This window comes from Prionailurus viverrinus, chromosome A2 (assembly GCF_022837055.1).
Source record: "Prionailurus viverrinus isolate Anna chromosome A2, UM_Priviv_1.0, whole genome shotgun sequence".
Taxonomy (NCBI): Eukaryota; Metazoa; Chordata; class Mammalia; order Carnivora; family Felidae; genus Prionailurus; species Prionailurus viverrinus.
Window position 1 is genome coordinate 554,506 of NC_062562.1, and position 277,273 is coordinate 831,778.

General features: G+C 56.5%; 7 protein-coding genes and 1 long non-coding RNA gene across 14 annotated transcripts in view; 4 read left to right on the plus strand and 4 right to left on the minus strand.

Moving 5' to 3' along the window:
- GADD45B (growth arrest and DNA damage inducible beta) overlaps positions 1 to 1,531 on the plus strand; it is a 2,028-nt gene extending 497 nt beyond the window's left edge. Inside the window, exons 3-4 of the mRNA XM_047825960.1 lie at positions 370 to 592; positions 850 to 1,531. Of these exons, the coding sequence (XP_047681916.1) occupies positions 370 to 592; positions 850 to 963 (337 nt within the window). The 3' untranslated portion in view covers positions 964 to 1,531. The remainder of the gene's footprint in view (positions 1 to 369; positions 593 to 849) is intronic.
- A 22,432-nt stretch (positions 1,532 to 23,963) lies between these two features.
- GNG7 (G protein subunit gamma 7) lies at positions 23,964 to 142,555 on the minus strand. Its single transcript, XM_047848165.1, has 4 exons — positions 142,464 to 142,555; positions 113,182 to 113,239; positions 30,296 to 30,414; positions 23,964 to 26,813 (listed from the first exon to the last, which is right to left on the minus strand). The coding sequence occupies exons 3-4, from the start codon at positions 30,374 to 30,376 to the stop codon at positions 26,688 to 26,690; spliced, it is 207 nt and encodes a 68-aa protein (XP_047704121.1). The 5' UTR covers positions 30,377 to 30,414; positions 113,182 to 113,239; positions 142,464 to 142,555; the 3' UTR covers positions 23,964 to 26,687.
- LOC125159629 (uncharacterized) lies at positions 95,673 to 98,606 on the plus strand. The gene is made up of 2 exons (XR_007149852.1): positions 95,673 to 96,237; positions 98,372 to 98,606. It is a non-coding gene; the product is annotated as an uncharacterized LOC125159629 (long non-coding RNA).
- A 2,298-nt stretch (positions 142,556 to 144,853) lies between the features above and the next one.
- On the minus strand, positions 144,854 to 150,774 carry DIRAS1 (DIRAS family GTPase 1). The gene is made up of 2 exons (XM_047850999.1): positions 150,725 to 150,774; positions 144,854 to 148,084 (listed from the first exon to the last, which is right to left on the minus strand). The coding sequence occupies exon 2, from the start codon at positions 148,014 to 148,016 to the stop codon at positions 147,420 to 147,422; it is 597 nt and encodes a 198-aa protein (XP_047706955.1). The 5' UTR covers positions 148,017 to 148,084; positions 150,725 to 150,774; the 3' UTR covers positions 144,854 to 147,419.
- Positions 150,775 to 153,718: 2,944 nt separating this feature from the next.
- On the minus strand, positions 153,719 to 164,080 carry SLC39A3 (solute carrier family 39 member 3). 3 transcript variants are annotated; one of them, XM_047847171.1, is made up of 4 exons: positions 163,915 to 164,010; positions 163,046 to 163,163; positions 162,093 to 162,424; positions 153,719 to 159,046 (listed from the first exon to the last, which is right to left on the minus strand). In XM_047847171.1, the coding sequence occupies exons 3-4, from the start codon at positions 162,300 to 162,302 to the stop codon at positions 158,312 to 158,314; spliced, it is 945 nt and encodes a 314-aa protein (XP_047703127.1). In that variant the 5' UTR covers positions 162,303 to 162,424; positions 163,046 to 163,163; positions 163,915 to 164,010; the 3' UTR covers positions 153,719 to 158,311. The 3 variants fall into 3 exon arrangements, with proteins under 3 accessions (XP_047703127.1, XP_047703136.1, XP_047703118.1); XM_047847180.1 differs by having other exon boundaries at positions 163,046 to 163,181; positions 163,915 to 164,006; XM_047847162.1 differs by lacking the exon at positions 163,046 to 163,163 and having other exon boundaries at positions 163,915 to 164,080.
- A 5,310-nt stretch (positions 164,081 to 169,390) lies between these two features.
- On the minus strand, positions 169,391 to 186,140 carry SGTA (small glutamine rich tetratricopeptide repeat co-chaperone alpha). 4 transcript variants are annotated; one of them, XM_047847205.1, is made up of 12 exons: positions 186,044 to 186,140; positions 179,016 to 179,155; positions 178,630 to 178,736; positions 178,322 to 178,406; positions 177,221 to 177,320; positions 175,881 to 175,985; positions 174,864 to 175,002; positions 174,124 to 174,186; positions 172,976 to 173,013; positions 172,058 to 172,147; positions 171,703 to 171,849; positions 169,391 to 170,605 (listed from the first exon to the last, which is right to left on the minus strand). In XM_047847205.1, the coding sequence occupies exons 2-11, from the start codon at positions 179,113 to 179,115 to the stop codon at positions 171,735 to 171,737; spliced, it is 942 nt and encodes a 313-aa protein (XP_047703161.1). In that variant the 5' UTR covers positions 179,116 to 179,155; positions 186,044 to 186,140; the 3' UTR covers positions 169,391 to 170,605; positions 171,703 to 171,734. The 4 variants fall into 4 exon arrangements, with proteins under 4 accessions (XP_047703161.1, XP_047703180.1, XP_047703150.1 ...); XM_047847224.1 differs by lacking the exon at positions 186,044 to 186,140 and adding an exon at positions 185,730 to 185,987 and having other exon boundaries at positions 171,727 to 171,849; XM_047847194.1 differs by lacking the exon at positions 186,044 to 186,140 and adding an exon at positions 185,730 to 185,985.
- Positions 186,141 to 187,943: 1,803 nt separating this feature from the next.
- THOP1 (thimet oligopeptidase 1) lies at positions 187,944 to 212,157 on the plus strand. 2 transcript variants are annotated; one of them, XR_007150334.1, is made up of 14 exons: positions 187,944 to 188,100; positions 190,809 to 191,021; positions 193,793 to 193,941; positions 195,264 to 195,371; positions 197,841 to 197,943; positions 200,757 to 200,917; positions 202,370 to 202,505; positions 202,933 to 203,299; positions 203,651 to 203,852; positions 206,599 to 206,785; positions 206,943 to 207,071; positions 208,141 to 208,277; positions 208,761 to 209,343; positions 210,770 to 212,157. XR_007150334.1 is itself a non-coding variant. In XM_047849825.1 (13 exons), the coding sequence occupies exons 1-13, from the start codon at positions 188,085 to 188,087 to the stop codon at positions 208,914 to 208,916; spliced, it is 2,064 nt and encodes a 687-aa protein (XP_047705781.1). In that variant the 5' UTR covers positions 187,944 to 188,084; the 3' UTR covers positions 208,917 to 210,527. The 2 variants fall into 2 exon arrangements, 1 of the variants encoding a protein (XP_047705781.1); XM_047849825.1 differs by lacking the exon at positions 210,770 to 212,157 and having other exon boundaries at positions 208,761 to 210,527.
- Positions 212,158 to 228,945: 16,788 nt separating this feature from the next.
- LOC125161209 (uncharacterized) lies at positions 228,946 to 265,031 on the plus strand. Its single transcript, XM_047850875.1, has 10 exons — positions 228,946 to 228,959; positions 237,192 to 237,264; positions 239,563 to 239,689; positions 241,809 to 242,000; positions 242,727 to 243,884; positions 251,513 to 251,711; positions 251,957 to 252,125; positions 261,731 to 261,857; positions 262,292 to 262,475; positions 263,324 to 265,031. The coding sequence occupies exons 2-10, from the start codon at positions 237,232 to 237,234 to the stop codon at positions 264,867 to 264,869; spliced, it is 3,735 nt and encodes a 1,244-aa protein (XP_047706831.1). The 5' UTR covers positions 228,946 to 228,959; positions 237,192 to 237,231; the 3' UTR covers positions 264,870 to 265,031.
- The last annotated feature ends 12,242 nt before the right edge of the window (positions 265,032 to 277,273 follow it).

A 277,273-nucleotide genomic window follows, 5' to 3' on the forward strand; every position in this document is an offset into this window, starting at 1 on the left:
ACCCCCTCCGCTCTGCATGCTCTCTGTTGCACCCCCCCTTCCGCACGTGGCTAGGATTTCCCCCAAGCATCCCCACTGTGGATTGAGGGTCTCTGTGCTTTCTTTGAGCACAGGTGGGGGGGGGGGGCCGAGGTTGCAGTATCCTGACGCTGCATCGTTTGCAAGCGCCCACCGCCGTATTCGCTGGTGCCTTACCCCCCCCCCCCCCCAGGCATCTAGAACCGTGCGTCCTCTCCCCACCCCTGCAGCTGCATGCAGACGCGATCCCTGGCGCGCCTTCGGTTTCTCTTCGCTTTTCCAAACTCCCCCGTGCACAGTGGCGTCTCCTCAGCCCCCGGCTGATCCGTCCCCTCCTTCTGGCCCCCTTAGGGACCCTGACAGCGTGGTCCTGTGCCTTCTGGCCATCGATGAGGAGGAGGAGGATGACATCGCCCTGCAGATACACTTCACGCTCATCCAGTCCTTTTGCTGCGACAACGACATCAATATCGTCCGGGTGTCAGGCATGCAGCGCCTGGCGCAGCTGCTGGGCGAGCCCTCGGAGACCCAGGGCACCACCGAGGCCCGAGACCTGCACTGCCTCCTGGTCACGGTGAGTTGGGCCTGGACCTGCCCCACCCTTCCCCGGGCACCTGCGCCTGTGTTTGTCAACAAAGTTGAGCTGGTGCATCTCGGACCAGCTCAGCACTCAGCCACGATAGGCATGTCCCGTGGGCAGCCTGGCGGGGCCTCCTTCCTCGGGGAGCTATTTTGAGCTGGCCTGTTTTCCCCAGAGGGGCCCTGAGAGAGGGAGGCTCCCTGCCCACTCCTGGGGCTCCCACTGAACCCCATTTTTCCCCCTTGTCACAGAATCCTCACACAGATGCCTGGAAAAGCCACGGCCTGGTCGAGGTAGCCAGTTACTGCGAAGAGAGCCGAGGAAACAACCAGTGGGTCCCCTACATCTCCCTCCAGGAGCGTTGAGACCCTTCCCGGCATCAGAAGCTGCTGAGTTGCTGCCAAAAAAAAAAATAAAATAAATATTTGACCCCTCCCCCCCAGAACAACCCCCCAGAACAACCCATCCTGTGAGACCGCGGGGGCAGAATCAATGGAGAAGAGGGGAGTGCGTGGCCACCCCCAGGGCGGTGAGCCTGGAGCAGCGCCAGCTGTGGCCACCGTGACAGGAGAAGAGGGGGACCGGGCCAGCAGGAGAGGGGAACCGGAGCCCAGGCTTTGTGACGGAGCAGCTGGAGCGGGGGAGCTGTGGCCTCGCCCGCGCTGGAGGGCTCGGACCGCACGCTCCGGGGCGGACTGAGACCGGCGCTGACGTCTGCGTGGGACTCGGGCGACCGAGGGTCTGCACCCTTGCCAGGACTGGACTTGGGGACTTGGGAGCTGGCGCTGACGTTGCTCTGTACCCATGAAGTCCCCGTTTGCAAACGTAATAGACAATCTATTTTGTTACTTGCACCACTGAGAGAGAAGGGAAGCTTACAGATACATATATTTTTACTTCTACGATGACCTTGTAATAAATTTCTAAAGCTTCCGCGTTTCTTGTGTATTTGCCACTTCCGAGAGGGCTGGGGACCTCTGCCCCCCGCCGGGCACCCAAGCCCCCTCCCGCAGGCTCACCAGGAAGTGTTGCTCAGTCCCTGTTAGCAGCTCCAGGCTCCTTTGCAAAAACAGTGCCCCTTCTCTCTGCAGCCGGCGCCAACCAAGCCCAACAAACCTTTGCCTCTTTTTTTTAATCCTCCCTCCTCCTGCCCCATAGCAATTAAAAGACCGGTTTATTACGAAACCTGGCCGCTGTGCCACTGCTGTTACTGGCCCTGCTGGAGCCGACCCCACGCTCAGGGCATACGTAGACGCACCCCTGGGGGGCTGGTTGCAGCCCCTGCCTGCCCCCACGCCGCCACCAACCCGAGGTCCAGAGAGGTCAAGGGGGCACCTGGACCACGGTGGGCTTAGCTGTCTTGGCCAGGGCTCAGCCTTGTAGGAAGAGCTCCAACGGGGACCCCCAGGGAGGGCCCTTCCCCCCCCCCCCCCCCCCCGACCCGTGCCCAGGCCTTCTCCGTCCCGGGATGGTCTTCTTCACTGAACTGAAGGGGAAGAAAAGTTTTTTTTTCTTTCCCCAAACTAAGATCAACGAGCAAAAAATACCCAAGGAAGCCGCGCTCCCAAGGAAGCCGGGCTTGGCACAGTGCTGCGTTTTGCCTCTAAACCGAAACTGTAAGGCCTCGCCGGCCACCTCCTTGTTCTCCCGAAGCTGCAGGCGCGGTGACTCTCCCCATGCCGCGGGCTGGGAGCCGGCAGCTCGAGCCAGCCAGCCCTCCCCGCCCCGCCCCGCCTCAGTCTTCCCGCCGCAGGTCTGCGGGGTGGGCTCGCTGGCGCCTTGGCCACATCGTGTCCCGGCGGGCCCCGTCCCCGCCCGCAGGCCGCGACCTTTCCACGGAGCCCCACGTGGGTGCTGGAGGAAAACCCCGGCGGTCCCCCCAGGAGTCACGGGGCTGGGGGAGCCCCGCCAGGAGAAGGAAGGGAGGGCAAGATGGAAGGGGAAGTCCCAGAGGGAGAGGAGAGGGAGGGGCGGGGATTCCTAGGGGGGAGGGGGGAAGAGCCGCAGGTGGGAGACAAGATCCCGGAGGGGGGAGGGGGGAGGAAAACCCGGAGATGGGACCCCTGTGGAATCCTGCTAGAGGTTAGGGGAAGGGGGGGACGGGGCAGATGAGGGGAGCCCCAGGGGGGAAGGGCATCCCTGCTGGGGTCGGGAGGTGAGGCTGGAGGAAGGGGGACTCCGAGGGGGTGCGGGGGAGTCCCTGAGATAGAGTCCCCAGGGGAGGGAACCTGGGGAGGGGAGTAGAGGCTGAAGGACCACCCCCCCCCCCCCACCTCGGGGCGGGAGTCAGTGCGGAAGGGCGAGCAGGGACCAGGGTCAGCTCTTGGTGTCTTGCTGGTTCCTCTGGGGTAGAGGCTCCACCCCCTGAGCTCCACCTGAGGGGACGGGCCTCTCTGTCCTCATCTCGGTCCTGGCCATCCACCAGGACGACCTGTAACCTGTGACCCTCTCATCCCTCGGTCCCCTGTCCAGTAGGTCAAGGCCCCAGGCTCCTGGGCTCCGAGGACACACAAGGCACGAGTGGGGCCCCGGCTGTGTGACCCTCGGCTGGCACCTGTCTGTACCTCAGAACCCCGCACCCCCTGAAAATGGGCACAGTAATGCTGCCTCCCTCATAGAGTGCTGAGAAGTTTCCATGAAATACATCTTCCTTAGATCAGTGCTTCCCACATAGTGTAAAAAGCATCGGCCATTATCACTGCTCTTGCCACTGTCACACACCGTGCGTTTCTAGAATCATCTCCTCACTCCACCCTGTGAGTTAGCACAGCCACGACGAGGGGGGGCCTTCCGTGCAAGATTTACGAAGCCTCGTGCCCCACACCCAGCAGGTTGAGGAATATTCTCAAGCGACACTGTAAATGGAAGGAAGGGAAAGAAAACTCGGCGGGCTCGGCGGGCCTCTTGCTTCGTCTCGGGCTCCAAGGCCTCTTTCCCGGACCGGCGGGATTTCAGCCTGGACTGCGTGGTTCCTTCACTCCGCAGGTGGCGGAAGGCGCGACCTCCCAGAAGGCCAGAGCCCCAGCCTTCCCGCCAATCCCGGGACAGACGGGAGGGTCGCGGCTCCCGGTTCTCCGGCTGGGCTGTTGTGTTAACAAGTGTCAGGTTCTCCTGACTGAACCCAAGAATGCACAAGAATGGACTTCCGGGGCTGCCGTGTCCCCAGGCTCACGCCGTCTCCCCTGGGCATAAACGCCTTGGCCGCTGTCCTGTGGACACGAGCCTGCAGGGGGGCGGGCAGGAGGGTGCGGCAGACGAATGGCCGGGGTGCAGGCTCACCTCAGGGGACCTGCGCTCCCCTCCGCCCGTGTCTACACCCGCGGGCCTGAGACACACACCACACAGGCGCACACCCAGCTCCCTACGCCTCACACACGCTGTCACCCACCTTCCCCGGGCACCCCTGGGCGGGGGCCTGGAACCCCAGCTTCTCCCCACCCCCTCGGGCAGGTGGCTCCGCTCCTCTGGGCTTCCTTTCCGTGTCTGTGGACTAGACGCGTAGCCTCCCCCGAGCTAGGTCTGCGTGTGAACACACACCCGCCAAAATGGACGTGGGCACACAGTTACATGTGTGTTGACAGGTGTGTAAATACAGATGTGATCTCCGCCCCCAGGCCTCAACAGTCGGTAGGATTCTAGCTACTTCCTGAAGCCTCCGTGCCCCGGGGAGAGGGGGACGGCCTTGTGAGCATGTCACTGAAGCACATAACATGTCCCTGGACTTGGGGACCAGCCGGGGTCCAGGACAAGGACAGCCGAACGGGGCAGCCGTGTGGAGAACAGTGATATAATAACAGCTGCTGTTGCCCAAGGCGGCTTTTCTGCCCTGTTATCTCTGCTCGGCCTCGAAACAACTCCTCAAGGTAGCTAACATCATGCTCTGCTTTCTACAAAAGGGGGAGGGGGGGACAAGGGCTCAGGGACGTGCAGCCACTTGCCCAAGGTCACACAGCTGGACAGGGGCGCATTCAGGGACCAAGCGAAGGCCTGTGTGATTCAGTTAGGATCTTATACCCATTTATATTTATATTTACATTTATATTTATATATAATTGAGATAGAAGTTACATACCATAAAACTTACCCCTTTACAGTCTTATTTAGTGGTTTTTAGCATACTCTACAGAGTTGTGCAATTATCACCACTACCTAGTTCCAGAACATTCCATGAACATTCCAGAACATTCCGGAACACCCTAAAAGAAGCCCTGTTAGCGGCCACTCCCCATCTGCTTGCCCAGCTCCTGGCACCCATGAATCCGTGGCCGGCCTGTGTGGCTTTGCCTTGTTGGGGGCTCTTGACAGAAATGGGATGAGACACCAGATGGCTTCTCACCCTCACGTGATGCTCGGAGGCTTGGACGCTCGTCCGTGTTGTGGTGTGCGTCACGACCAAAGTCTGAACCTGGCCGCTGTGTGCACGCCAGCACCCTTCCATGCGGACGAGGACACACGGGAGGGCGCGCAGAGTCTCACACACGGCTGACGTTGGCACGCGCCTCGCGCCCCGGGCCGGACGCCGCTGTCTGAGCTCTGCCCTTTTGTTCTCCTGTCGGATGCCCCCTCCCTGGGGAAGCTCTCCAGACAGGAACCTTGAGAGCCCGTCTCCAGCTCCGTCTCCCCCCTCCCCCCTCCCCCCTCCAGGTTCCAGCACCTGCCTGTTTGTAAGGACAGACTTAATCCTGCCACCATTTGCTTCTTGTCTGTCTCCTGTGTTAGCTCCTGCTGCAAGAGGGCTGGGGAAGGGTCTGTCTCCTCACCCCCAGGTTCCTCGTGGTCCCTCCCAGCCTGGGCCCCCCCTGGCATTTCACCAACGCTTGGGCACAAAGAGGTCCGAATCCCGAGCTGTGGACAGACATTGACCCGCGGATGATGACCTTCTTCTCCAGGACATGCTGTTTTGTCCCTAAGGGACACACGCAGGCCTGCCAGGTGCTAGGTCCTGACCAGCTACGGTGACACCACCCAGTGCAGGGAGGCTGCGACCCCGCCCCGCGGAGGCGGCCGGCTGTGTGCCCTTAGGCAAGTTGCTTCACCTCCTTGGGCTCAGTTTCCTTATCTGTGCAATGGGGATACTAATAGGAGTGCCCATCTCTTGGGGCTGGTGTGAGCATCCAGTTAGTTAAAATATGTAAGGCATTTAGAACAGTGGGAAGCCTTCCAGAAGAGTTAGCTACTATTATGTGAGTTGTGTGCGGCTGTTTACAGGATTCTTCCTCCCTGGAGTGAGCCCTGGGCTCCCGGAACCCCTGAACTGGGTCTCATGATTGAACCCAGACCCCTCCCTCCCCACCCCACCAGGGAGCTACGTGGCTCCGCCTGACCCTGACAGGTAACCCACCAGGGCACAAAGGAACAGATGTGGCCGTGGCCAGAGGCCAGAGGCCATGGATGGCCACCTGTATGCACACATGCACACCTGTGCCTGCACATATGAACAGCATGTACCCAGATACTCAGTCTTGCAAACAGGCATGGACACACACACACACACACACACCACTGTTCTTAACTGCATGCTCCGCCCACTGTATGCGTGTCCTGGGGCTGGTGTAACAAAGTGAGGCGGGGGTGGGGGGTGGGGGGTGGGTGCTTCAACAACAGAAATATGTTGGCGTCTGGTTCTGGAGGCCAGAAATGTGAGACGAAGGTGTCTTTCTGTGGCTCTGAGGGAGGATTTTTCCAGGCCTCTCTCTACTGGCCTCAGGTGTTCCCGGGCTTGGGACGTGTTCTCCACGTTGTCTCCCATGGAAGTGCATCTCTGTGTCCAAATTACACCTTCTCATAAGGACACCAGCCGATTCGGATTAGGGCCCGCCTTCATGACCTCATCTTTTATCATCTGCAAAAAGCCTATTTCCAAATAAGGTCCCAGGTACCAGGAAGCAGGACTCCAGCATCTTGTGAGCGGACACGATTCACCCCATAACACCCACAAACAGCGATACCCGAACGTGTCCCCCCGGGCCACACATGCAGACGCTTGAGAGCCCAGCCTCACGGTCAACAGACGTGTGCACGTGCATACACATGTCTCTCTCTAGCTCGCTCTCCTCTCTCCGTTTCCCGGCAGGGGTCCAATGAATACGTAGGGAATGAATAAGAACACCCACCCGGGGCCAGGGAGGGAGTACGGCCCGGCCGTACTTTATTTATTTATTTATTTATTTAACACGCCAGACGTGTTCTCAGGCTGTTCCTGGGGCATCACTCCTGGTCCTTCCTGCCTCCCCCAGGGGGTTCAGGTATGGCCCTGCCCTAGGGAAAGGCCGTGGGTGTTGAGAAGCATCTCGGTGGGCTGGTTCTCCCACAGCAAGGTGCCAGGCAGCTGGTGGGCCCAGGTCACCTGTGGCCCCCTCCACGCATAAGATGACTGGGGGGGGGGGGCGCACGCACGTTTTTCAGGACATGACATCCTCTCCTCTAGGAAAGCAGTAGAAGGAAGCTAGGGCCTTCCCAGCTTCCGAAATACTTCTTCCCTCCTTCCTCCCGGGGGTCTGGGCAGGACTCCGGCCTGTCCCATTCCTGCCTCACCTTCTCCCTTCCCTCTGGAACCATTTCCCAGCCCCACGCCCCCCCCCCCCGACCCCCCCCCCCCCCGGCGCCGCCCCGGGGTGCCCTGCCTGGCGCCTCAGCCGGTGGTTCTGTTCCCTCCTGACCCCGGTCCCCAGGCAGGGGGCGTGGCCTCGCTGCTAGATCTTTCAGGGTCGCGGGAGCGCCGGACTTGCGGCGGAGCGCACGCGCGGGTGGGGAGGCGATCCCAGAGCGTGGCTTTCTCTGCTGGAAGGGGAAAGTCTGGGAATGACGGCCCTGGGACTGCGCGACGAGGGAGAGACCCGCCTGCCGCCAGCCCAGGGTGGGGACGGACGCGTCTGCCAGGGACCCACGGTGCCCGGCGAGCGCCTCCGGAGACCCCGAGCCGCCCGGCCTGCAGCACAGCCCGCAAGCCACCCCCTCCCCCAAGGACGCACGGCAGACACACTTACAGACACACAGAAGCTCCATCTGGAGAAGCCCCTCCCTGCCCCTTCCCTGCATTGTTCGTGCTCCTGGTTCCCACCCTACCCCCTCCTCCCGGGCGCCGGAGGTTCCCAGGCTCTGGGGCTGGGGCGGGGTGGGATGAGGGGCGTCTCCGGGCGGCGGAGGCCGGGCCGAAGACCGTCGTGCACGCGGGGCTACTCCCGCCCCACGCGCGCGCATACACCAGTCGGAGCGTGAGCCTGCGATCACTTGCGCGCACGCGTGGGGCGACGATTGTGCCGCGGCGTACACAGCAGGCGCACCATAAATTCGTCTTGGGTGGCTGCTGGGGGAGTCAGGAGGAGAGGGCACACACAGCTTTGGATTCGAAAGCCGCACAGCTTTGGATTCGATTCGGCTCTCGGCGGCTTACTAGCTACCCGCGCGGCGCCCAGAGAGCGTGACTCAGTTTCCCCGTCCACACAAGGGAAAGTCTAATCGCCCTCCCACGTGGCAGAGGGTGAAACCAGATAATGCGCGGAAGCGCTTCGCAAAACGCTCGGCCTGGAGAACCCGGACCGCGCCTTCCCTCCACCCCACCCTCTCGCCAGACGCTCTGAGGGTGGAGAGGGGCGCTGACCCCGGCCCCAGACGCCCCTCCCGACCGCTCAGGCGGGAGTCCCGGCTTCCTCGGTACTTAAAATTGGATAATTGGACACAGAGGCGGGTGTGCGAGAGCCAGAGAAATCCCCGAGTGGGCGAAGTGCAGGGGCCTGTGCCCCTAGTTTCCCCACGGCGGGGGCCCCGACCCTCTCCAGAGCCCCCTCGTGTGCGCCCTGGGCGCGCTGCCGGTGCGCACGGGAGCCCCCGCGCTTGCCGCCGACCCCCTCCCGCGCCCGGCGGTGCCAGCCTCCCGCTGGTGCCCGCCAGGCGCGGTGTCTGCGGCCGCCCGGGGTGGGGAGGGGGGAGTCTGCGCCGGCGGCGGTCCCGGCGGCGTCTCCCTCCCCCAGCCCCTGGCTGCGGGCGGCCGGGCCGAGGGCGGGGCGTCTGCACAGACCCTCCTTTTGTGAGCGGCGCCTTCCCCGGGCGGCCTGGCGCGCAGGGCCCGGGCACCGCGCCAGCGCCCGGAATAGCCTCCCTGCCCCGCTGGCCGCCCCACGCCCCGCCGGAGCCGCCTGACCTGCCCGGCGGGGCGCGGGGGTGGGCAGGCCGGGCGGTGGCGGCGCGGGGACCTGGTGCGTGCTCAGCGGCACGGGCTGCGCTGCTGACGGTGCGCCCGGCCTACTGTGCGCCCAGCCTACTGTGCGCGGGCCGCCGCCTCAACGTGTGCATGCCTATACCGTGTGCATGCAAACGCGCATGTGCAGCCTTCCGCCGCACGCAAGACCTACTGCGTGCAAGACGCACCGCGCGCCGTCCCGCTCGCGTGTGAAAACCCCCATGTGTGCAGACCCCCGCCCGCCTACAAACACCCACAGCGAGCAGCTATCCTCGTGTGTGCGCACACCCAGTGTGTGTGGCACCGGAGTGCGCCTGAACCCACTGTACTCAGGCACAGACCTGCTCACGAATGTCCCTTGGTGAAGAAGGCCCCCAGTGTTCAAACACCGTCATCTGTGCAGGCGTCCACGTGTGAGTAAAAACTCTAATGCATGCACACCGGCGTTCTGATGCACCCCGTGCGGTCATCAGGGTAGTGCAACGTTTTCCAAGTTCACGTGCTCACTCTGCAGACCCCCTGCACCAGCGGATTGAGGGTGGGAGCGGCATTCGGGCCCCCCACCCGAGAGCTGGGACTCTCTCCAATGGTCCTTAGTGTATGTATGCTTCAGTTTACCCCATCTGGAGAGACTTTGCTCTCAGTCTCTTCTGGCTCCGACCGTGTGGGAGGAAGTGGGTTGGACACCCTCCCCTGCATTGTGTGGCTGGGCGCAGAGGACTCAGTCATGCAGGGTTGGAGGCAGGGCCAACTGGGGACCTTCCTGGAAGCCCAGGGGGCAGGTGCAAGGGCAGGCGGGCTCCGTCCGTGGCAGGATGCCAGCGGGTGGCTTCCCTGAAACTGGGCACAGCAGCTGGGAGAGGTTTCCGGCCCGCCCGGCCCCACCCCGCCCCGGGCACTCTCGGCAGATGGGCAGGGCAGGCAGGCAATGCCAGGGAGGGGCGGGGCCCCAGACTGCACATGCCCGCACAGGAGCCACCGGTGGACCTGTGCACACACCCCTGTGTGCATGCATGTGGACCATGCGGGTGCTAATTCTGCCCCGTATGCAAACGTGTGGCTGTGCCTCCCTAGGCGCCTGCACTGTGTCCCGCACGCAGAGCATGAGTGGCCCTGTGGACTCATAGCCGCCCTCGGCTCCACAGCACAGAGATATTTGTCTGTTCTGCTCACTGCTCTGCCCTAGCACCTGACAGTTGGTTGGCGCTCTATAAATATTTGCGGAGTGAGCACATGAATAAAGGGACACATCATTTTGCAACTATGTACTGAGTGTCTACATGCACTGGGCCTTGTACATCCAGGAACACAGAGATCCTGAGACCCGCATTCTAGACACATATTCTCAGGGATGAAAACAGGCTCACGCCTGCGCATACCTGTGGGTCCCAGACACACTGGGCAGGAAACGGGAGTCCACTCGGTTCGTTCGCCGCAGAAACCAGAGCCAGGGGCGCACGCCGCCCTCGTGGCTGTGCACGCATTGTTGTGCACGTGACCATCACTCCTCTGTCCCTACAGTCCGCCTGTGCCATCCATCCCGGCCACCCCGGTTCCTGACCTCCCTGCCTGAAGCCACTCGCTGTCCACACTTTGGTTCGGAGGGTCCCTCAGGCCACGGTGACCTCACACCCCACTCCCCAAACATCTCTCATCAGGTGGTCCCTCAGCCTGCAATCGCCACCATCTGAGCTTCTACCCTCAGGGCTTAGGCTGTTGTCTGCAGAAGGCTCCAGGAAACACGCAGCCGGAGTTGGCAGGATCAGGGCTGTGTAGTTTGGGAGACTTGCACAGCGGCTCCTGGATATTCCCAGGAACCATCCTTCCATTTTACAGCCGGGGAAACTGAGGTCCAGAGAGGGGAGGGCGCTCCTGCGGAGTTGGAGAGGAGAGGGGCAGACCGTGAGAAGCAGACGCTCGCTGGTCCTCCGTCCTACGGCTGCCTGCTGGGGTGGGGTCAGGAAGGTGGGGGACAGACAGTAGTGGGAGGCGGAGGCCTGCGGGGGCGGGGCGGGCTGCCGTCTGCATCCCGGAGACAGACCCGAGAGGCGGGAGGCCTAGAAACACCCACACACAGCTGACGGAGACCCAGTCTGGGCCGCGCAGCCGCGAGCTGGCTCTTCCCAGCCTTCCGACAGGGCTCCCGGGGCCGCTGCCCGGCCTGCGAGCGTGCGCGTCAATGTGTGCCTGGAGCGTGTGCACGTATGCGTAGGGGACATGCGTTTGCGCACGCGCATATATTTGCGTGTGTGTAGAGCTGTCCGTGTTTGTGTGTTCTGTGTGCATAACTGTGCGTATTCACGTAGGTGCGTGTCTGTGTGCATATTTTTGTGGGTGCCCACGTGCACAGACATGTGCTTGTGCATAGGTACACCCTGTGGTCTGTTGTCTCTTTACTGCATCTCAGGCATTTTTCTAAACACCTCGCATTTATTTTGTAAAGCTGTGCTCACTGAGGTCTAATTCACAGATGGTAAAGTCATACTTTTTAGGTGCACGATCCCCTAAGTCCCGACCAACTCAAGACGTAGAGAAGGTCCATCATCCCGGAAGTCCCCCGCTGCCCCTGGTCAGCCCACTCCCCCCATTACCGGTCCCTGCAAGCGAGGATCGGCTCTATAGTTTGGCCTTTTCCAGGATATGAAAATAGGATCACCCACTGTCCAGCCTTCTGAGTCTGTCCCTTAACCCCAGCACACTGTGTTTGACAGGCATCCTTGTCGCACGTGGAAGCAGTTTGTTCCTTTAAGAGAAAGGTGTAGGGGCTCCTGGGTGGCTCAGTCGGTTGGGCATCCGACTCTTGATTTTGGCTCGGGTCATGACCTCACGGTTTGTGAGTTCGAGCCCCGCATCAGGCACTGTGCCGACAGCTCGGAGCCTGCTTGGGATTCTCGCTCTCCCTCTCTCTCTCTCTCTCTCTCTCTCTCTCTGTCTCTCTGCTTCTCTCCTGCTTGCGTGCTCTCTCTCTCTCAAAATAAATATGGAAAAAAAACCCACTGTGTTTTAAAAAAATGCAATTCACATACCACAAAATTCACCCCTTTGAAGTTTTTTAGTGTTTTCACAGACTTGTGCAGCCATCACCTCTACCTAATTCCAAAATATTTTTCTCACCCCGAAAAAAGAAATTCTGTCTCCATTAGTATCACCTCCACCCCAGCCCCTGACAGCCTCTAACACCCTTTCTGTCTGTGGATGAGCCTGTTCCGGTCGCTTCACATTCGTGGACGGACGCACACTGTGTGGCCTCCTGTGTCTGCTTCCCTCCCTCCCCGCCCCCCCCCAGGCTTGTCAAGGTCTGTATTGCTGACTGTTCCAGTCAGGATGGGTTTTCCAGGGATGCGGAGCTGGGTAGTTTGCAGTTTCTGGTAATTAAGAGTAAAGCTGCTATGAACATTCACCTCGGGGTCGTGGTGTGGACCTAAGTTTTCATTTCTCTTGGGAAACACTTAGGGGAGGGATTCCTGGGCCCCGTGAGGAGTACACACTTCATGTTCATGAATTCATTTATTCCTCTTAATCTAGGAGCTAAGTGCTGTTATTAGATCCATTTTATATACAAGGAGACTAGACGCTCCCACAGATCTGTCTCTCTCTCTCTCTCTCTCTCTCTCTCACACACACACACACACACACACACACACACACACACACAGACACACACACACCCAGCAGGCAGGATGGCTGCTGCGTCCATCACCCAGCCCAGGCCCTGCAGGACCCAAGCAAATGCCCAAGGCGCCCCCTGCACGCACAGCGGCACGGCTGTCAGGCCCCACACCCTGGGAACAGACGCTGGTGGGCCTGCAGACCCAGACGTGCTGCAGACACACTGCGATTTGTTCATCTTTCCAGCCAACCCGTCTCGTCCTGACAGTAATTAGCTCCCAGACTGGCGGGGAGACAGTGAACAGGCTCGGAGTCATCGCTGCGGCCCCACACCCACAGGCCAGGGAGCCCGGCGGGGAGTGTGTGAGGAGTGTGTGAGTGTGCGCGTGTGTATGTGTGTCCGGGCTGGGTGCCCCCGCTCCCCTGCTCCACCCCACACATCCCGGACAGGCCCTGGAGGCTCAGGCCTGCGTTCCCACCCCCTCCGTAGAGCCGGCCAGGGCCGGGCACGCCTGCCCACGTGCCTTCCACGCGGGACCGCGTCCGGGGGTTTCGGAGCACGCACGCGCTCGCCCCCACCACCCGCGCAGGCCTACACACCCCGGGCCTGCGAGGGCGCGCGCGGGCTTGGTGCGGCGTGCATGCGCGCCCTGGGACGCGTGGGGGTGGGGCGCCGCGCGGGAGCACGCCCCGCCCCGGCCCCGCCCCGCCCGGGCGCCGGCCGGAAGACCTGCGGCGGCGGCGCTGGCGTCACGGGTTTCCACGGGGGCCCCGCGCGGGGGCCGGGATTCCCTGGCGCAGTAACGCCCATGACGGCGGCGCCGGAGGCCGGACTGGGCTGGGATGACATCAGCCCCTGCGTCTCTGGAGCCGCCCGGGCGGGAGCGGGACCGGAGGAACGGAAGGCACCCGGGCCCGGCGGCCCCGCCTGGCCGAGGCCGCGCGCTGTGCGCCGCTGGCTCCCGTTTCACAGATGCGGACACTGAGGCAGCGGCTGCCCGTTGCTCGGTTGTCATTTCGGGGATCCGAGACCCCCCCCCCCCCGCCCCCACACTCTTCCCCGATCCAGAGAGAGGGCAGGCCCGGCGCCTTCTGGGGCCCAGACCCCCTGCCCGCGTGTCTCCCTCGCTCTTTGGCAACAGGAGGGCTCACGGAGGGCTTGGGGGCGCCCTGGCGCCAGCCGGCAGGTCGGGCGCTCAAGCCACATCTGTCCGCACTGTGGGTCTGCCCCCAACTCCGGCCGCTGCGGCGGCCAGAGGCGCCCGGGCTGCCCGGCGGGGTGTGCCCATCGGTGGCTGCCTTTGTGCTGAGGCCTCGGGGAAGGGACTAAAAATAGCTTGGGCGGAGATGCGGGCTATTTTTAGCCTGGGTGGCGGGCCCTCCCAGTTCCCCCGGTCAGCGGCCCTTGGGCCCGGGCGGCGGGTGGGGGGCGGGTGTCGGGATCCACTTTCCAGGGTCCCCACCCCTCCTGGGCGTGCCCGCCGTCCGGATCCCGGGGTGAGCTCACAGCCAGCCCCTGGGGAGGGCAGCTGGGCAGATAGAGCCTGAGGGGGTTAGCAAGTCTTGGGCATGGGGAGGGGCTGCCCGAGGCCAGCTTTCTTCATCACCGGCCCCTCTCCCTGCCCAGGCTCCCCCCCCCCCCCCCCACCCAGCTGCCCGAGCCTTTTGTTGGGCGGGGAGGTTGTTTTCTATTTTGGGAAGGTGTTGGAATAATTTCCCTGGCTATTTTTAGCTGGTTTGGGGATTCCTCCACCCAGGCTGGCCACCCGCCTCTCCTTCTTCTGGCCCTCCTCCCCCTCCTCCCTTTCCTCCCCCCTCCTCCCTGCTGACCCAAGGCTTGCCTCAGTCGGTCGCAAAGGGCAGACGAGGACACACAGCCCCCTGGAGACCGGCATCTCCCTGGGGCAGACCTGGAGCGGGGAGACCCCCATATTTCCTGGTTGGGGTGAGGGAGAGGGAGGTCTCAAGGGCGTTCCCCCACGCCAGGTGAGCCAGACATTCTGGCCTCCAGGAATCCATGACATCCCACAGATGAATTCCATCTCCAGGGCAAGGTGGGGCTCCCCAGTCTCTGACCTCTCACCTCCTTTCAGGGTGTGACAGGTCTACTCTGCTGAGAACCAGTCTTGACCGCCACACCCTTTGCACGCGGGGGCTCCCATGCCCTGAGAGGAAGGTCGGCTTGGTGAGGGTGGACTGAGGCACAGAGAGGACGCAGGAGTGGGCCACACCCACCTTAGGCTCGTCGTTCCCTGACGGTTTCAGTACATCCACACTTTACAACTGAACAGCTGGGTAACCTTGGGGTATTGACTTTATCTCCCCTTGCCTCAGCTGCCACCTTCAGGAACCCGCGGTAATTATTGAGATGGAGTCATTGTAAACATGAATGTGAATACACGAAAGTTCTTAGAGGAGGTCCTGGCAGGTGACGGAGCAGGTGGCTCTGGAAAGGACACTGTGATGGCTGGAGTCTGGCTGGAGATGAGAGGGAAGGTCGCGGTTCTAGCTGGCTCCACACACACCCTGTGACCACTGTCCAGTCACCTCCTGACCCCTCACAGTCCTTGAGGCTGGCAGGAGGGACCCCACACTACAGATGAAGAAACCAAGGCTCTGGAACTATCTCATGGCCAAGGGTCTCATGACTGGTGACACACGGGAGGCCAGTGTGGTCTCCTGGCTCTGACCCACACCGTATTCCATAGCTGCCTTTTGCATTCTTTCAGACGTTCTTTTGCTCATTCAGCAAATATTTGTTGGGCACTGAGTGAATTTCCTATGGCTGCTGTAATAAGTCACCACAAATGTAGTGGCTTAAAGAGAAGAGATTTGTTCTCTTACAGTTCCGGAGGTCAGAAGTCAGAAATCGGTCTTATTGGGCTCAAGGTTTCTGCAAGACTGTGTTCCTTCTGCAGGCTCCAGGGGAGAATCCACATCCCTACCTTGTCCAGTTTCTAGAAGCGCCCTCCCATCCCTTGGTTCGTGGTCCTGCCTCACATGCCCGTTCCTGTGCCTTCCAGCGTCACCTTACTTCTCTCCTCCAGTCTGACCCTCCTGCCTCCCTCATAATCTTTTAAGTGTTTATTTATTTTAGAGAGAGAGCACAAGCAGGGGACGGCCAGAGAGAGGGGGGACAGAGGATCTGAAGAGGGTTCTGCGTTGGCAGCCGTGAACCCAGTGTGGGGCTTGGACTCATGAACCTCGAGATCATGACCTGAGCTGAAGTCAGATGCTCAACCGGCTGAGCCATCCAGGCACCCCCCCCCCCGCCCCTCCTCCCTCTTATCAGCAACCTTGTGATGCCATTGCGGTGCCTCCCTTCCCCACCAGCGCCCCCCGCCCCATCCAGGGTATTCTCCCCATCTCAAGATCTTTAATTTAGTCCCATCAGCAAAAATTGTAAGATACGCAGGTTCCAGACATCAGGATGTGGATATCTTTGTGGGGACCATTATTCAGCCTACCACAGGCTGCTTGGGACGGGACAGCAGGGAACACTGACAGGTGCCTGCCCTCCTGGAGCTCACAGTCTGGGGTCCGTGGCCCCACTGATCAGGTGGTCACAATGATGAACAAATTCTTATAAATAGGGTTGCCAGATAGAATGCAAGATACCCAGTTACATTTGGGTTTTAGATAAACAATAAGTAACTTTTTAGTATAAATATGTCTCATGTAATAATACGTCTCATTTAATAGTTGAGTCATACTTGCACTGAAAAAAACAAGAAAGAAAGAGCTGTATAGGACTCCTGTGTGTGACTAGGCCACAAGCTGTAATTAATCATGGAAAGATTTAATCGGAAGTGACAAGCCGAAATGTGTGTTAAGATCACCCAGGCTCTGGAGTAGAGAGAAGGGCTCTGCACCCACGTGCCCACTCACAGCCGGGGGGCGGGGCTTCTGACTGCCTTTTATTGCCTCGGGGGTGGGCGGGCCCCGGGGCCGGAGGCCTCCGCCCCTCGGGCTGCACTTGTGAACACTGCCCTCGTCGCCGGCAAGTTCAGCCAATCGGAGGCCGCCTTGGAGGGCCCGCCTCTCCCCGCGCCTTGTGCGCAGCCTCCAGAAGAGCCTGGAGGCGTGGGGTCAGGGGGCAGGTTCCGGGGAGACCCCGGAGGGCGGCCACCTGCTTCCGCTCCTCCTGCTGCCTGCCGGGTCGGCGGTGGACACGAGGCCCAGAGAAGGGGGTGCATTCTGTTCCCCGGGGGCTTCGGGGGTTCGAGACGCTGGAAGGCGGCTCCGCTCGCTCACTGGCTCCCGAGGCCCCCGGAACCCGTTCCTCCACCGGCGACCCCATCCTGGGACACCGCCCCCTCCCTCCTTCCCTCACACCCCTCATCCCGGGTCACCAGCCCCGACCCTGGACACCGGACCCCCACCCTGGGACACCAGCCCTCCGGGACACCGGGCCCCCCCCATCCCCACTCCCTGACACTGCCCCCCTGGGATACCGTCCTCTACCCCCGGACACTGGACCCCCACCCTGGCGTACTGGGTCCCCCCCCTCCCCCCCCCCCCCCCCCCCCCCCCCACGACACCATCCCTCCCCACCGCCCTTTCCTGCCCAGGCACCGTTCCCCCATGGTGGGACACCGAATCCCCACCCTGGGGCACGGGGTACTTCGGGGACACGGCCCCTCAACCCCCGCCCACACAGTTGCCCCCTCGCCTGCCCCACCCCCAATGCCAGCCCCCAGAACACCATCCCCCCCACCCTGGACACGTCCCCCGGGATACCAGCTTCCCACCCCAGAACCAAGGTCTCCTGGGACACTGTCCCCCGTCTCCCACACCGTCTCCTGGACACTATCCCCAACTGTCCCCACCCCCAGGGTTTTGTCCCCAGCTCCAACACCAGCACCACCACCCCCAACTCCAGCTCTCTCTCTCTCTCTCACACACACACACACACACACACACACACACACACACACTGCCCCCGACACACACCGGACCACAGGCACCCCCTCCGTCTCCCCAGCCCCACCATGCAGGGACCTGCCTTCCGGGACCCTATATGCCCCTTGTGTCGCCTTGGATCACAGCCCCCAGGACAGTGGACAACGCTGTCTTTACATGTATTTTTTATTTTTTCCGCCAGTTTATTTCTGTGAGCCCGTTGCGTGTCCCCCAGACAGGATGGTCTGACTGGGGAGATAAGGCCGTGAACAGATAGTAAACGTGGGGTCAGCAGTTAGCAGGAAATGGTTGCAGGAGTCAGAAGGGACAGTGGTCACTCATTTGCACCACAGGCCGTTGAAAGTTGAGAGCGTCACAGCCAGCTTTACTTTTCCAACGCTTATCATGTCCTTTGTGCCTATTAACTATCTTCACGACCACCTCCTCGGTGCCACTAATTGTCCTCTTTCTCCAGAGGAGGAAGCTGGGTGCAGAGGCGGAAGTTGCTGGAAGTCCCCCAGCTACCTCGGTGGTGGAACCTGTCCTGCCTGTTGCTTTTCCATTTCACCTTGTGCCTCCGTGCAGGTCCGGTGCTGAGGCGTCCCCTGGTTCCCGGCCTCCGGAAACGCTCCAGGGAAGACCGCAGGCTCCCCAGGCCTGGCCCACGTCCACTGCCTTGGGCATCTGAGAAGCTGTCTTCCGAAAACGGAGCCTCCAGGAACCCACGGACAGTATGTTTCAAAGTGTGCTGGCCAGGAAAGCGACCAGACACAAAGGGCACTTCCTCCCTCCCTCTGCTCCAAAGGTGGCCAGGATGAGGTTGTCGGACAGACAGGACAGCGGCAGTGTGGGGAGGAGGGCGGCTTCTGCTACTTTTTCCCAGTGGGGGCTGGGACTAAGGGCCCGGCTTGGGCTTTGTTTTGCCCGGAAGCCAGTATGCTCCCCCCATTCCCCGGGACGGGGGACGGTAGGCTCTGACCCCATGCTGGAGCCCAGACTGTCCTGGTCTGAGAATCTCTCCTCTCCAGAGACAGGCCCGCATGACTTCGAGGATGGGGACCCGAGCGTTTGCCAAGCTCAGAACCTCTCTCGATTCTCCTGATGTGCAGGGAACAGGTTGGAGGCAGGTAAATCACCTGGCAGTAGAAAGCGGGGCTTTTCCTGAACGTTCTCGTTTTCCTGGTCATAGAGGAGCCGAGTGAGGAGACATCACCGAGACCCCCCACGGAAACGGAAGGAGCGGGAGGGGTGTGGTCCCCGCATGAGCTCCGAGGGCTAGTGAGGGGCAGAGCCGGGATGGAGCCCCTGGACCCCTGCTGGCTGGCCCGGTCTGCACCTGACCCCGTTTGGACCCTGTTTGGCTTCCGTGTGGGCCTCCAGACCGGGTTCTGAGCGCGGGAAAGATTCCTCTCTCAACCTTGGGCTTGGAGTTCTTCCCAGAGTGATACATTTTGGCCAGAAAGAGTGCCACATTCTTGGGGCCGGCTCGCCAGCGAGGCCTCACGTCACTCTTTCCACTGTCAACCCTGCGCCGGGTTCCGCAGACCGCCCACACGCGTGCTGCACAAAGGGCGGAGCCTGATGCGGTCGCCCCGGGGGGGAGCCCCCAACCCCCATCCCCGAGCCCTTGCTGCGGCCTGGAGCCCCCTCACGTGGGGTTCCCCCTCGTGTCGCTGGATCTCTGGGGGAGGGACGCTGCCCGCCCGCGGGGGCTTCCTGGGAACCTCTAGGGCCAGCGGGGAGGGGAGGGGACCGCAGGGCCCCAGGCTTCGGGAGGAGCGAAGGCGCAAGTCCCCACAGTCAGGATTGAGGTCGGCGCATGGCTTTAGCACCACAGCTCGTGAACGTCCGCCTGCCCTTTCCCCAGTGCGGCTACACGCTTTCCAGTGATCACGAGTGCTCCCTGGTGGTGCTCATTCTCCTCTGGCTTGTCGGCCTGTTTCCAGGGGCTTCTCTGTAGTGGGGTCTGCCATGTACAGAGAAGAATGAATTAAACACAGAGGGTGAAGGTCCACACGGCTGGTGGGTGTGGAGCTGTGCTGTCCACATCCCTTCAAGGAGAGACCAGTCGGCCCGGCTCCCAATGGAGGGGGAAAAACCCGCATATGGGCCCAACGAGAGAGGTGGGCGGCCCCCTTCTTCTTGTCCCTCCCATACGTTTTGATCCCCAAAGTCCTGTCCAGTAGGCCTCCTGAATGAGCCCGGCCGACCCTGGGTGGCGTGGCCTTCTGCAGAGCCAGGAACCGGAAGGCACGGAAGGAAACAGCGTTAGGACCAGCCTTGCGAGCAGCCCCTGCCGGTCTACCTTCCCATATTTTGACCGTCACGGGGCGGAGAGTTTCATCTTGGTTGTGCCCGGGGCCTCTTTTCACCACAAAGAACCCCCTGCGGACGGACGGTCTCAAAATGCATTTCAAAGAAGAAACACCAAAACAGGGTGAAGAAACTGTAGGAGAACACGATCGCTATTTGCAAAGCGCTGGTGGGTCTTCGAGTCTCGAGCCCAGGCCCCCCGCTCACACCTTCTCTTGGAGAAGAGCATAAAGGCCCAGAAGAGGCGCTGAGGTCAGTTTTGGGGATGGACGCAGATGGGGTGTCCCAGTTCCGTGTTCTCTGCCCTGCATCCACACCCCCACCCTGCACTGCTGGGTGCTTTGTGCTCGGAAGCTCAGAGGACGACCCCAAGCACACTGGACGGCCGCCCTGATGGGGCCGCTGTGTCTCCGGCATCTTGGAAACGCGATCCGAGTGAAAGATCCGCCTCTTGATTTCATAAATGAAATGCAGTCAGTTGCATTTGACAGGGACACGGGGTTTTTGTTGGTTTTTGGAAGTTTACGCCATCTCTCGAGCAGAGGTTTTGTGGCGTAGAACTCGAGGTCACCGAACGTCTCCCTGCATTTCTCGGGTGTGTGGAGGGTCACAGTGCCCTTGTTCCTAACAAACCATCTTCCGAGTGGGGCATGGGGTGGGGGGAGGGGGAGGAAGGGGGAGAGAGGACGTGGCCTGCACGGACCCAGGTGGGGCTTGCTGGAATGTTCCACTGTTACCATCCTGAAATTTTTCACCTTGAGCGAGGGGTCCCAGAAATCATGCAGCTGGTCCCCCGAGAGGCCTCGTGACTCAGAATTTTCCAGTTGCTTCCCTCGTGGGTTGAAAAGGGTGGGGTCTCTGGAGATGGTTTGTGTAGCGACCGCAATGACCACCGTCCTGAATGTGGTTACCGCCTCTGTGGGCCACTCTGACTCAGTGGTCCTCCTGGCCCGGTGGCCCCTTCTGGCTGGCTGCCGTCCCTCCGGTCCCCAGAGCCGACCGGAAACGTTTTGGACTCCTTGGCATGACCCCTAAGACCCTCTGTTTTCTGTCCTCTGCTTCTCCAGCCTTGGGTGCCACCGGCCCTCTGCCCGCCGCCCCTGCATCCTGCCCCCGGACCCCGGCTCTGGCTGCTCCCCTGAGGCGCCCCTCCCAGCTTCCCGAGCCACGGCTCTGGCCTCTCCTGCGTGTCTCCCCTGCAGCCTGGTACCCGAATGTCCCTCCTTTCTCGTCCGCAGACCCCGGTCACCGGATGTGGGGCCACCCTAACCCAGTGTCACCACCTGCAGATCCCCTATTTCCACTTAAGTGTGCATTCACAGGTACTGGGGGTCAGGACTAGAATGCGGATTTTGGGGGGACCCAATTGAACCCAATGCACCAGCCCAGCTGGAGCCCCTGTCCAAAGCCTCTCCTGACCTTCCAACCCCCTCCCCCCCCCACCGCCCAGGTGGAGCCACGTCCCCTCCTTTGTGCGGCCATGACTGTTGACTTTGTGGGCCTCACTCTGTCTCTGGACCGGCAGCCGTTTGACAGGCCCGTAGTGAGTGAGTCAGTGAAGTGTGCTTGGTGGGAGCGCACGAGATATCTCTACGGTCAAATGAAACCATCCGGAAATGTCTGCTGCACCTGACTGGTGTCTTCCCCAAATTCACATCCACCTGGGACCTCACAAGGTGACCTTCTTTGGACAGAGGGTCTTTGCAGATGTAATTGGTTGGGATGCGGTTGAGTTGGGTGGGCCCTGCATCCAGCGGCTGGTGTTCCTACAAGAAGAGAAGGGACACAGAGACACGGAGGGGGCCTGGTGACGATGGGCGGAGATGGGAGACCACGCTCCCAGCCAAGGGACGTCGGGAGCCACTGAGGGGGCGGGAACCGCATCGGGATACGAGCGCGAAAGTGCCCGTTGTTTGGAGCCACCCAGCTGGTGGTCCTTCGCCACAGCAGCCCCTGCACCCCCCCTGGGTGAGGCGCCCGTGATGGTGGCAGCAGGTGCGGGAGCCCCTGCCCCGAGCATGTGCAGGTAAGGAAAGCCACCAGGCCTTCCCCGTGTGCGTGGGTCAGGACGCATGGCTCCATTCTTGAAGTGCCTTACTCTGCTCCGAGACCTGGGGGTGGAGATCACAGTGTGCGGGAGGGGGGGGGGGAAGGAGTTGGGGGGCTCCCACCTCGGGGTCTCCTGGCACCGCTGGTGTGGGGTCTGCCCTCCTAGCCAGGGCTCAGGTACGGCGTCTGGCCCTCCTTCCTCCTTTCTGGAGGCATCATGCCCAGCGGGCCCCTGGATTGGGGAGACCAGGCCTGCCGGATTCAGGCGCAGGATGCCGGCCTGTGCACCGCACCAGTGTGGTCCACGGTTACCGCTCAGGCTCACTCTTGGTGGCGGGCATTCTCCGGGGTTTGCTGAACATATAATGCTGCGTCTCCATGGTGACTGCGTCCTGCAGAACAGTGTCGGTGCCCTAAAAATCTCCCCCAAATGCTCATCTGTTCACTCTCCCCGCTCTCCCCCAGCCGCGATCTTTGTACTGTTTCCGTATCATGGCTCTTCCAGAATGTCACAGCGTGGGGCCTTTTCAGATTGGCCTCCTTCACATAGTTCCTGCCTTTGCCGGCCTCCCAAGGCGCCACGTGTGAGGCCCTTGTGGGGACACTGGGCCCCCGGGTCACCCCTATCTCTAGATGGTCAGCTCCACCTCTCTGCGGGATTCCTCTTGCCCCACGTAAGGCGACGTAGCCCCAGGTTCTGGAGATCAGGATGTGGACGTCTTTGGGGGTCATTCTCCTGACCACGCAGGCCGTGCCCAGGCTCGCCTGTTCCAGAATGTTCTCTATCCGTGGACTCTACTGGCCATGCTCTTGTCTATTTCGGGCTTACTGAGAGGCAGCTAGGTTCCTGCATTTGGTAGCGGCCGACCCCTGATCCTGTGGAGTGGGACTCTGGGGCAGGAACGGATTCCAGTCTGTTCATCCATCCACCTGTTGCTGAATGCCTGGGATAGTTTCAGTTTCTGACGATTGGGACAAAAGCTGCTCTGGACATTCCTCCCAGCACCTTCTGTGGACACACGTTTCGGTCTCTTGGGTGAAGGCGCGTGAGCAGAGTGCCAGGCGCGACAGCAGGTACGTGCTTAGCTCCACACGGGCCGTGTTGCATTCACGCTCACGGGCCGGCTGCACGACCTGGCCAACCGAGTCCTACATTGTAGCCATTCGGGGGGGGTGTTCGGCAAGGTTGTGAGTTTTTCCCTTTTTGTGGTGAAGTTCACGACATGAAGTTTACCGTTTTAACATTCTAAGTACACTGACCTCAAGCACATGCACACTGTGGTGCAGCCGCCCCCACCACCCGTCTCCAGAACTTTCCATCTCCCCAGACTGAAACCCTGTTCCCATGAAGCACTGACCCCCCAGCCCTGGCTCCCACCATCTACTCTCTGTCTCTGTGGACGGGACTCCTCTAGGGACCCCCTGTGAGTGGGGTCACGCGGGACGTGTCCTTCTGTGTCTGGCTCCTGTCACTGCACACCGTGACCTCCAGGTCCGTCCACGCGGTGGCAGGTGGCAGGACATCCTTCCTTCCTGAGGCTGGGTCACATTCCGGTGTGTGGATGGACCACATCGTGTTTATCCTTCATTGGCTAAGGGACCCTGGTGGCTGCTGTTTGCACACCCAGAGGTGGGGCTGTCGCATAAGGTCCTAATTCTCCATTTGAGTTTTCGAATTGACCTCTAATCTTACACTTTTTGATACGAAGTGGGTAATTTCAGAGGCATAGCCCGGTGGCAGGGCACTTGACTGCAAAGTAGACCATGTTTATGTAGTGGAATCTATAAATGTCTTACACAAAGTCCTCTGCTCGGGGGTCGGAATCTCTCATTTACAGATTTGTTACCAAAAATCGAACTTTCCACTGTCTGGTCTGAATTGGGACCGTGACTCACTTGGCCTGCCCCCTGGGCTCCCCGGTGGCCCCTGGTGCCTGGACACAGGGGACAACAGGCCCGGAGCACTCCAAGCCCTCAGCAGAGTGACGCGCCCTCCTACAGGCCACGCTGGACGGAAACAATCTCGAGTCGCGGGGCACAGGGCTAGCGGTCCTCGAACTTCGCTCCTCGAGGTTTTCTAACAACAGGCTGGAAAGCCTGTCGAAGCTGACAGCTGTTCTCTGGGGCCGCCTGAGGCCACGCTCCATCTGGGGTACCCGCCCAGCAGCCAGGGGAGGGGACCAGCCTGTCCTGCCCCGACCCCCACCCCCAGCAGGCAGGGGGCATGGACAGCAGGACCAGTGAGCCTTTGCACTGGGGATCAGTTCACTCTGTATGAACAATTCCACACAATATTAAAACACTGCAAAGTGGGTGTAGACACCTGGAAATTTTTTTAAAATCAGAAATAAAAGCCACTGAACATCCAAACGGAGATGGGGTAGAACCTGCTAGAACCACAGATGGCTTCTGCGGACTGGAACCGGTCTGTGCAATGTTTGGCAATGGTTAGGGCTTCTTTTCCAGAGACTCCGTACGTGGCTTTTGTACGTGTTCTTGAAGGACGAGCAACCCTCGGTGGCCTCCCCTGGGCCTGGAAGTTGCTCCTGGTCACTCGCCGTCGGGGTGGGCTGGTGGCCTTTTCCTGCCCCCAGAGCTCGGTGGGGCTGGGGCCCCACAGACACGGATGAGCTGCCTGGAGGTCCAGCGCCCGGACATGGAGGGGGTCAGCCAGGGTCACAGGAAGAAGGACCGCACATCCCTGGGGGCCAGAGGTCACCACCACCCAGTCACTTAATTCTTGGCCTGGGGGACCGCTGTGGGGAGGGGTGTGCCTTCTAGCTCCTTCCTGGAGTGGGGGAGGGGAGGGGAGGGAAGGCGCCCCAGCTGCCAGCCCCGGGGGACACCCAGGCAGGCTAAAGAAAGGGAAACCCTGTGTCTCCCGCCCCTGTTTATTTTGGGGGGGGAGGCATGCCCTTAATGCCCCCTCTTGATGTGGCTGAAATGCGGGCTGCCACCCGCCAGCTCCCGCAGAGCCCTGCACACGTGTTCATGCAGGACACTGGCCTGGGAAGCACAGCGGTCCTATGCACATGCCCTCCAGGTCTACGCTACAGACACGGAGATTTACTTGAGAAGGCAAAAGGAAGGGTTTTTCTCACTCAGAAAGACACCCGTGGTGGGGCTCCTGTGACGGCCACCTCCCTGGGCCGAGGCTGGGGCTCCTGGGGCAGGTGTGGCGATGGGGGCGGGGGGTACGGCCCATCCTCACCCCTCTCTGGGCCTAGTTTACTCAGATCCCTCGGCCCCCGGGGCTCTGACCTAGGTTCACTTCAGGGCTGGGTGGGGGGGGGGGGGGGGGCGGGGGCGCTGTGGCTGCCCGACTCGGTTCAACCGCTTGGCCCTCAGCCAGCTCCTGGGTTTCACCTCGCCTCCCCTCCCGCTGGCCTCTCTGGGGGGCCGCTGGGGTGGGGCCCCACGGCCAGAGCATTAGACCAGGACAGTGGGGACGCAGGGGAAGGTTGGAGTCCAGGGATTAAGGCTTCTTCCACAGAAGTGGCCTGGACAGGCCTCACCCTGCCAGCTGCCCCCACCCCCAGTCTCTGGGTAGATCCTGCTGCACCCCGGCCTCCCCGGTGGGGAACGGGTTTTGTTCCCTCTTGCTGCTCTGTGGGGGACAGTGAGAGGCTGGCTCCCTGCCCAATGAAAGGCGGCCAAGGCTTCCCCATCCAACCGCAGGTTTGGAGAGGCTGGGCTCCCCATAGCCCCTGGTGCTCCCGGACCGGCCGGAGAGAGCTGGGAGCCGGGGAGCGACGCCGGGCCTACAGCCTGCACACCGGGGGGAGTCACCCGCCAGCCCGTGCACACATCCCCCGCCCCCCCTGAGCCTAGCGTTGGTGGGATCTGGGCCTTGGCACTAGCAGGGGGCTGAGTGGGGGCAGGAGCATGGAGGTCGGCACGAGGCCCTGGGGTGAGGACTGTCCTGGTGCGGGGCGGGGGGGTGGGGGTGTGGGGACGGGTGTGCCCTGTGCCCTCCGTGTACCTCCAGCTCCTTCCACTGCCCGGGTCGTACCAGAGGCCAAGGGACTAAAGACGAACCACTGCAGGGAAGGGAAGGGCGAGGAGTCACACGGGTGAGGCCCTGCAGCTCCTTCTGGTCACCTAACACCTTCTGGCCCCCCAGGAAGGGGCTCCTCTGGCTGCATTTCTGTTTGCAAAATGGCCGTAGCAATGCGCTAAAGTGGAAAAAAACACAACACGACACAACAACCCGGAAGAGCCAGGTGTGACCACGGCCCACGTCGACGTTTCGTGCTCAACACCAGACGGAACGCCGCCGGCCATTCCGGTGAGCGGGACAAGCTGCGGAGAATCCCTTTGTGGGATGGGTGGGGTCCCAGGAAAGGGCGGGGGGCCACGGCCTGGCTGTTGGGTGGTGCATGCCGTATAGAGGCCGCACACATGCCACACAGCAGGGCGACACTTGGCCGCGCGGGGTGCACGTCACAGACAAAGCCCCCTTCCCGGCCCCTAAATTCCCTGGGTGCATTTGACACAACCGTCAGCTGCAGACTCAGCCCCCCAGCTCTGGGCCCAGCGCTGCGGAGTAACAATCGCTTAACTGGAAAAGGGGACCAGTTTCCAAAGAGGTTTCCCGTGACCCGCCCCCCACCACCCAATTTTCCTCTGCTTAGGAGAAGAAAAAGAGCACGCCAGCAGGGACCTGGCCAAGTGTTTCACAAACGGCCCAGCGGGTGAGACTGGCCACCCGCCGGGGCGCCCGGGGCCAGCGACCAGTCCTTCTTCCCTTCTCGCGGCGCGGCCGGGCTCTGGACCGCAGCCCCCCGGCAACCCAGAGTTTCCGAAAATTGTTACCACGTCACTCGGGATCTCTGTTACTCCTGATGGGAAGCGGCCGCGGCCCCAGCGTCATCTTCTGGCCGGGCCGGGAGAGGAGTTTACCCCATCCGTGGAGGCAGCGGCTCGCGTTCCTTCCAGAACCGGAGGTTTGGGGACATGAGAGGTGTTGCCGGAGTGCGTGGTGCAGACGCCCTAGCGGAGCGAGAGACACAGGCAGGGACACACGGAGGGACAACGCTACAGAATAATACAGGGCTTCTTGTCCTTAAAGGGGTTCTCGGACGCGGGGACTCCGACCAGCAGGGGGTCATTCCGGGCGTGCTGCTCGCAGTAGCTCATGAGTTCCGACGAGGCTTTGGACACCTGTGCGTGGGCACAAGGACGGGAGAGGAGAGGTCAGGCGGGCGGCCATGGCCACGTCCACTGCCACCATGGCGGGAACAACCCAGGAGCACCCGCAGGTGAGCGGATACACACAGTGTCCACCGCGCACGCGCACGCATGACCGTGTCCACCGCGCACGCGCACAACACTCAGCCGCGAGCAGGAGCGAGAGGCCCCACGCCTGCCGCCCCGCGTTCGGACCCCGAACACGCGACGCTCAGGGAGGGAACCAGACACGAAAGGCCACACGGGGTGTGAGTCCACGTGTGTGAAACGTCCAGAACGGGCTCATCCGGGGACAGGAAGGGGGCTGGTGGGGGGGGCCAGGCGCTGGGGGAGGGGTGACGGCTGATGAGGCCCGGGTTACTTTTTGGTGTGATGGGATGTTCTGGAACTAGACAAAGGTGGTGGTTGCACAACTCTGCGTGTGTGTGATCACTAATGGTAGGTTTTAAGTTATGTGTGTTCTACCACGATTTAAAAAAGATTAAAGAAGGGACTGGGTCCCTCGGCAGGAGCTGCCCAGATTTTGGACAGAAGGTCAGGGAGAGACAGAGCCCTCTTTAGGATTTAGTCTAAGGTCCACTCCTCCCCCCCCCCCCCCCCGACCCCAGTCCGGGCGGCTCTGGAAGAGCCTGTCCACATCGGAGGGGCCACCACACAGTCCCTTCCACATTGCATCTCTGGCAGCCCGAGCTGGCCGGGGCCCAGGGATCTGGGGGGCTGGTGGGGTCACAGCAGAGGGTGCCACCCCACTCCGCTCACCCGGGCAGGGCTGGGGGCTGGGGGCTGGGGGCTGGGTGAAGGGGTCCTGGTCTCCTCTGTGCTGCAGGAACAGCCAGCACGGTTCGGTCCCCTGCCTTCCTACCTGCAAGGTGACAAAGGAGCAGCCATGTGGGTGTGAGCGGGCGAGACTAGGCAGGGGTGAGGGAGGCTTTGAGAACTCCCCTCAGGTCTGCCGGCGGGGTGGCGCCTCTGCACCCTGGACCCTGCACCCCACAAGCCAGGGCCGCCCGACCTTGTCCCCTGTGCTGCCAGGTCTCCAGGCCGGCCTCTGGGTTCACCGCGGGGACACTGCTACCCACATGCAGTGACAATTGCCACTGTCCTGAGCATGCTGGCCACTCCCAGGCCTGCCTCGGATGAGCCAAAGGAGCTTGGTTTCTAGAGTTGTATTTGGAAAGCAACTCTCGGAAACAACCAGAATAGCCTCCGGACCCTGGAAATAACTGATGTTGTGGCTCCGGCATGTGGCCCCCGCTGACACCCTGGCATCCACAGGAAGGCTCTGCCCTGAGTGCCGGGGCCGCCCCCATGCCCGCCACGCTGCCACTTGCCAGGCGCTGGCTCCCCTGGCCTTTCAGGCGTACCGACGTTCAAGGTTCTGGCCACAGATTTGGGGGTGCACAGCCTCAGGCGGGACGGGTAGGAGGGGATGGGGGGGCTTGTGGGGGAGGAAGGGCCCAGCCCAACATCAAACAGGCTGGTGAATCACGCTCTCCGTCAGGGCTGTGGCCGCACCGGCTCACCAGAGTGAAGCCGCTTTGACTGAGGCTTTCTCTTTTTCCAGCCCGAATGAATCCTTTGAATGCTCAGGGTTCTGGAACATTCAGACACCTCGGGGGAGGCCCCCCCCCCCCAACCTGGGGGGCTGGAGCAGCCCTGCCTTTCCACCTGGCACTGCTGTGCATGTCCTTCCACTGAGGGATGTCAGTCAGGTGTGAGTCTGCGGGAGCCCATCTGCCGCCAGAGACCAGGGAATGGCGGGTGCTCAGAAAATCAAAGTCTGAAGAGATCCGTGGGGTTGATGTTTGATTTTATATGTCCACTTGGCCAGGCCACGGTATCCAAGTACTTGGCCAAACACCAGTCTAGATGTCACTGGGAAGGTCATTTTAATCTGAGATTAACGTTTAAATTGGCTGATTCTGAGTAGAGCATATGACCCTCTCAATGTGGGTGGGCCACATGCAATCAGTTGAAGGCCTTCGGAGACCAGGAATGCCGCCTCCCGGCAGCCTTGGGGACTCGAGCTGCAGCATCAGCTCTGCCCTGAGTCTCCAGTCTGCCCGGTGGATTCGCCAGCCTCCACGGTTCTGTGAGCCAATTCCTGAATACCTCTTGTTCCCTCTATACACATCCTGTTGGCTCTGTTTCTCTGGACAGCCCTGACTGATCCAGGGGGGCGGCTGAAGCAGGGCCGCTGCAGACACGGGAACCACCCGGGTCTTCTACGGGGAAACTTCCGGTCACTCACTAGCTGGGGCCTGGGGCGCCAGACCATGACTGGAGGTGCCTCGACCTCCTTTGCAAAGGCATGGGTTTGATGAGCAGGTGACTTTGAAAAGAATCAGTCACCTTTTTCATGTAAGAGGCCACGACTGCATGGCTGGCCCCTGCCATGTTTATGGGAGAAATCCGTGAGCCCTGGATGTCGTCCTGATGTCCCCTTGTGGACTTAAAATTCACCTATATCAAACACAACGTGTCCCCCGCGCACGCGCACGTCCGCAGCCTCAAGCCGGAGCGAAGCGCCCACCCCCGCCGCCCCGTGGACCGACCCTGAACACACGACGTTCAAGGGAGGGAACCAGACACGAGAGGCCACACGGGGTGTGAGTCCGTGTGTGTGAAACGCCCAGAACAGGGTCATCCACGGATGGGAAGAGGGCTCGTGGGGGCCGGGGGCTGGGGGCTGGGGAAGGGGTGGAGGTAACAGCTGGCGGGAACAGGATTTCCCTTTGGGCTGCTAGAATGTTCTGCAATGATGCTTGCACAACTCTGTGAATGTACTAAAAGCTACCAAACTGTCAGTGCCCTTTAAAAGAAACAGTTAACTTCATGTTATGCAAATTATTAGGAAAAAGAACAGGTCTGTCTGAGGAGCTACTTTGTTTCGGGTCTCTGGTCCCTGATGGGTTAAGTGTCTGTGCACAGGAACTACTTGTCCCTTTTCTTTTTTTAGTATAAAAAACAAACACGCTTATTTCAAAAAAATTCAAACGAGGCATAAGTGAAGAACGTAGACGGCCAAGGGCCCTGGGTCCTGCCGTCTCTGGACCACGTCTCTACCTTCTGTCTGTGTCTGTTGCACCAGGGAGCCAGACAGAGCCCATGGGCAAGTGCCTGCCTCATGCTGGCGGCCTAGGGCTCTCGGGGGCAGGGGGTGGGGTGGGGTGGGGAAGGGCCCTGAGGGCTGGGGGCGGGCTCAGCCCTGCCTCTGGTCCCACGGCACTGACAAAGTTCTGCGGCACATGGGATGCCCGCAACAGCCCATGACACAGGTTCTGTGTCAGCTGTGTCTTCCCATTGAGGAATCTGGGGCTCAGAGAGGCTAGTGAGTGGCCCAAGCTCACACAGCAAGGGGCACAGTTGGAAGAAAGCCCCCCCTCCCGAACCGGGCCTCCTTGCAGGGTCTCCTCCCTTCTCGGCCCCTCTGCCCGCCCGCCTGCCAGGCTCACCTTGATGCGCTCGATCCCGGCTTCGATGCGGAGCTGTTCCACCAGCTTCCGGGCCTGGGCTATGTTGTTAGTGGCTGACATCGTCTGCCATCAGCTCCGGGCCCCTGTCGTCCAGAGGGCTGCAGGGGAAGCAGACAGGATGTGAACTGGCTGCTGAGGCCCCACGGGGACAGAGAGGCAGGACGCCCCTTCCGGAAGCCTCAGGGCCTCCTGGTGCCCCACCTGAGCCGTGGCGCCCGTGTGCCCAGGTCGGGGTGGGGGCAGTGGGAGGACTAGTGGAGCCGTCTCCCACAGTCCCCCTGGGCTGGTCGGGGGTGAGTGCTCCCTGGTTGAGACCACCCAGGGTCTCAGGATGGTTCACCAGACCACAGAGTCCGCTCGTGGTTGGCCTGGAATGAGGGCCTCAAGGGACACTTTCTCTGATCCCTGCCTCACTCCAGGCCCCCCGGCACCACTGACACTGGGCAGGGTCACTCTCCGGGGGCGTTCTGGGGACGTTCCCAGCCCCACCCTTCGATGCCAGGACGTCCCAGTGGTGACGGCCACAGATGTGCCCAGACATGGCCTGAGTTCCCTGGGGGGCAGAGTCGTCTGGGTGAGACCTTGGCTCCGGACCAAGGTGGGTCACCTGGGCAGCATCTATGTGCCGTGCGTCCTGGGTCTGGCATCACTTCTTTCATCCACGGGCTAATTTGCCCCACAAACCACCCCAGGGGGGCCCACCATGCACCAGTCACTGCCCTGAGAACCAAGCTGAGGGTGGTGGGTGCGCAGGGGGAGGCCGTGGCTGTCAGTGCCCAGTTCTGGCTGTCCTTGGGACACAGCCACACGGAGTGACCTGGGCTCCCACACAAGGCTTCCCGGGGCTCTCCGCAGGAGCGAGAAGTTCTGGCTCCCGCTTCTGGCCCAGGAGAGGCTTCTGGGGGCAGCGGGGGGGGGGGGCGGTGCAGGGAGCCCACTTGGTTTTGCAGGGTTTTCCAGAGCTTTCTGATGTGCTGGGGTGGTCGGGACAAATGACCACAGGCTGGGGTATGGAAAACAGCAGGAAATTGTTCTCCCACATTCTGGAGGCCAGATGTCAAAGATCCAGGTGGGGCAGGGCTGCGTTCCCCCTGGAGGGCCCAGGGAGGGTCCTTCCTGCCTCTTCCAGGGGCTGGTGTGGCCAGCGGTCCCTGGCGTGGCCACATCACTCAATCTCTGCCTTGTCCTCACATGGCTTTCTTCTAAGGACACTAATCCAGTACGACTTCTCCTTAACTAATTGCATCTGCAAAGCCCCTATTTCCACTTAAGGCCCCATGCTGAGGATCTGGTGGAAATGAATTGGGGTGGGGGGCTGTATTCACTCCCCCTGCAGTGTCTTTGAGTGTGGATGGTGTGCTCAGAGTAGCCCATTTAGCACAGGCAAATGATTCCAGATAAACCCTCTTCCCAAATCCCAAGTAGCCCTTCCACTAATTTTCCCAGGACCGCTGCTCCGTGGAGGGGGTGGTGGTGGGGTATTTGCTGCTTTTATTGAGCAGCTAACGCCCAGTGGTCTGCTTGCTCCCCGCCCCGCCTCCCCGCACCTTCAGGACTTGGGTGTTCAGGGCCCGTCAGAGTGGCTCCCCACCTGCTCGCCCACCGAGAAAACCAATCCTTTATGGCGCCAATGATTCCCGCTTCGCTATTGTTTGGGGGAGGGGGTGATCTTTTTTCTTTCCGAAAACATTTTTATTAATTTATTTTTAATTCAATTAAAACTTTTGAGGTGCCTGGAGAGTCACATGCAGTGGTAGGAAAGGGCGGAGACGTGCGGAGACGTGCGTACCCTATGCACGGTTTCCCCTCTGGAAACACCTTGCAAAATGCACGGAAGCCTCAGGGCGGTTCCGTCCCCGCCCCTCCCCGCCCCCCCCACCCCCTCCGCGACCTCCGGTGACGTTTTCCTTTCCCAAGCTGCCACCGTTTCAGGACCGTTGCACGTGTGGAACCACAGGGCACATAACCTTTTGGGATTTTTCCCCACTGCGCTTAATCCTGTGGAGATGCGCCCAGCCTGTTGCGCGCGCCACGAGGTCACTGCTGAGCGGCGTTCCCCGCGTGGACCGGCCCCGGCTCGGCGGTGCACCTGCCGATTCCAGTTTCTGGCCATCACGTACGGCTGCCACAAGGGCGTGCAGATTTCTGTGCAAACACAAGTCTATATATTTCTCTGAGATAAACGCTGAGGGATGTAATTTGCATGTTCAATTTTTAAGGAAAGTGCCAAGCCGTTTTCCAGGGCGGCTGCACCATTTTACATCCACACCAGCAGTATATGGGTGGTGTTAATTTATTCTTACAATTCGGCGGTGCACATTTTTTCCTCTTCCTTACAGCAGGGAAAATTCTACTCTTCCCACAGCCTTCATTTAGTGAGCTCTAGTATTGTCGTTCTAATGAGTGAGGCTGCCCCCAGGGGACACGGGGCCCTGTCTGGGGACGTCTCTGGTCATCAGGACTGGGGGAATCCTGGCACCGAGGGGGTGTGGTCGAGGACCCCGCTCAGCTCCCACAGTGCCTGGGACGCCCCCCGAGAACGGCCCAGTGTCTGCAGCCTTCAGGCTGGGGAAGTTCCCAGGAGGACCTGTCCGGGCGTCACGCCCGAGGTGGGGGGTCTGGGAAGACGCCCCACCAGGGAGCAGAGGGCACCCCGTCCTCCGTCAGGATGCAGCTTGAGCTGTCTGCCTGGTGGCCACTACGGCCACAGAACAGCAAAGGCAGGCTTGGGATTTTCAAAACATCTCCTACTTAGCAATAATGATTAAAAAAAAAAAAAAAAAAAAAAAGAGGGTTGACACAACACTTTCGGGAGATCTCCAGGCAGTTACATTGCATGACAAAAGCCAATCCCCAGAGGTTACATGGTGTGTGTTTATACACCATTCACACACCGTTTTTGAGAAGACAAAATTGTAGTCCGGATGGGGGACAGGTTCATGTTGCTGAGGTTGGGGGTGGAGGCCTTGGCGGGAGGGGCTTTTCGTGGTGCTGGTCACACTTCCACAGGATGTTACCGTCGGGAAAAACAGAGTGAACGATACGTGGAATGCTTCTCTGATTTGTTATAACTGCACATGAATCTACGGTGACCTCCGTACAAGTCTCAATTAGAAAAAAAAAAAAATCCTTCCACACTGCCTGGCTCCCCGTCCCTCCCGGCAGACATCCAGCCCCGCTTTGGGTCAGAAAAGGCCTGAGTGTGTCTGTTCTGGGAGCACAGAGCCCACGTGTGGGTTTCCAGAGGGCTCTGATTCAGCAGAGAGCTTCAAAGCAGCCACAAAACATCCAACTCAGGGAAAACTGCCCTTGGTTGGGCTTAAAAATATCTAAATTACTCAGCGCTAAATATAGATGCGAATGGAGAACAAACGGGCTGGCCCCATGGCCTGTTTTCCTTGGAAGGCCGGGGAATCCTGCTCAGCATGCACACTCAGAAGTGTCCGCCAGGACTCTAGGACCCCTGCACCGCGTGGCCACCCCCAACTGTGGCCTCTCTCCGAAGCGTGAAGTCCCCGAGTGGCTGGCTTTCTGTTCCAGGCCCAATGTCCCGAGAGGCTGCCTCTGGGCTGGGTTATGACCCAGGCCCCAGAGAACGGCCGAGATGGCTGCGCTGCGGGTGTGCGTGCGTGTGCATGTACACGAACTTGTGTGTAGGAGTGTGTGTGAATGTTCGGGGCACTTGTGTGCATGTGTGTATACACACGCGTGAGTGCATGTGCACGTCTGCGCATAGATGTGTGCGTGCGTGTGCGTGCACGAACATGTATGTGTGGGCGTGGGCGTGTGTGTACTTACGTGAGTATATGTGTGCATGTCTGTATGTCATAATGTGCGTCGTGCGAGCAGATGTGTTTATACGTGTGCGTGTCGGTGTGTATGTATACTGCATGCACACGCGTGTGTGTGGGCGTACAAGTGTACGTGTGCATGTGAGTGGGTGAGCACGCGTGTGTGTGTGTGTGTGCGTGAGCGCGCGGAGACGCTAGGAACAGACACTGGCTGTGTCACCACCAGCCTGTGCAGCAGACTCCAGCCTCCTCCTGGCTGGTGTCATTGTCCGTCACTGACTCACGGCCCAGCCGTGGCCCCGGGAGACCAGGCAGCTACGCTGAGTCAGCCCAGGGAACATTCCTCACCCGTCACCGCTCCGCAGGAAGCACGTGATGGCACCAGGCGCCCGACCTGGCCGGACCTGCCTGGGCCAGCAGAGCCGCAGGGGGCCCCCAGGAGCCGTGGCAGAGCCGTGGCAAGCTGCGGGCAGGTGGGTGGTGGGCAGCCGGTCACCGTGCTGACTCCCGGTTCTGCCCCTGCTGAGGGTCCAGGGGAACAACCTGGGGTGAAGTTCACCTAAAACCAGAGCCTTAAGGGATGTCATCAGGCCCTGACTGGGGTCTGAGTCGAGGGCCAGGTTTGGGGGGGGGGGGCTCCTGCAGAAGAATCCCATGAGCAAATGTGTGAAAGGCAAGGACAACGGAGGCCCCCCCCTGCCCTGGGGTATATCGTGAAGCAGAGGTAACTAGAAAGGGGGGGCAGTGACCCCCAGACAGATCTGACCTTCCAGTGCACATAAGGATTAGACAACCCTGGGGACGGGCAGTATTTCTTCCGTGATGGGCGCAAATAAGGCAAAATGGGGCAACAGTTTAGGGTGGGGTCTCTGCCCCCCTGGCACTTTGGACACTGGGCTGGGCTGTTCTCTCTGGGGTGTCCTGGGTGCTGTGTGGCCCGAGCAACATCTGTGGCCCCACTCCCTCAGTGCCAGGGCCCCCTCCCCCCTGTGTGACAACCACAGATGTCCCCAGACACTGCCCGGTGTCCCCTGAGGGCAGAGCTGCCCCTGGGTGAGAACCACTGGATTAGATCAGACCTTTATTCACATCCAAAGAGGTTCCATATAAACAGCCATAGAATAAGAAAGAAAATAAACACAAACTAGTGAATATGCCTGGGGGCTCAGTCAGTTTAGCATCCGACTCTTGGTTTCGGCTCAGGTCGTGATCTCACGGTTTGTGAGTTCAAGCTCCGCGTTGGGCTCTGCGCTCACAGCGTGGAACCTGCTTTTGATTCTCTCTCTCCCTGCTCCCTAGGGGCGGAGAGAGAGGGAGAGAGAGAGTCCCAAGCAGGCTCTGCACTGTCAATATGGAGGCCCATGTGGGGCTTGAACTCCAACCGTGAGAACTTGACCTGAGCCGAAACCAAGAGTCAGACGCTAAAACGACTGAGCCACCCAGGCGTCCCCCCACCCCCACCCAGAGTCCAAATGCCCATCGATGGATGAATGGATAAAGAAGATGTGGTCTATATATACAATGGGGTATTACTCGGCAGTCAAAAAGAATGAAATCTTGCCATTTGCAACTACGTGGATGGAACCGGAGGGGATTATGCAAAGTGAAATTAGTCAGAGAAAGACAAAAATCGTATGACTTCACTCATATGAGGGCCTTAAGAGACAAAACAGATGAACATAAGGGAAGGGGAACAAAAATAATATAAAAGCAGGGAGGGGGACAAACACTAAGAGACCCTTAAATACAGAGAGAACAAACAGTTGCCGGAGGGGAGTTGTGGGTAGGGGGATGGGCTAAATGGGCAAGGGGCATTAGGGAGGACACTCGCTGGGATGAGCACTGGGTGTTATACGTAGGGGGTGACTCACTGGAATCTACTCCTGAAATCATTATTGCACTATATGCTAACTAACTTGGAAGTAAATTTAAATAAATAAATAAGTAAACGGATAAACTTAAAAAAAAAGTTTTTTTTTTTTAAAGAAAGAAAAAGTTTCTTCTCAACCATGGAGAAGTCACTTTGCAGCAATGGAAGCCATGGAATGAATGGAGAGGGATCAGCAGCTCTGATCTTATGTAAATATTCAGAACTTCAGGACAGACGTGAACTAGAAATCGAGACCATGGACCCAGGAAAAGGCCGAGGCCACAAGTGAGGTGATGGGCGACCCCTTTAGCATGTGACTAACACTTGGGCCAGGGTCCCACGGAGACGTGGCACAGGGCTCACTCAGGCAATTCACGTCAGCAGGGGTGTAACTGGTAAAAACCAAAGCAAACAAAACACGGCCTTGCGAGCAGTGGATGCCACCTCGAGCTGCCCCTTTGTCTTCCCACGACGCCAGAAGGCCGGAGAAAGGCCACCACCTGACACGCTCATTCTAGACTCTCTGGTCTTGTGAACCCGTCTCAGCCTCAGAAACTGGACCCTGAGGACTACAAGGATGTCCCCTCAAATCTTCTGCTTGGGCCTTTATCCCAAGGGGGAAATTATCCAAAGGAGTTAAAAGGGGAACACTGACAGGTGTTTACAGCTGCGTTGTTTGTAACCGTGAAGGCTCAGAACAAAAGCACACGCCTCACTCTGCAACGGGGGGGGGGGGGGGGGGGACAGCAAATTCAATGGGACGTTTCGCAGGTGCAACACTATGCAATGTTCTAAACGGTCCGTAGAAACGCGGAGCACCGCGGAGGTGTGTGTGCAAAGAGGGACAATGGCAAAGTGCAAATGTTCAGTCATCTACCGTTGTGTTAAAATATATACGGATAAAGGCAGACAGGGAATCTCAAAGTGACAATTTTAAGTCAGCTTTAAGCCCAACGTGGGGCTTGAACTCACGACCCTGAGATCAGGAGACACATGCTCCACCGACTGAGCCAGCCAGGTGCCTCTCAAAATGACAATTTTGCTGGTGACTTTTTTTTTTTTTAAGTTTATTTATTTATTTGAGAGATGCCGAGACAGTGCAAGAGGGGAGGGGCAGAGAGAGAGGGAGACAGAGAATCCCAAGAAGGCTCCACACTGTCAGCGCAGAGCCCGACATGGGGCTCGAACCCACAAAACTGCGAGATTGTGACCTGGGCCCAAATCAAGAGTCGGACGCTTAACCGACGGAGCCACCCAGCCACCCCTGTTAGTGACTGTTTTTATAATTTCCTTCAATGAAATGTTCTTCCGTGAAGGTATAATTTGCACGCAGTGAGATTTGTCCTTTTGGGCCCAGAGTCGATGAGGTCGTACAAGCACTTCGTGTCGCGGAGCCGATACCGCCATTCAGATGCGGACCCCGTCACCCTGAGAACCTCCCGGAGCTTCTGTTTGTCGTCAGCCCCTGCACCCCCTGAGCTGCTCTGTTCCTGCCGTGTCGCCTCTTCCCGGAAGCCTACAGACAGACTTGTACCGTCCAGTGTCTGGCTCGGTTCACTCAGCACAATGTCCTTGTGGTTCGTCGTGTGCCGAGGGCACCTTTTCAGTGCCGAGTGGTGTTCCCCCCCGGGGTCAGTGCAGGGATTGTTGGCCGTGCACCGACTGGGTGACACGGGTGTGTGCGGCGATTGTGAAAGACGCTGTGCTGTATGTTCACACACAGGATTTGTGGCGGTCCATGTGCCCGGTCCTCCTGGGTGAGCCCCTGGCGTGGGATTTCTGGCTCCCTGGCAGGTGTATGTTTAACCTTACAAGTTAAACATTTTCCAAACGGTTCCCAAAGTCACTGCATTAGTTTGTACTTGGAAATAATCATATAGACAGGTGGTTGCAAAAATAGTGCAGAGAGTCCCGTGTGCCGCCCCCCCCCAATGGTGACATCCCATGTGACCGTAGGACAACATCAGGCCAAGACCCCGATGCTGGCCGTTTGCTCAGATTTCGCCAGTCCTCCCGTGACTCATCTGTGTGCAGAGTGGATTTCTGTCACCGCCCGTCCCTCCAGGAAGATCTGGCCACCATTGCTGACCGGGCCGAACTGCTCATGGAGCTCCGTGCTGCCCTGAGCCCCACGGGGCAGATGAGGTCTGGCGTGAATGTTCGCTGGGTGGAGTGGTGGGTAGATGCAGTGGGAGTGTCAGCAGAGAAGGCGGGGGCTCCAGTTGGCAAAGCTACGAGGTGGCCGAACCCTCTGTGTTTGTGAAATCCTAAACGGCTTGGGCAACACTGGGGAGGCCCCCCCCCAGCCCCGCCCCACTCCAGGGTCTCTTCACCTCCGCACCGAGGACACCCAGGCCAGGGTATTCCCTGTGATCAGTCCCTGGCCCAGCCACCCAAGGCCAGGAGCACCCGCATCGTGCCAGCCACAGACATCCCCAGACACGGCCCTGTGTCCCCTGGGGGCAGAATCTAAGTCCTTTATGGAACTTCCTTATCAGAAGAAACTTCAGCTAAAAGAGGTTCATCTGGGCAAAACGCAAACAGTGTTTCTGGAACCGAGATGGTTCGGTTTGAACTGAAATGGCAATGAACGAAAATAGAAGCTTGTTTCAAATGAGGGCTTAATTTTCTCAGCATCCGACGATCCTCTGTGACCACAAGAAGTTACACAGGGCGAGCGAGCTGCCCCTTGAACTCCACCAACCACACTCTTGAAGCTGGTGCTGGAGAGGAGAGAAGTAGAAAGGGGAGGCAAGGGGAAGGTAGCAGACCCAAATTCTGCACAGATCCCAAAGCTGTTTGGCCTTGGGGGAGTTACCTCCCCTCTCTGAGCTCCAGCGAACTCTGCAGTGCTTAGAGCGACACTCACTTCCTGGGCTGGCCCAGCAAACATCCAGGTCCCCACGTTCCAGGGCCAAGGAATGGGGGTGTCCAGAGGCCGGCAGCCCCGGGAGGCCCTCTTTGGGGCACCGTGGCAACTGCTAACTATAAACACAGCTGCTGCAGAGATGAAGCCAGAGACAGGGTGCCCTGCACATCCTGTGCCCAGCGGAGGTGGGAGGGCCGGTTTGCTGGAAGCTATTGAGAAATCCCGCTCCCCACGGAGCTGCTGCTCCGAGGTGGCCACTCCCCTCAGCTGCCCAGGGGCCGGGTGGGGCAGGTGCCACAAAGCCCACAGGCTCGGGGAAGAGCTGGGCAGCGTGAAGTTGATCATATTAAAAATAGAAGTGGATGGCAACGGGGGGGAGAGCCAGAAATGGAGAGTCCAGAAATGATCTATTTTCTGTTGTCCCACTAATGCTTGTACGTCCCTGTCCCTTCTAGGCCACACAGCAAAGGTGAGATTGGGTTCTTTTATGCTCTGCTGTGTGCCCCAAACCCATGATGCTGGTTATGCCCCGGCCATGTCTGAGCCATTCTGAGCATGATCAGAAGCGCTCCGGCCCCTGTGGACCCTTAGCTGCAAAGCCCTCCTGCTGAGCCCCTGGAGCTTTTGGGTCTCAGGGAGAAGCGGAGTGATTTCCCGGCACCTTGTCCAAGGGCACAACGGCAGCCACCCCTTCCTGAAGGTGCAAAACACAGTGCACGCCTGGAAGTGGGTTCACATCTCGGCTCTGCCCTGAACTGGGTCTTAGCTTCCTCCATTAGGAAATAAGAGGGTGGTTCTAAAAGCTGAGAACGGATCCCGGTTTGTCATGTGGTGGTTCTAAGATCAAGACGATTCACGTCGATGGCCTCTACCTAAAGTCACTCGGACTTTGAATAAAAACCTCTATCTGCAGATTTTGGCTTGCACGACAGTGGGCGAACTGACACGGACAGACTCTCCCGTGAGGGCAGTCAGGAAAGCTGGACAGAACACAGAAGAAATCTGCTTGAAGGCACTGCAGGGTTATTAGGGCAGTGAAGAATTTATAGCCAGGGTCTAGGGGAGGACGGCAGCCCAGGAGTGGAAAATCTGCCAAGAGGCTGAGCAATGCTTCTATCAGCCTTGCAAGGCTGGCGATACAGAGATCGAGATCCAGGGCCCTCCACGTGGAGGGGGCTGGGTGAACTCCCCCTTGGTTCAAACTGGGGAACAAGGTGCTGCAGTCTGAGTATAAGAAAAACCCAGACGTGGTGGTTTGGGAACAACATGGGCAGATGTTGTGTATGTTTTCCTTGGACATTTGAAAGAACGGTATTTTCTAACTAGACTGTATTTTAGATGGGACTTAATTTTACCGTCACTTTTACTGTATGTGACATTGCCTTGAAGAACTTTTTCCCAAATAATCATGCAAAATTATGTGGTCCCAGCATTTATTACACACAGAAGGATACAAGTAAACAGGAAGCAGATGGGCTCTTACGGTGACTGCAGCCGAGTGCTGAATAAACTCAGTCCCTGATACTGGACTGAGGTGACCCCAGATTGCTAGCAGCCCTAAATGCTGGGCATGAGTAAACATAAACCCTCTCCAGTGGAAAACAACATCATCTTAGAATTCACACTATTTTCACAAACAAGTCTGAAACACAATGTCTAGCACACAACGAGAAATAACCAGGCATACAAGGAGGTAAGACCACATGAAAAAAACCCAGCAGGAATAACGGGCAATATAAACAGACTCACAGGGATTCCCGACACTGTAGTTGAGAGACACTTTAAAATAACTGTGTTAGGGGCATCTGGGTGGCTCAATCAGTTACATGTCTGACTTCAGCTCGGGTCATGATCTCACAATTCATTAGTTCAAGCCCCGCATCAGGCTCTGCAATGGTGGTGCAGAGCATGCTTAGGATTCTCTCTCTTTCCTTTTCTCTCTGCCTCTTCCCCACTTGTGCGAGAGAGTTCTCTCTTTCTCTCTCAAGATAAGTAAATAAACTTTAAAAATAACCGTTTTAATTACATTCAAGAAGACAAATAGGTGAGACTGGAATTTCAGCCACACTGGAAACTATAGTAAAAGGACTCAGTAAACATGTGGAAAATGCCAATATCTGAAACGTAATGACTCGATGTAAAAGAATAGTATCACTAAAGACAACGAAGGAGAGAGTTGGTTGAGCTGGAGGATAGTTCAGGGGAAAACACCCAGGATGAAACACAGAGACACAGAGGGGAAGGAAAGGCAGAGGAGAAGGTGAAAGATGGAGAGGATACAGTACAGCCTAACACATGTGACCAGGACTCTGGAAGGAGAAGGGAGGACGGAACACAAGCAATCTCCAAAGCGATGATGACAATCTCCCCAAACTGAGGACTGAACAAAATCCTACTTTTAGCCACAGATTCAAGAAGTCCTGGAACCTCAGGCAGCATAAACATCTTAGACGCTGACAGAGAAGTCGCCAATGCGCCCGTGAAAAGATGCTCCCTGATTAGTCATCACGGAAACACGAGTGAAATCCAGGGAGCTGCTTCTTGAGCACTAACTAGCGGGGCACAGACAAAAAAGACCAGCGACTGTAAATATTAGGGAGGGCGTGGACACGCTGCAAGTTTCACACATTTCTGATGCAAGAGTAAAGTGGTACAACCACGCTGGAACATGACTCAGCAGTTTCTGAAAAGGCAAAACACACACCTACCCTCTGCCCCAGCAATTCCGCTCCTAGGGACTGACCCGAGATAAACGAAACCATAATTCTGTGGAAGGACTTGTACAAGATGTTCACACATCTTTATTTATGATAGCAAAAACTGGAAACAGCCCAAATGCCCACCAACAGGAGAGCAAACAGACTGTGCTAATCCACGCTATGTGTTATGATGACACAATGACAAAAAACAGCCTGCAGAGGAGAGAAGCCACACGTGTGGATCCCGAAAATATTCTGTCGAGCAAAAGAAGTCAGACATCAGAAACGTTCTGTGTCTTGACGGAGGTGTTGGTGCACACGGGTGTGTGTGTCAAAACTCATCAAGTTGTGTATTTACGATGTGTTCATTTCACTGAATGTGAATCATGCCTTGATAAAACCGGTTAATTACAAAGCAAACAAGCAAATGTAAGCTGCTGGAGGGAAAAGGACCAACGATTAGGTGGATTCAGTGAAGACTTCAGACCTGGTGAAAATTAACTTCAAGATTTAAGAGGAGACCCAGACACCTCCAGACAAACAGCAGTGGACTGCCTCTCCAGCAGACCTGCCTTGTTAAGGTAGGAATAAAGGGATATCAGAGAAACAGGACCCCCAATAAAAGGTAGGAGAGGCGTGAGTGAGTGGAAAACACTGAGGAAGGGACAGAACTTGACGACACCATCCGGGTTCTCATGGAAAAATCAACGGGAACTGGAAGCCCCCGGGAGAGCCCTGGAGCACACACGAATCAGAGCCACCAACCCCATAGTCCCCTCCAACCAGTTTTTCAGCAGCTGTTCTGTGTGTTGGTCTTACAAACTGTAGGGTGCTCTTTTTTACTATGCTATGTTGGTTGTTGCATTCCAGTGACAGCGGCCTTGGATGTTTGCTAGTGACATTTTTGGATTGTGTGACTTCACACACGGGACAAATGACGTTGTCACGTGAAGATCACATACGCACATGCATCAGGCCTAGGGTGGGAGCGAGACAACCAAGGACAAGCCCCAGAGCCCCCTGCATCCCTCCTTCTGACAGCTGGAGCCTGACCCTCCTCTATGCAGAAACTGGGGGTCACCCCACCCCGAATCAAGTGCAACGTCCAAGCTGCTCACTCACTGCCCTCAGGTAGGAAATCTTCCCCCAGCGTCCAACCTGCTGCTGTCGCCTGAAGGTGTCCCCCCAAATTCATGTTGAAATCCTAATCTCCAAGGTGACAGTATCAGGAGGTGGGGCCTTTGAGAGGTGACTAGGTCCTCTCCCCTAGGGTGGAGCCCTCCTGAATGGGATCAGTGTCCTTAGAAGGGGCAGAAGAGACCCGAGTTCTCTTTTTCCACCATCTGCCCCTCTGGTTATGGATGCTCCCCTGGTAATGCAGCTGGCCGTCCTGAGCGTCCCTGTATGGGTTCCCATGGTGTGTGGGGACCTGTGCAGTGTCCAGGGGATCCGTGCTCCTGTCTGCCTGCCTGTTCCTTGGGCCGGGGGTCCATGTCTTTCTCCAAAATAGCCGCTGTCCTGCCCCCCTGAATCACCTTTATAGGAGAAATCTCACCCTGTGACTTCTGTGCTTAAAACTATCCCCAAGCGAAATCTGAGAAACAGGACGTTTCACACACGTGGACTCACACCCCGTGTGGCCTCTCGTGTCTGGTTCCCTCCCCGAGCGTCGTGTGTTCAGGGCCCGTCCGCGGGGCGGCGGGTGTGGGCGCCTCACTTCTGCTCGCGGCCGAGGGATGTTCTGTCACGTGTGCAGAGTGTTTTAAGCAAACATTTTTTTTTTACAAGAAAAAGAAGAAAAAGGAAAGACCTTATCTTGCTGCTGTTGAAACGACAACCTGTATTGCTTCCTTAATCGGAACTAAGGTGGGAGACGAAACTGATCAACGGCTTGCGGGCCCTGGAGCACGAAATGTAAGATCCGTGTTTCTGGTGCGTGGCCAGGACCACGGAGCGCTAGTGTTGTTCTATCTGTGGCGGTGTGCAGGGCCGGGAGCCACAGTCCTGGGCACGGCCCCTGGCGCCCGAGTCCCAGCGCTCTCACCCATAGACCGTGGAGCTGGAGAAGGCTCTGATTTGTTATATACGTAACTAGTAAAGATGCAGCATTGGCTTCCTCCTGCCTAAGCCACGCCCACGGGAGGCGCCACGCCCACGGGAGGCGCCACGCCCACGGGAGGCGCCACGCCCACGGTTCCCGAGACCACGCGGCTGGTGGTCCGCCCACGGATTGAATGTAATTCCAAAACCAGGCTCATGGGGAGACGAGACCCAGGGGCAGTCTGGCTGCGTCCTGCCACACTGCCCTGTGCGCCTGCGTGCCTGACCCCTTGCACCCAGAGGCTTTGAGGTCAGGACTGGCATGGGCTTCGTACCCCCGTGGTCCCCGTGCACTCACAGAGGACTTAGGGAGTAGGGCCTAAGGTGCTCCTGGGTCTGAGGGTTCAAACACGCACGGGGGTCCCAGGAGCCTCACGACCACTGGAGGACTGGCCCCTGTCTGTGCTCTCGGCGGGTGCTGCAGACGTGGGAGGCCCTGCACAGTCACCAGGGTCCCAGAGGACCCTGAGTGACATCTAATGACGAAACGTCTTAGCTTTATGCTTCCCGCCTAGCAGTTTCTCGGCGAATCCGGGACTCTGAGTCCTGGGAATGTTTGCCCAAGGACGAGAGCAGACTTCCCTGCCAGCTTCTGACAGGGCCGCCCACGTGCTCTCGAGAAACCCGCGCATTCCCTGGAAGGCGGGGTCACCTCCGCACCCCATGGAGGACCCTTGAGAGGGCTTCTCAGGATCATATTTCTGTCTCCTCGGCCCTCCTGACGTGGGCTGGGTGAGCTGCGGCTTCCGTCTCGGTGAGTCAGACGCAGTAACGGGAGCTAAGGCCGCGGGGTCAGGCCCAGACATAGCAGGCTCGGAGATGTCACCCAGACCCTGTGTCTGGCCAGGGCGCTTAGCGTGACTCCGTCTGCGCTGCCCACGGGGGAGGCCGGGCAAACGGGTACCCGAGACCCGCTGGGGGTCGGCGGGCTGCACCTCGGTGCGGCTGCGTGCACGGCCAAGGCGCAGACAGGGGCCCCGGGGCAGCCCCGCGCCTGTGGGGATCCCGGAGGTTCCGCGCCAGTGAAAGAGCGGGTCTGCTGCCTGTCTCCCCGGCACACGCCCAGGGCTGGCGGCCCCTCAGGGGAGCTGACGCAGCCCCTCTGTTCAGCCTGGGGTATCGGCTCCACCCTCACGGGTGTTTTCCAGCTGTACAGGAAACAATGACAGCCAGACAGAAATGCCCGCGCTCCCTGTGAATTCCACACATAGCTCTCATAGCTGGGGAGACTGCTGCTCCCGCCTGCTCCCCGGGCCTGCACAGCACGGCCGGGCCATCCCCTTACCAGAAGGGGAGGAACGAGATGCCAGTGGAGGCTTCTGAGGCTTGGCAGGCTGCGACGCACAGAAGGAAAAGAATGTGAAAAATGCGGCTGGCGGGGCACGGGCCAGGAGAGAAGGGCCTTCGAGGAGTGGCTCCAGGTTCTGGTGGCCTGAGGGTGGTGCTGCCGAGAGCTGCAGAGGACCCCCCCACCGCCCCCCAGCAGCCCCCGCCCCGTTGAAAAGGAGGCAGATCAGAGATGAGGTCTGGGCTGTGGGGCAGCGGTGTTTCTGCACCCAGTGGGGTCGGGCCCCCGAGAGCTCCTTCAGGTGGACGCGACGGCACACAGAGTCCGTGGCCGGTGTGGGGAGGGGCAGCCACGGGTCTGGCGTGGGCAATTCCGGGTGCTGCACGTTCCTGGATAGCCCTGGGGACTGGCGAGGGAGTCGCGGCCCCTCGGGGACAGCCACCCGCATTGCTTCTGCAAGGCACGAGTTCACCAGGCCCAGGTTTCCAGAGGCGGGCTCTGGGCTGACTCCTGAGCTGGGAAAACAAGGCCAGGGCTGACGGCACTGGGAGACGAGGAAAGCGGGGTTCGGGACTTGGTCCTCCCGCTAACTCCCTGCTCAACCGTATGTGTCCCCCATGCAGACTTGTCTTCTTGAAGCAGCAGGGGCCGCCTGGCCTGGGAGATGGTGGGTCAGCACGCCCTGGACCTCACACCGTGAGTGCTCCTCAAGACCTTCTGCCGTCCTGGGAGCACCGGGGCGGCCCCTCCTCAGAGCCAGCGGCCGTGTGCCTGCTGGAGAGATGAGACAGGTGTGGGGGCACCCCTCTTCGATGACTCCCAGTGACCACGTATAGTCCCTTGGCCTTGAGTGTGGGTGGGACCTGAGCATATGACACAATCTTCCTCCAGACAAAGGTCCTGCCATGTGGCAGGAGTGGCTTTGAGAAAGGGAGACTGCCCTTGGTGGGCCTGATTTAATCAGGGGAGCCCTTAAAAGGGAGGAGGGGGGCGCCTGGGTGGCTCAGCCGGTTAAGCGACCGACTTCGGCTCAGGTCACGATCTCACAGTTTGTGGGTTCGAGCCCCACATCAGGCTCTGTGCTGACAGCTGGGAGCCTGGAGCTGCTTCGGATTCTGTGTCTCCCTCTCTCTCTCTGCCCCTCCCGTACTCACACTCTGTCTCTCTCTCAAGAATAAACGTTGGAAAAAAAAAAAGGCGGGGCGGGGGAGAAACTGTTTGAGTCTTGAAAGGGATTTGGTGCTGAGAGATCCCCTGTTGCCGGCTCTGAAGACGGAAGGGCTGGGGCAAGGCCTGGGGGCGCTGCTAGGAGCTGACAGCCAGCAAGGGCAGGGGGACCCCAGTCCTGCAGTTACACGGAACTGAATTCTGAAACAATCTGAATGGGCGCAGAGGGCCCCAAGCTCCAGATGAGGCCTTTCGACCTTGGCCTGGCGAGATCCCGAGCGGAGAAGCCAGCCACGTCATGCCTGACTCCTCACCTCCAGACCTGTGAGCCACTAGGCTTGTGACAGTTTGTTAACCTGCGCAGCGAGCTGGCACACGGGCCAGGGTGAGGCCGCAGCAGGGTCTGCGAACTGCTGGCTGCCTTCTTCCCAGCACTCTCCGTGCCGTGGGGCCCGCAGCCTGCGGTGATTCCAGCGGGCATGCGCTACTCATCGCTGAGTGTGGACACTAGACTCAGTGCCGTTTTCCTTTTGAACCACCTGGGGATGCAGAGGTGCTCCCAGCAGCGCCCATTAGTGGCGGGACAAAAACGTCCCAGTGGCGGTGGTGAACTGGGCCGTGAGTGCATTTCACTTTCAGACGGCAAGGCCTCGAGACATCCAGCTTGGGCCCGGCCGCTCCTCCCCAGTCCCCTTCCCGGCCTGCGGCCCGTGGGACCGGCCAGGGGGGAGCCACAGCCCCCGGAAGGTGGCTTTGAAGTGCGTGTGTGGGGGGGCCTGGGGGCTGCAGAGACGCCTCATCTTCAGGGAGAACACAAACGGCCTTCAGTCTGCTTTACAACTTCCAGAACCAGCAGCTTTAAGGCCCACGGAGCTTCTGAATTCTTTCCTCCCAGGGCCTGATGGTGTGACCCCCACCCCTGCCGACCATTAAATGGGACGAAAAAACCCCAAACCCTCAAAACACTAATCTGCTGCCATATTCTACTGGGGGGTGGGGTGGGGTGGGGAGAACAATGCTGGGGGGTGGGAACAGGCCTCCCACTGCCTGCTTTCTGCACACCCGCTGGTGTGTGAGGCCTTGGCCCTACACACCTCTACGGGGAGCCTTTGCACTGTAGCCCCTAGAACAGGGCTCTCACCCGGAGGTGACTGTGCCCCCAGGGGACACAGGATGGCGTCCGGGGATATCTGTGGCCCTCACAACTGGGGGTGTCCTGGCACGGATGGGTGGGGGCCAGGGATGCTGCTCTGCCCCCACAGCGCCCAGGACGTCCCCACAGAGAACGACCCGCCCAGAATGTCAGCAGCACGGGGACGCGGAGGGAGAGACCCCACTCTAGACTCCACAGAAACGTGCAGACAGCACGGACAGAGCACTCTGGACATCAGGGTGAGAAAGCCAAAGGGCAAAAAGTCGAGGCAAGTGCCTCGAGGTGTCCCCAGCAGCTGGGTTGGGGTCACCCCCTGGCCCCCAGAGGGCTCATGCCATAGCGGGGATCTACAAAGAGCCCTGGGTGCCGTGCTGGTGTTTGAACCTTGAGACCAGGCAGACGCAAGACCTCTTTGGCCTGGCCTCTGCCGCCCACCTCCGAAGCTCCAAGCACTGGGTCTCCTCCCCCCCCCCCCCCCCCCCCCCCCGCCCTCCGCTTCCCCCGCCTGCGGCTTCTTCAGGGTCACAGTCCCCCTGGCCTGGTGTGGGGCGGGCCGGCCACGTGAGGGCCTCCACTGAGCCTTTGTGCATCCATGACCTTTGGGTGCGGTGGGGGGCAGGAAAACTCTAGCTGGGATTTTGCCAGGTAGACATTTGTTAAGAGAAGCCGCGCACCCGCTGGAAAACAGCGTCTCGTGACTCCCTGTCAGCCTGGTCTTTTTGTGCGCGGGCTAAATCGGTCCCCCAGGCAGCTATATTTAGAAAGCGCTGGACACTCAGGAATGAATGAGGTGCCCACAAGCTAGGGGAAAATAGCGCTGCCTTGGGCTGGGAGCGCAGAGCCCAAGAATGAGCCGGCCTGTGGGCGCGGGCAGTGACCAAGGGTGACGATGTGGCTGATGCGGGAGCAGAAGAGAAGGCTCCTCTGTCACCCGGAGGTCACCCGGAGGATGACGGCAGTCATGTGAGAGTGTGTGAGCTGGGAACGGCTGGGCCAGGATGCCGAGCACCCGGGGCTCATGGCACCCCTGCTCTTGACTTCCGAGCACTGAGGCAATGCTGTCACCCAGGCCCCGTGATGGGGTAGCATGGATGCCAAGGGGCCGGGGGGCGGGGAGGGGAGAGGGGAGAGGGGAGAGGGGAGGACAACCCAGGCCTTCCCACCTTGGTTCAGGCAGGTCCTTCTCTTCCTGGGCCCGGACAAACTCCTATATCTCCTACAAAGCCCTGGGACAGGTCACCCCCTGAGAAGCCCCTGCTTGGCTGTCTGTGCACAACCAGTCTGCACTGAAACACGTCCTCGGGGCATCCGCAGCTCCCTGAACACTCCTTGGCCCTTTATGCATTTCCTGTGTCCTCAGTCACAAACCATAAATTACCACCAATGTGGCAGCTTAGAACCACACACATATATTCTCTGACAGTTCTGGAGTCAGGATTCTAACTCAGGTCTCACTGGGGCTAACACCCGGGCGTGGGCAGGGCCGGCTCTCCCGGGGCCCCAGGGAGCCCCGTGTCCCCCTTTTCCGGCTTCCAGAGGCGTCGCGTCCTAGGCCCGTGGCCCCTCATCCTCACGGCCAGCAGCGCGGGGTCTGCCCGTCTCTCTGCCTCTGGCCCTCTGCCTCCCTCTCAGGAGGACCTTGTGAGGACAGTGGGCCCCCCGGGGCACCCGGGGTCACCCCCACCTCGGGGGCATGGGCTTGCGCCCACCTGCAAGGTCCCCTCTGCAATGGAAGGCATCCTTATTCACAGGGACCAAGACGGGGATCTTGGGCACCTCAGCTGCTCTCCACTCTGCAGAAGGGGGACAGCCTGTCCAGGGCACACACCAAGGAGGACAAGCCTCAGAGCTGGGCTCTCGGGGCAGTTCTTTGCTCTGGGGCTCTGAGCTGCTGGCTGACACCACATCCTGGACCGGTGAGTGGTTCCCCAGGGACGTCCCGCCCCACCTCTGATGCTGTTGGAAAGTCCTGGATAAAAGCAGACCCAGAGGGGCTCTTCCTATGGGCTGGCTGTAACTAGGGACATTTTTCATGTTAGAAACAAAGAACAACAGAATCCAACAGCCAATAATGGGACTGACTGAATACCTTCAGAGACTTTCCTACTGTGGGGGGTCCAGAGCCTCAAGTGGGGTCTTGCTGGGGCCACTGCTCCCCGTAGCACCAGGGTCATCTGTTGTCATCATGACTGGATGACTGAGGCTGGGGGGGGGCTCCCGGCATCGAGGGGCAGGGGCCGGGGATGCCACTCAGCCCCCATGGCGCCCGGGACGCCCCGCAGAGAACGCCCTGGCCCAGTGTCCGCTGACGAGGGGACCTTGGTCTAGGGATATTCAATCCCGCAGCTTCCCCGTGAAATCTGTGTGCTGCTTCGGGCCCCAGCGGGTTCGGAGAAGCAGCCCAGCTCCCGGCACCTGCTCCTGGCACACACCATAAGTCCTCAGTGTCCAGGCAGGTCACGACTCCTGAGGGGCCCCAGATGCCCACGTGGTGCAGACAGAAGGGTTTGGGGTCAAATGCCAGGGTGCCTCTCTCTGTACTACGGCAAAACGTCAGGGTGTCTGCACGGAACCTCCGCTCGAGTGCCAACCCACGTGGGTCTGGAGGGAGGTGTGGCCCCTCCCCCCGCCCCCCCAAACACAGCAACGGTGCAGAGAAGCCAGAGGCACAGTCCGGGATGCAAGTTTCGGCCAGTGAGGGCAGAGGGGAGGGCTTCTTGAGGCCTTGGCCGAGGCTGGGGGGCTACACGTCCATCTGGGGGGTGTGGAGCCACATCAGCCACATGGTGCTAAGTGTGGGGTTTTGGTGTCCCCTACAAAACCTTCCAGGGAGGGACAGCAGCCTTGGGCCCCAGTGACCAGCAGGGGAGGGATCTCAGTGCCTGGGTGCCCACAGGTGCCCACGGGTGTCCACGGGCGCCGGCTCTGGGTTTGTGGGAAACCTCTTCTGGGAGTGAGCTAATCTCCACTCCCGGTGGCCTCTGCCCCAAGATGAGGTTTCGATGACCCACGCGGAATTTCTAACAATGAGATCGAGTGTTTGGTTCTGCTCACGCTGACATCCCCTTTCTCAACCGTCCAAGTTCCATTACGCCTTTTCTTGTTACTGCAGGAAGGCAGCCAAGCCCGGCACTGCCCGGGGGGTGTGAGTCTCCTGTGACCCTCACCGCCTCGGTGCCCTGGCTCTCAGAGCCTCTGCAGGACCTCGGAGAGACGGCACACGGGAAGCGGGGTGCACACACAGAACGCACGGGGGGGGGATCTCGCGGAATCCGGATAGGACTTCCGCAGGGCAGCCCACGCGTTCTCTGGTGGAGCCTCTCCGACTTCTGTCCCTGCATCTGAGATCCTCCGTGCTGGCGTAGCGCGTACGGCTGGACAGGCAGCAGGGACCCCGTGCACAGCCCACAGCTGCCAGGACGCGAACTCTGCTGACGCCCCGAGGGGGCTCAGGGGCAGGGTCTCCCCCCCGTCAAGCCCCCGGGTAAGGATGCAGCCTGGCTGGCACCCGGATGGTGGCCTGCGGGACCCTGAGCAGAGGACCCAGTTAGGCTGTGCCCAGATTCCTGACCCACAGAGACTGTGAGACAATAGATGGGTGGAGTCTGGGGCCATCTGTCCCACAGCATCACTGACACAGCAGAGGAGCGTGACCAGAGACAGAAGCCCAGCCTGGAGGAGGGGGAGGGGGAGCAGCCTGATGTGGCCACCAGGACGCTCCCCCACTTTATCCTACAACGTCACGTCAACTGGCCCTTCCGCTCCTGAATGAACCTACTTGACTGTAAAAATAACTTAGAGGGAATAGAAAAAAATAACGCAAAATAACAACGTCTTGCTCCCGACCCCGAAATCCTTGACTGAAATGACCGCTCTCGGCAGATAACAGCTGTGTGTCTGGTTTGGGGGAGCAAACCCCGGGCCACGCGTCTCAGGCGCCTGCTCCCCAGCACGGGCTCCGGAGGTGGAGCTACGCCAGCGAATACAGAGATTTGCTTATAAATTGATTTCAGGCTGAAGAGCCACCTCCTACGGAACGTGCTCTGGTGCGTTTCAGAAGGAACTTGCCGGGACACCGGTGGACTTTCTGTGACCATTGGAGGTGCCCAGGGGTCCAGGACTCCCCGCTCCCCCTGGACGGCACGCTGGCCACAGTCCTGCCTCCTCCCCTGCTCCACGTGCCCGGGGGGGTCTCACTTGCACCCAGCTGGGTCCCACGCCGGCACCGGGAGGGACACGGTCTCCTTCACGCCTGCCACCCCGAGGCAGAGACCAGGCGGAGCCGGATCTCATTCTGTGACCGAGCGCTTAGGCCCTGCCGTTCCAAGAGTTTGGGAAGGGCCTGTCCCCGTCCCCTGGACGTATGCACGAGACGCAGGAACAGAAGGAAGACGACGACCTGACCGCGACACCCCCGCCCCCGGCCGTGGCACGCGGGGCTCCTCCTCCTCTCTCGCCCGCCCCACTTCTTTCTAGCAGCTTCACAGCGAGGTCAGTTGGGAAACCACAGCACTCACCATTTGAAGTACGTGATTGTCAGGTTCAACGTGTGCACGTCTGACAAAACGCATACGTCGTGTGACACGCGTTTCAACCATTTAAAAGGTTTTATTGTATTGTATTGTGAAAGTTCACTTATTTACGTAGAGAGAGAGAGAAAGCAAATGGGGGAGGGTGGGCAGAGAGAAAGAGAGAGAATCGGGGCTCAAACCCACGAATCGTGAGATCGTGACCTGAGCCCTGAGCCGAAGCCGAGAGTCAGATGCTTAACCCACTGAGCCACCCTTAACCATTTTTTAAAATTAAGTAGGCCCCATGACCAATGTGGGCCTTGAACTTACAACGCTGAGATCATGAATCGCATGCTCTATGACTGAGCCACCCAGGAGCCCCTCGTTTTAACCATTTTTAAGCATGCAGTTCAGTGGTATCTTCACATTATCGTGCAACCACCACACTCTATCTAGTTCCAGAACATTCCATCACCCTCAAAAGAAACCCCTTCCCCCTTAGCATTTACCCCTCCCCCTCCCCCAATCCGGGCCCCCACGAGCCCCCTTCCTCTATGGATGAGCCCGTTCTGGACGTTTCACCCACGCGGACTCGCACCCCATGTGGCCTCTCGTGTCTGGTTCCCTCCCTGAGCGTCGTGTGTTTGGGGTCCGTCCCCGGGGCAGCGGGTATGGGCGCTTCCCCCCCCCGCTCGCGGCCGAAGGACGTGTGCGTGTGCAGACTGACCATGTTTCGTTCACCCGTTCATGTGCCGGTCAACATCTGGGCTGTCTGCACCTCGTGGCTGCCGTGGACACGTGTGTACGAGCGTCTGCCCGGGCGCCTGGCCGCCCCTCAGCTTTCCTTCTCACCAACTCCCCAGTGGCCGCCCTGTCCTGCTTTCCCGGGGAGCGTGGCGATCGATGGCCCCGGGGCTCTGAGGGGCCGTCCAGCTGCACAAGTGGCCCCAGCCTGGGAGACCTGGGGTGGCTCATTTCCCACGTCGGCTTGTCTGGGCCACGGGGTGCCCCGGTGTGTGTGGTCCAGCATTATTCTGGATGTTTCCGTAAGGCTGTTTCTGGATGAGACTGCCCTTGAAATAAACGGACTTTGTTAAGAGGACGATCGCGGATCCACGAGCTGACTCTACACCTTAAGGAACGGGAGCGAGAAGTGGCAAGAGACCCCGGGGCCGGCGGAGGAAGGAAATGACAAACACACAGTGGAGGTAAATGAAAAAATGAAACAGAGACTAAAAAACCGCAGGAGAGTCAACGAAACCAAAAGGCGGTTCTCTGAAGAGATGGACAGAGCTGGCAACCAGCCCGCTGGATGGACCCGGAGTCGAGGAGAGAAGGCACACGTCGTGGGAATGAGAGTGGCCAGAGGGCTGGGTGACGGGGGGTGGGGGGGGTGGGGGGTGCGGGGCCCCAAGGACCACGAACACAGCACGGGCCCCGGCCGAGCCGGGTGGACAGGCTCCCTGGACGCACACACGCGCCCGCCCTGCGACGGCCAAAGCGTCCGCTCACACCTGCCAGAGACCTGCCCCAGGGCCGGAATCCTGCCTTTTTAGATCTACGGCCACGATTAATCTCGGCAACATTCTTGGGAAGTTGGAGGATGTTGTTTCCGTGGCGGAGATGAAAGGAATCCGCCAAATGCGACAGAGCCGGTTAGGGGTGGACCTGGGGTGTGCACTCGGGTTTCCTGGCCCCGAGCCCGGAGCCCTGTCCACGGTGACCGAGGCCCAGTGTGTCACGTGCACATGGAGCACTGTGGCTTGCTTGTTCCTTTTGCTAAAAAACAACAGATTCCAAACCCGTGAAGTAAGAATGAATGCGCCGTACCTTTTCCAGTTTTTCCAAAGACACCACTTTACTCGGTTTGAAGCGGGGGAGACAGAGGGAGAGGGAGCGGGTGCGGTGGTGGTCACTTGACCACCTCCAGCTTTTCTCAGGGAAATGCGGCGCGGTCGCCAAAAACGTGGTGGGCGAACGGGAATCGGCCACGTCCTCCGGAGAAATCGGGGTTTTCTGGAGAGTCCGCTTTACTCTTCACAGCCAATCCAGTCGGGAGAGAGAACTGTGTTTCTCTGCAGCTTGGACACTCCCCGTTCTGGAACACGACGGTCCGGTCCGTCGGACACACCAGTGTCAGAAAAACAAAACATTCAGGAACTGAGCCTTGAGATGTAAGGCTCAGTGTTTTTCCACGTCTGGTTTTCTACTTTGCCGGAAGCCCCGTGCCGGGATGAAAAAGGGGGAGGTGGAAAGTGCAGGCTCTGGGCAAACCAATGAACCTCGGGCGGAGGAGGTGACAGGTATACGGGCACAGGAAGCCGAGGGATCTGAGGCTGGCCGCCGAGGGCCAGGGGGTCAACAGGAAGGGGAGGAAGTCCCGAGACCAGACCGGGGTGGGCCCGGGCACTTTGAAGCTGTTGTTTTCCAGGGGACAGGACCCCTGCACCAGGCGGGACCCTGGACAGAGCTGAATCTCTCTGATACTGGATGCACATGGTGTGACAGCCGCTGGGGGCCACCGGGTCCAGCTGGCAGGGTGGCCCTGAGACTGAGACTGAGTGCCAGCCTACACCCCATGCCACACACACACAGCTGCCCGAGGGAGCACCAGGGCCACGAGGGAGAGGCGAATGGGGACCCTGTCCCGTCCAGCTGCATCACCGTGGACGTGGCCTCCTTTGTGCGGCCGAGGAAGCCCCAGGCTACGGAGGCCAGGGGGACACCTGCAGCTGCCGGGGACCGCCCCCACACTTTGAAAAGCCGGCAGCTAGACTCAAGTTTGGAGTTGGGGGAGTGGTGCTGGTCCTTGGGGCTGATTCTGACGTGGGGCAACAGAAGCCGCCGCCCCTGGCCCAGCACAGGCTGTGTCCCTCTGGCTCCCAAGCTCTCTGGTGCCCCTCTTCCTCTGCAAACATTATTAGCTCTTTCCACAAACCAACAGGGTTTTTTTCCACTTACACAAAGGGTCGTGCCACTGCTGCCGCTCCTGGGCCACATGGGCCTGTGTCAGCCGCTCTGTACCCCAGGGGGGCAGGCATCACAGTCCACAGTCGTAGGGGGTAGGAGGCGGGGCCGGACGTTGGGTGGAAACCTCCTAGCCCACTGCCTGGGGTGGGGGAGGTCCGGCCAAGGCTCCGGGAGGCTCCAGGGTCTCAGGTGTAGGAAGGAGGCAGGTGGGGGGTTCTCTCTAAAGCAGGTCTCTCCCAGGGCACTGGGGACACCAGTGCGGGCAGTTCTCTGGGGGTGTCCTGAACACCATCCCTGGCCCCCAGACACTCCACGCCAGGAGCACCGCGAGAGGTGAAACCACCAAAAATGTCCCCGGACATCCCCAATGTCCCCTGGGGGGGGGGGGCAGAATCTCCCCCCGGTGAGACCCCCTGGGTTAGGGGGCTCCACCGACCCTCAGGAGAACCCCCAGAGTGTTCTGTAAGCATCTGACTGACTACTGCCGTCCTGGGAGGCTGCACACAGAGAAATACACACACTGGGCGGAGGGAGAGAGGGGGCGACTCACAGACACAGGGACTACCCTGGTTTGTACCTTCTGACCCCTGGGGGTTTACTCTGCTCTCTTGTGTGGGTAAGACTGGACTCAATATTTTTCCCTAAATAATTAATGCAGAGTTTCTCCCCCTTGGCACAGACATGGGAGCCCGGTCACTCTCTGAGGGCGTCCTGGGCACTGTGAGGGCTGAGCAGCATCCCCAGCCCCAGCCCCTCGATGCCAAGAGCCTCCAACTTTGTCATGACCACAGATGTCCCCAGTTATGGCCCATGACCCTTGGGGGCAGAACTAGCCTTAAGGGAGGGCTGGGTGAGAGCCACCAGAAAACGCAGCACCGAGTGGGGAGACAGAGCAGGGTGGGGGGTGGGAGATTGCTGGTGAAGTCTCCCCGCTTCAGGCCCCCTCCCTGTGGGGGGGGCCCTCTCTGCTGCCTGGGCAACTCAGCATCCTGTGCTGAGGGCCGCCGGCTGGGATGCAGTCATGGCTCACAGTTTGCAGATTCCTTGTTCTCAAATTTGCCCACTCACTAAACCCCAATCGATTCTCGAGGCGGGGCATTTCTCAGTCATCCTCAGACATGTGCAGAGCAGTGAAACATCTGTCACTGACCCACGTTCCCAGCTGCAGTGGGACGAGGCGCTCAGCTCCGGCTGTAACCGGAGGGCCTTCTCAATACCAAGGGCCGCAGCATTCACACTGCGCTTTCGGTGGCCGCGTGAGTCCAGGTGCACAGCGGCCGTGCTGGCAGGTGCTCCCGGCCGCGACACGCCTCACGGAGAAAGTACACGTGTCAGACAAGCCTCGTCGGCAGTTCCTGCGCTGTTGGCTGTGAGCGCGACGTTAACGAGTCAGCTGTGTATCGAAGTGTCTTTAAACGGAAGCCCGTGTGACACGAGGTTATGACTTGATCGGCTGACCGCGATGTGACCAGAGGCTCCAGGAACCTGACCCAGCGTGTCCCCCAGGAGCCGCACCTGCTACCCACTAATTCAGTGTCTGCAGTGACCTCGCAGAACAGAACCACACAGCATGAATTCACCACACGTACGCATATAAATATAGAAACATGAAGATACATAATTGCCCATCATTAGATGCCTAGGTTGTTTCTGTTTTTCTCCTCTTTGCCATGAAAATCTATTCACATAAAACGAATATCCATTCACACGATGTCTGTAGTATGCCTCTCTTTTTCCCCCTAAAGATAAATTCCTAAGTGTAAATCCTGAGTTCAAAGGTACGGGGGGGCTTAATGCAGCTACGCCTTCAAAAAGGCTGCAGAAAGGTCCCATCAGGGTGAGGGGGGCACTCATGCAATTAGCCATCACCCCACAACATGGCCAGTGAGCCACGGGTCTCGGATTCCGTCACCTTGTGTTTTCCCACGCCCTCTTGTTCAAGTACAAAACGCTAACACACGTACAGATGAGCAAACAGGTATCACTCATTACAGCTCCGTGCATTTAAGTGTGACACGGGTGTCACCAACACCTGCCTCAAGACGACAACATTTTCAGGGCCTCCTCCCAGAGTGTGTCACTACCCTCTTTTCCATTATTAGGACATTTTTCATTATTATTAGCCTGATTCTCGCTCCTGAAGACAGAAAAGAGGGTAGATTCTGACTTCAGGAAGAGATGCTTAAGTGAGAAGGAAGAACTGCCTAGAAGATTCTAGAAGGTTCTTGAAGACAGCCGGCCAGGATCTGCTCAGAAACTTTGAGAGGTCAGTCTGTCTGGCCTGAGGGGCAGTGGGGGTGGGGGTGGGGGTGGAGTAAGTTCCAGCCGTGGCTCCAGGCGTGTGTCTGGGCACCTGCCGGCTGGCTCTGTGAACCTTGACGCCTCGCCTGAAACATGGGGATCCCCGGCATCGCTCTGCGGTCTCTGTGAGGACGACAAGGGCAAGTGCGGTGCCCAGGGCGCTTACCCACAGCAACGGCGATAAGGATAATGTAACGCAGATCGTGTAGGACAGAAGCCACATGGAAGCAAATCCAAATTATTGCCAGCAGGAGCGGTGGCTCCCGGGGTCGGGGCCGACTCGGGCTGCAGTTGAGGCGCCGCAGCATCCTCGGTCCCTCCCCCAGATCTCATCCTCACGGCATGCACGTCAGAGCCTCCACGGGGGAAGCGGCTGGACGGGGGCCACGTGGGGTTGTGGGGGCACAGCATGGCTCCTGGGGGAAATTTACTGTCCCTTCTTTCTCCTCCGCTCCCAAGAAAGGTGTGAGGACTGCTTCTGCAGAGCAAGCGGGGCCCCTGATGGTGCTGGAGACACCTGCTGCCTGCGGCTCGCCTGTTCAGGGCAAGGGAGGAAGATTCCAGAAGGCTTGGCTAATTGACTCTGTGCTTTTTCATTAGCAAGGCCCTTCTTTATATGCAGGAGTGGGTGGAGACTTTCACATGCGTGTGTGTGTGTGTGTGTGTGTGTGTGTGTGTGTGTCTGTGTGTTAGTGTGGAGGGGTCGCTGGGTCGGGGGGATCTCATCTGGGACGATCCTGCCCCCAGACACACTGGGCAGTGTCTGGGGATGGCTGTGTCTGTCACACCCGGGCAGTCCTGGCACCAAGCGGGTGGGGCCCGGCCTGGTGTCTGCAGTGCCAGGGACACAGGTCTAGGTCACCTTGCAGCCGTTGATGCAATCACACACAGAGACCCCCCGCCCCACCCCCCCACCCCCGGCTCCTGCTCTGCGGCTTTGCCTCTGGGTCCCCCTGCCCCACACCGGGACTCTCCTAGAAGGACGACAAACAGACCGTCTACTCTTTTCCTTGGTTGGTCTCAGAAATGCCGAGAAAACCACCCAGCACAGGAAGCTGCCCAGGCGGTGAAACGAACGGGAAGTATGTCTTTCTGACTGTGACTGGCCCTTCTGGGGAGCCGCCGGGCAATCCCCTCCCTGGGCACCTCTCTTGGAAGTTTCTCTGTGCTCTGTTTCTTGGAACGAAACTGGGCTGGCAGCTACCACTCGTGCCCTCTGCCCGCTTGGGGCCGTGCAATAAAATCCAGCAGATTCAGACGGTTCGCATCCAAGCCTGACCGTGAAGCACCATAAAACCCTAGAGCAGCCGTCCCTGTGCCCTTGGCCTGTCCTCCGCCGGAAAGCAGGGTCCCAAGCTGTCACCACTTCAGGGAGACACATCCACGGCTCATTCTGTTTTTTTTCTTTTTTTTCTTTTTCAAACATGACCGATAAATAAACATCACTTATGTTCAGTTGAAAGTTATCCTTACTTTCGGTATGTATGACAGGGTCCCCCCACCCTGCGCTGGTGACATCAGGCTGAGTCACTCCCTGGGGGCTGTCCCAGGTGCTATGGGGGCTGAGCAGCATCCCTGGCCCCCACCCTTTATGCCAAGAGCACGGAGTCGTGAGGGCCACAGATGTCCCCAGACACGGCCCACCGTGTCGCTCCCACCCCCTTTCCACTGAGAACCACACTCTAGGATTACCGAGTTAATCCCCCACTGTCTTCGTTTTAAGGAGGCATTTTTTTTAAACATAACTGCCAACTTACTTTTTAAAAATTTGTTTGCATTGGCATAATAGGCATACAGCACCTGTAAGTTTAAGGTACAAACATTTCCACTCCCCACCACCCTTCCCTGGCCCAAGAAGGACCAGAGGCATTCACGCAGGCACAGAACAGAAACACGTCACAGGACAAGTAATGAGGCATCAGAGGTGGTGTGGGGGGCGGGGAGGGGTGATCCCCCAGAGAAACCATGGGACGGGTCGCAAGGTGGGGAGGGTGGTTCTGTGCGGGACAGTTCCGGGTTCATCTTGCGGGACAACAAGGTCTGTTGTGGCGACGGGGCGGATACCGTCGCCCAGATTCACGTTCTCCTGGACACTCACCACGTGGCCTCATTTGGAGAAAGGGTCTTTGCGGATGTGAGATGTCAAGGACCCTGGGGTGAGGTCATCCTGAATGGAAGGCGGGCCTCAAATCTGACAGCTGGTGTCCCCTCAGAGAGGGGAGGGGGTTTGGCTCTCAGACACACAGGCAGAGGCCATGGGACCACAGAGATAGGCACTGGGGGGACGTCTGGAGCCCCGAGAAGCTGGAGGAGGCAGGACGGACCCTTGGAAGGGAGCAAGGTTCTGTGAAAACCCTGATTTGGGACTTCTGGCCTTCAGAATGTGAGAGTATAAATTTCTGTCCTAAGCCACCAAGTTTTGGGTCATTGGTTACAGCTGCCCCGGGGCGGGGGGGGGGGGGGGGGGCGGAGAATTGGGTGCAGGTGCATCTCTCTGTAGGTGTGACATGCCAGGACCTCAAGTGAGAAGGTTCCCCCTCTCCCTGTTGGACTGGCAGACTCAGGCCACTTGGGGAAACGCCCGTCTCCACCCCCCCGCCCCTGCCCCAGCAGGTGCTCCCACCTCTGTGCGGTTTGCATGGGAGGAAGGGTCTATTGGTTCCTTCCATCCAGGGCGAAATCCAAGGGCAGTATAGACATCTGGGACTAGGAACCAGCCAGCACAAGGCTCCCACAAGCCTCGGAATCACCCGGGGGCTTCAAGATACACAGACACTGCATCCTGCCCCACAGAACGTGATGCAGTTGGCATGGCATGTAGTGTCCTGCATGACTCCCCAGGGCAGCCGACGTCGGGGACCCCCGAGTGAGGCCAGTGCAGCGTCCCACAGGAAAGTGAGGCCTGGGAGTCTGACGTGTTCTGTGCTCCCGGATGGTGAGGGTGGGGAACACATGCAAAGGTTTAATGATAGTAAGAAACAGAAGTAACGAAATAAAAAACCAAATTCCTGCCCTAAGGGAACTTTCTGGGTGTCTGTGTGTGGGGATTTTAAAGATACACAAACAGGTGATTACAGTGTGTGAATAAAGTGCTAAGTTATAAATATACTTTTCTTTTCTGTAAAAGGCCAGAGAGTAAATAGTTTTGGTTTTGGGTGACACATGGTCTCTGTTGCAACGATTCAACTCAGTTGCCACCATAAACAACATGTAATGGGTGTGCCGTGCACCAATAAAACTTTATTTGCAATGACAGGCAGAGGGCCAGATTTGATTTCCTGGCTGTAGTTTGCAGAACCCTGACCCAGAGGGATGAACAGACCCTGAAGTGAAGGAACGGCAGCTCCTTATGGGTTTTCTATCTCTTCTAGAAATTCCGTTCCTGGGTATCCACCCAGGAGAAATTTAAACAGGCGTCCACACAAAAACGAACGCACGAATGTCCACAGCAGGATTATCCGTAACAGGCAAAACACAGAAACAACCTAGATGTCTACCAACAGTGAATGAATAAGTAAACTAATACACACACATACACACACACATACAATGCAATGTCATTCGGCCGCGAGCAGGAGCGAGGCGCCCACACCCGCTGCCCCGCGGACGGACCCTGAACACACGATGCTCAGGGAGGGAACCAGACACGAGAGGTCACATGGGGTGTGAGTCCACGTGTGTGAAACGTCCAGAACGGGCCCATCCACAGATGGGAAGGGGGCTCGTGGGTGCTGGGGGCTGGGGGAGGGAGGAGTGGAGTATAGGGTTATTTGGGGGGGTGATGAAACTATTCTGGAATCAAAGAATGGTGTGATATAATTGCACAACCTTGTGAATGGGCCCAAAACACTGAACTGCATACTTTAAATGGGTGAATTTCATGGCACGTGCGTGATATCTCAATTTTTTAAATTTATTATTATTATTTTTTTTTACACAAAAGGAGCTAAGTAGGGAGTAGGCCTCCTGGAGCAGACCGGGTCCGTGCACAGAGCTCAAGGGTGGAGCTGGAGACCCAGGGAGGCCCATGTGTAGGCAGTACTGAAGTTCAGGCCAGGATGGGGGTAGATGGGGGGCGTGGGGGTGAAGCCGGGCAAGTGTGGAGAATGGACTCTGCTGTGAGGAGAACTGGGCCTCTCACTGGGGCAGAGGGAAGTTTCCACGCAGGCAGTGATGTGTCCAGGGTGGAAAGGAAGAGGGCGGGGCCTCATTTTGACTTTGGAGGTCCGTCTCCATGAAAAAACACGAAACCTGCCTTATGACCTTGCTGGCGCGAAGATAAATTCGGTCCTGTCTGGAGTGTGACATTCGCGGCTTTCTTCTGATTTAAAAGGAAACTGAAGTAACCTGTGGGCTTCAGGGATAGGCGGAGCTGCAGACCAGGTGGGACAAGGAACCTGAGTGGCTGAGGGTGTGGGGCAGGGATTGAGGACGTTCCGAGGTTCAGGGGGGCCCCTCTGTACCCCAACCAAAGAGCAGGACCCGAGACTGGGTGAATGGGTCTCTCTCAAGCAGCCAACAAGGCCAAGGCCCAGACGCGTCACTGCAACCAGAGAAGCAAAGCCTGCCTGTAAGCACAGAGACGCCTTCTCCGGCGGAGGCCTCTGGGGCTTGGAGTCCGGCGTCTGAGTGAACCGTGGAGCCTCCGCAGCAACCAGCCCCACGGATAGCCTGACCTTGGCTTCCGGCCCTGGGTGCAGGGAGGGAATAAAGGTCTGTTGTTATAGCCCCCGGGGTGGGGTACTTTGTTCCAGCCACCCGAGGACACTCACAGACACCCCTGGGTGTTGGCATGGTCTGATTCTGAGACAAGGGGGCCAGAATTTGGGCCACGGTGACCCCCAGCCACTTGCTTCCTGACGTCAAGGCTGAGGACTGAATAGAAACTACAAAGCAGGGTTGGCACGTTTCTCCTGTAAAGTGGCTGGCAGTCGAGTCACGTCACAGCCGCTCACTCGGCCCCTGCCGCAGGAAGGCAGCCGTGGGCGATGTGAAAATGAACGGGTGTGGCCGTGTGCCAATAAAACTTTATTTACAAAACACGCTGCGCGGGCCACACTCTGCAACCCTGGTCTGGAGGTTCCACGACCCAGTTATGTGTTGACCGTAATCACTTCTGGGGCGCGTTTCCCTAAAACACAATTGGCCTTTGCCATCGGCAGATGTATCTGTCCTTTGGTTTCTTCTCTTTTATCTCATTCACGTGTTGTCTGTGGCAGGTTTCACGCTGCATTGGCCACTGGGGTAGTTGTGACAGAGACTGGCCCACACAGGTGGAAACAGTCAATACCTGGCCCTTTCAGGAAAGGTCTGCCTACCCACCTCCGATGGAGTCTGTCAAGCTCCAGCAGAAGGGGCAGGCGGCTCAAAAGGAGAGAAAAATGGGACTCCCCTCGGAAGTACTGGATGTGGGTGGGCTGGGATGGTCTGCACCGCGTGATGGGGAAGTTCCCCGGACACGTCTGCGGGATGCTGTTCCCCGGACACGTCTGCGGGATGCTGTTCCCCGGACACGTCTGCGGGATGCTGTTCAGATGTGCAGGAGTGAAGGAAGGGCGTTCTCAGCTTGCAAGGACTTGGGAAATGAGCATTTACAAAGCCTTTCTGGAAAATGTCCTTCACGATGCAATCCAGGCATCCGAAGACGCATTTACACACACAGACACACACACATACTGTGTGTGCACATGTGCATACATAGACATATACTTACATACACACAATTACACACTACACCTAATTATATATACACAAATACACATGTACACATAGTGCATGCATACGTGCACGCTAACATGTACATACTTACACACACACAGACACAACTCATCAATGGGAGAACCCACGGTATGAAAGGCCTAGTGGAATCCAGGAAACAGAATGAAGTCTGTCTAAGTGGGGGGGGTGATAATGGCTCGTGACTGTCCTAATTCTTGAAGGAAAAGTACAGGAAACGATGTATGATCTGTAGTTGTACTAGACCCCTGCTGACATCTGGGGTGTCCCGGGTGCTGTGGGAGCTGCACAGCCTCCCTGGCCATCGCCACCCCCGTGTGATGGCGTCCCACACACCTGGGGGCAGATCACCCCCCGTTGGGAACGGGGCACTTGGAGCAGTGTCTGAGGGGGTCATGCAGAAACTGAGTGGGCCTCAGGTCGGGACAGATGCGTCCCTTCCTGGAGGGAAGCTCCACACAGTGGATTTCCTGGCACCTGTCAGAACGCAGGGGCAGCAAAGGACCTGGACCCATGGAGAGAGACAGCCCCTGAGACAAGCCTCGGTGGCACATGGAATGTACTAGAAAGTTTTCTAGGAATAAATGACACCCTGACCCCAGTAGGAAAACGGCCGAAGCAGGGAACAAACAATTCGCGCACAAAAGAAACCCAAACACGTAGAGATGTTCAGCTTTAACACACATCAGGGAAGTGGTTCACGGCTGACGCCTGTCTGGCCCTCAGACCGCTGAGGATCTGAGACCACCGCACCTGCGTGGGCCTCCCTCATGGGGGCCTCTCCTGCACCGGGAGCCGAGGGCCATGTGGCCAGCCGTCGGAAGGAAACCTGGAGCTGGTCGGAGCCGGCTCGGACCTGCCCACGGACACTTGGTTAGAGCCCATTTTGTCCACAGCACAGGACAACCACCTTGATGGCCTGGGGTCCGCCAAGTAGAAGGGTGGGCCGGGGGCGTGCCATCAACTTCCTGCTCCCAGGGCCCCCAGACTCCCTGGATCCATGGGGGGCTTCCCTGGTCCAGGGGACATCCCGGCCAGAGCCCTCTTTCCTGCTCAGCTGCCGGGCGCGTGTGGGGTCCGGGGCGTGCGGGCCTCGGGCCCCGTATCTCCCTGGCAGGGGCTGTCCCTCCATGCAGGAGGAGCTCTGGGTGAGCCCCCCGGTGGGGGACCCTGACACAGGACCCCAGACCAGGGCCTCCTCCAGCAGCCACGTCTTCTCACAGTCCTGGAGGGCGGACTCCAGGTCAAGCCCTCTCTGGATTCCTTCTCTGGCCCGGGGAGGTCGGGCTGCTCTGGGGCCGTTTGGGTCAAAGACTGCCCTTGCCCCCTGCGCTGTCTCTGCTCCTTTGTCCTACGTCAGCTGACACGACTTACGGGTGTGTTTCTGGACTCTGTCTGTCCGTCGCCCAAATCCATGGCTGCAGCTCCGACCTCCGCCTTGGCGCTCTCGGACAGCGCCCCCGCCTGGGCCTTCCGCCCTCCACCACCCTCACTCCCCCCGAGGCTCCAGGCAGGCCCCCCTCGCTCGTGCCCACGGCCCCCTGTCTTCTCTCCTCCGTGTGCCTGTGTCCAAACTGACCTCTTCTTACAAGAACACCAGTCTCTGGGTTTGGGTTCTCCCTCATCTCCAGCCTTAAGTTACATCTGCAAAGACCCTATATTCAAACAGTCACGATCTGAGGTTCCTGGCAGATGGGAGGTTTTCGAGGACACCATTCAACCCATCACACGCTCTGCGCCCGTCGTTGGTGGGGAGGGTGAGCGATGCCCCCGGATGATCCCTGGGGGCCCCCGTCTGCGCTCCGGGGTCAGACGGTGGATGTGGGGGAGCCCCTTACGGGCCCACCTGCTACAGCTTTGCTGCCTGCTCCCTGGAAGCTTCTGGTAAGAGAAGGCCCTTCCGGTGGGTGCCCTGAGCTCACGGAACGGGTGGGAAGACGCCCCCCACGTGACCCTTGCTTCCTTCCTGCCCACCCTCCATGGGCGATGCAGCAGCAAAGTCCAGAGAGCGGGTGTCCCCCAGTGTTCCTGCCGCTCAGCACAGCCTCTTGAATACCTCCAGTGCTGGGGAGTTCAGTCCCTTCCTGAACAACCGCCCAAGCCCTCGCAACGCACTGGCGGGGCCAGAGGCCAAGCCTTGACGCACACTGCCGGCGGGGGTTCCGAAACAGCTTTAGTGAGATAAAGCCCACACACCTTACACCTCACCTGTCTGAAGTGCACAGTCCAGTATTTCCATGACCCCACAAAGAAACCTCGTACCCTCAGCCGTCAGCCCCTCACCTCCCCTCCTCCCCCAGGCCCTGGGGACCCCTGATCCACTTTCTGGTCATTTCTGCAGGCAGGGCTTTAAGCTGGCACCACTCCTGTCCGTCACTCAGTCTGGCAACAAATACAGAAGCTACTCTCTCCGACACGATCCTGCGAGACTACAACGCAGCTGTGCGGAGCAAGGGGGACCCCCGCGGTTGGGGTGACGGTTCCCGGAAGGGCGCAGGTGCTCACAGGGGACGGGCCTCCTGGGTTTAATGGACACCTTTCCCATCACAGCTCTCAGCAGCTGGTTCCCACCGGGTTTCTGCACAGATGGCGGAGGCCAGGCTAATCGGAGGGAAACAACACTGGGAAGACACAGCCCCTCCCCTCCCCTCTGTGTGTCCTTGGAGAACCATCCACACGTGACACGGATGCCCCCCTCCTGGGGTTCTGTGTCTGGAGAAGCTGGAGAGCAGGGCACGGGAGTGGCAGACCGCGGTGGCAGAGGCCAGCGCTGAAGGGGCCACGGCTTGAGCTCTGCACCCCAGGAGAGGGGACGCTTCCTTTGCACCCCTGAGCCTGGAGCCCAGCCAGCAGCCGTCGCCTGTGCTGGGTGGAGTCTGGGCAAAACCCACTGCCCTCTCCCATCGCCTGTACCCGTACCTGCCCTGCCGCCCTGCCTGAAGCCAGCCAGCACGGGGCGGTGGACTTTTCTCGGTGCATGCTGAGCTGCAGCGTGGGTGAGACTTTTTCTCCCAGAAAGCCCACTTTTTTGATTTAATTTAAAACTTAAATTCTGGTAAAATGCACGTAACACAAAATTCACCATCGTAACCACGTTCGGTGCACGGCTCAGTGGCACCGAGCACACTTCACACCGTCGTGCAGCCGCCCCCACCATCCGTCTCCAGAATCTTCCATCTCCCCAAACCGAGACTCCGTCCCCATGAAGCATGACTCCCCGCCCCCTGCCATCTACTCTGTCTCCGCGGATGGGACTCCTCTAGTGGGTCACGCGGGACGCGTCCTTCTGTGCCCGGCTCCTGTCACTGCGCAGTGTCCTCGGGTCCGTCCACACGGTGGCAGGCGGCAGGACGCCCTGACTTTCCGAGTCTGGACGAGACTCCGGCGTGTGGATGGATGCGCTGTGTTTACGCTTCGTCTGTCGACAGATGTACTTTGCAGCTACCATGAACCCGCTGTGAACGCGGGTGTACAGGTGTCCCCTCGAGGGCCTGCTTTCAGTTCTTGTGGGTGTAACCCTGCAAATGAGGTTGCTGGATCCTACCCGCTTGAGGAAGACCCGTGCTCCCAGCGGGCTGTCGTCCGTAGCCGCCCCGTCCCCCGTTCCTGCCAGCCGTGCACGACGCCTTCGGCTTCTCGGTGCCACACCTGCTCTGAGCCATACTCTAAGCCGAAGCGTGGTGTCCTCATCTGTTAGATGGGCTCACGGCTGCCCCAAAGGCCTGAGGCCCCCCTGAAAGACGGCGTGTGTCGGGCTTTGCTTTGCTCCCGGGGCAAAGGTCGTCCCTGGGCTGTTGGGAGCCAGGGAAGAGGTCCTGGTTTTATTTTGTCGTGTGTGTGGGGGTGGGTGTGTATCTGGGCCCTCCTTGAGGACGGATCTAGAAAGCCGCCAGGAGATGAGCAAACCAGGACAGCCCTGCGCACACGCACGCACACTCAGGCACGCGGATGCGTGTCCCCAGAGCAGGGGCCGCGCCAGGCGGCCCCGGGTGACGTGCAGGCAGGTAGCCCGGGCCGGCCGGGCGGCCAACAGTAAAACGGACGTGCCTGGCCAGTTCCAGCTGCGCGCTCCGTGCAGCCTGCGTGTGGGGTGCTGGGAGTCTGCAGGGGCCGCGGGCCGCTCCTTCCTGCAGGGCAGCGGTGGCTCCCGGACCCGTGCAAGCCTGGCGGGGCGAGGCCGCCGGCTCGGGAGGGACACAGGCCAGAAGCGGCTGCTGCCAGTCGTCACGCACCTGGAAAACGGGAGCCTGGCGACGCGTCTGTTCCGAGCTCATACACTCCAGTCACCTGGGCCCCGGGGTGTGCAACACTCTGTGTCCTCGGGCACGCAGGCTGGGCCCTGGTCGGCGGGTGGGTGTGCTTTCCATGCCGTGTCACGAATCACCACATACGTGGTGGCTTCCAACACCACCCATTTAGTGTCTCAGTTCTGGTGGCCAGGAGGGGGGACACAGCCGGGCGGGGTCCCTGCCCCAAGGCCCCCTAGTGCCGGCCGGGGCTGCTTTCTCGCCAGAAACCCCACAGAGGACAGCCTGTCTCTGCTGCCTCCGCTGGCTGGCACAATCTGCCTCCCCATGACTGCAGGAGTGGGGTCCCTGCCTTCTTACTGGCTGTTGGCTGGGGTCATGCTCCGCACCCAGAGATCGCCGCAGGGCCCTGGCCATGGCCCCTCCAGGATGCCCTCATAATGTGGCAGCCTTCCCGGTCATGGCCAGCAAGGGAGACCGTGACTGAGAGGCTGCTAGTGACCTAAGAGTCTTACGTGACCGAACCTGCTTAAGGCGACGTCGGTCTCCTTTACCACACTCCCCTGGGTGGAAGCGATCTTGCCCACACGGAGCGAGGGGAGATTGCACAGGCATGGTGCCCGAGGGGAGGGTGCTGGTCACGGAATAAGGTGTGCAGAGTGCCTGAGACCATCTCCCGGGGCCCTGAGGAGGGAGGTGCCCGAGGTGCTGGGCTCCGAGAGGGGAGACACCCGCCGGGTGGTCCCTCAACTGGGAGGCAGTCTGGGCTGCTATGTGCATTATGGGTGCATATAACTTACGTGTGGCGTGCGCACAGATTGCGTTTACGTACACGTAAGTCAGATATTATGTACACTACGCACTTACTTTATGAATAAACCTATGAAGCAAAGCAGACCTTTCCTACAGGAGGTGTCACAGAGAGGGGAGTTTCAGCGGCGAGGTTCCGAGATGTGCCAGAACATGCTGGAGCCGGGCCGGGCCCTCGGAGAAGTGCCGTGGAGCCCGAGCACGGGGGGGGAGCCCCCCACGCCCCTGCACTTGCCCCACACTTGACTTTATAAAGCTGTGTGTGGTTTTTTTCTATTTGAATCTCTTCCGGACTCTTACTTCAATTCTCTATGAAATGAGGCAGCATACGAACAATTTAACACGTGACCGCTCTGGGGCGCGTGCGACAAGCTACTGGTCTCGCGGGGCTGAGAGGGCTGGCATGTCTCCCCGGGGCTCGGCTCCTAGAGGGGACCCTCAGGCCCCGTGACTGTGGAACCCAGAGGGCCGGGCAGAGAGGCGCCTGCTCACTGTCCCTACAGACACCTCGGCACTGCTGACGTCAGGCCGGCTCATTTTCTGGGGCGCCCTGGGCCCTGCCTGCTCGATGCCAGCAGCCCCCCCAGCGTCATCCGGCCCCAATGTCATCAGTGTCAGGTGCAGAGACATCATGGTGCAGGGTTTCCAAGTCACAAGCCCGGGAAGGGGTGGAGTGGGGCTGGAACCCGTGCCTCCTGCTTCCCAGGTTGAGGGGTGCGGACCCCAGCCTGCGCCCTGTGCATGGAAAACAACCAGCCCTGGCCACGTGCCAGCGTCACTTGTGTGCTTGGGGCCAGGAAACGGCTGGAGGGACGGTTTAGGGGAAAACATCCTGAGAATGCAAACCACCAGCCCCCGCCCTGGCCCTCACCCGCCCACCACGGCCTACTCTGGAGGGACCCCTGATCCTGGGGTCCTGCTCCTGCCTGGACGGGTCTGGGTACAGAGGCCTGGGTGGTGGCCGCCCAGATGCATGTGACACGCTGTGTGGCTCGGGGTTGTTCTGAAACGTCACAGAGTTAACGAGAGAAAAGGAGGCCCCTCCCAGCGGCACTGGCCACCATCCCCGGCCGCGGGTCACCCTGTCCTGCACAGCAGCTGACTGGGCGGTCCCCTGGAGTGCTGATCAGTGACTCACCAGGGACCCTACCAGGACCCAGCTCCCCAGGCTGGCCATTGAGCTGGTTGAACCAGCTGACTGGCAGGAGGGGGACCGCGGGGCTCAGGGCCTCTGAGACCTGAGCACACAAGCTGGGAGAGCCTGGGAGCATTTAGGGCAACAAGGTGGGGAGACAGGGAGTTCTGCCTCTGGGCACCCCCTCAGGGACACTGGAGGAGGGGACACCCATCCGAGGAGCTTAGCAGAACAAAGCGGGGGGTCGGCAAAGATGCTTTCTAGGCGTGGAACAAGCGAACAACAGGGGTGCGAATCCCTGCCCTCGGTAACTGGATAAGCCCCTCGGTGTCACCGTGACAAAACACGTGTCCAGTGGCTTAAACCCACAGCATGCTGTTCTTTACCGTTCTGGAGGTCAGAAATCCAGAACGGGCCTCCCGGGGCTAACACCCAGGCGTGGGCAGGGCCGGTTTCCCCGGGGCCCCAGGGAGCCCCGTGTCCCCCTTTTCCGGCTGCCAGAGGCGCCGCATCCTGGGCCCGCGGCTCCTCCTCATCCTCACGGCCAGCAGCGCGGGGTCCGCCCGGCTCTCTGCCTCCCTCTCGTGAGGACCTCGTGAGGACGCTGGGCCCCCAGAGCACCCAGGGTCGCCCCCGCCTCAGGGGCCTTGACAAGGTCCCGTCTGCTGCGTGAGGGAACAGGTTCACAGGTCCTGGGGCCAGAACGGGACCATCTTTGGGGACCATTATTCTGCTGGCCACGCATACTGCTCCAAGAAGGATTTTTTTAAATGACACCATCATCAAGATGTTACAGCACCTGGTGGGACCTGTGCCCAGGCTTTGGGAACTCCTCATCTCTTGGATCCCTCACCCTGCCCCAAGCCCACCCACCAGCCTGCTCACAGCTGCCAGGCTGCCTTTTTTTCCAACTCAGTTCAGCCACGGCCTCCTCCAGGAAGCCTTCCTGGCCTTGCTCTTCTCTGGGCAGGCTGCCTCAGCGTCACTCCCTCCTTGGCCACCCCGCTAGGCTGCCCTGGGGCTTTGCAAAGTTTGCAGCCCAGTGTCCGCCCCCCAGAAGATGCTGAGTAAACGAGGAGCCACGAAACGAGCGGGGTGACGGGGCTGAATCCCCTCCCCACCCTCTGGTCCTGCATCCATGACCCCTCGGGCCCCTCGTCACGTGGAGGGACAAGGCAGAACACACGCCTGAGCGTCTTGGGGCTCACCTGTCTTCTCGCCCCTTTGGCCCCTATCTGGCCACAGGGAAGGCCCGGCATGGGCCGTGTGGACAGCCTCAGTGGCCCCCACAGCCGGTGCCGGCTTGGGCCATTCCGGCCTGACAAAGCCGTTAATCTGTGATTTGACCCCAACCCCGACAGAGGTTTTCTTAAGGATATAAGGTCCTCGATAATGAGACAAGAGGAGAAACAACAAAAGGGGTCTCAGGGGCAGAGTGGACTGGGTGCCAGGCGTCAATGTCCTCACTTGCAAATCGCCCAGGACGGCTGGGGAGCGGTCTCTGAGCTCCCCAGCCACAGGAGGCAAAAGCACCCGCTGCTGTTGGGTGGGGGCGGGGGGCTGCCCCACTCACCCCCGAGTTCCCCAAATGCAGTGGCAGAGGCACACTGGTGCTCAGACTCCCGGGCGGCACATGTGGCTTTGTGCCCCACCCTGTGGGGACGAGGCTTCCTGCTCCGTATTGAGGGGGACACCGGCCTTTGAGGGTGCAGACCCTGAGACATGCCCCTCCCACCCCCAAGCGCCTGGCCGGGTCCCACTCACTCCTCATCACTCATCAGATGCTGGGTCAGGGTGAAGCACGATTTGGTACAGGACGCGGCTCTGCCCGTGGCCGGCACGGCTGGGGGGGCGGGGTAAAATACTGAGGTTTTTACAAGGCGCCGTGTGGCTGTTAGGCAGCTCGTGCTGGGGAACGGTGGGTGTTTGGGAGGCAGTGGGACGGCGTCTGTGGGAGCAGTTTGTGGAGGGCCCTGTAGGTGGCCTGTGCCCTGCCGGGTGCCTGATGTTGGTTCTGTGACTCCCTCCTTACCACAGGACAGCAGCATCCTCCCAGGAGACCTGTCCGCTGCCTCCTGTGGGGATTAGAACTTTGGTCTACGGGATTCCTAGTTTACCACCACAAGGTGAAAAGGCAAAATGAGAAATGCTTTGCCACAGGAACAAGAGACGAAATATTGAGGTGCTTAATATATAAAGTTCTCAGGCAAATCAATAAGACATCAACTAACCAACTTAATGAATGTGAGATCCTGAAATAGTGTGGATGATAGAAAAAGCTCACTGGTGGTATAATTTGTGAAATTTGCATCGGTTCTAGGCTTTGGTCAGTAGTATTGCAGGAAGGTTGACTTCTGAGTTCTGATAAGTGTTTGGTGGTCACGGAAGATGCTAACCAAGAGAAAGCTGGATGAAGGGTGTATGGCAATTCTCTGTACTGTCTCTGTACCTCTTTTGTTAGCTGCAAAGTCTCTCAAAATTTTAAAAATGTCCTGTTAACAACAGACGTAAGCAACCTACAAAAAGCATCATGAATGGCCACAGATTAAAAATGTTCCACTCTCTCGTAATCCAAACATTGTAGATGACTCAGGAGATGTTCCTTTTAGCCGCTGATCCAAAGAGACCAACAAGCCATGGCACCCGGACACGATGAGGGGTCCTGGAGGGGGCACGTCTGGGAGAGTGATGGGGCAAGTGATAGAACTCGGACGCAGATCTTGGACTGGATGAGACGGTGTTGATGGGACGTTTCCCGATTTTCTGGTTATGTAAGAGAATGTCCTTGTTCTCAGTAAATACCCAGCACAAGATGTGGGGGCTAGGGGACTGGCATCTCCAAGTTAATCTCAAACAGCTCAGAAAGATCGATATGCAAACACCTACAACCACGTATACGCAGAACCGTATGGGTACAGAGGCCACACAACTGTGTCCGTGGCAAACATTGCTCTATGCATACGTATGTATGCAACCTGTGCGTGTGCAACAGAACACGTGCACACGCACGCACACCCACACGGCATGCACGCACAATACATGGGCGCAAGCTTACATGTGTGCAGACGCGTGCACACGCATGAGCACGTGTGCTTGTGTGCACACACGTGTGTATGCACAGAGAGGAAGAGAGAGAACAGGCCAGCGGGGCAGGCAGAAGGGCTGGCACCCCAGCGGCACACGGAGGGGGTGTGGGTTCCTCATACTGTTCTTGTAGCTTCTCGGTAAGGTTGAAACTACAGCAAAAACGAGCCAGTCTGGAAGGGACTCCAGCAGCTGTCTCCGGGTGAACTTCCCTAATTTAAACAAATTTTTCTTCTTTTATAAAGTTTCTTTATTTTTGAAAGAGAGAGAGAGAGTGCCAGCGGGGGAGGGGCAGAGAGAGAGGGAGACACAGAATCCGAAGCGGGCTCCAGGCTCCGAGCCGTCAGCACAGAGCCCGACGCGGGGCTTGAACTCACGGACCGCGGGATCGTGACCTGAGCCGAAGTCGGACACTCAACTGACCGAGCCACCCAGGTACCCCTAGGTGTTCCTTTTATAAGTAGGAAATAAGAGCTATTTTTAAAAGGCCTGACCTTTTGGCAACTTTACAGACTGCGAACCGGGGCTGGCCAGCGTCCAGAGGGCTTGGGGACGGCACCGGACCTGGCCAGCGCTCAGCCCGAGCTCGGCCGGGCCCCTTATTGGTGCAAGTGCTGGGGCTGCTGGCATTTCCCACCTTCTAGAGCGACTTTCCTGGTCTCTGATGAGTCTCCCACTTGCTCAGCAGGCCTGTAAATTCAGAGCGAGGGCTGCACACGGGAGCCACCTGGGGTGACACACTGCCAGAGAACTTGGGCCCCTGTGAGCCCAGAAGAGGCCGAGAGACAGGGAACAGAGGGAAGGGGATGGGCCGGCCCGGGGACACAGTCCCAACGGCCACCTGCCAGGGGGCCTTGGTCTCTGAGACTCAATTTCCTCAGATGAGAGAAGGAGACTGAAGTAACACGCCGCTCTGGGAACTCAGAATAAATACTGTGTTTGGATCCAACAGAACATGACCTCAACGTCATCTCGGCTTTGGCACCAAGGTCAACAACACTGACCCCCAAAACGATGTCACGAGAAGGGCACTTCGGTCTGGGTTCTTCCTCCCAGAAACCCATCACCGGGAAAACCCCAGCAGGGAGACTTTCTACAAAATTCCTGGCCGGTCCTCCCCCAAACTGTCCACGTCACAAAGCAAGGAAAAGTCTGAGAACCTGTCACAACCAACAGGGGCCTGAGGAAACGTGACGGCCAAATGGGACAGGAAGTGGCAGTAACGGCAGAGCTGGTGACATCGGGATAAGCCGCGGAGGCCGATGCGCCGATGTGGGGTTTCTTGGCTGTGACAAGGCACCGTAGTCACGTCCGAGGCCGACGGGAGGGGAGGCTGCCCGGTGGTGGAGGGCGCTCTCTGAGCTGTCTTTGCCACCGGCCTGAAAATCTAAGACCATCCAAAAGGAAAAGGTTTACTTAGAAGATAAACCAGGGTTCACAAAGTGCTTCCGGAAGGTTCCGCTCAGCTTCCCCAGCACCGTCCTCTTCCTGTGGGCGAACCAGGTCTGAAAGCCAGAGCGCATTCGGTGAGCCGTTCTTGGCGGGCGAGTCACGGCTGTGCCACGTGCCCCCGGCTGCGGGACGCCCCCGAGGGGGAGGACACTGCCTCTCCGCACAGGGCTGTTCCCTCTTGGAGCTGACAGCTAGGTCATCTTTTGGGTAAAAATGTCTCGTGTGCCCAAGATGCTCCCCTGATGCTGTCAGGATCCTCTGTGGGTTGAATCGTGCTCCCCAAAAAGATACGTTCAAGTCCTAACCCCCCCACACCTGTGATGTGACCTCACGTGGAAAGAGGGTCATTGCAGATGCAATAAAGTTAACAAGAGGCCGTTCTGAAGTAGGGTGGCCCTAATCCAAGATGATGGCGTCCTCACTAGAAGAGACGAATCTGGACACAGAGACACACAGCAGAGGCCGCGGGAGCACGGGGACCGAGGTTAGAGTGACGCTGTCACTAGCCAAGGGCCAGACCCTCTGCTGGAGCCTCAGGAGGGAGCCCGGCCCAGCCCCGCCTCGATCTCAGACGGCTGGCCTGTGGAGCCAAGGGAGAAAAGGTCCGTGCGGTTTTAGGCTGCCCCGTGGCTGGTGACTCTGCCACGGTGGCCCCAGGATGCTGACACGGCAGGTGCGAGCTTTGCCTCACGCGGTCCTTTCTGCCACGGTTGGGCGAGGCTTTCTGATTTCATCCTTGCTCCCGCGGCTGTCAGCTCTCCTCTCCAGGGGACCGTCCCCGCTGTGCCACGGGGAGGACACCGAGTCCAGAAGGTGGGACATTCCACAAGGCTCTCGGGCTCTAGACAAGTAACAGACAAGAACTGGGCCGAGGAGAGGAGTGTGTGCAGCACAGGATCCTGCCGGGCCCTGGGCCGGGAGCAAGCAGCAGCAGCCAGCTCTGGGAGCACGCCCGCGGGCCAGTGGGGGTCCTGGTGCCGCGTCAGCGTGCCGCTCTGCCCCTGTTCTCGCGCGGGAGATGTTTAGCCCGCAGACCACTTGCAAACAGAAGCGTGTGCAGAGAGGTAAGTGGGTCGGTGGCAGGCAGGGTGACGGGGAAAGAGGGTGTGTCTATAGGTGGATATAGATTCAGACACAGATGACCGACAGGTGACAGTTCGGGGCGGGGGGTGATGGATAGGACAGTCGAAGCCACGCGCATCTGTGTGCACACGCACGCACACACGCGGCCCCTCCCGAGATCGCCAAGAACACTCCTGAATCCCAGTTCTCCAAGACATTCCACCCAAGCCTCCTTCCCGAGTCCCCCTGGGCCATCCTGCGAGCCCCACTTCCCATCACCCCGCTCGCCAGGTGCTGTCCTCCACTCATACCCGTTCTCCAGAGGGGCTCCCACCTGGAGCCTCCAAACGTGGGGCCGGGGCATTCTCTGGGGGCATCCCAGGCACCATGGGGGCTGAGCAGCCATCCTTCGCCCCACCGTCCATGCCAGGACTCCCCATGTCCCCACCACAGATGTCCCCAGGTGTGGCCCAGTGTCCCCTGGGGGCTAGGTGACGGCCAGTCCTCACCCCACCGAGAGGGTCGCCGTCAGGATGAAACACATCATGGGAGGGGTGCCTCTGGGCTCTCTGCCCGGGCTCTGGGCTCCGAGGGAAGCGAGGTCATAGAGACTCGGAGTCGGGGACGGGCAGGCTGCTGACACAATCCGGCTGGCTGGTCTCAGGGGAGCTGTTTGCTGCATTTTCCTCCCTGAGAGCTCAGAGGTGCAGATCCCACCCCCCAGATAAGGACGGGGACTCTTGCTGCAGAGTCACGTGGGAGGGAAGCTGGTCACATCTCGCCCCTCCTCCCAGTGACCCCACCTTCCACAGCCTCGAACCTTACAGCTGACCCCAGGCCAGCAGCCACCCCCAACGGCCCCCTTGCCTCCTTCTGCAACTCTGCTCACCGAGTGAGGAAGAAACGTCCAGGCAACAGCCCCCATCTTTGAATACTGGCACGGGGCCAGGACGGGGTCCCCCCCCCCCCGCCCGCCACCCCCAGCAGTGAAGGGGGCAGAGGCGGAGGGCAGGAGGCAGCTGGCGTGATCCTGAGGCGGGTGTCATCGGGGAAATGAAACGAGTAGACGTGTCGGGGACAGCCAGACACGTTTCTGTCACAGGGGAAGCTATTTGCAAACGTGAGCAGGGAAGGCAGCGAGAACGGGGAGGGGCTGGCCCGGAATCAGGAACTCAGTGCCAACGGTGGGCAGCTTTTCCAGCAGGAGGCGGACAGACAGGTGCCCGGACGGTGCGTACGTACATGGAAGATACGGAGGGGAGACCCGAGACAGAGCAGCGACAAGCAGTCACAGACCCGGGCGCACGCGTGCCCGACCGGAGCACCCGGAGGCAGTGACACCCGAAGGCGACGAGCACGCGGGGAACGGGGAACGGGGCCCGTGCCCAGACAAGGGCGCCGAGGGTCTCCGTGAGATTTACTTCACTTCACGTGGCGGCCCCTAAAGCCACGTCCACAGCTGGAGAGCGAGACATCCGCGCCTCTCTGACATCTGCGTAAGGGTCCCCCAACACGTGCCCGCGATCGTGAGCTTGCGGAAGCAGCGGGTCTCGCTGTCTGCTCACCAGCATTTGGCAGAAGGGGAGACTCAGGCGCCTGTCACCAGAGCGCTCATGCCGGGACCGGACAAGGCCGGCCGCTACCGGCTCAGCTCAGGACTCCCCCGGATGAGTGGACTCCAGGGCGGGCCGCCGCTCTCGACGACACTGGACGTGGTGGCACATGAAGCCTTCTGGCACTTCTCAGGCATGTCTTCCGGCAGGTCCCGGCAGCCTCTGGCCCTCGTGCGGCCGCGTCCTCCACATCTTCCTCCTCTCGCGGCGGAGTACCTGTATCCTTCTGACCCTACCCCACTCCAACCCGTTTTCCCTTAAACAAGGCGTCCAGGGGCGCCTGGGTGGCTCAGTCAGTTACGTGTCCGACTCAGTTTCAGCTCAGGGCATGATCTCACGGTGCACGAGTTTGAGCCCCGAATCGGGCCTCCTGCTGTCAGCATGCAGCCTGCGTGGGGTTCTCTCTCTCCCTCTCAGTCTGCCCTTCCCTCGTGTGTGCTCTCTCTCTCGCTCTCTGGCTCTCTCTCTCTCTCTCTCAAGATATACAAACTTGTAAGCAAGAGATTGTCCACAGGGAGGATTTCCCCACCACGGGTCGGCGATTCTCAACTGGGGGCAACTCCTTCCTCCCCCCAGAGGACGCTAAGTGATGTCTGGGGACGTCTGTGGTTGCCATGACTTGGGGGCTCCTGGCATTGAGGGGTGAGGGTCTGAGACGCTGCTCAGCCCTACCCCCAGCCCCCAGGATGCCCCCGGAGAGAATGGCCTGGCTCCGTATCAGCAGTGCAGAGGTGGGGTGGGGGGGCACCCTGCCTTAAGCCTCAAGTAGCAACAGCCAGGACGTCTGGGCTGGGAGGCTCAGAGTGGAGCCAAGGCGTCCGCCCGGATAGGGAGGTCCGTCCACGCCCTGCTTCGGGGAACCAGGATTCGGGTCCTCACAGGCCTTTGCTTTCCTGCACGCCGAAGTAAGAGACCACGGAGGTCAGGGACGGCCAGTCACCTGGTGAAAGGACGCTGGCAGGGCCTCATCCACGACACATCAGCAGTGCTCCGGCACGCACGGGGTCTCGGGAATAGGCCCGCCCCTCCCCGCGAAGCTCACAGGCCTGGGGAGAAGCGTGTGATCCCACAAACCAGAATCAGAAACCTCGTTTCGTCAGTGCAAGAAGTCACCAATGCATCAACGGGGGTCCTGATTTCGCTAGGGGAGGGTCAGGAGGCTCTTAAAAGGAGAAGGGTGTTTAGTGGGAGGGACGCATGGACCCACGAGCCCACCCACATTCTCACTTTCTGGACTCGCATTGCTTAGTGGGGGTGGCGGATGGCTCTTTAGGCCTCCAGCTATGAAGCAGTCTCCCGCCTGCTGGGAAGTGACTGGAAACAGTGCAGGGTCATCGGCCTGAGGCTCCCCAGTTCTGCAGCAGCCAGAGAAAGGAGGGACGGGGCTCTGCCCCTCGCGTCCACAGCACCCTGTGCCTGGCCCAGGGCCCACCGCGCAGTCTGCTCAGACAAGACAGCACAGGATGGCCAGACTCTTCCGTTCAGCCCTCTGACATCCTTCTTGCTTTTAAGTTCTAGCTTTTAAAAAAAAAAAAAAATTAGAGGCGTCTGAGGGGCTCAGTCAGTTGAGCGTCCGACTTTGGCTCAGAGTCTGTGAGTTTGAGTCCCGTGTCAGGCTCTGTGCCGACAGCTCGGAGCCTGGGGCCTGCTTCGGGTTCTGTGTCTCCCTGTCTCTGCCCCTCGTCCGCTCACACACACTCTCTCTCTCAAAAGTAAACAAACGTTAAATTTTATTTCTACTTTCGGAATCACTACGTATTCCCAAGCATGACTGCAGGAAAACGTATAGTGCAACTCTGCCCTAGCTTCCCCAACAGCAGCGCCTTGCACACGGCTGACGTCACCGCCGGACAAACGCTCCGTTTGTTGCGACCAGGAAGCTGACATTGATGTGATCCACAGAGCGTGTTCGGGCGACCCCGGTTTCACACACGCACAATTCGCGTGCACACAAGTGTGTGTCTTTCTGGGCACCGGGAGCAGGGGCGCAGGCTCGCGTACGGTCAGGACCCCCTCCCGCCGCCCAGGCAGCGCCCCTCCTCCTCACCCCCACCCTCCTGGCCACCCTGACCACCCGCCTGTGGTCCTCGGCCAGCAGCACCTTCGGGGGATCCCACCCACGAAGCCCATGGTTGGTCTGACGCCCGCGTCGGCACGAAGGACCAAGTCCACGCAATCCCGTCTCCAGACGCAGAGGAAGACTTGACCAATCTCGACGCTCCTCTGTCGCAGAGACACTCACCGAACACAACAGAGGGAACTTCCTCAACCTGATCGGGGTGGGGGGCCTCCACGAAAGCCACACTCATGCCCGCACCCAGGACGAGAGCCCGACGTTCAGCGTCACGCCGGACGTCCCGAGGCTAGGCAAGGAGGTGAAACAGAAGGCGTCCAGACGGGACAGGAAGCCGGAGAACCACGTGCGCACAGCACCGTCCGCACGGGCACGGCGCTGACAGGCTGCCCGGAGACCAAGCAGGTGTCTGGAGCCGCCCGCCTTTTCCTGGGCTTGGCACGGGGAGTGGGAGGGGCCGGTGGGTGGCTGAGCTGAACGGCCACCCATCCCGATCAGCTAGAAGGGCGTCAGACTTACAAGCCACAGGGAGACAGTCCCAGGCGGGCTCTCTGCACGGCGACAGGGAGCGAACAGACCTCATAAAACACGTCGTGAGTTGTTGTCTTTCGCTGGGCTTTTTGTTGTTGTTGTTTTTTAAGTCAGTAGCTGCCCCCGGGCCCAGCAGGGCGGTCAAAGGGCCTGTTCCTCCACCGGGAGCAGGGTGAGGACAGACGGCAGCTGGACGCCAGCCCTGTGGGAATGTTGTCCCGTCCGGGGCTGCTCTCCTCCACCCTGCTCTGACCTTCGCTCCAGACTGTCTGCTGACGTACCCGTCCTCGGGTTCGTGGGAACCCATCGTGGGAACCCCAACCTCAGGGTCGGCCTGGTTATAGCGCTCTGAGCCCTGCGTCCCGGGAGCCCGGCAGCCCCTGGGCCCTGTGCACACGGCTATACAGCGTTTGTCACTGAAAACGTCACCACACACACGCTGCAGTGCGGACGGACCCTGCAAATATGCCGGGTGTCTGTCCACCCGTCCCGTCTGTCTGCGTCCGTCCGTCCGCCCTTCCGTCCACCCACCCCTCCAGACACAGATGCCACAGAATCGGGAGAAGTGCGAGCAAAGCCCGGGGCTTACGAGCCACAGTTCGATACTATTCTTATCCTTTTTAAATGTCAATACCTACTTTGCGTTTTCAAAATTGAACACAATGATAAGCACATCGCTCCTTGGATTCCTGATGCTCCCGGTAACCTAGCAACCCTCGTCTCTCCGAGGACACGGGAACAGCCTGGTGCGGCATGCCCGACGCACACACAAGGGCTCTGCGCGCAGACAGCTTGTGGGAACCGCTGATGCAGAAGTTGCAAAGAATCCGCCCTCCTAGCCATTTCCTACCCATCTGTGAGGAACCCCCTCCGTGCCCATGCTGCGTGCCAGCATGCCTCCCCGCCTCCACTCTGCCCTGCTTTCTTTCCTGGGGGCTGGAGGCATCATCGCCTACGCCCCAGGCTGTGAGCAATGGTCCCTGATCGGCAAAAGGCTCTTTTTACGGCTTGTTGGCTCAAAGCAGAAGCCAGCGAGGCCGTGTGCCGTGTTCGCTTGGTGCCGTCTCTTCAGTCCCTCTGTCAGTTGTTGGTTAGAACAAAATAAGCTCTAGTTTTTATAATCCTTTTTAGGCTCGACAGAAAAACCGTGAGGATTGTACATCTCCACACCTCGTTTCTCCTGTTACTAACTTCTGGCGTGAGTACATCTGTCCCGTGAGCGAGCCAACACTGACACGTTATTACTAACTGAATCAGATTTCCTTAATATTTCCCCCACGTCCTTTTCTCCCATAGGACCCACACAGGACTCCACTCCGCATGCACGTGTGGCGACGGTTAGTTTTATGTGTCCACCAGGGTGGCCAGGGCGTGCCCGGTGCGTGGCGTGGGGGTGAGGGTGCCCTCTGAGCCCGAGGCCCGAGCATCGCGGGCTGCCCTCCCCCGTGAGGATGCGCTCTCCGCCTGGCCGTCCAGCTGGGACATCGGCCCTGCTCTGCATTTCGGACCTGAGCTCAGTCGAGGGCTCGCTCCGCCAGCCCCGCTGGGTCTCCCGCTGGCCGACTGCAGCTCCTGGACCTTCTCTGCCTCCCTGGCCACACGGGCCAGTTCCTTATAGAAATCCTCTTTCTCTCTACATCGTATTGGTTCTGTTTCTCTGGAAAACCCAGATAATACAGTCCCGCAGGGCTGAGACAGTTTCTCAGATTTTCCTGGTTTTTCACGGCCTGGACAGCTTTGAGGAGGACTGGCCAGGGATTTTGTGGGAAGTCGCTCAAGTAGGGTTTGTCTGATGCTTTTCTCACATTATTAGATTGGAATGATCGACTCTGAGGAGGAAAACCAGAAAACAAGTGTCCTCTGGTACATGAAGAGCACAAACTTCTTGGACGTGACACCAAAAGGACAGGGATCAACAAATAAATTGGACTTTATCAAAATTAAAAGCTTGTGCATCAGAGGACGTTCTCAGTGCAGCGAGAGGCAACCCACAGAACGAAAGAAATTATCTGCAAATCATACAAGCAGTAAGGATTAATATGCAGAATATATAAAGAACTCCAACTCTTTTTTTTAAAGGTGTTACTTTTAAGTAATCTCTACACCCAGTGTGCCCGAACTCACTACCCCAAGATCAAGAGTCACGTGCTCCACCGACTGAGCCGCCCGGGCGCCCCAAGTGTCTGACTCTTGATCTCAGCTCAGGTCATGATCTCGTGGTTCGTGGGATCGAGCCCCCCATCAGGCTCTGTGCTGACAGCGTGGAGCATGCTTGGGACATGCTCCCCCTCTCTCTGCCCCTCACCCGCTCGTGCATATGCGTGCTCTCTAAATAAATAAACAAACATTAAAAAAAAAAAAAAAAAGCAAAAACCTCACTGAAAATGAGCACCCGAATAGACATTTCTCCAAAGAAGACCTACAAATGGCCAGGAAGCACAGGGAAGGATGGTCAACATCACTGGTCATTAACCATTAGAGAATTAAGTCAAAGCCACAGTCAGATAGCACCTCACACCCCGTAGGATGGTTATGATAAAAACAAACAAGCAGCAATAGAAATAACCGGGTTGGTGATGATGTGGAGAAACCGGAACCTCGTGCCCGGCTGGTGGGAACAGAAAACGGTGCAGCCGCCGTGGAAAACACTGTGAAGCTTCCTCAGGAAGACGAAATATAAAATTACCATAGGATCCAGAAATTCCACTTCTGGGTATAAGCCTAAAAGGTCAGAAAGCGGGGACTTGAACATACACTTGCACACCCGTGGTTGCACACCAGCAGCATCGTCCACAATGGCCACAGCTGGGAAACCACTGAGTGTCCACTGATAAATGAAGGGTGAACACAGTGTGGTCCATCCACACGCCGGAATGTGACCCAGCCTCACGTCCTGCCACCTGCCACCACGTGGACAGACCCGGAGGAGCCAGACACAGAAGGACACGTCCGCGTGACCCCACGCACAGGGGGTCCCCAGAGGAGTCCCGTCCGCCGAGTCAGAGAGTGGGTGGTGGGAGCTGGGGGGGGGGGGTGGGGTGGGGAGTCCGTGCTTCATGGGGACAGAGTCTCGGTTCGGGGAGATGGAAAGTTCTGGAGACGGATGGTGGGGCTGGTTACACAACAGCGTGAGTGTGCCTGATGCTGAGCTGTGTGCTTGGCGGTGGCTGAGATGGCGAATGTTATGTTACAGTAAGAAGAAGCTACATGTCCTGTTTAAAAGGCCAGGACTTGCTTAGGGCTTCCTCCTCAGAGAAAGGGAGACTTAGGCGGAAACCTACCCGGCTGTGCAGAGGCATGGGGACACCCCTGGGTCTGCCTCCGTCTGGGCCTGCGGGGCTCCTCCGAGGCCTGGTAGCCATAGCCCTGTTCTCACCCTAAGTGGCTTAGAACCCAGAGCGAAGAAGTCAACATAAAGTGTGGCCCCACACTTCCGGGGAACCCAGCAGAAGCCAAGCCTCTGGGAAGGAACATGCTCTCAGCCCAGGCCGCCCAGGGCCAGCAGGTGAAGCTCAGGATGATGTGTGTGCCATGCACTGGGTATCGTGACACACCCACCCCTGCACGGGGCTGCGTGTCTGGGAAAAGCCTGCGAGCAAGTCTCCGGGGTGAAATGGCAGCAGTGAGGACAGTGGGAAGACCGGCCCGTATTTAGCACAGACCCTCGCTGGGCCTTGTACTTAACTTTTCCGTGAATTCCCCCAATTGGACGCACACGACAGCTCTGGGCAGTAGGTGGGTCTTTCTCCACGGCACAAACACGCCCGGCATTCCTTTGCGTAAACGAGGGAGCTGAGACGCAGGAGAGCCAGGAAACCAGCCCAAGGCTCGTGATAACAACGTGCGGCCAGCGGTCAGCGTGAGCCTGGATGGGCCGTCGTCCACCCCGCACGCACTCTCCGTGCGGGTCCAGTCACCTCCCCGGTGCACACCGTCTCTCTCCTCTTTCGCGTCAGGTGCCGCTGCATAGCCAGCCAGCATCCCCGGGCCCTGGACCCTTCGTGGGTCCCCGGGAAGGAAGATCTTTTCCTCTCGGCTTTTTGATTGCGGGACTTCACTTTCCCCCCCCGACAGTGAGCAGCCTCCAGATGTGTAAACTGAGTTCTTACGAGGGCCACGTGAACTGGGGGCATCCCGACGCACGATGGGCCTTCACCCCGGGCCGGCTTCACGCTCTCTGACGAGCGCCCGGAGAAAGGAAGTCTGGAAGGGTTCGTGAGAAAGAGAAGCAAGGCGGAGAATGCACGGCCCCACACCGAGTCAGTATCACTTCTGCCTTAACTTCCTTGAAGCTGAAGGGGAAGAAATTAGAAGCTGAACGAAAAGGTCACCTCCCTTCAAGCTGGAAAGACGTCTAGTTTCTAGAAGCGCCTCCAAACATGGGAAGCCGGGTTTCCAGCGTAGTTTCCACTGGGTGCCGGTGAGGAAGGGGCTGCAGGGAGGGGGGTGGCCGCTGGCTGGGCGAGCAGTGGGGCGGGGCGTGCCTCCCGGGCTCGGTCCTGCTGCACAAACACCACGTGGGGCTCTGCTGGACGGCCGCCGGCCTGCCTGCTGTCCCGGGCTGACCCCGGGGAGCACTGCGCTCTCCCTCACTGACCTGGGGAATGTCTGTCCTCGTGAACGTTCGTGCTGAGATCTGAGGTTTCGATTTCACCAAAACAAATACCGTGCTGGTCCACCCCTTCCGTGATTAATCCAAATAAACCAGGCTGGTTCCTGACAGCATCTCAAGGGTTTCCAGTGGACAAAAGCACGGCCCTGCCAGCCCCCAGAATGCAGAAGCGGGGAGCTGAGCGGATGGCCCCCGAGGCAACCGCCTCCCTGGGGTCCCCGAAGTTGGGGGAGGTTGCGGAAGTTGGGGGGGTTGCGGCATCTATCTAAGGCTGTGAAGTAATCATTTAAACTGGGTGAGGCCTACGGCACGTCACAGTTAGAAGGCAACATGCAAATCTCGCTATGAAGGGTCTGTCACCAATGGAGGGAGCTCCTGGGGGCTCCAAACAACAAGAAGCTCCCTGCCCGAAGGATCTGGGAGGCAAGGACCCCCAGGGTTGGGTGGAGGTAAGGCCTGGTGGGGTAGGAACTTTCTAGGATGCGGTTTTCCCCTGGGCACTGTGGACATTCGGTGCCAGTTCACTCCCTGTGGGGCGGAGTGGCATCCCTGGCTCCACATCCTCGATGCCAAGAGCACCCCCGGTTGTGACAACCACAGATGTCCCCAGACACGGCCCTGTGTCGCCTGGGTGAGACTGGAACTCCTGACGCCTGAGCAAACAACTGTCCTTTGTTTCATCCCAAGGAGCAAACACTGCATCTCCTGGAACGGCCCCGGGCAGGTCGGAGGCGCCCGCCACGAAGTCCAGCTAACACTCCATTGAGCAGTAACACCGTACCCTATTTCTCCATGTTCCCCTTGACAAAGGTCCACGTGCAACCTCCAGAGGAAAACGTAGGCAAAAACCAGAGGGACAGGAGCGTGGAGGGCGCTGAGCTGAACACAGCACCTGCTCCCTGGGGTTCCAGGCCCCCCAAGGCCGGTGCCCTCTGAGCCTTCGGGTTGGGCTCACCCCTTAAGGGGTGTTCCTGATGCATTTAGGACTGGATCCGATTTGCAGAAACTCAGGTGGCTGCCCCCGAGGGCAGCCCATCGTGTCCTGGGGGAGCTGAGAGGAGTCCCATGGGTAACACGTGTGTCACAGAATCAGCGATCGGGAGCTGGGTTAAAAATAGAACATGAGACACGTTTCGTACACGGAGCGGGTCTGACTCCCACCCACAGTTCTGGGACTGCAGGGCCAGGGTCGGCGCCCACAGCCAACGGGCAGTGGGGAGCACAGGTCCCCTCTCCGGCCCGGCTCCAGACGCCCTCGAGGTGAAAGCCTTGCAGGGTGTGAGAGCTATTCCAGCTCTTACTACCCGCAACAACATGGCCCTGCACGCCAGCCATCTGCTTCCGTGTGCGGGCGAAGACAGAGCAGACCGTCGCAACACTGGGTGGAGGGCCAGCCGGCAGCATTGGATTCATTGAGCAACCGTCCCCCCACCACGGCAGAGGGGTCTGCCTTACCTAATCTAAAAAGGAACTTTGTTAATGTTTATTTATTTTTGAAAGAGAGAGAGACAGACAGACAGACAAGCAGGGGAGGAGCAGAGAGCGACGGAGACCAAATCTGAAACAGGCTCCAGGTTCCCGGCTGTCAGCACACAGCCCGACGTGGGGCTCAAACTCACCAACCGTGAGATCGTGACCTGAGCCAAAGTCAGATGCTTAACCCACCGAGCCACCCAGGCGCCCTTAATCTTTTAAAGGATGTTAACTAGAGGAGTGCTCTCCCAGCAGCTAAGGGGGCAGTGGGTCAGGTCGCTGAGGCCCAGCTCTGTGGCTCCCAGGCCGCGGGATCAGGGGAAGCTGAATCTGGACGGACTCCCTGGCTCCTCACCTATGAACCGAGAAGCGCAGCAGCACCGGCCTCAAAGGGAGACGAGACAAAGCGCTCCTGGAACCGTAATTCCAGTGATTCGGAAACGTTCTGGTCCCGGGACCCGTCCGTGCTCTTAAAAGCAACTGTGGCTACACGTGTGACAGTGTGAGGCGAGGCGAGCGGGTCGTGCCACGGCTCTCACCAGCTGAAGATATGCGTGCGTACCTGCGCTCGGCCAGCTCCCCGGGGGCAGGGACGGGGGCGGTTTCCTGGCCCTGTCCCTACTGCCGGGCAGCAGAGACACCTGCCTGCAGCACAGCCTGGGCAGGAATCTGCCGGGGAAGAGAAAGGGCCGTGCGAGCCCCAGATGGCCCCAGCTCCCTCCAGGAGCTGCAGGGAGCACTGGGGAGACCTGCCTGCCGGGGAGGGAAGCCTGCCGGGCCCAGAGACAGGATGTGCCCTGGCTTCCCTCCACCTGCCCCCTGCCCCCTCCGCAAGCAGACGCTGCCTCCCCCCTGCACGGGGAGCAGCTGCTGGCAGAAAAGAACGGTCCGTGCCGGCCCCCCTGAGCCAGCTCTGCAGCGGCTGGGCGGGCGGGTGCGGGGACATCCTGGGCTGGGCCTGGGGCAGCAGAGCAGGAGCCGCTATGCAATCCTAACAGCATGTGCTGCCTCCCCCGATGGTATTCTGGGAATCCAAATTAATCCCAGACGCCTGGCTGCGAGGCAGAAGCAGAAGCCGATCTCGGCCCGGGCAGCAGGCCACCCGTGTCCTCCTTTTTCTTAGATCAGAATTGCCTTTTATAGCCCGCTTGATGTCTAACAACCGGGAGGGGTCAAGGGCAAGACAAGGAAGCACCAGAAACGTAGGGCAGGCAGGGAGCGACCAAATCGAGGCTGGGGCCCAGACCCTGGACACTGTGCAGCTGAGGGGTCGAGGGGTCGAGGGGTCGAGGGGTCGAGGGTCCAGGGAGCCTGCGAGGGTGACAGGGCGGGGCCTGGGGGGGGGCGTCCTGCCTCGCGATCCGCATGGCTCTGGGAGTGTCGGCGAGCTGCACACCGCCCTCGATTCCGAAGACAAGAGGTGCCGTGCACAGAGCTGAGGTGCGAAGGCACATCTGTGTTCTTCCCACTCTGCCTGGCTGGAGGCGGCATGGTGGGGACCCTCCGGACGGACAGAGGAGCCCAGGAAGCCAACAGTCCCCGGCTGGGAATCGCAAACCCAGGACCATGTTTCCAGGGCCCCGGGCGGAGACAGAACAAAACCGGGCAGGGTTCAGGCTGGTGGGCGATGGCTGAATCTGGACGCCAGCTCTCTGGGGAGCGCGAGCGGGCGAGGCCATCAGCAGCCTCGGTGTTTGGGAGGATGACGTAAGTTGGCTTGTATGCTGTGCACAGAGTCGGCGGTTTTTCGAAGGGCCCTGGGGCTGGGAGGGGCTTCGGTTTGTCTGGCCTGATCCAGGTCACAGGTGGGGGGTGGGGACTGAACACGACAGGCAGGGGCCCCTCTGTTCTGAGCAGCTGCTAGTTTTGTGGCCCATGCCTCTGAGCAGTGGTGCGGACACCTTCCCCCACGCCCCCCACGCCACACGCGAGAGGAGATGTGTCTCCCACGACCCACGTTCAGGGATGAAATGGGGCCTTTCGGGACGCTTTCCCCAAACAGGTATACGACGTTGGCGGGGAGAGCACCATCAGCTGTGGGTCCTGCCCCCCGAAACGGCAGGCCACGGGGTCCCAGGAGAGCAGCTGAGTTGTGGGGGTGAATGAGGTACAGCTGCTGAAATGTAACCCCCCCCCCCCCCCCCGCCTTGTGCAGTCCGGATTCGTTTCCTGCAGCTACTGTAACAAATCACACTGATCTGCTGGCTTAAAACAGCAGAAGTGTATTTCTGCAGTTCTGGAGGCCAGAGTCCAAAACCGGTATCACTGGGCGGAGGTCACAATGCCAGGGGGAGGCAGGGGGGTGCACTTTCTCTGGAGGCTCCGGGGAGGGGGGTCCTACCTCCTCCAGCTCCTGGGGGCACCTGAGTGTCAAATCCCCTTCTGCCTTCTTTTTTTTTCAATTTTTTTAAACGTTTATTTATTATTGAGAGACAGAGAGAGACAGAGCACAAGATGGGAGGGGCCGAGAGACAGGGAGACTCAGAATCTGAAGCAGGTTCCGGGCTCGAGCTGTCAGCACAGAGCCCAACACGGGGCTCGAACTCACGAGCCGTGAGATCATGACCTGAGCCGAAGCTGGACACTCAACCGACTGAGCCCCCCAGGGGCCCCCCTTCTGCCTTCTTATAAGGACACCAACGGTTGCACTGAAGGCACATCAGGAAAATCCCTCCATCTCAAAAGACTTAACTTAGTGACGCCTGCAAAAGCGTGATCCTATCAGGCGTGACTTTTGCGGGTTCTGGGGATTCAGGACCTGCTGTGTCCTGGGGCCTTTCTTGCCCAAGCACAAAGTCTTTCCAGGGCACGCGTGTGTGCACAGAGGGAAGGCTCCCGTGTCCAGCAGCCCGGAGCACCTGTGTGAGGCATGGGCTTCGGGAGCCAGGAAGGCAGTGGAGCTGAGGTTGTCCTTCTGGAAGGGAGGAGGGGAAGGCCCGTCTGGTGGACGAGAAAGCCCAGGACCAGACAGTGATGTGACGCGTTGTCGGCGTGCTGAAGGCCAACGTGTCGTCCGCGTTAAAGACATTCGAACGGTAGCGATATTTTTTTAGCGGAGTTGGGAAATGAAATCCGCCTGGAGTCAGTTCCCATGGGGGCTGGCCTGGCCCCGGGGACCCCACCGGCAGCACCCTCTTCCTGCTGCACTTAGGCTGCAGGCGAGAGGGCCTGGCGAGTGGGTAACCACCAAACACACGCAAGGGGCTTTCTGGGGAGCGGCCCCGGGGGACAGCAACACGCAGAGCCGAGGCCCAACAGCTGCTCCTTCCTGGCCAGCAGCCAGAGAGCGCCCAGAAAGCTTGTGGGGTCCGACACGCCTCCTGGAGGGGCTCGCGGCTCAGGTGGCATTTGAGGAAAAAGGTCAAGCAGAGGCTGGCGGCTGCCCCTCCATGACACACGGTTTGGGCAAACCGCATGGGAGTCAGAAGGAGCTGCAGGTGGCGAGTGGGCGGAGCTGAGGAGGGGAAGTGCCGGGGAGGAGAAAACCGAAACAGAGCAACATCTGATTCAGCAGAGGCCCTGCCCACACCGAGCTGCCCTCAGAGGCTCGGGGACTGGGGTGGCAGAGGCGGCCCGGCAGGCTTTCTGCACGCACACGCACACGCGCACACACCCCGGGGGCGGGGGGGCGGGGGGTGTAGCACACGAAGCTCCCCGAGGAACACAGCTCCCCCTGTGATCCGAGAGAGGCGGCTGGCTCGCACACACCCCAGAGTCTCCAGGCCAAGGTGCTCCAGGCCTCCACCAGCGTCTCCTCCTGCAGAGGGCTGGAGGAGTCCCAGATCCCTCCTGGGGTGAGCAGAAGTGCAGCACACGGTGGCCCTGGGGGCACCCAGGTCTGCGGTTCGCTGGCCCCGTGTCGGCCAGCACCCAGGCCACCATCAGATGCCTGTAGGCCTGTGAACACAGCCGAAATCTGCGTGCCCGATCTAAAGCCTTACTTCCTCCTGCCCACATTTTTACAATTGAGGTGAGAGTTGTATACGATAAAACCGACCGTTTTAAAGTAAACATTTCAGTGGCATTGGGCGCATTCACAGTGTCCTGCAACCACCACCTCTACCAGTTCCAGAACATTCCATCAGCCCGAAAAGGAAGCCACGTCCCTATCAGCCATCACCACTCCCCTAGCTCCCAGCCCCCACGAGCCCCCCTCCTGTCCGTGGAGGAGCCCGTTCTGGACGTTTCACACACGTGGGCCCACACCCTGCGTGGCCTCTCGTGTCGGGTTCCCTCCCTGAGCGTCGTGTGTTCGGGGTCCATCTGTGGGGCGGCGGGGGTGGGCGCCTCGCTCCTGCTCGTGGCCGAGTGATGTTCCCACGTGTGGTGGACACACTGTGCGTATCCGTTCACCCACTGATGGATATATAGACTGTTTCCACCCTTTGGCTCCCGTGAATTGTGCGGCTGTGAACATCCGTGCACGTGTCTTTATTTGAGCGTCTCTGCAATCGTTTTGTGCACATTCCTAGGGCTGGAACCGCGGGGTCACCGGGCTCCCTCTCCACCTCCGCCATCCCTGGCGTGCCCAGAGCAGGCCTCGCATCTTGCCCCGTGAGGCTGGCTTCCCCACAGCACAACCAGTCAGCATGCAGGTGCGCACGCATCTGAAGGGCATGTGTGTGTCCTGAGGTGACGGGCAGTGGGCGCCTTGCAGGACAGCGATGAGACGCAGGCACAGAACGCGAGGGACGCCCAAAATCCAGCGATCAAGGCAAATCGTGTTAACGCTCTGTGATAAAAAATCAAAACGAAGGCACAAAACCCATGGTGGCTGAAACACCAACGTGTGAAATCGAGACAGAACTGGTAACAGTGCTGAGACAGTCATCCCGGAGCCTGAACCAAGAGGAGAAACCAGAGTGCCCCTTCCTGTCTGGACTCAGTTAACATTTTGAAATTTGGTTCACTGGATTTTCACATCGACTTTGCCTCACTCATGGAAATAATAAACAGTGTTCTAGTAAAAAATTCTACTTTTACATAAAATCAAATTAGACCAAATTAGGATAAATAAGTTACCGTTAATACAAATTAATTCATTTTTATTCTACGTTAACGTGCTGTTTATCTTGATCCCAGAGGGTCTTGGTGCCACCCCAGCTCCTGCATGCAGGGCGAGTGCCCCCTGGCCACACCCGGTGCCGGCCCTGGGATGTGGGGTCCTGACGGATGGGGGGAGAGCCCAGCCCCACCGCTCACTGGCTGGGGCTACTCAGGCTCCCTTCAGGTGGCCCCTGTCTGGGGCCCTGGTCGTGTGGAGCATCTGGACGGTGGCATCCCGGTGCCCGTGAACACGAGTCGGACGGCTGGGACCAGGAAGGGGCCGGCACAGCCCCCAACGCCCTACAGGAAGTGAGGCGTTGTCTGCTGGTCCTGAGGTAGAGGGGAGTGTGTGGAGGCCGGCTGCCAGTTTTCTCAGCCCCGGTTTCCTTGTCCACAACACAGGGGTTGTCCTGACCAAGCCTCCAGTGCTGCTGGGACAGCTTGTCAACGAGTGCCAGACCAGGCTCTGTCTCAGCCTCAGGGCCCACAGGACCAACTTCCCAAAGAAGTGGGCTCAGGGCGGTGGGCCCCAGACTATTTGCAGCAGGATATGCCACGCTGGGAAGGATTAACGTCCCTCCAGACTCGTGAGGACACGGTCCTGGGGTGTGCGGAGGGGAGGGGAGGCGGCTGTGGCCCCTGTACGGCCCACAGATCCCCCTCGGGAGCTCTCCACCATGCTGCCACCTGCGAGGCTCCAGGGAAGCAGGTGGCACTTTGTTGGAAAAGGATCAGTTGTGCAGATGGCAGCAGGGGGCAATTTCTTCTGCCCCGGCCGGTCCCGTGCTGGGTCTGCTCCGGCACCCTGCCCTCTCACCTCCTGGGGCCCCGGGGGATCCCGGCTCCCAGAAAGAAAGCGGGAGGCACCACCGATGCTGGTTGCCAGGCTGGGACCCCACAGGGCAGTTGGGGTTAATTTGCGTCCCTATGACAAATGCATGTGTTGAAGCCCCAACACCCAGCACGGCAGATGAGAAACTATTTGGAAATGGGGTCACTGCAGGGGTACCTAGTTAAGGTGAGGTCATACCTGAGGAGGGTGGCCCTCATCCAACAATACTGGCATCTTTTTTAAAAGAGGCCATGTGGACGCAGACAGGCTGGGGGAAGCCCCGTGAAAATGGGGCCGAGATGGGGTGATGCTTCTACAGGCCAAGGAGCGCCAAGATTGCAGTGATCCCCCCAGTGATGCTGGGAGAGCCTGGCCCGGTTCTCCCTGAGCAGGAAGAGCCCTGTGACACCTTGATCTTGAACTTGCGGCTCCAGAGCTGGGAGAGAATGAACTTGCGCTGTTTCAGCACCCGGGTTACGGCAGCCTCCCGGGGAGACGATACCCGGGGCTGATACACTGGAACGACCACCCTAGAATGTCTGCTGGGAGCCGGCGGTGCCCTGTCCCCATCCCCACACCCTTGGAAACTCGCGTGGTTGGATCGATCAGATGACACGCAGGAAAAGCACGTGGCAAGGGTCTCGGCCTCAGGGGGCCTAGGAAACGCGACAAAGACCAGCTTTAACGTTTGCAAGATGCTGACCCATTTCAGGAGGGGCTTGGACCGAGGTGCGTGGGGGCCACATTTTTCCGGGCTGCTGGGTTTCAGTGGGGCCCAGTGTGAGCACACCTGTCTCCTGAACACTCAGTTTGAGACTCTCGGTTCCCAGAAGGCAGCAAAGGGAAGACACTCAGAGCCAAAGCCAGGCGGGTGGCTGGCCCATGACCTCCCGGGACCCAGTGGCATTTCGAGCTGGTGTGAAAGCAATGCGGGGCGGGTCCCCTTTCCCTGCCGCCCCCGCCCAGACCCTTATGAAGCCACTGGGTTCCGTGATCTGGCCCCTGGCGAGACAGCCTCGAAAATGCAGTGGGAGACGGTGACTGAGAACCGGGATCACGAACGTCTCCCCCCAGACTGACTTAAGGGGACAGGAATTCGCCGGCTGGTGTCTAGACTGCGGTGTTTCTGGGATGCAGGAACCAGGAGCCAGAAATGCCAGCCGGTGGGGAGGGCTGTGCTGCCACCTGGTGGCCACAGCGGCATGGGGCCCCGCGGAGCGTCAGGTGACTCGGGAGTGGGATACTGTGGGACGTCGGCGGTAAGGCCTTGTGAGGCCTGTGTGTGATGGGGAAGGCCGTGCACGATCTGCAGGGTGAGACCCCTGGGCTAGGGGCTCCACTGACCCCGGGAGACTGCGCTCTGTAGCCTTCTGACAGCTGAGGTCCTGGGATGCTGTGCACACAGAAATAATACACACTGAGTGGGGGCGACTCACAGACACAGGTTCACGAGTGTGAGTCCTTGGGGTCTATTCTGGGTCTAGCGTGAGCAGGACTGAACTCAGCTTCTCTTCCCCAGATAAGGAATGGAGGGTCTTCCCATCCTGACACGGCTCAAATGGGGGCCGGTCACTCTTTCTGGGGTGTCCTGGGCACTGTGGGGGCTGAGCATCCCTGGTCCCCGACCCCTCGATGCCAAGAGCCCCCCTGCTCCCTGTCGTGACCACCACAGATGCCTCCGCACCTGGCCCAGTGACCGCTGGGCACAGTCATTGTGGGTCAGAAACACTGGCATAGGTAATTATTTTTTTTTATTGGAGCCAAATGTCCCTTCTTGGAGGCAGAAACCGTCCAGGTTGCTGATATCAGTGTCACCCGCAGAGGCAGCCCCTGGCCTCCCCCTGTGAGGAACCTAAACCTCTGTCAGGGCTGGGTGGTGTTGGGGGCGCACAGGAATGAGGGCTGCAGGAAACCCCACCTGCTGGGCCACATGGCCCAAACAGAGGTCTCTGTGCCTGGGGCGGTAGGTCCCAGGGGCCAGGGTGCGGAGGCCAGTCTGTCCCAGGCTGCGTGTCCCCAGGAGGGCCAACCTCTCACCACAAAATTCTGCTTCTGGAATTTGCCTTAATGGTCCTTAGGCACAACCCTCTCGGCTCCCGGCTTCACCTGACCGCAGGGCCACGTGGGCGGCCCGTCTCCCTTTGGGGTCCCCTTCCTCCACACGGCGATATGGAAGGTTACGTTTTACAACTGCACCCTGGTAAGGAGGAACATAAACTAGGCTGGGTTTGTTATTAAATATTAATATGTGATTCATCTTTCGTTGACTGGTTTTAGAAGAAGTTCAAATGAACACATCTCCGTGGGCCCTGGGTGCTGGCCCCGCCTCCCGCCCAGACCGGCCCATCGAGGACACACCAGCTCCTGAGTGTTCGCCTGGAAGGCTGGTGCTTCTCCGGACACAGTCCCAGCCTGGGGTGCTCTTGCCCCCAGGGGTTGTGGGGTGAAGTCTGTGGACATCCACGGCTGTCCCTGGCCTTGGTGGGTGGGAGCCAGGGATGCTGCTGAACGCCCCCCACCCCAGTGCCCAGGACACCCCCCGGAGGGTGAATGCGCCGTCCCACGTGTCCGTCTGTAGCACTGAGACCCTGGGCCACGCCAGTTAACTCACAGGCACATCTGGTGAGTCCTGTTGCCGTGAGGCGACTGAAGACCGGGGGGAAAGCTGCAGTCACAGTGGCTTCCGAGGACAAGGTCTGAGGACCACCCCCAGGGCTCCTCAGGAGGGGAGGGAGCCTGACCCACACATTCGGTGGGAGCCACGCCTGGGAGCAGGCCCAGAGCTCCGGAGATGCAGGGAGGCGGGGAGGAGGTCTGCACTGCACATAAGCAGGGTCACAGGTCACAGGTCACCAATTACTCCCTGCCCAGCAGGTGGAGTGCAGGCGTTGGGGGGGGGGGGCACACAGGGTCCTGTGTGTGCTACAGTGCACGTGACATGAAAACTACCATCTTACACTTCAATTCAGTGGCATTTGTGAAACGCACACTTCTATCTACTTCCAGAACATTCCATCAGCCCCAAAGAAGCCTCGTCCTCATCAGCCGTCACCCTTCCACCCCTTCCCCCAGCCCCCCGGCCCCCACGAGCCGCCTTCCTGTCCATGGATGAGCCTGTTCTGGACGTTTCACACACGCAGACCCCCACCCCGCGTGGCCTCTCGTGTCCGGTTCCCTCCCTGAGCGTCGTGTGTTTGGGGCCCGTCCGCGGGGCGGCGGGGGTGGGCGCCTTGCTCCTGCTCGCGGCCGAGGGACGTGTGCGTGCGCGGGGGACACGTTGTGGGTACGGGTCACCTGTGGATGGACACTCGTACCCCTCTCAGTTCACGGCTGTGCTGAGTCGTGCTGCTGTGCACGCGCGTGTGCAAATTCCTGTTCGTGCACATTTTTCCATCGCTCTGGGTGCGTACCCGGGAACGGAACTGCTGGATCAGGTGGTAGCCCTGCGTCTAGTTTAAGGAGGGGCCGCCACACTGTCCTCCAAGGCGGCCATCCCCCTCCCGCGACACATTCGTTCACGGCCAAGGTGCACCTCCTTGTTTCACGGTGGCACAAGGATTCGCTAAGATGTGTGCCCAGGGCACCTGCCGTGCGCCTGGCATCGTGGAGTCCCTCCCCACCCTGCATCCCTACAGGGGCCCCAGAATGTGGTGACGCAGGGCCAGGCAGCAGCAAGGCCCGCCAGGCCTCCTGGGCAGATGGTGAAGGGCCACCGCCACCACGGCGCATTCCCGGCGGGTCTTTGTCCCTGCGGGCAGGGGCCCTGCTGACGTTCTTAGCTGCGGGGCTCCCAGAGCCAGCTCAGGGCCTGACCTGAGCTGACACAGCACAACAGGGGTGTTCCTGGGCCAAAGACTAGTGGCCAGACCCCCCACGCTGAAGAAAGGGAGCTGGACAGAGCACAGGCCTTGGGGCTGCTGGCCTGGCGCTGAGCCTCGGTTTCCCCAGCTGGTGTCACAGGGTAAGCCCAGCCTGCCTTGCTGGTTGTGAGGATGACTGTGAGAGAAAATGTGTTGTAACTCGGAAGGTTCTGGCAAGGGTGAACCTCTCACAGGTGGCCTACCCAACGTTTGAGCACCAAGGAAACGAGGTGTTCCAAGCCCGTATGCATAAGGGCAGGGTCACCCCCGCCCCCCACCCAGCGCTGCTGACATCATGGTGGGTTGGTCTCTGTGGGGGTGTCCCGGGCGCTGTGGGGCCCTGAGCAGCATCCTTGGCCCCCCACTCCCTCAAAGTCCACAGTCTCCACAACCACACACGTCTCCAAACATGGCCCGTGTCCCCTGGGGCAGGATGGCCCCAGATGAGCCCCTCTGCATTAGGGGGTTCCATCAACCCACAAGGGACTTTATGTCCCACAATCATCTAACGCCAATTCTAAAGCTTGAAAGTCTGTCTCAAACACAAGTCCAAGTCGCCATGTGGCAGGGTCACCGTGGGTCCCTCTAAGAAACCATCTGACACAGAGGTAGGCAAACCCTGGCTCTGGGCCTCCTGTCCTTGTAAATAAAGTTTTATTGGCACACGGCCCATTCATTTACAAGGGCACAACCAATAGGTCTCGACAGACAAGGTCTGGCCCATCAAGCCGAAAATATTCACTATCTGGCCCTTTACGGAAAAGGTTTGTGACCCCTGGTCTAGGCAAAGCTGGACGGACCTAATGTTCTAGACAGGGCAGATAGACACACACACAAATAATGATGTAATATAGAAACAATTTCACTCGGTGGCACCGGAGGGAACGCAGGGCAGTTCAGAAGGACCGCGTGCAGAGTGGGAGGGAGGCAGCGTCCAAGACGGGCCGGGGAAAAGAGGTCTGGCTGGAGGGGAGGGGGGTGCCTCGGAGCAAAGACCCTAAAGAACAGGGGCAGCTGGGAGGCTGTTTGGAGGGAAGGTGGCCGCACAGATGTCTGAGGGAGGGGGAGGGTGCAGCGAGGCCAAAGAGGCTGACAGACCGAGGCTCTGGTCCTCGGGAGACCAGGAAGGGGGCACCCGGCCGCGGAAGTCACGTGATCTGACGAAGCTCCCTCTGCCCGCCCAGCCCGCTGCGCTGGCCTTTCTCTCCTCTGCGTGACACAGCCCTGCCGGAGGCCCGGAAGCCAGACCTGCCACCACTTCTGGACACTGGGCTGGCTTCTGCGAAGCCGGGTCCTGACCTCTCAGCCGGCCTCCAGCCCCACCCAGAGCTTGCTGGAAACAAGCTTCCTGGAAGCCCCAGGCACGGGGCCACACAGCCCGCGGACACCCTGCCAGGCTGCTCCAGGACCCTTGGCTGCCGCCGAAGGGCCCGGGGGAAGTGTCACGGTGTCGGTGCCCTCCCCCCACCCCTTCCTGCAGAGGACAGCAGCTCCCCGTGCCCACAGGCTGTGCAGGAGCTCAGGCCCGCGTTCCTGTGGACAGGGGGTGCACTGCGTCCCCGTGACCGGCCGCCACCCACCACACAGCGGAGGGGACCCCTGCCAACATCCTCGCATCATCCCGTGACATCAGAGGTCAGAATCGCAGGGCTGCAGGAGTCCAGACACGGCACTGGGCTGGGTTGTTCTCTGGGGAAGTGACCTGGGAGCTCGGGGACTGAGCGGCAGCCCTGGGTCCCACCCCTCGATCCCAGGACCCCCCCAGGGCACGATGGCCACAGACATCTCCAGACACCTCCCAGTCCGCTGGAGGCAGACCCCCGCCACCATGAGGCCCCCCACCCCTGCCTCAGTCCGGTGATAGAAATGACTTGGGAGGCCGCTGGTCAGACCCTGCGTTCAGCACCCCGTGTGGGCACCTGCGTGTTTGGGGATTACAGTGAGGAGCCTGTGGAGGTGGGGCTCCTGGGCTCACGTTTCTGGTTGCCTGATCCCTGGAAAGTGCAGTTCACAGCCTTCTGCTTCCCGGCCAAGAATCCAGCCGAGGATCCTGGGTCTGGCAGCGTTTCTGGGACCGGCTGCCCCCAGGCCTGCTCCCAGCAGGTGCTGGGAGGGACCCAGCTGTACCCAGAGGGTGGGCTCTGTCTTCCACACGGCCGCTTGTCAAAGAGCCTGGACTAGGGGTGGCTCTCAGTGGGGCTGTCCCCAGGGGACACGGGATGATGTCTGGGGGCACCTGTGGTTGTCACACTGGGGGGCTCCTAGCGTCAAGTGGGTGGGGGTCAGGGACACTGCTCGGCCCCTACAGCGCCCAGGACGTCCCTGAATATACGCAGTGCGGAGGGCGACAGACCCTGCATTAAGTATTTGGCAAAAATGGAGTCTGATCCCTGCTCACACTGGACGCCAGAGTAAGTCCTCAGGGGTCACGCGGTACAAGCCAGGGTGACCCCGGCCTCGATAAGTCACCCCTCTGCTCCCCCTCAGCTCAGGTCGTGCACTGCGTGTGCATATCAGCGACACGCTGGCTGGGAAGGGCGAGGAAGGTGAAGCCTACGGCGGCCAGGCAGAGGCTCCGGTGGGACAGGGCAGGGCTGGACTGACCCCACGTTTCTGTCACCGGCAACGGGGTGAAGCAGATCTCCAGACGGTATTTCCCAGCCTTCTGGTCAGTTCGGCCCAGCACACACACGCGGGAGGCAGGGAAAAAAGCATGGACAGGCGCCAAGGCCAGCAGCTTGGGCCTGCTGCAGGAGGGGGACCCGAGGAGGACGCACACATGGCCAGAGGGCCCTACAGACGGAGGGACCTGGAGCCCAGCCACCCCACCAGAGAGCCCACCCCTCTGGCCTGCACCGTGGGGCTGACACGGCTGCCCTGGCCGGGGCCCCACACTCGGACGGCCCACCCTGTCCTAACACCGCTCTCCCCGCCTCCAATCTCCCCCTGGGTCTGTGATCGGCCCCGTGGCTGAGCCCCACCAAGTGCTCCGGGGATGCCTGGGCAGGTGGGGGTGTGGCACCGGGGGCATCTGAATTTCCGAGCAGAGAGCGACCTGGAGTCCCTCCGGAGTTCAAGCCCGGCTGAACTGCTGTCCTCAGTGGGGCGACCCTGGCCCCACCCCCTCAATGCCAGGAGCCCCCCAGCTGTGACGACCACAGATGTCCCCAGATACTGTCCAGTGTCCCCTGGGCCAGAGCTGCCTTTAGTTGGAAAATGCTGGCCTGGACCAGGAACTGGGCTCCTCCAGGGAGGCTGAGTTGACCCACGGTGGGGGGGCTAAGCCTGCACTTGCCTCTGCGGCCCCCAACCTGCCTCGGGGGTTGGGAGCTTCGGCCCCTGCGTCAGCCAGGTCGGCATGGAACCAGCCCAGACAGAGGGGCTCATCCCCCCTTCTGCCTCCAACGCTCCTGCCCATCCCGCGGGGATTGGCGTGGACGTCCCCTCTCCAGAGACCTCCCTGGACCCCCAGCTGCAGAGTCTGTCTTCCCGGCCCCTCATCGCCAGGTCGCCAGCACATCTCCCAGGTCGGGTAATGACGACCGACTGTCCGCAGCGCGTGAACGCCGTTGCGTCAGGACTCGCTGACTCGCCTGGTCGTTCACCCCTCTTTCCCTGCCCAGCTCCTGGCTGTTCACCCCGACGCCTGGTCCCCAAGGCGGAGCACCCCCCTCCTTCGACTGCAGACCGCAGCCCCCAACCTCACTTTCCTTCCTTCCGGACATGTTTTTAAATGGAGTTTTCAGTTGGAATAATTTGGGATTTACAGAAAACTGGCAGAGACAGAAGAGAGAGCTCCGTCCGCCCCCCCCATCCAGCACCCTTGTGGGAGCACCGTTCCTCCCAGGGCGCGTCTGTCACGGTGATGTGGCCACGCCTGACAAGCGTGACCATCCTGTCTCTGTGGCGTCCTCGGCTCTGTCCCAGTCCCTCGGGTTTTCCTTGCTACCTTCTCAGCAAATCTGAGTGACTTTTCACTTAATAAAGTGTCATTTAGCATTTTTTATTGTTGTTTCTAAGTCAATTTATAAAACTTAAATATCTTCTCGGTTTTAACTTTGAGTCCACTGACTTGATGAATAGAACGCCCATGAGGGGCGCCTGGGGGCTCAGCTGGCTGGGTGTCCGACTCTTGGTTTCGGCTCAGGTCATGACCCCAGGGTCGGGGGATCGAGGCCCACATCAGGCTCCTTGCTGAGTACAGAGCCTGCATGGGATTCTCTCTCTCTCTCTCTCTCTCTCTCTCCCTCTGCCTCTGCCTCTCTCCCTCACTCACTCGCTCTCTCAAAAAATAAAAAGAAACAAGTAAATAAAAATAGAACCTGTAAGAAACAAAAACTCTTTGGAGTCCTCAGGACCCAGATTTGAGAACTTCTGTCCTAAAGCAGGGTCAGAAGACCAGGACCCTCCATGCGGTTCTGCACACAGAGTCTTTTTTTTTTTTTTTTTTTAGGTTTACTTATTTTTGAGAGAGAGAGAGAGACAAACAGAGATAGAGTGTAAGTGGGGGAGGGGCCGAGAGAGAGGGAGACACGGAATCCCAAGCAGGCTCCAGGCTCCGAGCTGTCAGCACAGAGCCCGACGCGGGGCTCAAATTCGTGAACCGCGAGATCATGACCTGAGCCGAAGTCGGCCGCTTAACCGACTGAGCCACCCAGGTGCCCCTTGCTCACCAAGTCTTAATGGCATGTGGCCACATCAACCTGTTGTCTCTGGCAGCTTCCGTGCTGCAAGGGCAAAGCTGAGTTGTTACAACGGAGACTTTCCAGCCTGCAAAGGTTAAAAATACTTAAGGCATAGCCCTCCCCAGAAAAAGGTGGCCACCCTCGGTCTAGATTACAGCAAGTCTGTACTGGTGCTTGTACACAGCAGGTCCACGCCTTACCAGAGCGCAGGCCCTCGCAGATGCTGGAATATCGTCAAGGTACTCATCACATAACATCTCTTAAGGCAAACGCCACTGTGGAACATATTGACCCATGAACAGGAGCGAGGCGCCCACCCCCGCTGCCCCGCGGACAGACCCCTAACACACGACGCTCAGGGAGGGAACCCGACACGAGAGGCCACACGGGGTGTGAGTCCACGTGTGTGAAAGGTCCAGAACAGACTCATCCACGGACGGAAGGGGGTTCGTGGGGGCTGGGGGTGATGGGGGTTGGGGGTGACAGTTGATGGGGATGGGGTTGCTTTTTGGGCTGATGGAATTAAATAATGCAATGGTTGCACAAGCATGTAAATGTACTAAAACACACTGAACTATACGCTTTAAAAGGGTGAATTGTGTGGTGAGTGGATTATATCTCAACAAAGCTGTTATCAAAACATTTTTTTAACCCACAGAATTAAGAAAACGGCCAATAGGCCTGCACTTTGGCTCCCGCTGCCCTGTGTCCCCTCCACGCACCAGGTCTGGCCCCTGCTGCCCTCCCCCCACTGCTATCCACACCACAGACACACTTTCGGCCCCCACCCAACCCAGAGCAGGGTCCACCCCAAGGGGACACTCAGCCATGAGAACAACAGGACACAGAAAAGGGGAAAAAAGTCAAAATCGCTCTCTATCCAAGCAAATTAGGAAGATCTCGGGCAAGAATGCAACATTTCCAAGCCATTAAGAGCAAAAGAGAAGATTTCCAGGAACATCCCAGCTGTGGGAGGGCTCCCTGGGCCACGGTGGCAGCCACGTTCCTCATGCCATCGGCACCCCTGGCTGGAAGCTGGAGCTGCACACAGAAGCAGCCCGCGGGGTGGGAGTGCCGGCCGAGCTCGGGCTGTTCTGTGCCCCTGGGCCCACCCTCCCAGCTGGGTTTCTACCTTCCTTTATAAAAGGGGTGAAAGATGGGGTGAAGGCTCCCCTGCTGGCAGAGGGCCCCAAAGGTCGGAGCATAGCTCAGCTAAGTGACTTGCAAACAGAGGCCCATCTATGTGGCTTTGACCGGCTCTGGGGCCACTTCCTGGGGCGACCCAGCCACCCTTCCCTCGGGCACAGCCTCCCTTACTGAGGACAGAGTCCAGCCCCCTTCCCATGGTGCGCTGAATAACGACCCCCCCAGACTCATGCCCACGGGAGGCTCAGAAGGTGCCTGACACGAACCGAATTGTGTCCCCCCGTTTCCTATGTTGAAGCCCTAACCCCCAATGTGATCATGGTTGGAGATGGGGCCTTATAAGAGGTGATCAATTTAAACGAGGTTACAAGGGCGGCCCCGGTCTGCACAGAACGACGGCCCTGCGGGGACACGGCGAGAGGTCAGAGTCTGCACACCCAGGAGAGCAGCCTCAGCAGGACCCAGCCCTGACGACAGCCTGGTCTCAGAACTCCCGCCTCTAGAACCGTGAGGACGGACACTTCACTGTTTAGCTGCCCCCTCAGTGGGACTTGGTTAGAGCAGCTGGAGCTCTGGGGACCTTATCTGAACATGGGCGAAGTCTCTGCAGGTGTGACTGGTTCGATTAACATGAGACCATGCAGGATCAGGGTGGGCCCCCACCTGGGGGGTCTGGCGTCCTTATCGGAAGAGAGACACGCAGGGAGAGGCAGGCGCTGCGGGGACAGGCCACGGGCTGCTGGGCCCCCAGGAACTGGAGGAGCGGGGAGGAACCATCCCCTGGAACCTCTGGAGGGAGCTTGGCCCCACCACACTGTGACCTCAGCCATATGGCCCCGGCACGTGGGAGAACGAAATTCTGCGTTTTTTTAAAAAAAAGGTTACTTTTGAAAGAGAGAGAGAGTAGAGGGGGAGAGAGAGAATCCCAAGCAGGCTCTACCCGGAACTGATATCAAGAGTCAGATGCTCAACCGAAATGCTCCCAAAATTCTGTGGTTTTAAGCCCCCTGGTTTGTGGTCTTTTGTCACAGTGGCCCCAGGACACCGGCACACGCCTCTCTGGTCTCCCCCCCAACCCCACGCCGACTGCATAGGAGGAGCCAGCTCAACCCACCGCGTCTTCAAGAAACCACTCGGAGTATCTGCGCGTGCCCTCACCCACCCTTGGCCGCGGAAGCACCCCCACTCCCCTAGGTGGCTGCCACCTGGTGCCTTTTCCGGATTGCTTTTCAAAAAAATTTTGTTGTAATTTTGATGGGCTGTATCAGTCCCTTCTGGCTGCCATCGCAGAACGCCACGGACAAGGCGCCTTAAGCCGCAGGCCTCACTTCTCACTTCAGGAGCCTGGAAGTATGAGATCACGGCTCCGGGCAGGGTCCCTGGTAAGGGTGAGCTTCCTCGCGGGCAGACTCCTCGCTGTGGCCCACCGCGGGGCCCCACCCTCAGGACCTCACCCGACAGCATCACCTCCTGCTCAGGGCGTCCACGTACGAATTCGGGGGATGCAAACACTGGGTCCCTGACGTGGGGGTACGTTATCATCATCAAACGCCCACTACGCGCAGGCCAGGACCCGGGCCGGCGCGGGTGGGCAGGTCCCCTGTGGCTCCACCCCCTGGCAGGTGAGCTGACCTGGTGCCCTGCGCACACGGGCCTGTGGGCCTGGCACTCCCCTGCCCCACTTTGTGCTTTGCAGGGGTGCACCTCCCCCTGCCGGAACTCAGCCAGCAACTCTGCCTGGAAGGAGACGGAGCGTGTCCCGGAGAGACCCCGACGCCGGCCATGGTGGTCGCTTCCAGGCAGGGTGGCCGAGAGCACAAGGGGACGGGGACGCCATTCTGCTCCTGTGTCATTTGCACCTTGGGAGTTTTTATTCCAGGGCACGCTCATTTGTGCAAAAAGCCTGTATTTCCTCCGAGGGCTGTGCGGGTCCAAGTGGGGGCAGGTGAGGGAGAAGTCACATGTTGGATTCTGCAGCTCAGAAGGGGCTCCCCCGTGTCCTGGGGGGCAGACCCGTGACCTGGGGTGACGTGTCAAACCAAAACGGAAAGGTATTTTATCCCCAAAAGAATTCTAAGCAGGGACTCAAACAGGTAGTTTCACCCCCACGTTCATAGCAGCGCGATTCACAGCAGCCACGAAAAGGGTGGAGACAACCCGTGTCCATCCGCGGGTGAAGGACAAACGCGGTGTGTCCATCCACACGCTGAAGTAGGATCCAGCCTCAGGAAGGAAGGACGTCCTGCCACCTGCCACCGCGTGGATGGACCCGGAGGCCACTGTGTGCGGTGACAGAAGCCAGACACAGAAGGACACGTCCCGCGTGACCCCACTCACAGGGGGTCCCCAGAGGAGTCCTGTCCACAGGGACAGAGAGCGGATGGTGGGAGTCAGGGGTGGGGCAGGGGCGGGGAGTCCCTGCTTCCTGGGGACAGGGTCTCAGTCTGGGGAGATGGAAAGTTCTGGAGATGGATGGCGGGGACGGCTGCACGACAGTGTGCCACTGAGCTGTGCACTTAGACGTGGTTAGGATCATGAATTTTTTGTAAAGTTTGCTTCTTTATTTTGAGAGAGAGAGAGAGAGAGAGAGGGAGGGAGTGCTTCAAGTGCTCATGAGGCCGTCTCTGTCCCCAGTTTGTCATGTGTGGCACAATGTGGCCTGTGCACAAACGTGGCAGCCCTGGTGGCCTCGTGGTGCAGGTGACTGTCCCCAGCCGCCCCCTCTGCTGGGCTCCCTCCAGGAGCAAGCCGGTCTTCGGGGAAGCGTGCACAGACCAGCTCTGGCAACCTTCCCTGGTAGGTGCCAGGAAGGGGGTGCAGGTGGCGGGCAAGGAACCGCAGTCCCTCCCCTCCCAGCGTCCCAGGTGTTCACCTGGAATGCAGAGGCCCGCCCCGAGGACAGGAAAACAAGGCCAGCTCGGGACACACAGCAGCCGCCTGCGGCCGTCCTTCCTGGGGGATGCGGGCCGGGCCCGCGGAAGGGGGACTCCATTCGCTGCTTTCCCAGGGGCGTGGGCTCCCGGCCAGGGGCACGTTCTGTCCCCATGGTTCTGACACTTCCTTCTCGCCCGGCCAGAGGGAAGGGCGCTGGGACAAGAGCAGGGGTCCAGGGCTCACCGCCAACCTGCCGAAGGGCGGGGGGCCTCTCACGCAGCCCCGGCGTTTCCACGGATACCGGAGAAGCTGGAGGGAGGAGGGAGGCAGGGCCCAAAGACGCAGGGCTCTGGGGAGTGACCCCCAATGACCGCAGGTGGAAGAGACTCACTGCCCGTGCACCCAGGCCTGGGGAGCTGCGCCCTCACGGACTCCCTGCAACAACCTGGGGTGTCAGGGTGGAAGCCGGTTTCACCGAAGGGCAGGTGAGGGCTGAGCTCCCCGGGCCTGGCTCTGAGGCCCACTCCCAGCCCCAAGCTGGCCTGGCCAGCAGCACCGTGGAAACAGCCCTAAAGCCCCCGGGGGACCTCTGCCCGCCATCGCTGGGGTGACTGGGCACCCTCACCTCTGCACCTCAATTTCCTAATCTGGAAAACATGGTCAGTCTGTCGTTGCCACGGGTGGGCCTGGAACCCTCTGCCCTTGGCCTCCCTGCTCCCTCTCCCTCAGCCTGTGCCGTCGGTCCTGGCAACGGCCCCAGCTCCCGTGCCCCTGGAGGGTCCCCCTGCATCCAGTCAGCTCCAGGGCCTTATCAACCTCAACTCGGACCTCACTTCCTCCAGGAAGGCCTCCCTGAACTGCTCTCACTCCGAGGCAGTATTGTCAGCCATCAGCTCTCTCACCTGGGGTCTCACCCAGGGCAGTCCTGCCCCAGGGGACACCAAGTGAGGCAGGGACATCTGTAGCTGCCACGACTGGGGGACTTCCTGGCGTCGAGTGGATGGGGCCCTGGATGCTGCTACCCCACTCCCCAGTGCCCCGCTGGCTCCACCCCATGGCACCAGGACACAGAAGGGGCACAGAGGGCCTGGTTAACGGTTTGCCAGGTATGACCCCAGCCGGAGTCCCCACTGCTGTCTGTCTTCCCGCGTAGTCTGTGTGCCTATCCTCACACCTGCACCCCCGGCCCCTGTCAAGGACACACACCGGAAGGACTGCCAGACCTGGCCCTCTGTCCCTCCGGCCGCCGCTGGCTTGGCGGGCCTGCCTCCCGAGGGCCAGAGGGCGCCTGGCTCCCGCCCCGAGAGCGTGCCTCCCGCAGGAGCAGAGCTCGGCTCAGCGGGAACATTAGTCAGGGAGCCAGGGAACGGCATGTCACATTCCGGGAGGCTAATGAGCTCAGACCTCAGCTCCGGCGATGACTCCGCCAAGGAAGCTGCACGTGATCATTACTCGTCCCGGGTTCTGCTCACTGTCCCTGACGTGTCACTGGTCCCGCTCGCAGGCTCGCCCCTCTGTGCGGGAGGTCAGGCGAGGACTGTCCCAGGGCCGCCTTCCCCCCTTCGTTCACCCACTCGCTGAACCCCCGCGAGGGGTCGGACGAAACCCCCGACCTGCAGGTTTCACGACCGGGCCCAGAGGACAGACGCGGCTCGTCTGAATGTCACAGAACACTTAAGGTACTTGGCCCCTCTGCCACGATCTTCTCATCCATGAAATGGGGACAACTGGGCCCTCAACTCAGGTCTCACGGGCCCGAAATCAAGGGACTGGCCGGGCTGAGCTCTCATCTGGAACTCGGGACCCCCGGCCAGCTCATGTGAGCGGCTGGCAGAATCCACTCCCCTGTGGGACTCAGGTCCCTTTCTAATTCTGGCTGTCGGACGGCGTTTGCTCTGAGTGTTCCTGACGTGGCCGCTTGCTTTCTTCAAGGCCAGCACATTGCTACTGCCGCTGCTCTGCTCTCTCTGTCTGTCTCCGTCTCTCTCATTTTGGCAAAAACCCAACAAACACATGCCTCCACGTCACCCGTCGTCATGTGTCCAGGTCATTAGTGGCAAGGGGATTCCTATCAGTGTGCAGTGGGTGCCTTCAGCCTTTTCATCCCATCGAGGCAGAGACACCTGTGTCTGTTTCCCGGGCCTCCGCCCGCCGGCCCGACACACGCCAGCGACCAGAGCTCTCTCCACCTGACGGACGTGTAACAGTCCCGCACGCGCCTCCGGGAGGCAAAGCCAAATCTGCGCGTGTGCTGAATGGCTGGGAACCGCACACGCAGGGTCCCCACGCCAATTTCCCGGTTTAGCACCACAGTGACGAGAGATGCTGCCCCTGGGGGAAGCGGGACGGAGGGGGCACGGGATCAGGCCTCAGGAATGACTGTGACTTCCAATGGATCTGTAATTATTTCAAAATACAAGTGTTTTAACAATTAGGTGAAGCGATGGCACCCGGGCGGCTCAGCTGGTGAGGCGTCCGACTCCTGGTTTCCGCTCAGGTCACGATCTCACGGTGTTGTGGGTTCGAGCCCCGCGTTGGGCTCTGTGTTGACCGCATAGAGCCTGCTTGGGATTCTCAATCTCTCTCTGTCCCTGTCTCTGTCTCTCTGTCTCTCTCCAAATCAAAAAAATAAAAACCAGGCGAAGCTGTGAGTACATTCGGGTGTAACTGGGACAAGACGGGCCGTGCGTTCCGCAAACACGCCCTTTCTCCCCCAGACCTGACCCCCCAGTCCCGGTGATGCTGCCAGCACGGAGGGGGTGGACGAGGCATCACCTGCTCAGCCCTGGTCAAGGCTTTGGGCCGGCTGTCTTGAAGGAGTACACTCCCTTCTTTCCCTTTGTGGCCGACAGGATTCTAAGAGCCCCAAATCCCTGCTCCCTGGTGAACACGCTGTGTAGACCAACCTTCAGTGTGGACAGGACCCGGGAACATGGTAAGATACTATTTCCTGCTGAGGCTATTTGGGGTTTTTTTTTGTTTGTTTGTTTGTTTTTAGAGAGAGACAGAAGGAGCACACACATGCACAAGCAGGGAAGAGGCAGAGAGAGAGAGAGCGAGAGCGATAGCGAGAGAGTCTCAAGCAGGCTCCATGTGGCACGGAGCCCGACACAGGGACCGAGCCCATAACACTGGAATCACGACCTGAGCCAAATCGAGAGTCAGATACTTAACCGACTGAGCCACCCAGGCGCCCCATGCTTAGGCTATTTTGTATGGAAGAAGGGGTTTGAGTGACGTAATTAAGCCCCCAGATCGGTTGACTTTGAATTAATAAAAAAAAGGGAACACACGTGGGTGGGCCTGGCCTAATCAGGTGAACCCTTCAACGGGTCAGAGACCTTCCGGAAGTAAGAGACTGGAAGCAGGAGGGGGCCAGTGGAGGAGACCATGTGGCCCCTGAGAGCCTAGGGTGGCCCTTTGCTGGCCGCTAGCAAGGCAGCAGGGATCGCAGTCTGATGACAAAGAAACTGAACCCTGACGACAGACCGAGTGAACCTGGAGGCAGGTCCTTTCTCAGTGAAGCCTCAATGACACCTCAAGGCTGCCCAAGCCCGGTGAGGCCCTGGGCACAGATCCCAGCCACGCAGTCCACACTGCTGCCCTGCAGACCCAGGAGCGGATAAGCCGCGTGGAGCTCGCTGTGTGTGGTGATGTTACACAGCCCCGGCTAGCTAACACACTCTAGGTGACGGCTCTCCCATCACTTCCACGTTCGGTCACACACGACGGATGCTCCTTTCGCTCGGAAACTCCAAGGCCGTGGGGAGCGGGGAGCCGGGAATCGTGCACGGAGCTCAAGACAGGTCTTTATTACAAAGCCCGGTACCAGCCCTCCAAAGGCCTCCCCTCCGGTTGCCATCACATGGGGGGCACCTGCGACAGTTAGAGAGCACCGTCTGTGGCAGTCTGTGGCAATCGAGGCAAGCACCCCGCCCCCCACCCCACACCTGCATCTCCCGCACCTGCTCAGGCCTCCGCCACCGGGCTGATGTCAGCCCCAGAGTCCCTCTTGCTGCCTCCTGCTGCTGAGCACATCTCCAGGCCGTCCCTTCCCCTCTGTCCTGCGTACCCCGACCCTGCCCTGCGGGCTTCCGCAGACAGATGTGAGCAGTGAGCCCAGCGGGGCCCAGGCACACGGACGTTTGCTGACCGAATGATTGGGAGGGAAGGAAAATCAGGAAACGACAACCCACCGGCTCCGAGGGAATCAGGCCGAGAATGGACCCTGGGGAGATGGGGGACCCCCGTGCCCACCCAGGGGAGGCCCTCGGCGGCTTCCACCCGGCTCCCGGCTCCCCCGCCCCCACCTTCCTGTCCCACGTGACTGTCGCCCTGTGTGTTTTGAGTCAAGAGGCTGCACTTTGATGAGTCGCGAGCGGGGCGTGTGCGCACCATGCCCTGCCCCGAGGGAGGCCAACTGTGCCAGCGGTTGCCCAGCAACGCACACGTGCCCGCGATGCGTGGCCTCCGCTCCTGAGTTGCCACTGGGCAACTCCGCTCCAGCAGCCCCACGGACGGGTCCCCTGCCCCGGTGATCTCCCACGTGAGACTCCCTGGGTCTGCGTTGCCAAATCAGTAAAATCCGACGGAAACCTGTGGTGTGCCTTGGCCCGCAGGGTCAGGAAGACGGCTTGGGTGGGACCCAGGCAGTGACGCACGTGGACAGTGGGGCAGGACCCTGACTCCCTGTGGGAGCCGAGAATCCTGCACAGCCGGGACCTCTCGCCTCGCCACAGCGGACACTGGGGCAGGTCACTGTCTGGGGGTGTCCTGGGCGCTGTGGCGGTGGAGCAGTATCCCTGGGCCCCCCGCTCGATGCCAGGAGCTTCCCGGTCGTGACGGCCACAGACCTCCCAGGACGTGGGCCCCTGGGAGAGCCCCGGGGAGAGCCTGGGTTAGAGGGTCAAGCTCACGTCGGAGCCACCGCTGCTGCCTTGGGAAGGGCCCACGTCCTGTCTGCCGGATCGGAGCTGCGGGCTACAGGATGAGGGTCTCAGGCACCGCGGGCTGCGGCAGGGCCCCCTGGGCCCGCTTCACACGGCACCGCCTGACTATGCATGCGCCGTGTACATTTCTGCTGGAAAGGCAGCGGCAGCCCGTGACCTTTTGTGAGCAGAACGCTTTAAGATTTCGACTGTGGGTCTTGGCAGTTTGTGCAGGAGGACAGCTCGTCCGCAGAAAGAACTGATAATAACGTGCATTTCCACGAGCCTGGGAAGGACTTGAGGCGGGGAACCAGCCGGGGGTGGCGGGGGCAGCGGGCTCTGACTGGAGGGCTGGGGCTGCGGTCTGATCCGCTCGAGGACCACTCCAGAGATAAAAGGCTCCGACGGTGCTCTCGGCAGGAATGTTCACCCGCTCCCAGGAGAACAAGCGGCAGTCAGGAAAACACACTCAGTCGTTTGAAGGTCACGGAGTGCTTTTGTGCTCTACGCAGCGAGCAAGAAGGCTGGAGAACGCCGGTCCTTGTCCGGGCGCTCTCCCCCTCCCTCCGCACCATGGGCATCACGGCCGGCCACTCTGTCGGGGCTGAGCAGAGACCCTGGCCCCTAGTCCCTCGATGCTACACCCCTAGTATGACAACCACAGATGGCCCCGGACACAGCCCAGTGTCCCCTGGGGACAAGACGGCCCCCAGTGAAGAATCAGAGATTTAACCTAACACATGCAAAATATCATTTCCACTGCGGCCCATTTCAGGTGCTCAGCGGCTGCCGGTATTTGTGCCGGTGGTTCATGCCTACCTACCATGCTGGAAACTGCAGCTCAAAGACAATGTCACATCCAAAGGAAAGCTAGCGCCACAGTGGCCTGGTGAGCCCAGGTGACGCCCAGGGTGAAAGTCCAGAGCCCTCAGGGCACAGGGGGCCTGAGCCGCGGTCCCTGGCAGCGGCAGCCTGAAGGAACCGGAGGAACGCTGGGTGCCTCTCCAGGAGGCCTCGGCTGCGGTCTCAGCCCCCAGAGCTCCGAGGCTGTGGGAGGGCCAGCGGCTGGGAACCCGATAAAGACAGTGTGAGAGAGATCATTAAGATAGCGTCCCTCGTTCTGCCCCCAGGAGATCCTGGGCCACGTCTAGGGACATCTGTGGTCATTACACGGGGGGGCTCCTGGCATCGAGGGGGTGGGGCCAGAGATGCTGCTCAGCCCTCACAGAGCCCCGGACGCCCCCAGAGAGTGACCCGCCCGACCTTAGCGGTGCTGGGGCGGGGGGAGCCCACAACGGGTCTCCAGTTCTTGCTAGCACGTCAGCTCTGTGGAACCGAGGGTTTTCCCCATGTGGTCACTGCCGTTTCTCCACGGCCAGGCCCAGGCACACACTCGGAAATCCCTGCTAAGGGAAGGACTACCCTGTGCCCCGGGCGTAACCACCCCAGGGACCACACTAGAAGGTGTGACCCAGGCCAGATTCCACACCTGGGAGGCCCAAGGTGGCTTCTGAGGGTTTGTGCCCTTTAGGTGAGTCCCAAAGGAAGGGACTGTACCGGGCCAGAGCCACCAGCCACTGCTCCAGATCATGGAGGGGGGAACATTCCAGAAGCCAGACTCAGTCCCCGAGGCGGGGGTTGCGGCAGCCCGGCTGCCCACCCCCAATCCTGTGCCTTTGCTTCGGTGCTCTGGCCTCTGCTCTGGCCACTGGGCCATGCCCGGGTCTAGTGGGTTTCGGGGTGCAGGTGTGCCGGTACCCTGAACCCCCAAGGTCACAGGCCAGTGCTTCCTTCTCCCTCCTTAACCTGGTGAAAGGGGCCAGCTGGGGCCTGGGTCCACGGAGGCTCTGGATCTGTAAGGGGGATGGGGGCGGGGAGACAGAGTGACCCTGGAACTCTCGGTGCTGGAATGTCCTGGAGAACAGGGACAGAGTAGTCACAGAGCTCCAACAAGGGTGGGGGAGAGCTGGAAATACCGCACCTGCGCCCACAGAGGCTCGAGGCCCAGCGGGGGCAGACCCCGTGGACCTTCTCTGCCCCCTTGTGGTCGCCAGCGGGAACTGCAGCATCCTGTGGGGCGGGCAGAGGGGGCACCCCTGAGCCCCAAGCCCCCGGAGCAAACACCCCAAACTCCAGGTCGTCCTTGAGCTCTGACATCTGTTGGAGGGCTGGTTCTGCCGTCAAGACAGGTGGCGGGGCCCCTGCTCGGCGACACCCCGGCTGCTCAGGTGGTAAACCCTGGCCAGGGTCTCGTGTGTCTGTGCACCTGCAGGTGAGCAGACTGTGTTCAACGAGTGACTACCAAATTAGCACGTAACCAGGGAAAGCCCGGCAGCCCCCTGGAAGGGTGCCTCCGTTGTGACAGAGAGCTCCCCGTGGGACCTGCCCACGGAGCACCTGCTCACCGCACCACTCCACGCCCCTCTGCACGTTGCCCCGCGTCCCCCTGGGGCACGGGGCAGGCTCACCAGTCCGTCTGCTTCAAAGATTTAAGCATAAAAGATGCAATCCGCACAAAGTGCAGGTTAATTGCTCTTTGTCATCTTGAAATTTGGGGGCACGCCAAAGACAACACATTCCCTACGAGAACGCCCAGGGCGAGTAGAGGGAACAGCGCGCTCAGAAAAACATTCGTGGCCTACGTGACGGACACCAGACGGCATCCAAACGGAGAAAGACAGGAAGTTCCGACACACGTGTCAGAAGAGTTGAAACACGTCGATGAGACAGAGGCCCCGCCGGGAAGGTCAGTAAAGAGCACAGCCAGGCCGTGCACAGAACACACAGCTCAGGGGAGATACTGAAGCCTGAATGACCCGGACTCGGCAGCCCTGAGGCGGCCTGGCTGCTCCCCGGGGACGGTGCGTTCCTGGAGGGCACTGGGGCTGTTGGACAGGCGACGAGGACACCCGGACTCTCCCTCTCTCTCTCACACGCATGGCAAGCACACACGTGAGCATTTACCCCAAACGACAACCAGCCAAGGGTGTATTAAGTTTGCACAGAGACAGTCATCCCGGAATATGAAAAAAAGAAAGAGAGAAAGAGAAAAGAAAAACAGGAAAACACCCCCCCCAACCCACCCAGAGACCAATTAAATCAGTTATAAAATTATTTTAAAAGAAATGTGGCACAGGGGCGCCTGGGCGGCTCAGTCAGCTAAGCGTCCGACTCTTGGTTTCGTCTCAGGTCACGATTTCACGGTTCGTGGGTTTGAGCCCTGCGTCGGGCTCTGCGCTGACAGTGTGGAACCTGCTTGGGATTCTCTGTCTCCCTCTCTCTCTGCCCCTCCCCACTCCGACTGTCTCTGTATCTCTCAAATAAATAAATAAGCGTTCAAAGAAAAAAAAGAAACGTGTTACAATTCGCCTAGAATATGGGATGCTAAGCCAGCATCCGGAAAGATGACGGAAACACAGGTTTCCCGTCGAGGAAAGATACCCCTCAAGCAGAACCAGCACGTTACAGAGTAAATCCTTTGGCTCTAAAATCACGCGTGTGGATGTAACTCCCGGAGATCCGGGCAGAACGCGCCCCAAGACGTCAGCACGGCCGGCGCTGGGCGGGGCCTTTAGGAAACTCTGCAGCCCCTTTGTGTGCGTTTACACTTCTTTTTTTTAAAAAAAATTTTTTTAACGTTTATTTATTTTTGAGACAGAGAGAGACAGAGCATGAACGGGGGAGGGGCAGAGAGAGAGGGAGACACAGAATCGGAAACAGGCTCCAGGCTCTGAGCCATCAGCCCAGAGCCCGACGCAGGGCTCGAACTCACGGACCGCGAGATCGTGACCTGGCTGAAGTCGGACACTTAACCGACTGAGCCACCCAGGTGCCCCTACACTTCTTTAACAGGGCAGCGGTCTACCTCCAGCTGGCCGGCTGCCCTGTGAGCCGGACTTCACACAGGAAATCTGTGTGGGTCCCACCGGGCGCCCACACGTCACGCCCACCCCAGGGCTCCCGTTTCGGCTCTTGGTCTCTGTCCTCAGGGACAGCCTCTCTCCTGAGCTGAGCCCATGACCACTGCGAGCTTACTGAGGGGCACCTCGCAGGCCAGAAAGCTCGCCGGGTGGAAACACGGTTGGAGGAGTCAGCAGCGAGGGTGCCAGGGCATGAAATCACCCCCCACGCAGTCTTCCTGGCACACATCCACAGAGTCCCCGTTCCCTCCCCAGCCCCTGGCGGCCACCAAGCACCTTCCCATCCCTGCAGACCAGCCTTTGCTAGAAACTTCCCCGAGACGGACCCACAGCACGTGCGTCTTCTGGGGCTGCCTCCTTCTGACGTTTTTTCTTTTAGACTCAGGCGCAGACACACGGCTTGGGAATATCCAACATCACGGAGACATCCGATCTCCCTCAAATTTACCGATAAATCAAACACAACCCGAATCAAAATTCCCTCGGCATTTCGGTTGGAAGCCAGAGGTTGACTCTAAGTGAAGATCACAGATCACATGACAGAGAAAACCGCGGGAGGGTGGCGGAGACCTCCGCGGGCAGGTGCAAGGGGAGAGACGTGGGGCTACCGCAGGCCGAGCCGCCTTGCCCAGCTCACCTTCACGCCGTCCCTCCTCCCACACGACAGAAGCCACCCAACACCCTCTGGAAATGAGACCAGATGGACAGACGGCCGAAGTCAAGAGAGCAGGATCTCAGCCTTGTTTGTCTCTACGGCTACCTTGGTAAAAAGAGCACCCCTGGGGCCACGTAGTGCCTCCCAGCCGCCAGGACGGGCGCCAGCTTTGAGATAACGTCTGTCGCATCCAGTGACTCGGCTCTGGTCCTGCCAGTGGCCACCGTGCACGCCCCGCTGAAGCCCTTCGGGTGAGGCGCCTGCCTCCACAGCAAGCCACCACCCCCCCCTCAGCCCGGCCCAGAATGGCCAGCCATTCAACGTCCCCTTGAACTCTGACGGTCGAGTAGGAGACACATCACGGCACTGACCTGTGCACGAGGCTTAGCTGTCCTCAGCGCCGAGGCTCAGGAACCCGATGTCCGCTCCCTGGAAGAAAAATGGAACAGTTCAGTGGAGCACCATGTGGCCAGAAACACGTGTTCGGCAGCAGCGGTGAGGAAGGGTCTGGAGCTCACGGTCAGACCGTCATGAAGGCCTGCCTTTCGGCTGCTCCGCCAGACTCAGGACCTCCCGGTGCAGAAGTGGAACTTGACGTACTTTACCAGAAAGGTCTGTTAGAAATTTGCGAGGTCGTCCCTACTAAATTCTCCAAATGCTCCCAAACTAAACAGGAAAGGATTGGATGCTCACGTGACCTTTCATGCCTTATCAGGATGTTCTCCTACGTGACTTGACTCTCAGAGTCCCCTGTGAGGAAAAGGTGGAAACGGAGTCAACCCCCGGCCCCAGGGCACCCACCAGGTCACCGGGGTCTGCCTGCCGAGATGTGAGGACCAAATGCAAGGTGGGATCCAGGATGGGGTCCCGGGGCAGGACAAGGACCACAGGGGCAAACTGGTGAAATCTGAATGAAGAGTGGGGCTGTGGACGTGCACGGTCGTCACAAATGCACTGTGGTTCTGGGAGGTACGGCCACAGGGGAGGCTGAGTGAAGGGCAGACAGGAAGCCTATCTTTTAATCAAATTTTTCTTCATTTTTATTTTAGAGAGAGAGAGAGTGGGAAAGAGGAACAGAGACAGAGAGAGAGAGAGAATCCCGAGCAGGCTCTATGCTCCCCACAGCTTGATCCCACCGTCCTGGGATCATGATCTGAGCTGAAATCAAGAACCCATTCAACTGACTGACAGCCACTCAGGTGCCCCAGACAGGAACTCTGTTGGAAATTCTCCTGAAAATCTAAAATTATTTTAAAATTAAAAACTTATTTAAAAAAAAAAAAAACCAAAACTCAAAAGATGCCGGCTCCCTTTTCTCAGAGTTCAGGGCCATTGTGTTGCCAACCTGGGGCCAGGATGGAGAAGCGAAGTCCCCACCATCACCTGCAGGTGGCGCCGCTGCCTCAGTAACGCCCCAGACGCGGCTGGGAAGCTGCTGGAGCGCCCCGCAGAGGCCAGAGGGCGCCTGGCTGCTGGGGGCGGCGGGGGGTGAGAAACAAGGGCCCGTCCAATATGCGCCCCCTACCGCCCTGGAGAACTCCCTTCACTCACTTCAGCCTTGTAGGGGACGTCCGCACATACGATCATTCAAGTTTTTATTTCTGACTCAATTAAAGACTCACGAGAAGGTGCAAAACCGTGCACAGGGGTCCTGGGCACCTCGCACCCAGCTCCGACCGTGCTGGTTCCCTGCACAACCAGGGGCCGTTGTCCAAACCAGGAAACTGACCTGTCACTAGGCATTGTTTTCTAAGGCCTTCTTACCGAGACACGGTCCTCAGGCCACACAGTTAATTCACACACAACACACAGTTCGGGGCTTTTTACTATTTTCACACTTGTGCAACCATCGCCACAAACAATTTTAGGACTTTTTCATCACCCCTGAAGGAAGCCCCATCCCCATCAGCCATCACCCCTCCCCGGCACCCCCGGCCCCCACGAGCCCCCTCCCTGTCCCTGGATGAGCCTGTTCTGGGCGTTTCACACACGTGGACTCACACCCCGTGTGGCCTCTCGTGTCTGGTTCCCTCCCTGAGCGTCGTGTGTTCAGGATCCGTCCGCAGGGCGGCGGGGGTGGGCGCCTCGCTGCTGTTCACGGCCAATCATGTGCCCGTGCGTGGACGGACACACTGCGTGTACCCCTTCGCTGCTGATGGGCACTTGGGTGTTTCCACCTCCTGGTTGCTGCTGCTATGAATCGTGCTGCTGTGGACATGGGGTCACGACTCCCTTTAAAGATGGTTTCTCACCTCTGCCTTCACACGAGCCAACCGCAAATCTCCCCGTCCCTAGCCCTTCGCACCAGCCGCTGGCTGTCCTCCAGCCCTGGGACGTGAACTTGAGCACTGAGGCGACCCCCGCAGACAACCAGACCAGCTCATCCGCGGCCCACGAGACAGGCTGTGAGTGGCACCAGCTGGCGCCTGCCCGTCCCCGTGACCTTCACCCAGGCAAAAATGCTGGGCTTTCACTTTCCCCATCAGGGGGACCCACAGGCCATCCTGAAGGACCAGCCATGGGATGAAGAGGTGGGACCCTGGTACCCCGGGGCCTGCCGACCCCACACGGACCTGCCGGAGGCACTGCCGGGAAGCACAGTCACAGACACCAACAAAGGAAACGCTGGTGGGAAGGGCCACGTGCCGAGGGGGCCGTAAACCACGCTGGAAACAGACACCATTCGTGACTGCGGCCACTGGGGCACCTGCGTGGGAAGGACTCTCACCTACATTTATCCTGGGCCACAGTTCTTACAACCTGGGACCCCCATCTAGTCCACGTGCTTCCTTTTTCTCTTCTTTTCCTTTAAATTGAGGTGTGATCCACCGATCATAAAAGCCACCCTTTGGGAGTGTCCAATTCAGCGGCTTTTAGGGTATCTGCGAGGTTGTACGAACGCTGGGCTAATTGCAGGACGTGGTCGTTACCCCCTGAAGAGACCCCGCGCCCGCCAGCATCGCTAGGATCATGTGTCCTGGGAGAAGGGAGACCCCGGAGTGCCTGGGCCACGGTTTACCGCAGGCCGCGCACTCGGCATGTGCTCAGTAACCACTGGGGTTTCCTGTCCCGGTTGGTGCTACGGGAAAGCCTGCGGAGCCCAGAGGACCCAGGGCACCCCTGCAGAGCTGCTCCCTGTGGGCCGGTTCCAGCCTGAACCTCGCCTGTGAAACGGAACGGGCAGGAACCCCGCTGCACGCCTACGGGACGGGCCCAGGGGCTCAGGGAGCCCCTGTTCTCAGCCGCTGCTGGCACCTGCGTTATTTATCAACGTGATAAAGGAAGACAAAACCCGCGGATCACAAACCAAAGGCGCGCTGGGTCTTCCGCCATTAATTTCCCAGTGGGGTGGTTTCTATTCCCCTCGTAATTCTGGAGGGGCTCCACAGATCTGCAGCCTAGTATCTCCGCACGGTGAGCCGGGACATGGGCAGGGGGACCCTTAGCTCCCACACCTGGAGACCCCAAACTGCCCCAAACAGGGCCGTGAAACTAGGCGTTAGGGGAGACGACAGGTCGACTTCTACTTGAGAGTCTGTGCCCAGCGGGGCACACTAGCTCGGGAGCTGCTGCCATGTCCAAGCGCCCCGTGTCCTCCTGGGAAGCAAACCCCTTTTCGGGCAGGACCCTGTTACCGACCTCCTGGGCCGGGGGAGGGGTGAGGCAAAGACTGAACCCGAATGTCAACGAGGACTTTGGTCAACGGTCACGTATTAATATTGGCCCATCGACTGCAACAAACGTGCCCCACTACGGCAAGACGGTGACAACGGGGGAAATGTGGAGGGGGCAGGGGGTATGTGGGAGCTCTATTTTCTGCATTTTTCCATCACCTAACACTACTCTAAAAAGCAGTCTATTAAGAGAAGATCTTGAAGAGACAAATTAGGAGAATTCTGAATTTAGAAAGGAGGAGGGAGGAGGGAGGGGAGAGCGGGGAGGGGGGAGGGGGGAGGGGGAGGGGAGAGGGGAGAGGGAGCCTGTCTTAGACCAGATGATCGCAAAGTGCTCACATTCGCCAGTGATTGCTTCAACGAGCTGTTATGAACCGGACCCACAGAGAAGCTGGGTCAGTCTTGGCCAAATGCATTGCCTACTTCCCCCCCCACCCCCCCCCACCCCCGGAAGCCTCTGCAAGTAATGTAACAATATGACAAGGCAAGGATCAGACTCTCCTGACCGCTCAGGCCCGGAAAAACCTACACCAGAGCCACCCTCCCCGCTGCCCCCCTCCCCCCCGCCCCCGGCCCAGGGACCACAGCAGCCCCATGAGTGGATCAGACAAGAGCCCTAATACAATCAGTCCCAAACCGCCTCCCTCAGATTACTCCCAGATCCCATTTGGCCAACGGAAAGCATATTGTGGCCGGGGTTAAGCGGATTTCTGCAAGACGGCCCCGAGCGGCACACTACCCCTTCACTGTCCGTGGTCCCCACGGGGCTCGGAGCGGCTCGCTGTGACACGGCAGCGGAGACCCGAGACTCCTGCCCTCAGCGCTGACTCGCCTGACGTCTCCACCTACACCTCTGGCGGCCGTTACCTTTCTCTAATGGTGAGCACTGAACCGCACCGGAGTTTCACCGGGGTTTTCGTTTTCTTGTCTTCCCAATGTCTAGCGACCTGATAATCTGGGGAGACACAAGAGCCCAACGGGGCCCAGGAGATTCAGCAGAACAAGAGGGGTGAGAAAAGGAAGCCTTTGGAATTTCGCGAATTACCACAGCGTAAATGCCAGCGCCTCCTTTCTGAAACGGAAGGAAGCCCCTGCCTGTATCCCCTTCCCTGCGAAGCAGGTCTCTCCCTCCACCCCCGGCACCCCTGACTGTCTGCGGGGGGCCATCTCGGGCGTTGTGGGGCATCGAGCGTCACCCCTCAACCCCGCCCATGCGATGCCAAGGGCACCCCAGTCGCGATGACCACAAACATTCCCCAGGCCCCCCACCCCCCACCCCAGTGGGGACCCAGCACTCGGCAACAGGCAGATCTTCCCTGCCTGGGCCACGGTTCGCGTCTCCGTCTCCGGGAATGGAGTGGGTGGGACCGGGGCGTTGGAGCCCCCTAGCTCCCCACACTGATGCCCACCCCCCGCGGGCAGCAGGAGTGCGGGCCTCCAGGGAGGCTCCAGAGAGCAATGCAGCCGCTGTCCTTCATGCAGTCATTGCCACAATCACCCCAGCCTCCCCCGTCACCACAGCAACCATCTAAATATGTCACCCTGACTGATTCTGATTGCAAATGAAGTTGGGGGAGGAGGAGCCTGGGGGAAGGCACCGGTGGGGAGGCACGGGGGGGCGGGGGGGGGGGACAGGAGGCGAGGCGGCTGGTGGAGGGCTCTGCCAGGACTGGCCCAGATCAGGCGCCATCACACCCCTGATCAGACGGGACACGAGGGCACCGCTCGCTTGACCCCAGGGTTAAAGGTCTCCGGTTGCCGAGCACAAGAAGGCAGCTGGAGTGCCGCTGCCCTTTGACCCCAGGTCTGTGGTGCCTCTGGAGGTCCTCCAGACCCTCCTCCACTTAACCCAGACTGGGGGGGATGGGGGCGTCACCTGCTCCATACCATCTGACCAGGACCGCCGCGGTTTCTTCTGCTGTTACACGTGGTCAGGGACCTGACTCGACTGTTTTCCAAATTATCATCACAGGGTCTCCCCTCGCACTGCAGACATTGGGCTGGGTGGTTCTCTGCAGGGCATCCCGGGCGCTGTGGTGGTTGAGCGGCGTCCCTGGCCCCCGTCCCCACCGATGCCAGGAGCCCCCCAGTCATGAGGATCACAGACATCCCCAGACACTGCCCCTTGTCCCAGGGGGCAGGGCCGCTTCCCTGTGCGAGGCAGCGGTCATCAAACCCACACCGCCTGGAACTGTAGTATATGGGGGGACAGGCAACTGATTTAGGAGATGACCAATTTCCAACAGAAGAAAAAAAGAAAGAAAACAAAATGTGTAAAAACAGATTTCTTTTTCCACTCAAAATTAAACTAACTACACCGAGTCCCATGGAAGGGGAGTGGTGGGGACATATGTCCTTATATCTGAGAGGCAGCATTGCCAAACACTGTCTGTCCTGACTTCACAGCTTAGGGACTCTTCTGTGCCTCAGTTTCTGAATCTGTAGCACAGAGATGATGGGAGCACCTACCCCGTGAGTGTTTTTCAGATTAAATAGCTGAACATATATAAGCTGCTTATATCAGCGCCTGACACTGTTAATAGTATACGCCTGCTTTAGGGGCGCCTGGGCGTCTCAGTCGGTTAAGCATCTGACTCTTGATTTCGGCTCAGGTCGTGATCTCACGGTTCGTGGGTTCGAGCCTCACATCAGGCTCCACAATGACAGCGCGGAGCCTGCTTGGGGTTCTCTCTCTCCCTCTCTCAAAATAAATAAACGTTAAAAAAAAAAGAACTTCCTTATTATATGATACGTATCACAGAGTAAGTTACATGCCACAACTTCTTCATTACTCAGGACTCGTGTGATCTGCTTTGTTGACAAGACCAGGGTCCAGCAAAGTGTTCCCGGGAAGGGCCAGACGGTCACTATTTTTGGCTTTGTGGGTCAGGTGGTCTCTGTCACTACTGCTCGCTCGACGTGGCTGCGGGAGACAAACAGGTGCGGTGACGTGCCAATAAAACTTTATCTACAGGGGCACCTGGGGGGCTCAGTCGGTAATGTGTGCGGCTTCGGCTCAGGTCATGCTCTCACCATTCAAGAGTTCGAGCCCCATGTCAGGGCTCTGTGCTGACAGTTCAGAGACTGCTTTGGATTCCGTGTGTCCCTCACTCTCTGCCCCTCCCCCACTCACACTCCATGTGCGTGTGTGTGTGTGTGTGTGTGTGTGTGTCAAAGATAAATAAACATTACAAAAAAAAAAAAAACCCTTCATTTACAAAACCAGGAGGCCTGGATTCAGCCCACAGGCTGTAGTTTGTGACCCCCGGAACAGAAGTCAGTCTATTAAAACACAGCACTAGGGGCGCCTAGGTGGCTCTCTCAGTTAAGCATCCACCTCTGGCTCAGGTCATGATCCCAAGGTGAGTTCGAGCCCCATGTTGGGCTCTGTGCTGACAGCTCAGAGCCTGGAGCCTGCTTCGGATTCTGTGTCTCCCTCTCTCTTTACCCCTACCCCCCTCACACCCTGTCTCTCTCTCTCTCTCAAAAATAAATAAACATTAAAAACAGGGTTGTTTTTTTTTTTTTTAACATGGCACTATTTTAGCCACAAATTCTCATATCCAGGCGCCACCACAGAGAGACCAGGGCCATCTCATCCTGAAGCTAGACCCTGGGTCACATGGAAAAGCTCCACGCTGCCCCTGACTGTCACCCAGCAAAATTACCTCCAACCATCCGGCCACACAAAACACCGACAACCACAGAGGGGCCACTTCCGCTGCTGCCCGGAAGGTCACCTTGAAAAAAATCCATCACCCGACTTTCTAGTAAATACCTCGTCTTCATCAGCGGGCTAGCAAACCTTGGCTGCAAAGGGCGCCCTAAACGTCTAGGTCTGGTGAATGAAATCGCCACCGGTAATGCCCTTGATGACCGCCGCCCCCCTCCGCCCGCCACCGCCCAGTGGGACAGGGTTTCTGCACACGGAAAGTCTGAGAAGCCGCCACAGCCCAGTGGGGCTGTGTCATGTGGGGGTCCTGGATGAAGTTCTGGGGCAGAAAAAGATAATGAGGGGGAAAGCAGAGAAGTCCAAAGTATGGAGCGCAGTTAATAATGACATAGGAATATTGGCCTATTGACTGTGACAGGTGCACTGGGCTGATTGAAGGTGTTGGCCAAAGGGGCCCCGGCTGCGGGCTGCGTGGGAACTCTGTACTGCCTTCCCACCTCCTCTGAGGATCTGAAACTATTCTAAAGTGAAAGTTTACTGAACAAGAGAAGAGAAGAGTGACGACAGGCAATTAGCCGTTGATGCTAGGGAACGCTTCAAAGTGTGACTGGGGGAGCACTGAGTCCCTGTGACAGCGTCTAATAATGACACGATTATATAAAACCTAGAAGAGAAAGACGCTAAAAACAGGATATGCTAATCGACAAGGGAAGTTTGCTCTTCTGACAGGAAGGGGGGAGGAGGGGAGAAGGTGGCTGAGCGGGGCCCCGGGTCCTGCTGGAGCAAGGCTCTGAGACATCTCCGGCAGACCCGGGCGACAGGGCGCATTCACTCAGGGGGCCGCGGCGTCCAGGGGCACTCAAGCGAGGCCTGCCGAGTCTGCAGCCGGTGCGCGGGCCTGGAGGAGGGCAAAGGTTTTATGGATGGAGAGTTCTGGAAAATACGAGGGAAGCTGTGGGCCAAAGAAAGACAGACAACAACTAATATGGCATCCTGCTCTTTGCACGTGACCCTATTAGATACTTCCATCTACACCGGGGTCTCTCCCCTCCAGCCCCACAGACATTCAGAACCACTTCATTCTCTGGGGGCGTCCCAGGCACTGGGGTGCTGAGAAGCATCCCTGGCCCCACCCCGTCCATGCCAGGAGCATCCCCAGTCATGACAACCACATGACCAGTGCCCCCTGTGGGGCAAAATCACCCCAGATGAGAACTACTGTCCTACAACGCCTAACAATCTAGTTACAACCCCTAAAAATAATTATCCTTGCTCTACAGATGGGGAAACGGAGGCTCAGAGAGGAGATGAAACCAGACTGAGGTCACCAAGCTAGAGAAGAAGGGGACAGTCATGCGTGTCGAACACCACTTCTAACAAGGAGAGGCCTCTGAACTGGGAAGGAGGCAGCGCTGACCTATCAGAGACCCGAGACCAAATCTGGCCCACCACTTGCTTTGTAAATAAAGTTTTATTCAAACACGGCCATGCCCCTTCACGTATACACCATCCAAGGCACAGCTGCACCTCCAAAGGCAGAACCCGGCAACTGCAGCCTCTGGCCTGTAAAGCTGAAAACACTCACCCTTTGGCCCTTTACAGAAAGTCTGTTGACGCCTCACAGGGAGACCCTCCACCACCACTCCAAGGCCCCGCAGTCTAAGTGCCCAGGGAATGTGCTGTTGAAGAGATACAGACAGCACAGGCAGCCTCCCCGGAGGGGAAGCACGTCTGGCCTGGTTCTGCCTGGTTCTGGCCAAGGAGGCCCGCCCTGTGTTCTCCTCCTGCGCCAGAAGGGGACCTGCCCCTCCCCATCCGCCTTCCAGGGAGCGCGTGTCATTGTGGGGGTGCGGGGACTGTCGGGTGAGTGGCAGCTGGCAGCACGCCAGCCCGTGTGCCTTGGAGGCCCCGGTGTGTGGGCTGTGCTGTCACCTCGACCCTGCTCTCGCGTGGGATGGAGCGGAGGCTTCTGCTCCGAGCTGTGGTGTTTGCCTGACTCCGTGGGTCAGCCCTGCAGCCTCGAGAGAGTGAGGACGAGCCCAGCTCATCTTCCGGGGGCTCCAGCTGCCTCGGCACAGCTGTGGGCCCCGGTGCTGGGACCCACAGAATGTTCTGGAATCTGAAGGTCACCTCGCTCCATGTTTTCTGCCCCCAGCACTGGGGGCGGGTCATGCTCTGGGAGAGGGGGTGTCCTGGACACTCTGGGGGCTGAGCAGGACCCCTGGATCCACCCACCCGAAGCCGGGACCACTCCAGTCGCGACAGCGAAAAATGTCCCCAGATTTTGGCCGGTGGCAAATATGGAAACTGCTTGCTCTATAAAAGGACTTGCTGGGTGTCCATGCTGGACTCGACTCCACCAGAGGCTGAGCCAGGGGAGCTCAGGGGCTCCACGAAACCAAAACTCCAGTGCAGCGCCCCGACATCTTGAGACATTCTGCGCCCGACAAGTTCCAAACACGCGATCTGGTCGGTCCTTGTTTTCTGTAGCTTGCATACTTCCAGATCTGGTCCTCATCGACTCTACACACTTCTCGGGGCGGCCGTAACAAGTGACCGCAGACCAGGCGGCTTAAAACCACAGGGACTTGTCTCCCAGCGCTGGAGGCCAGAAGCCCACGACCCAGGAGTGGCCAACGATGATGACTCCGGAGTGGGAGGCCCAAGGCCACCCCTCCTTCTGCCCCAGATGCCAGTGGCTCTGAGCCCCACATGGCCAGAAGTGGCCAGCCGTGTCCTTCAGACGAACCACAATATGTTCCCAGGTAACCTTCACTCCCCTACATTCCAACATGCTTTTCTGACTCACGGCCACCTCCTGGGGGACTGTGTTTGGGAACGAGTGGTGCACGAGGACATTCCTCCACGAGGGTGCAAGGCCACAGTGGCGGGGGTGGGGGGAGCTTGCCACGTTCTAGTGGCCCATCCTGGGGTCACAAGAGGGAGGTGGGCCCCAGGGCAGGCAGGTGGTGACAGTGGGGGTCCTGGCTCACTGGACGGGGGCACCTCTTCCAGCCCAGCTCTGTCACCGCACGGGAAGTGGCCTGATGTCATCAGCTCTCCCAAGTATCCTGAGGAGCTGGGAGGTCTTTTATTATAAAATCTCCGGATTTTTCAATGTTGGGAATAATTCAAAGTTTAAAACCACTGGGTTTGGTTCAGCCAGAGATCAAGGTCAACACCAAGAACGGTAAGCCCTGTGGACAGCATGTGTCCCTCTGTGTGTTCTTGCCCCAAAACCACAACCCTCGTCTGACTGGGAGAAAACGCCAGACAAACCCAGATGGGGGGTGTTCTGTAAGACTCCTGCCCTGTGCTCTGCACGACTGTCCAGGCATAAAAGACAAGGAAAGTCAGAGAAACCGTCTCAGCCCAGAGAAGCCTTTAAGGAGACGTGACAACTAATGCCATGTGGGGTCCTGGGGCAGAAAAGAGACGTTTTCTGGGAAATGGGAAATAATAAGGAAATCCAAACGAAGTACGGACTTGAGCTGATCATAACGTATCGATACTGGATCATAACTGTGACAAATGCACCACGCTAACGTAAGATGCCGATACCAGGGCGTGGGCCACGTGGGAACTCTCTGCACTGCCTTTGCAACTTTTCTGCAAATTCAAAACCACGCCAGGTAACTTTATTTTAAAGGCTGGTTTGCAAACTGCAAACCAGGCGCGTTGCCGTGACATACCACAGGATGTTCACGACGGCCTTGTATTTTGCTGTTGAAGGCCCCATTTGTCTTCCAGACTCAGTGGGCTTGTTCTCAAAAGTGACCATCAGAGAAATAGAAATATATAGCCATGAACATGTTTTTAGAAATTAAAAAGCTGCTGGGATGGCCAAGCTCCCAGGCGTGTGGACAGGGTTTAATCTATGAACCAGCAGACCCAGGACCCAGGTAGGAGAGCAATGACACAAATAGAAGGTGGTGGAGCCCCTTGGGGGGCACGAGCCCAGCCCTCAACGGTGCAGAGGGGCACAGAGGTCCCTGGCCTCCCAGCAGCCTCTCAGCCAAGGAGGGCCTCGAAACCACATCAGTGGACACCACTCCCAAGTGGTATCAGTGACCACAGCTGCTGTCTGAGCTGGGGCTCTGAGGATCTTGACGACGTCACCCTCATGTCAATATGGCTACAAGATCAGGAACCACTCCCTTTCTGTCTCAGTTAAGGAAAAGAGCTGTGTTCGTTTGTTTGCTTGTTTTTAAGCTACACAAAACCTAAAACACTGCCCAAAGCCAGTAAAAGGAATGGAAGAGTTCAGACTGAGGTTTAACTCCGAAGCTCACAAAGGGAGAGATGCCTTACGACCTGGTGGATCTTCCGTGGAGACACTCAATGTCTGGAGATGTTGGAGGTACTCCTGGCATGGAAGGGGTGCGGCCAGGGATGCTGCTCAATCCCTACAGTACCCAGGACGGCCCATAAACGATGACCCAGCCCCAATGTCCATAGTGCCAAAGACGTGAGCCCTTGATGGACAGGGAAGGAGTAATAGTTTATCATACACCCAGACCTATATGTGCTAACACTGTAGGAGATCCAAGACTGTAAGTACCAAGAACTACAGACAAGTACATCAACTAGCACAAGCCATCTGAGTTACAACATTTTCTTGAAAAGATACATTTGTACACGTACTTGTATATGCAAAGGAAAAAAAATTCTAGAAGAAAACACCACCAGAACTATTAACAGTTACAATGGTGAGGAGGACTGAGGGGTGGGAGATTTATTCTTTGTTTTATGTCCTTATGTATAATTTGAAATTTTATTTACCATGAGCATAATTGATAGTTCAAAAGTTAATTCTACTAACTGGGGATATGATTATATTAATTACCTAGCCCAAAATGCCAACAGTGCCTCGATTGAAAAACCCAGATGCATGGCAAATATAACTTAAAGAAATGACCACCAAAGAAGTGATGTGTTAAAGATTACCTCCCCAGGGAAAGGAGGCAGAGAAATGGGAAACATGAGAAAGACTCATGATTAAGAGGGAAAAACAAAGGCAACCATCAATGCAGACCAATATGTAAGACAGAATGAGTCAGTCACAGCTGGGGATAAGAGATGGCATCCAAGATATGAAATCAAACAAAGTAGCAGCTACGGACTACCCCACAGGAAACACGAGGATCAATTTCAATTCAAGTGCACAGCCCAACCCATGCTTTAAAGACTGTTCCAAGGAGATGGATTCTATGTGGACCTGAGCTCTAGGAATCTGCTTCCCAGAAGGCAGCGGTACAGTCACATGCAGTCAATGAACAGGCTATCCCACACAAAGAAGGAACCTAGTGCCCCCCACAAAAAGCAGACACCGTACGGAACACCTCCACACATAATTTACTGGGTGTTGGCCACAAGCTTTCTAGAAAAGCAAACTTGAAGATTTTAGCTCTGAGCTTTTGGCCTCAAAAATAGCTTCTAAATTATAAAGGGAAAAATCTAGGTATTTTTCCCTCTGCCATTTTTATTTAACATGCTATCATTGGCATTTTCTAAGTATTCTTTGAAAACAATTTTCTAATGGCTGCCCATATATTTACATTGAGTTAATAATATACCATAAGTGATGTACCAATTTCCTTACTATTGAGTATGTAGACTGTTCCCAATTTCTGCTTTATAAATAATGCTAAAGTGAACATCTTTATGCCTGTCTCTAATTACTTTCTTAGTATACGTTCTTAGAGATGGCATTATGGGATTAGAGAGCATTAAATATTTTTAAGATTTTTAAAAACACACTACTAAGTTATTGTTGAAACAGATTACTCCATTTTATACTATCTTTCTGTCCACACCCTCATCAACACTGGTATCACTGTTTATTACTCCTCACCTACTTTAAAGGTGAAAAATAGACTCTTCTTGGGTGTTGTTGTTTTTTGTTTTTTGTTTTTGCAATAAACTTTTTACTTTGGAATATTTTTAGATATGCTGGAGTGTTGTAAGATAATACAGACAGTTCCTATATATCACTCACCTAGCTTCTCTTAAAAGTTGACAACTCACATAATCAGGGTGCATTTGTCACAACCAAGACATCAACATTGCCACGTTAGTATTAACCAAACCCCACAGTTTATTCAGATTTCACTGGTTTTTCCACTAATGGCCCTCTTCTGTTCTAGGATGCCATCTAGGATGCCACAGTGAGTTTGTCACACTTTCTATCTGTTGTCCCTAATCCTTAGAACCACCTTATAAACTAAGGCTTAACATCTCCATTGTGCTGATAAGATAAGGCTTTGGAGAGGTTAAGTGACTTGCCCAAGTTGCACAGCTGGTGAACAGCCGGTCCAGATGCAAGCCACACATGAAAGACTCCGGATCTAGAAACACCATGAGCATGCCTCCCTCTCTCTCATCCCGTCCTCACCTCCTCCGAGCATGCAAAGCCTGGCCTCTAATTCCCCACTAGCAAACCAGGTGATCCAAGCAAGGTGATACAAGTTGGGTAATCAACCTACATGACAGAATTAAGTCATTTACTCTCCCCTTCCACTAGCCACTCTGGGAAACTATTTCAAAGCAATATGACATCTCTGGATGCATCCTCAGAAATCACCTTTGGAAGGAGAAAAGACTCTTATACCTGAGAAATACAGTCCTAGGACTTGGCAATGAATCTCCCATTCAACCAAAATTGACCCCTTCCTGTTGGACCACTGACCTTACTCAGCACTGAGTGACCTCTGGCTGGGTGGGAGGCACTCTGAGATGGTCCCCTAGTGATCCCCAACTCCTGGTACTCATGCCTTGTGTCAGGACCTGCCCCTGAGTGTGGGCAGGACCTGTGCTTGTTCCTAACCTCTAGAATATGGCACAGGTGATGGGATGTCACTTCCACGATTATCCGACGTGACAAAGTAACTTCCATCTTGCTAGCAGACCGCCCCCTTTGCTGCTGTGATAAAGCAGGTTGCCTACCAACCAGCAGCCAAAAAACTGAGCGTGGCCTCCAGGCAACAGCCAAGAAGAACTCAACCATGCCAGCAGCCGCGTGAGTGGGCTTGGAGGTACAGTCTTCTTTCCCAGTTAAGTCTACAGCCCGGGCTGGCAATTTGATTGCAGCCTGAGAAACGCGGAGCAGAAGACCTAGCTACGCTGCACCCAGATCCATGCCCCCACCCCCCAGAAACTGGGAGACAATAAACGTGTGGTTTCCAGCCACTAAGTTTGTAGTGATTTGTTATGCAGCATCAGCAGACAAATACAAGCTGTCTCTACCCCCAAAAGATGAAAACCCGAGATTTATTTGAAACCTACAAACCTGTATAGCTGAAGTATACAAGAGCAGCACAGCCCGCTCTTGAAGGCACTCACAACTGCTTGGAATTGACTGCTCGAGGTGCACATTCTCCCAAGGTGACTGAGAATGTGGAGGACACCTGCTTTGATGGGAGATCTGGGGGTGGTGAAGAAAACACAGATTTCCCTAGCGGACGCTCACAATTCAGATTCCTGCGCTCAACAGCATCTACTCCGTCAGGCGGTTTTTCTGCATTACGGAGTTCGAAAGCTGTTCTGTTGTATATCATCAAAAAGAAAAACTGATTCAGGAAATAACACTATACATTATATATATATCTCGTACTACTTTTCTTAAAACAGAACTGCTGTAACGCCTCCCCCTCTGGCTGAGACTAGAATAGATAAAAATCCAGATTTTTACACACTTGGGATTGGTAATGTTTTAACACATGGGAAATGCTATGGGGTTGCAAACTGCTTTATATTCTTCAAACATATTTGCAACCGTGCCAACCAGCCTAACAGTTGGATGTGTTCGTAAATGAACCAAAACACATCACGTTCTTGGGGACAGACGCACAGTGGAGACTAAAGTGTCTCTCTGCCCCCAGAGGGGCCTAATTAAACCCCCGAAACCATCACAGAAAGTGGGGGTGTGGCTTCCGTGAGACACCCGGGTTCGGGGAACACGAAGGGACAGTGCTATGGCCAGGTTCGGTGTTATCCAATGAAAACCTACAACTGCAAAGACCAGGAAATGCAGGCCAGCAAGGAGGAGGGGGTGTTGCTCAGAGGTCAAAGCAGGGAACATCATTCACCAAACTAGGCTGGTTTGAGACCAGAAAGATCAGGTTGCATGGCCCCTCTCGTGAGGACAGCTCTGAAGGACAGCCATGACCTAAATCGGTTCATGTGTGGGTCTCGATGCGTAAAGAACTGCCAGGAAAGCAGTTCCCCAGGGTCCTACAGGGCGCAAAAGACAAACACGAAAACCGTGTTATTCCTTGCACATGGTTCTCAATGGGAGAAGTGGGACAATTCTGCCCCCGGGGGACGTGAGGCAATGTCTGGGGACATCTGTGGTTGTCATGGTGGGGGAGCTCCTGGCATCGAAGGGGTGGGGCCAGGGATGGCTGCTGTGCCCCCACAGAGAGTGACCTGCCCCGATGTCAGGAGGGCGGGGCTGGGGGTGGGCGGTGGGGGACCCGCCGGGTCTGGCCCTCAGATCTAGAGGGACTACTTCGTCTTTATTACAGAGCCAAATCTGTGTCATCACCACAGAGGGGAAAACGGCCACTTAATTACATTTCCATGTGGGCCACCGAGAGTTTCCTTAGGGAGGCTGGCCGGGAGCATCACCTGGAGACCGGACTCCACGGCGCATCTCCAGAGCTGTCTAAGCCCAGCTGTCTAAGCCCCAAGTGTCACTCCATCAACTGGATGTCCCAGAGCAGCCTCAAATCTCAAACACGTTTTCTCTGGGTTTGATCCCTTTACAAACAAAGAGGGGCGATCCTGCCACCGGGTCGGCAGGGGCGGGCCTGATCCCACCCTTGGTTGGGTCCATGCCTGTGGTGGTGGCTGGGGAATGACGGCGGCGGCACAGACGGAAGGCTATGTTAGCACACAGCAGAACAACAGCCCAGACAGAACAGCGATCACTACAGGCGGGTCACCGGCTCACACACCATCCCATAACTTAGAACGATCATGGGTGATGATTCCTGTTCCTTTTTGCCCACAAGGAGACAGAAACAGGGAAGGTCTAATCACACAGGGAGAAAGTCATCCAGGGTGAGCAGGAATTCCAACCCGCAGCCTCACCATGCCACAACACCCTCCACATTCCAGAAGGTTCCAGAAAGTTCCATAATTCCCAACATCTCACCTCCTACCTACTTTACTCCCTGGGTCCCTCTTCCTCAAAGGGGGACAGAACTTTCAGCAGTGCCACATCTTACTCACTGATTTCTCCCAGAGACCCAGGAGCACCTTTCTGCCCTCCTGTGGCCGGTCAGGGCCAGGCCTGGTGAGACCTAAGTCAAGGGTGTGACTGCTTAGCAGACCCAGACGCAGAGGAATTCACGCCCTTGTGGTGGACTCACAAGGACATTACTTAAAATGAGAACATGCCTGTGATCACAGCCCTACAGGGCTTGACCTAAGGCAGGGGAGGGGAGGGCTCTCCGAGGAAAACAGGGCTGTTCCCCCAAGGCCCATTAAGGACGTCAATGGTCACACGCTCCAAAATATGACCACTTAGACCAAGAGATATTTTGTAGGGAGGGGCAGTTGGTAAAATATGCATAATATAAAATTTACAATTGTAACCCAGGTGTATATTCCAAAGGCATCTAGTATATTTACACAGTTGTGCAATCATCAACTCTATCTAGTTCTGGAACATTCCATTTCCCCAAAAATAAACCCCGTCCCTCTTAGCAGTGGGATGAGCCTGTTCTGGACGTTTCACACACGCGGACTCACACCCCGTGTGGCCTCTCATGTCTGGTTCCCTCCCTGAGCGTCGTGTGTTCAGGGTCTGTCCTCAGGGCGGTGGGTGCAGGCACCTCACTTCTGCTTGCGGCCGAGGGACATGCGCGTGCGCGGTGGACACATTCATCTGTGGATGTGGACACGTTGTGCATCCATTCATCCATGGATGGGCATTAAGTTGCTTCCACTTTTCAGCTATTGTGAACCTCACTACTGTGAACATGTGTGTGCAGGTTTTAGTGTGGACGTATGTTCTAGTTTCTTCGGGATGGATACCCAGGAGTGGAATCATTTGGTCAGATGGAAACTCCATGGGTAACTTTTTTTTTTTTTGAGAGAGAGAGAGAAAGAGAAAGAGAGAGAGAGACAGGGAGAGAGGAGTCGGGGGTTGAATACGAGCAGGGGAGAGGGGCAGAGGGAAAGAGAATCTTAAGCAGGCGCCACACCCAGTGTAGAGCCCAATGTGGGGCTTGAACTCACGACCCTGAGATCAAGACCTGAGTTTGTCGCTCAACCGACTGAGCCACCCAGGTGCCCTGACACCAAAATTTTTTAATACTAGGAAACAGGTGCTCCAGAGCCGGCTTCACATACACAATCCCATGGCTGGAAGGAAGTGTGGCTGGTCCAACCCTGAGACACACAAATCCTGGGCAAAAGGCAGTCGATACAATCAGAAACATTCTCAAGGAAGAGCTACGAAGTGAGGGAGCCCGGGGACTGGGGTCCTTCCTGGCTAAGCACTCATTCTGAACCTCAGTTGACTCCTCTGAAGATTGGCCCTCAGAAGGGCATCTCAGGGAGTTGGGTAGAAGCCACCACACACGGTGTTAAATGGGAGACAAGGGTGGCCAGGAAGTCACCTTGACCGGGAGCAGGAGGAGGGGGACGGAGAGGGCAAGACAGACAAACCAAGGAAAACTAAAGCTCAGTCTAAAGAAAACTGGACCAGGCCCCCTGGCGACTGCAGACAGAGTGGCCGGGAGTCCGGCAGGCCCAGAGCGCTGCTGGTGGGAGAACAGCGGACGCAGGGGCGGGTGGAGACGTGGCCCCCGGAGGGGCGGGCTGGCAGGGAGCAGGCGGAGGACCCAGTGCAGAGGGCATTCCAGGCCAGGGAGACAGGAGCGAGACCCCAGGGGCGGGAGGGAGAAAAATCAACTGGGCTGAGAAAGCCGCCTGGGGCGGGCTGGCGGAGGGTCCTGCCACGGACCAGGATGGAGCCCACGAGCAAGCGAGCGAACGAAAGAACGAACAAACGGGATCAGCCAGAGCAGAGGCACTCGAATCCTCCCAGAGCCCCCAGGGCTGAGCTGTGAAAGAAGCGGCAAATGGGCAAAAGTCCCGCCAGGCACAGAAGCACGAAGTCAATAAGTTTAATAACAGGGGATGGGGCCCACGATGCCACCCCCTGGCCATCCGCCCTGGACTGGAAGCATCTGTCCACACAAACGTCTGCACGCACACGTTCACAGCATCACAAGTCACAACAGCAAAGAGCGAAAGCAGCCCACGTGCCCATAGTGGATGCAGGGGTAAAGAAAATGGGGTATAGTCACAGAACGGAATGTTATTCGGCCATAAAATATAAACGTGGTCCGACCCCAAGCACAAAACGCTCAGGGAGCGAATCGGACGCGAGAAGTCCCATGGTGTGTGTGATCCCACGCATGTGAAACGTCCAGAACAGGCTGGGATGGGAAGGGGGCTCGTGGGGGCTGGGGGTGGGGGGGAGGAGCGGGGAGTCAGTGCTTTATGGGGACAGAGTCTCAGTCTGGGGAGATGGAAAGTTCTGGAGATGGACGCCGGGGGTGGCTGCACGACAGTGTGCCTGTGCTTGATGTCGCTGAGCCGTGTGCTTAGAAGTGGTCCCAATGGCGAGCCGGACGTTAGGGGTGCCCAAACCGAAGCGGGCCCAGGGAACGGGGTGGGACGCCGGTGCTGCACTGAGCAGAGACGGACGCGTAAACGGGGACGATGTGTGATGTGTGACGGATGCTCCCATCCATGGTGACAGCCACAGCTGACAGGTCCCCTCCCCCTGGAGGCAGGGCGCATGGCAGGGGATGGCCGTACACCCAGCACCTGGCATCATCCCGCGGCTGGTGGCTGAGCATCATGAGGCCCCAGAGGAAAAGGCCTCAGCGCGGCCAGACCAGCCAGTGCTACAGGCGGCGAGACAGGCGGCTGGAGCGAATCCCGCCCTTCCCCCAGGGGGGCCCCACTGCTGCCCAGCTCTGCCTCCAAAGGACCCGCAAATACCTCCCTACAAAACAGCCTGCTTTGGGGCGCCTGGGTGGCTCAGTCGGTTGAGCGTCTGACTTTAGCTCAGGTCATGATCTCACGGTCTGTGAGTTCGAGCCCCACGTCGGGCTCTGTGCTGACAGCCCGGAGCCTGTTTCAGATTCTGTGTCTCCCTCTCTCTCTGACCCTCCCCTGCTCATGCTCTGTCTCTCTCTGTCTCAAAAATAAATAAACATTAGGGGCGCCTGGGTGGCGCAGTCGGTTAAGCGTCCCACTTCAGCCAGGTCACGATCTCGCGGTCCGGGAGTTCGAGCCCCGCGTCAGGCTCTGGGCTGATGGCTCAGAGCCTGGAGCCTGTTTCCAATTCTGTGTCTCCCTCTCTCTCTGCCCCTCCCCCGTTCATGCTCTGTCTCTCTCTGTCCCAAAAATAAATAAACGTTGAAAAAAAAAAATTAAAAAAAAAAATAAACATTAAAAAATTAAAAAAAAAAAAAAAAAAAACAGCCTGCTTTCCAACAATCTTTCGCTTCCCTGGGCACCGCATCCACAGGTGGACAGAGACCCACCGTGTCCCTTTGGGAGGCAGGTGGTAGGGTGGGGAGGGTAGGAACGTGGGCGCCGGCAGGCGGTTTTGGGCCTTGGCCACGAGTGTCCCAACTCTGCCCCCCAACTGAAACCTCCCCCTCCTTTTGTTAACATGTGGCATCTACGCAGGGCTGGGATGGACGCTCTGTCACCAGCACTGGGACTCATCCACGCTCCTCACCAACGCAGGGGGTTGGGACAGGTGGGACCTGTGAGTCTCAGGTCGGAAGGGGGACGGTTCTCCCCAACACCCTGCAGTGTCTGCGGCCACAACGTGTAAGATGATGATTTTCCAACTCCCCAGACTATCTCCAGTGCGGGTGTGGTGGAACCGGGAGAAAGTCAACGTCACAGGCTGTGAAGACGGACCACAAAGCTGGCAGGACAGGGGATGGGGAACCCAGCACGGAGAGCAAAGGCAGGTGTCCCCGCCCCGGGCTCCTCTCTGCAGAGGGAAGGAAGGGTGAAAAGAGACTAATCCAGGGCTCTGAGCACCCGGTGGGTAGGCAAACACTGCTTGTGACAGGTGGCCAAGGTCAACACCGTCAGTGATGTCATGTGGGTGGCAGAGACCCCTGGTGTGACGTGACAAGAAGGGCACCTCACCACTGTGTGTTTTACCCCCAAACCCGTAACCCCTGGTCTGCTCACGAGGAAACATGAGACAAACCCAGGTTGGGGGTCGTGGTGAAAAAAATCCCTAACCATGGGGCGCCTGGGTGGCTCAGTCCGTTGAGCGCCAGACTTCGGCTCAGGTCACGATCTCGTGCTTCGAGGGTTCAAGCCCTGCGTCGGGCTCTGTGCTGACAGCTCAGAGCCTGGAGCCTGCTTCCGATTCCGTGTCTCCCTCTCTGCCTGCCCCACCCCCGCTCGTGGTCTCTCTCGCTCTCAAAAATAAATAAACATAAAAAAAAAAAATCCCTAACCAGGTGTCCTCAAGACTGTCCAGGCATAAAAGACAAGGGGTGTCAGAGAGGCTGTCACGGCCCAGAGGGGCCCAGTGTCACGTGAGGCCCTGGATGGGGTCCTGGGACAGGAAAGGACATTAGAGGAAAAGTAGTGATGTGCACATGAAGCACAGGCCTTGGAGAGCAGCAACACAGACACATTAACCTCCGAGGGTGGCAGGCACCAGGGGGGGTGCGGATGTTAGCTCGCACGGGGGTGCCCTGCACTGCCTTCGTGACTTGTCTGTACACCAAAAACTAGCCCAAAGTTGACATTCTATCAAAGAAAAAACAAGAAAACAAAAACCAGGTCTCAGAACTCAGGGCACGCTCTTTTTCAGAGGCTCCCTCAGAGACTCCCCCGATCCCCGTGCCCCACTTCTCAGCCAGGGGAAGGGGAGCAGAGAGGGGCAGGGACCTGGTCAATTTAGGATCGAGAGGCAAGGCTGGGACTGAGATTCTGTAACCCTGGTCCCCCGTCCTTCTGAGCCCCAATACAGGTGTCTGAAGCTTGTGAACAGCGTGGACATCCCTTTGTTTTCTTTACACAGAGCTGAGAGCCTCCTGGAACCCTTCAGTGCCACACAGACGCGGAGGGAGAGAGAAGAAAGACAGGTGCCGATCTGTTTCTCAAACAATAAGGAATGCCCGGCCTGCCCACAGAGCCCCCCGCCCCATTTCCTCCCATCACCTCTCGTTGCCAAATGAAATAACTGTACATTCCCAAAGCAGCGGTTGGCCAAAAGACAGACGAAAGCAAACCAAAACAAACCTTCCACTTCTCACCCTGGCCTCAAATATTTAAAACTCAGCCTCCCTGAAGAACTCACGGCTTGTCTGTGCTCAACCTAAAGAGAAAAGCATTTCTAAGTTGAGTGGGTGTCAAACGCAGAATCGTCCTTGGCTGCAGACGGTGAAATTCACCGTGACCCACTGGGTTTTCAAACGGGGGCTCGGGGCAAACTGTCACTCCTGGACATCGTTCTAAACGACACCCATCGCCTGACATCAAAACAGTCCGTCTGAATGTGCATTTGGCAACCACTGTGTTGCCGTGTTTACTTTTGTTTACCTGACAGGCTTTCTCGATTTATCACTAAAAGCCACGAGCAGGAGACATTTATATGCAGTGTTACACTCGGGCGTCTTTAAGTAACATGATAATGAATGTCACTGGCATTTTCAAATGGGATCTATTTGGAGCTATCAGATGTCATAGTTCATCAAATCTAAGATCCCATTATCTCTAAAATCGGCTGTTCTGTGTCGTGACCCTAAAGAAATTAAATGATCAGTCTCCCTCAGTACGGGCACCATGCGATGGGGAAAAAAAAAAATCACCCTGTGCATTTGTCCCCAGATCATTAACCTCTGCTCAACCAGGAGGCTGCAGGGGGTCCAAGAGCCCAAGGACAGCGGCAGAGGCGGCTCTCTGAAGTCGAGCGTCACTTGCTCTCCCAAGGGCAGTGCTAAATTGAAAGGGTAACGCTGGACTACGAAACCCCCAAGTTCAAGTCCCAGCACTGCCGTGAGCCCAGGAAACCCGGCCGATTCCTCGTCTGTAAATCACACAAGTTAGTCTAGCAGGGCTGACAAACCTCTTCCGTAGGGGCCAGAGAATCGGTATCACGTGGTCTCATATGTTGTAGCCTGAAAGCCACCACAGGCAACTTGTCAACGAATGTGTATGTCTCTGTGACAATAAAACTTTATTGATGGACACTGGAACTTGAATTCTAATCAGTTTTCATATATCAGGACAAATTATGCTTGTCTTGATTTTTTTTAACCACTTCAAATGTAAAAACCATTCTCCGCCTGAGGGCCACATAAAAAACAGATGATGAGGGGCGCCTGGATGGCTCAGTCGGTTAAGCGTCCGACTTCGGCTCAGGTCATGATCTCACGGTTCGAGGGTTTGAGCCCCGTGTCGGGCTCTGTGCTGACATCTCAGAGCCTGGAGCCTGCTTCGGATTCTGTGTCTCTCTCTGTGTGCCTCCCCTGCTTGTGCTCTGTCTCTTTCTCTCAACAATAAATAAATGTTAAAACAACTACAACAACAACAGACAGTGAGCTGGATTTGGCCCGGGGGGCACGGCTTGCCATCCCCTGGACCGGACAGTCTAGGAGGTCCTTCCAGAACTGATTTTCTGAGACCCTCAATCCTCATTTTCAATCGGCAGATACTTCAATAGCTCTAAAAACGACCCACAACGTGTCCAAACGCTAAGCTACATTCATACGCCTGGAGAGGTCTCATTTTCTCCTAAAACTTCCCCTATTCCCGTCCTACACCTGTGACATCTCGCACGTGGTACCGAGCACCTGAAATGTGGCTGATCCTGAGACTTACAAATCTGCAAGTGCAGCATCCATACTAGATTTTGAAAACTTCATACAAGAGACTGTACAGTAGCTTGATCATACGTTCTTTATGTTGATTACATGTTGCAATGTTAGTATTTTGCATACTGTGAGTTACATAAAACATATCATTAAGATTACTTTCGGGGCGCCTGGGGGGCTCAGTCGGTTAAGCCTCCGACTTCAGCTCAGGTCACGATCTCGCGGTCCATGAGTTCGAGCCCCGCGTGGGGCTCTGGGCTGATGGCTCGGAGCCTGGAGCCTGCTTCCGATTCTGTGTCTCCCTCTCTCTCTGCCCCTCCCCTGTTCATGCTCTGTCTCTGTCTCCAAAATAAATAAACGTTAAAAAAAAAAATTAAAAAAAAAAGATTACTTTCACCTGTTTTGCCTTGTTGACCGTGGCTGGCCGAATGGTTCCAATTACCAACACAGGGTGGGATCATGGTTCTAGAATCCTGTTTGTTTGTTTGTTTCAGTTTATATGGTTTTACAAAGGTTTTTTTTTTTAATGTTGATTTATTTTTTGAGCGAGAGACAGAGTGCGAGTAGGGGAGGGGCAGAGAGAGGGAGACACAGAATCGGAAGCAGGTTCCAGGCTCCGAGCTGTCGGGCACAGAGCCCGACATGGGGCTTGAACTCACGAACCGTGAGATCATGACCTGGGCTGAAGCTGGATGCTCAACCAACTGAGCCACCCGGATGAGCCTCTAGAATCCTGTTTCTATTCAACGGTACAGTTTCTTGGAGTAGAGAGTATAGAAGAATAATTCGCAGAAGACTCCATAGGCTACAGGGTTACATCTTTCCCAAAAGGTACTCAAGGTTACTAGGCTATTCTTATCCCTTTGCCCATAAAAGCAAAATAGTGTGTGTGTGGCGGGGGGGGGGGGGGGGGGGGGATGAATCGGTTGGGCACAGGGGATGTTTTAGGGCAGTGAAACCACTCCGTGTGGGACCCTAATGGCGGATACGTGTCTTTATGAATCAGCCCAAACCCACACTACACCACCAACAGTGAGCCTATGGACACGGCTGTAGGCTCACCACCTGTAACAAATGCCCCATCTCACAGGGGACTTTGATAGTGTGGGAGCCTGCTGGGGGGTGGGGGCCAAGGGGGACACAGAAAATCCTTCTGCTCAAATTGGTTGTGGACCTAAAACTGCTTTAAAAAATAAAGTCTATTTAAAAAAAAAAGCCCCAATGTGCCTTTTTACTTTGATCACAGATTCATAAAATCATCGCTCAGCCCAATGGTTCCCAACCAGCGGGGATTTCCCCTGGGGACACTGGGTGATGTCTGGGGACATCTGCGGTGATCGTGATGGGGGTGCTCCTGGCCTCGAGGGGGTGGGGTCAGGGATGCTGCAGGACGCCCCATGGAGAACAACCTGACCCAAATGCCAGCAGTGCCGAGGGGGAGACCCTGAGGGAAATGACGTGGAAGGATTCAGCCCTGCCTCGGGGCTCGCACAAGGTGGGCTGCACCTCCCACCTGGCAAACTGGCCAGTGTGAAGCTTGTCTCTGGCCTGTCCTTCACGCAGGACCCCCCCCCCCCCAACCTCTGCCCCCAGAAGGCTTCCTTTCTCACAGCATTTATGGAGTTCCTGGGATGCACAGGCCTGGGCCTGTCTCCACCACCCCCCGGGACCCCCACTCAGACAGCAGGCCAGGGACAGAACGGCCCTGGGTCCCCTGTCTCCACGCCTCCCCACGCATGCACACAAGCGTCTCATTCACGTGGTACTCCCGGAGCCTGGCACCCGTTCTGATGCTTAAAATAGGCACACAAGCAGCCTTTGTTGGGGAGAGGAAGGAAGGAAGGAAGGCAGGCTTCAGACAAAGGAGACAGCAAACCGCACCATCCAGGAAAGGGGGAGTGCTGGGCGGGTGGCAGGGAGGATCAGGAGGGGCGGGTTCCTACAGTCAAAGTGAAGGTCACTCTGCAAAGGTGAGGCGGGGCCAACTCCTGTGGTGCCACCAAGGCTGCACGAGGCATTTCGAGCTTGTCAAGTGGGGGATGAGCTGGTAGAGGTGGCCGGGAACTGACGATACATCTATGCCTTTACAGAGCGGGTTCTGGCCGTGCGGAGCCACCCACTGAGTGGGCCGTGAGGCCAGCCCACCAGCTAGGATGCGTGGAACCAGAGACGGCGAAGCATTTCACTCAGGCGGAAAAGAGAGAGGCAGAATTCGGATGGCTGACACCCGGGCCACCCCCAAGCTTCAACTGAACAGGCCACCAAGCGCCAGGAAAAAGCCACTTAGATAGCAGCTTGATGGTTCGGTACCAAAACGTGGGGACAACCCAGAAGTCCACTGCCAGGCGAACGGATAGACAAGGATGGTCTGGCCACAGGGTGGAATATTACTCACCCATGAACAGGAGCGAGGCGCCCACCCCCGCCGCCCCGCGGACGGACCCCGAACACGCGACGCTCAGGGAGGGAACCAGACACGAGAGGCCACGCGGGGTGTGAGTCCACGTGTGTGAAACGTCCAGAACGGACTCATCCAGGGACAGGAAGGGGGGCTCGTGGGGGCCGGGGGCTGGGGAGGGGGGGAACAGGGAGTGATGGTTAACGTTTATAGGGATCTTACTGGGGTGATGGAAGGTTCTAAAGGTTTACGGGGAAGGTTGCACAGCTCCATAAACTTCCCAGAAAACTGAACTCTATGCTTCAACTGGCTGAGTTTTACGACATGGAAATTGTACCTCAATTTAAAAAGTGAAAAGCAGTAAGACCTACTTTGCCAAGTTCCCAGGGAAAACTAATAGCCGTTTCTGGAAGAGTCTCAGAGCTGCCCAAGTCCCCCCTGCACTCCGGCTGGCAGGGAGGACCAGGAGGAGGACGGAAGGGACCCTCCGGGACAAGTGACTCCACCTTTTCGGCTCTCCCACCTGGTGTCTAAGGCGTGGCGGGTGACACGCACGGTGAATTTTCTCCAGAGCCTGTAGAGAGAGAGGCCACGCCGAAGGGTAGCACAAGACAGAAGCCATGGGAAGCGAGGTCCAGAACTGGCCGAAAGACCAGTGGGAACCTGAGGGAGGCCCCCTGGATGGCAGGGGCCATGGGACTCTGGCGTGCGTGGCACAGGACACAAACCCTCCCAGGACCAAGACTCAGCTTGGGCAGTCACCCACTGGCTGCCACCGTGGGGCACAAAGGAAGGCAGTTGTAACTCAACGCCCGGCAATCCCACAACTATCCTGGTAACCGTCCCCTCTAGAGAGCTCCAGAAAGTTCCAAAGTCACGGAGGCCACACACAACAGCCCTTTTGTAAGAAACTGCAAAGAGCTTCAAGAGTAGGAAGGACCTAGTAAAATGCCTTTTTTTTAAAGACTATTATCGGTTTCCAGATGCAAATGAGAAAATTCGTAACAACACCTTGAACGGAAGAAGCAGCTTTTTACTCTGCTACGTGCTGTACAAAAATAATGCCTCTACTCTGTAAACACGGAGCTGGGTCTGTGTGTTAGGGTAATTCGTATTCAGCTGTCCCTCCCTTCAAACCATAGGGCCCAGGCTTCACGAAGCACGGAACAAAACCAGGAAACAATGGCATCAGTCACGGGTATTTTCTAAATAAGACCGAGAATCGCCCAAACAACTGTGGCATCTCTGGAAGCCTCGTGCGCTGGGTTTAAAACGGGGGAGACGACTCCAACACGCTGGTGCCTCTCAATGCCTGCGACGTATCCATTCGTCCCGTGTATAAAATCACGGTAGCAAGGGTTGGAAAGTCACACAAAAGACGCACTGAGAAAGAAGCCAGCATTTCTAAGAGCCTCTAAGTGCAGTTTTCCACTCAAAACGAGAGCACTAGGTGATCTAAAGGCGACCCCAAATCTGAATGGCTGCACTTCCTAAGGATCAAAGGTGACGACGTGTGAAACTAACTTGGGGAAACTAACTTGGGTCTTGGGGGTGATTCTGCGCCCAGGGGGCAGCGGGACGTCTGTGGTTGTCATGACTTGGGGCGCTCCTGGAATGGAGCAGGTGGGGACCAGGGGCGCTGCTCAGTCCCCACAGCACCCAGGACACCCCCAACGAGTGCCCCTGCCCCAGTGTCGGTGATGCCGAGTGGAGAGACCCGGGTCCATCACATGAGCTCCAGAAGCAGAGCTCACATATTTAAAGAGCATATAATTGCGACCCCTGGGGTACACGTTGGAATGGCTCCTGGGGGGGGGTACCCCTAAATCAGAATGACCCCTGCAGCCTTCTCTTAAGTGGATGTGTCTGTTTCTGGACAACCCTTCTGAATCTCCTGGTGTCAGAACCTCCTTCCTTTTTCGTTTTTTCCTCACTTTTAACGACACGGACCTTTTTTTCCCCTCCGGAAATTCTGTCTTAAAGCTTCAGGGGTGACTGTCAACTGCACCCCAAGGCTGAAGGACTAGAGTCAAGCTCCAGCTGATTCCTTCCCTCCCCCACCCTCTGTGACAACCCAGTAATTCTATCCACCCACCTTCCCCCCTCCCAAAAAAGCCTTAATTTAGAACATTATTATCGATGTCTCACGTCCCCTCGCCACGTGCCAGGAGCGTGCTGGGTGGCACCTCCCCTCTTCTGATCCCCCAGCAGCCCTGTGAGGTGCCCCCTGCTGCTGTCTTACACCCATTTCACGGACGAGCAAGCCAGACTCCCGGAGCAGCTGGAGCTGACGGGGGGGGGGGGGGGGGGGGGGGGACCGCAGGCCGGCCTTGCCGAGCCCACTCCACTCTGCATTTCTGCAAGACCTCAGCATCCGACGGGACACGTTTCTGAACTGCATCCTGGACCCCTAGCAGCAATGGGAGCCTCCGCGCCGCGCGTCCTCACGCCTGCCTTCTCCCACCCACCTTCCAGCCCCTAGCAACCCCCGCCCCCCAGGAAAAACAAAGTGCCACCCACATCCCCACATCCGTCAATACCATCGTCCCCAAAACTCCCACCTCGGTTCCTCGACTCCTGAGCCCAAAAATTCCTGAAATATTCAGTCCCCGACACGAGCCTTTCTGCTTCCAGGACATTCATTCTCCTTACACCCTACGTCCTAGGAGCAGCCCCCCCAAAGTATGCTGGACCCACGTCTCCTCCTGCTCACTGCTGCCACCGGGTCTCTGCCTCCCCACCTTCTACACCAAATGATCAGCCTCCCAAAAGTAGGGGGCGAGTGGCCTCCACGATACTAGTAACTGACCAAGACCCCCCATTTCCTCCTGACTAGTCACACCCTCCCCCCAAACACCTGCACAGGCTTCCCAGCCCTCTATGCCTCCAGCATGGGTCCCCACGGCCCTGGGACTCCTACTCAAAGTGGCCGGCCTTACCCTCATGCCTCAGCCCTCCCCTCCCGGTGCCCCCTTTCTGAGCTCACCCTCACCAGGGACTCCTCAATCACCCCTCCCCCGGTCCGCAACTCCACTCCCAGCCCCGGTTCAAATAACCTCCACCTTCAACTCTAGCCCCGACCCCCTTCCCCTGCTGGCCCAGCCCCCAACTCCACCCCCCCCCCAGAGGACCTCCATCCCAATCCAAGCCCAGACCCTAATTACAGCCCCAGACCCTCCTCTGCTGACTCTGACCCCCAACTCCAGCCGGGGCCCTGGCCCCAGCCCCTTCCTCATTGACCGCGACCCCCAACCCCAGCCTAGACCCCCGGACCCAGCCCCTTCCTCACTGAACACGACTCCCCAACTCCAGCCAGGACCCCCACCCCAGCCCCTATCTCACTGACTGTGACCCCCAACTCTGGCCAGGACCCCAACCCCATCCCCTATCTCACTGACTGTGACCCCCAACTCTGGCCTAGACCCCCCGACCCAGCCCCTTCCTCACTGTCCACGACCCCCAACTCTGGCCAGGACCCCCACCCCAGCCCCTTCCTCACGGTCCGCGACCCCCAACTCTGGCCAGGACCCCCACCCCCAGCCCCTTCCTCACTGAACACGACCCCCAACTCTGGCCAGGACCCCCACCCCTAGCCCCTTCCTCACTGAACACGACCCCCAACTCTGGCCAGGACCCCCACCCCAGCCCCTTCCTCACGGTCCGCGACCCCCAACTCTGGCCAGGACCCCCACCCCAGCCCCTTCCTCACGGTCCGCGACCCCCAACTCTGGCCAGGACCCCCACCCCCAGCCCCTTCCTCACTGAACACGACCCCCCAGCTCTGGCCTGCACCCCTACCCCAGCCCCTTCCTCACTGACCGCGACCCCCAACTCCAGCCCGGACCCCCGGCCCAAGCCCCTTCCTCAGCTGACTCCGACCCCCAACTCGGTCCGCAGCCAAATCGGAGCGCCCTCCCTGGGCTGGCCGCCCCCGCCAGCCCTCCTCCCCGGCCGCACCCTGTCCCCCGGGCCCGAGGCGAGGGCGGCGGAACCCGGCCCGGCCCGCGGTTGCGAGCGCCCTTACCTGCGCTCCGGCCGCCGCGGCCGCCTCAGCCCCGCCGCGCAGCCGAACCCGCTGCCTAGCCGGCGAGCGCCCGCTCCCACCGCGGGGCGGGGCCTACTCCCGGGGGGGCGGGCACTGGCAGCCAGCTCGGCCAATCGAGAGCCTCGGCGGCGGGAGGCCCCGGCCGGGGCGGGGCGCAGGGCAGGCAGCGGGGTAGGCTGCGCGCAGGCGAGGGGGCGGTGCCCGCGATGTGGGCGGGGCCAGAAGGCGGAGCGCTGAATGGCACCGCCGCTGGCCACCCGCGAACGATGAGCACGGCGCGGGGGGCGGTGCTATGCTAATATGCAAATAGTCCCGCTGTGGTGGACTCCACTGCTGACGACCAGCGGATTTCCAGAGGTGACTCGATGACGTCAGCCGGGTGCGAGGCGCTTCGCGAATTCGAATCCCCAGCGGGGCTGCGAGTTCGAATCCAACATCCTAGCCTCACTTGAGGGAGAAGTGTATCGCTTCCTAACCAGTAGGACAGTAATAACTGCTCCCTTATTTTGAATCTTCTGCATAAGGCTAAGAGGTGAAATTACATTGTCTGCGTTTTACAGCGGCGGTAACTGAGTCTCAGAGAAGTTAAACCCAAGGTCATTTGCCTAAGCCTAGCTCATAATTTCCAGGGTTTCTCAATTTCCTAACTCCTGGGCCTGGATCTCAAAAAGCAGCTGGGGCACCTGGGTGGCTTAGTCGGTTAAACGTCTGACTTAGGCTGACTTCAGCTGGGGTCGTGATCTCACAGTCCGTGAGCCCGAGCCCCATGTCGGGCTCTGTGCTGACAGCTCAGAGAAACCGCAGCTTGCTTAGGATTCTGTGTCTCCCTCTCTCTGTTCCTCCCCCGCTCACTCTCTCTCTCTCAAAAATAAAAAAATAAAGATTAAAATAATAATAATAATAAAATAAATAAATAACCACCTTCCTAGGCACCCACCCACATTGAATGGTACAGAATCCTGTAAGAACTGGCCCCCTGGAATGTGCATTTTTATTTTTTGGGGGGGGAGGGAATGTGTATTTTTAATAAGCTCCCCCGGTGATGTTGAAACACGTGTGGTTTGTCTCCAAAATTATCCAGCAATCACGGAGGGGAGAATTTCTCACAGGGGATGATGGACCTCCAGATTCTGGGACTTCTAGAACTTTCTGCAAAGCTGACATTCTGTGATCTGAGCCTCTGGCCTCCCAGCTGAGCCCCCACAGGGCTCCTGTCTTCCCTGCAGGAACCTCCCGATCATCCTTTGCAGTGCACAGAGAGAACCAAGTGCCTGGGGCCCAGCCTCTCACTCCACAGTCCACATCTCCACAAAGGAATTGTTACCTAAACAAGGGTCACAGATTGGTGGCCCTCGGATGAGATGTGGCCCCAAAGTGCTTTAAAAATGTAAGTTTGTTGCCAACATTTAAAAATAAGGACGTTTCACAAGAAGAAATCTGGATTTCCAGGCACCCTTGAAAGATCAGAAGGAAGGTCTGGCCATTCCTGGGCCACTTGGGTGACGTGGCTGAGCTTGCTTCACTCAAGGGCATCATCATGTGGCCCTAAAGACAGAGCAGGACCGGGACTGCGGTGAGGCAAGCACTTTCCTCAAATCCAAAGCCTAAAGGGGCCCCATGAAAAACAAACCAAAACCCTGCTATCAAGACAAATACTATGCTACTGCAATATTTTAAAAATTCAAAATAAATGCAGAAATGATCCAGGAAGAACAAAATACCAAAATTTTAGGAAAGACAAGATCTGACGTTGCACTTGGACCAGCCAGGAGCTTTGCTTCTCCCAGGCCCTGACAGATCCTGTCTATTTAAAACATCGGTATGTTTTCACCACGGTTTCCTTTGCATTAAACACTGCTTTGACATATGTATCTCCATGGCTGAGTTCTTGGCATCCCCCACTCAAGTTCTGTGCTCCTAGCGAGTGCCTCAGTCTTCTCACCCTCATCTTGCCCCTGCTCGTAAGTTTGCAAACTCTGCCCCAAGCCGACATTTAGCAGATGGGGAAGCTGGGGCCCCGCGGATTCCTCCCCGTGTGAAAGGCAGCTCAATGCACCTGCTCATTCCTCGCAAGTGGCTGCGGTGAGGATGGGCTCCAGCAGCGCCTGTGAGGTCTCTTGTGGGGGGGCCCCCCGGGGGGAATGCTGAACTGTCTTCGTGGCAAACGTTCGACCTCTTCCCACAGCCCCTTCCTTTGTCCCCACCCTTCACCCCCATCCCCCACCTCCTCCATCCTTCATCCCTCACCTCCTCCTCATCACTTGCCCCCATCCTTCACGTTTCTCATCTTTTGCAGGGCTGCCTCCCCCCCCCCCCCAAAGAAAGAACACTGATGGGGAATGCAGGATCCACTTTTTTATTGCAGGAAGACTATTTCTAGAGCAAATGCTACACAGACCCCACAATGGGGGGCAGGGGGCACCCACATGCGGGGGGGAGAAGGGGCAGGGGTGGAACCACAGCAAGCATGACCTGGCACGGTCCCCAGGACAGGGGATGCCCAGGCAGGAAGGGCCAGCAGCAGGCGAAGGCTCCTACCCCTCCTGCTGCAGGATCCCTCTCCCCAGGGAACCAGTGCCTGGGGTGGGAAAGGCCTGGAGGTGGGCGGGGTCTCAGGGAGATTGTGCTATCAGGGTGTGTCCCTGAGAAAGGGCTGCAGACACCTGCCCGGCAAGGCCCAGGAAAAGCTCCCAGGGTGGGGGTGGGGGGAGCATCACCAGATGCTGTTGGGCCCTGGACCCGCCACAGGATGAAGGACCCCAGCTGTGCCCAGGCAGGATGCTGCCAGCTCTTCCAAGGGCCCGTCCACGTGCCAGGTGGTGACACACACATGCACACACACACTCCCTCCCTCTCTACACGGTGTGCTCAGTAAACATCTGTGGAGTCACACGGACACAGGGAAAGTCAAACACGCTGCTACCAAGATGCACACGAACAGCCCCTCTTGCCTATGAACAGTCCCCACGTGGTCGCACGACTGTCCAGCCACAGGGCCTTTCTCTCTCACACGTGCGCACACACACACAGGTCAGTCCCAACGCTGCCAGCAACCCCAGGTTGAGACCCATGTGGCGAGGAGCCGAGGGTGGCTCTGGCTGTCGTCCAGCGAGCCTCTGAGCCCCTTGGTCCCGCGACAGCAGAAGACTGAATGTTGCCAACAGCCGTGTGAGCTTGGGAGCGCACGGTTCCCCACTCAGCCTTCAGATGAGACTGCAGCCAGCCCGTGCTCCGATCGCAGCCTCGTGAGGTCCTGAGTAGGAGACGAGGTGAGCCACCCCCAGGCTCCTGACCCACAGGGATGGAGGTGATAAACGTGTGTTGTTTCAAGTTGCTGATTTGTGGCCATGTGTTTGTTAGGCAGCATCATCTGACTGATACAGAGTTCGAGCCGAGAGCCACCTTGCTACAAAGTCAGACAGGACTCGTGTTCCTCAGGCAGAACGAAACGGTTTACAGACACTATCCTATGAGCCATGTCCCCTGCTCCCCCAAATACGGTCACTTACAATCACACTTACGCTGGTACAAAGGTTCCCACCAACACAAATATCCACTCCTATGGACAATTGCACCGCCCACCCCTACGTGTAGCCTACACCATCATTACATACACAGACTATCACAGTAACACCCTACCCGAATGACAGCCACACACACACACACACAAACACACACGAGTGTAAGCATAGACACAAGCCATCTGCCTGTCCATGCCAAGTTGCACAAATGCACCACCCATGGTCACCGCACCCCCCTCCCCCAGGCCTACAGCCCACTTCATGGCTTGTCAGACACAGTCCCATGGGGTCCCATGAGTGTGGCGTTATCTAGACAGTCTGGAGCACTCAGAATCTCCTGGTGGAGGTAAAGCCCTGACCCCAGGAGACACGCCTTCCTGGGCAGACCCCCTCTCTCTGGGGCACAGCTGGTGGGAGACAGACTCTGCCTTGAGCCCCCTCAGATCCTGCTGGTGCTGGGTCCAGCCGCCTGCCCCTGGATGGGGCCCCGGGTACCACCTCCCCAGCACCCCATGTCCCCCTGCCTGAGGCTCGGTGTTGACACACTGTGCCAGTCTGTGGGCCGTTGTCTGGGGACACCCTCCATATTCATGCTGGACAGTCCCCTTGGGTTGTGCTGTGGCCATGGGCCAGTCCTAGGCCTGCCTGCACCCCAGCCTCACCTCAGGCTGGGCGAGCAGTGGGACTCCAGGCTGGCGGGGTGCTGTCGCAGGCTCTGTGGTTATTGCCTGGTGGCCTGAGACCCATCCTGCAAGCCTCCCCCCCCCGCCCCCACCCCCGAACCGAGGCTGTGGGGACAGAGGTGAGGACTGATCTGGGACCTGGGGTGGGGGCACAGGCCAGAAGTCACGAAGGATGGAGCAGGGGCAGTGTATATTAAACACCAAAAGGAGGAACCGAACTCTGAGGTCCATGTGCATTTCAACTCTCCCCCCCCCCCCGCCCCCAGCAAGGTCACAGTGATCTAATGGGGGAGACACAGGTCTGGCTCGGGGCACCCAAGGGAAAGAGACAGAGATGGGCAGAGACAGGGGAGACCTGGTGTCCTCGGGCTCAGCGGGGACGGGCAGCTTCCCCATTTTCTCATGTGCGGATCCAGGGGGCCACCTCCAGCACTTGGCTTTGGGGGGTGCAGACAGGGCTGGGGGGCAGAGAAGGAGGGAAGGCAGAGCCGTGCGGCAGAGCCAGGTTGGAGCCCCAGACCTGCCGTGGGCTCACTGGGGCCTCGGTTCCCCCCCCCCGCAGAGGTGTTGGATGAAGGAAGGAAAGAAGAGAGATGAGAGGGAGAGAGAAGGAGAAGGGGGGGGATGGCGGGAAGGATCGAGGGACGGGAGCGGAGGGCTGGAGGAGGAGGAGGAGGAGGAGCAGGGGCTTTGGGAGAGGCTTGGACCGGCTGGTGGCGGGCGTCCCGGGCTCACATGAGGACGCATTTGCCCTTGACGCGGTCTGTCCTCTTCTGTTTGCTGGAGCGCTTGCCGTCGATGTTCAGGCTCATGTTTCGGCGCGTCTCCAGCGTCAGCAGCTCCTGGAAAAGCTCCTTGACGTTGTAGTTCATCTTGGCCGACGTCTCCATGAAGGCGCACTTCCACTCCTGGGCCACGGCCTGGGCCTCGCGGGTGTCCACCTCCCGCTGTGTCTCATCGCACTTGTTGCCCACCAGCATGACGGGGATGTCCTCTACGCTGCCCTTGATCTGCACGATGAGCTTGTAGATGGGCCCCAGCTCCTCCAGCGACTGCTTGCTGGTGATGGAGTAGACCAGGATGAAGGCGTGGCCCTTGGAGATGGACAGCCGCTGCATGGCCGGGAACTGGTGGCTGCCCGTGGTGTCGGTGATCTGCAGCGTGCATACGCTCTTGTCGCAGCTGATCACCTGCCGGTAGGTGTCCTCGATGGTGGGGATGTAGGTGTCCCGGAACGTGCCCTTGACGAAGCGAAGCACCAGCGAGCTCTTGCCCACGCCGCCCGCCCCGAACACCACCACTCGGTAGTCGTTGCTCTGTTCAGGCATCTTCCACGCGGTGGGTGGGGGTCAGGGCCGGGAGGGCTCGTGCCAGCTGCTAGAACCCCAGACCGACCCTGCACAGAGAGGAGTGTCAGGCACAAAAGGCCCCAGGCGGGAGGGGGGACAGCTCTGGGCCCCTGGGGGTGAGGTGATACAGTACAAGGGGCAGCTCCTCAGAGGAGACGGCGCTTCTCCCGCATCCTGGGAAGGCCCTCTGGTTGATCTGGCTGACTTGGCAACTCTACCCTGCAGGCAGGCTTGGAGCCAGCCTCCTTCGCTTGCTTCCCAGCCCCGACACAACCTGGGGCCCAAGCTCCTTCCCAGGGGACCCTGGGCTGGAAGAGGTGCAGGGATGCGGCGTGCAGTGCACAAACTTCTTTCCCCACCTGCACGTCCCCCTCCCCCAGGCTGCCCTAGCTTCTCCTTCCCTTCCTAGTACGGCCGTGAGCTCTTAGAAGCCAGCACACCTGGCTCTGTGACCCTGAGCCTCAGTGTCCTCTTCTGTGAAGTGGGTGAACGGGTGCCTCTCTCCGACAACCACAGGCTCCCTGCCCTTCCCCGAGCCCAGAGGTCCCTGAAGCTCACGGGAACCACGTGTCTTTAACAGGCCTGTCCTCTTGGGCCCGGAAGTGACAAACCTAGTGGCCCGGGGAACTTGCACCGTAAAGCCGCTCCCCTCTCTTATCCCGTAAGTGCGATCCTGATGCTGGAGGTCCAAGAGTCACAATCTTGCAAATCGTGGCCCTGATTTCTGATAGCAGCCCAGATTGGAGGTGGGAAAACTGAACTGAGCCCAGAGAGAAAGGTCCCCCCTTCCTGCACTCTGCACCCAGAGGATAGTCTGGCCTGTCCTGGGCTCCGGTTCGGGTCTGCTGTTGTCTGTAGGAACAGAACCTCCTGAAAGGGCATCCCCCTATCATCTCTCTCTGCACCTGTAGTCAGAGAGGTCCAGTGGCCTCAGGAGCTCACAGAACACAACAAACCCTGAAAGGATGGAGGTGAGGGGAGAGCCCTGGGCTGGGGGTGGGGGGGGGGAATAGCAGAAAGCCTGTCCCCAGCCTGTGTCCTTAATTAGGAAAAGCAGGACACCCCTTCCCTTCTTTCTTCCCAGCCGTCTCTGAGGGTCCCTGAGTACGGAGGTAGGTCCACAGTGGGAGAGAGGAGACATAAGATCGCACCTGGACCAAGTCACCTCCCTCGGGTGTGTAGGGGTGTAAGACCAGGTGGTGAGAACCCAGGAAGGTCAGCTGGGGCCCCCAAGCCGTGGTTTTGTCCTCTGTGAATGTGAGCAGGCACGCTGCCTGCTCCACAGGTTGCTGGGGCGAGCACTGTGGGAGCCGGATAAAGCCCATAGCCAGGCTCTGGGCACACGGGGGCTCCCGGTAAAGATGGGCAGTCATAACTGTCCATCACCAGGGCTCAGGGCAGGTTCTGAAGGATCACAGGTACCAGGTTCGCCAGAGACAGAACGATAAAAGTAACAGCAGACACATACCCCACTTACGTGCCAGGCCTGCCTCTACAGGCTTCCCAGTACTACCTCCTAGTAGACAGGATAGGCATGGTGGTGATGTGCAGAGCAATTCTCACCATTGGGAGCCGGCGGCGGGGGAGGGGGGTGGCGAGGGGCACCGGCCAGCTCGGCAGGCACTGCCCTTCCCTGGGTGGGCACCCAGAGAAGTGGGCACGTGAGTGTGCAGCCAGGCACCGCCATGACTGGCTGGGAGACCCAGACAGCCCTTGTCCTGCTCTGGGTGCAGACCCCCCGGCAGGACTCCAGGCCCCTCAGCATGGTGTCCTCTAGAAAGGGCCCTGCGACCCCGGAGTAGGAGCTCCCATTCAATAACCCATGCCAGGCACCTACCTTGTGCTGTTTGAATCTCACCCTCTTCCTCCTCCTGCGGGGTGGGGGTAGGGGGCACGGCAGGAGGCTCCAGGGGTTGGGGGGACTAGCTCAAGGTCACAGAGCAGAGCAGGATTTGAACTGGGCCCTGGTTGGCTACACAGACCTCCTCCTGTGCAAGGCAGCCCTCCCCAACACTCCTGGGGCCAGGAGAACAGGCCGGGGCCCAGGGGAGGGCACAGGACACACACACACACACACACACACACACACACACACACACACGCACTCACGCAGGGCTCAACCAAATGGGGGGAGGGGTCTGGCTTAGGGACCTAGGGGTTGGATGACAGGGGGCCTGAGGGAGGGGAGGCACACTCAGGGGACCGGCCCACGGGGCTCCCCTTAGCCAGCGGAGGATGTCAGTGGTGGGGGAAGGGCCCGACCAGGGGAGGGGCTCCCGGGCGAGGGGCTTGGTTCGGCTCCCGGGCGAGGGGCGGGAAGCCGAGCCGGTGCTCCGCGGGAAGACGGGCCCAGGGCCCAACTGGCCCCGCGCGGAGGGGGCTCTGACTGAGCGGGACCGACCCACCCAGAGAGGGGGCCCGCGCTGGACCTGGGGGAGGGGCCGGCTTGGCCCAGGGGCGCCCGGCAAGTACCGCGGGGGCGGGAGGGCGCGGAGGGGGAGCTGTCCAAGGTGGGCGCGCCGAGGGCCAGGGCCCCTCGGATCTGGGGAGGGGGCTCCGGTGGGGGGGCCGCCGGGAGGAGGAGGGCCCGGCCCCGCGGCCGGGAGGGTGGGGCTCGGACAAAGGAGGGGCGCGCGCGTGGGGGGCGGCGGGGCCCGGCGCCCCGGCCCCCCGCCCCGGCCGCCTACCTGGGCGCTCGTCCTGCGGCGCCGCCGCGGCTGCTGCTGGCCGGCTCGTGTCCGCTCGGGCGCCGCCGCCCCCCGCGCGCCCGCCGCCCGCCCGCCCGAGCCGCCGCCGCCGCCGCCGCCGCCGCCGCCGCCGCGCCCGCGCCCGTCCCCGCCCGTCCCCGCCCGCCGGGCGCCGCGCTCCGCCCCTCCCCGGGGACCCGCGCCCGGCCAAGGTCACCGCCGCGCCGACCCCCGCCCCGCGCACACGCGCCCCTGCCGGCGCACCCGGGAGCCGCCGGGCCGCGGGGGCGCCGTGGGGTGGGGTCTGCCTCCGGGGGGCCCCTGCGCCCCAGGGTCACCCCGGAGCCAGGAGCTGGGCAAGAGCCGGGCAGAGTCGAGGTCACCCGGGGAGCAAAGGGAGGGGGCCGTTGGCAGAAGTGCACGTGAGGGGCTGGGGGAGCAGAAGGGGCCGGCGGGGGCGGGGGTGGGTTGGTGGGGCCCCACACTAGAGTGGGGCTGTTGCTGGGTTGAAGACGGCATCTCCGACGAGGAGACGTCTGAGGCAGCAGCTGGGGGGCAGTGGGAATGTACCTGGAGACCCCGCCCCCACCTGAGGGGCTCCCCCCCCCCCCCCCCCCCCCCCCCCCCGGCAGGGGCCGCAGAGGGGAGCGAGAGAGGAAGTGAAGACCGTGCTAGGTCTGGGTCGGTGCCCCTAAGTGCAGCCCACCCAGGGGGGGGGGGATGGCAGCTGTAAGAATGGGGGCCCATTTGAATGGAGGGGTGAACAAAGGGGGCTTCGGAGCCGGGTTGGTGGCTTTGTTGTCAGAAAGGTCTATCTTCCTCTGGTAGGAGTTGTCGCTGGGAATAAATGTTTGCCTTTCTGAAGTGCCTGTGCGTTTGGTGTCCGTGTGTCCGGTTTAAGGCAACAAGACAGCTCCTGAAAAACAGGACGGAGGGCAGAGGCTCATCTCGGAGACTGGACTGTCAGGTGCAGCAGCCGGGCTAAGGCGGGGCATGACAGCCCCAGGCTCCAAAAAGCCCATTAGAGGAAGGTGCCCCTTGATGGGAAGGTTGACACCAAGGTCCCACGAGAAGGGACTCTCTGGGGCCAGAACAGTGGGAGGGTAAATGGTGTTTGATAGGTGGTGAGCTCCCCATCATGAGGTGTGTGAGCAGATGGTCGGCTGGAGCCTACAGGCCCCTCGGGCTTTTGGCTTCTGGATCCTCATTGACTCATCGTCTCCATGGCTCTGACTGAGGTGGATGCTTCCTGCTCCCCTTGGAAATGTGGCCACTGTTTCACTGTCCCTCAGAGCCACCTGGCTCCCACAGAGGCTGGGCTGAGGTTCGTCCTGCTTCTGGGGCTCAGAGGCCCCCATTTCTCCCCGATCCAGACCCTCCAGACCCTCATCTGCAGGCCTCTCTCACCTGCCTCCTTCCTGGTCTCCCAGGATCACCCCTCCAATCCTCCTTCCTCCCAGGTATTGAATGCCCAGCTTCCAACACGGGCCTCTAATACTCTAATGCTGCCTGTGGCTCCCTTCGCCAGCTTCTCAGCCTGGCGTTCAAGTTCCTCTGAGGCCTGGCCTGAGCGCTCCTCCTGGTCCCTGGGGGCTGCTTGGAGCTGTTCCCCGGGGACACTTCCCTCCTGTCCTGTTGGGGCACCTCAGAGCGTGATCTGGCCCCAGCCCCTCATCTTGGGGTGCCCTCAACCAGAGATGAAGACAGCCCGGTCGGCAGATAGGTAAGAACTTTTGGTCTGGGTTGCCATGTCCCAGCCAAGCGCCCCTCTGAGCCTCAGTTTCCTCATCTGCGAATGAAGATCACTGTTGTCTCTCAGGGCTGCAGGGAGTGATCCGGATGACGTCTGCCTACGTGGGGCTGCCAGGCACATGGGTACCCCGCGGCGACAGCCCCGCTCCCTTCCACTCCAATGGCCTGCCTGCCGTGGTCTCCTGAGCGACCGGCCCACACTGGGCTTGGGCCTCCAGCCTCTGGCCAGCTCTCCGGCTCCTCCGGGTGCCTGCCCAGGCCAGGGCAGGCTGACTCATGCGTAGGAGCGTGGGCGCAGCCAGCAGCTCCACTCTGTGGCTATTTATAGCTCCCAGGCCAGGCTCTTGGCCTTGTGAGCTGGGGGAGGACAGGCCCGAGTCCCCTCCCTGCTCTCCCCAGGGCATGGGGGCCCAAATCGCCATCGGAGCACCCCAAACTAGGATAGCCATGACCCTTGCCTACGGCCGGCCGGGGGGCCTTGGCCTTTGTGAGCATGGGTATGTGCTGGCAAGAGGCCGGCTGGGGCTGGAACTCGAGTCCCTCCAGCTCTGAAGCTGCCACCCAGACTTCTTGCTGTCCCTGGCTGGCCATCCCTGTCCTGCAGAAGCCCTCTCCGCTGCAACGGACAAGCGTTCACCTGCAAAGTCCCAGCGCCTGGCCTGGCCTGGCAGCCCGTGGGAATTGTCCCTGTCCCAATGCTCATCCCCTCCTCCCCCCCCCCCGCCCCCCACTCCCGGTGGTACCGTGGGGGGAGGAAGGTGGCTGAGACGCATTCTCTGGCTCTGTGCTCCCAGCATTAATGCAATTAGGTGGGCAAAGCAGAGGCTGAGTGTCACACAGCCTCTAACAGATGCAGTTTGCCCCACAAAGGCTTTTTTGTTTTTTTTTTTTTAAAGTTTGGTGTCAACATTTGAAAAGAAGAAAATCACTTGTCAAAACTCAGTTTGCCTTGAAAAATGAATGGGCTGGCCCTCCCGAGCCCGAATTCCTGCCAGTCAGTCTCTGCAGGAACTGGACCCCAGCCCCGGCTGAAAAAGGATGGTTCCTCACCGAAGCCACCTGGCGGGCCAGTGGAGGCAGCCCGGGGTTCCTCCCTGAGTACGGGGTCACTGAAGTCTTTGCACTGGCAGGATAAAGCCCTGTGATGCCAGGGTGGCTGTGGTCAGTCAGAAAAAAGGGCCACGACTCCCAGAGACCTCATGGCCTTTGCACAGCCTGCCCACCCCCCCACCCCCCCACCACTGGAAAAGTTCTTTCCCCATCTTCTTGGGACTCGAGTGGCTCGTAGAGATTTCCTCCCGGACCATGTTGCTAACATTGTTTCCATTTTCCTTGTCTCTCTCCCTTCGCTTTGCTTTTTCTGTCATTGTCACCTGATACTGCACTGCACGTGGGTGTCATCTGTCCCCTCACTAGGTGAGCTGCTATGCATCCCAGGGTGGTGGGCCTCACCCTTGGGTGAGTCTGCTCCCAGGGGACACGGGGCCGTGTCTGGGAACATCTGTAGTCGCCACAATTGGGGTACTCCTGGCATCACGTGGGCGGGGGCTGGGGATGCTGCTCCCTCCCTCCCCCCTGCCCCTGCACAGTGCCCAGGACAGTCCTGTGTCGGCAGTTCTGGGGGAGAGAGCCCAGAGGAGGGCAATGGATTCCAAACGTGTCCCCAGACCAGCATAACCGGGGGGCTTGGCAGAGATGCAAGTCCGGCAGCCCCACCCCGCAGCCACAATGCTGCTCCCACCCTACACTGGGCAAGACCGTCCCAAATGTCTGTGGTGCCAAGATGGAGACAGTGTTCTAGGCCATCAGCCCAAGTGGTCAGAGGGAGGCCCAGCCGGTCCCTTGAGGGAGAGGCCCCACCAGCTGTGGCAGCAGTCTACTTTGGTCATGCCTCCCGTGCGCTGCGGAAGTGGGAGCTCTGAACTGTCCATCTGTCCAGCCAGGGTGGGCAGCCCGCGATCACAGCCCGCAGTCGGGACACCGCAGCCGGCCAGGTCAGCGGTCCCTGCCCCGGGAGCTACAGAGGCCTCTGGGGTGACAGGACACGGAAGGGCTTCTCCCTGCTTCGGCCTAATGTGGCTTCAGCACCTGACCGCCCAGAGAACAGTTCCAGGGTCCTCTGGAATGACACCCGTGCCCTATAGTGGACCCCTCTCCGCCTGCAGGAGGCGCTGGGAAGGTCAGAAAGGTTGGTCACTGGCTTTGTCCACAAGCTGGTGCACAGTTCAGGGCGGGCGCAGGCTGGGCCAGGTGGGACGCGTGCCTCCCTCTTCCTGACAGGGCCGAGGGTCCAGAGCTAGTGGCCAGGGGAGGTCTGACACCATCCGTGGAGGCACCATCCCATCCACTGCCTGTCTTGGGGGCTGGAAAGACACACCGGCCGGGAACCGGTGCTGCCCCTCCCCGCCCCACACTAATAACTTCTGCACCAGAGACGCAAACAGCAGACAACAGAAGCCCTGACACGCTGCTATTAAGGTTGATTCAATCCACGAGGCCTGGGTGCCGCCTCGTAATTTCCTCCTGTCTCCAGATGAGGGAGGGGAATCTGGGTGACTCCATCCAGCTGTCGCCTGTGCAGTGAGCCCCTACACACAGCAGACCTCAGAGGGCTGAGGGTGGGGCCAGGGACTTCCTGGTGGAGGCAAACGCTCCAGTGGGCTTGGCCGACGACCGGAGCCCGGTTGGAGGTAACTCTCCTCCTGGCAGAGCTCTGAATGGCGCCCCCAGCCCAGGGCACGCCCCCCCCCAATCCTGCCCATCCAGGAACCTGCTGGGTCAGGGCCAATCAGGTGGCTGGGGGCAGCCCCAACCCTGCCAAGTCCACGCAGACAAGGTTGGTGCCCGGTGTTCTGAGCTGAGGCTGCGGTCATTTACGACAGAAAGCAGGGTGTGCGGTCTGGGCACTCACGTCCACGCCGTGACGGCAGCGCCTCCAGTCCCGGCCAAGTGTGCTACGCTGTCTGTCAGCAGGTGTGCGCCTCCCTCTTTCGTACACGCACACAGGATCTCACAGCTAACTGGCCTCTACGCGCAACTCACCATCGCTTCCTGTGACTCAAAGCAGCATCTCTCCCTGTCTGCACCAAGGACATTCAGCCCAGTGGGGGCATCCTCTGCGGGGGTGTCCAGGGCACTGCGGGGGCTGAGTGGCACCCCGGCCCCACCCACCGGGTGCCAGGACACCCCCATGTGGCAAACATAGATGTCCCCAGACACTGCCTGGTGCACCCTAGGGGGTCACCGCCTTACTGAGAAAGACCCCCAGGAGGCAGGAATCTCCACCGACGTTCCCTCAATATGACAAAGTTGCATAGCGATGGCCTTTTGCGGCTGACGTCCAGTCTCGTAGGGGGGCTGATCCTGGGCCAGGTGGTGAGCAATCCAGTCTTGTTCAAGACAAAGCTCCTGTCAGCAAGTGGCAGTGCTCTTGTGTCAGAGCTGGTGGGGGACAGGGCCACCAGAGGCCAGGGAAGCTCAGGAGTGAGTGCTGCTTCTCCGGGGCCTCCGTCAGAGGGCAAAACAGCCACTCTTCCGACCTTGACGTGGGGACGGTCTGCTCCTCGCCCCATGCGGGGAAAGCTGACCAAAACTAAGACACTGTCACCCCTCACGGCTGGCCAACCGTGGCAGCTTCCATAAGCAGGTCCCAGGGCTGATCCTGGCTCCGCTGACCACAGAAGACAGGAGGGGTGGCCGGGAGTGGCCTTGGGGGGCTGCTGTGGCAGTCTGTGTCCGCTCTTCCAACATAGCCCCCTCACACTTCTCGGGGCTCCGGGGTCCTTGAAGCAGCTTTGCTGGGGCTGGTGGGACGGTAGGGAGAGCAGGTCAGCCAGGAGTGGCCATGGCCCAGCAGATGGAGAGGGTTAGGATGCTGGGGACCAGGGTGGCTGGCCTGGGCCCCACAGAGGGGCACCCGGGTCTTTCCACACCCCAAGGTTCCTGGCTGGCGTGACGGTGCCCTTCCCGGGTTGGCTGGTCAGGAAGCTGGCTCAGGGTGAGGGGGACAACATGGCCTTGGAGACCTCCATGGGTTCGGCGGGGGGACATGGGCAGTCAGGCTGTGGTGTCCCCAGGGCCACTCCATGGAGCTGATGGCTGGCAGGAGGGGAGACCCTGCTGTGCGTGTGCTTTTGGCAGTGATGGGGGATACAAAGCTGAGACCCCAGAACAGACTTCCTCGGTCCAGGTGAAGGTGGGCTACAGAACCTGGTGGCTCCACAGACACCCGCCTCCCCACCCCTGGGGAGAAGGCCAAATGGGTGGAAACTTCCAGTTCCGGGGTGGGGTGAAGTGTGGCAGCAGAGGCTGTCAACACTGGGTTTAGGCCACCGTGGAAAGGAGGGTGGAGGCCCCCACCCCCATGGCGGTCATCGTCCCAGCACAGGGACAGGGCGGGCCGTGTGGGGTTCAGAGATGGGGCCCCAGAAGAAAAGAAGTTTCTAGCAACGGGACAGTTCACATGACAAGGTGGGGGCAGGCAGAGCACAAGTGGGGGGGGCTCGGACACACATCCCCACTCCCCCTGCCTCTTGTGACAAAACTCAAGGGGGCCAGGGCCATGGCACAGGTGTCCCCTCGGGCCTTGTGCTGGGAGGGGCTGAGCGGTGGCAGCAGGCAGCCCCCGGGGCGCGGGCGCGCCCACCCACCCACCCACCCTTGGGCAGGCAGTTCACGTCCCGGGGCAGAAGGGGCCTGTGCTTGCCAGGGCTTAATCTGCTGAGCGGTGGGGGGGGGGGGGAGAAGGGCTGCTGGCTGTGAGGGGCGCAGGGTGGAGATCCAGGGTCCTGGGAAGGCGCACTCCAGGGCCCGCGTGCCTGCAGCTGAGTGGCCAAGTGAGGAGGCCCGAGTGCCCGTGACGGAGCTTGCGAGGCTGAGGCCACCAGCACCCGGCCTGGCCACGGGCCCGCCCTCCCTCCTGTAGCACCTCTGGTGGCTTCAAGCCAGACACGCGGAATCCGCTGGGAAAGGCTGTCACCCCTGACTCCGTTCCCAGAGGCACGCCTCTGGGCTTCTGCGACAACAGGTTGCCACGGAGCCGACGCCCAGGGTTGGCACCAGCCCCACACTCACCCAAGGCAGGTGCTGGCTTCATGTGTCTGTGCGTCGGGTGAGGTGAATGGCGTGTGGCCCTGCCCCCATAGCCCACGGAAGTCTGTCTCACTCCGGGGACAGGACTGACAACCAACCAACCACGCTGGCCCCCGGCCCCACCTGCGCATCTCTCGGGTCCATGGGCCTCTGTTCCCTTAAAGAACCCACACGCTCACCCGGCCCACCAAGGGTGTGTGGGAGGGGGCACGCAGGAAGGCAGGGAGGAGGGGAGTCCTGAGGTGCCCAGGACCCTGCCCGTCTCCCAGGAGGCACGGCGTCAGGTGGCAGGAGTTAGAGCTGCCCTGTGATCCCTGGTCAGACGCTCCAGGCTGGCGGGCTCCTCTGTTAGGAACAGAGCCAGCTGGGAGCGGAGGACGCAAGTCTCAAGCCTCCGACTGGGCTCAGCGGCTCAGATAGGCCATATTCCTGTCCTGTACACAGGTGGGAGTGTGCGGGGGAGGAGAGGGGAGAGTCCCAGCCCGACCCCCTCTGGGTGCCCGGGCCCCAGCGCCTGTGCGAGTCCTCAGATCCCAATGCCAGAGGACGACATGGCCACACAGCTTTGGTAAGTAATTATAAGAGCAGTATTTTTAAAAGTGGTCGCGGTGCCTCGGGCTCAGGGCATAGGATCTGGGGCGCAGCCCCTCCGTGCACAGGCGGAAGCCCGGGGCCTGAGCGCCCCCGCCTGGGGGACGGGGGGCTGGGGGACCGCCTTTGTCCGGCGGGCGGGCAGTGGGCAGTTCACCACTTGAGGAAGACCATGCCGGCCAGGACAGCGTAACCCAGCACCAGGAAGAGGACTTTGAGCAGACGGTCACTGTTCTCCTCCAGCTCCTTCGCCAGGATCTCAAAGAAGGTGACGAAGAGGAACGTGCCGCCCGCCAGGCCCTGCAGCAGCACCGAGGCCACGCTACTGGGCACACCCTGTGCGCTCTCGATGCCCAGGCCGACGCCGATGCCCAGGGGAATCATGGCGCTCACGGTGACGGCCAGCTTGGCCGCGTCCCTCAGGGCCATGGAGCACCTGGCCATGCTGATGCCCAGGGCCACAGCCACCAGCGTCTCGTGGACGGCCACCCCCACGAACAGGCTCACCACCTTCTCGCCGTCCTCCTGCAGGCCCAGGGCCAGGCCCTCGAAGATGGAGTGCGCCGACAGGGCAAACACCAGGCTGAGGAGCCTCAGCGGGCTGGAGCGCGACAGCTCCTGGACGCTGAGCCCGTGCGCGTGGGGGTGGGGCTCCGCGTAGAGTGCATGGCCCCGCGTGCCCCCCATGAAGGGGCTCTCGTACTCCGAGTCGCTGCCAGCGTCCGAGCCGGCGTTGAAGGTCTCCAGATCGATGAAGGACGGCTTCTCCTTGCGGAACGTCAGGATGAGCTGCTCCAGGAAGACGGTCATGAAGAAGCCCAGCATCACGATGGTCTCGGCCAGCGGGTAGTCGGTGCTGATGTGCCCGAGACTCAGAACCTTCTGGAGCTGGAGCGGAGGATGTGTGAGGGAGGAGAAGGGGGAGAGGGGTTCAGAGGCGGGAGGCCTGGACACTCGCCACCAACACAACAAGGTCCCCAGATCTCACTGATCAGCTAGCAAAGCACAGAAGCCCCCCGTTCACACAAGAGGCTAAAAACGGGGGAAGGTGGACTCACCCTTTGGTGGATTTGGAAAAAACAGCAACAACAACATAAAAATAGCCCTATTACAAAGGGGGTTGTGAGGCTTTACGTGACATCTACTAAATCGGCCCAATAACGTTAATTGTGCTGCCGCGGGCTGAACCGTGGTCCCTAAAGATACGTGCACGTGGAACCTCAGAACGTGACCTTCTCAGGAAGAAGGGTCTTTGCAGATGTAATTAAGGTGCTCCCGGCGGAGAGATTCGTATCTTAAAGGTTCCCAGCCCACAGAATCTCCAAACTAACCCTACTTGGAGAGAGGCGATTCAGTGACAGTGAGGCTGTTAGGGTGGGCCCTGAGCCGACAGGACTGGAGTCCTTACGGGAACAGGAAAGACACGGGACCACCATATGAAGAGGCAGGAAGGAGAGAGGCCTGCGAGGGACCCAGGCCTGCTGGCATCTTGGTCTCGGACTTCCAGCCTCCCCACTGACCAAGAGTAAACGCCCATGGTTTGAGCTGTGGCACACGGCTACGGCAGCCCCAGGAAACTCACGCATCAGGATCTTGAGACGAGATCATCCTAAATCAGGGCGGGCTCTAAGTCCAGCAACAGTGTCCTTATGAGACACAAAAGGAAAGGACACACAGAGACACGGGGAGACGGGCATGAGACTGGGGTGATGTACCTACAAGTCAAGGAATGCCAAGGATTGCCAACAAACCTCTAGAAGCAGGGAAAGGGCACAGGACAGATTCTTCCTCACCGTCTCAGAAGGACCCAGCCCTGCTGACACGGTGATCTCAGCCTTCTGGCCTCCATCACGGTCACAGCAACTGGCCTTTGCAGCCCTGGGGCCTGCGTGGGGTTTGCTTGCACAAGGCACCCCGACCTCCTGGGTGGACAAGCTGGGAACGAGGGAGACTCCTCAGACATCCACCTGCACCCCCGCAGATGCCTCGAGCTAGTCCCGTCCAGTAGAACTTTCCAGTGACAGAAAGGCTTTCAGTCTGTGCTGATACCGATACGGAAGTCACTAGCCGTGCGTGACCCATGTGGACCTTAGGCGTGGCTGGTGCGGCCAAGGACGGGCATGTTGAACCGTGTTTCATTTTAAGTCACTGAAACGTGACTAGACAGGCCTACAACAGGCTGCCACTCCTCACAGCTGGGTCGGGTGGCCCCTGCTCACGAGGGTGTGTGTGCACTCCACGCTGGTCCGGCCTGGGGGCTGCAGGGTGAGCTGTCGGCCGTCTGGACCGCTCCCCCTCCACTTTCACTCACGGCTGCACAATGCTCACGTGCACACGCAATTCCCGAGGGCTCCACCTGAGCCAGGCGCTCCAAACTATGCTCGTGGCACCCCTTTCTTTCCTGTCACAGCCTTCGTGACAGCCTGGGAACACACACACACACACACACACTGGGGGCTATCCTGCCCCAGGGCACACCTGCAAAGTCTGAGGACATTTTGGTCGTCACGACTTGCGACGGGTAGTGCTGGCATCGGGGGCCAGGTCATTCTCTGTCGGGGGCCGTTCTGGGCACCAGAGGGAGGTGGGAGAGGGTGTTGAACAGCATCCCTGGCCCCACCCACCCGATGCCAGGAGCTCCGCCAGTCGTGATGACCTCAGATGTCTCCAGACATCATCCAGTAACCCTGGGGGTAAGACGCCCAGGTGAGACCCCCTGACCCAGTGACCTGCCATCACTCAGTGTCCCCTGGCGGCAGCGTCGTCCCCCACAGGGGAACCCCCGCTGCAGCAGAGGCCGTGTTTTGTAGAGGAGCCGCTTAATTCATTTGCCAAACATCTCACAGAGGCCTGCGTGTGCTACACCTGGGGAGACACCAGCACGTGGGGAGCACTAACCCCCCACCCCAGGGATGAACACGGGTCAGATCAGATCGAGGAAGACAAGGCAGACGCAAAAGCCACAGTGTGCAGCGCTGCTCTCTGCAGGGTGACCGTGCCAGCTGAGGCTGGCCAGGGGCCGCAGGGGAGGGACCTGACCCGCCAAGGCTCAGGTGCGGGCAGGCGTGCGGCATGGAGTGGCTCTGGGAGGACCATAGAAGGGCCACATGCACCATCACAGCAGCCTGGGCCTGAGGACTCTGAGATTTTATCCCCCCTGGACGCTGACTGTGCGAGTCTCCCACACTGTGAACAAAGGAGCAAGAGGTTAGCAGCGGAAGGCCGCAGAAACGTGTCAACTCGCAGCTCTGGACGCCCAAGACGCAGGCACCGGCTGTGGCCTGCTGATGAAACATGCGGCCGTGTTGGGGAGGCCCACGTGGCCAGGGCCTGAGGGCCATCCTCCGCCAGCAGCCGGGGAGAAACTAGGGCCCCGGGTCTGACAACCGGGAAGGGCTGAACTTGCCTTACCACCACATGAACTCAGAAACCGACCCGTCTCCTCAAACCCTGAGGTGAGAACACAGCCCACGGATACCCGGAACGCTGTCTGAGAGAGCCCGGAGCAGGGGACCCAGCTACGTGGTGTCCAGACTCCAGCCCCACAAAAATTGTGATAATAAACACGTATCCGGTTAAGGTGCTAAGTCTGTTGTGACTTGTTAGGCAGCAGCAGCTAACCGATACAGGTGTTGAAGAGAGGCCCAAACTGCCAGCTTCAGGACAAAGCGTATGGCAGCCATGGTGGGCAGTCTGCTCAGGTAGCAACGGGTGAGCTCGCCAGCGGGCAACCCTGTGTCGAGTTCAAACCCCCTGTTTACCAGACAAGGCCCAGAGAAGAGAAGCAAGCAATGCGCAGTCACACAGCAAATCCATTTCCTGTCACTCTTACAGTGTCAAGGCTCCACCCAGCTTGGTGGCTTTAGTGAAAAAACGTCAGTGACCCTTGGCCATAAGGTGCCAAGGGCGGCGCCTACCCCCGGGGACCCCTTACCTTTTCCCTCACGGCGGGCAGGAGGGCATTGAAGCACGTGGCCAGAAAGACCCCGCCTCCGAAGGTGTTGCAGAGCGACAGGATCTTTTTTGAGCGATGGGCCTTCTCAAAATCCGTCTCGATGATCTTCACCGGGAGCAGGGAGCCAAGCAGCATGAAGAAGAACACGCCCACCATGCAGAGGACTTTGGCCACCAACAACTTCATCATGGTGGTGGCCCAGGCTGCTCCGGTCACCGCAGGGCCAAACCATGTGTGGGCGCACACTCCCGTCCCACGATGTGCTACTGGGCCCAGCCACGTGGCTGGGGGCTCATGCCTCGGTTCATCCGCTGTGAACGCCAGGGGCAACCGCGTCAGCTGTTGGATCACCTGCCCAGCTCTAGTGACCAAGCCCATCACCCCCAGGACCTTGCTCCATTCCAGGCCTGGCCCGCATCCCTGCCTTCCGCAGGAGTATCCACGGCTGCACTGTCCGGTATGGGAGCCACTGGCCACGTGCGTCTGTTTAAGCTAAGGAGAACTGAATGAAAGGCAAAATTCGGCTCCTCGGTCACACCAGTCATACTGCAAGTGTCCAATAGCCACACAAGTGCCGTCGCCACCATACTGGACAGCACAGACAGAGAACATCTCCATTGCTGCAGAACGTTCTATCGGGTGGTGCTGCTCCACTGGTTTCCCACTGCCCGTACGTGAAACCAAGCACCATACCCTGTACAGAAGGCCCTGCACCATCGGCTCCGCTCACCCCACACGGGCTTTTGTGGGCCTTGAATATGCCTAGCCCGTTCCTGCCTCAGGGCCTTTGTATGGGTTGTTCTCTTGTCCTGGAACATGTCTTCCCCCTGATCTCCCGATGATGTCTTGTCTTTTAGGTCACTGCCTCCAGGATGCCTTGGAAGGGCCTCCCCTGGCGGACCTGTGCCCTAAACTGTATGCCTCGTACCCACCGCGAGTCCTGGTGCAGAACAGATGCTCAGTAACCACTGGCAAGCAAACAGGTGAGCTGAATGAAGCATGTGGACCTCTTTACAGGACTCCAAGAACCCAAGTGGTGCAGATATCGCCCTGGACTCGAAAGCGTCACTGTTAGTACGAGGGCCCTTGGCTGCTCCTCTGTCCCTTGGTTTCCTCCTAACCTCCCAGCTCTCACTGCCCACACCCGACTTCACTGAGGTCTTCAGGTCTCAGCTCGGATGCCACCGGATGGAGGGGCCTCTCCCTCCCCTTCCCTGGCGTGAAGTTCTGGCATTATTTGTGCTACGGGAAACTGCATAACTCAGAGTCCCTGAATGAGCTCCCTTGCTCAGGGCTGCAAGCTCCGCGCGGGCAGAGAGCCTGTCTTGCTGGAGGCGGGCCCCCCAGCAGCACCCAGTGCACAGTCAGGTCGACGGCGGGCATCGCGTAAATCCCTGCCGGGTGTGCAGATGCCCCGGTCTGTGCAGTGCGGGTGGGGAGGGGGGCTGTGCGCTCTCAACCAGGGGCTGATGGGGGTGGGACCAGGACAGCACAGGCGCATTCATTCATTCACTCACTACACACCGAGCGTCTGTGTGTGCCCGCGCTGCAGCGGGGGCCCCGGGGAGGACGAGGCCGAGGCCGAGAGGGCTCCGCCGGGGAGGGAGCAACTCGCGCTCTGCCCGGGGGACTCGAAAGCTAATTACTACAGACAGACCTCGCCGATCGGGGGGGGGGGAAACCAGCCTCGGGGCCGCAGCCGGGCCTCCGCTAACGGGCGGCCGAGCCGGCCAGACCCCGAAACGCCCCGCCCTGGCACCCAGCCCCAGGCCCCCGGTCCCCGGCCCCTGTCCGCACGCACCTCCGCCGGGCCCTCGCCCGCCCGCCGGCGCCTCCCGCCGCTCAACCGCCGCGCGGTCTCGACCCCACAAGCCGTGCTCCTGTCCGGCCCCGGCTCCGCGCGCGGCTGCCCACGCCCCGCCCACGCCGCTGCTCATTGGCTACCCCGAGCGCCACGGGCCGAGTGCATCGAGTCCATTAGCCGCTGTGGTTGCCACTCATCCTGTGGACTCCCCCCCGCCCCCTGCCACCCCCGCCACCTCTCCTACCGGCATGGGAAAGTAGTTTCCTGTTTCTGAGCGGTAGGTACAGCCAGCAGGTGCCTCCGGCGGGAAACTCCAGCCCTAGAGGAATGGTTCCGGTACGACTTGGCTGCCAGAGCTGTCCAGGGGTGCCCGGTGCTGAATCCCGCTCTAGGGAGGTTTGGCCATTGATGGGAAACCATTTGCTACGGGAGACTGTCTCTCCCTGAGCGTCCACGACGCTGGTGTCCTTCCCTTCAATTTAAGACGCAGATTCATCTGTGTCCACATCCCTGCCTTCTATGTGTTCCAGGGCCTCTTGTAGAAGAACATCTGTGAACAAACCAAGATCCGCCACCCTCCCCACACCCCGCCAACTTTGGAGCTTACATTCTAGGAGAAGACACAGAAAATAATCAGTAAACATAATAAGTAATGGAATTATGTCGGAAGGTAACAAGTGTCCTGGGATAAAAGAGCCAATGAGGAGCTATCAAAAGTGCTGGGTATGGGTTGCTATTTTAAGTAAGATGCTTAATGTTTGAGCAAAGGTGAACGTGAAGTTAGTCCAGCGGGTATATGGAGGCAGACCGTCGCACACGTAAGGGACTGAGAATACGGAGGCCCTGGCAGGTCTGTGCAAGAATGCCAGTGTGGCCAAAGCACAGGATAAGAGGACATGGGTCACAAGAGGCCTTGGAGGGAAATAGGGAGCAGTTGCAGTTTTGGTCAGAGACGTGACAGATCCAGCATCTTTTAACACAATCATTTGGTTATTGTATCAATGCTGCTAACAGGCCAAATAAGATGAAGACTGAAAATTGTTGATAGTTTTTAGACAGAGAGAAGATAATACTTTTTTAAAAAGCTTGTTTCACTGCCCTATAAAAACAACCAGAGTTATGTGCTCACTTCGGCAGCACATATACTAAAATAATAATTAAAAAAATTTTAAAAAGCAATGAGTTATACAAGAGAAGACTGTATTCATTTGTTTACTAAAGTCTTGTTGTCAGCGTACTATGAGCCAGGCATGGAGAGAGCTGCTAAGAATAAAGCACAGAGTGCCACGGTGTGGATGGACCCAGAGGACACTGTGTGCAGTGACAGAAGACAGACACAGAAGGTATGTCCTGTGTGACTCCACTCACAGGGGGTCCCTAGAGGAATCCCATCCAGAGCACTGGTGGGATCCAATGCTGGGACAAAGAGCGGGGAGTCAGTGTTTCATGGGGACAGAGTCTCAGTTTGGGGAGATGGAAAGTTCTGGAGACAGATGGTGGGAGTGGCTGCATGACAGTGTGAGTGTTGCCTGATGCTGCTGAGCTGTGCCCCTAAGAGTGGTTAAAATGGTACATTTAATTTTATGTATAACTCACCACAACTAAAAAATTTTAAATTTCTTTTTTAAATGTTTGTTTATTTTGAGAGAGAGATAGAGTGTGAGCAGAGAGAGAAGGAGACTGAAAACCCCAAACAGGCTCTGCATTGACAGCTCAAACGAGGGGCAAAACCCCACAAACTGTGAGGTCATGACCCGAGCCAAAGAGTCAGATGCTCACCTGAGCCACCCAGGAGCCCCCCCCCCCAAATTTTCATTAATGGAGTATAAAACGAACCCTAGGTCCTCACAGTTCACAGTCTAGTGAGAGAGACAAATATAAATGAATTAATAGCACACCACGATGGACAGATTTCTAAGATGGTTCCACATGATCTCGACATCCTAGTACCCATGCCTTTGTGCGATTCCCTCCTTGACTCTGGGCTGCCCCTGGGGACTTGATTCGAACAAACAGAATATGGCAGAGGAATGGGATGTCATTTCCCTGACTGGGTTACAAAACACCGACTTCTGTCCTCCTAGCACAACTCCATTGCCTTTTCAGCTTGTATGCCTTGACAAAGCAAGCTGAGATGCTGGAGAGGCCCGCACTGCAAGGGGCTGAGGATGACCGCCAGCCAACAGTCAGCAGACCTTCAGTGCAAGAGCCTGTTAAATTACTGGATCCTGCCAACATCATGAATGATCATGGAAGGGGGTCCTGTCTCAATCATGCCTTCCGACGACTGCTGCTCAGTGGGCACCTTGATTATAGACTTTGAGAGACCCTGAAGCTGAGGCCCCATCTAAGCTGCACCTGGATTCCTAATCCACAAAAACTATGGGATAACAAATGTTGCTGTTTCAAAGCCACTAAGTTGGGGGGGTAGTTTGTTAGGCAGAAGGTAACTAGGTAATGCACATACGTAAAGGAAAAAACTACCGACTGTACTAAATGCCCTGAAGAGGGGGGCCTGGGTGGTTCAGTCGGTTAACCATCTGACTTCAGCTCAGGTCGTGATCTCACAGTTCACAGGTTCAAGCCCCGCGTTGGGTTCTGTGCTGACAGCTCAGAGCCCGGAACCTGCTTCAGATTCTGTGTCTCCCTCTCTCTCTGCCCCTCCCCCACTTGCGCTCTCTCTCTCTCTTAAAAAAAAAAAAAAAAAAAAAAAAAAAAAAAAGCCCTGAAGAGAAAGAGTTTTGTGTGCGAATTAACCAAGTCCACTGTGGGTGTGTGTGTGTATGTGTGTGTGGAATGTAGGGCAGCAGAGGACAGGTGGTATAAACATAGATAAGAACTTGCTGTATTTGAGGGACTGGGAAGCTGGGCTGTTGTATCATTGCCTGCCCAAGTGGATACATAAAATTATGGGGGCACCTGCGTGGCTCAATTAAGTGTTTCACTTCTGCTCAGGTCATGATCTCACCATTCATGAGTTTGAGTCCCATGTCAGGCTCTGTGCTGACAGCTCAGAGCCTGGAAACTGCTTCGGATTTTGTGTCTCCCTCTCTGCTCCTTCCCCACCCAACGCCTCAAAAATAAACATTAAAAAATTAACTATCATAACGTTATGCTCTAAGAAAATCTGCCCACCTCAAGTCATAAATTCTAAATTTTCTTCTATGATCTTTATAATTTTGCCTTTAAAAAAAGTTCCATTTTACACACATTCAAAAACAGGCCACACTAACCCATGGCAATCAACACTAAGGCAGCGTTACCCTTGGGGGATATGAGGGGAGATGGCTGGGTTCTGTTCTTGGCCCTGGTGCCGATGACAAGGGCATGCTCCCTGCACGAAAATTCATCGGGCTGTTTGCTCATGATGTGTGCACTTATGTGCATGTGTTACGCTGTGAGGAAAAGAGCAGCCTGGTAAGGAGGGAGAGAGGAGTGGACCCCCACATCTACCTGACCTCACAAAGAGCTTCCGACAGCCACGAGCTGAGCAGAATCTGTGCTTCCATTCTCCGACCTGGGCACAGAAGGGATCTATCTCCCACCCTATATGGTACCAGGCACCCCAGGACAGCAGCCTTGTCATGGCACAGCGCCCAGCAGGAAGTCCGTGGCTACGAGGATTTACAATCCTGAAAGGGAACCAGATCTGAAAGCACAGCTCTGACCCCTAGGGCCATGGCAGTTTCTAGCCTCCAGCCCAGGTGGTTTCAGAAATGGACGTAGCCTCGTTCTTTCTGTCCAGAGGCCGCGCGCCAGCCCTGGGATGGAGGCACGCGGGAGGCCGCGGTGCCGGTGCGCCACCTGGTGGCCCGAGCGTCTCACCCACGAGAGTCCCTTTGAAATCATTGCTTTTCAAAAGGGAGAGGAGGTGGAGGGGTGCTGGGAAAGCCAGCTCAGTTTGGGGTTTTCAAGTCACCCAGGTTGGCGCGCACAGTTTGTACTGCAGACTTACAGGAGCCCTCTAGAGCCAGCAAACAGACTGGTTTCGTGGGGGCCAACCGTTCAGGGCAAGTTTACGTAGGGCCCACCAGGTGCCGGCAATGCCGACGGTTGTCCTCTGGGGGTGTGCCGGGCACGGCGGGGGGCTGGTTGACATCCCTGGCCCCACCCCTGCCACATCCCCAGACACGGCCCGGTCCCCTAGGGGAAGCACTGACCGCAGGGGACCCCTCAGCGTCCCGGGACGGAAGCTGGGTGGGCTTGCAGCCCGGTGCCCAGGAGCCTGGGGGTGCAGGGACGGGAACAGACCCCCGTTTCCATCTGCTGCTGCCCCGCATCCCAAAGCTCCATCCACTCCCGGGAGCTTTCTCCAAGTCACGACTTATGCTAACTCTGTGCTTAATTGCCGTTTTTTTCTCCCCCTCAATGCACCTCTGACAGCAATGTTCAGAAAGATCCTATTTCTACTTCGTGTGGGATCGGGCAGGAATCAACGTGACACACTTCTTGTCAAGGCGCACGGAGAAGCTGCCAGCTTCTGGGAGGAGATGTTGACAGCTGCTCCTTTTCTCCCCCTCACCCCACTCTGCCAGCGGTTCCAACACAAAGTTTCTGGAGCCTTCCTGAACATTTAGGCTGGGTGTGGGGCCGCTCAGGGACGGACACGCAAGACAGAAGAAATGAGATTATGTGGGAAGACCAAAGACATATGTAGATGTTTCCAGAACATATGGCCGGTATTCACGTGCCAGCCAGTGCTTCTCAGAGCAGGGTTCTCCAAACAGATGCATCAGCACCACTTGGGCTGCCCACGTGAAGGCCAGACCGATGGGGGCTGGCGAAGCAGCATCCCCGGCTCCCACCTGCTCCATACCAGGAGTGTGGGTGCCACGGCCACAGCCATCCTGACGCAGACCGGTATCCCCAGGGCAGGGCCGCCCGGGCGAGCCCAGAGGAGCCTCACGTGCCCTCGGAGATGCGTGCTAACCTCGTGCTCACGAGAGGGGTGCTCCCCAGGGCAGCCGCAAACCTGGAAACTGGGTCTCTCCACCCATGGATGGAGCAGGTCGCCTGTAGAGTGGGGTCCCCAGGAAGTCCCTGCTGACACAGAGCACTGGGGGGGGGGGCCAGGACGAGCCGCTGGAGGGACAACTTCCCTTGCCTGCAGCAGATATAAAGGGAGGCCCCGGGGGTTACCCAAGGGAGAATGGGTGGACTCTCAGAACACACTAGAGAAGGAACATGGAATAGTCTCCCTGTTCTTGAGAGGCCAGGAGTCCAGGCTGGCCCCTCAGGGGAGGGTTATGGGAGATGAAAACAAGGGAGAGAAAATACAGAACCAGCCCAGAGATTCACTGTTTCTGGAATCGTCTGTGATCTCGGACACAGAAACTGCTTCCGGCCTCGTCACACCAGGCATTGACAAGATTCACACCCAGCATGTGCCAGAGGTAGGCACTCCAGGCTGGGGGCTTCTAGAAACTGGGGGCAAGAGGGTAAGGGTGGCGCCAGAGGTCAATGCAGAGCTGAGCAGAGGTCACGATGTCTATTTATTCCCCACACGTTATGCTTGTCACCATGGCTAGCACTCAAGAGTTAGGACCCATCTTGCCAGACGCGGGACGGACCGCGGTGGCTGGCAGTGGCCCGTCTTCCTACTAGTTACCTACGACACACACGGTACTGGGTCTGCTCGCAGACAGCCGACGACACCAGGGAACCTCGAACGATCCAGTTGTCCACGTCGCTGCTGGTACAGCGGGGCCAGTGGACCTGCCCCCCAACCCCCACCCACCGCCCCCAGCAGAGGCCATGGGGATGTCTGAGGTGGCCTTGTATCCTGGGCAGGTTGCCCACCCTGGAAGCAGCTCTGGTGGCACCAGGGCCCCCCGCCAGCCCCCAGCCCTGAACAGGACAGAACCTGCCAAGAACCTAGACATGTCGGCCAGCAGGGTCACCTGTGGGCAGAAGGGCAGTGGGGCTGGGACACCCAGCTGGGGACGGGCCGGAAGGTCATGATCTGCCCCCTGGGGTCTGTCGGCCACGAGTACTGGGATGAAGGGTCAGAGGAGATGAGATGCGTGTCCATCAAAATGCTCGACTGGAAGTCCCGGTACCTGGTCCTGTGCGCCCCAGGACGGTCCCACCCCTGCTCCTGCTGGGGCGCGAGGCAACGGAAATTGTCATCGAGGAAAATGCATCTGAAGAGCTCCTCACGCGAAAACCCGCAGTCCGAGGGGCAGGGCAGACACTGGCGCCCAGACCGCGGCTGGCAGTGAGCTCATCCGAGCAGGGCGCGGCTGGGGAGGCCAAGGTCGACTCAGAAGTGTCTTCTCACCGGGCTGCGGAGGCCTCTGAAGACAGACCGCGGGGGCTGCAAAACGGGGCTCTGAGAGCCACGGGTGTCCCTGACGTGGCTTGACATAAAACTGGCTGCTTCCTGGACAGGGGCTCGAGAACGACCCCCGCCCTGGAACAGTCTAAAAAATACTTTAGTGACTGGGTTTTCTGGGAGCTGGTCTGCATTCACAGCTTGCTGGCTCTGTTTCGAGAGGGGTCTGGGGGCCATGGGAGACTACAAACAGGGAAGGAAGGATGAAGGGCAAAATAAAAATAATAAAAATCCATCTTAACATGCAGGTCCAATTTCTTTTTCTTTTTCTCTCTTGGGCAGTCCAAGGGGAGAAGACGGCAAAATGCGAGAAGGCTTCCAGTCGGTGGGAAGGAGCTGGCGATGCTGGGAGGGCTGTGGGGAGAGGACACGAGGGCCCAGTCAGGGTGTGGTGGGCACGGTGGAGGCCAGACTTCGGGCGTGGGGATGGGGACGGCTACGGCCCAGGCGGCACCAGCCCTGTGACGCTTCAGCCTAAATCTCTGTGGTTCCGTGGCCCCACGGCCATGTTCAATGGGGTGCGGGGAGGCAGCACCACGTCAGCACAGACACAGAACTGCACTGTAGGTTCTGAGGCCACAGACAGGGAAACATTGGCAGAGGTGTTGTGCAGATGAGCTTACGACATACAACAAATGCAAAATTGATCTTAACTATGTTTCGTTCTATTTTTTAAGAGCGCTAAAAAAAAAAACAACCCAAAAAAACTGGAAAAAAAGTGCCCAAATAACTAACGTTAGGTGTCGTGGGCGGAGAGATCAAAGTTGTTATTCCTGCTTCTTAATATTTTTGTCTTTTAAAATCCTTAAAACTGTTTTTTTGTTTATTTTTTTAATAACTTCTACACCCAGCACGGGGCTGGAGCTCCCGACCCTGAGATTAAGAGTTGCACACTCTGCGACTGAGCCAGCCAGGTGCCCCCGTCCTTCAAAATTTTTAATAGAAAAATCACGGTTAAAGGAGAAATGGGATGATAGAAATGCCCATGCCTCTGGGCGGAAGCCCACTATTCCAGGAGGCAAGGCTAGTGGACACAGGTTGAGGCCAAGGGCCCCTAGGGTGGCCCCGGAGCCAGCCAAGGTGGCCAGGAGCCCTCCGGGACAACCCATTTGTTTTCCAGCTGTCCCTCGTTAACATCCACTCACCACAGACACACATGCACACAAGCTCAGGGGAGCACGGAAGCAAGGGGCCAGGGTGGCCTGTCATCCCACCCCTGGAGACCTCCCTGGCCATCGTGGTGGCCACCCACTCTCTGCAGGCCCTCGGGCAGCAGCAGCCCTGCCCGGGAGTGGTGGGCTTTCAGCCCCTCTCTGTATAAAACCCACCCACAGAAGGGAACTGGGAAGGGAGAGACAGGATTCGGGCAGAAACACCTCGGAAAGGGGCCCGATGGCCCCAGACACCACCCCCAACCTCGTGCACCCGGGTTGTCAAACAAAGGCTCTCACCCCTCATGGCCACAGTGGACTCACATGGGCCATCACTCCTGCTGGTCATCGTTGCTGGCACTGGGGGTCCGACTTCGGATCTGACTTCGGAGCTGTTCTATCAACTCTGGATTCTGCTGCTGCATCTGCTGAGCGAACTGCTGGCCGCTGCAGGAGGGGCGTGCCCGGGCTCAGCTGGTGGCCCCGGGGCACCCTCCCGGCCACTTCCTAGGTGCGTGCCCCCACAGGCAGTGCGGCTACTCACTGGGTCCCAGTAGCGGGGTCTTATCGAGCACCCAGGGACACAGCATTTGTGCTTTTATTCTCGAGGGCGGGCCCCCACCACCCCAGAGTCCCACCAGGCACGTCTACTCACGCCTGGATGAGACTGGCCAGGTCATTCTGTGAGGGGCTGGTGCCAGGAGTCCCCAGGGGGTTGTGGCCGCCCGAAATCATCCCGGACATGCTGCAAGGAGAGAGCCCACGATGTGCACAGACAGCCTGGCCTGCCCGTTCCGGCTGGGTCCTGCTCCTCCTCCTCCAGCTGCTCTCTGCCGCCACCTGGCGGCCCCTCGGGGCCCAGAGCTGCCCAGCCCGCCCGTCCTCTGACAGCCCGTCCTCTGAGAGCAGCTGCTGTGAACGCCACCGGCTCACTCGGGAACACTTGTTTCTGGCTTAAAGACAGTGGTCCTCACGACTGGGGGGCTCCTGGCAGTGAGGGGTGGGGGCTGACCAGGCGTGCTGTTTAGCCCCCACGGCACCTGGTACACACACACACCCCCCTCCCCGAGTGACTGCCCCAATGTTAGCAGTGCTGCCTTCAGAAATTTTGCTTTAAGATTTAACCACAGTCCGGCAATTCTTAAGTGACACAGAATCACCACACGACACAGCAAGTCTACTCCTGGGCATTGGCCCAGAAGAACTGAACACAGGCGCTCACACATGACGCTCAGGGAGGGAACCAGACACGAGAGGCCACACGGGGTGTGAGTCCACGTGTGTGAAACATCCGTAACAGGCTCGTCCACGGATGGGAAGGGGGTTTGTGGGGGCCAGGGACTGCGGGGGGGGGGGGGGTTAAAATGCCTATAATGGGGACAGGACTCTTTTTGGGATAATGGAATGTCCTGAAATTAATCAGCGGTGATGGCTGTACAACACGTTGAAAATGCTTAATGCCTGTGTTGTAAACCTTGAAACAGTTACAACAGGCAGGTTTTAAGTCACGAGTGTCTTGTCACAATGGAAAATGTAACCACAAGAAGGTCAAAGGCACACGGTTGTCACTTACAGCTGCTGAACTTGGGGGTTGTTCATCAGGTTTGACGCCTGCAGAAAGGAACACATGATCAGACACAGCAGGTGCCCAGGGGCTCCTACGCACACGCTTCCCAAGGGCGCTTGGCCTTCCTGACGTGCTTCCATCCCGCGTAAGACTTGTCTTTAAAGAGACTCCCAGGCACCTCGTCATCTCCTACTGGCTGCTTACTCTTTGCTGTGTAGATGTATCCAGATCCGTTTTTCCGGCCAACGGATCTGTCAGCACAGTTGGCCTCTTTTGTTTCCTCGGTTACTATCACTACCCTGCATGCCTGCATTTAAACTTAACTCCTCCTGAAGGTTCTCTCCCTAGGACCGACTTCAGGACTCGGCTGAGTGGGCAGCTAAAGCGGGGTCTTCCTGACGTGGCTCAGGAGGGCTGGCTAAATTCTGTGAAGGGCCAGAGTCAAGGTTCTTGGCCTTATGGGCCCATCCCTGCCCCAACCAGACAGCCATGCTGCCATCCCTGCACGGGTGTGGCCGTGTGCCAACAAAAATACAAAGTGATGCCCGGCCCATCGCCATGCCTGGCTGGCCGCCTCCTGCTGTAGTGGGGATGCTTCTGACGGCCGGAAGGCGCAGGATTTCCCTCTTCTGGACACTTGGAAACCCTGGGCCCTGTGGCCACTGTGAAAGAACTTGCATGTGTGGGACCAGCCCCAAGGACACAGGCGGGTGCCTGCCTTCAAAGGACAGCGCTGCACAGAACAGGTGCTTCGGGACTCAAGTCTCTGGCATGGAAAGGTGGGACCTCCACCTTGGTGGCATCCCGGGCTCCTCGGTGTCTCCTCCTCCGAGGAGCAGGTGCAGCTGTGTGGCTACCAGGGTCTCCGCAGTGTGAGGTGGAAACCGAGCTGGAGAGAGGGATGCTGTTTTCCTGGGTCATGCGACCGTGAGAGGCAGGACCCAGTCTGTCCTTTGTGCTCCATACGGAGGGGGTCTCACTGGGGGCGATGCTGCCCTAGCGACAAGGGTGGTGTCTGGGGACGTCTGTGCCTGTGACGCTGGGGGGCTCCTGGCATCAAGGGGTGGAGCCGGGGATGCTGCTCAGCCCCCAGCGCCCAGGTCATGGCCCCCAGAGGAACCGGAACCCAGGAGAGAGGGGGGAGTGCGGATTACCATGCTCATGAAACTTGGGTTGTTCAGCAGGCCAGCAATGTCAAAGCTGCCGACACCTCCTGTCTGTGGGGAGAAAAGCCCTGGTGAGCGGTCACAGGACCACGGTGGCCGGCCCCGCCCCCGGGAACCAAGAACTGAGACACAACACCCCACGCGGGGCCTGTCCAAATTCTAAGAGGCATACGGCTCAGACATCCCACCGACCAAGTAGCCAGGCCTCGAGGCCAGAGAGCACTTCGTGAAAGGCACAAACCAGTTATGAACAGTTTACAAGAGCGCCGTCCTTCGTGTTCTAGCGTTCCGATGTCTTGGGCCCCCGTGAACCCTGGAGGATGGCCTCTCAGGGTGAGCAATTCCCAGAGAGAGTGAACAGTCACACGCGGGCCACCTTTAGTGCACGAGCCAGTCAGCCATTCCCCAGGGCCCGGCATTCGGCCACCAGGGCTGGCCCCCATACCCCGGACTCTGCTGGAATTGCTCGCCTAGCTGATCCTAAGCCTGCATCCCCTGCCTCCCTGCTCCTCCCCCGGAAACCACCACAGGGGCACTGGCCTCCTGGCCGACCCTGGAGCTCCTGTGTGTGGCCCTGCCTCCCGTTTCCAGGGCCTGTGGGGATAAACTCTTTCCTTTGTGACAGGCAATTCTGTGTCTTCGTCTCCTGCCGGACTGGATTAAGCCGCCAGCCCTGAGTGTCTACCTGGCCTGCCCGCCAGGGCCCTCTCTTCCCCGGGGCCACTCACGGGACTTGGCGTCTCCCTCAACTTCAGCTCCGCTATCTTGAGGTTCGACTTGTAGGTCTCGTTGTCAGGGTCCAGCTCCAAGGCCTTCTTGTAATAGGCCACTGCCTCGGTGTGCTTGTTCAAGCTGGAGAGCGCGAGGCTGGGGGAGAGGCACCGCGACGTGGGGGAGGGCCTGGGAGGCTGCCCGACACCCCAAACCGCTCCAGTGTCGCTGTGGCCAGCGTCCGGTGGGAACGGCACGCGAGGGCCACGGGGGCCGAGAGTACAGGCATATGAAAATTCCAAGGCATAAAGGCTGGTGCCCCAGAGGGACCCTCACAAGGAGCTTGAAGGCCCGAAGCAGGGGACCAGAGGGCGGGGCGGCCAGATGTGGCCTCTGTTCCTGGCACAGAGCTCTTAAAACCCTAAACTTCCTAAGTCATAGGCGTCTCCTGTTCTTTGTAACGAGCCCCTTGAACCCCGTCTGAGTTTATGCCAATGACGTGACTCAGGGTGGGGCTGGTGGCCAGGAAGACCAAATTTCAGATCTGAGTTGGGGGGAATCTCATGGCCCCCAAACTTCTAGGAGGGAGAAGGCTGGAGAGGCTATAAAACTCTTCAACAACGAGATCTGGAGAAGGTCCCCGCTGGTGAAGGTAACCACATGCTGCGAGGGAGGCCACCCCACTCCAGGGGGATCCCCTGCACCCTGCCCTGTGGACCTCTTCGTCTGGCTGTTCACCCGTGTCCCTCGATCAAGCAGGAAGCACGGGCGCGCTCCTGAGTCCCGCGACCTGCTCTCGCAAACCACGGAGGCACGAGAGCGAGAGTGGCAGGAGCCCAGACAGCGGGCGGATCAGAATTCTGGAAGGCCCAGACGTGAGTGGGGCCGAATCCTGACCCTGTGGGGTGTGGCACTTGGTCTGGGCAGAGTCAGGACTGAAGCGAACTGCAGGGGTGATGGGAAGAGGAGGAAGCGCGGGATGCAGGGGAGGGGTCTGGGAAGACAGACACCACACACCGTACGGGCGCACTCACCCCATCCGGCCGTAGGCTTTGCTGTAGGACGGGTCTATGCAGATGGCTCGCTCACAGTCCTGCACGGCCCCTGCGTAGTTCCCCAGTTTGCTGTAGGCCGCCGCTCTGGGGAGACAAAGCGCAGGTCAGGGGTCGTGTGCCTGGCTCGCTGCCACAGAGGGGCCTCAGCTTCCCCGTCTGTCAGGCGGGGCGGACGCGGGGCTGCCGAGGCTTCCGCCTGCGGAGCAGCGGTGCCGGGGCTGCGGCAGCCTGCCGGGGAAACCGAGGCTGAAGGAGGCAGAACGGATCGGCCCAACCCTGCCCCGCACGGGGCGGCGCCACTGTTGGAGGGCCGGCGCCTGTTCTGCGTCACGGAGAACCTACTAGAAAATAACTGATCCGCCACGAGACCCCTGTCCACGCTCTCGACTTGCCGCATTTGATAGTTTTTCTCACTGGGCGTTTTTTAATATTCCCCTTCACGCTTCCCCCAGTTTCTGAAGTACAGAAAGACATCAGCTAGAAAGCACGGGGCGGCTGCGCTGGCAGAAGCGGGGTACAGGACTCTGTACGACGCGCCTACCTTTTCTGTCCACCCGTTTGTGTGATCGCCCCAAAAAGAGAAAGACATTAAAGCGAAAGCAGTTTCGCCCTGGAGACCACGTGGATGACGTCTGGCGCCCCCGCCGGTCTCTGTTCTCCGCTGGTTCCTGTGCCTTTCACACGAACGTGCGATTCTGTCCCACGTCCCATCCAGTCCCCCTCGTCACCAAGAACCACTCGTGAGCAAGAAAGTCCCTACTGGGAGGCTGGGGTGATACGGCGTTCCCGTTCCCTTCAGAAGCACGAGCCAGGGGCGCCTGGGGGCTCAGTCGGTGAAGCGTCCTACTCCTGGTTTCGCCTCAGGTCACGATCTCACGGTTGGCTGCGCTGACAGCACGGAACCTGCTCGGGATTCTCTCTCTGCTCCCCCCCCCCCCCCCCCCCCCGCATACGTTTTGTCTCTCTCTCTCTCTCTCAAAATCACTAAACATTAAACAACTTAACTAAAGTACAAGCCAGATGCAACTCTTCACAGTTGGCGACGATGCTGATGTGAACACAGGAACGAAACGCCACCCAAGCGTTAGCTTATTTCTCGTCGCAACACCCGCGTGGAGGATGGTGCTCCCTAATTTTAAGGCCGCTGTCAACGCTTACTGACACATTCCTGGCCACCTGCCACTGACTGCTTCTCAGGGGCTGCGGCGTCACAACCCCTAGGGGACTGTTTGGACACCTCTCCTGGTCTCCTGGGGACACGCGACCTGCCTGCCCAGGCCCCACGTGAGTCCCCGCCCCGCGTGAGCCCCGCCTGGTACCTGTTACAGAAATAGACGGCGTTGGCGGGGTTCAGCTCGATGGCTTTCCCGTAGAAGTGCACGGCAGCTTCAAAGTTTTCTACTTTCATCTGCTCGTTTCCTAAAAACAAAGGAAAACTGGTGACCCCCGCTGTTCACACGAGACCCGAGGGCTCTGACACGCGGGCTCCGCTCTCCCGGGCGTCTGTGGGAAGGCGTGAGGAGAGCCTCGGGCGGGACGCAGCGCTCAGTCGCTCAGGGCGGTGGCAGGGGAGAAGGGGGCGGCTGCGTCCGGCATCTCGGGGCTCGTGGCCCAAGCCAGCACCCAGTGAGGACAACCGTCACTGCTTGTGACATCTGGAGACAAGTCTCCGACGCCCTCACTTCTGCTTCTCCCCTCAGAAACAGCCAAGTTTAACGAGATGTAACTCACATAACATAAAACTCACATTTTCAAAGTGTGCAGCTCGATGGTTTTTAAAATATTCAGTTGTCCATCACTGTAGTCACTTCCAGAACATTCCCTCTCCCCTAAAGAAAGCTCCGTCCCCATCAGCCATAGCCCGCTCTCCTCCCCCAGCACCCACAAACCACCCCCTCCTGTCCACGGATGAGCCTGTTCTGGACGTTTCACACACGTGGACTCACACCCCGTGTGGCCTCTCGTGTCTGGTTCCCTCCCTGAGCGTCGTGTGTTCAGGGTCCATCTGCCGGGCGGCGGGTGTGGGCGCCTCGCTCCTGCTGGCGGCTGAGTGATGTTCCTGACTATGGATGTGTCACGTTTTGTTTATCCCTTTTACTGGTCTGTGGACATATGGGCTGTTCTCCCTTTTTGCTGCTGTGGATACGCGCCTGCATTTCTCCTGGGCCCACGGCTCTGCCCGGGAGGGGAGAGGCCGGGCCACACACCACGCCATCGGGTGACCGCATACTGTCAGAACGCCTTCCACGGCGACGGCCCGCTTACACCCCCACCAGCCGCGTCGGGGGCTCCACCCTGTGCACATCCTCACATCCGCGCGTTCTGCGGCCCCCGGCCCCCAAGCCCATGTGCCGTGGTGCTGCGTGACAGCAAGCCCCCCGGCTGCCACACCCTGGGGACCGGCCCGCCTTGTCTCTCACCTTCGGTTTTGAGGCGCTCTGCCTCCGCCGAGTCCTCCTCTGAAGGCGGAGTTCGCTCAGGGCTCCTCAGGTCCTGGGGCGCCTCCTGGGTCCAAGGCAGGGATGAGCTGTCTAACGGGCGGCCCTGCCGTCTTCCTCCTCCCAGCCCCGCACCTCTGGCCGCCCTCCTGCTCAGGCCGCCTGAGAGGGCAGCTGAGCTCCGAGGGAGACGCCTTGGGCCAGGTGGCCGGGTCGCGCCCCCATCTGCCCTGCCCACAGGCCTGGCACCGGCACTTGTTACTGTTGTTCTGGGAAGCCCAGGGGCTCACCCTGCCCGCGGCGGCTGCTTCAAATATTTCCGGAAGAGTCTGAGGGAGAGCAAGGTCGCTGTCCTCCACGGTCACCCCAAAAGCAGTCTCCAGGCACTGGATCGCAACTGTGAGGGAGAACAGAGGTGTTTTCTTCTGAACACAATCCCGACTTTGTGACTTTGGGGGTCAGATGGCCTCCCCACCCTCAGCCCCACGTGGCTTCCAGGCACCGTGGGTGCCCTACCCCCTCTTTCAAGACAGCCTTTCTCTGATCACTGGAGTCACACACATGCGGTAGTGGTGGAGAACGTTCTGGAACCGCACCTCGATGAAAGATGGTTAGTGGCGAGAATACCTGCGGGAGACTAGGGTCTGCACGGCGGGAAGGAGGGAGGGCAGCGTACCTTCCAAGCTCTCCTGGGCGTCGGACGAGAGCCCCCCATGCCGCAGCTGGTCATGCAGGAACCGGATAATGGCGTAGGCCAGGCGCTTCTTGTTATCCATCTTGTGACAGGAAGAGACAACGCCCAGGGGTTCTCGGGATCTGTGGACCGAAGCAGAGGGCATGCGGGCAGTGCCCCTCCCCCCTGTGCCTGGGGTGCCTGGTGCTCTACGCCCCTGGACTGCTGGGCCCTGGCTCGCCAGGCCTGGCCCTGCGGAAGCCGCTTCAGGCACACGAAACAATTTAATCTGAATGACAAGTGAGGGCAAATGGTTACGACCCCCATTTCACGGATGAGATGCTGGGGCTTTCAGGGGCAGAGGACTGCTCCAGCCTCCTGCCTCCTTGTTCTAAGTTTTTTTTCAGGTTTGCTTATTTTTTGAGAGAGACAGAGACAGACAGAGAAAGAGAGGATCCCAAGCAGGTTCCATGCTGTGAGCACAGAGCCCAACTCGGAGCTCGATTCCATGAGATGAAGACCTGAGCCAAAATCAAGAGCAGGACGCTGGAACAACCAAGCCCCCCAGGCAACCCTGCCTCCTTACTGTAAAGAAAGTGACGTGGCCCTAACCATCAGCACCCTTTCACAGACTGAGTGGCACACGGGGGCTCCTGGGGGTGTGGAGGGCCAGACTGCCAGCACTACTCCTGCAGGTCTATGAACCCCGGGTTTTGCGCTAAGCACAAGGCGGACCACAGTCCCACCTGCCTTTCCATTCAGGCTGAGAAAACAAACTGACAGTTCTCCAAGTCCTGACACCCCCGAGGGATAGGAGGGGGTCGGACAAGTGTTGTGGGGGGCAGGGAGCAGTGGGGGGATGGGCTGGGGTCGGGGGAGGGCCCAGAGGCCCCGGTCCCTTTCCTGGCAGCCAGAGAGCCTTTTCTTGGTCCCTCCACGATGTGCTGGATTCCCAGGCCAGGAGTGACCCTGCCCCAGGGACTGTGGACCAGGTTTGGGGAAATCGGTGGCCATCACAACGGGGTGCTCCCAGTGTTGAGTGGTGAGGACCTGGGATGCTGTTTAGCTCCCTGGCACCGAGGATGTCCCCGTGATGGGAGAGCTCTCTGGCTCCAGCATAAGCAGTACCCAGGGGAGAGCCCTGGTGTGGAACGATCTGGTGGGAGGGGTCCGCCACCTGGAGGCCTATGATGGGCCAAGCACTGTACGTAACACCATCTCCTTCCCTCTGGACCATGACCTCCACGGTCGCTCCCACTGAGAAGGGCACCAGGTGGGGGCTGGGGGTCCACAAGGAGCAGCCGGCCCGAGACGGCTCAAGTCCACCCGTGCAGCCAGAACCCGCAGCACGAAGCACCTTGGTTTCCCCAAAATGCCTCTGTGCCCCGCAGAACCAGGAAGAGTCAGTCATTAGGCCCCAGGCTCTACAAACTGGCTGGCATCAGACTCAGATGATGTGAATATGCAGACGGCTGGTCAGGGCAAGCTCTGTCAAGACCCCTGGCGCTGGCTGGCCTCAGAGACCTGTCTCTGGTTCACGGGAACCTACGTCCATCAACAGCTGCTTCGTTCGTAAAGGCGGGGGAACCAGACACGAGAGGCCACAAGGATGTGACTCCACGTGTGTGAAACGTCCAGAACAGGCGCATCCATAGACAGGAAGGGGGTTCGTGGGGGCTGGGGAGGGATGGCTGATGGGGACACAGTTTCTTTTTGAGGTGGAACGTTCTGGACTTAGAAAAAGCTGATGGTTCCACAGCAGTGTGAATCTACCGAAATCCGCTGTTTTAAGGTATACGGGTCATATCTCAATTTTAAGTAAGGAAAAAACTTAAAACACTTGTTGCATAAAACTGGCGAGGGAATTAAAGTTAAAGCTGGTAATGAGTGCCCCCCTCCTCCCCACCCGCTCCCATTTCTGGACACAGTGACCCTTTACCCAGCAAGTAAGTGCCTTTGGCTGAAGAGCCTCCCCAGAACTGCAAGGTCTGGGATCAGGATGGGCCGCCAGAGCCTATAGGACAGCCAGCCAGTCCCGGCCCTGAAGACCTTAGGAGACACAGAGGGACCCACAGAGATCAACCACCACCACCCACTCATCTCGGGGGAAGCCTCAAAAGGGGAGTCACGCTCCCCAGCTAAGAGGGCACAGAGAGCAAACCAGTCTGCTGACCGCCAGATCTAAAAAGAACAGACACAAGCTGCCAAAAACGTCAAAATGTTTTCATTTTAGGTATTTGTTTTGACAGCATTATTTACAATAGCTGAAAGATAGGGGCGCCTGGGCGGCTCAGTCGGTGGAGCATCTGACTTTGGCTCAGGGCATGATCTCGCGGTTCGTGTCGGGGCTGCTGCTGTCAGCTCAGACCCTGCTTTGGAGCTTCTGTCCTCCTCTCTCTCTCCGCCCCTCCCCCGTTCAAGCTCTCTCCCTCAAAAATAAGTTTATCACACACACAAAAAGAGTAGACTGAGGAAGGAAATCCGGTCTTTAGCAGAAGTCTGCCCCCCCCCGGACCAAGTGGTGAAGCTGGGGGCGGGGGTGCTGTGTATGAGACTATCAAGGCTCATGGAGGCAAGGGTTCAAAAAACTAAAAGACCAAGTCACCCTCCTTTCTGTGCCCCTGGCCCTTGGAACCTCAGGGCGTTTGCACGTGAGGATCCCTTGTCCCCACTGGATTTGAGGCACTCTGGCCTGATCTCCCCAGGATAAGCTCTCACTGCCTGCTTCCTGGGCTTCACCTGGTCTGTCGCTTGATCTTCTCCCAAATGGTGGCCCCTCCAAAGGGATTCGCCGTCAAGAGGTCAGAGCGCCCCCTGGAGCCTGCCCTGGGCCTGGGAGGACAAGGGCCTGGAGTCAGCCTCAGGCTCAGCCATTTCTGCCCCATGCCAGTTTCAGGTCACTTTCCCCACTCCTAAGCTAAGGACCGCTTTGTCCCAGCCGATACCCTCACTTTCCTCTCCTATGAGATGGGGTAACGGAGATGTCCTTAACAGCTGTTCCAAGAACTTCTGACCTACGGGGCATGTGGGTGGCTCAGTCGGTTGAGCATACGACTGGCTCAGGTCCTGATCTTGTGGTTCCTGAGTGTGCTGTCAGCACAGAATCTGCTTCAGATCCTGTCCCCACTCTCTGCCCCTCCCCAACTTGTGCTCTCTCAAAAAATAAATGTGGAAAAAAAAAAAAAAAGACCTAACTCGGGTTTTCTCCACTATTGCTATCCGGGGTAAGATCATTCTTTGCTGTGTGTGTGTGCATGTGTGTGTGTGTGTGTGTGTGTGTGTGGCGGGGGGATGTCCTGTTCACTGCAGAGTTTAACAGCATCCCTGGTCTCTGTCCAGGGTACCCCGAGGCGGGGGGCAGAATCACCCCCCAAGGGACACCCCCAGGAGTCTCTGTGTTCTGTAAGCATCTGACTACTGAGGTCCTGGGATGCTGCACATATAGAAATACGCACAAACAGCGGAGGGAGGGAGGGTGACCCACAGGCACCAGGGCGGCCCTGGTTTCTACCCTCTGACCCCTGGGGACTTACTCTGGTGTCTAGTGTGGGCAGGGACTAGACTCAGTATTTTCCCAAATAATCAATGCAGGGTCTCTCCCGCTCAGCACTGCTGACCTTAGGAGCAGGTCGCTCTCCGTGGGGATGTCCCCATCCCCCTCGATGCCAGGAGCACCTCCTTCCACAGTGGTAACCACCACAGATGTCCCCAGACATGGCCAAACCCCCCAGTGAAAGTCACTGGAAGACTCTAAGTCAGTACAAGTCAGACTTTTCTGGCCAAATGACTTTGCTGCCCACTTTCTGAAAACCTGCTTGCGCAACATTTTGGGTTTCAGGCCTGCAGCAGAGGGAGCATGGGTCTGCTCTCGAGGACTACTTCCCCAAGGTGCGACAAGGACCCACAGGGCCTCTGACACAGGTGGTCCACAGAACTGTCGCTTCTTTGCGAGACAGTTTGCAAATCTCACTTCCACGCAGGGGTTTTGGGACGAGCGAGCCTTCTGCTCGCCACAAAGTGAGGCCCAGCAAAACACTTTCCCTCGACTCCCACCAGGCACCCGGAACAATCACGACTTGTAGGGTTTTGGCCACTGGACAAAATTCTCAAAAGCAGCCCGCTCTCCGAACAGTGAGTGCTTTATGAGCTCTCAGGAAGCACCACGGAGGGCCCAGTTCGGGTGAGCCTGGTAAGGGTGGACGGACAGAGTCCCAGGGTGTGGCAGGGTCCTGGGGCCAGCCCCGCTGGTGGTCCTCACAATCCTTCCGGCTCTCAGTCCACCTTTTCATTTCATCATTAAACAACGAAAAAATCAGCCTCTGTTCCTTTTATTTCCGAGCCTAGAATTGGAGGAAGGGGAAAAAACGGCATGCCTCGCTAAAATGAGCAAGGCCTTGGTGCGCCTGGGTGGCTCAGTCAGTCAAGTGCGCAACTTCAGCTCAGGTCACGATCTCGCGGTTAGAGGGTTCAAGGGTTCGAGGGTCACGTCGGGCTCCGTGCCGACAGCTCAGAGCCTGGAGCCTCTTCGTCTGTGTCTCCCTCTCTCTCTGCCCCTCCCCCGCTCATGCTCCGTCTCTCAAAAATAAACAAGCGTTAAAAAAAATAAAAAGTGAGGCCTCCCCCCACCTCGGGAGCTGAACCGCCCGCTGCCGCTGCCGAGGGCTTTCCGCCTCCATCCTGAAGCCAGAGCCCTGCTCACAGACAGCAGTGTGCAAAGTCAGTGCTCTACTCCTGTGTCTCAACCTAGCACACCTCCAGTGTCCGAGCAGGGCCGTCTCAAGGCTTGAGCCCACGACCCTCGCCGCAGCCCTGTGTTCTTCTAAAATGCCACCAGAATGCCCTGTACGCTTTAAAACCGTCAAAAGCCCCCCGAGATGTCACGCGTGTGCGCATGAGGCCCTCTGCCAAACCCTCAGGGGCTCCACTCAAACACAACTGCTCCAACCCGTCTGGAAACTCTAACTCCCTTCAATACCGAGCCGCAAGGTTGCTGCCTCAGAGCTAGACGCCCTCTTTTTTGGCAAAGTCCAAGTAGCAGTCTTATCACGGGCTTAGTGGGCTTTGAAACTCCTTGGTCTGTCATCTGTCCCCTGCCCTTGCCCCGACTATGAGCCACTGGACAGACACCTTCCCTTTGAACCCCAGCGCTGAGCAGTGTTTGATCCATACAGTCTCGGGAAAATGTTAGATCCCTGTCAGATTCAGAGCCACCTGACCAAGTTCTTTGGGAAGAGCAGAAGAGACAACAAACCTTGGGTCTTGCCTCCCTACTAAAATTCCCTTTATTCCTTCAACCCTCTTCCCGAGTATTTCCCACAGGGGCCAGTGCTGGCTCTTGGCAAAAAAAATAAAATAAAAATGTAGGGTCCAAGTTAAGACCACAGCTCTCCATCTGAGGTGGAGCTTATAACCCTATCTTTGGAGCTGGCTCACCCTTCCAATAAGACCAAATTACAAGCCTCAGGCAAAATCCTTGGAGTGTTGAGCACCTTCCAGGCCCGAGCTCAGTGCAGTTCACACAATGGCTTATGGAGGGGATAGGTGATCGTGTTCTGAAAAGGGCCCAAGTAAGCTTCCCGGGCCACAGGGTTTCTGTGGCAACCACTCAACTTTCCTCTTGTGCATCAGCAGCCACGGTTAAGGGGTCTGTGATGGAGGCGTGGCTTCGTTCAGGAAAACAAGCTGCAGCTGCGTCTGGCCCCCCCAATCACAGTTTGCTGGGACCTTGGCTTGTCTACCCCGTCGGCATTTTACAGAAAAAAAAAACACGGACACTAGAAAGATGGGGGTGCCACTCAAGGTCACCCAGCTAAGACACAAACCCGGACTTTTGAACCCAGCAGTCTGACTCCAGAGCCTCCACTCCAAGTGCGCTTTCCTCTCCCCACCAAACGTGCACAGGATGTCTTGGGGTTCATCTCACCAACCCCATGTACACAGCTCATGCTGGCGAAGACTCACTGGTCTGGAGCAGGGCTTAACTTCTGCACTGAGGACACTGTGGACCGTTCATGGACCGTCCTAGGCACCGCAGGGTGTTGAGCATCACCCTGGCCCCACCCACTCGGCGCCAAGATCACACCCAGTCGTGACAACAAATGTCCCCCAGACACCGCCCTGTGTCCCCCAGGGTGACAGAACCACCGGTCTGGGGAGAGGAAAAGCAGACAGAATAATCAGAGATGGAAAACTAAAGGGCACGGGAAGATCCTGCAGCCTGAGGGCTGCGGGCTGCGCACACGTTTTCTGACACCTAATAAGAAACCTAGCGGTTCTCCAGCATGCTCTTAACAAGCAGCAGGAGCCTGGTCACAGAACGTTCTGTTTACTTAACCTCAGAGTGACCCTAAGAAGCGCATTCTCCTACGGCCCCTATGCTAGAAGGAAAGCGCTGCTCGGAGAGGCAAGCGACTTCCTCAAGCTCACACAGCCAGCGAGAGGTGGTGGGGCTGACTCTTCCCGCCTTTAGGTCAATATACAGAAGCCCCTAACACCTGCTGACCCCACTGAGCTCTCGCTTTGCGCCGGTCCCTGTGGCTTCAATCTTCCCAAGGGCCACCGCCCCCACCCACAAACATCAGACAAGGACCGTGACTACACCCGTTTTACAGAGGGGGAAAATGAGGCTCCGGGAACCCAAGAGGCTGGCCAGGTCAGCCAGGTGGAGAGTGGCGGCGCTGGGACAGGACACCGACCGGAGCCCCACTAACGGGATACCTGATTCAAAGGGACCGTATTTCCGGGCAGAAGACACCTTCGTTGCTTGCGGGGCACTTTCACTTGCAGTTTCACCTCGAACCAGCACTTGCCGGGCCTCGGGTCCGGGTGAGGCGGACCAGGACTGGCGAGGGCCTGCCCGACGCCGCCCTGCCTCAGTTTCCCCTTCGCGCCGCCCACTCACAGCACCCAGCGGACCGCGGCCACCCCAGCCCCAGCCCCAGCTCTCTTTACGGGCCTTTGAGCCCCGGGAGCTCCAAGCCGCGGACCCTAAGCCCGTCTGGCTCAGCACCGAACACCCCCCCCCCACTCACCTCACTGGCGGCCGAACGCCGACCCGCCGACGGCTGCGCCTGCGCACCGCAGCGCTACCCGGCCCCGCCCCCGGCCGCGACGCTTGCGCGGAAGGAGGCGGTGCTCGTTGGCTTTCATTCTGCGCAGGCGCGTCAATTATCAAGACGGGCGTGGGGAGAAGTGACGTAATTCAGACGTTGGAGGGGGGGTTGGGAGGGGCTAGCTGGTCGTTAGGGCAACTGACCTCTGCGACCGATTGGAGGCCGGAAATCAGGACTGTCGTTCCCTCCCGAGCGGTAACAGCGCGGTGCATCGTGGGACAGTGGCGGACTCCCGCGCGTTTGGCAGAGCCGGTCACGTGGCACCGAGCCGGCCACGTGGGGTGGCTCAGTTTGGTACCTGGCGCCCAGAGCAGCGCAGGGGCTCTGTGAATGCCAGTGACTGTTACACGCTATGTTTTACGTTTATTCACCCACCCATCCACCCGCGCGGCCACAAATGCATTCTTTCATTCATTCCATCTCTAAGACGTAAAGGAATACAGATATATTTGTTTACAGCAGGTGCCTAATAGTCAGCAAATGTTTTGCAAAGCAACTATCAAAACCAGGAAAGTGCCTGCTCTCGTTACTCCTACTGGGGTTGACGAACTCGTAAACTAGCATGTAAATTAACACCTTTCGCTTGATGATAAAACGGCGTGCGGTGATTATGATTGGGGAGGTAATCTGGCTGTGATGGTTAAGGAAGATCTTTCTTGTAGATGTGGATTTGGAGGATGAGGCAAAAAAAACCTCCCAAGTATGGGGTGCCTGGGTGGCTCAGTTGGTTAAGCATCTGACTCTGGGTTTCGGCTCAGGTCTTGATCTCATGGCTCCTGAATTAAAGCCCTAGGCTCTGGGCTGACAGTACGGAGCCTACCAGGGATTCTCTCTCCCTCTTTCTCTCTTCACCTCCCTCACTTAAGCACTCTCTCTCTAAAGAAAAAAAAAAAAAAAAAAAAAAAAAAAAAAAAACCTTAAAAAAAACCTCCAGGTATGGAGAACAGTGGAAATGATTATTAAGTAGGATAAAATTTGCTGTGCTTAATAAAAGGTGAGCGATGAGGAGGACGGTCTCTAGGAAGACCCACAACTGACCACCGTTAAAGTTGCAAGAAGGATTCTCCGAATTCACTTTTATCCTATTTAAAACGCATGCATGTTTAAAGCCCGGGGATTTAATTTCTTTTGCAGAAATAAGGGGAGTGTGTTTTTTGGCCATTTTAGTTCTGGTATGTTTTTCTTCCTGGACGCCTTAGATCAAGATTTCGTTTTTCGTTTTAATGGACAATAATTACAGGTTAGGATACTGCACCGTCTCAAAACACCTGTTGTTTGAACTCGTGGATTCATTTTCTGAAGCTTTCCCGATTTTTTTTTTTAAAAGTGTGTTTAATTGATTCACCGGATTCTGCTGGTACTCGTGGAGCGCCTCATCTTCGTTAGGTGCAGGAAGCTGGGCAGGATGCTGGTTGGGATAATCTACAAAAAGAGCCTGAGACGAGGATGGTAAGGGATCACTAACGTGATCCTTAGGTGAAGGGAAAACCTGCAAAACTAGCCAAATACACAACTGTAAGATAGAAAGGTGACAAGCACGGATTAACACTGAGGCTGGAAGCCCAGACAGAGAACTACCGGCAGAAAGAACCGCATGCACACAGATTTTGAAGCAACCTCTGTGTGTAGTTTCCATGGAAACGTCCCTCCCGGGCCTCCCCGGAGGTTCCTCCCTCTCGCCGCGAGAGCCAATGATGAGCAGGGAGGGCTCCAGCGCGTGCGCAGAGCGCGATAGCGTGCCCAAGCCCCGCCACGGGTGTGTGGGCGGTGCTGGGAGCGCGCGTGCGCTCTGTTCTTCGGCGCACGCGCGCTCCCAGCATTCAGCGGGCGCGCGGGCGGCGGGCACCTCAGTCCCGGCTGCTGCGGCCCCTGAGCGGACCGAAGCGGCAGGTCGCCGCGGCTGAGGCGGACCGAGGCAGACCAGGTGGAGGAAGGGATCGCCGGTGCACACCCGCCCGCCATGAAGCCCCCCGCAGGTACTGGCTGGCGCGAGGCGGGGCCCCGCTCCCCGGACCCCGGCATCCCCTCCAGCTTCTCGCCTCCCAGGGTCGCGACTTGGGCCTAGGACCCGAGCCCAGTGACCCCCGAGTGACTGGAGCCTGGCGGGGATGGGTCGGTGAGCCGGAGATCCCGTTCCCTCGGCGGCTGAATGAATGGACCAGCTTTTCCAGCGGTTCACTCATTCAACAAACTCCAGGTCGCGGCCGCTAAGGGCGGGTCGGGCCCAGGGGGTGCCGACTCCAGGGGAGACCCTGAGTTCTAGGCGGAGTCCCAGAGTCGGAGACAGACGTTCAGCCAGCAGGAAAGCAAGCGAGCGCCTTAGAGAGTGGTCAGTGGTGGGGCTGAGGGCGGTCCCGAAGGGCTTCTCGGAGGAGGCGGCATATCAGCCAGGACCCAAAGTGGAGAAGCGGCGGTGCCGCCAAGACCTGCGTGAGGCCTGTCCCAGGTGGCCGGAGCTGCGAGGGTAAACGCGTTTGCATAGCAACAAGTCATTCTGGCTGGAGCACAGCCCTGGAAGGGCAGAGGGCGTCGGGAAAGGGTTTTCGTTATGGGAGGGATAGGATGTGCGTGCCGGATTATAGAAAATTCCCCGGGGGTCGTATGATGCCTCCTGGCATTTTCTCTTGCCGGTTTGTCTTCCCCCAGTTCTTTCTCCCAGCTGGCTGTGACGATAATTGCATTTAATGGTAAATCACAACTACGGTTATTCGGGGAGTGTTGTGTGCCTTGTGTGCTGCAGGGTTGTTAGCTTGGAGACCCGGCTCGGGGGTGGGGATCTGTAGATACTGCAGAACGGGAGCGTCTGCTCCAGTGTTTCAAATCCTAGCTCCCTCCGGGAAGTTTGGCTGACAGTTCTGGCTTACACGGGTCTCCCACCTTTCCTGAGCGTCTGGAGCCCTCGGCTACCAGTTAACCCAGACCCACAGCTTCTCTCTGCGGTTCTGAAGTCCAAAATGCTCTGCAGGCACAAAGATTTTCCGTGAGCTCGGAGCAGTCACGTGGCCAGAATACCTGGCCTGTCTTGGCCTAAGAGACTTTTTTTTTTTTTTTCCTCCCACGTAGCAGATGTCAGTGGTCCTCAGCTGGGGAGATCGTGCCTCCCCAGCGGACACTGGGGCAATGTCTGCGGACATCTGTGGTTGTCATGACTCGGGGTGCTCCTGGCATCGAGTGGATGGGCACCAGGGGTGCTGTTCAACACGGTACAGTGCCCAGGGTGGCCCCCACCCCAGAGCGTGACCCAGACACAGGTGTTGATAATACTGTTAAAAGCCCTGTCCTAGGGATGCCAAACACAGCACCCTGCGAAGATCCGTCCCCCTTTGTCCAGGACCACTGTGGCCCTGCTCCCCTCCCCGCCATGCTGGAAGGGGAAAATGGGGCACAGGTGGGTGTTTCCTGGAGTGGCTTCTGCGTATTCTGCTGGGGGCTCACACAGGACAGGCCTCTGTTCATTAACTCGACAAGTAATTGGGGGAAGGTGTAGCCATCTGAGCCCTACAGGGGCTACAGGGATGCCAGCAGGACATTCAAGAAAGGAAGATTGGCAGGGTCGGGGCTCCGGGCAGAGGGGGCAACCTGTGGGAAGGCCTGGGAGATACCTTGAAGAAAGCCAGCGTGCCTGAGCGCAGGGAAGTTGGCAAAACCAACTGGCCAAACCTGCCGTGCAGGACCCAGTGGAGTCGGGATGATCTAGACCAGGGGTCAGCAGACCAGCCTGTGAAGGGCTAATTAGTTCAGTCTTGGCAAGTCACATAGTCTCCTTCTTCGTCACCTTTACCTTATGGGCTGTGCAGAGACAGACTTTGCCAGCCTCTGATACAGACTCCAGTAAAGGTTGGACTGTAATCCTGAGTGTAGGCGGAGCCCTGGGAAGGGAAAGGGGCAGCCCCGCCTGCAAATGAGATGTTTAGAAAGGTGGGGCGCACACAGTATGCTAGTTCGCAGCGTTGGAGCTGAAGTCCGACTGCACGGGCTTGAGCCCCCGCCTCTGCTGCTTGCTGGTGTGGGATCGTGGCACGAGACTTGCATTCTCCAAATCTCAGGACCCCCGTCTGTAGAATGGGGCCCACGTAGGTCCCAGAGTACAGAGCTGTGAATTCAGTGAGGGGACGAAAGCAAAACATCTTTACCCTGAACACCACACAGCGGTTCCCGTGACAGCAGTTCTAGGCCATAATCTCTTATCCAAAAATTCTCGTGGTAGGGATGTTCAGGACTCGGGAATTCCCCTATTTTAGGTAAGTAATATGGTGCAAACGTCACAGTACAACAAGGGACGTCGGAGGTAGTAGTCAAACAAATTAGCCCCGTGGAGTGCAGGTGTATGCCAAGCATCCGCCCCAGCCGGCCGATGTCGGGGCTGGGTCATCATGGGGCATCCTAGGTGCTTGGGGGTGTTGAGCAGCATCCCCAGACCCCGCCGCCCGGTGAAGTAGCATCACTCTCCCGTCGTGACAAGTGCAAGCATCCCCACAGGTCACCCGGTGTCTCCTGGGTGCGGAATCTTTGTGTGCTTTAGAGGATCCGTCAACCTGTGTACCCCCATAGAGCCCCTGGTCCTTGTCAACCTGCGTGGGGAAACGGTGCTCCTGGCCTTGCCCTCCAGCCCCTAGTTACTCTAACCCTTATTCTGCCCTTGAAGCAGACACATTCAGTGTGGGGTTCTGTCTTCTCTGTCTAGCCTGTGCCGGAGATGCCCTGGACACAGCGGCCCCGTGCTGCGAGGTGAACTACCTGCGGTGGGACCTGAGCGCCCAGCAAATAGGGGAGCTCACTGTGGAGCTCATCGAGCAAACCAAGCGTGTGTATGACCAGGTGGGCTCCCAGAAGTTTGAAGACGTGTCCTACGAGAGCACCCTCAAGGCGCTGGCTGACGCGGAGGTGTCCTACACAGGTAAATCCAGGTCAGGACCCAGGCGGGGAGGCGGCAGCGCCCAGCGCGGGGGAGGCGGCCTACTCCCCAGGGGCCGTAAAGGATCCCTCGGCCAGGCCAGGGGCAGCCCGGAGGGCTGGTTCTCCTACACACCCTACTGCCCTCATGGCCTGGCATACTTAGTTCTGGGCTGTGTCATCTGAGGGCCCAGAGCGGGACAGCACGTGTGACCTCTCTTCTCTCCAGGAGTCAGCTCGGGTGCCAGCCCCGAAACCAGAGCCCCTTCTTACCCCTTTCCTGTCACAGGAGAGCTTTGTTTTCTCTCTGGGCGACTGAACTTGGACCCCTTTGCCTCTCTTCTCCCCGCTGCCTCCCCCACTGTGCTTTGGGTAACCTGATGCCTCGTCAGGTGTCCTCGTCACCACCCACCTGGATCCTTGTCTCCCCCTTGGGGTCTGTTTGCTCCCTTTGTGAGGGAAGGATGAGGTGCTCGGTCACATACCTACAGCCCTGCTTCCCAGAGCCCCTGTGTGGAGGTTGACGGCAAGGGGACAGAAGACCAAGCAAGTCTTGCGACGGAGAACTCCGAGCCCCTGGATCTCTAGCACAAGTCCTTTTCCGGGGGGGGGGGGGGCTTTGGGAATCCTGGCAGCGGGGTTCTCCCGGAGCCTCCTGTGCGGGGTGTGCCAGATGGCTGGGGCTGCTCCGCCGCCTTCAGGCGGGTGTGCCTCAGGCTCCCCTTCCCATCTCTTTCCAGAGAGGCCCTCGGGCATTGCCTGCTTCTTGGGCGTGGCTCTGCCAGACATCATTTAGTCTCTCCCCCACTTCACTCCCGCAGGCTTTTCTTTGTCTCCTCTCAGTAGCCCACGGAATTTTAGAGGAGACTAAGACTGGATCGTGGCCTTCCCCCCAGCCAGCCCCTCTGTCTTTCCACTGCCCTCTGGACGGAGGCCAGGGTCCTTGGTGGTGTTCCGTGTGCTGCACGGTTCCCCCTTTCTGGCCCGCCTCTGCACTTTGTGCCTGGCCACGTGGCCTCACAGTTGCTCACGCTGTCCCGTCTCGGGGCTTCCCACACCCCCCGCTTTGCAGGATGTTGGGCTTCTCTGTGATCACAGATTAACCCCCCGCAGGAGCCCCTGCCTGCACCCCCTCTGCTCACACAGCTGCCTGCACTGATCTGACAGCATGCACTGTTTTGTTGTCGTGCTTGGTGCGATCACAGGCGCTTGTGAGCCTGTAAATCCCAGACGGACGGATGCTGTTTCTGTCTTTTCACTGTCCCCTCTCGGGCAGCCAGCGGTAGGCCTGCCCTGGGGCCCCGGGCGTGACCAAGCTGCGATTTGAATGCAGCTCTTTCCCAGAGTATGTGCTTTTTAAAACGGAAATGCTCTGTTGAGATCTGATTTATAGACCTTAACGATTTGCTCACTTGAAGCCTACGTTTCGGTGGTTTTTATAGTCACTTGTCTAAGCATCACCGTGTTCTAATTCTAGAACATTCTGCCATCCCAAAGGGAAATCCTGTCCCCATTGGCAGTCACTCCCCATCCCTTCCTCAGCTCTTGGCACCCACCAGCCCCCTTCCCATCTGTGGATGAGCCTGTTCTGGACATCGTACACACCTTGACTCACACACCTCATGTCTGGTTTGCTCTGAGCAGTGTGTGTTCAGGGTCCGACCACGGGGCAGCAGGTGTGGGCGCCTCGCTCCTGTTTGCGGCCAAGTGACTTGCTGTGCGTGCCAGACACGTGTGTCTCCGTGCACTTTTGATGGGTGTTTGGGCCGTTTCTACTATTTGGTCATTACTGGGCCTGCTGCTGTGCATGTATGTGATTTCTGTGTGATCACGTGTTCTCATTTCACGAGGGTGGGTGCTTGAGAGTGGGGTGCTGGGTCAGGTGATACCTGTTAAAGCTGATGCTCTTATGGGGCACCGGGTGGCTCTGTTGCTTAAGCATCCGACTCTGGATTTCAGTTCAGGTCATGATCTTGAGGTTGGTGAGGTCAAGCCCCCTGTTGGGCTCTGTGCTGAGCACAGCCTGCTTGGGATTCTCTCTCCCTCTCTCTCTGCCCCTCCCCTGCTTACATGCACCCTTTCTTTTTCTCAAAATAAATAAGCTTAAAAAGAACTAAGAAAAAAAATTAAAGTTTATGTTGTTATGGCTACTCATGCTTCCTTTATTTATTTACTTATTTACTTAAACGTTTATTTTTGAGAGACAGCGTGAGCCAGTGAGGAGCAGAGAGAGAGAGACACACACAGAATCTAAAGTAGGCTCCAGGCTCTGAGCTGTCAGCACAGAGCCCGAAGCGAGGCTCAAACTCATGAACCGTGAGATCGTGACCTGAGCCAAAGTCGGATGCTTAACTAACTGGGCCCCCCAGGCCCCCCCTCCCCCCCGCCGTGTTCCCTTTATTTAACGAAGTGTCAGCATGCTCTGTAAATTAGAAAATTGTTCATGAACGTAAAGTACTGCTCTCAGCAGCCGTGGCTCTTTCCTGGGCCGGAGCCACTGGAGCCTGTCCCCATCTTGTCAGACTCCTCTCTTATGGTCCTTCATGGACCTTGGAGTATTGTGAGTTGAGTCTGTTCCCATTGGCCTGTGAGGTCCCCAAGAACATGGGTGACAGTGTTCCTTTCTTCCAGTGCCCACCCCAGGGCCCGGCATGGAGAGTGTTCACGGAACATGGAGACACGCGGGTGGGCTACGTGCCGGGCCAGGGTGAGGTCGCTACTTGCCAGTTTCTACCCGGGGCCCGTTTTCACACCTGTCCTATTTCCCTGTTTCAGTTCAGAGGAATATCCTTGACTTCCCCCAGCACGTCTCTCCATCCAAGGACGTCCGGACGGCCAGCACAGAGGCAGACAAAAAGCTGTCTGAATTTGACGTGGAAATGAGCATGAGGCAGGATGTATACCAGAGGATTGTCTGGCTGCAGGTGAGGGGCAGCGACAAGCCCAGCGTCCGCGCAGCCCCGGGACGCGGCTGATGGGCCACGCACTAGGCCCGCTGGAGGTGGAAGACGGGGGGCGGGAGGTGGGGGGACAGACCGGTGTCCAGGTGGCACTGGAGGGTCAGAACCTCTCTAGATGTGATCGTTCTGTTCCTCAGACTTTAGAAGGTAGAGAGTGAGGAGCCCTGTGGGTGGCTGGTGGGCATCGCTGTGTGACGGTGTGAGTGCACTTAACGCCGCTGAACCATGCGCTTAACAGTGGCTAAGGTGGTAAGTTTTACGTTGTATTTTATCACAATAAAAAACATGAAAAAAATGGCAGAAGTGGGGAGGAATGCAAAAATGAAATATAAAATGCCTAAAAAACCTTTTTTTTTTTTTAATGTTTATTTATTTTGAGAGACCAAGCGTGTGCTCACGAGTTGGGGAGGGGCAGGAAGAGACAGAGAGAGACAGAGAATTCCAAGCAGGCTCCTTGTGGTCAGCACAGAGCCCAACGTGGGGCTCAGACTCACGAGCTGTGAGATCATAAGCTGAGTCGAAACCCAGAGTCAGATGCCTAACTGACCGCACTCACATGCCCTGTGCCTAGGACTTTCTAAGCCTTCCCTCTGCCCAGCACATCTTTTTACTTTCCTGACCTTGTTGGGTGCCCTCTAGAGCTATCGTCCTGCCTCCTGGGCCACGGCTGCCGATGTCGGAAGTGGACCGAGATGATTCTCTGCTCGTTGTCTTAGCACCTGCTGCCGTGTCCCCTCGATGGCAGGAAGGCACACGAGTGTGCTTTGGTGCATGGACAGGCGTGTGGCCTGTGGAAGCATAAGCAGTGTCTTGTATTTAATTCTCGTTTGAAGATCTTTGCGGGTCAGCGTGCAGTGGGAAGAAATAGCTCGGGGAGCGCCTGTCTGTGCTTTGCCCGGTTTCCCCCACGTAATGTATTGCAGAACCGGTCAGTGTCACCACCGGGCTAAAGACCTTGATGCAGCCCCCCAGACTCATTCCCACATAACTGTTCACCAGGGGAAGACCCTCTGGGCTGCTCTTCGTTTGGGCTGTTCCCCGCAGGTGTTTGTGAACAGGTGTTGTGTGACCCCAGTCTTCATTCTCTGGGACAAACGCCCGGAGTGCAGCTGCGGAGTCGGGTGGTAGTCGCACGTTTTGTGCCAAACTGCTCTCCTGGGCGGCTGCCCCATTTCATGCTCCCTCCGGTGATGATGGAGTGAGTGACCCAGTTTCCCTGCTGCCTCACCAACATCCAGCAGCATCACGGCTTTTCGTTATAAACAGCTTTGATTTTCTTACTCCAGGAAAAAATCCAGAAGGACTCGTTGAGGCCAGAGGCAGTGCGGTACCTGGAGCGACTGATCAAGCTGGGCAGAAGGAATGGGCTCCACCTGCCCAAAGACACTCAGGAGGTGACTGCCAGCTGGGGGGGGGGGGGGGGGGGGGGCCGCGATCGCGGGCACCGCCTGAGTCCTGGTGTGCGCTCTATTGCCTCGGTTCCGGGCAGGGCGGTCTATGTGGAGCAGCTCTCTCTTTGCACCCGTTCTGCCTCGGATCCTCCAGGGTCCTGGTGAGGCTTTCCTGAGAGCGTGGCGCTGCCTCGGCCGCGGGGAGAGCGCATGGGGCAGGTGGCAGGGCTCAGGGGGTCCTCTCCGTGACTTGGGTTCAATGGCAGTAAGGAGAAGCTCGCTCTGGCTGTGGGTCTCCTGTTCTCGGGACTCTGCTGTGACGGCATGGCTTCCTTCTGACCCCACACGGGGGGGTGGCGGGGGGTGCCCGCACCATGCAGTCTTCCGTGACGCCAGCACTCAGTTCTGACCCGTGTACACGGAGGTAGTGTCAGAAACCACAGCATCAGGGCTCGGCCCCTCCACGCCGCCCTGACCTGAGGCACCGGCCACAAGTCCAGGGTGTCCCTTGGTTCTGACCGACTGGCACTCCTCCCTCGGGTTTAATTCATTCGACAGAGTGGCTCAGAGAACTCGGGAAAAGCTCACTTGCCCTTACTGATCTATCGTGAAGGGTACCACCTAGAACTGCCAGCTGGGAGAGAAGCACAGGGCCAGGTCGGGGGGGGGGGGGGAGGCACGGAGCTTAGGTACCCTGCGTGCTTCGCCCTCATGGGCACCTCCACGTGTTCACCAACTGGAAACTCCCTTAACCCTGTGCCTTAGGGCTTCTGTGGCCGCCACATCACTTCAGCCCGACTAGTCACTCCATCCGTGACTGACTCCCTAAGTAGGCAGGAGGGACTTCCTTGGCCACCTGCCCCCATCCTAGGGGCTTTCCAAAGGCATCTCATTAGGTTGCACTCAAGTGTAGTGGAAAGGGCTGGTAAGAGCACAGTGTTCCCCACACCTCGTCTCTTGAGCTGTTTCAGTGTCGTGTTGTCACTAATTCCAAGGGTTTAGGAGCCGTGTGCCAGGAATGGGAACGAAGACTGCATATACGAGTTGCTCATCAAAAGCCCCAGTCGTGGATGGCATCGCCTGCATTCCCTTCTGGGGCAGAGGGCGAGCAGGGCTGCACCGGCCCCGTCCTGGGTTGATCGCTGGGGGTCTCTGTCCGCTCCACTCCCTTCCCATTTTCTCTGAAGGCCCCGCAGCCACACAGAGGGGATGGCCGGGGCGTGGGCTTGCACATGAGGCACACATATGGGTGAGCTGGGAACCATCCCCTGGAACTGGCCACCCTTAGGAGAAGCCCTCCCTCCGGGGTCAGCAAGGCCCCCGATAGGAAAGCACCAGGGCACAGGAGACAAAAGACACAGTTAAAGCAGATACCAGATCCACACCCAGAGCTCAGTGACCGTGTCTCTCTTGTCACTTAGAACTGATTCTACCTTCTGGTCGGAGAATCAGGGAAATGAGGCGTGCTTGTGGTTAAAACCAATGCTGGTAAGACTTGAGTCGAATTCCGTCTTGGAACTGTGGGATCTGGAATCCAGTGTGGTGTCTCAGCTTCTGTGGGCGCAGGTGATAAACTCAGCCAGAGCAACAGAAACACAGCTGTACTTTTTTTTTTTTTTCCCTTAAGTAAACTTTATGCCCAACATAGGGCTTGAACCCATGACCCCGAGATCAAGACTCTCATGCTCCTCCGACTGGGCCACCCACGCGCTTGCAGGGCTGTGCTTAAAGCTTTGTCGTCACGTTGTTGAAAGTCCTGACTGTGACTTGAGAGCCGCTGCACGGGGAGGGACCCGGGGGGCTCCGGGTGGAGGAAGGATACTGGCCGTGGGCTGGATGGGGACCGAGACGCCAAAGCCGTGCCTTGTTTCCTGGGGCGTGAGCTGTTTTCACGCCTTAGAACCTTGATTGGCACGGCCGCGTTTGGTTTTGTGAGGCTTCAGCGAGATCAGGAAATAAGTGGAAGTGCCCAGTGCAGGGTCATGGCCAACGGAGGCTCAGTGCACCCATGCGGGCTGGTTCTGAGCCCGGGTCTCACCCGAGGAGCCCCCAGGTCACTGCACAGCTGTCAGCCACACTTGCCCGGCACAGAGCAGCTGTTATGCCCGAGGCCTGGGCTGGGCTCCAGGGCCCCCCCCTGAGGCAGTGGTGGACAGATGTTGTGGCCCCAGGGCACTCCCCCCCCCCCCCATCAGAAGTTTCCTCCCTGAGGCTTAGCCCTGCTCCTCTGTCAAAATATCCAAATGCCTAAGCTGCAGACTCTGAAGGGAATAGGGTCCAGAAGGCTCTTGGCTGGGGACGTACAACAGTTGGGGACGCAAGCCCGAGCTCCCCGGGGTCACCGAGGCCGCTCGGCACGGCCGGTGGGTATCTGCGTGCAGACGGCTCTGCCTGCTTCTCCCACTTCTCCTTGCAGGGGGGAGCCCCCAGGCCCGGAGGCTGTGCTCCTCACGGCTGTGCTCCTCCCTCCAGAAAATCAAGAGCATCAAGAAGAAGCTGAGTCTTCTGTGCATCGACTTCAACAAGAACCTGAACGAGGACACAACCTTCCTGCCGCTCACTCGAGAGGAGCTGGGTACTGGCCCAGGGCCTGGGGCGCGGGGGGCAGGGGCGGTGCTGACCTCCCACAGGCTTCCCAGGTTGGGGGAGATTTGTGTCTCCCTGCCCTGGGGAGGGGGTTTCTTCACTTGGAGCGCTCAGCACTTTGGAATCAACGTTTCTAGATCCTTCCTTGGGCAGCGGCAGGAGCGCTGGGTTAGGCTGAGGAGGTCTCAGCCGCGAGGCCCCTACCTGCTGCTCTTCTCACTGTAACCTTCCGAGGGGCTGGGCTGAGTCCTGGCTGATTGCTGCTCCCAAATCCGGCCGGACGTGGGCATCTTGAAGGGAAAGTTCAGTTTTTACTTTTTTCCCCTCTTTCCCCAAATGTCTAGTTTTGAAAAATTTCACAGCTGGAGGAAAGTTGCAGGAACAGCACAGTGGGAAGCCCTGTGTACTCGGCCTGTGCCGGCCCCCAGCTGACGTCGCACGTTCTGTCCGTTTACGTGGACACTGCTGCATGCATCCTTTTCGCTGTCAGACCCCTGTCCGCGGCCTCGTGAGCCTTCCCCAGGACTGAGGCCATCCTTGGCCCCTCCGTGTACACCTTGCACTTGGGAGGTGGAGCCCTGAACAGCAGACCTCCTAGGAGACCCGTCTGGGCTTCCTTGCTCTGCTGTCCCAAGGATGTGCCTTTTTTTTTTAATGTTTTTTATTTATTTATTTATTTATTTATTTATTTATTTATTTATTTATTTTTTAACATTTATTTATTTTTGAGACAGAGAGAGACAGAGCCTGAACAGGGGAGGGGCACAGAGAGAGGGAGACACAGAATCTGAAATGGCTCCAGGCTCTGAGCTGTCAGCACAGAGCCCGAAGCGGGGCTCAAACTCACGGACCGCGAGATCGTGACCTGAGCTGAAGTCGGACGCTTAACCGACTGCGCCACCCAGGCGCCCCTTTAATGTTTATTTTTGAAAGAGCATGTGTGGTGGGGGGGGGGAGGGGCAGAGAGAGAGGGAGACGCAGAATCCCAAGCAGGCCCCAGGCTGTGAGCTGTCAGCACAGAGCCTGATGCGGGGCTTAAACTCAGGAACAGTGAGATCGTGCCTGAAGCCAAAGTCAGATGCTTAACGTATGTAGCCCCCAGGTGCCCCCGAGGACACTCTTCGTGTTTGCTTCCCAGTCAGAGTCATGTCGGGGAGCATCCTGTCTTTACAGGCTCCTTTCTTATTGAACCACTCCTCAGCTGTTCACGAAAGTGTTTTCTTCCCACCTTTCCTGCCGTGGACACTTCTGAAGAGCCCAGGCGGGCGGGTTTGCTGCCGCCTGGGAGAGCCCTGGGGACCGGGTTTCCGACCCGTCCCCTGTGAGGCGGTGAAGCGCTGTGGCAGTGGTCCTGTGGCGGCCGTCTCGGGGATGGGGGGCCGGGGGCTCGGCCTGGCTGCAGAGGCCCCCGAGGGCAGCTTTCTCTTAGGGGTGCCACGGACTCGAGTCTCCTGAACAGGGGCTGGCAGGTCCCTCGGCGCCGTCCTCTGTCGCCCTTCGTTCTGGTTCAGTCCTTCCTGGGGCCTCAGGCGGCAGGTCCCTCCACGTGGACCCCACGTTTAAGGACAGATGCCCGCCATGTTTCCCGGGCAGGGGAGGGTCCTGTGTCTCTGGAATTGGGCAGACGAATCTGCTCACCCACGCCATCCACTGGGCCGGCCTCCCGAATAGGTGGCCGGGGACCCCCACGGAGCTCTGGCAGCCGTGGGACGGGCGGGGCAGTGACCAAGGCCAGGAGTCTGGTGGTGCTTGTTTTCTTCCGGTTGCTAAAGAAGGAGTCGGTGTTCAGTTACAACAACACCGGCTCTATCTCTATATCCCCCTCCCCGAGTCCCAGCTGCTCTCCCAGCTCACAGGCCCCCAAGAGGCGCCTTGGGGCTGCTGCTGCTCACACCGCACCGTGAGGGGAAGCTCCTGTGGACAGGCTTCCGACCCCATCGTTCCTTGTGTTTGTCCCTCACAAGTCGGCTTTCCCTCCCCCACTTACTAGATTTATCAGCAGTCGTCAGTGTGGACGGGGCCTGTCATTCAGTGGGTTGGGGTCTGCTGCTGTCTCTATTAACTTGATGCTCAAGATGGTCTCAGTGCAACCACGAGAGCTCCTCCAGGTGGAGGTGTCCCTGTGTTTTCTCGAGCAGCTTCTTTGGGACTCGTGCCCCAGGCCGTTTTGTCCTTGCCCTGCCTGATGTCTAGAAACAGCTGTGGGTGCCGGTGTGCTCACTGCTTCCAGGCCCTGTGGCAGAGTAGAAATGGGTGTCTGCACGCCTGTGTTTACATGCCGAGCCTGGAAGCTGTGACCTCCCAAGGTGTGCCCTGCCTGGCCCCGTCCACCCTGCTCCAGAGCGTCCCTTCCCACCTGTACTGAGGTGAGGGCCCCAGCCTGGCCTTCAAGGAGGTGTGGGCGGGTCAGAGCCAGGGGTGTGAGGCCTTGGCCCCTGGAGATGTTCAGTGTGAGCTGCAGGGGTCTGGGGTGGGGAGCTGGGGGGGGAGGCTGTTGCAGAAGTGCGGCCACCGGGATGGCGAGGGCCGCAGGGGTCATCTGTCCTCCGCAGGTGCTGCTGTCCAGGGAAGGGTGAGGGAAGAGACTGCAGCCCCCAGAAGCCCTCTCTGTCCAGGGTTGAGCCGAGTGGCGCTGCTCCTCCCTGGGAGCCTGGTGGGAGGGCCGTAGCGCCACATCTTCCAGGAGGGGCTGAGGGTGGGGAGGCCGGGCGTGTCCCCTGCAGGCTCCCATCCCCGCCTGTCGTGTGGGAGGGAAGCCTGGCGCTTGTCGGGCCCTCAGCAGCCCTGGTCTTGTTCCTGCAGGAGGGCTCCCGGAGGACTTTTTGAACTCACTGGAAAAGGCTGGGGATGACAAGTTGAAAGTCACCCTCAAGTACCCACATTACTTTCCCCTCCTGAAGAAGTGCCATGTGCCGGAGACCAGAAGGAAGGTGGAGGAGGCCTTCAACTGTCGGTGCAAGCAGGTGCGGAGGCCGCGCCCGGGAGTCGCCAGGCCTGTGCTCTGGGCCAGGCTCGGTGGCTGGCAGGCCGTGCGTGTCCACTGCTCCCAGGCCTTACGTTTGCTTGTCCCTGTGTCTGGTGGTGCTCCCCGGGCTCGAGCTCCCTTGTTCCGTTTTGTGTGGTGGCCTGGGCCCTCGAGCTGCAGCCCTGGGCGTCTTCACCGCTCACACACCTGTTCCCACATGGACACTTGTGTTTGTTGTCCCCGCCCCAGCGTGGCCTTGGCCTCATTCCTCCTGCTCAGTGTCTGCAGCAGGTGACGGAGGGGCCCTTCGGCCTCCGTGGGGACACCACGGTGCTTGCGTGGCTGGGGGACGGGAGCCGCCGGCTGGAGGCTGAGCCCCTTACAGGGTGACAGGGAAGCGTGTGCTCAGGTCCCGTGTTCCCTGCTTCCCGGACTGAAGACCGACCACGCTGGCCTTAAGGAAACGATGTTTTCAGGTCGCCTCCCTCAGATCGAGATGTGGCCCTGGAGAAGCCCGCTCACACGGGCGGGGGCTGCAGGAACGGGGGTGGTGGCTCGTGGAGGAGCCGGGAATTCTGGTTCTGGTGGGGACGTGCCGCTTCTGGGGTGTCAGCAGCAACTTTATACTGTTGAGAGCAGAGCCCTCAGGTCTGTGATCAGGACTGGTGGGGTCGACATCGCCTCGTCCTCGTGGCCCGTCCCGCCCCCAGCCTCGACCCCAGAGCTCCGGGGGAGCTGGCGTGTTGTCTGGTGCCGTGGCCCTGAGCCCCCTGGTCAGGAAGGTTTCCACTCAACTTCCTGCGTGTGGACCTGATTGGTGGGAGCATTCTGTTTTTTGTTTTTGTTTTTTTTTAATATTTGGCGGAGGTGCAGAGAGAGGGAGGCAGAGAATCCCAAGCAGGCTCTGCGCCATCAGCTCAGAGCCCAACGTGAGGCTTGAACTCATAAACTGTGAGATCATGACCTGAGTCCAAGTCCTGGGTCGGACGCTCACCCAGCAGCCACCAGGCACCCCGTGAGCGCTGCGTTTTGCACAACCCTCTCTCCCTTGGAAACGAGTCCCATGCGTTTCATTTTGTGTTGGTCCCATGAGTTTGGTTGGCTGGGTCAGCCCCTCGGAGGTGCCTGGGGCCAGGCCTGGACCAGTGGGGAGCTCCCCGTGCACACCCCCCGAGGCTCTCCTGCAGTCCCGGCCCCATGTTGCTCTCCGCTCACGGCCTCAGAATCCCGCACAGTTTACGCTCTTACTGGGTCCAGATGAGACTCGAGGGTTCATAGAGACTCAGGCGTTATGGCAGGGTCACGTGGCGGGCACCGAAATCTAGGCCAGGGAAAGGAGGGAGGGAAATGAGCCAGCTGGGTCCTGGCGGTCCAGAACTGTGCTGGCCACGGGGCCCAAGTGGGAGTGGTGGGCCCGGCGCCCACAGGACTGGTTGCTGGTCGGTTCTAGGAGAACTGTGCGATCCTCAGAGAGCTGGTGACCCTGCGGGCCCAGAAGTCCAGTCTGCTGGGGTTCAGCACGCACGCCGACTACGTCCTGGAGATGAACATGGCTAAGAGCAGCCAGGTGGTGGCCACGTTCCTAGGTAAGCCTTGCCTCCCCTCAGCCTCCTGCCACGGGTTCCAGGAGCGGGGTTTGGGTGGTTCTTGACGGCGACGTGCAAACGCCTCGGAGAGCCGTGTCCTGTCCACCCCAGAGGGAATCCCGACACCTCCCTAACCCTGTTCAGCCTCGAGGGGCCCCAGCCCAGCAGCCAAGCATGGGGCTCTGGGGTGAGGCTGAGTCCGCCTGGCCCTGTGGCTTCCTGGCATGAGCTCTGGGCCAGCGTCCCCACTGTGGCCATCCTCTCCTGCTCGTGGACGGGGCAGAGCCCCCCTGGCTGCTGAGGGCGATGTATCACCCGTGTTTGAGTTGTGCTGGCGGCCCGGGCCTTCCTCCCGGGTGGGGCTTGGGGCCTGTGGGGGCGGCCGCCACAGGAGGTATAGCCTTGCCTTCCCCTCTGTCCTCCCCAGACGAGTTGGCCCAGAAGCTGAAGCCCCTCGGGGAGCAGGAGCGGGCCGTGATCCTGGAGCTGAAGAAGGCCGAGTGCGAGAAGCGGGGCCTGGACTTCGACGGGCGCATCAACGCCTGGGACATGCGCTACTACATGAACCAGGTGGAGGAGACCCGCTACAGCGTGGACCAGAACCTGCTCAAGGAGTACTTCCCCATGCAGGTGGTCACCAAGGGACTGCTCAGCATCTACCAGGAGCTGCTAGGGCTGACCTTCAACCTGGAGGAGAACGCCACCGTGTGGCACGAAGATGTGAAGCTGTACTGCGTGAGGGACTCGGCCTCCGGGAAGGTCATCGGGAAGTTCTACCTGGACCTTTACCCGAGGTGCGTGTGAGCTGGGCGACCCTTCTCTGAGCCTCAGCGTTTCCATCTGTGAAATAGGTTGTGTCCGCCACAGCGCGGGGCCAGGTGAGGGGCCGGGAACGTTCACCGTCCAGGGAGGCGGGTGGGTGCCCGGGAGGTTCTGCCCGAGTGGGGGGTGGGGGGACGGGTGGTGGCGCAGGACCCCCGCTCCTGAGAAGGAAGCTTGAGCCTCTCAATCTGTCCAGTCGTCCGGGTTGATTAGGGGCTGCAGAGTCAGAGAGTGGCGGAATCGGGGACCCTTATGGGCCTCTCTGGGCCAGCTGGGGGATGGAGTGGATCCCTGGCTGGGCCTGACACGGCCTCCCTCCCCAGGGAAGGGAAGTACGGGCACGCGGCCTGCTTTGGCTTGCAGCCGGGCTGCCTGCGGCAGGACGGGAGCCGCCAGATCGCCATCGCGGCCATGGTGGCCAACTTCACCAAGCCCACCCCGGATGCCCCCTCCCTGCTGCAGCACGACGAGGTGGAGACCTACTTCCATGAGTTTGGGCACGTGATGCACCAGCTCTGCTCTCAGGTGGGTGCAGGGGGCGCGGGCGCGGGCGGTGCTGCTGGTTAGCGGGTCCGGAGGCAGCCTCCTCCCTGGTGGAGTCTTCCTCTGATGTCCCCATGGCCACAGTAATGCCCTGTTGTGCCACTTTCCAGCATGGAGCCCTACAGACGGCCGGCTTCATGGGTAGCAGCAGGGGCTGGGGGTCTGACATCAGCTGTCCAAGGGCCGGTTCCTCGTGAGGCTGCTCTCCTTGGGGGGCAGACGGCTGTGTTCTCCCCCGTCTTCGTTTCTCTGTGCATGTCTGCGTCCTCACCCATTTCTCTTTTTTAAATATTTATTCACGTTGAAAGTTTGCATGCGTGTGCACAAGCAGGGGTGGGGCAGAGAGAGAGACAGAATCCCAAGCAGACTCCATGCTGTCAGTGCAGAGCCCGGCGTGGGGCTCAGTCCCACAACCATGAGGTCATGACCTCAGCCGAAATCAAGAGTTGGACGCTCAACTGATTGATTGAACCACCCAGGTGCTTCCCTCCTGTCTTATAAGGACAGCGGTCGTTGGAATAGGACCACCCCGGTGATGTCATTTTAAGTTGAATACCTCGGTGATTGTTCACCAAGGTGTATAGCTGCCAACCAGATGTTTTGGAACATTTCCGTCGTCCAGAAAGAGTCTTCATGTCCCTTAGTTGTCCCTACTCCTCCCCCGGCCCCCACGAGCCCCCTTCCCGTCTGTGGAAGAACCTGTTCTGGACGTTTCACATACGTGGACTCACACCCTGCGTGGCCTCTTGTGTCTGGTTCCCTCCCTGAGCGTCGTGTGTTCAGGGTCCTTACGCCGGGCAGCGGGTGTGGGCACCTCACTCCTCGCGGCCGAGGGACATGTGTGTGCGTGGGTAGAGCGCTGAGAAGTATCTTTTGAGCAGATGTTGACTGTAGTGTTTTTCTCTTTCACGTTTTGCATCTTTATGTCTTTTTTTTTTTTTTTTCTCAACGTTTATTTATTTTTGGGACAGAGAGAGACAGAGCATGAACGGGGGAGGGGCAGAGAGAGAGGGAGACCCAGAATCGGAAGCAGGCTCCAGGCTCCGAGCCATCAGCCCAGAGCCTGACGCGGGGCTCGAACTCCCGGACCGCGAGATCGTGACCTGGCTGAAGTCGGACGCTTAACCGACTACGCCACCCAGGCGCCCCTGCATCTTTGTGTCTTGTTGAAGAAATCATTTTCTAACCCAAGACACTAAGTTTTTCTCCTAATTTTCTAGAAGTTTCAGTTTCAGCTCTTTGTGTTGGTCTGTCGTCCACTGTGAGTTAAGTGTCGTATGTGGTGTGAGGTTGGGGGTCGGCCCTCACCTACAGCAGCCACGCAGGGCACGGCCAGTGTCTACGCAGCACCAGCCCCGCGCACCCTGGTCTCCTTGTCAGCTCTGCTCACGTGCCCTCTTCCTGCCTCTGCGCCGTGCTCTTACTGGTTATTTCCCAAAACTAGAACTCTCGTGGCTCCCTCATTTCCTTCAGGCCTTTTCGGACACACGTTACCCCCATTCGGAGTTGTGTAAAGTTGCCGCCAACACGGAGTTCGCGGATGCTGAGGCACCGCTCCCGGGGGAGCACACAGGTCCCTGCGAGCCTCTGGTCACGACCCACCGATATGTAACCTCGCGTCACGTGTTTCTGTTGAAAGACACCTTTCCTGCGTCGTTGCCATAACCCTGAACTCACGGCCGACGGTGCTATAGCTCGTGCCTGAAGGAAGGGCCTCTGACCCGTGTGCCATCTCGGCACATCACGGCCTTCTTGTGCTCAGGAACACCAGACAGTGCTTCAGCGTGACAATTGGGATCCGTTTCAGGCAGACCACCTACAAAAACAAAAGTGCAAATAAAAAGGGGGGGGGGCTCTTGGTAGTTGATGAAAAGGACACTGGTTTACAGTCAGAGCTGAAACCCAAAGGCGGAGCATCAAAGGGTCACAGGGTGCCGCAGGTATTGGTTTTGGGTTGAAAAGTTTAGCAAGTGGGGGTGCCTGGGTGGCTCGGTTTAGCATCCGACTTCAACTCAGGTCACGATCATACAGTTCATGAGTTCAAGCCCTGCGTCGGGCGCTGGGCTGACGGCTCAGATCCTGGAGCCTCCTTTGGATTCTGTGTCTTCCTCTCTCTCTGCTCCTCCCCCCACTCACATATGGTCTCTTCTCTCTCTCAAAAAGAAATATTAAAAAAAAAAAAAGTCTAGCAAGTAGGTGAGGTCACAGAGGTTGTCAGTAACAGGGGCAGCGTGTGCCTCCCCCAGCCCCCCACCGTTGCCCTGCTTCACTCTGGGCCGGGCAAGGACTCGCCCAAGGTCGTGTGGCTCATTTGGCTGCCAGAGCCAGGTTCTAGCACTACTTGAGCAGGCGCCGTGTTTTTCAGGAAAATTTCAGACAAAAGTAGAGACAACACCGGTGCCTTGCCATGTTGCCTTCCAGATCCCTTCGCTTCCGGGCCAATGCCTTTTGCAGTGTAGGGCTTTTTGAGAGCAGTGGCTTTATAGGTGGAAGAAGGGAGCATAGGTGGCCTCCAAGGGTGGGCATGCTCCCCGCCTCCTCATGTGCTGGGCTGACAGCCCCGCAGGAGCCTCAGGTTTTGGTTTTGGGGCCTCGCGCAGCTGTTGTCTGCTCGCCCTGGTGTGCTTGTTAGGGGGGCACTGCATGCCCGTGTGCCCAGGCAAGGCCAGTGGGCAGGAGCGGATCGGGCAGGGTCCAGACCTTCCTGCGGCTCTGTCCGCCCGTGCAGGCGGAGTTCGCCATGTTCAGCGGGACGCACGTGGAGCGGGACTTCGTGGAGGCACCTTCACAGATGCTGGAGAACTGGGTGTGGGAGAAGGAGCCGCTGCTCAGGATGTCCCAGCACTATAGGACGGGCGACACCATCCCCCAGGAGCTGCTCGACAAGCTTATCAAGTCTCGGCAGGCCAACACAGGTGCCCGCGGGGGGAGCCGCTCTCCTGCCCAGGCCTCTGGGGGGGAGGGAATCCTTCACGCCTCACCCGGTGAGGGCAGTCGTGTGCCCTCATGGGTTTTCTCCACCGCCTGGTCAGGAGCACAGAGCCAGCCTCCCCATCTCCTTCCGCCCGCCAGGTCTCTTCAACTTGCGCCAGATCGTCCTGGCTAAGGTGGACCAGGCCCTGCACACCCAGATGTCTGCAGACCCAGCTGAGGAATATGCCCGCCTCTGCCAGGAGATCCTTGGGGTCCCAGCCACACCAGGTAGCCGCTCGCGAGCTGGGCCCACCTTGGGGGTTGGGGCTCAGCCATTCCCCGAGTTGGAAGGATCTAGTGATTTCTTTTTTTTTTTTTTTTTTTTATGTTTTTATTCCTTTTTGAGAGAGACAGTGTGAGCGGGGGAGGGCCAGAGAGAGAGGGAGACACAGAATCCAAAGCAGTCTCCAGGCTCTGAGCTGTCAGCACAGAGCCCGAAGCGGGGCTTGAACTCACAGACTGTGAGATCGTGACCTGAGCTGAAGTCAGACACTTAACCGACTGAGCCACCCAGGCGCCCCGGAAGGATCTAGTGATGTTTGAAGGGAGTCAGGCCAATTTGTAGGTTGCAGCTGAGGCCCAGGAGGAAGCACACGGCTTCAGGCCGGCTGCGGGTGCATGTGGGCAGCTCTGCCCTTTCTTGCTGTCCCTCCTACTGCTCAGGCCGCGTGCTGCTCCATCGCCACTGGCACCTGTGCCCTCCGACATGTCACTTTGGAACAAGCCTGGAAAGGTGCGGGAAGGACCAGGGACTTCACACCCTGGAGATAGTAGATAAAGTATTAACGCGTATGCTCGTCCGTCAGTAGCACAAATGCTCGGATTAATATGATTGAAGATAATTGGCATTTTGGTGTAGGGCGTGTGGCGTTGGTTTATTCCATAGCGTGTAGAAAGTTCCTTCAAAAAGCTTTTTTTTATTTTAGAGAGAGAGGAACAGAACGCATGTGCGCAGGGGAGGTGCAGAAAGAGAGAGAAAGAGCGAATCCTGAGCAGGCTGCTTGCTCAGCACGGAGCCCAACGTAGGGCTCGATCCCATGACCCTGGGATCGTGACTTGAGCCAAAATCAAGAGTCGGACGCTCATCCGACTGAGCCACCCAGCGTCCCTCCTTTTGCATAAACTGTTGAGCGTCAGCAAATAGTGGGCAAAGATGTATTTCCCCGGGCCAAGTTGTCCAGCTCCTGCTTTCTAGAAGTGTCGGGCCAGTTCTCCTTCGGGGTGTGTGGGGGTCATCTCTCATGGGGCCCGGGGGGTGTCTGGGGCCGCAGTGAAAGCCGCCCCGCATCTGTCCCAGGGACCAACATGCCTGCGACCTTCGGCCACCTGGCAGGAGGCTATGACGCCCAGTACTATGGCTACCTGTGGAGCGAGGTGTACTCCATGGACATGTTCCACACGCGCTTCAAGCAGGAGGGCGTCCTGAACGGCAAGGTGAGGGAAGGCCGGCCGCTCACTGGGGCGGGGGGCGGGGGCACACCTGCCCGTGGAGGGAGCAGATGACCTTTCAGCTCTGCTCCCCGCTGCCCAGGACCAGGCTGGGAGAGCCGAGGCACCTGCTGGTCTCTGCCAGGTGCTCGGCCCTGAGGGGCCGCCACCCTAGACCCTCCCGGGGCCGGTGCTCAGCCGGCTTTCCAGACCTGTGTTTAGCCACCGTGGAGGCTTGACCACCCGTGTTGTGGGGCTTGGCCTGGGCCTCACTCCCTGTGCAGATGAAGGGCCCCGAGGAGTTTCTGAGGACGGGCTTCCTGCACACGTGTGCTCGCGCACAGTCACACACACGTGCTCACGAATGCACGTGCGCTCGTGCCCACGCGTTCTCTCTGGTGCTGATTCAGGCGCCCGCAAGCCCGCTTGTGGCCGGGGGAGGGGAGGGGAGGGGATGTGCGAGGGCTGATCTGGGTCTACTCCCAGCAGGTCGGCATGGACTACAGGAGCTGCATCCTGAGACCTGGCGGCTCCCAGGACGCCAGCGTCATGCTGAAGCTCTTCCTGGGCCGGGACCCCAAGCAGGACGCCTTCCTCCTGAGCAAAGGGCTGCAGGTGGACAGCAGCGAGCCGCCGGCCTGCTGACACGCCAGGGCTCCGAGGGCCCCAGGCCGCGGGCTCAGCCCCGCCCCAGCTCCCGCCGCCCAGGGAAACGGGGTGCTTGCTGCTCAGGGTGGGGGCGGGGGTGGGGCGAGGAGAGGCGCTGTTCGCCCTCCCTGTTCGTTCCCCGCGTCCGGTCTCCACAGGCCGCCCTCGGTGGCCGGCCCGGGCTGGCGAGGTCTTCTCAAGGTGCCTGGAGAACTCTGAGCAGTCGAGCCCGCCACTTTGTTGCACTAACCCGTCCCTTCCCGGGAAGTTTTCTGAGTGAAAAATGGTTCTTTGAAATGCAGCCATTAAAAAGGAAAAAAAAAAGAAAAGAAAAGAGTGAGACTGTCGGCCTGGTCCCTGACTCTGTCCCTCCTGCCACAGAAGAGCAGGCTGTCACGGGTGGATGGAGCACTTACGGCGCTCGGTAAGCCCTAGATGTGGTTGTGATCAGCGCCCGGGCCAGGGACAGCTGCTCTGCGTGAAGTGTTCTGGATGGTGATGGGTGTGGGTCTCGGGGAGCTGGTCGAGCTGTCACAGCGCGTGCGGGGACAGGCCTGCGGAGGAGACCCGCGGCACGGGTGTGGCCATACCGCCCTCCAGGCTGCTGCCGGCTGCCCCCTTTCCTGTGCAGCCCACGTAGGAGCAGGCTCAGCCCTTCCTCGAAGCCGCAAGGCCAAGACCGCCCGCCCGCCTGTGCCCATGCAGGGGGGTGGCTGGAGCATGCAGCGATCCGCGGCCCGCCCTCCGGCCCCTGAGCCAGCCTACTGGGCAGAGCTCCTGTCCCCACCCCTTGGACACACTCAGGGATTTGTGATGTGACGGTTTCTGATTAGCGGGCACAGTTGCTGGAAGCCAGGCTGTGACCTTCTGGTCCCTGTGACCTTGAGTAAGGCATATGTGTGGCCCTCTTGGCCCAGCCCCGTCTGGCTGGTGGCAACGCAGCCAAGTCTCGGTAATGGCGGGGGGCCTTTCTGGGGCCTCTGGTAATTTTTCAGGACGCCTTAGGTCATGCTTTCTGGTGGCAGTGGGAATTCGGAAGGGGTTCTTGAGCAGGACGGGTACGTATCCCGCCTTCACTTGGTCTGGGCCATCCCGTGTTTGCTTCCCTGGTCTCTGAGCTCCGTGGGAGCCCTGCCGCCTGCTCCTGAATGGTCCCCACCAGTTCTTTGCCCCTTGCAGAGGGAACGGTCAGGGGAGTGGGGAACCAGGCGGCTGTGTCTGTGGGGCCCCCTTGCCCGCCCATCCTCAGCAGGCCCAGGCTGGGCGGCTGTGGCCTGGACTGTGGCATCCGCCCTTATGCACACCCAGCTCGCTTCCTGCTCCCACCTCTGTGCGGGGACGAGGGCCCGAAGCTCGTGTGCCCCTGGCATGTGAGGGCTTTACTAGGAGGGAGGGGGTGAGACCCATGTGAGGCTGCTGCTGCTTACTCTTAAACCATCTGGGGCCCAAGGAGGCGCAAAGACACCAACACAGATGAGCAGGGCTTGCTTGAGGGGCCTCTGGCCAGTGGTAGTCACGTTGGGGGCTGTGGCTCTCTTTCCTGCACAGAAACCTGGTCCCTGTGCAAAGTCCAGGTGGGGCGCCGGCACCCCAGCGGCGTGCTGGGCAGTCGGGGGCCGGGGAGGGAGGATGCCCAGGCCTCGGGGGTCCCCTGGTGGGCAGATGAAGGGTTGGCACACGGGGCCCGCTCGGTGCTGCCTGCCGCCCGCTGGCTGAGGGCCGCTGGCTTGATCGCCCGCACCTGCTCTCGAGGTCCGTTCGGGACGCTGGGGAGAGAGAGCCGTTGGATCCTTCTGGTTGGTGGGCTGGAGCAGCCACCTTGACTCGCCCTCCCCTGGGGGCTGTTGCAGGTGGGGCGTCTCAGGACCGGGGTCGGGGTCCACACCTTCCTGGGCATCCCCATCCAGCAGCACCAGCCGGAGCCAGCAGCCCGGCGAGAGATGGCCCGGTGCGGCCTCGCTGGTGAGCACGGCTTGCTTGTCTGGGAACCCACAGGTGGATCCCGGGCTGGATCTCGGGGCTGCACTGTTGCATGAGTGGGGCCCCAGGTGCACTTGGGGCACAGGCTGGGCCAGGTGGGAGCCCGTGTGACCTGGGAAAGCAAGCTGACCTTGGCTGCTCACACACCCCGAACTTCCCGTGAGCTTTCCTGTCGGCCCCGCAGCATGTGAGACGGGGTGGGGCTCTGCTTAATCCCAGAGGGGCCCACGGGCGCCAGGTTAGGGTAAGGCACTGCCCAGCCCTCGGGCCAGAGTGCAGTTCACCGTGACAAATAGCATCACTGGGCCGGTGCTGGCGCCCTCCTGACTTCTGTTGAAACCGGGAGGAGAAATTCTGTGTCCCCCGCCCCAGACTTGAGACTGGGGTCACAGGCTGTGGGCCGCATGGAGCCGCTGGACGAGTGAGGCCGGGAGGCCCCGGGGGAGACCACAGCCTGCTCCACACGCTGCCTGGGTGCCCGCTCCAGCTTCGCGCTGAGCCAGTGAGTTCCCTTTCCTGCGTCAGCCAGTTTGAGCAGCCCTCTGTCACCCGTAACCCAGAGTTCTGCCCTTGACCCCGTCCCCGCCGACCCTGCCCTTCCCTCGCCCCAGGTATGTGGCCGCTGAAGCAGGGCTGGCCAGAACAGACCGGCCTCTCAGCCTCCGAGGACTGTCCAGGGGCCCCCCTCTGACTTGGGGTGTTGCGGTAATCCGGGCGGGCGGGTGCCGGGCGGGTGGCTATTTGGAGGGGCGTCCATGCGTTGTGTTCCCTTCTGTGGGTGCGTCCGCGTGTTCATCTGGTTTGCTCTGGGGTTGGCCCCAGCTTGGGGCTGTTCATAAAACTGCCGAGGACATTTGTGTGCCGCCTTCACGTGGACGTCTGGTCGCGGGTTTACTTTGCTCTTTCTTGCCTCCTGACGAGCGAGCGGCTCTCCACACGTGTGTCTGCCATCTCCCTGGTGAGGCGTCCGGGTCTCTTACCTGTCTCTGTCTACTGGCGGTTAAGTAGTTGGGACCAGAAATAGTCGCATGTTTGAAAGATGGTTATTGATAATAGCGTCGAAAACATTACGCACCTGGGAAAAAGCTGGACAAAGACGTACGGCTGCGCTACAAAGAACCGGCGAGGGAGGGACACGTAGCGCGTTCACGGAGCGGAGAGGCTGGGAAGGCGCCGCTTCTTCCCCCGGCGGATCGACAGACGCGATGCATTCCCAGCTAAAATTCCAGCAGCCTTTTTTTTTTTTTTTTTTTTTTTTTTTCGGTAGAAACTGACTTGAGGGGCGCCTGGGTGGCTCAGTCGGTTGGGCGTCCGACTTGAGCTCAGGTCACGATCTCACGGTCTGTGAGTTCGAGCCCCGCGTCGGGCTCTGGGCTGATGGCTCAGAGCCTGGAGCCTGCTTCCGATTCTGTGTCTCCCTCTCTCTCTGCCCCTCCCCTGTTCATGCTCTGTCTTTCTCTGTCTCAAAAATAAAATAAACGTTAAAAAAAAAAAAAAAAAAAAAACTGACTTGATGATTCTAAAATTTATATGACAATGCAAAGAAGCTAGGACAGCTGAGGCAGCCTTGAGCAGAAATGTGGGGGACAAGCAGTTAGTCGCCAAGGCTTAGAAAGCTGCATTTATGAAGCAAGGGTGGCTTGGGCACAGGGATGGACAAATTCACTGGTGGGGCAAAAGACACAGAAGTCCGGAAACAGACCCACACACAGGAGACACCTGCATTCGCACCCAAGATGTCACTACGCGTCACTGGGGGAAGGACTCCCCTTTTCAGAACCTTGATCCCCCCGCTTATGCCCCGCACAAAAACAGAACTAAATGGATCGTAAAGCTGGATGCCGAAGGGCAGCAAATATTTCAGATCTCTTCTCCCACCCCATGTACGGCCTTACGTGGTGCTGCACAGCGTCAACCCATCGGAGTGGTGGGTATTTGCAGAATTAATGAACCCGGCAGGCGGGCTGCAGTATGGGCTGTGTCCACAGGGTGGCAGGGCCGTGCCCCATGCAGCCATTCAAGGCTCACACCTCAGAGAACGCTCTAGAAGGTCCCTGGATGGAAGTCCTAAGGTGGAGGACAGGTGTCTCGATCTCCCAGACAAGTCCAAAAAAAAAAAAAACCAAAAAACCAACAGTATTTAAATCTAGTAGTCAAACAAACAGAACAGGCGAAGTTAATATTTTACTTAATGCAACGTATCCAAAATACCATTTCAATGTGTTATCGATAGAAAACGCCGTCAGAGAAACATTTCTGGGGGGAACAGAACCTTCCGAATCCAGCATCTTGTTTCATAACACGGCTCATCTCAGCACGGACTGGCCAGGTTTCAAGGCTCAGTAGCCACCCAGGGCTGATGCCTCTTGATGGTACGGTGCGTGACCTGGGCAGAAAACACCAGACAGGACCCTGCGTGGGAAGGCTGTCACTCCCGTTGACGCCCTCTGTGCCCTGCTCCTCCTGTAACGTGTGTTTCCTGATCACGCCTGTGCCTCCAACCCGGTGTCAGAGAGGACCTTCCATACTTGGCCCGTGTTGTGGGCCTCCCACGTGTGACCTCAGCAAGCCACCGAGGTGGAAGACGGACGTGATGAGCTTGCCTCGCAGAGGAGGCTGACGAGTGCTTGATACAGCTGACCCTGGGACTAGGACTTCTTCCCTATTTTCTGTGAAAACAGAACTTCCTCTTTACAAGGCTAGTTTGAATTGCATATTCTGTTACTTGTAGCTGCAAACGAAAATCAAACAATACTGAATATTTTATCGATGACCTAAAGGAATTGGCCTGGAATGATGCATCCAGAGACGCTTAGAAGAAATCAGCGTCCTGGGGTGCCTGGGTGGCTCCGTTGGTTAAGCGTCTGACTCTTAATTTCAGCTCAGGTCATGATCCCAGGGTCGTGGGATTGAGCCCTGTGTTGGGCTCCATGCTGAGTGTGGAGCCTGCTTGAGATTCTCTCTCTCTCTCTCTCTCTCTCTGTCTCTCTCTGTCTCTCTCTCTCTTTCCCCACCCCCCACCTGTCTCTTCCCACCCCCTGCCTCTCTCCCCCATTTGCATGCTCTCTCTCTCTCAAAAGTGAAAAGAAACCAGGGCTCCCCCCCTTTTTTAATTAATGTTTATTCTTGAGAGAGAAAGAGAGCGTGCATAAGGGGGGGAGGGGCAGAGTAAGAGAGAGAGACTGAATCCGAAGCAGGCTCCGGGCTCTGAGCTGTCAGCACAGCGCCCGATGCGGGGCTCAAACCCAAAAGCTGTGAGATCATGACCTGACCCAAAGTTGAATGCTTAAACCAACTGAGCCACCCCGGCGCCCCGAATAAACACTCTTGGTATTAATTACAACATTTTAGAACTCTAAGACCAGTTTTCTTAAGTGGGCCCAACCAGATAGGGCCCAAGGATTGTGCTGTTGAACACCTGTGTCACTCCCATCCATACAGATTTAGGATCCCTCCTTTTGAGCATCAGTTACCAGTAGATTGTGGGGAAGCTGTCCCAGGGTTATGGGTGGTAGTGTCCAGTGGAGAGTAAGGAAGAAAACTCTTTTAACAGCCCCAGGAGATTCTGTTGTTTGGCCACAAAGTAGGTCTTTCAGATTTCCAACATGTAAAGTCTTGCAGTAAGTCTTGTTGAAAGTGACAGAAATGTATGTGTGAACCCCCTTGCAAACGATGAGAGCTTATGCAAATAATGTGTCTCCGTCTTGTTAGTACTGACTGGGAAAGCCAGACCGGGGAAGATCAGGGTCCCTCTGCTTGAGAGTTCCAGTCCCTGGGGTGGCGTTCTAGAGTCCCAGGACTAGAGAGGTTTCCTGCGCAGGGGAGGCAGGGACGTGGAATACCCAAAGGGTATTCTATGCAAGCATGTGGGGCAAGACCAGGAATAGTTTCTGCCGCAATGTGTTTTAGAACCGGAGGCTGGAGGGGCGCCTGGGTGGCGCAGTTGGTTAAGCGTCCGACTTCAGCCAGGTCACGATCTCGCGGTCCGTGAGTTCGAGCCCCGCGTCGGGCTCTGGGCTGATGGCTCGGAGCCTGGAGCCTGTTTCTGATTCTGTGTCTCCCTCTCTCTCTGCCCCTCCCCCGTTCATGCTCTGTCTCTCTCTGTCCCAAAAATAAATAAACATTGAAAAAAAAAATTTTAAGAACCGGAGGCTGGTGATGGTCTCTGTTGTCCATCAACCCCTGTGAAGGAGACCAGAGTCTGGAACCTTCCAGAAAAACCACCTGGCCTGGTGAAGGCAGTTAGCTCATATCAGCCGCATGGAGCTCTGAGACCTCTCCATCAGCCGCGGCTGGGGTCTGTCTGTCTGGGTGGTCTACCCTGGAGTTATGTTGTGACCTAATTGCTAGGGAACTTGAATGCCAAATGCAATAAATACCCAGGCCTGGTGGGGCAGCAGTGGGTGGTGGCAGAAAAGATTTGCGCAAAGACCTTGAAGCCTGGGATGGTGCGCATCCCACATGAACAGCAGGGAGACCGGAGTTGGGTGGTCCCGAGAAACACACGGACGAATGGGCACTGGCCTCAGCTTCCCTCATCCAGTCAAAGTAGAGCAGGATAAGGTCCCCAAATCCGGAGTGTCTGGGGTCAGACGTGGAAGGCGGCCAGTTGAGTGGCCGTAGAGCCTACATACAGCAGGGCAGAGCCACCGTGTCATTGTGAGTGAGCAGGCCCTGGAATGCTTGGGCCCGGGAGAAGAGCCTGTGCTTTGGAAAGCATTGCGGCTTGGGTGGCACCAGGGAAAGCCTCCGTGGTCCCTGGAAGTCTGGGGTGGGGAGAGGACTACGTCTTGTACCTGGCCATGAGCATGTCTGCAAGGAGAACAGACTCTTCGTGTCCTGGAGTAGGTCGAGGGAGGAATAGTCAACCTTGATCGTTCTCTAGAGGATCCCCTTGGATCCTGGCTGGGCTAAGAGACAGGATTGGGCTCCCTCGAAGGCTGGAGAAGCATCACCTCTCCCCTCGTGATGTCCCGCCCTGTACCCCATTCTCCCATCCCAGTGAAGGGCCCCTCGAGGAGCTGATGGGAATAACGATAGGAATGACAAGGGGGGCGCGGGGGGCGAAGGCCGTGGACCTCCATCCTTGGTCCACCCCAGGGGCCACGGCGTGATGCTTCCACTCTTCCTATAAGTGAAGCTGACTTAGGGTTGGTGGGGACCAGCGACATCCACTCTTTGGTTAAAACGCCACAAATACCTCAGGAAGCATTGAGATAAGATTTCAGTGCTGACACTTTCAAGATGAAGACATTCGAGGGTTCAGGGACACAGGGTGTAAGAGGCAGGAGGAGTGACGATTGCGTTAGGAGGACAAACGTCGCCTTGGCTAACGACGTGCATCCATCCCAGCAAGACCACAACCGAGCCAGCGGAGAGAGAGCGTTCTGAGCTTGAGTCCGCTCTGGCTTGAGGGGTTTTAAGTAGGGAATGCCCCCCACCCTGTCTGTCCTTTCTGCCGCAGGTATCTGGGACGCTGGCTTTCCAGGTCTTTGGTCCTGTTGCTTGAGTTGGCTGTTGATGCATAACCTTATCCCCCAGCCGAAACAACAGTAAATACTATCTTACGCTTTCTTTGGGTCAGGAACTTAGAAGCCACTCAGCTGGGGCTTCTGGCTTGGGGTCTCTCATGAGGTTAACATCATCCGAACACCATCCCGGGGCTGCAGGATCTGAGGGTGGGGAGCTTTGAGGGGTGGCGAGCGTCCGCACGATATGGTGGCTGCCTTTTCCCAGTTGAGTCACCCAACAGTGAGCAAGGCAGAGCCTCAGTGTCTCGCGACCTGGCCTCGGAAGTCACACTCTGTCACGTTCCCAACGCCCTGCCGGTTACCAGTCTCCAGGAGGTGCAGGTGGGAGCCACACGGGGCGTGAATAACAGGTGCGGGTCACTGGAGGCCTGTCTCCCGACGTTCTCCATGCTCACAACACATTCTCTTTGTTCTTTCTAAAAGGAAAACATACAAAAGAAGACAGAGTAACAGTTTGCAGCGGTCATTTGGTTCCTAGGCTAGAGAGGTGATTGGAAACACGGATGGAGAATGAGAACAGGGGCTCCTGGGTGGCTCGGTCGGTTAAGGGGGTGACTTCAGCTTGGGTCATGATCTCCCGGTCTGTGGGTTCGAGCCCCATGTCAGGCTCTGTGCTAACAGCTCGGAGCCCGGAGCCTGCTTTGGATTCTGTGTCTCCCCTCTCTGCCCATCTGCTGTTCACGCTCTGTCTCCCTCTCTCTCTCTCTCTCGAAAATAAACATTAAAAAAATTTTTTTTTAATTTTCTTAATGTTTATTTTCGAGAGAAAGAGTGAGACAGAGTGTGGAGAGGGCCAGAGAGAGGGAGACACAGAGTCGGAAGCAGGCTCCAGGCTCCGAGCCGTCAGCACAGAACCCGATGCGGGGCTCGAACCCACAGACCGCGAGATCATGACCCGAGCCGAAGTCGGACACTTAACCCACTGAGCCGCCCAGGTGCCCCTAAAAAAATTTTTTTTTTTTTTAAAGAAAATGAGAACAGTGAGTCATGGCATACATAATGAGGGGTGGCAGTGAGCCACCAGAATTCAAAAGTAGATTCAAGGGAACAGTTTCCCTTAACATTCAGGCAGTCACTTTTTAATTGGGTAAGTACATTTCATGTTTTGCTCAACAAAACTTTTTTTCCAAAGTTTATTTTGAGAGAGAGAGAGAGAGCGAGCGAGCACGCATGTGCACTAGGGTCAGAGAGACCAGGAGAGAGGAAGAGAGAATCTCAAGCAAGCCCTGCACTGTCAGCACGGAGCCTGACGCAGGGCTTGAACCCATGAACTATGAGATCACAACCTAAACCGAAATCAAGAGTCGGCTGCTTAACAGACTGAGCCCCCCAGGGACCCTGCTTGATAAGACTTTGTGAAAAAGTATGGTTTGTTGGTTAAGTGTTAGCCTTTTATCTTGCAGGCTTATTGTCCCCCAAACCTTATTCCATAACCCCTCTTGGGGTGTTCTGGCCAGGCCGCAGGGAGGATAACGTAGCCCCTGGGGGCAAAGACGCAGCCTTGAAGCCCCTCGCCGGAGGCGGGATGGAGACATCTCCCCGGCCTCCATGACCTTGCCCTTGGTCGGGGAGGAGGGTGTCCTGGATGCCACAGAATGCCAGGATGTCAGGAACTTGGCTTTGCTGGAGGTGTCAGGAAAGCCACCGTGAAGCTGCCCGGGGCCCGGGAGCCGAGGCATTTCAGGACACAGAAGAGGGCAGTGACCGAGCTGGGGGCCCAGAGCCGAGGCATCCCAGCACACAGCAGAGGGCAGTGACGGAGCCCTTGCTGCACAGGAGGAGGACATACCCAGGCTCGGGCTGTGTCTGTGTCAGGGAATGGGGCGAGGTTCCCAGCCGGAGCCCACAGGGAGCTGGGGCTCAGGGAGCCGCCCTCTCTTCCCTGGTGCAGTGACCCTGAAGACCAAGGCCACAGTGATGGTTTGGGCCGTAACAGTGGAAACAGCCACAATAAAAACCACTCCAAATGCGGTTTGTTGGAGCATGTGGGTGGCTGTGTCGGGACGGCCGATGAACTGTAAGGTGGGGGAGTTGAGCAGGACGTAGCCGAGGGCCCTGTTACTGGCTTTGAGTGGGAGAGTGCCTCGGTGCTTCCTGAAGACCCCAGGACCACAGCCCGGAGGACAGGGAGGCGCATAGTCGTGCAGGCCTGAGCCGCTCCCGGTGGGGGGGGGGGGGGGGGGGGGTGTCTTTACAAGCTAGGAAGCACGCCCCCTTCCGGACACGGCCATCCGTGCGGACCGGCGGGCTGCACCCTTCACACATTTCTCTACATCCGATGAACGAAGCAGAAACCATCCCTTCCGTTCAGCATTTCTTACCGATTCCCGTGATAAAAATAGACACACTGTCTACCCAGTGGGGCCATGTCTACACTGCCCCCTGGCATGTGGTTTTAGGGACAAAACATTTCCTCTAGCGTTTCACTGTGGAAGGTAGCCATTTCATTGTCCCTCGTTTGGAAATAATTTTGAAATTATAATAGACTCTTAGACCTTACATATTACCTCTCTAGGTCACATACCATATATACAGCCTTACCTGACCGGGATTGTTATTTTTTTCCCCGTAAGAACACAGGAAACTAGATCCAGAAAAAGACACCATACTTGTGGTGATACCATGGGCTGGGGAGGGGGGAGGGGAAACGGAAGAAGTAGGTGGGGCCGGTCAAGTGCCCCTTTGGAGGCATGATCTACGGCAGGACCAGAGTGGACACCGCTGTGCGGTCCGTGTGGAAGTCGCTAAGGGCGTGGATCCTAAGAGTTCACATCCCTTACGAGGCGGTGGATGTTAACTAACTGGGAATCCTCGCACAGTGTATGTGGGTCGTCATGCTGTATACCCTAAACTTACACGCTGCCATATGTCAATTTTAGAGTGGTAAAATTGGAAAAAGAAAATTCTCATCCCCAGAAAAAAATTGTACCTATGTGGGGTGGTGAATATGTTAACTAGTCTTACTGTGGTGATCATTTATATATATGTATTTGGGTATATATTTGTGTATATATATCACTATGGGTATGTACATATCATATACATATATCACTACACATATGTACTCTATGCACATACAGAGTGATGCATATGTAACACACATTTAGTGACACATATGTGGAGGGATATGTGTATACATCTCTCTATACATATAAAATTACTGTGTTGTACACCTGAAATTTATACTATGTTCTATGTCAATTGTATCTCAGGCTGGGAAAAAACATACTAATAATCTATTCGACATCAGGGAATTATTGTTAATTTTTTAAAAGATTTTGTAACGTTTATTTCTGAGAGAGAGAGATGGATTGTGAGAAGGGGAGGGGCAGAGAGAGAGCCCCAAGCAGGCTCCATGCACAGCACAGAGCCCGACGTGGGGTTCGATCCCACGAACTGCAAGATCATGACCTGAGTCAAAATTAAGAGTCAGACGCTTGACTGACGGAGCCACTCAGGTGCCCCAAATTATTGTTAATGTCTAAGGGTGATCATGATATTAAAACGGCATTGCCATTTAATGATGGTGATATCATTAAAACCACTTTTGAGAGTTAGATGCTGAAGCATTTAAAGGTGAGATATTATTAAGTCTATAAACTATTTTAAAATGCATCAGAGGGGCGCCTGGGTGGCTTGGTCGGTTAAGCACCCGACTTCGGCTCAGGCCATGATCTCATGGTCTGTGAGTTCGAGCCCCGCGTCGGGCTTTGTGTTGACGGCTCAGAGCCTGGAGCCTGTTTCCGATTCTGTGTCTCCCTCTCTCTCTGCTCCTCCCCTGTTCCTGCTCTGTCTCTCTCTGTCTCAAAAATAAATAAACGTTAAAAAAATTTTTAAATGCATCAGAAATACAAAAATAAAATAGGTATGGAAAAGTGTTGAGAGCTACTGGCCTGGTTCAGAGGAGTAATATCCGTCAAGAGTTATTAAAATCAGTAAGAATATAACAATACTGTAATAAAAACAGGCTATGAAGAGGTAGTTTGGGGAATATAGATAGCGAAGACATCTAGGAAAAGGTCTTCACCCTTAAGGAAAATCTAGGGATGTGCAGTAGATTAGCCAAACTGTTTACAATTGCAAAATCCAGTTTTTAAACAAATTTTTTAATGTTTATTTTTGAGAGAGAGAGAGAGAGAGACAGAGGGTGAGCGGGAGAGGGGCAGAGAGAAAGGGAGACACAGAATCCAAAGCAGGCTCCAGGCTCCGAGCTGTCGGCAAAGAGCCTGACGCGGGGCTCGAGCTCACAGACCGCGAGATCGTGACCTGAGCCGAAGTCGGACGCTCAACCGACTGGGCCACCCAGGTGGCCTGCAAAATCTAGTTTTAAAGGGATAAAGGGATGAGGTTTTTGGTAGATAGGTACAAGAATTTGAAAGAGCAGTGTGGTCAAATGTGCCAAAGAGGCTTAAGGTCACAAGCGTATGTGCATACGGACAGGTCAGTACCACACCTCCAGGCATCCGTCCTACAGAAACCCCAGCCACTTGTGCAAAAACACACAAGGATATTCACTGTGCCGCTTCCTTTTGCTTGCAGTGGATTTCCAGGTGGTACCCACCTCCGGGTCTAATCCCCTCCGACAAGAGCACCACTAATGAAGTGACTGCTTAAGCATGTAAATCTGATCATGAGTCTGTTTAAAACTGATCACGTGTGCTCTGGATGAAGTCTACACTCGTTAGCCTAGCAGGAAAGGCACTCTTATAACTTGAAATTCCACAGTTGCCCCAAGGCCTTTCACTTCTCTGTGCCCTTGCACATATTCTCTGACCTGAAGATCCCTCTCTGTTGGTAAGGGTGTTGTAGAAAGTGGATGGCACCCTCTAGGGGATGATGGAAGAAAAGTTGAATGAGAAGAGTGTCTGTGAACGTGCGGGTATGTTTGAAGAGAGCCAACAGAGACCCTGCAGCATTCTGCAAGAGTGGGAGCTGTTACCACCTCTGATCCAAAGGGAAAGGCAGAAGAACTGATCCCAGAACCCAGCACAAAGGGACCATACCTTTCACTAGGCAATCAGCCATGGACAAACCATGACCCAGCATGGACGGAGCCAGCAAGACTGCTCCAGCTTGGCCAAACCCAAATAGAAGGCAGAAGGCAGAGCTCCGTTGATAAAATCCATAGAAGTCCGTTTCCCAGCGCAGAGGGCGGGACAGAAACAGGTGTATGGGGGGTCAGGAGGGACAAAAACTCAGCTCAAGCATCATTTCCTTTGGCAACCATTCCCAGATCTTTCAAGACTGTCGTGTTCATTCCCTGTGTCCTGGTCCAGCTCCCAATACAAGCTGCTCATACAGCCTTTCACAAAATGGTGAAGGACTCCGTTGATTTGCAACCCTTCATTCACTGGACTGTGACACTCCAGGGTGGTTACTGAAAGAGAAGACAATTCCGAATCCGTAGGTTCAGAGTCAAATCTTGGCCCTGCGGCTTACAAAGGCGTTTACTTTTCCACACGTTTTCAATTCTTTTAGTAAAATCATGGTCATGATAATACCCTATGGGGTTGCCGTGTGGGTTGAAAGCAAAAGTTTCCTCAAAATAACTCCCGCAAGAGAAGAGACTCGGCGTGTGATTGTGTACTAGATGTGTTCTCTTGATGGCTGGGCTTGATTTCGGGATTAACCTTCCTACGTGTGGAGAAAGTTACATCTCATGAATACTCTACCTCCGAGGTAGGACTCAGAGCCCACATTAGAGCTCTCCTCTGCAGCAAGGGTGCAGGCACCTGACCTTGGTCCCCTGGACCAGAGTACTCACCTGAAGGCTTCTCTTTGGAACCGAGCACTTGGAGGCGTCACGTGGTTCTTCCTTCCTGGCGTTAAGTGGAGGCAACAGTGATTTCCTTTAGAATTTCTTGGGGTGGCGACAGTGGCAACGGTTTTTCTTTTCATGTCTGCTCTGCAGTGTGTCTGGCTTAGATCGCTAACGGTTTTCTGATCTATGCTGTGTCCATTTAGAGCACAGGTACAGTTTATTGCAACGTAAGACGATTCTTAATTGGCGCCTGTCTCACTCCGTATCTTGTTTCAGCACCTGGACAGCTCACCTCCGGCCAGTTGCTGAACTCTTCCTTTTCCTGAAGCTTGAGCGTTTGGCTTCTTAAACGTAGCTGCTGAGTTGCATTAGGGCTCAATGACCTTTCAAGGGTAGAGAGTTCCTGATTAGGCCCTAGGTAGGATTCTAGGCAGTGGCGAGGGCATTCCAAACGAGTGAAAGTGTCCTAACAGTTATTATGACGGGTTGACAGAATGTACTTCCTGAACGAGTGGTGTAAGAATAAAGGCACGAGACACGGCCAGTCCAGTGGGCTGAAAAGGAAGGCTTGGGGGGTGTTCAGAGAAGATGCTTCTGCGGGTGCCCACCTGTCTGACTGCAACCCTCCCCATGTGGACAAGGGCGTTGCGAGCAGTAGGCAGGCATCCTCTCCTGAGGGTTTTTCGTAAACCCGGGACCACAGCCCTTGCCGCGCACAGAGAAGGGAGTCTGAAAACGAGTTCTGCCAACAGACACGTGTCTTACTAGCAGCAGGGGGAGTGCCAGTGGTTCACAAAGATAATGATAGTGTTTTCACATGGACAAAAATTGCTGTGTTGCAGACCCGACAATGACCATACATATGATCAGGGAAATAACAGGTAAGTGAAAATAGGTCCATGGTTTTAGGGGTGGGGGGGCTGGCGCCTGGGTGGCGCAGTCGGTTAAGCGTCCGACTTCAGCCAGGTCACCATCTCGCGGTCCGGGAGTTCGAGCCCCGCGTCGGGCTCTGGGCTGATGGCTCGGAGCCCGGAGCCTGTTTCCGATTCTGTGTCTCCCTCTCTCTCTGCCCCTCCCCCGTTCATGCTCTCTCTCTGCCCCAAAAATAAATAAAAAAAAAACATGGAAAAAAAAATTTTAGGGGTGGGGGGGAGAAGGTATACCAATCCATATTGCAAAGCTGAATGGAAGCCATATGGGCCAAATAACAATTAAATTCGCACTTCCAAAACACAGGAGATGTGGGTAGCACTAAAATATCTAATTAGATCACGCAATAAGGCACCCAGCAGATTGGAAGCATTTTTAAAAATGTGATAATATCAGGATTGGGATAAGGAATGAACTGACAAGGCCTTACGGGGGGTAATTTGATATTATCTATTAAAATTTAAGATGTAAATACACTCCACCCCAACATCCCATATCTAGGGGTCTGATGAAGTACACACACATTTGGTCAAGCTGTACGTAAAATGTTCATTGTAGCATTATTTGTAATAACGGAAAGTTCAAAACAACTCAAATGCCACCAATAAAGAAACAGTTAAATTAGAACAAAATATGTAGTTTATTTTTTTTTTAATTTTTTTTCAACATTTATTTATTTTTTGGGGGGACAGAGAGAGACAGAGCATGAACAGGGGAGGGGCAGAGAGAGAGGGAGACACAGAATCGGAAACAGGCTCCAGGCTCCGAGCCATCAGCCCAGAGCCTGACGCGGGGCTCGAACTCACGGACCGCGAGATCATGACCTGGCTGAAGTCGGACGCTCAACCGACTGTGCCACCCAGGCGCCCCCAGAATATGTAGTTTAAACGTAGGGGCACATTCATTTAATGTGATACATGGTCTAGCCCCAGGTGTTTATCAGGTATCTGCACATTCAAACGGCTTAGTTTAAGAAGTCAGTCTATTTAGTTAATCTGTAGGAATCACAAGGTTCTCCACAGAATACTAGCTTAATAAAAAATTACAGAAAAATTATCTGTATGTGTGAGTGTGGTATTTCTTTAGCCCCTGGACAATGAGTAAGAAAGAAATCTACGTAAATTGAAAGGTCTTTTCTTCCCCATAAATCTGGACCTTGAAATGAGATGGAATCTGTGATTGCGCTGATGGAATGCTCTCCTCAAACATCTGTGTGAAGTATAAATCCAACATTGAAATGGCATCCAACCTCAAGAAGCCCCACGGCCCACTCAGTCATGTCTTCCTGGATGGTCAAGCCTTGACCGTGAGCTTGCCAGGGGTACATACTATGTCATTCCATCTCAAGTCCCAGTCCCAATGGAAAATTTCCATAGTTAAGAATATCCTTATCATTCCACATATTTTCTTTTCTCGTCCAAAGAAACCTGGTCACCAGCACTGTTGTCATCTTTCAAATTTTTTTTTTAACGTTTATTTATTTTTGAGACAGATGGAGACACAGCATGAACGGGGGAGGGGCAGAGAGAGAGGGAGACACAGAATCGGAAGCAGCCTCCAGGCTCTGAGCCATCAGTCCAGAGCCCGTCGCGGGGCTCAAACTCGCGGACCGTGAGATCGTGACCTGAGCTGAAGTCGGACGCTTAACCGACTGAGCCACCCAGGCGCCCCTGTTGTCATCTTTCAAAGAAAGAGACACAGACACAGAATCCAAAGCAGGCTCCAGCCTCTGAGGGGTCAGCACAGAGCCTGACGCGGGGCTCGAACCCACAAGCCATGAGATCATGACTTGAGCAGAAGTCGGACACCCAACCGACTGAGCCACCCAGGCGCCCCGCATCTGGTAACTTCTTTGTGTTTATTTATTTTTGAGAGAGACAGAGAGAGAGAGAGTGCGCGCGAATGGGGTGGGGGGACACAGAATCTGAAACAGGCTCTGGGCTCTGAGAGGTCAGCACAGAGCCCGACTCGGGGCTCCAACCCACTAACCGTGAGATCACGACCTGAGCCGAAGTTAGACGCTTAACCGACTGAGGTGCTCCATCTATGCATCTGATAGGGATTCAGAAAATTCTGGGTTCAAATCCAGACTACTCTAGGACCTGGGAGCTGGTGTGTTAACCTTGCCTTTTATTTCTGGTGCTCTGATCTCTGAGACCTCCCTGATCCCGGAGGGGACAGCCCCTCCCGGGGCTAATTCCAAAGATCGGTAACAACTCAACCTGCAGTGTCCCTTTCATATGCAAACCCATCAATTCCAGGTCGATGCCCCATCACCTCCTACGTGGGGCTCTCACAATCTGGGTCACTCTCCCCCTGCCCTAACCATTCCAGGGCCAGTTTCCAGACGACTAGGGACAACACATACGCTCCCCAGCCCGCTGAGATTCTTCACATCAGTGAATCCTAAACCTGCTGTGTCTGATCGCCTCACTTGTTTCTTCCCACGGAAACCACAATGAAGGTCCCCGCCCGTATTCCCCACACCCCTGCCTCCTGATGGATCCTGGTGCTTCCTGGAGTGCTCCCCACCAGTGGCATGCTCCCTCCATTTGGGAAGTGTCAGCAACGAACTGTCTTTTCCACGGCAGCTCTCTCCTGATCTGTTGGCCCCGCCATACCTAGATAATAAAACCTACATTTTAGGGGCACCTGGTGGGCTCAGTTGGCTAAGCGTCCGACTCTTGACTTCGGCTCAGGTCATGATCACTCAGTTCGTGGGTTCAGGACCCACATCAGGCTCTCCATTGACAATGCAGAGCCTGCTTGGAATTCTCTCTCTCTCTTCCTCTCTCTCTGCCCCTCTCCCGCTCTCTCTCTAAGTCTCTCAAAATAAATGACTAAACTTAAAAAAAAAAAAAACTTACATTTTAAAGCTCCTGGGTAGTTGACCCTTTAAGAACCAATGTCTTCATTTGTAAAAAAGGAGAGAGCAAAAGCTTTCCCTTAAAGTGCTCATGGAATTAAATTAAAAAATGGATAAACTCTTCTTCAGAGCAGTTGCACGAAGGGGGCCTTGGTTCATTTCTTACCATCCTTACAAGACATCATGGCTGGGAAATCCATCCCACTGACCAAAGCAGATCTGACTGGTTATGAAGATTCTCCGGGCAGCAAAGGATAGATACTGAGTTCTGTTTTATGAAACCTCCTGCACCCAGAGGCACACCGTCTACTTCAGGGCCATTTCCAGCTCAGGCGCTCTTTGTCCTTGCCTAGAAAATGCAACCACAGATATCCCCACAACTCTTGAGGAAAACGCCAGTTCATTAAAACCGAGCCCCTTTGGCCTTCTGAGGGCATATTGTCGCCGGCAGGCATTCTCGATGGACTGCGGTTTCTGAGGCTCCAAACGCAGCGGTGGCAGTGGTCACACTTGGGGCACCGTCGGACCCTTCGAGTTGCCCCCAGACCCCTTTTCTGGCCGGGCGAAGAGCGTCTCGTGGAGGGCATGGGAGCCACACGGGACTCTGTCAAAGAAGTGCGGGTCTATTAACTCTGTTAATAGACGCATAAATATCTTGGATCGTTATGTCCTTTTGATTTATTTTCTTACCATTTTATATGACAATCTATGACTTTTAATTTAGGTATTTAAACCAGTAACAATTAAAGTGACTTTTTAAGAGGAGATAGAAGTTTATTGAATAGACCACAAAGGAGTGGTCAGTAGAGGAGTAGGCTGTCTGCAAAGGATCTTTTTTTTTTTGAGAGAGACAGAGAATTGGTGCAGGAGGGAGAGGGAGAGAGAGAGAAGGGGCTCACCCGATGTGGGGCTTAAACTCACACTTAAACTCACTCCCTCACCCGATGTGGGGCTTAAACTTCAGATCATGGCCTGAGCTGAAACATCAAGAGTCAGACGCTGAACCGACTGAGCCACCCCGGGGAACCACTGCTATTACTTTTTATTAATCAAGGCTGAAAGCCCAGGACTGCCAGCAGCAGTGTGGAGGGGCACTAGGAGGAACAGGTCCTCCAGTCCTAAACAGGCAGTCTGGACAGCGTATCTTCTGCATCACGGGCTAAGACTGGAAACACCGACTGAAAAAGTGGGGTTGGGAAATTATTCAACACCTTGAGTCTGTTCAGGCTGGTACAATAAAGGGTCCTGGCCCGGGTAGGGGAGAACCCCCTTCCAGGCTGCAGAGAGCCGACCTCTTCCTTGTGTCCTCACATGGCAGAAGGGACGAGGGAGCTCTCTTGGGTCTCTTCCATAAGGGCACTGATCCCATCCGTGATGACTCCACCTCTCAAAGGCCCCCACCTCCTAATATCATCACACTGGCCACCAGGTGTCAACCTAAGAATCTGGGGGTGGGTTGGGGTGGGGAACACATTCAGGTATAACACACATAACGTGCATTGTTGCGTTGGCTTGGGCCATCTGTTACACAAATTCATCCAACCCTTGGGACCTTCACCTGATGTTTATCCTACTTAAATCAAAGCCACTCGAAGACTAGATTCCCAGTCTAGGCTTGAAACAAGTAAGATGCAACTCTGGAGAAAAGATCCTCATCCGTTCTGCCCCAGTGCCTGTAGATCGGATGACAAAGTCACAAGCATGATGTTTATAATTACGTGTCACGTGACACACCATCTCGGGTGCCAGTAAAGCATCAGTTGTAATGGAGGAAACACTGCCAACTTCTCTCCACTTCAGGGGACCCCATTTCTTCTCTAAGGAAAACACGCAGCTCAGGGCTTGGGCATTGCATAGAGAGAAAGAGTGAGAAGGGTAATAGGGGTGCCTGGGTGGCTCTGTTGGCTGGTTGAGCGTCCGAGTTCGGTTCAGGTCATGGTCTCGAGGTTCGTGAGTTCAAGCCCCACGTCGGGCTCCGTGCCGACAGCTCGGAGCCTGGAGCCTGCTTCGGATCCTGTGTCTCCCTCTCTCTGCCCCTCCCCGGCTTGTGCAGTCTCTCTCTCTCTCTCTCTCAACAATAAACATTAAAAAAAGAGAAAGAATATTCAGAAATACATATAATACATATCACGATTTGGGCCAATAATAAGAATTCTTTAAATGTAGAATTTATCACATAGTTATGTAATTTATTACCGTCTTATTACTAGATGGTTACATTTTTTTAAATATTTATTTTTCAGAGACAGAGCCAGTGGGGAGGGGCAGAGAGGGAAGAGAAAGAGAGACTCTCAAGAAGGCTTCCCGCTGCCGGTGCAGAGCCCCTGGCGGGGCTCAGACCCAATCAGTGATATCGTGACCTGAGCTGAAACCAAGAGTGGACAGAGCCACCCAGACGCCCCTAGAAGGTTGGTTACATTTACTGTACTATACAGAATATTATAGTTAATTACAACATTAGATATTACTAAACTCCAATACATTAATACGTTAATTATGGTAGTTTTATTGTTGCAACATATTATTGATTACACAAATCAACATATTGGTATTAGTAAGAAATAGTATCATTAAAACAATTTTACCAAGCAAAAAACGGATTATACGTTTCCATGATTTGTTAACCAATAGGCAAAGCTGTATGTCTCTGGCACCGCGCCAAATGGAAGGCTGGCAATTTGCCCCTCATTTAAGGCCTGGCGGAGCCCTCCGCGCACCTGCCCGACGGCGCGGGCGCGCGTTTGCGGCCGGCGGCTGTGCGCAGCTGCAGGAAGCTTCTCAGTCCTGCGGAGACACCTCCCGCCCGCAGATGGCGCTGTGACTCGACTCGTTGCCCCAGAGGGACGGGGCACGCCCAGCTCCACCCCCGAGCCTCCTGGGACTTGTAGTTCGCGGCTTCGTGGTGCGCAGGCGCACTGCGGAGACCGTCCTGGTTGCGCTCGTCCGGGAGGCGGCGGCAGCGGCGGCGCGGCGTGAGTTAACGGGGCGCAGGGAGGGGGCGGGGGCGCGGGCTCCGGGGGGCGGAGGGAGGTGGCGTCCGGGACTGGCCGCGGCGGGCCCGGGCGGGAGCCGGTGGCGCCCGAGCGTTGCGCCCCGGTTGGCACCTGCGCCCACCCCGGGGTCACCGCGCCTGAAGACGGGTGTTCGGGGCCCTGGGCGGGGGTCCGGCGGGAGGGGCGGCCGAGGCGTTCCCGTGGGCGTTTGCCCTGTCTGTCACTCGAGGCGACGGAGGCCGCCCAGCGCCCAGAATGGCACATCTGACCCTTGCCCGGCGGGGGGACCCCAGCGTGAGACCCAGGGGGCGCGCTCTGCTGTGAGGGAGGGGCCGCACTTGAAAGGGAAATGGAATAAACCTATTTGCTCTTAAAGGCCGACAGGGGTCGGAACGTTCAGACCTGGGAATGTGAATTCACTAGGGCTCCTTGGCTGACCCGGGGTCTCCCCCAGACTGTTCTGTCTGCCCCATCCCCCAGGAGACACTTGGCAGTGCTTGGGGTCGTTGGTGGTTGTCATGACGGGGCGGGGGGGGGGGGGGCGGCAGTGCATCGAGTGGGTGGGGCTCAGGGATGCTGCTCAGCCACCTGCAGTGCCCAGGACGGCCCCACCCCAGAGAATGGTCCGGCCCCAGTGTCCACAGGGTTGAGGCGGAGACACCCTATGTTAATTATCTGGAAAACCAGTTGAGTCCGATCCCTGCTCACTAGACACCAGAATAAATCCCCAAAGGGTCAGACAGTAGGAACCAGAGTGACCCCCCCCCCCCCCCGGTGTGTATTTAATTGTGTGCAGCCTCCTGGGACCTCCGTAGAGCGGATAATGATGGCACACAAAGTGTCTTGGGGTGGGTAGACTCCCCTAAACCAGGGAGATCTCACTGGGGAGTGCCTCTGTCCCTAAGGGACTGTGGTGGTATCTAGGAACATCTGAGGTTGTCACCCTGCTGAGCCCTGGGGTGGAGTAGGTGAGACCAGGGACGCTGCTCAACTCCTCCCAGTGCCCAGAAGAGCACCCCCCGCCCCGCCCGGCGAGAACGACCCGAACCGCCGTTCACGATGCTGAGGGGGGAGATCCCGACTTACACTTTATCCTTAGAGGAGTTCCTCATTGGCCTCATCAGGCCCTTCCTGGGGAGAAATGATGAGTTTCTGTGGTTTGAACGTTGAAAGGGAAGGTCCCAAGCCATGTGGCACAGGTCTAGGTGAAGGAGGGGGCTGAAGGGACCACGGGCATCTGCCACGAGGTAGGAGGGTCTTCGAACCATCAGACGATGGGAGGGGATTGTTCTGCAAGACCTAGGAAGGCGCTGGGGGACCTGGACCCATTGCCCTGAGCTGCGGCTTCAAGTCCCAAGAGCCGGGGCGCCTGGGGGGCTCAGTGGGTTAAGCCTCTGACCTCCGCTCAGGTCATGATCTCACAGTTCGTGAGTGTGAGCCCCACGTCGGGCTCTGTGCTGACGGCTCGGAGCCTGGAGCCTGTTTCGGATTCTGTCTCCCTCGCTCTCTGCCCCTCCCCCGGCTCATGCTCTGTCTGGTTCTGTCTCTCAGACATTAACAAAAATATTTATAAAGTCCCAAGAGCAAAGACGGAAGTTCACGCTGCGTGGGAGGCAGTGGTAGATGCCTTCAGGTGCTCGCACAGAATCCCCTGCGTGAGGTTCCCTGGCAGCAAGGCTAGGGGGTTGGGGGGGCGGCAAGGAACGCTGCCCCCTCTGTTTGCCTTCGGTGTTTGTGAGCGTCCCGGGGCAGACTGGGTGGCTGAAACGCCAGAAGCTTCCTCTTGCACACTCTGGAGGCCAGAAGTCTGAAATCCAGGGTCAGCAGGCCTCCAGGGGAGGACCCTTCCTGCCTCTTCCAGCTCCCTGTGGTGCCTCTCTACGCTTGGGGTCCCTCGGCTTACAGCTGTGTCACTCCAGCCTCTACGTCCATTGTCACATGGCCTTCTTCCTGTGTGTCTGCGTCTCTTTTGAGGACACCAGCCCGTCAGGGTGAAGCATGCGTGTCCTTGTAAAGACACGTCTGATGCCCTGGGGGCATGGCCGGGCACAGCCTGCTCCCCTTTGTAGCTGAAGCTACAGGCGCAGAGCAAGGCGGGGCCGGCTCTCCGCGAGGACTCTGCATCACTCCAGCTCATCTTCTAGATTTTCAGGATTTTGTTCTACTTTATCTGTTTCATTTCATGAGTGGTTTGTAAAAGAAGCTGCCCTTACAGGTCACGTCTTCCTTGGTAATTTATTTTTTTTTATTAAAAAAAATTTTTTAATGTTTATTTTTGAGAGCGAGAGAGGGAGAGAGAGAGAGAGAGAGTATGCGTGAGCCAGCGGGGGAGGGGCAGAGAGAGAGAGAGAGATCGAGAGAGAGAGAGAGAGAGAGAGAGAGAGAGAGATACAGAATCCGAAGCAGGCTCCAGGCTCCAGCACAGAGCCCGACACGGGGCTTGAACCCACGAGCTGTGAGATCATGACCTGAGCCAAAGTCGGACACTTAACCGACTGAGCCACCCAGGCGCCCCTTCCTTGATAATTTAAACAGTTATGGGGCGCCTGGGTGGCTCAGTCGGTTAAGTGTCTTACTTTGGCTCAGGTCATGATCTCAGGGTTTGTGAGTTCAAGCCCCAGATCAGATTCTGTGCTGACGGCTCGGAGCCTGGAGCCTGCTTTGGATTCTGTGTCTCCCTCTCTCTTTGCCCCTCCCCCGCTCATGCTCTGTCTCTCTCTCTCTCTCTTAAAAAAGTAAACATTAAAAAAAATTTTTTTTAAACAGTTACATGTCCAAAAAAGAAAAAAAAACAAACAAAACCAGTTACACATGCTTACTGGAGTTAGCCATGGAATTTTTTTCCAGGTTTGTTAGGTTTATTTTTGGCTAACAGCTTTATTTAGATATAGTCCACAAACCAATTCATTCATTTCAGGTATGCAGTTCAGTGATTTCTCGTGTATTCACAGAGTTGTGCAGGCATCATGTCTGTCTAGTTCTGGAACATTCCATCACCCCAGAAGAAACCCTGTCTCCATCAGCAGTCACCCTCCTTCCCCTAGTCCCCACGAGCCCCCTGCCTGTCCCTGGATGATCCCGTTCTGGACGTTTCACACGCCCCGTGTGGCCTCTCGTGTCTTGTTCCCTCCCTGAGCGTCATGTGTTCAGGTCTGACCGCGGGGCAGCGGGTGTGGGCGCCTCGCTCCTGCTCGCGGCTGAGTGATATTCCACTTTACGGCTGGACCACCTTGTGCTTACTCGTTCATCCGTTGATGGGCACTGGGGTTGTTTCCACTCTTCGGCCACCGCGAGTCGTGCCGCCACGAACATTCGTGGACAGGTTTTGGTGTGGACGTGTGTTTTCGTGTCTCTCGGGCAGACGGTAGAGAGGCATCCCTGGTCCAGTGGAAACTGTGTTTAACCATTTGGGGAACCGCCAGACCGTCTTCCAGGACAGCGACCCACCTCCCACCCCCGCCGGCCTTGCTCCAGGGTGGCCATTCCCCGCCCCCCCCCCCATCCTCACCGACACCTGTTCCTGTCCTGTGGCCTCCAGTTATCCTGCTGGGCGGGAGGGGCCTCCTCACTGTGGGTCTGATTTCCCTGATGACTCATGAGATCGATCATCCTTTCCATGCGGCTTGGTCGTTCGCATGTCGCCTTTGGACAAGTGCCTGTTCTTTACGGGAGCTCTTTGTTAGGAAGTGAGTCGCCGTCGCTGGGAGAGGCGTGCGCGGGGGCCCTGAGTGCCTCGCCACCGCTCCTCGTGCGTGCTCTCCGCCGGCTTCTTCCTTCAGCCTCACCCCAAGGAACCTTGTTCCCTGATCCCCCCTTCCTGGTGGGGAGGCGGCTGTTTTCTTAAACGTTCCGCTTTGACTTAATTATAGACTCATACAATGTCGCAAAAACGGGGTGGAGTCCCACCCACCCATCACCCAGCTCGCCCCCTTGGCCTGTCTCCTGACAATAGCGGTAGGATCAAAGCCGCACGTGGGTATTGACCCCCCCCCCCCCCCCGCCATGAAAAAATTTTAATGTTTGTTTTTTTGAGAGAGAGCGCGTGTGAACAGGGGAAGGGCAGAGAGATTGAGAGAACCCAAGCAGACCACGCTGTCAGCGCAGAGCTCAAGAGTCCGCGGCTTAACCAACTGAGCCACCCGGGTGCCCCGCCCCCGCCATGAAAATTTCCTAGCAGAGATGCGTCTGGGTGCTGGGGCTGCACGGCTCCCACAACAGACTTGTCTTCTCCACGTGTCTGTGTCCTAATCCTCTCTTCTTATAAGGACACTGGTTTTACTGGATCCGGGCGCATTCCTAACGACCTCATTTTGACTTCATACCTCTTTAAAGGCCCTATCTTGAAATACAGTTACCGGCTGAGGTCCTGGGGTTGGGACTGGAAGGTATGAATTTGGAGGGGACACAGATTAACCTGTGACAACAGATATATGTGTACAGACATACGTTGGAGATATTGCGGGTTCGGTTCCGGACGACCGCAGCGAAACAAGTCAAATGAAGTGTTTGGTTTCCCAGTGCATGTAAAAGTTAGGTTTTCGCGGTGCTTGTGCAATAGCACTGTATCTAAAAGAACAATGTAGGGGTGCCTGGGTGGCTCAGTCGGTTGAGCCTCCGACTTTGGCTCAGGTCATGATCTCGCGGTTCGTGGGTTCGAGCCCCACATCAGGCTCTGTGGTAACAGCTCAGAACCTGGAGCCTGTTTCCAATTCTGTGTCTCCCTCTTTCTCTGCCTCTCTCTCTCTCTCTCTCTCTCTCTCTCTCTCTCTCTCAAATAAACGTTAAAAAAATCTCCACTACTTTTTCAAAAATATAAATAAAAGAACAATGTAAATATCTTAATTGGAAAGTACTTTAACTGCTACAAGATGCTAATCATCATGTGAACTGTCAGCCAGTCATATCACTGGTCACAGATCACCGTAACAACTATAAGAATAATGAATGCAGACCCGCCTGGTGGGCTCGGTCAGTGAAGCATCCGACTCTTGGTTTTGGCTCAGGTCGTGATCTCGCAGTTTGTGAGATCGAGCCCCACGCCGGGCTCTGTACTGACAGCGTGGAGTCTGCTTGGGATTCTCTGTCTCCCTCTCTCTCTTTGCCCCTTTTCCTGCACGTGTGCTCTCTCTCTCTCTCTCTCTCTCTCTCAAAATAAATAAAGTTAAAAAAAGATAATGAGTTCGTGAGAATCACCAACGCATGACCCAGGAACACGCAGTGAGCAAATGCTGTTGGAAAAATGGCGCCAACGGGGTGACGCAGGGTTGTGACAGACCTTCAGTCTTAACGCGGTGGCCGTGAAGCGCAATGAAATGAGACATGCCCGTATCTGCCTCTGTTCTGCATGCGTGTAAAAGAATACTTTCTACATTCTCCCCTCCCTGTCCCAAGAACCGATTGGTGCTACCTCAGGGTTAACATCGCCGTAGTGGGAACGCTTCGCCTGATGTTGACGTCTCACTGTGGGACATTTATCACAGCCAAGACGTGACCCCCGAGTGGTGCCGCCAGGGGCCGAGGGAGGGGGCTGGGCAACATCAAGTCTCAGTTACGGAAGATGAGCACGTGCGAGAGGGCCACCGGACGATGTCGTACCTACGGTCAGCAACAGCGCCTTCTACGCTTAAAATTTGTTAAGATAAATCTCATGTTAAGCGTTCTTACCACAGACCGTTTTTAAAAACATCAACCCACTGGGGCTCCTGAGCGGATCCGTCGGTTAAGCGTCCGACTCTTGATTTCAGCTCAGGTCGTGATCTCGCACTTTGTGAGGTCGAGCCCCATGTCGGGCTCTGTACTGACAGCGTGGAGTCCGCTTGGGATTCTCTCTCTCCCTCTCTCTCTGCCCCTCCCCTGCTCGCTCGCTCTCACTCTCTCTCTCTCTCTCAAAATAAATAAACTTAAAAAAAGCCACATCAACCCACTAAGACATCAACCTTGGTTCAGAATACTAACCAGACTGCAAGCTTCATTTAGATTTCACCAGGTTTTCCACTAGCCCAGGACCTTCATTCTGGCCCAGGACCGCATCCGGGGTCCCACATGACATCTCGCCATCTCGCCTTGTTTTCTGGGGCTCCTCCAGTGTGACCTTTCCTCAAACTTTCCTGGTTTTGCGTGGCCTCGACGCTTTTGAAGAGCAGTGGCCAGGTGCTTTGTAGAAGGTCCCTTGGACTGAGTTCGTCTGATGTTTTCTCCTGATTACACTGAGGTTGGATTACACTGTCCTGTCACATCAGGGGACATCACAGCAGGCGTCCTGTCCTCATCACAGTGACACTGATCTTCATCACTTGGCTAGGGCGGGGTCCGCCAGGTTTCTCCAGGAATAAAGTTCCCCTTCTTCACTCTATCCGCACTATTTGCTGGAAGCAAGTCACTGAGTGAACCCACGTGGATGGCGCGGGGGAGGGGAGGCTCCGTGTCCTGGAGGGAGGACCATGGAAGAATTTACAGATGCGTTAACACCATGGCGGTAATTAACAAGTATTTTGGAGGTGTGACTTTTCTGCTACCCGATGTCCCGCCTCTCCTTGGAGTGTCCCCGATAATGACGTGTGCATCCGTGGGCCTTGTCTGCGGGGATGATCACCGGGGTGTTCCCATGAAAATCCCATGGTGATTTTCTATTAACGGGGCTGGGTGGTGATTTTTGAAGTTTTCATCCAGGAATCCAGATCACGCCCGTCGTAAGTATCCGGTAACTGGCCTCTATTCATTCCTCATGAGTCTGCATGAGAATTTGCGTTTACAAGAGACTTCACGCCTACGACATCACCCAGAGCAGGCCGGTGGCTCACGTGTAGGGAGTGGGGACAGAGCAGGACTGCTCCAGGATGTTGTTAACAGAGGGCCACAGCCAGACAGTCCTTGGAGCACGAGAACCCGTTCAGGACCTGTTGCAGTGGGGAAAGACCTCTGGTGCACCTGGGCCCCATCCCCGATGCAGTGTGGACAAGTGGGGGTTTATAACAAGGGAGTAGGTGGGGGTCAGCAGACGGGCACTTGCCGTGAGGACGCATCACGGGGGATTCTGGCTGAACAGACCTGATAGGATTGCTGCTGCGGGCATTCTGGGTGATCCCCACCCCCCTCAACCCCCCCCCCCCCCCGCCACCTGGGTGGGGCAGGAGGAAATTGGCCGGATATCCAGGGTGATCAGACACGGGGCGGGGGCTTCAAGCTGAAGTGACTTAGCAGGGCTCTGGCTAAAACAGAGCATCTGAGCTGAACTCAGAAGCCCAGAGGTCAAGGCCTAGTTGGACGGAGGGCTCAGAGAGGCGAGAGAGGGTCCTTGGTGCCACCAGGCAGCACCAGAATCAGCCTGGAAGGGAAGGGAGCCTCCCGGGAGTGTGCAGGGCTCACAGTCCGGCCTGTGCCTTCCGGGTGGGACAGGTGCATCTGGATCCTTCCTGCTGCAGAGCTGGGGTGGTCTGGTAGGAGAGTCCAGGACAAAGGAGGGGGCCCGGGAGAGGGGCCCCAGGGAGCCGGCTGGGCTGTGGGAAGGCAGAGATGAGTCTGGGAGGCGCCAAGGGTGGGGGCCTGTGGGCTTCGAGGCTGGGAGGGCCTGCTGGGTTGAATGGGGTTCCCCACAAAATTCGTGTCCACCCGGAACCTTGGAATGTGCGCTTATCTGGAAATGGGGTCTTTGCAGATGTAATTAGTTAAGATGAGGTCATATGGGAATGGGTGAGTCTAATACAACGACTGGCGTCCTTATAAGAAGAGAGACACAGAGTCAGAAGACAGTCACGTGACCACCGAGGCAGAAGCTGGAGGGATGTGACCACAAGCCCAGGGGAAGCTGGAGTCCCCGAACCTGGAAGAGGCAGGAAGGACCCTGTTTTGGGGCTTTGGCCCTGAGACCTTGATCCAACTTCTGGCCTCCTGAACGTGAGAGAATAAATCTCTGCTGTCTTAAGCCCCCAGCGTGTGGTCGTTTATTTCAGTGGCCCCAGGACACTTGCACAGACTCCTCCGTGATAGAATTGGTATACTTTGTAAGCTTCCAAGACCTTCAGTATTTTGGTCCATGCACGGGTTAAGGGGCCATTCAGGCCTGTGGCCTCTGTCCTGGCTTCTGTTGACCACACTGTGTGTGTGTGGGGGGGGGGGGGCGCACCTGGATTGTGCCAGAGGTGTCCAGGTCCAGGATTTGGGGATCAGGGACAAGCCTGGGCCTGGGCTTCACGGTCCCTTCTCCTCCCGCAGCTCTGCCTGCCCCGGATCCTGCTTTTCCCAAGAGAAGAGGATGGCTGCTGGGTACGTGTCCCCCGGGCCCCAGGTGAGTGGGACCTGAGTACGTGTCCCCCGGGCCCCAGGTGAGCGGGACCTTCCTCTTCCCCTGAAAGTGTCCAGTGTGCCCAGAGGATGCACTCCTACAAGAAGTGCATTCCCAGATAGGGAAGGGAGCCCCATTGCTGTGTGGGAGCTCAGGGAGCCTTCCCCGTGAGCGTCTGGGTCCGAGAACCTCTGCTTGTAAGCAGAAGCAGAGGTGTGCCGTTCAGTGCGTCTTTCCCCGCAAGACAGCTGAGCTTCTGTCCTCGGCAGGGAGCACTTCCCCCACCGTGGCGGGGGCCGCCTGGGAAGCACCGTCTCGTTACTTCGGTTGTGGTAAAAGATTCGCCATCGTAACCTTCTCTAAGCACACAGCTCAGCGGCACCAAGCGCACTCACGGTGTCGTGCAGCCGCCCCCATCATCCGTCTCCAGAACTTGGCATCTCCCCAGACTGAGACCCTGTCCCCATGAAGCACCAACGCCCCACCCCCTGCCCCACCCCTGGCTCCCACCATCCGCTCTCTTGTCTCTGTGGACGGGACTCCTCTGGGGAGCCCCTGTGAGTGGGGTCACGCGGGACGTGTCCGTCTGTGTCTGGCTCCTGTCGCTGTGCACAGTGGCCTCCGGGTCCGTCCACGTGGTGGCAGGCGGCAGGACGTCCTTCCTTCCCGAGGCTGGGTCAGTCTTTGTAAGCCTGGAAGAGCTGTGTTTAATGTGAAGCTGCCTTACAGGCCATGAGCATCAGGACAGCAGAGGCCACCATCCACTGGGACAACACATCTGTGGGGACTGGTAGATGGGGTCCCTGTCCCTTAGCTCTCGGCTTCGGATGGCAGCCACAAGTCTGAGAAAGTGATCAGTGTCTGCGCCAGAAATACAGGGCCGACTGAGAGCTCAGGTTCAGGTGGTCCCTGGGAGAACAGGCCCTTTCCTGTGGACATTTGCAGGCGATCCCAAGGGTCCAGTCAGTGTCCTGGATGTTGTCCTTGTTGGGGCCCCCTGGAGAGGGGTACTTGATCTGCTCTGGCCCCTGCATGGAAGTCCTGGTCATCGCAGGCACACCCACTTTCAGGCCAGCCTGGTGCTCGCTGAGGCTGGCACAGCCCCCGGGGACACTGTCAGGTTTCAGCTTGGAGCCCACGCCGCCCCCGGGACCTGTGGGGTCAGGGTTCCAAACAAACCTGTGGCTTGTCTCTCGGCAGAGGGAGAGCTGAGATGCCACGAGGCCAGGCAGGGTCCCTTCTTATCTGTCTTCACGTTAAGTAAACGGAGCCACCCAGACCTAGGCGGTCAGGCCGGAGGGTCATCGCCTGTCCAGGCCATGCAGGATTTCACGGGAGCCCCTTAGCAACCCAGGCCTGCATCTTTATTTATTTATTTATTTATTTAAAAAATTTTTTTTTAATGTTTGCTTATTTTTGAGAGAGAGAAATACAGAGCCTGAGCAGGGGAGGGGTGGAGAGAGAGGGAGACACAGAATCCAAAGCAGGCTCCAGGCTCCGAGCTGTCAGCACAGAGCCCAATGTTGGGCTCGAACCCACGAACTATGAGATCATGACCTGAGCTGAAGTTGGACGCTGAACCGACTGAGCCACCCAGGCGCCTCAGGAATGTGCTTTTTAAAAACGAAACCAAAAACCACCTTAACTTCAGCCAGAATGGCCCAAACCAGCCAGCGGGTCCAGCAGGCCTGCTCGCCTGGGGTGGGAGCCATCGCTTTCAAAGTCCATAGGTAACTTTTCCCCTCACGACAGACAGCAGCCCAGCTGCTGGTTCCAGCCAGGACAGCTGCAGTAGCCAGCCAGGCACCACACGTTCGCCATCCCCCCTCCACGTGCCCTTCCTTTGCCCATCAGCGCTCGTGCGGATCGGCAGGTATGGCTTCTGGGTTCTCTGACCATGTCGCTAGCAGATGCCCCGACCGGCGTGAACTACTCAGCCTCACTGCACCCCGTGAAGCGGAAAGAGTTTCTTCCATCTTCCTTCCATTGAGCAGATGAGGAGGCCACATCCTGGAAAGTCAGTAATACACGTCCGATCCCACAAGCTGCCTCTTTCTAGAATAAGCAGGGGGAGGTTCTCAAGTGGGAATGTTGCGCTCACAGATCCAAAAGTGGGACTCACCAGTTCAGTAGGAAACGGGCCATGTGTTCCCGCGAGATCTGCGTGCTAGCAGAATCTGACCTCCGGGCTTCGCTCCCTGCTCCCCGTGGATCTCCTGTTGGCCACGGCCTTCGGCCCTCTTGTAAAAAGGTGTGTGTGGGGGGGTGCCTTTCTTGAGCAGAATCGATGTGATATTTTAGGAGTTAGTGACCTTCGAGGATGTGGCCGTGGCCTTCTCCCGGGAGGAGTGGGCCTTGCTGGACCCTGCTCAGAAGAGGCTGTACAGAGAGGTGATGCTGGAGACCTACAGGAACCTGGCCGCACTGGGTAAGACCAGCGCCGCGCACGCACCTGCCCATCGGTTCACACGCACGTAGCCTCCGCGGTGTGTCCAGAGCCGTGTTAGGAAGTGGGGGGTTGTTGGTGAATAAGGCAGCTGTGTGGCCCCTGCCCTTGTGGGGTGTGTGGTCCACTGGTTTCTTCAACACTGCAAGTGACCCGATTTCTCCCAGAGCTGCTGCCGAGCCGCACATCTCACCTGAGGCTTAGAAAATGTCCCCAAGTCCTCTCGGGTACAGAGTCATCATGAAACATGTTTTTGTATGTGTGGTAAAACATGTATAACATAAAATCTGCCTTTTAAACCATTTTTGGGTATACAATTCAGTGGCAGTAATTACATTCAAAATGTGCAGTCACCCCCACCATCTGTTTCTAGAACTTTCCATCTCCCCAGACTGAGACCCTGCCCCCACGAAGCACTGACACCCCGCCCCCTGCCCCAGCCCTGGCTCCCACAATCTACTCTCTGTCTCTGTGGACGGGACTCCTCTAGGGACCTCCTGTGAGTGGGGTCACGCGGGACGTGTCCTTCTGTGTCTGGCTCCTGTCACTGCACACAGTGTCCTCCGGGTCCGTCCACGTGGTGGCAGGTGGGAGGATGTCCTTCCTGTTTATTTTTTATTTATTTATTTATTTTTTAAAGAATGTTTATTTGAGGGGGGGAAGGGCAGAGAGAGAGAGAGAGGGGAACGGAGGATCTGAAGTGAGCTCTCTGCTGACAGCAGACAACCCGACGCAGGGTGGAACTCATGAACCACGAGATCATGATCTGAGCTGAGGTCAGACGTTTAACCAGCTGAGCCACTGAGGTGCCCCTGCCCTTGTTTGTTTGTTTGTTTGTTTGTTTGTTTGTTTAAATGTTTATTTTTGAGACAATGCAAGAGACAGAGCATGAGCGGCAGAGGGGCAGAGAGAGAGGGAGGCACAGAATCCGAAGCAGGCTCCAGGCTCTGAGCTGTCAGCCCAGAGCCCAACGCGGGGCTCGAACCCACGAACTGTGAGATCACGACCCGAGCCGAAGTCGGATGCTCAACCGACTGAGCCACCCAGGCGCCCCTGCCCTTGGTTTTGAAAGCCAAGTAATATTTCAGTGTGTGGATGGGCCCCATTTTATTTATCTACACATCCATGGGTGGACACTTTGTAGCTGCTGAGAATCATGCTCCCGTGAACACAGATGTGCAAATAGCACTTTGAGCTCCTGCTTTCTTCTTTCTCGGGTGCACACATAGGGGCGGACTTGCTAGGTCCTATGGAGACTCTGTGCTTCCCTTTGTGAGAAACCGCCAGACTGTGTTTCACCATCTTACCAGCCACGCACAAGGATTCCGATTGGCCCACATCCTCTCTAATCCTTATTGTCTGTTTTTGCTTAAAAAAAAAAAAAAATTACAGGCACCTGGGTGGCTCAGTCGGTTGAGCGTCTGACTTCAGCTCACGTCATGATCTCGCGGCTCATGAGTTCAAGCCCCGCGTCAGCCTTTGTGCTGATAGTGCAGAGCCTGCTTGGGATTCTCTGTCTCCCTTTCTCTCTGCCTTTCCCCTCCTCACACGTGTGTGTGTGTGTGTGTGTGTGTGTGTGTGTGTGTGTGTCAAAAATAAATGAACATTAAAAAAATAATAGCTATCCTAGTAAGTGTGAAATGGTGTTTCACTGTGGTTTTGATTTGCGTTTCCCTGATGCCTAATGACGTTGAGCATCTTTTCGTGTGCTTGTTGGCCATTTGTAGATCTCCTTGGGGAAATGTGAGAGCCACAAGGTTTCTTTAATTAATATTTTTTTAACGTTTGCTTAGTTTTGAGAGAGAGAGAGAGAGAGAGAGAGAGAGAGAGAGAGAGAGACAGCATGAGCAGGGGAGGGGCAGGGAGAGAGGGTGACACAGAATCCCATGCAGGCTCCAGGCTCCGAGCTGTCAGCCCAGAGCCTGACGCGGGGCTCGATCCCACGAACCGTGAGATCGTGACCTGAGCCGAGATCAAGAGTCGGGTGTTTAACTGACTGAGCCCCCCAGGTGCCCCGAGGTCCTCAAGTTTTTAATTAGGAACGTAAAATCTTCAGCTTGGTCAACACGCCATGTCTCCAGTGTGCTCTTGTCTCTTCCAGAACCCTTGAAGACCCGAAGTGCTGATGCAGGCATTGAGTTCGGTGCACTCTCCGCAACCCAAGCCTCTCAGGCCGCCGGTCCTTCCCCGTGGGTGGGGGGTTCACTCTTTCTACCAGTGGTGCCTTTCCAGCTGGAGCAAGGAAGAGCTGTGTGGTTGGGGGGGAAAGGAACTCCCCGAACCTCCTGTTCAGGTGAGAGCCAGGCAGATACGAGCCACTGAATGGGGGCGGTGTCTTGGGGACTGCAGGTCACGGGTCTCTCCACAGACGCCCTCTCGCATAAGGAGAAGGTTGAGGTCTTTGGTTGCAGTTTCTCAGATACCTTCATTCATTCTCCAGCAGGCTTGTCCTGTGCGCTGACTTCTACCAGCCTTTGGGTGCAGAGGAAATATATCTCATTTCTTTCTTCTTTTTTTTTTAAATTTTTTTAATGTTTATTTGAGGGAGGGAGACAGAGAGAGAGAGCGAACATGAGTGGGGGAGGGGCAGAGAGAGGGGGAGACACAGAATCGGAGACAGGCTCCAGGCTCCGAGCCATCAGCCCAGAGCCCGACGCGGGGCTCGAACTCCCGGACCGCGAGATCGTGACCTGGCTGAAGTCGGACGCTTCACCGGCTGCGCCACCCAGGCGCCCCTTCCCTCTCTGCCTTCTTGATAATTCCTTCTCTTTGCCATTCTCATCCCCCCTCCTTTGTAGGGCCATCCCTTCTACATTTACATTCCCCCCTGTTTTCCGTCATCGGCAAACTTCTTACACTGCGTCCTGGCCTCGGGAGCTTTTCCTGTTTTCTCCTGCGTTGAGCGCTGCTACTTGAACGCGGATTCACATGCACCTCATGCATGTTGGAAGTACTTTTGTGCCGCCATTATTAAGTTACAAGTTTCTTCTCTCCCCCCCCTTTTCTCAATGTATTTCAGATTTGGCTGCTATACTGAAAAGCCAAGAGTCATCTTGTAAGAAGGTGGTTTGGGGGGAAGAACCACCCCGTGGTATGACTATAGTAAAGCTTCCCAAAGGAGACTGGGGCTGTGGTCAACTTGAGGAGAATCGTGAAGCCCTGCACGGGCTTTTGAGGCAGCTGGCGTACCACCAGGCGGAGGTGTTTGCTCAAAGGGAGACCACTGCCTGGCATGAGTTTGGGGAAGCCTGTAGTTTGAGCTCAGACCTTGCTTTATCTCAAGGAGGTTCTATAGAAGAACATTCCCACGACTGTGGTCTAGATATTGAGAGTTTGGTAGCTGATCCATTCTTAAACCATCATCAGATGGCATATACAGATCAGAGACCCTGTGAAGGGAACGAATGTGGAAAAGACGTCAGCCACAATAGTGCCTTCAGTCAGCGCAACAGAGCGGCCGAAAGCGGGGAACCATTTCCTCACGGTATGGCTCTCACAACACACAACACGGTGAATACAGCGGGGAAACCCTACGAATGTCACCACTGCGGGAAAGTGTTTAACCGGAGGCATTCCCTGAGTGAACACCAGAGAATCCACACAGGAGAGAGACCATATGAATGCCAGGAATGTGGGCGAGCCTTTACGCACAGCTCAACCCTCACACGACACTTGAGGACTCATACTGGAGAGAAACCCTATGCGTGCGGCGAATGTGGGAAAGCCTTCAACAGGATTTCGTCTCTCACCCAGCACCAGAGGATTCACACAGGGGAAAAGCCCTACAAATGCAAAGACTGCGGAAAGTCCTTCTGCCAGAGTTCTTACCTGGTCTTGCACAAGAGAACGCATACGGGCGAGAAGCCCTATGAATGTAACGAGTGTGGAAAGGCCTTCAGTGATCGTTCCTCGCTCAACCAACACGAGCGGACTCACACTGGTGAGAACCCCTATGAATGTAATCAGTGTGGAAGAGCCTTCAGTCAGAGGTCTTCCCTCGTGAGGCACGAGAGGACTCACACCGGAGAGAAACCGTACGGCTGTAGCGAATGTGGGAAAGCGTTCAGCCAGAGCTCGTCCCTTATCACACATCAGAAAACTCACACCAGTCAGAAAACCTATAAAATAATTGATTGTGGGAAAGCTTTCTATCAGAGCAGCAACCTCATTGGGTTTTAGAGACCACTTGCTGCCTGTAAGGTACCTTTTAGCTCTCTGCTACAGAAGTATGGTTAGATTTTGCCCTTCTGATGGGACTGTTTGAAAAGAAGTAGGCTTCTGCACGTTCTTTTTTTAAAATTTTTTTAACGTTTATTTATTTTTTTTTTAAATTTTTTTTTTTTTTCAATGTTTATTTATTTTGGGACAGAGAGAGACAGAGCATGAATGGGGGAGGGGCAGAGAGAGAGGGAGACACAGAATCGGAAGCAGGCTCCAGGCTCTGAGCCATCAGCCCAGAGCCCGACGCGGGGCTCGAACTCACGGGCCGCGAGATCGTGACCTGGCTGAAGTCGGACGCTTAACCGACTGCGCCACCCAGGCGCCCCAACGTTTATTTATTTTTGAGACAGAGAGAGACAGAGCGTGAGCAGGGGAGGGGCAGAGAGAGAGGGAGACACAGAATCTGAAACAGGCTCCAGGCTCGGAGCAGTCAGCACAGAGCCCGACGCGGGGCTCGAACTCACAGACCGTGAGATCACGACCTGAGCTGAAGTCGGACACTTGACCGACTGAGCCACCCAGGTGCCCCATGCACATTCTTGAACAAAAGCTCCGAGGTCTAGATCTGAGAAGGGACCTTTTAGTGGGGGAAATTGCCATTGAGCTATGCCGAGTGGGGCGTGTCCTTTTGGAAAAGACTGATAAATGTGAACAGCAATGTGGAAAGAGATTTTGCTGAGAATTGTCATACTAATTTAGTTGTTGAAACAGAATACCTTTTGTTTCAAAATTCAGTATTAAAAAAATGTTTATTATGGGAAGAGATTATGCTAGCAAGAGAGGGGCAGAGAAAGACGGGGAGAGAGAGAGAGAGAGAGGGAGAGAATGAGAATCCCAAGCAGGCTCCGTGCTGTCATTGCAGAGCCTGACATGGGACTCGATTCCACAAACCCTGAGATCATGACCTGAGCTGAAATCAAGAGTCAGATATTCAACCAACAAAGCCACCCAGGTGCCCCATCAAAATTCAGTATTTTTTTAATGTTTATTTTTGAAAGAGAGAGAGAGAGAGAGACAGAGCATGAGTGGGGGGAGGGGCAGAGAGAGAGGGAGACAGAGTCAGAAGCAGGCTCCAGGCTCCAGGCTCTGAGCCATCAGCACAGAGCCCGACGCAGGGCTCGAGCCCACCAACCACGAGATCACGACCTGAGCCGAAGTTGGACGCTTAACTGACTAAGGCCCCCAGGTGCCCCCAAATTCAGTACTTTTGTTTCAATAGTCTGTTTCAGTATTTTACTTAGTCATCCTGCCCCTGTCGGTCCCTTAGCTAGGTGCTAACTTGTTTCGTGCCCGGCTGTGTCAACACAGAACGTGTGCTCACACGGAAAGAGCTTTGGGTGCACAGTGAAAAATAAAGCGTGCAAAATGGTATGTGTGACTCCGTCCAGTGTATTCTGAATATGTACATAAACGGACAAAGGCTGGGCAGAGATGTGGAGGAACTGGACAGAGTTTGTTTGTCAGAGTTATCCGATGATGTGTGGTTTCCTGCCTTTTGTCATTTTGTCTGGCGTTGCTATAATCGTTTTGACGGTAGGTAGAAATCAAACGACCCCAAGGGATATCAGGTTTCTTTGATCAGGATTGCCGATGCCATGGTGGGGAGGGTAGAGTGCAGTCGGTCTCGGGACAGGGGGGAGTGGAGCAGCCTTTGACAGCTTGGGAGAAATCCCACCCGCGAGGCGGACTTGCCTGAGTGGAGACCGAGAGCTCTGATGTGTACCGTCACCAGCACAAGCGTCACCTGTTGGTTGCTTGCTCTGTTTCCAGCACTTCTGTGTGGCTCATCATTGACTCTCACCAAGCCCAAGAGATAGTAACTGTTCACCTGCCGACACTACAAAAGGGCAAACAGAAATAAGGGAGCTTGTCCAGAGTCAGATGACTAGACGGTGCCGGATCCAGGATTTGAACCTGAACGACCTGTACAAGGGCCCATGCCACATTTGGATGCAGGGGGACTGTGCTTTCTAAATTCTCCCTTGGAAGTCATTTGACCTTTGTCTAGATCTTCCCCTTTCTCTGTGGCTGATGAGGAAGGTTGCCTGTCGGGTCTCCTGTCACCTAAGTGGTACCTGATCACGTCGTTTGTTGCTGCCTTTCTCTCAAGTAGGGATCCCTCATCTGGGGTCTGTGTAGACCCTACTGGGCTGACGGATACGTTTCTTTAAGGGCTCCACGAACAGTCTTGTGCTCGATGCAGGATGTATGTTGGGGCATAGCGTGTCATCTGGGGAAGCATCTGTAGCTTTCATCCAGTTCTGAGGGCTGGCTGACGTCGGGGTGTCACAAGCGTACTGTTTTCCGGTCTCTATCCCTTGCTCCCTCCAACAGTTGTGGGGAACTCCTTGTGCTAGGTGGCTGTGCGTAAGGTGGATGAGGTGTCTGCCCTCCCTGCACATATATTCGAGGAGTGGGGAAGCAGGACGGCCTCATCAGTTGTGATGTGTGCAGTCACCCAAGTGTGTCTCACAAAGGTCCTGTGATTGGTTAAATACTCTAGTGTATCCATATTGATATTCTTTTTTTTTTTTTATGTTTATTTTTGAGAGAGACAGAGCATGAGCTGAGCAGGGGCAGAGAGAGATGGAGACACAGAATCCAAAGCAGGCTCCAGGCTCTGAGCTGTCAGCACAGAGCTTGACGCAGGGCTCAAACCCACGAACCATGAGATCATGACCTGAGCCGAAGTCTGGTGCTTAACCGACTGAGCCACCCAGGTGCCCATTAAAATATGTATATATTTTAATGTTTATTTTTGAGAGAGAGAGCACAAGCAGGATACAGGCAGAGAGAGGGAGAGAGAATCCCAGGCAGGCTCTGTGCCATCAGCATAGAGCCCGACAAACAGGGCTTGATCCCACAAATCATGAGATCATGACCTGAGCCAAAATCAAGAGTTGGACGATTAACCGACTGAGCCGCCCAGGTGCCCCCCATCTTGATATTCAGAGGATCCCCCTGCTATGTTTTCATTTTGCAGTGAACTCTGCTCATTGTATAGCCAGATCCATGATGGAGTGAGGGGCAGGGACAGATGTGAAATAGCTAACCAAATACTTTAATTAAATAATTGCAGATTTTGGTAGTGCTCTTGGGGACGTAAACAGGATGATGCCGTGATAGATAAAAAGAGAGTGACTAACCTCAGGGCCTTTCTGACAACCTGATATTTAATTTGAAATGTGAGTCACTGGAGCTTCCAAGGTGAGGACTGTAACCAGAGGAAAGCTTTCATTTAGCTTTGTTTTCACATATTTCAAAACTATTTAGAGGGGCACCTGGCTGGCTCAGTTAGTAGAGTGTGTGACTCTTGATCTCAAGGTTGTGAGATTATGGACACGGAGCCCATTAAGAAAAATATTTACAACATTTTTTTTTTATTTATCTCTCAAAGTATTTTGAGAGAGAATGTATATATATATATATATATATATATATATATATATATATTTTTTTTTTTTTTTCAATTTCTTGGTGTTTATTTTTTTTATTTTATTATTTTTTTTATTTTTTTTTTAACGTTTATTTATTTTTGAGACAGAGAGAGACAGAGCATGAACAGGGGAGGGTCAGAGAGAGGGAGACACAGAATCCGAAACAGGTTCCAGGCTTTGAGCCGTCAGCACAGAGCCCGACGCGGGGCTCGAACTCACGGAATGCGAGATCATGACCTGAGCCGAAGTTGGCCGCTCAACCAACTGAGCCACCCAGGCGCCCCAATTTCTTGGTGTTTAAATGCCCATCTCCCTCTCTTTAAAAACAAATTCTTTTTCTTGTCTGATTGCAATGGCTCAATCCTTTAGTACAATATTGAACAGGAGTGTTGAGAACACACCTCCTTGCTTTATTCCAGATCTTAGGGAAAAGCATTCAGTCCTTCACCATGGAGTATGATGTTTTCTGTGGGCTTTCTGTAGATCCCCATTATCTTTATTATCTTGTTAAGTTTCTGCTTTATTGTGCTGTGGTCTGAGAATGTGTCTACTGTCCTGAATCTTTGAAACGTGTTGAGTTTCATTGTGTGGTGTACCCTGTGATCAAGTTTTAAAACGTTCTCTAGATCTTGGGGAGAAGCTGTGTTCTTTGTTTTTATGCTTTGGAATCTGGCTTGCCTGCTGCATCAACCTTTTTAATCATTGGCTGTCAAATTTCACGTCAGGACGTTCAGATTTAACAAGTGAGAGTTGGTGCCCAGTAATGTGCATTAAAATTTTTTTTTAAAATGTTTATTTATTTTTGAGAGAAAGACAGAGTGCTAACAGCAGATGGGCAGAGAGAGGGGGAGACACAGAATCCGAAGCAGGCTCCAGGCTCTGAGCCGTCAGCACAGAGCCCGATGTGGGGCTTGAACCCATGAACTGTGAGATCATGACCTGAGCCCAAGTAGGATGCTTAACTGACTGAGCCACCCAGGCACCCCACCTCTGCTTTTTAAACAAAACTAGCCTTTAATTTTGGAATAATTTTTCACCTCCTGTGAATTTCAACCTTTAAAATTCCTTGCATCTCTCATTTTTAGTACATAATTGAATTTTGCTTTAGGATTCAAAGCAGAAAATCCATTTGTTTTTAAAGGACACATTTATGCCAATTATTGCTTTGATAAATGTTGTTGGCTTTAATTCTGATGTATTTTATGTCGTTTTTCTTATTTTTGAAGCTTTTATTTTCTGTCTTCTACTGTTGTTTGTATTGGTGGAGTGTATTTCTTTGCTGGTGTTTTTGGAAGGTGTATTTCCTGCTTCGGTTTCTTTTGGCATTTTATTACATTAAACCCTATAATGAAACCTGTAGTGATCATCAATATTAAGCAGCTTTTGTAGGGTAAAAAGGTCGAGTCACAGAGTGTGTATAGTATATAAGGGCACTTTAAAATTGAAAGTCGGGAAAATGTTATATGTAGTTTGTGGATCCAAATGTATGTCATGGCAATAATACGCACTAAATTTGTGATTATGGTTTCCTCTGGGAGGACGTGGAAGGGATCTTGGGATTCTGGAGGTGATACACAGGGCGTTTCAACTCTATCTGTGATGTTTTCTTTCTATTTTATCTTATTTATTTTTTATGTTTATTTATTTTTAAGAAAGAGAGAGAGAGAGAGAGAGAGAGAGAGAGACAGTGTGAGCGGGCAAGGGGCAGAGAGAGAGGGAGACACAGAATCTGAAGCAGGCTCCAGGCTTCGAGCGGTCAGCACAGAGCCTGACACGGGGCTCGAACCCATGAACTGTGAGATCATGACCCGAGCCGAAGTCGGATGCTCAACCCACTGAGCCACCCAGGCGCCCCTGTAAAGTATCAGATTTCTTTCAAGAAATCTGATAGAGGATGGTAAGCCGATAGGATTTCATACATCTTGGCAGTAGATACATGAGTATTGAAAATGTTGCGGCATGTTCTGTATGGTTGAAATGTGGGGGGACGGGTTGAAAGTGCTCCCCTTCTCCCCCTGTTGTGGTTATCATTAGGAGATACTTCTTTGAGGAATGCAAAAACCAGCCCTCCCAACGCCTTACGAATGGATGCTTACGGTTTGGATAAAATCTCTAGTCAGAATATCATCTATCTGAAAAGTGCTACCTTTCAAACACAAAGATGCAAAGACATTGTTCTCTAAAAAACGGTCAGATCACCCCAAGATGCGCCGCTGTGGGAGCAGAGTCATGTTGAAGGAGCCCGTGGAAAGTTCAAAGTCGTCCCACAGAAAATCAGGCTGGGAAGAGGCGTTCTTTGTGCCCCATGCCGAGGCATTTTCCTCTGCCTCAGAGCCATCTTGTGAACTTCCTGTGACTGCTGTAACAAATTCCTGCATACTTAGTGACTTAACCAATTTCTTACAACAGTTCTGGAGGTCAGAAGTCTAAAATCAAGGTGTTGGCAAGGCCGTCTTTTTTTTTTTTGACGTTTATTTATTTTTGAGACAGAGACAGAGCATGAACGGGGGAGGGGCAGAGAGAGAGAGGGAGACACAGAATCGGAAACAGGCTCCAGGCTCCGAGCCATCAGCCCAGAGCCCGATGCGGGGCTCGAACTCACGGACTGTGAGATCGTGACCTGAGCTGAAGTCGGACGCTTAAGCGACTGAGCCACCCAGGCGCCCCCTAAAATCAAGGTGTTGGCAAGGCCGTCTTCTTTTTGGAAACCCTAAGAGAGAATCTCTTCCCTCACCTTTATCTGGCTTCTAGAAGCCACCCAAACTCCTTGGCCTGAGATCCCTCCGACATCCTCACAGCCAGCAGCTGGGGGTCTGACCATCTCTCTGACTCCTACCCCCTGCCTTTGTCTCCTGAGGACCTCCTGAGGATGCTGGGCTGGCTGCCTGGGAACCCAGGGTCACCCCCGCCTCAGGGCTCTTAATCCCTTCTGCAAAGTCCCTCTTGCCATGTCCGGGGCCATGTTCACAGGTTCTGGTCATCACCACGTGTGCACCTTTATTCTGCCGGCCACATCTTTCATACTTGGCTTTATGATGTGGGGTTGGAGTGGGCTGAACATGCAGGAAACCACATTTCTACTTCGCCAGCGGCTCCCCGAATACTAGAACCTTCTAACCGCAGGGTGGATGGAGGGCGCAGGAGGGAGAAGGGGTCTGCGCCTTCCTGTCCTGTCACTCTGTGCGTTTGAGAAAGCCTTTGTTACCTCCACACATGAATCACATCTCAGATAACTTGACTCGCACTTCTTTCCCCTCAGGCTGCTACAGTGTTACTTTGTTCTCTGTGCAAATGAATGTTTTGGGAAGAATCCCGAGATCAGCCTCATTTTTCACCTTAATGAATGAGATGACATGTCCTTTATGAGTGATGCTTACAGGGTAGTTATCTGAACACACTATGGCAGGCAGACGGTGCTGGAGGTTCGTGCCCGAACCCAGTCTTAAGGCAGACTTCTAAATCTCATGCTGATTTATTGAAATTTGGCTTTCATTATTAATCCATATTAAGCGAAAACGTATATAATCATACTTTAAATAGCTTATGAATCCAACAAGTCATTTATTTTTAACTCGAAGCTTTTTATGTATTAATTTTCTAAACACTCATTCTTATGACAGCGTATAAAACCTTTTTGCAAACCCCCCGATTTTTTTTTTTTTTTTTTAATTCTGTTTGTAAATCAAGTAAGTGGTACCAAGCGTTTGGACGTCCAGACCCAGCCTAGGCACAGTTTTCTTAAGCGGGTAGGCCTTATTAGATACCTTGGGTGTTAAGCCCCCGTTATTAAGTGTTTTCAGGTCCGTCCCAAAGCCTTACAGAAGCTTTCCTGTTGTTTCAAATCAGTTAAGACAGGAACTCCATTGCCTCGGGGACATCACGCTTTTAGTCTGCAGAATTCCCTGGGGACACAACAGAACCCTGATTCGAAATACATCTCTCTGCGGCGTAAAACGCACACCTGCGGGTTTCAAAAGCTGCCCGCACTGGGGCGGGGCGCCAGGTCCCGATCCCCCGCGATCAGCGGACCTCCAGGACCGGGACGGGGCCGGAGCCTCAGATGTCAAAAGTCACTCCTGAACCCCGAGCCCGACCCGGCCTTCCGTGCGGTGACGTCACTGCGTAGGGTCTTTGTTCTTGAACAAAGATTACTCGTCCACGGTCACCTCGCCTCCGGGCCTTGCGGCCCTGTCTTCTCGGTCCCGGCTCCGGGCAGAGGACGCTCCGCGGGGAAACCGAGTCAGGAGGTCAGGTCCTGCCACGCCGCGCCACCAGGAGGCTCAACTCCCGGCGCACATCCGGAGCGAGCGGGTCAGCCACGTGTGTCGGGACGGCCTGTCGCTCAGGTGCAGGGGTGTGGTCACGGAGAACCGTCCAATCAGGACGACAAGGGCGTTTCCCGAAACACAATCAGAGGCCCCGGGGCGGTGCTTGGAGAACTAGCCAATCAGGAGCTTGGGTGAGGAGCACTGTCCAATCAAGGGCACCAGAGGTGGGTCTCGGAAAAGTATCCAATCAGGAGCCCTGGGAGAGGGAGGACCCCGAGCACCATCCAATCAGGGCGCGGGGGCCTGAAACGCCGTCCAATCAGGCGCGGGGGCGGGCGCGCTTGCGGCCGCGTGGACGTGGCTCCGGGCAGGTCCCGGGGGCTCCTGCGCACCTGCCCGCGCGGACCCAGGTGTCCTCCTCTCACCTGCCCGGCCCTCGGGCCCGGGGGGAAGACGTCTTCCCCGGAGAGCTCGGAGCCGAGCCCCGACATGGTGAGTGCGCGCGGCCCGGGCCGAGACCGGGAGTAGCTGGTTCCATCCGGCCGGAACCCGCTCCCTGCGGCCGCGGCCCGGGTGTCCCCGTCCCCGGGGCTCCAGACCCGAGTCTCCGCCTTCGGGCGAGGGAGGGGGGGGGGATGTTGGGGACTCGCAGTCCCGGGTTGCCCCCCACCTCGGGGGGCGGGCGAGGAGTGTGGGGGCACCTGTCTGGGGCCCTGGGCTCGGGGTGGGGGGACCCCCTGACAGATCATTGGCCCCAGGTAACCGCTTCTGGGAGGGACGTGGCAGACAGCAGACTGGATCTGGGGCTGAGGGGAGAGGCGGTTCCGGCGCCTGGGTTCCCCTGCGGGGGGCTGGTGCGGCCTCCTGCGAAGCGTCATGCCCTCCCCTCAACACCTGCAGCGGGCCCGGGGTCGGCGCCCTTTGTTCGGGGGTGCAGTGCGGGGGCCCTGCACCGCGCCTGCCTGGTTCATCCCCCCCCCCCCCCCCCCAGCAGATGTATTCACTTACCGGAACCTCGGTGTTTTAGCGGATGTCAAACCCGTTTAGTTAATAGCGCGAAGGCGAGCATGAGATGTTTTCAAAGGAGTGGATTTCAGAAAAATAAGAAAATGTCTTACGTTCCATTTGTCAAACGTTCTCTGGAAGTCCGTCCCCGTGTGTAGTAAGTTTCTCAGGTCTGTGCCTTTGGGTGATGACAGGTGGAATCCCGGGCCTCCCCGGGAAAGCCTTTCTGGGGAAAAGAGTGTCCGAGGAATAGAGAACATCTCCCTTCCCGCGGGCTGCGGGGGAACGAATACCCTTCCGCAAAGCGTGGTAGGTCAGTTGGTAAATTAGAAGGATAAACCAGTCTGTGAGATTGGTTGGCCAATCTCGTTGAGTTGGCCGCGTGGAGCGTTTGTGACGGTACCGTTTCCTTTCATTGCTGATACACTTTGCTGTAATGTGCAACCAATTCGTGTCCATGGAAGGGGTAGGAGTGCAAGCATCTTTGTTATTTAGAAGTCAGTCTGTCACTGTCTCATGAATTAAAGTGTTCATCATTTCTGCCTCCGCTCTTCAGGGGCTGTCCCGCCGTGAATCGAGTTTCCCCGTAGGCCTGGACCCGTTTCCCATTGATCCGGCCGTCTTCCACCATGTCGGAGTGCTGTTGCCTTAAAATCCCGAGTGTCGGCAGGCCCTGCCTTGTTCTTTAGAACACTTTGCCTGTCCTTGGACGTTTGTTCTTCTTGTTAGATTTGCAGAATTACCCTTTGTCTAGTCCCCCCCCCCCCCCCCCAAAAACCACACTTGGGCTTGTGGGTTTTAATAGAATATTACGAAGACTGTAGGTCTGTCTTGGGAGGGTTGGTATCTTAGTAACAGTGAGATCTTGTCTCTGTGCTTTCTTTCCATTTATTTCTTTTTGGGCATTAACCCTTAATGGTTTCAGATTTTTCCATTTGGCTCTTTCTATAGCTTTCATTTTACTTTTTTTTTTTTTTTAATTTTTTTTTTCAACGTTTATTTATTTTTGGGACAGAGAGAGACAGAGCTTGAACGGGGGAGGGGCAGAGAGAGAGGGAGACACAGAATCGGAAACAGGCTCCGGGCTCCGAGCCATCAGCCCAGAGCCCGACGCGGGGCTCGAACCCACGGACCGCGAGATCGTGACCTGGCTGAAGTCGGACGCTTCACCGACTGCGCCACCCAGGCGCCCCTGTGTCATCTTTTTTAAATGAATTTTTGACTTGCTGTTAATGAAATTTGGTTTCATGTTGAATTTTTATCCTGGAATCTTGTTAAAAATCTTATTTTGTGACTGTCATTTTTGTTACGTCGGTGTCCCGTATATAGTTTAAAAAAAATTTCTTTTTAACGTTTATTTATTTTTGAGACAGAGACAGAGCATGAACAGGGGAGGGGCAGAGAGAGAGGGAGACACAGAATCGGAAACAGGCTCCAGGCTCCGAGCTGCCAGCACAGAGCCCGACGCGGGGCTCAAACTCACGGCCCGTGAGATCATGACCTGAGCCGAAGTCGGACGCTTAACCAACCGAGCCACCCAGGCGCCCCCCGTATATACAGTTTTTAAGCTTAGGCACGAAGACCTGTGTTTGTTTTCTAGTGGTACCGGATCAGATCTCTAGTATAATGTTGATTAAATCGAGAGGGAGGTGCCAGGCATACCTGATTTGTACCCAATTGTTTTGGAGGAAACAGTGAGCTTCGTACCGTTTTATATGGTCTTTGTTCTGTTTAGAACCTTCTTTCATTGGTTCTCCTTGACCAGGTTGGGCATGTTACCATCGTTTCCCAGTGGTAAGATTTTTTACGTATGGTTGCTGAATATTATAAAATGGCTTTTGACGTCTCTTGGGAGCATTACACGTAAATCACACGAATTGGTTTTAGCATACTCTGTTGTGTAATATAGCACTAATGCAGGAAAATGCATTTGACAGATGCATTTATCATTGACAGATGACAATGCAGGAAAATGCATTGACAGACGCATTGTTCAGTTGACAGATACCTTAAAAAAGAACCCTCCGTGCAGTGAAATTCAGCCGTAAATGTACAACAAGGCTTCACACGAGAAGCCCCACTCGAAGTGAACCCCGGGCAGGCCCTCTCCCTCTCCAGGGGTAACGAATACGTAGAAGTATATGAAGACTTGTATGTGTATATTTGTGGTTCTGCCCATAGAGTTCCGTACATGCGTATCGTTACATGTGTGTATGTAACATGTACACGTGTGTATGTTTTTTAGCGATTTAGGTATCCATCTGCAGTATAATCTGAAATGATTAATTTTCCTGCTCTCCTCTCCTCTGCCCTGCAGCCAGTCATTCATATGTATCTATGTCAATAGCCACACAGAGATCAATGACACACAAACACACACGTCAACATATATACGTTCTTCCGAACCCGCTTGTGTGGCACATTTCCCATAGTACGGCAACTTGATTTTCTCATTTATCATTTTCCTCCCAAGAGAATTTAAAAGCCACGTGGTTCAGAATTCTTGTTTTGTTCGGTGCTGCAGCCCCGGTGCCCGCAGGTTCTAGGACCCAAGTAACCGCGACCTGAATACAGTTCGCTCCGCGAAAGAGCCAGAGGTGAGGTCCTCAGACAGAGCGGTCCTGCGGGGACACAGGGCTCTGCCACGAGCAGGAGCGTGAGGGCATGAGGGCAGTAGGAGAGGTTCCTGTTGCCTACTCGCCTTAGTGCCCGGCAGAAGTCAGTGCATTCTTCTCACCACACTGGGAAACAGCAGTCACAACAGAGAAACCACCACACGGTGTGTACGGGTGCAGGCGTTGGAGGAGTTTCGGGGAGGTTACCGACCGTCCTGCGTTTCCTCCGCCGTGAGCCAGTTTTAGTAATACCTGCTCTGCGGAGTTTTTAAGAATATCCGAGCTGATGCATACGAGGCTTTGGCAGAATCTTTTGCATATACTGGGTTCTGCATGGCGCTTAAAAAATTAACTTCATAAAGGTGGTGGATTTGAGCCAGGTGTGTTGGGAGTCCCTGTCTCCATCTGCTGGGGCTGCTGTAACAAAAGTGCCATAGACCAGGGGCGCCCGGGTGGCTCAGTCGGTTGAACGTCCAACTTCGGCTCAGGTCATGATCTCACGGTTTGTGAGTCCGAGCCCCGCATCGGGCTCCATGCTGAGAGCTCAGGGCCTGGAGGCTGCTTCCGATTCTGTGTCTCCCTCTCTCTCTGCCCCTCCCCCGCTCATGGTGTCTTTCTTTCTAAAAAATAAATAAACATTAAAATATGCCACAGACCAGGCGCTTATAAACAATACACATTTGTCTCTCACAGTTCTGGAGACCGAGAAGTCCAAGGTCAAGGTGTCTTGATGTCAGATTTGGCAGATTTCTGGCAGAATTCGTGTCTGGTGAGGACCTTCTTCCTGGCTCACAGACAGTGGTCTCCTCACTGTGTGCTCACATGGAGGGACGAGGGAGCTCTCTCGGGCCTCTTATAAGGGCACTCACCCCACCTATGAGGGCTGAAGCCTCCTGGCCTAATCCCCTCCCCAGGGCCCCACCTCTCAGTACCCTCACACTAAAGTTAGGACTGAACCTGAATTTTGGAGGGCACAAAAACATTTCAGTCCGTAGCAGTCCCCAAGACCACCCTTAAGTTCAGAGGTCCATTAGGAGGACTCCCAGGACTCAGCACGTAGTTGCGCTCACAGCCCTGATTTATTACAGTGCGAGAGAATACAGCACCAGGTCAGCAGAGGGGAGATGTGCCTGGGGCCAAGTCCCGAGGACACCAGCCACAGGGTTCCAGGTGTCCCCTCCGGGGACATCATGCAGGATATGCTCAGTCCCTCCAGCAGCCCGGAGTGAGGACACATGTAAATGGTGTCTACCAGGGAAGCTAACGAGAGACTCTGGTACCGGGTCATGAAGACACCCTATGCCTAGCACGTACCAACATTCTAGACTCCCAGAAGGAAAGCTGGTCTTCAGCACAAGACATTACTAGCATAACAAGACATAGGGAGCCTCTCCTAACAGGGTGGTGGGAAGCCTTCCCAAATCCAAGTTCCTGTGAACCAGCCAAGGGCCAACCTTGGGAGCAGGACTCAGGCCTATTAAGTTAACACTTCTGAACAGCCCATTCCGGGGCACCTTGGGTGGCTCAGTCGGTTGGGTGTCCGACTTCAGCTCAGGCCGTGATCTCACAGCTCGTGGGTTCGAGCCCCGCGTTGGGCTCTGTGCCGACAACTCGGGAGCCTGGAGCCTGCTTCGGATTCTGTGTCTCCCTCTCTCTCCGCCCCTCCCCTGCTCATGCTCTGTCTCTCTCTGTCTCAAAAATAAATAAAAACATCAAAAACAAATTTTTTTGAACAGTCCGTTCCTTTGGCCCTTGGACAAGACATCTTTACAGCAAAATTATTATCAGTGGTACCCTGTGTAGCCGAGTGAGACCAGTCTGCAGTATTGGTTTTGGTTATGCCCTTTATGGGTCCTGACTTGTCCAGTTCAAGCAAATCCCGTTGCTCATAAAGGTAAAGGTCTTAGAACATTAGGAAGCTTCATCCTCAAAATTTCTGTATTGTTTTATTTTCACCTGGCCTCAGGTGTCCATTCTGGCATGGCACAACTCTGGCTGACTCAAGTGTCTTTCAGGGATAAGATAGTGCCCTGATGGGATATGCATTAGGCAGCCAGGCCAGCGGGTCCCCACTGTGGACTCTGGGGTGGGGGGGCTTGCCCTGGAGTTTTCAGTGCAGCCTATTTATTATTGTTTTAAAAAATATTTTTATTTATTTTTGAGAGAGAGGGAGACAGGGTGTGAGTGAGGGAGGGGCAAAGAGGGAGGGAGCTAGAATATGAAGCAGGCTCCAGGCTCTGAGCTGTCAGTACAGAGCCCGGTGTGGGGCTGGAACTCACCAACCGCGAGATCATGACCGCATCCGACTTTGGCTCAGGTCATGAGTCCGACGCTTAACCGACTGAGCCACCCAGGCGCCCCAGCCTATTTTTTTAACTTTATTTATTTTGAGAGGCCGAGAGAGAAGGGGCGGGGGGGGGGGGGGGGGAGGTGAATGGGGGAGGGGCAGGGGGAGTCAGAATCCCAAGCAGTCCCCACGCGGTCAGCACAAAGCCCAACATGGCGCTCGAACTGACGAATCACGAGATCATGACCTGAGCCGAAGTCGGACGCTTAGCCGACTGAGCCCCCCGGGCGCCCTCAGTGCAGCCTATTTGAAGTAACGCAGTCTGGTCCTTGTTAGCAGGGATGCCTGCGGTGGTCACCTTCAGACACTTTTGTGACCCACAACACTAGTTCGTCCACCTCACCGGTGGGGACGGCACCTGGGGGTGGTCTGTGCGGAAAGTAACGGAAACGAACAGCTTGATTTCAGATTGTCTCATTGGAGAACAAGGCCTTCATCACCGGCAACCGTGAGTGACCCAGATGGACCACCTGCAGGTTTTCGTGGGTTAGGACCTCAGACAAGTGTCCTAAGTTTGCAGGGTTCCCGGTCAGAGTCCTGTTCCTGGAGCTTGCACCTGCTTTCAGAGCAGCCCAGCGTGCAGTGAGGCTGAAACAGCCATCGCGGACACCGCGGGCTGTTAGCTTGCAGTCAAGTTCAGGCGGTTCGCAATTCCCCAAATCACCAGGGGCCTCTTTTAGCAGCAGCAGAGCTGAGACGCTGCAGGGTCAGAACTGTGTGTTCCAAGCTGCACGTGTGGTCCCTGCTCTCATCGGAGTCCACGTGACACACTGCCGGACCGTCGTCTGCGTCTAGCGGCCATCAGAAATGGGTTTTGGTGGGGCGCCTCGGTGGTGGTTCAGTCAGTTGAGCATTTGACTTCAGTTCAGGTCATGATCTTGCAGTTTGTGGGTTCGAGCCCCGCGTGGAGGTCTGTGCTGACAGCTCAAAGCCTGGAGCTGCTTTGGATTCTGTATCCCTCTCTGCCCGTCCCCTGCTCACGCCCTGTCTCTCACCCTCTCAAAAATAATAAACTTTAAAAAAAAAAAAAAAGAAAGAAAAAGAAGTAGGTTTTTGTAAGAGCTCTTTGGCAAGCTGAAAACTTGTACTTAAAATTCCCAAAGCATCTCTCCATTTAGAGATTGCCTGCTTCACTGTTTCCCTCTGGTTGTGAACCTCCGGTAGGTAAAAACTCAGTAAAAAACCTAAACTTGTTCTACCACTTAGGAGTTTAAATTCCACCCCATGCACCAGTGGCAACAAGCAAGGGGGTCGTGTCCTGTCCACACTGTTTCCCTGCACTGATTGGGATGATTCCTTTAGCATTTATTACATTACAGGCATGTGGGTCCATTTTTATCTTACTTGCAGATGCAGTAGCCACAAAACAAAACCGATTTAAGTAAAAAAACCCACAAAACAACCTTTTCCCTTTTTCCTCATCACAAACTTATTTGAAGCCGTTTGAGTTCTGTCTGTAGTGTTGCCGTAACAAGTGACCATAAACTGGGTGGCTCCAGAACTTACTCTCTCAGATTCTGGAGGCTGGAAGCCCAAGATCAAGATGGCGGAGGGTTGTGCTTCTGTGTCATCCTGGTGTCTTACGGCCTCGGGCAGCCCCGGGTGTTCTTTTGTTGGTGACAGCATAATTCCAATCTCTGCACCCCATCTTCACGTGGCTGCCGTCCCTGCGTGTCCTTGACTTTGCATTGGCATTCCCCCTTCAGGATGCCACCAGCCAGATTGGATTCGGGCCCATCCTACCGACCTTGTCTTAACTGGGTTACATTTGCAAAGATCTTATTTCCAGGGAAGGTCACATTCATAGATACCAAGGGTTAGGATTTCAGCGTACCTTTTTGGGAGACAGCGTAACCCACGACGAGGCCCTCGTAGTGAGTCCGGCATTTACTGGGTAACACCACAGCTGCCAGGGACGATCCCGGCTGCCGTGTGAGGGGTGGGCCGGGAGGCTGCGGCAGCCCAGCAGCAACCAGGCAGAAGGATGGGGAGAGGGTCCCTGCCCCTGTTCCCTTGGTTTATCTGAAGTTCTGCTCCAGTCCTGGAAACTGATTTAACTAATTTTTTTCTCCCAGCGCAATGCAAACTTTTCATATATTTTGCCCATCCATAGTTTACCCTTGGGAACCTGGGGGCCCTTTCTCCTCCTGCCTGGAAGAGAGAACAAAAATCCGAGACCTCACCAAAGCTGTGTTTTGTTGAAGTCTTCTCGCTCAGATAGCATGGCCCAAAGTGGCGGTATACCCAGCGCGCCAGCCCCCCTGGGGATGGACCTCTGTCACCTTTACCTCTGTCAACTCTTGATTCATGACAGACTGCAGCTCAGCTGTCTCTCCACACCTTCTCTCCATACACATGGCTTCTGCTATGTTTCAGTGAGCCAGGGGTGTTCTAGCAGATTCCACTTCCGATGCCAACTCTGTCTGGTGTCCCCCAAGACCATCCTTGTGTCCTGCGAGGACCCTCATGACTTAGCATATAGTTTTACTCATGACTGTGATCTGTTACAACAAATGGAGACACAGCAGAGCTAGCACAGGGAACAGGCACGTGGGGAAAAGTGTTCTTTCCCGGTGGAGTCACACGGAGTGCGCCCAGCAGTGAGTCTTGACGACTCGGGAGGTACTGTCACGCAGGGAGTCTTGGTAGAGACCCAGCGCCCGGCATTTTGACTCCAGACTCCCAGAAGGAAGGCAGGTGTTGCGTATTAATGTGTCGCGTGCACAGCAGTTTAGACACTGTGGGTGAGATCAGTCAGGCTGGTGTGAAACCTGAAACCCAGGTTCCCAGACACCAGCCTTGCCAGGAGTTGTGTCTACGAATAAAGTTAAGGCCCCTGATGGCACGTTTCCTGCACACTAGGAGTGGAGATTCATTGGAAGAAGCACTACAGATAACTAAGAACAGTGCAGCTGACTCAGGGACCGGTTGTTCCCTGTGCCCATCACGGGGATTTTCCCATTCAGCTGCTACCCTGTTGAATAGGTAAATTCTGGCAGCAGAACTGCCGACTGAGAGTATTTTCTCCTGCTCATAGATGTCAGTGGGCCGATGAACTTTTTAAAAGACCAGGGTTCAAGGGAGGCATGCAGCTCAGTGGGTCCTGTGCTCTCAGGGCTTGGCCTGACATGCTCACGTGCCCAGCAGGGGAGGGACAGGGGGAGGAGAGAAATTGAGAGCATGGCCTCTGGGATGATGTATGGAGGGGGGAGCTTTTACCTGCAACTTGATAGGTGGGAGGGTTTCCTTTGTAGGAAGGCACTGCCTAACCCGATCTGTTTTCATCATCAAGGGCAAATTCACTGATGGGTGTTTTTGACTTCAGTTAACCCCCTGGTGGGATGGGACTCAACCTTATCCTCAGTACTTTTCCATGTTTCTGGTGGAAAGAGCTGCTTGTCACCAGATAACATTTGTCTGGTGGGGGTCCGGCGGGCAGTCGCACTGAGACTCGGGAGTGTGGGGAGTGAATGGATGCAGGTCTGAGTTCTCATGCCTGTTTCCTCTTCCCTGAGCTCTGACTTCTCAACAACTTTCTATCCTATTCCTGTATGACACAAATACATAAACAGTACTTCCTCAAGAGAATTTTGTCATTTAGCCAGTAGGACCTGTCTACTTAGGGCCTGGAGTTAAGATGTTGTGGTCAGTTGGCCCCTGCTGCAAGTTGGATTCCACCAAGTCTCTCAGGAAGGAAGAGTCCCCAATCCTTGAGTGTGTTCTTATTTCATAAAACCTCACCCACGTTTGACCTGGGGTTTGACATGGTGCGCAACAGGGAAGGAGCGAAAGTAGTTTGTATCACAAAGGACCGATGGGTCTTAAAATGCAGATATTTGATTCATTTGGAGAGCTGTTCTGTGAATTCTCCATTGTGGTCCGAACCCTTTGGTTAAAGGAGAATGAGATTTGATGTGGTTGCAATAAGAGTGTAAAGATAAGTTCAGTAGGGTGAGTGGTACTGTTAAACTTGTGAGGAGGATGCAAGTGTGGACAGAGTGAGAGGTCTGATGATTGAGTCATAGAGTGGATGTTGGGTGACCACAGGGTCTTGTCTGAATGTCCCGTGAATTGAACTGACTTGCTCTAGAGTCTCAACTTTCCTTCTGCACATATGTTGGGTGTTTTAGGACTCAGTGGTCTTTGAGGATGTGGCTGTGGACTTTACCCTGGAGGAGTGGGCTTTGCTGGATTCTGCTCAGAGGAAGCTCTACAGAGATGTGATGCTGGAAAACTTGAAAAACCTGGCCGCAGTGGGTAAGAATGACCTCATTCCTTCACGTGGTTGTTTGGAGAACAAGCATTTCTTACACATCAAGCCTGTTTCAAGATTTTAAATGTGGAAAGGGAATGCTTATTAATTAGTAAGCCAGGGTCACAACCATCGGAGAGCTAGAATCTTATAATGTCTGCATGAGAATGAGAATCTTTGTATTAAACTGATTTTTTTTTTCTTTCTATAAAGCAAGCTCCCTTTGTGTCATCAGAAAATACCGATTTCATGGGTCATTAAGGAGCCCAATGAAGTTTATGTAATCGTATGAGAATTCAACTGCCTTCGTTCAATTGCTTACCGTTTTGAGCCCTCGTACTTGTATCGGTGAAGTCCCGATACAGCTAAAGTCCTCAGTGTCATTTCAACTAACAGGTACCTTCTTCCTTTAAAACTTTTGTTCCGTTTTTGCTTTCAGATGATGAGACTCAATTGAAGGCCAGTGGGTCTGTTTCTCAGCAGGATGCTTATGGGAATAAAATATCCAAGGGAAACAAATTGGCAAAGTTCACCAGAAATGAATCCTGGGCCTCTGTTTTAGGGAAAATTTGGGAAGAACTCAGCACGGAAGATCAGCCCACAAACCAGGGGAGACATCTGAGGTGAGCTGCACTCACAAGAGAAAGCAGTATTCCAGGAGAGAATCCTAGTATGTCACGAAATTTAAAAACCAAAGAAAACAAGTCACCCACAGGAGCCTAGATCGAATTTGTTTACTCAGTGAGAATTTTTACAAAAAAAATTTCCTTAAATATGATGTTGATGTTGAGTGTTAGAAACATAATTCAGTTGGAAACAATTAGGAGGAAAAGCCCATGTTTAAGAAATTGTTTTCAGGGAGCCTGGGGGGCTCAGTCCGTTGAGCACCCGCCTTTGGCTCAGGTCATGATCTCATGGTTCGTGGGTTCAAGCCCCGTGTTGGGCTGTGTGCTGACATCTCAGAGCCTGCTTCAGATTCTGTGTCTCCCTCTCTGCCCCTCCCTCCCTCACGCTCTGTGTGTGTGTCTCTCTCTCAGAAATAAGTAAACATTAAAAAAAAAAAAAAAAAGAAACTGTTTTCATCATGCCTATGGTTCAATCTCCTCATGATATTGTTTATTCTGCTTTATCAGATAGCCTACACATTCACTGAAATTGATGAAAATGTAATCCTTTTTTTTTTAACGTTTATTTATTTTTGAGAGACAGAGAGAGACAGAGCATGAGCAGGGGAGGAGTAGAGAGAGAGAGGGAGACACAGAATCCAAAGCAGGCTCCAGGCTCTGAGCTGTCAGCACAGAGCCTAACACGGGGCTTGAACTCACAAACCATGAGATCATGACCTGAGCCAAAGTTGGACGCCTAACCGACTGAGCCATCCACGCGCCCCTAAGAATGTAATGCTGATACTTATTAGTAAATATTAAATCATTAGTCAAACTGTTGATAACATGCTTCTTCTTCTTAACAGAAATCCTGTGGTGGAGAGACTCTCTGAAAGTAATGGTCAGTGCAGGGAAGGCTCCAGTCAGATTCCAAATCTTAATCTGTATGAGAAAACTCTTTGCGGAGTTAAAGAGGATGAATGCAGTGAGTATGAGAAAGTCTTCGGGCGTCACATCGCCATGCACGCTGGACACAAAGCGTATCAGTGTCAGGAGTGTGGGCGGGCCTATTCCTGTCGTGCACACCTAAGAATGCATGTGAGAACCCACAACAGAGAGAGAACCCACGCGTGTAAATTATGTGGAAAAACCTTTCCTCGTACCTCTTCCCTCAACCGGCACGTAAGGATTCACACTGCTGAGAAAACCTATGAGTGTCAGCAATGTGGGAAAGCCTTCATTGATTTCTCAAGTCTTACTAGTCATGTCAGAACTCACACTGGAGAGAAGCCATATAAGTGCAAGGAATGTGGGAAAGCCTTCAGTTATTCCTCAACTTTCCGGAGACACATGATAACGCACACTGGAGAGAAGCCCTACAAATGTAAGGAATGTGGGGAAGCCTTCAGCTACTCCTCAACTTTTCGGAGGCATATGATCTCACACACTGGGGAGACACCACATAAATGTAAGGAATGTGGAGAAGCCTTCAGCTACTCCTCAGCTTTTCGGAGGCACATGATCTCACACACTGGAGAGAAGCCCTATGAATGTAAACAGTGTGGGAAAACCTTTATTTACCTGCAGTCCTTCCGGAGACACGAAAGGATTCACACTGGAGAGAAACCCTATGAATGCAAACAGTGTGGGAAAACCTTCATTTATCCCCAGTCCTTTCGAAGACACGAAAGGACTCATGGTGGACAGAAGCCCTATGAGTGCAGCCAGTGTGGGAAAGCCTTCAGCCATCCCTCGTCCTTTCGAGGGCATATGAGAGTGCACACTGGGGAGAAACCTTATGAATGCAGTCAGTGTGGCAAAACTTTCAACTGGCCCATCTCCTTACGAAGACATATGAGGACACACACCAGAGAGAAACCCTACGAGTGCAAACAGTGTGGGAAAGCCTTCAATTTGTCTGCTTGCTTTCGAGAACATGTGTGGATGCATCCAGGAGACAAGTCCTATCAATGCAAGCTATGCGGGAAAGCGTTCTATTGCCACATATCCTTACAGAAACACATGAGAAGGCACACCGCAGAGAAACTCTATGAATGCAAGCAGTGCGGGAAAGCTTTCAGTTGGCCTGAACTCCTGCAGCAGCACGTGAGAACACATACCGCGGAGAAACCCTATGAATGTAAGGAATGCGGGAAGGTCTTCAAATGGCCGTCATCCTTGCCGATACATATGAGAGTGCACACTGGAGAGAAACCCTATGAATGTAAGGAGTGTGGGAAGGCCTTTAGTTGTTCCTCATCCTTAAGAAGACATGTAAGGATACACACTACCGAGAGACACTACTTATGCACTGTGGGAAATTCTGCAGATGAATTCATGCCCCATGCTTCAGAAAATCCACACCAGGAGAGAAATCTGATAAAAGTTGTAAATATGGTACTGCCTTTGTGAGAACCCCATCAAAGCGGACCCATGGGGTGTGCATTTCCAGTTCTTTTACAGATAAAAACTTGGGTGCAGAATAGCTCTCCAAGTACTCTTAGCTTTCATACGAAAGTTTGCAAATACTATGTTTTCCCCTACATTTCAGTAAATAAACCTATCTTTACAGTTTGTTGGACTCCTGGTGATTTGAAGTGTGTTTTTAATATGTAAGTAGTTTTAGTTTTTTAGTTCTTTAAATTCTTTAAGGGGTTTTTGGAACAATGACACTTTGGCATTTCTTGGGCTTTTCTTACTAGCTTGGTGTGGCAGATCCTGGGTATCACCTGTTACGTATTTTCTGCCATACTGAGAATCTATTTATTTAATTTGCCCAGAGGAGCCTTACTGCATTTGCTTTACAAATAGTTTGCAGAAATTGATAATTATGCAGAGTTCTTCAAACCATAGTCTCATGTGAATTGTCACTTTCAACTTTTTCCCTTTGCTCCTTGCCCTTGAGTGTGATTGGAAATTGGACAGTAGGCTTTTACTTGAGAGATACTTTGCAACCATGAGATATAAGATACAGAGTTTGAGGTGGTTCTTCCAGATTGTATTATGTCAATGTGGGCAGTGTTGGGAACTACATTTCCCAGAAACCCTTCCCTTTACGTTCAGATTTACCAATAGCCTAACTTGGCACGAGATTTGGAAGATGGAAGTGAAGAAGCCATTTCTGTTTGGAGCCATATTAAAGTGTGATAGATGCAAAGGAGGTTTTTCCCTTAATTTTGGCCCTGCCAATCAAGAGTATCATGCAAAAGAAATGCCATGTGCTTGTGGGGGCGCCTGGGTGGCACAGTCGGTTAAGCGTCTGACTTCAGCCAGGTCACGATCTCGCGGTCCGTGAGTTCGAGCCCTGTGTCAGGCTCTGGGCTGATGGCTCAGAGCCTGGAGCCTGTTTCCGATTCTGTGTCTCCCTCTCTCTCTGCCCCTCCCCCGTTCATGCTCTGTCTCTTTCTGTCCCAAAAATAAATAAACGTTGAAAAAAAAAATTCTTAAAAAAAAAAAAAAAGAAATGCCATGTGCTTGATTCCCATTTTTCTCAGAGTTGCAGGCTTCCATGAATATCTTCCTGAGCTACGTATAAAGGATCCATTTGTGTGGTCTTGCACTCACAGTTTGGATATTCTTACAAACTCTGATGTGTCCTCTAGACCACTGTTTCAGACTCATGGTTAGTGATCTTTTCTGATACTATGATTTCACTCTTCTCTAGATCTTCACATATGTGTATAAGGTCTAATTTGTATAGTGAACACCTTATTTTCAATACTTCTAGTGACTCCGTGATCCTGATTCTGCCATAAAAGCTACAGTGTTGCTACAAAGCAAAATAACACATGGGACTTAGTTAACCTATCACATCTTATAGTGTGCTGAGTCAATCCTTCAACGTGAGAAAAAAACACCTCCGTATACTAGATTTTGGGAGAGCCAAGTGCTGTTTCTTGCTAAGGGTTTAACTGTTACGTTTGATTATGTGTCATTAAAAACAGTATGTATTTTGTCAAGGGAAATCTTTTGTAGATATTTCCTAGAAATACACAACTTACAGTGTTTTTATATCATCTGTGCACTTACTGCATTACTTTTCTGGGGCTGCTGTAACAAAGTACCACAGTCGGGTGGCTTAGGACAACAAAAATTTTGGTCTGATGGTTCTGAAGGTAGAAGTCTAAGTTCAAAGTATTGGCCAGACCATGCTTCCTCTGAAGGTACTAAGGAAGGGTCTGCTCCAGCCCTCTCCTAGCTTTTAGTAGTTCATTGGCTTGTGGCGATATAACTGATCTTTACTCTGCATTCTGTCCACATGCGTGTTTATCTCTTCATCTGGCGTTCTTTTTATAAGGACCACACATATCAAGTTAGGGCTCATCCTATTCCAGTATCACCTCCTCTAATTATATTGGTGGTAACTCTATTTCTAAATAAGATCACATTCTGAGGTGCTGGGGATAGGACTTTGGTGGACAATTCAACCCGTAATTCTACCAAATGCTATACTCTTTTTCATTTACTGAGAGAACACATTAAAATATCCCATGGCAATTATGCATTCCAGATCAACCGTAATTTTGGTAAGCATTATACATTCTAAGTCAGTATTTCCAGGTGCATACAACTTAAGACATTTTTGTTGTGTAACTTTTTTTATTGTTGCATAAGAATTTCCTATTAAACTGATTTCTTACTCATTGCTAATAAAACCTTAAATAATTGTTTTGTCAAAGCTTTCTAACTCAAACCACTGGGAACACACTGGTAGTCAATGAAAATTGGGTGCATTGAATTCAAGCAATTTGAGTGAACACATGGACAGTGGGATGTATCAGCCAGAGGGTGTTTGAAAGGATATATTTTCAGATTTTGGCTTGTGTTTGGTGATTGTAGAAGGCAGAAATAACTGAATTTAGCTAACTAAAATTGGTAGAGCAGTCATTGAGAAGAAGGGTTGTTTTTTTAAAAAAATTTTTAATTTTAATTCCAGTTAACATAGTGCTATGTTAGTTTCAGGTCTACAATATAGTGATTCAACATTTCATACAGCACATGGTGCTCGTCACAAGTACATTATCCCCATCACCTATTCAACTCATCCCCCTACTCCGTCCCTTCTGGGAACCAGCAGTTCTCCATAATTTAGAATCTATTTCTTGATTTGTCTCTTTTTTTCCCACTTTTGCTGGTTTTGTTTCTTAAATTCCACATATGGGTGAAACCATATGGTATTTGTCTTTCTCTGACTGATTTCACTTAGCATAATACTCCAGCTCCATCCTTGTTGCAAATGGCAAGATTCCTTCTTTTTTATGGCTGAATGATCCATTGTGTGTGCATCTTCACATCTTTATCCATTGATCTATCAGTGGACACTTGGGCTGCTTCCATATCTTGGTTATTGTAAATAATGCTTCTGTAAACATCGGGCTGCACGTATCCCTTTGAATTAGTGTGCTTACATTCTTCAGGTAAATACCCAGTAATGCGACTGCTGGATCATAAGGTAGTTCTATTTTGAAGTTTTTGAGAAACTTCTATATTGTTTTCCACAGTGGCTGCACCAGCTTGTATTCCCAGTAACCATGCACGAGTGTTCCTTTTTCTCCTCCACATGCTTGCCAACACTTGTTTTTTCTTGTGTTATTGATTGTAGCAATTCTGACAGGTGTGAGATGATACCTCATTGTGATTTTGATTTGCACTTCCCTGATGATGAGTGATGATGAGCATCTTTTCATATGTCTGTTGGCCATCTGTAGGTCTTCTGTGGAGAAATGTCTGTTCATGTCTTCTGCCCATTTTTTAATTGGATTTTTTGTTTTTTGGGTGTTTGAGTTTTATATATTCTTTATATATTTTAGATACTAATCCTTTATTGAATATGTTGCCTTTTAGTTCTTAAAAAGTTTTTTTTTTCTGTTTATTTTTTAGAGAGAGAGAGACAGAGTATGAGCCAGCAAGAGGTAGAGAGAGCAAGAATACACCATCACTCTCGAACAGAGGTGCCCATTTGTTTTCAAATCCCCCAAACCTAGTCAGTGATCTTAGTTCCCTGTCTTTGTCATGTCTCACAAAAGGAATGCCTGTATATAGTCTTAGAAGTCTGTAAAACTTGACGCCATTAGGACGTCACGGCAGCCCCACCGGGCTGAGAGCACGTGCCCCATGGCCACAGCAGCCCCTATTCCCGCAGGAGCCCCTGCTCATCGCTCCCCACCTTGGCCGTGTGAACAGTCTCAAACCCTCAGTGAAGTCACTAATGGATGTTTGGTCAGGGCCCTCAGGTAGGTGCATGCACACTCAACACCTGTTGTCCCTCATTCACCTGCCCAGTGTTCTGGAATCTTCTGGCCTGAGGACTGAGGCTGCGGCACAAGCCCTGTCGGCGCCGGGACTCCTCACCACAGCTCATGCCTACCCGCCGCCCATCCGGGACTACAACGCCACCTCACCAGTGCACATGCGCATTTCTACCAATGCCCGTGCTCTGCGTTCCGGTTCCGCGTAGTCTCAGCCCTGCTGCCTGTGAGAAGTGGAGGTCTCGGGCAGAGACTCCACAGAGGCCCAGAGCTCCACCCTTCAGACTCCTCCCAGCATGCCGTGCGCGCCGTGAGGAAGTACTCCTCAGAGCCACCTGGGATTGAAGCCCACGCGGAAGTACGCAAGCGCGTGTGGGCGGGGCAGACGCGGACGCGCACGCGCGGAAGACACTACACCAGCGAAGAGGGAAGTGGAGTCCCCGCCCCTGGGCTTCAGTTCCCGTCGCTGCCTGGCTTCTGCTATGGGTGGCTCAGTGGCTGGGAGACGTGTGTGGGACGAGCACCTGAGTGCCCAAGGTGTCCACCCGCGGAGTCTTGGGAGGCGGTTGGGGCCGCCCAGGGTGGATGGAGCAAGGTGTGTGGGCACATGAGACCAGGAGAGGGGAGGACTGCCAGGAAGACCGCAGTGTAGGAGACGGTGGCTGCCGGTCCACGAGATGGGCACCGTTATTGCCTTCACCGAGCTTCCAGTTGGAAAGCAGTGACAAGAGGTCAAAGTAGTGATGAGTGCATTTCTCAAAGAATCCTAAAAGCAGCGTGTGGGGCTGAAACACCATAGCCCCAGCCATATAGGGTCCCTTCCACTTCTTCCTCGGATTCCTGTGTAGGGGTTCTTATCGAGAGAGGTTTTTCCCTACCTCACACAGATTCAGAAAGTGTGAAGTCCCCGTTCCAGGAGGAGAGACAGCAGTAAAACATGTAGTGTAGCTAATGCGGATTAGTCTGGAGTAGAGAGCTGTTGGGTGGGTGGTTTTCCGAGGGCCTAGCTGTGTATCCCTGGGAGTGAATTAGTTTTCTCTGGAGACATCATCTTTGCCAATGTGTCTGAGTTTCTGTGTCTGTCTGGGTGTGTCCACATGTGTGTCGGTCCCAGTGACCGTTTTTGTGATTTTGTCGCTGTAGCGTGTGTATATGTCAGAGAGTTCAGGTGTTTGAGTGGTGGTTCCTGTGCTGGCAGGAGTGTCTGTTATCGTCCGCGTATCTTACTGCATGGCTGTAGTGTTTTCCCTGGGTTTTTGCGCAGTTGTGTGTATGGAAACCCAAATACACAGTAAAAACAGATGGTTACAAGTCACTTGTGTTTAACTTTTAAGAGTCAAATATTTACTGTAATAAATTCTAACGAAATATTTAAAAAGAGAAAGCTTCACAATTATTTTTAGTAGGTTTTCATGAGCTCCAACATTCTACAGAGTGCTTAGTCCTAGATTAACAGCGTAGCACCTGCTGGCACTAATTTGGACTTCTCTAGAATTTCTCACACCTAAGTTTCTTTCCTTATCTGTTGATTTTTCACTTCAAGTTTCTTTTTTTTTTTTTTAATTTTTTTTCAACGTTTTTTATTTATTTTTGGGACAGAGAGAGACAGAGCATGAACGGGGGAGGGGCAGAGAGAGAGGGAGACACAGAATCGGAAACAGGCTCCAGGCTCTGAGCCATCAGCCCAGAGCCCGACGCGGGGCTCGAACTCCCGGACCGCGAGATCGTGACCTGGCTGAAGTCGGACGCTTAACCGACTGCGCCACCCAGGCGCCCCTCACTTCAAGTTTCTAACACCAACGGTGGTTCAGATAAACTCTTGAATGATAATTGTCATGTGATGAAGTATTTTAGATTGTGATCATTCTTAAAGTAAATGAACAGGTGACACGGAAATGGATCTCCAAAGGGCAAATAAGGAATATGGTTGACACAATGCCATCTTGTTATTTGGTTTTTCCTGTAGATCACTACATAGAAGAGCAACTTCTATGTGGCAAGAGGATAATAATTTGCACTTCAGTTTGAACTTAATCTTAGAAAAAATTAAATTCTGTATCATTTCAATAACATTTTGTTTCCAAATATTTAAAATTCATATCATCTGATTCCACAAAATGGGGAAATGCAAGCACTCACTAACCATTCCTGCATGAAGACTTTCTTGGTTCTTTGTCAGTTGTATAAATTTCTTTTCCTTCTCTGACCTTCCAGAGCACATCATTTCTATTTATAAATAGCATATTTTGTCCAACATCTTGCTAATTGTGCAAATCTTGTCATTAATGGCAATTGTGCAAATAACCATTAGTCAGATTTTGCTTATTACATGCTGCAGTAAGCATTTATTTTCATGTTCATAGGTCTGACTTTGGGTGGGTTGTGACAAGTGGTGGGTTTTCAGGAAGCTGTATTGGCTCTGATCTGAGATGTCCATTCTGGGGCTGAAAGTGAATGGATAGCACCAGCTCAGGGAAACTTCTTCAAGATGAGGCACTAGAGGAACAGAGGAAAGCCAAAAGCACATTTTAGGGTTTCTGCCATAACATTTGCTCACATAGCACTGGCTTAAGTGAGTCACATGGTTCAAAATGGAGGAAAAATTACTATTGTGCTATCATGAGGACATTGCTAGATTGTTTCACAGGGGATTGGAAAATCTACCACACAATCTGAATATCCTTTTAAGAAAGGGGTTACATTAGCATAATTATAGAGACCATACCAAAACTTCCTTTTATAAATAGTTTTTCTTTCTTTCCTTCTTCCTTTCTTCCTTCCTTCCTCTTTCTTTTTCTTTCTTTCTTTCTTTCTTTCTTTCTTTCTTTCTTTCTTTTCTTTCTTGTCTATTTATTTTGAGACAGAGCTGAGAGAGTGAGTAGGGGAGAGATCCATAGAGAGAGAGAGGGAGAGAGAGAATCCCAAGCAGGGTTTTGAACTCACAAACCATGAGATCATGACCCAAGCTGAAACCAAATTAACTGAGCCACCCAGATGCACCTTAATCATTTATTTTATTTTTTTAATGTTTATTTATTTTTGAGAGAGAGAGAGAGAGAGAGAGGAGGGGCAGAGAGAGAGAGGGAAACACAGAATCCGAAGCAGGCTCCAGGCTCTGAGCTGTCAGCACAGAGCCCGACGTAGGGCTCAAACTCATGACCTGAGCCGAAGTCGGTTAAGCAACTGACTCTTGCTTTTGGCTTGGGTTATGATCTCATGGTTCATGGGTTCGAGTCCCGCATCAGGCTCCGTGATGACAGTGCCAATCCTGCTTGTGATTCTGTCTCATTCCCTTTCTCTCTGCCCCTCCTGCTCACTCGCTCGCTCTCTCTCAGAATGAATAAACTTAACAAAATTTTATTTTGTAAAAATTCAAACTCTGTAAATGTAGAGGGAATGGTTTAGGAAAATCTGTTATACCTGTTACCTACCTTCAACAATTTCCATCAGTTTTCTTTACAACACTTGGCTTCCTCTGGATAATTTTGAAGCAGTTCTCAGTATATCATTTCAATCTTAAAATTTTTGGAATGAACAATTATCCTTAATATATTCAAATAAATAGGCAGTGGTCAATTTTCCTAGTTTTTTACATAATTTTAAAATTTTGCTGTTGGATTGTTTGCATTGGGATCTAATGAGACCCATACATTACAACTTAATATCTCCTTTGTATCTAATCTATAGTTCCCTTAGCATGTATTTCTTTGTAATGTAATTGTTGAAAAAATCATGTAGAAATTTTCATAGAATGGGTCTTCTAATTATATCTCCATGCTGTTTTTTTTTTTTTTTTAATTAAAAAAAAAATTTTTTTTTTTAACGTTTATTTATTTTTGGGACAGAGAGAGACAGAGCATGAACGGGGGAGGGGCAGAGAGAGAGGGAGACACAGAATCGGAAACAGGCTCCAGGCTCTGAGCCATCAGCCCAGAGCCCGACGCGGGGCTCGAACTCACGGACCGCGAGATCGTGACCTGGCTGAAGTCGGACGCTTAACCGACTGCGCCACCCAGGCGTCCCTCCATGCTGTTTTTTAACGTCTTCTGTTCTTTTTTTTTTTTTTTCAACGTTTATTTATTTTTGGGACAGAGAGAGACAGAGCATGAACGGGGGAGGGGCAGAGAGAGAGAGAGAGAGAGAGAGAGACAGAATCGGAAACAGGCTCCAGGCTCTGAGCCATCAGCCCAGAGCCTGACGCGGGGCTCGAACTCACGGACCGCAAGATCATGACCTGGCTGAAGTCGGACGCCCAACCGACTGCGCCACCCAGGCGCCCCCGTCTTCTGTTCTTTATATTTGCAAGTAATTGCAAGTTAGGACCGTATTCAGGTCTGATATTTTGACGAGTATAATTTAGATATTATTTGAGTATTTCTAGCTGGAGGCACATAGAATCTGGAGGTTCTGTATACATGAGACAAAGATGGCCTCTGTATATTGTCCCTCCGTGGTTTATTTCTTCATTGTAAACCAGTGGTTCAAAAGCCCAGTGGTGCCAAACTCAATTTTTTACTTATCTGTTTTAAACATAGCTCAAATAAGTGCATTTTTAGCTATTTAGAGCCTGCTTGCTTTTCATGCCTACCCCATGAAACTTTGCCCAACAGCTGCTAGCCATAAATAGGGTAATCCCTGTAGCTATGAAAGACCCAGGCTGCTGCTGCCCTTTGGAACTCTCCGATCCAAAGACTTCCATCTGGGCTGCAGAGCGACCTCACCCAACCATGTAAGTCTCTGATACCCTTCTTCCCTGGTAGTTCTCTTGCGCACCTCCCTTTCTGGGTAGTAGCTCCCTTGCCATTGCCTCTGGACGGCCTCACGCTGTGAGGGACTTTCCCTACAGGCAAACCTGACAGAGTATTGCCTGAATAGAGCTCATGTGTGCTACTGCATTCTGGGCTCACATCCTTTTCATGGATCACCCTCAAAATGTCAAAAAGGAAGGGATTTATCTTTTTGTGATGGAAGCCAGCTTTGATGACCATTACCTGGAGCAGTTAAAACTCTTGTGAAGGATTACGTGAAAAAGAAGGCATTCATTTCCAGAATGTAGGGCAGACCATCCAAGCAGGTGGCTTAAATTTATTCTCACAGTTTTGGAGACTAGATGCCTGAAATCATTGTCAGCAGGGCCATGCTTCTTCTGTGACTGTGTATAGAATCATTCCTTGTCACTTCCTAGCCTCTGGTGCAAGCCCTCAATCCTAGACATTCTTTGCCTTGATCTGCGTCACTCCAACCTCTACCTCTGTTATCACATGGCATTTTCCCTGTGTGTCTTTCTTTTGTATGTTTTATCCTTGCCTTACGAGGACACAATTCATGTTGGATTAGGACACACTCTAATGACTTCTTAACTTGATTACATCTGAAGACCCTATTTCTAAATAAGGTCACACTTTTCATTGATGTGTTTGTAATTGCTTTGCCAGAATTCATGTGTTCTGGACACATATGTTTTATCAGCGATGTGATTTGAGAATTTTGCTATCTGTGGCTTACTGTTCTCAGTGGTGTCTTTGGGAAAGTAGCTTAATTTGGATAAATTCTAATTCATTAATTTTGTTGAACCTTGTTTTTGGTGTCATCTCTTAAAAATGTTTGCCTAGCTGAGGTCACGGTGAAATTCCTGCTTTTGTTTCATCTAGAAGTTTTATTGTTTGTATCTTGCATTTAGGTCTATTATAAGTTTTGAGTTTTTTTGTAAACAGCATGAGTTTTTTGTTTTGTTTTTTTACATATGGATATCTGATTGATCCAGCACCATTTGTTGAAAAGACTACACTTTCTTTATTGAATTACTTCAACACTTTTGTAAAAAAAAAAAAAAAAATCAGTTGACTTTAAGTATATGTGTTTATTTCCAGACCCTGTATCCTTTTTCATTGATTTACAAAAGTATTGGAGTACAATTAATTTTTGCCTTTTGATCTTGTATCCTGCAACCTTGCTGAAGTTGTTTATCAGTCCTAATTAGTGTACAAGATTTTCTACTGACAAAAATCATGCCATTTGCAAATAGACTTAGCTTTAATTCTTCCTTTCTTATCTGGATGCCCTTTATTTTCTTGCCTGTCTTCTCTGGATAGAGCCTTCATTACAATGGTGAAGAGAGGTGGCAAGAGCAGACATATTTATAATCTTGTTTCTGTTATTAGGGGGAAATCATTTGGTCGTTCAGTATTTATTAGGTATGATGTTAGTTTGGGATTTTTAAAAATCAGGTTAGGAAAGTTCCCTTCTCATCTTAGATTACTGAGTTTACTTAGTTCACTGAGTGCTTTTATCATAAAGGGGTATTAGATTTTACCGAAGTGCTTTTCCATGTCTATTGAGATTATCATGTGGTTTTTAACTTTTATGATGTTCATATGGTGCATTATCTTTTCTTAAAAATTTTTTAATGTTTATTTATTTTTGAGAGAGAGAGAGAGAGAGAGAGAGAGAGCATGAGTTGGAGAGGGGCAGAGAGAGAGGGAGACACAGAAGCTGAAGCAGGCTCCAGGCTCTGAGCTGTCAGCACAGAGCTCGACGTGGGGGTTGAACCTATGAACTGTGAGATCATGACCTGAGCTGAAGTTGGATGCTTAACTGACTGAGCCATCCAGGTGCCCTAACTTAATTTTCAATGTTAAGCCAATCTTGCATTCCTGGGGTAAATACCATTTGGTAATGGTGTATAATCATTTTAAGAGGTTGGTAGATTTATTTTGCTGGCCTTTTTTTTTGTGTGAAGATTTTTGTAACTTTGTCAAATTGAACATTATAAATTCTTAGTCAATATTGCCAGATGCATACAAGTTTAGGCATTTTTCTTTCAGATAAACTTTATTTTTATATACTTCAAGTTTTTGTCATTAAGATAACTTCTTATTAATAACAGTGAAACATTAATGGTTTGTTGGTGTCCTCTAGAGAAAGACCACCACGATCACACCTGTGGTAAAAGATGTTGGGTGTACTGAGTTCTAGAAACACACCATTAATGATTATGGGTTAAACCAGTGTTTAAAAAAGACTTATCATAGGACTTCTGCTTGTATTAGTTGATTCGGGTTATGTTCAAGGAAGCTGAGATTTGCTCTCTATTGGATGCTATCAGGAGTTGAATGTAATTTCATCATTGGGAATTTTAAGTTTCAATCCAGAAGGCAAGAAGAATGGAGTGGTGATAACACTAATTGTTAAAGAAGCAGCAGTTTTATTAACAAGAAGAGGGGAGTTTGGGGACTTTTTTTTTTTTTTTTTTTTTTTACTTTTTACAGACTTATTTAGAGTGCATTTGTTTTTGTTTTTGTCTTGATCCAGTTTGGTCACCAAATGGTGTTGTCTAATGATGGTGTTGTGTGAGATTCTTTATTTTGCCAGGCCAACTCTGGGTTGTCTGGGCTGCTTCTGTATACACTGCAATCTGCATCGGATGCTTTTTAGTATTTTTCATTGAGTAACTAATTTTACATATAGAAATTCAGTTACTCCTCAGCAAACTGTGAGACAGGGAATATACTATGCCCTTTTATGAGTTAACTGAGAAATACAAGTTTGCATAAATTACCAGAGATCTCAAAGATAGCAGGAGACAGAGACATAATCAGGTTTCAAGCTCTTACTACTCAGAGACCATACTATTTACTTGATGCTAATGTTGAGCATCCATATATGCCATGTGCTGTAGGCTCAGTATTTAAACAGCTATAGTCAAAAGTAACCAATGTACTCTATGTTGTTTTATGTTGAATGGAGAGGCAGGAAACATACACGGGTTGTTGCAGTCTTAGTGTTTATCTTTTTATGGGAAAAAAGTAGTGGTTAACAAGTGGTAAAACTTAGGCTCATAAGAAGTTTGGGAAGGAAACAAAGACAAGGGAGCTAATAGAGAATGCAGGGATTCCAGTGTGTAGTTTTTTGTGGAGGATGAGAAACTCATTGAGTGAAGATTTCATCATTAATTTATTTATCTTTCCATCATCTAATAGGTCTTTAATAAGCAGTTTCAAATATTCACTGTTTGTAAATAGTGGAGAATGATATGGACAGTCATGCGTTCATGTAGTTAACCATAATAATTCTCCATAAAAATAAAGGTATAGGTCTGGTTCAGCTTAATGTTTGTAATGGTTAATGTTTTAAAGCATGTGATATGTTTCCATGAATTTGGACATGGGTATTTGGGGCCAGATTCTTCCCAGTTATGCAGAGTATAGGGTGTGGGTGTTTAATACTCTTGTGGGGAAAAAAAGGTAAGTTGTATTATATACTTGAAATATTTTTGCTGCTACTGTAGACTGACTCACACAATTTGTACCCCAGAAAACCATAGGTTGCACTTAATTTGATTAAGCATTATGGTCAACTGCACAGTTCTACCCCATCATGGTCTTATGAGTATAGTGAATTAACACAAGTCGATTGTAACCTTCTTTCAGAAGCAAGGTAAGTTATGAGTAGGGGGACAGTTATCTATGAAAAACTGAGATGATCTGCAGTTGGTACCATTTTGAATAATACTCCAATTTAGTAAAAAAAAGGTATACTTGATATTCTCAAGCAGGGAAAAATTTAATG

Coding starts and splice junctions, on each gene's coding strand:
- GNG7 (XM_047848165.1), bottom strand. CDS start 30,376: ATGTCAGCCACTAACAACATAGCCCAGGCCCGGAAGCTGGTGGAACAG. Junction 26,814..30,295: donor CCGGGATCGAGCGCATCAAG/GTGAGCCTGGCA, acceptor GCCCACGCACAG/GTGTCCAAAGCCTCGTCGGA.
- DIRAS1 (XM_047850999.1), bottom strand. CDS start 148,016: ATGCCTGAACAGAGCAACGACTACCGAGTGGTGGTGTTCGGGGCGGGC.
- SLC39A3 (XM_047847162.1), bottom strand. CDS start 164,050: ATGAGCAGCGGCGTGGGCGGGGCGTGGGCAGCCGCGCGCGGAGCCGGG. Junction 162,425..163,914: donor CGGGCGAGGGCCCGGCGGAG/GTGCGTGCGGAC, acceptor TGGCGTTCACAG/CGGATGAACCGAGGCATGAG. Junction 159,047..162,092: donor TGCCCGCCGTGAGGGAAAAG/GTAAGGGGTCCC, acceptor CCTCCGCTCCAG/CTCCAGAAGGTTCTGAGTCT.
- SGTA (XM_047847205.1), bottom strand. CDS start 179,115: ATGGATAACAAGAAGCGCCTGGCCTACGCCATTATCCGGTTCCTGCAT. Junction 178,737..179,015: donor CGCCCAGGAGAGCTTGGAAG/GTACGCTGCCCT, acceptor TCTCCCTCACAG/TTGCGATCCAGTGCCTGGAG. Junction 175,986..177,220: donor GCCGTCTATTTCTGTAACAG/GTACCAGGCGGG, acceptor TTGTCTCCCCAG/AGCGGCGGCCTACAGCAAAC.
- THOP1 (XM_047849825.1), top strand. Junction 202,506..202,932: donor GGTGGTGGCCACGTTCCTAG/GTAAGCCTTGCC, acceptor TGTCCTCCCCAG/ACGAGTTGGCCCAGAAGCTG. Junction 203,853..206,598: donor TGCACCAGCTCTGCTCTCAG/GTGGGTGCAGGG, acceptor CCGCCCGTGCAG/GCGGAGTTCGCCATGTTCAG.
- LOC125161209 (XM_047850875.1), top strand. CDS start 237,232: ATGGCTGCTGGGTACGTGTCCCCCGGGCCCCAG. Junction 237,265..239,562: donor ACGTGTCCCCCGGGCCCCAG/GTGAGTGGGACC, acceptor GTGATATTTTAG/GAGTTAGTGACCTTCGAGGA. Junction 262,476..263,323: donor AACCAGGGGAGACATCTGAG/GTGAGCTGCACT, acceptor TCTTCTTAACAG/AAATCCTGTGGTGGAGAGAC.